The sequence below is a fragment of the Prionailurus bengalensis genome, chromosome D2 (assembly GCF_016509475.1).
Source record: "Prionailurus bengalensis isolate Pbe53 chromosome D2, Fcat_Pben_1.1_paternal_pri, whole genome shotgun sequence".
Lineage (NCBI taxonomy): Eukaryota > Metazoa > Chordata > Mammalia > Carnivora > Felidae > Prionailurus > Prionailurus bengalensis.
The window spans coordinates 47,139,409-47,382,033 of NC_057351.1; the positions used below are offsets into that span (position 1 = coordinate 47,139,409).

Below are 242,625 nucleotides of genomic sequence, written 5' to 3' on the forward strand. Positions count from 1 at the left end.
CTTCTCCTGGGGCAGAAGAATACTAATACTATACAGAATTAGTATAGGCATTCTACTACACTATCCTCAGGCAGGATAGGGATGGCTCATTTTATCCTCTCTGTTAGCTCCCTACTAAAGTCTGCCTACAGTTTATGTGTACATTTAGTTTGTTCTTTTCCTCTCCCATCTCTCTATATTATTATTTTGAAGAGACATATCAAAAGGACAGGTCATCAGCAAGAGGCCAGTGTTCCTGGGAAGATTTTATCCTCACTTTTAAAAATGTGTCTTATGGGGCACCTGGGTGGCGCAGTCGGTTAAGCGTCCGACTTCAGCCAGGTCACGATCTCGCGGTCCGTGAGTTCGAGCCCCGCGTCAGGCTCTGGGCTGATGGCTCAGAGCCTGGAGCCTGTTTCCGATTCTGTGTCTCCCTCTCTCTCTGCCCCTCCCCCGTTCATGCTCTGTCTCTCTCTGTCCCAAAAATAAATAAACGTTGAAAAAAAAATTTTTTTAAATAAAAAAATAAAATAAAAATGTGTCTTTTACACAAAACAATTGACATAATACTTCACTTACTTAGGATAACTTTAGCATTTCCCATGTTATTAATTATTTATAAACGTGATCTTAATGGCTTTAAGTATATAATATACTTTTTAATATTTTATTTTAATAAAATACAGTACAATTTTCTTTTAATTTCAACATGAGCCATTCTCTGTGGCCTCTGGCCAGACCTCACACTGTTTGCTTTGTTACCACTGTGATTACTGCTCCCACCAGAGTTGGATTAGATGTCATCTCAATTAATCTTTACATTGAAGAGATGAGGAAACTGCCATACACAGAGGTCCCTTGTAAACAACCCCATAGGTGGAGGCAGAGTGATGCTCTGTGTATCGATAAGACATATCAGAGTAGAACTCTGAGACTTCCACTTCTAGTCCCAACACCCATTTAACGGACCTGGCAGCTGAGAACCCACTGAGGTTCTGATATTTGCACAGGATCACAGAACATAGCCAGGTGCAGACACCTGGCCTCCTGCTTCTTCATCCTGGCTCTTTTCACGAGCCAGTCTGCCTTTTCACAAGCTCCACACTCTCCCCTAAAGAGGGCACAACCCAGGAGGCACCAGGCTATCAGGGACTTCCCTGGACAAGCCTCGGCCCCAAAGGAGTCCAACCTCCCCCTTCAACAAACTCTCTCCTTTTAGTGCTTGGGGGTGGTGACCTATGCATGAAAGAAAGCTTCGATAACTCAGGTCCCAATAGCTCAGAAACAGTTGATCAGCCTTCAATTTCAAGATATGTTCAAATTAAGCTTAATTATGCATATGGTTGTCTTAAAGCAAATTTATTAAAATCAGAGATATGGGTAGGGGACATTTTAAAACCTAAACTTCTTTTTTTGAGATACTTTTAGTTGTAAGGAATAATAATACAGGGATTCTGTGTACTCTTTACCCAGTTTCCCCCAGTGGTAACATCTTGCAAACTTATAATACGATATCACAACCAGGATACCGATGTTGATACAGTCCAGATACAATACATTTCCATCACAGGAGAATCCCTCCTATTGCCCTTAACTACGTCTGATGTGGTCACTATTTTTTTTTTTAATTTTATCCTTTCCAATGGGTATATAATGAGATTATGGTTTTATTCTGCATTTCCTCGATGGCTAATGAACATCTCTTCAGTGCTTTGTTTACCATCTGTATATCTTCTTCAGTGAAACATCTCCTGGTGTCTTTCTATCCCTTTTTCTAACTGGATGCTTTTTTTTCTAATTTGATCCTTTACTGTTGAGTTTTGAGCTCTTTATATGGTCTAGATACTAGTCATTGGTCAGCTCTGTGATTTGCAAATATTTCCCCCCAGTCTACAGCTCGTCTTTCTGTCCTCTTACCAGGGTCTTACCCTGAACAAAAGTTTTTCAATTCCGGTGGAATCCAATTTTTTAATTTTTAATTTTATGGTTCATATTTTTGCTTTCCATCTATTTTTTTTTTGCCTAGCCCTAGATCCTGAAGATTCTCTCCCTTTTTTTTTCCAAAATTTTTCTATTTTTACATTTATATTTAAGCTCATTATGTATTTTGACTTAATTTTTGTATAAGGTGTGAGACTTAGGCTGAGACTCTTTTTTGTTTGTTTGTTTGTTTGTTTGTTTGCTTATGGATGGGCGATTGCTCCAGGACAATTTGTTGAAAAGGCTATCCTTCTGATATAGGCTGGTCAGGTCTGAGAACCCAGAGAAGTTCCCACAGGACCAACCAAGAGGATCCTTGGCTTTGCACAAGGTAGAAATCAAGCACAAGCCAAGAGAAAGTGAGAGCAGAATTTACTGAATAGCATAAGTGAAAGAGTATAGCAGACCAAGTGTCTGGGGAGACTCAGAAAGGAAAGGAGAGAGAGTCTCATCTTTGCCTGGGTTCTGGGGGTTTTATTGAGGATGGTGTTTTGCTATACGTGACCTCTCAGGCATCCAGGAACTGCCAAAACATGGACAAGGACAAGTGCTCAGGTGTCCTCCACAAGTCATTTATGGGGTCTTGGCATCATGGTGTCTAGAGTCAGTGTTTCGGACATAAAAACCTTGCCTGGCCACTCCTTTATCCTGTTATCTACTGTGCTAGAGGAACTGTGAAGAAATCATTAAGTCCTTGACGTTTACAAGGAGGACATACATTATGTGTACTATACGGCAGGTGTAAGGCAAGGGTTCAGGGCCTAGCAAAAAGAGAGGCAGGAAAAAGAGCATTCCTTCACAAGCTCCCTTCAAGTTTCCCTGTCTCACTTCCTCTGTTGAATTACTTCTAGACCTTTCTCAAAACTCAACTGGCCATATTTGTGTGGCTTTATCTCTGGGTCGAGTTTGACTGAGATATAATCCATATACCATACAACTCACCAATTTAAAATGGTGTTTAGTATATTCCCAGAGTTGTTTCACCACTCCAAAAAGAAACTTTTAACCACCTTAAGAAAAACAAGTTGTTCCAAAACATAAAGCATATTAAAAATTATCTGTGTGTGCTCCAAAGTGGAGAGCAGACCTTCTCTGATAAAGCTGTGATGTAACATTAGTCTGGGCACAAGACTGGAGTGGTCAGCTCCACAGAAAGACCCCAGAAGCATTTTGACTAGTTCCCCACAGTCATAGCTGCCTCCCACAGGTTTCAACTGCCCTCAGCATGGAGCCTTGGACTCTAACCTCCAGAGGACAGACCAGAGTCTCCATCCTGGAAAATGGAACCCCTGCTGCCAAGCGTCAGAATCAAGTCTCTGTCTCCAGCTGGTGCTTTATACTCTGCCCCACGACCAGGGTGGGGGAGGGGGCAGGCATGGAACTTCGATGACACTGGGCTCTCTGTTTGGAGCAGCAGGGTACTGAGGCAAGTTCAGCCTCCAACCCTCCACAGCAACTGAGGCCTCCCACCTTCCAGAGCAAGACCCCAGGAGAGGTCACATCCAGGCACTGGAATGAAGGAAACAACAATCCAGGCATTGCCCTGGCTCCAGGCTCTTGCACCTACCGCAGTGCCCTCACAGGCGGCTGCACCTCAGGCCCTTCTGCCCCAGCCCTCGGGGTCCGGTGGGCTTCTGCTCCTCCGTGTAGTCAGTTTTCAGCGAGCAAGGTGTCCCTCTGAGGAGGCCTGTTGCAGTGCCTTCCTTGGGAGTCCCGAGGCAGGGGGCCGGCAGCTGGGCTCCCAGCCAAATAGCTCGCCACCACCACCACCACCGGTGTCTTCCTTTCTTGCCACTCCGGGTGTCAACTCCGAATGGCAGGCATCCCGCTGGTGAACCACTGTTGTCCTGGACAAGCTCATGGACGCCGCCTGCGTGCAGGCCTCCGGTGGGCTAGGCGATATCAGTCCCCGGAGAGCTCAGGCAAGCTCTCATAGGTAGGGTCAGCAGGGGTAGTAAGTAAGAGGGCCTTTGGGCTGGAGCCCTGAACCAGGAGTAAGGCTGTGTACTGGGCGAACGCGGGCAGAAGCATAAGGGAGGAAAGCCCCAGGGAGGCTACCTTGTCTGGCTGTTTAAGGGATGAAGGGCCATTTCCTAGAGCGCAGGTTTTGGAGGAGGTAGAGAAAGGAAGAGAGGCTGCAAGGGCGGGTTGGGGCCAGACATCCTTCCCCACTTGTGGGTTTAGGGACGCGATCCAGGGACACAGCCGCACGCGAGCTGAGCGGCGGGAACCTGGGTGGGAACCCCGCGCGGCCGCCAGCTCCCTCTCTGGGGCGGGTCTCGGGACGCCCCGGGGGATGACGCCCGGCAGTGCGCTCGGGTCTTGCACCTCCGCGGTGACCCAACTTCTAGACTGAAAGCACATTTCCCCGCAGACGCGCGTCGCTCCACCGCAGCCAAGCGCGCCAGGCCGAGAACGCCGCCCCAGTGAGTCTCCGAGCCTGCGAAACGCAGTTACTGCGAGCGCTCCGCTCATCAGCCTGTGGTCGCGCCTGCCTGAGCCGGGCTGCCCGCCCCGCACTCGCCCTGAGCTGGAACGGGCAGCCCTGTGTAGAGGTGCGGGGCAGGAAGGCGCCGACCATTTGCTGAAATGGGCTCCTGGAAGGCAGCCCGGCCCACCTGTCGTGGACCTCCTCAGGGAGTCTCCCGGAAGATACAGTCCAGGCCCCGGGAAGACGCGGCCTGTGCTATAAGAAAGCCACAACTCTCTTAAAAGGGGCCCGAATTTCCTGCAAAATGGAGACAGACAGCTTGAAATCCCACACACCATATGAGCCCTTGGGTATGAGGTCCCTCCCAGGCAGGGTCAGACAGCCGGACCCCTACGCTTGCCCTCCTGGGGACTGGGGAAGAGGACAGATGTATCAGAGAAGACCCGGGACTGGAAGGAAAGAATGTTGGAGTGAAAGGGAGGAGGAGTGTTGTAGGCAAAGGCGTGGAGGGCCAGCAAGGGTCGGGCAAGTCTGGGGAGGGGTGAGAGCAGGAGCAGCGGGGGCTCTCTGTGGCAGAACACCCAGTGCCCCGGGGCAGGACTTGCAGTTTGGATGGGAGGCATCATCCAGGCCCAACAAGGGGCCTCAGATGTTCTACCTGACATCTGAGTCAAAAGTATAGCATAGGGGATATCGTCAATAATATTGTAACAACGTGTGGTGACAGATGGTAGCTACACTTACCATGGTGAGCATGGAGTCATGTATAGAATTGTCCATTCACTGTGTTGTAGTCCTGCAACTAATATAACATTGTATGTTAACCATACTTCAGTAAAAGGAAAACAAAACACCAAACTCTGTGGAACCACTTCGGAGTTTAGGTAAGGGACATGGTCAGATTTTATCTTAGAAATATCATTCTGCGGGGTGGTGGAGGACTGGTAGGAGACCAGGCAGAGGCAAAGAGGGAGGCCCCCAATGGAGGCCTGTGTGAACTGCCTGCGTACCATCAGGGCCTGAGGGGAGGGCCCCTAACACAGTAACACTGAGGTAGGACAGCCTGGTAGTGGTTCTGACGGAGAAAGAGCCACAGGTGCAGTCCAGGCCCCTGGGGGGTATGCCCAAGGCCCCGTATGCCTCTCAGGGAGAGGATCGCCATGGTTTAGGAAGCCACGGTTCTTGCAGGGCTGGGCCTTACTATTATTATTTGACACCAACAGAATTGTGTTTCCTCACTACCTTGGAGAGCGAATAGGAGCTCAAGAGGAGAGGAGTCCCTGCATTCATGGCGGTTCTGGGGTGGTTTCAGGATATAGGTCATTCTCAGCAGGTTCAGTAAGAGCCCTCAGCTCTGGATATTCAAAGAAGCAGGACACAGATGTAAAGAAGAAAACAAAAGAAAAAACATCAAGGTGATTAACAAAGCAGACAGAAGGCAGACACTCTTAACCGAGTTGCTTTTTAGAGTCAAGATGTTTTAAAAATTGCGATGCTCATTATAGAAATGTTTAAAAGCACAAAAAAAAATTATGAGAAAAAATATTCATATCCTCTCACTCAAACTCAAGCACTTAGTTGAGTTTCTCACTTAGTGTTTTCCTTCCTTTCTTACTTAGTTTTCAAACTTTTAACACAGCTGTTGTTACATTGTCTTCTCAACTCACAGAGTCCCTTTTCACTTAAGAATATCTCAAAAGCATTTCTCATTATGTAACAAACTTTCCTGGGTCATCTTAAACATTGCCACATTGAACAAATCACTCCAATCCTGGCCTGCCAGGTTCAGCCTAATCCCTGACCCCCAAACTCCAACGAATCCACAAATTATGAATGCAAATGCCATTTTGCTTTACTTGCCTTTTACATTTTCGAAAGACAGAGAGACCGAGTGTGAGTGTGGGAAGGGCAGAGAGAGGGAGACACAGAATCTGAAGCAGGCTGCAGGCTCTGAGCTGTCAGCACAGAGCCTGGCACGGGTCTTGAACTCATGGACTGGACCATGAGATCATGACCTGAGCCAAAGTCGGACACTTAACCAACTGGGCCACCCATGCTCCCCATAAGATTTTTTTTTTTTTTAAGTAATATCTACACTTAACGTGGGGCTTAAGCCACAACCCAGTGATCAACAATTGAATGCTCCACCTGCTGAGCCAGCCAGGGGCCCCTGGCTTCCTCAGTCTTATTAACTCCCTTTCCCCCCCTGAAAAATATTTAGGTAACTCTAAGCACAGTGACAGTGACTTATAGCAGTATAATTAACTTCCTGTGGAAGCTAGGAGGAAGTGTAGGCCGAGGTTAGTTAATCAGATTGGGATAGTCTCCTATCTTGTATGAAGCATGTGAGCTACAGTGACAGCCTTAGGAAATAATCAATGCCATTTTAGGCTGGGTTCAGATTGAGGAAGAACTGGGCTATTGAAACATAGAGACCTTGCCTCATTATTTAAACTCCACCACCCAAAAAAGAGTTTGCAACATATTCTCAGTGGTTGACCCAGGAGAGGGAAGGAGATATTTGTCATTATTCACACTGTGAATTACAGCTAGAAAGAGGGTCTCTGCTGACCTTGAAGGAAACCGTAGGCCTTATGTTCTGAGCTCAGAGACCAAGGAACATGAGTGCTCAACATCTTCCAGGAATTGGGCTCCATTGTGGTCAAGCCCTTGCTCTTCAGGTGAGGGTCTACAAGTCAGAGGCATGGGCAGCAATGGGAGCTTGTTAGCAGGCCCTGCCCCAGACCTACTGAATCAGGATCTGTATTTAAACGGCATCCCCAAGTGATATGCCCTTTAAATTTGGGAAGCACTACTCTCTGTAACAACAAGAATCCTTCAGTTTTTTTCTTTCAGAAAAGGTATGACTATATGTTCAGGAATTCCAATCTTTGGGAATATCTTTTCTTTTTCCTCTTTCCAGGAGGCAATTATTTTTCTCCCAAGTGTCACTGGGGAGCATTTTCCACTATGACTTTTATGGAAGATCCCACAGGAATATGAAATATAAGGGCCTTGCCTGTGTGTGACTCACAGATAGACTATATCTTCTCAGGAAGACATTGCATTGTATTTTTAGTAGATACATGTTTAAAGTTTTTGCTATTGTTAAGTAATTATAACCAGCTCTATTTCTTCTCTTTACCATTTTTCCATGGTCGTATCATGAACCAGGCTCCAACTCAGAGAAAGGGGCCAGGTTGTGGCTAGAGGTGCACAATCCCCTTGCTGAAGGCATGGCTGAAGAAACAAATCTCTGGGAGACTGATGAACTCTTAATTCCTTGGTGGTTAAGGAGATGCTGAACTCATCACCTCCAAACTGTTAGAAGCCCACTCCTTCACTACAATTAATTGCTTTATCATAGGAGAAAAACCCTGATACAAGGGATAACTGAGGACTTTTGGCACCAAATCATCTGGTCAAGTCACAATGTCTAGAGTGTACATTGTGTGATGAAATAACCCAGTGTGACGTATTGGGTGGGCCTAGGAGTAGGATAAAGGTGTGCAACAGTCTGTTAAGATACTACTTTTAGTCATTAAGATCTGAGCACTCATGTTGCAAATGGGCAGCAGATGTACAATGGCTTTTGCTTCAATGAATTACAGTTTTGTTTTTTTTTTTGCTGTTCCTAAGAATATTGTAGCTTAGTTGCTTCTGAACACTAACACCAATTTACAAGATAACATAAGTCATGATGAAAGAGACCTGAAAAGGGAAAACAGGGTTTAATAAACTAGTCTCTGGGTCAGAGCATAATAACATCCTTCTTCAAAGAGCTGAGCTAAGCCTGCAGCCAGGCATTAGTCAGTGACTATCAAAGAGGTCTGCATGCAAAATGTGAATGCCAACTGAATGCAGGAAGGCTCTCCTTTTCCTGACAAGTAAGTTGTCACTTTCCTGAGACTGTACTGTGTGCCAGATCCTGTGCTGGGGACAGTGAACATAATATGCTCAAGAGGCTTACAGTCAGTGCAGTAGAAGCAGATAAATGAACAGGAAATTATGACCCGGCATAAGTCATGTCTGATGGCAAGTGCAGGGCCCGGAGCCAGAGATGAGAAAAGTTAACACTGGAGTTAAAGCTGGCATAATATCAGTCAAGAGAAAAAACAGCAGAAATCTTGAGTAAATAGTGATGCATCTGGAACCTGGAAAAGAAAAAAAAAAAAGAGCTTGTAGAGGCCAAAAGGGGCCCCAGAGTCCCCCAGACACAGGAAGTGTATTGCAGGGAGCTGGCCTTTCCTGTCAGGTTCAGGAGCAAGGGCTTCCACATGCAAGAGAGGACTTATTGGGGGTCCTCATTTCTGGTCCTGGCTTGCATGCTCTTTCTGCCTGGTTTTTCTGGGCCTGATTTTTCTGGTCTATCTGAAGATGGGGTTAGACCAGATGATCTCTGCAAGTTTCTTTCAGGTGGAACATCCTATAGCTGCTACTATTTTAAAGTTACACAGAACTGCATCATCTCAAATGCTCACTGAGAGTCATCTCAATGTATATATTGTATTGCTTTATGATATAATTTAGTTTTGCTTGTTACAACTCATTGTACCTGTCAGACTACAAAGTGTACATGTTAAAAAAAAAAAAAAAAGGGCAAGCCAGAGACAAAAGGGAAAAGAGAATGGCTTAGGGATGTGAACTGGGTGAAAAAAAGAGACCCTTTTCATTCCTGAGTGCTTAGCTTACAAAGGGAACCCCAGCCTGTCTTGGGATGGGATGGATGAAGGCCACTCATCCATCACAAACTTTATCCTTCTTCCACCATCCTCAGAGTACATGTAAAACAAGAATACTCATTAGTTAACTGGAATCTAATGAGGATGAAATCCAAGCCCACCTTCATTGAATCTGAGCCACACTCACAAAAGACATGAAGCATACAGAGTGAGACTGAGCGCTGGAATCCTGAAAACACTCAGCAAGAGAAGTTTCCAGGCCCTTTATCTTAATAAAAGCTGCAGGACCAGGTGGTTTGTATCTTTTCTTTAATTATCTGTTTCCTGAGTTAAAAAGTAATCAATAGCCTATGTCTGCCTTAAAAATAAAAACACCAAAAATAAAACACCTGAAATAAAGAAGAAAAAAAGACAGTAGCATTAAAGTCTATGAAATGGTTATAAAGATGGAGAAGGGGAAGCTGATGTGAGCAAGTATGACAGAGGAGGAGTCATCATCACTCAACAAATACTTGGGGTTTTGCTGTTGGCTCTGTGATCAGTCAGTGCTGGGTACTCAGAAATGAAACAGTCACTGTTCTGCTAAAGCAGAAAGAGGAGGCAGAACAAAACCCAGTGCTAAGACTTGTATATGCTTACCCCTCAAAGTGTTTCCATGGATCAGCAGCATCAGTGTCACCTGGGACAGTGTTAGAAACGCACAGTCCTAGCTTCGAGAAGAATGCTGGTGCAATTTTGATTGGGATTGCATTGAATGGGTAGATTGCTTTGGGAAGTATTGACATTTTAACAATATTTATTCTTCCAATCCATGAGCACGGAATGTTTTTCCATTTCTTTGTATCTTCTTCAATTTCCTTCATAAGTTTTCTATAGTTTTAAGCATACAGATCTTTTACATCTTTGGTTAAGTTTATTCCTAGGTGTTTTATGACTCCTGGTGCAGTTGTGAATGGGATCAGTTTCTTTATTTGTCTTTCTGCTGCTTCATTATTAGTGTATAAGAATGCAACCAATTTCTGTACATTAATTTTGTATCCTGCAACTTTGCTGAATTCATGTATCAGTTCTAGCAGACTTTTGGTAGAGTCTGTCGGGTTTTCCATGTACTTGACTTCATCTTTCCCAATTTTGATGCCTTTGATTTCCTTTTGTTGTCTGGTTGCTGATGCTAGGACTTCCAACACTACATTAAACAACAGTGGTGAGAGTGGACATCCTTGTCACATTCCTGATCTCATGGGGAAAGCTCGAAAGAATGAAATATGGCCTTTTGTAGCAACGTGGGTGGAACTGGAGAGTGTTATGCTAAGTGAAATAAGTCATACAGAGAAACACAGATACCATATGTTTTCACTGTTATGTGGATCTTGAGAAACTTAACAGAAGTCCATGGGGGAGGGGGAAAAAAAAGGAATTAGAGAGGGAGAGAGCCAAAGCATAAGAGACTCTTAAAAACTGAGAATAAACTGAGGGTTGCTGGGGAGTGGGAGGGAGGGAAGGGTGGATGATGGGCATTGAGGAGGGCACCTATTGGGAGGAACACTGGGTGTTGTATGGAAACCAATTTGATAATAAATTTCATATAAAATAAATAAATGCACAGTCTTGGGGCACCTGGGTGACTTGGTTGGTTAAGCACTGACTTTGGCTCAGGTCATGATCTCACAGTTTGTGGGTTCGAGCTCCACATCGGTCTCTGTGCTGACAGCTCAGAGCCTGGAGCCTGCTTTGGGTTCTGTGTCTCCCTCTCTCTCTGCCCCTCCCCGCTCTCACTCTGTCTCTCCCTCAAAAATAAATAAATATTAAAAAACAATTTTTTTAATCAAAAAAAAAAAAAAAAAGAAATGCACAGTCTTTGGCTCCAGAATCAGAATCTGCATTTTAATAGGAACACCAAAGTTTTAGAAGCAGTGCTCTATATCGTGAGGGGCTGTGGGCAACATGCAGTCAGGAGGAGAAGGGCTGACTCTGCCTGAGAGAGTCTAGAGAAGGCTTCCCCAAGAAAGTCAGTTTGGGGCTGGATCTGCAAAGATGAATAGGAACTTACTGGTTTGAAAAGAGAGGAAGGAAATTCCATTGAAAAAAAGGGGTACGATGAACAGGTAGCTTACTAAGAGAGATGAAGCCGAATTGGAAACATAGGCTGGAATCTGATTTTAAAGATATTTATCCACCATTTAAAGGAACTTATGGGTTCTTTTTTGTTTCCTAAGGATGGAAGTCACATACAGAGGGAAAACATTCTCTGGGCACCGTACTGATGTTTAATCAGTGGCAGGGTGTTCGATGCACATTAGAGGTACTGATGGCTTTGTTCACAGTGGAAATATATTTTCAGGGAGAAAAATCAGGACAGACTAGTGCCCTCCAGGTTTGCTGAGAGAGAATGGGTGTCCATGAATTTGAAGAGAAACAGAAAAGAAAATTTCCACCTAAGGGCTTTTCTTTCTGAAGGCAATAAAGGCAAGGAAACTATCAATTCCCCTAAATGGTATTAAACTGAAACACAGCGCCAAGGGATTGGAAATTAATTATTCTTAGAGGCAAAGTAGCAGCTGTTTAATCTTTTAAACAATCTCATGAAAAGCCAAAGCAGATAGAGAATACTTGCCTCACTTTAGCTGAAACTTCATGCTAGCTCAGGACTCAAACTCCAGTGTTCAGATAAGGATGGTCAATCAATGGCCAGATCAATTGGATGTTGAATTGTTGCCCAGGATTCTGGCTCTAGATGTGATTACCATCCCTATGCAGGCCCAGGCTCTCTTCATCTTCCAACTGCCTGGATCCTTTCAGTGATGAGCCAGAGAAAGCCATGGGGCTTTTAAAAGTGGCAGAAGACATTTGTCCTACCATTATAATGATTATTGACTTCTTAACTGCCCTATGTGTGTGGAATGAGATAGTATATCAAATCTAGCACATATATATATATATATTGAGAGAGAGAGAGAGAGAGAGAGAGAGAGAGAGAGAGAGAGAATCTCAAGCAGCACAGAGCCAGATATGGGGCACGAACCCATGAACTGTAAGATCATGACCTGATGCTCAACTGACTGAGCCACCCAGGTGTCCCAGACAGCTCGCACTTTTAGAGGTAAACTTGTCCTAGCATTTGAAAGTGACTTATTGTAGCAAAAGTCCTTGGGTCATTGGGAATGTTAATTGGAGGCTAAAGTGTATGAGAAGGAAAAAGCAGAGCATTAGCAGGTAGCATTAGATCATGCTGCAATGTGTACAGGTGGCAAAAAAAACAAAACAAAACAAAACAAAAAACACCGTGGGTCGGCGGGAGGCTTCTAGTATTAGCATCTATTAAATGCTGGCCGTAGAGGCGTGCTTTACAGTGTTCACCTCTAATTCATTCCATAGCCCTGCAAGAGAGCTGTCATTAGTCCCCATTTCAAATGAGGAAGCTGCAGCTCAGTGGAGATGGTTATTAGGGCCCCATAGCCAGGATGTGCAGAGATGGGATTCATATCTAGGTCAGACTTATTGTTGACCACAGCTCACTACAACTGTGTGAACACTGCTCTGTCACTCAGAAGTCTCTAAGAGCCTGCATGTTTGCTGCAAGTTTGTCTCGCCTTCAGAAAATTCACCAGAACAGCAGAACAATAGACAAGAACCGCATGGGTAAAAGAGGTTATTGAACAGTGATTGTTAAATTATATAAAATTTCTAAAGTATAGCAATGATTATTTTACTTTAAAAGCTTCACTTTACAAAAGGCTTCAGCATAGATTTTACATATCCAGCTTCTAAATGCACTTAGGATGATCTGTTTATAGATACTGAATTTGTAGTCCTTTCAGGACACAGTTGTCATGTCTCTATTTTACAGACAAATGAATATTTCACATAAATGCAAATTTACTGATCCACTTGGCTCCTTGAGATACTAGTAATAGTAAATCAATAAGCATTTATCTATCACTTATTCAGCCAAAGATGCTGTACTAAATCCTGGAAGAGAAATAATCAGGCACCCAGTCCTGCTCTAAAGAGGTCTCTGTCCAGCAGGGGAGATGAATCAAACAAATGCAGAATTAAGTCTAGGAGGTGTTTGTTTGTTTGTTTGTTTGTTTGTTTTGTGTTAGTGACAATGGGGGGGAAATTAAAGAGAGAAAGGTTTCACCAGACTGAAAAGTAGTCATGTGATACTCATTAGAGAGACTCAGAAATGAGTATTGGGATCAGGTTCCGGAGGCTTAGGGAAAACTGTGCAGAGCCAATTCTTGTCTCTGGGTTTAGAAGGGAGATAAGAGATAAGAGACTCTTAAATATAGAGAACAAACTGAGGGTTGCTGGAGGGGTTGTGGGTAGGGTGAAGGGCTAAATGGGCAAGGGGCATTAAAGAGGACATTGTTGGGATGAGCACAGGGCATTATATGTAGGGGATGAATCACTGATTCTACTCCTGAAATCATTATTGTACTATATGCTAACTAACTTGGATGTAAATTTAAAAAAATAAAAAGCTAAAAAAAAAAAAAAGAAAGCCAGCAAACCATGAGAAAAGAGCAAGAGTAGAAAGGAATAGAGAAGAACTGTAAAAACAACCATAAAACAAGTAATAAAATGGCTATAAGTACATACCTATAATAATTACTTTCAATATAAATAGACTAAATGCTCCAGTCAAAAGACATAGGGTGATGGAATGGATAAAAAAGCAAGACTCACCCAAATGCTGCCTACAAGAGACTCATTTCAGATCTAAAGACACATGGAAATTAAAAGTGAAGGAATGGAAAGGCATTTATCATGTAAATGGCAATGAAAAGAAAGCCAGGATAGCAATACTTATATTAGACAAAACAGACTTTAAAACAAAGCCTGTAACAAGAGACAAAGAAGGGAATATAATCATAAAGGGAACAATCCAACAAAAATATGTAACAATTGTAAATATTTGTGCATCCAACACAGAAGCACCCAAATACATAAAGCAGCTAATAATAAACATGACGGAGTAATCAGTAGTAATACAATAATAGTAAGGGACTTTAACACTCCACTTACACGAATGAATAGATCATCCAAACAGAAAATCAGAAAGGAAATGTGGGGGTGCCTGAGTGGTTTAGTCGGTTAAGCATCTGACTCTTGATTTCAGCTCAAGTCATGATCCCAGGGTTGTGGGATCGAGCCCTGTATTAGGCTCTGCCACTGACTGTGGAGCCTGCTTGGGATTCTCTCTCTCTCCCTGTCTCTCTCTCTGTCTCTCTCTCTCTCCCCTACTTGACATATGCTCTTTCTCTCTCTCTAAAATAAATGAATAAATGAATGAATGAATGAATGAATGAATGAATAAACATTGAAAAAAGAATTCCCTTCCTCTTCTGTCAGTGTAGTTAAGTGCATCTTTCTTTCTTTTTTTATTTTTTAAAAAATGTTTTATTTTGTTTTGAGAGAGCACAAGCGGGGGAAAGACAGAGAGGGAGACAGAGGATCCAAAATGGGCTCTGTGCTGACAGCAGCAAGCCTGATGTGGGGCTCAAACTCATGAACCACAAGATCATGACCTGAGCTGAAGTTGGACACTCAACAGACTGAGCCACCCAGGGCCCCCAGTGCATTTTTCTTTTTCTTTTTTTTTTAATGTTTATTTATTTTTGAGATGATGCGAGAGACAGAGTGAAGTGGCAGAGGGGCAGACACAGGGAGCACAAAATCTGAAGCAGGCTCCAGGCTCTAAGCTGTCAGTGCAGAGCCCGTCACAGGGTTCGAACTCATGAATCGTGAGATCATGACCTGAGCCCAAGTCGAGCACTTAACCGACTGAGCCACCCAGGTGCCCCTGCATTTTTTTTTTTTTATAAATTTTTTTTTTCAACGTTTATTTATTTTTGGGACAGAGAGAGACAAAGCATGAACGGGGGAAGGGCAGAGAGAGAGGGAGACACAGAATCAGAAACAGGCTCCAGGCTCTGAGCCATCAGCCCAGAGCCCGACGCGGGGCTCGAACTCACAGACCGCGAGATCGTGACCTGGCTGAAGTCGGACGCTTAACCGACTGCGCCACCCAGGCGCCCCGTCCTGCATTTTTCTTAACAGATGGCTTGGGGAAAGATATATGTGTGAGGGGGAATTTCATAGAAACTTTGACTTTTTGGCTCTTTTGTCTTCTAAGATCCTACATTTCCCTCTCTTGTTTATTTTTTCTTTTCACCACCCAGGCTTCAAAAGTCATTCTTCCCCCCTTTTCTGGCATTTTTGTAAGGATGTTAGGACATACAGAAAAGTTTAAATAATTTTCCAGATAACACTCATATATTTATCACTTGGATTCTACCATTAACATATTATAATTTTTGCTTATTACATATTGGTGAAATTACCTATCCATCCATTAATCCATTTTATTTTTGATGAATTTCAAAGCAAATTGCCCACATGACTACATTTCCCCTTAAGTACTTTATTTACCTTGAGTATCATTAAATAGAGGTCAATATTTCTTTACAATTTTTAAACTTTTTTTTTTTTTTTTTTGACAGAAAGAGAGCACAAGCAGGGGAGGGGCAGAAGAAGGAGAGAATCCCAAGCAGGCTCCATGACCAGCATGGAACCCAACCTAGGGCTCAAGCCCACGACCGTGAGATCATGACCTGAGCAGAAATCAAGAGTCAGGAGCTTAAGCTACTAGTAGAGCCACCCAGGCACCCCTCTTTACAGTTTTTAATGTAAAATACACATTAAATGAAAAGCACAAGTATTTACTATACATTTGCTAAATTTTAATAATTGCATACATCTGTGTAACCTAAACTGCTATTGAGATATAGAACATCGCCATCACCCTAGACAGCTTTCTTGTGCCCCTTCGCAGTAAATCCTCTACCCCTTACTCAACATTATTCTGATTTTTCCACCATGGACTAGTTTTGCCTGTTTTAGAATTTCCTATAGTGAAACTATATGGTATATCCTCTTTTGTGTGGGTTTGTTTTAGTCAGCATAATGCTTTTGAGATTCATCCATGTTCTTTTTATCAGTAATTCATTCCTTTTTATTTCTGGGTAGTGTTCTATTGTATGAATATGGCAGAGATTGTGTATTCTTCTGCTCATGACCTTTTGGATTGTTTCCAATTTGAGGCTATTAGGTAAAAGCTGCTATGAATACTCTTGTGCAGGTATTTTTACATACATGTGCTTATTTCTATTGGGTAAATGTGAGGAGTGGAATTGATGAATCATAGGGTGAGGTCTCTTGAGTTTTATAAGAAACTGGAACATCTTTATCCAAAGTAGTTGTATAATTTTACACTCCCACCAATGGTGAAGGATTCTACTGATCTGAAGGCTTGCCAATATTTAATGTTGTCAGTCTTTTAAATTTTAACCATTTGCACACCTTCTTTGGTGAAATTCAAAACTTTGCCCAATTTTATTGTTATTCCTTTCTGTTGAGTTGTCAGAATTCACATATTTTGATACCATTCCTTTGTCAGATATAAGTCTGGAAATATTCATTCCTAGTCTGTGGCTTACCTATTCATTTTTATGTGTCTTTTGAAGAGCATAAACTTTCAATTTTGGTAGTCTAATTAATCAACTTTATCTCTTATGCTTAATATTTCCTTGACTGACCTAGGAAATTTTTGCCTATCATGAGGATATTCTAAGTTTCCCCCTTTAAAAAAAATGTTTAATTATTTTTGAGAGAGAGAGAGGCAGAATGAGAGTGGGGGAAGGGCAGAGAGGGAGACACAGAATCCAAAGCAGGCTCCACGCTCTGAGCTGTCAGCACGGAGCCCCATGTGGGGCTAAGGCTCATGAACCGTGAGATCATGATTTGAGCTAAGTCAGACATTCAACTGACTGAACCACCCAAGCGCCCTGTAAGTTTCCCTTTAAAAAAGCTTCATGGTTTGGGGACCCCTGACTGGCTCAGTCAGTAGAGCATGTGATTCTTGATCTCTGGGTTGTGAGTTCAAGCCCCATGTTTTGTGTAGAGATTACTTAAAAATAAAATCTTTAAAATCTATATATAAATAAATAAAAATAAAAGCTTCATAGTTTTAACTTTTATGTTTAGGTCTATGATCCATCTCAAATTAAATACTATATATGCTGTGAGATAGGGGTTAATGTTTATTTTTTTTTCCATGTGAGTATCCAGTTATTCCAGTAATGTTTGTTGAAAATTTTCCTTTTCCCATTGGAATTTTCAGGCAACTTTGTTGAATCCCAAATTATAATATAAATTAAGGGTATATTTCTGGCTCTCTATTCTGTTCCAATCACCTATTTCATTATCTTTATTATAGTGTCAAACTCTCTTGATCCCTGTAACGTTATAACTTTTGAGATTGAGTAGTTAATTCCTCCAACTTTATTTTTCTTCAATTTTGCTTTGTATATTTTATGTTTTTTTTCATTTCCATATACATTTTAGAATCTGTTTGTTAATTTCTATAATATGTCTGGGGGTTTTCTTTTTTTCTTTTTTTCTTTTATTGGGGGAGTCTGGGGGATTTTCATTAGGATTATATGAGGAGAGAGAGAGAGAGAGAGAGAGAGAGAGAGAGAGAGAGAGAATATCTGTAAATCAATTTGAGAGAATAGATATCAATATCAACAATATAGAACCTTCCAACCCAGGAGTATTGTGTATCTCTCTGCTTATTTAGATCTCCTTTAATTTCTCTCAGTAAAGATTTGTGGTTTTTAGTGTATAGGTCTTGCACATCTTTAGTTAATTTATTTCCAAGTTAATTTATTTCTGTGCTGATAGCTCAGAGCCTGGAGCCTGCTTCAGATTCTGTGTCTCCCTCTCTCTCTGCCCCTCCCTGCTCATGCTCTTTCTCAAAAATAAATAAACATTAAAAAAAAAGATTTTCTCTGTAAATGATCATGCCATTTGAAAACTGAGTTTTACTTTCTCCTTTCTGATCTTTATATCTTTCATTTCATTGTTTTGCCTTATTAGAATGGCTAGGACTTCCAATACAATGTCAAATAGAAGTAGTAGAAGTGAGCATCTTTGCCTTGTTCCTGATCTTAGGGGGAAATATTAAATATTTCATCATTAATATTAGTTGTCAATTATTCAGAGATGCCCTTGATCACTCTTATTTCCTCTATTTCTAATTTGCTGAGAGTTTTTGTCAGGGCAGAGTATTGCATTTCCTTTCTAAAACATAACCCTCCTCTCCTAGAAGCAACACTTTTCAAAGCTGCCACCTAGAGTCCCATAAACTATAATGTCCTTTCCTTTTACAGTGCTCTGATCTGCTAGGACAGTTCTTCAGCATTTAACATTTTTAAATGGCCTCAATGACATGTAATTCACATACCATACAATTCACCCATTTAAACTGTACAATTCAGTGGTTGTTAGTGTATTCACAGATAAATGATCACCACAATTTTAGAACATTTTCATCACCTTAAGAAGAAACCCAGTATTCTTTACCTATCATTCTGTTTTTCTTCCATTCCCTGTCCTCAGCCCTAAGCAACAACTAATTGACTTTCTGTCTCTATAGATATTCCTATTCTGTATTTTCTCATAAATGGAATAGAATGTGGTCTTTTGTGACTTCTTTAATTTGGCATAATGCTTCCATATATCAGTATGTAGCATATATCATTACTTCATTTCTTTTTTATGGCCAATATTTAATTGTATGGAATATACTACATTGTGTTAATCCGTTCATTCACTGATGGATGATAGGTTGTTTGCACCTTTTGACTATTGTGAATAATGCTTCTATAAACATTCACATACAAGTTTGTGTGAACATGTGTTTTTACTTCTCTTAATCTATTCCCTTCTGTTTAATTGTTTGAGGCGGGACTATTTTTATGTTCCCAGCAACAGAGTTTCAGGGTTCCAATTTCTCCACAACCTCACCAAACACTCTTATCTGACTTTTCAATTCTAGCCATCCCACTGGGTGCGAAGTGGTATCTCATTGTGGTTTTGATTTGCATTTTCTTGATGACTGATGATGTTGAGCATTGTCTCATGTGCTTGTTTGCCATTTTTGTACCTTCTCTGGAGAACTGTCTACTCAGATCCTTTGCCCATTTTTTAACTGGGTCATTTTTCTTGTTATTATTGTGTCATAAGTGTTATTTGTATAGTCTAGATAAAATTCCCATATCAGATGTGATTTGCAAACATTTTCTTGCATTCTCTAAGTTGTCTTTTCACTTTCTTGATAGTGTCTTTTGGAACTCAAAAGTTTTAAATTTTGATGAAGTCCAACCTACCTATTTTTTTCTTTTACTGTTTGTACTTTTGGTGTCATAGTTAAGAATGCCTTATCAAATCTGAGGTCATGAAGAACTTTTTAATTTTACTTTTTTATTGTGGTAAAATATACATAAATTTAGCATTTCAACCTTTTTTTAAGTGCACATTTCAGTGGCATTAAGTACCTTCACATTGTTGTGCAACCATCACCACTATCCATCCATAAAACTTTTTCATCATCCCAAACTGAAACTTAGTCTCCTTCTAAGTCCCTGGTAAACACTGCCTTCTGTCTCTATGCATTTGACTACTCTAGGTACCCCATGTAAGTAGAATCATACAATCTTTGTCTTTTTTTTTAAATCTGGTTTATTTAACTTAGCATAACATCTTCAAGGACTATGTGATGTATGCTGTAGCATACATCACAATTTCCTTATTTATTAAAGCTAGATAATATTCCATTGTATGCATACACATTTTGTTGATAAACTCATATTGGACATTTGGGTTATTTCCATCTTTTGGCTATTTTGAATAATGCTACAATGAACACTCTTGTACGAATATCTGTCAAGCACCTGCTTTCAACCCTTTTGTGTCTAAACACAGAAGTAGAATTGCTGGATCAAATGGCAAATCAATGCTTACTTTTTTGAGGAACTGCACGATCATTAGGATTTACTCCTATATTTTCTTCTGAGTTTTATAGTTTTTACTTCTATGTTTGTCTTTGATCCACGTTGAGTGAATTTATATTCATGGTGTGAGGTAAGGTTCCAACTTTATTCTTTTGTATGTGACTATGCAGTTGTCCCATCCCCATTGTTTAAAAGCCTATTCCCCACCCCCCCAACCCCAGAATGGTGTTGGCACCCTGGCAAAGAATCAGTTGACCATAGATGTGTGATATTATGTCTGGATTCCCAATCCATTACACTGATGTATATATCTGTCCTGGTGCTAATAAGTTTTAAAATTGGGCAGTGTCAGTCCTCCTACTTTATTCAGGATTTTTCAGAATTGTTTTGGCTACTATGATTCTTTCGAAATTCCATGTGAATTAGAATCAGCTCATCAATTTCTATAAAGAAGTCAGCTGGGAGGGATTCTGTTAGTGATTACACTGAATCTGTAGGTCAGTTTGGGGAGGACTGCTATCTTAACAATATTAAGTCTTTTGATCCATTTATTTAGACCTTTAATTTCTTTCAACAATGCATTGTATTTTTTAAGTATAAGCTTTGCACTTCTTTTATTAAATTTATCCCTAATACTTTATTCTTTTTGATACTATTGTAAAAGGAAGTGATTTCTTAATTTCACTTTCAGTTGATCCTTGCAAGTATATAAAAATATAATCCATTCTTGTATATTGATCTTTATCCTGCAAACTTGCTGAACTAATTTCTTTTTTTTAAATAAAACTTATTGTCAAATTTGTTTCCATACAACACCCAGTGCTCATCCCAATAGGTGCCCTCCTCAATGCCCATCACCCACTTTCCCCTCCCCCCAACCCCCCATCAACCCTCAGTTTGTTCTCAGTATTTAAGAGTCTCTTATGGTTTGCCTCCTTCCCTCTCTGTAACTTTTCCCCCCATCCCCTCCCCCCTGCTCTTCTGCTGAATTTCTCAGAACCCACATATGAGTGAAAACATATGATATCTGTGTTTCTCTGCCTGACTTATTTTACTTAGCATAACACTCTCCAGTTCCATCCACGTTGCTACAAATGGCCAGATTTCATTCTTTCTCATTGCCAAGTAGTATTGCATTGTATATATAAACCACACCTTCTTTATCCATTTATCAGTTGATGTACATTTAGGCTCTTTCCATAAATTGGCCATTGTTGAAAGTGCTGCTATAAACATTGGGGTATAAGTGCCCCTATGCATCAGCACTCCTATATCCCTTGGGTAAATTCCTAGCAGTGCTATTGCTGGGTCATAGGGTAGATCTATTTTTAATTTTTTGAGGAACCTTCACACTGTTTTCCAGAGCAGCTGCACCAGTTTGCATTCCCACCAGCAGTGCAAGAGGGTTCCTGTTTCTCCACATCCTCTCCAGCATCTATAGTCTCCTTATTTGTTCATTTTAGCCACTCTGACTGGCATGAGGTGGAATCTCAGCGTGGTTTTGATTTGTATTTCCCTGATGAGCAATGACGTTGAGCATCTTTTCATGTGCCTGTTGGCCATCTGGATGTCTTCTTTAGAAAAGTGTCTCTTCATGTCTTCTGCACATTTCTTCACTGGATTATTTGTTTTTTGGGTGTGGAGTTTGGTGAGTTATTTATAGATTTTGGATACTAGCCCTAGATCCGATATGTCATTTGCAAATATCTTTTCCCATTCCATCAGTTGCCTTTTAGTTTTGTTGATTGTTTCCTTTGCAGTGCAGAAGCTTTTTATCTTGATGAGGTCCCAATAGTTCATTTTTGCTTTTAATTCTCTTGCCTTTGGAGATGTGTCAAGTAAGAAATTGCTACGGCTGAGGTCAGAGATGTTTTTTCCTGCTTTCTCCTAATTTATTAGTTCTAAAAGGCCTTCAGTGGCTTCTTTAGGATTTTCAAATACTACATCAAGTTATCTATGAATAGAAATAGTTTTATTTCTTTCTTTCCAATCTGAATGCCTATTATTTCTTATTTCAGTTGTTTAATTGCCTTGGACAGAACTTCCTGTACAATATTGAATAGAAGTGGTGAGAGCATACATCCTTGTCTCATTCCTGATCTTAGGGGAAACTACCCAGTGTTTCACCATTAAGTATGCTGCTACTTGTGGGGGTTTTGTAGATGTTCTTTATTAAGTTGAAGAAATTCCCTTCTATTGCTAGTTGAGTGTTTTTAATCATAAAGGTGTTTGGATTTTGTCAAATGCCTTTTTCTGCATCTATTAAGATTATCATGTGATTTTTGTTTTTATTCTATTGAATGATGTATTACATTAGTTGATTTTCAATTTTAAGCCAACCCTGCATTACTGGGATAAACGCCATTGGCCAGGGTATACTTCATTTTATATGTTTGTTGGATTTGGTTTGCTGGTATGTTCTTGAGGATTTTTGACTCCATATTTATAAGAGATAATGGGCTGAAGGATTCTTGTCCTGTCTTTGTCTGATTTTAGCATTGGAGTAATACTTCCCTCAGAAGGATTTGGGAAGCACCAGTGCCTCTTCTAGTTTTGGAAGAGTTTGTGAAGAACTGGTATTGATTCTTTGAATGTTTGGTAGAACTCAACAATGAAGCAATCTAAGCCTTGGCTTATCTCTGTGGTTACTTTTATAAAATTATTTAATCTTTTTATTTGTTATAGATCTATTAAGATGGTCTATTTCTAGCTTGAGTCAGTTTCAGTAGTTTGTGTGGCAGCACACTCCAAAATACATTCCCCTTTCCATTATTTGTTGGCAAACAATTGCACATAGCATTCCTTTAAAGTCCTTTTTATATCTGTAAGATTGGTAGTAATGTCCCACTTTCATTTCTGATTCTAGTAATTTGAGTCTTCTTTTTTTCCTTTGTCACACTAGTTAAAAGTTCACCAGTTATATTGATCTTTACAAAGGGACAGATTTTTGTTTCAGATCTTTATTTTCTATTCTCTATTTTTTTCTGCTCTGATCTTTATTATTTCCTCCCTTCTACTTAACAGATTTAGTTTGTTCTGCGTTTTCCAGTGTTTTAAGGTTGAAGTTTAGATTATTGATTTCAGATATTCCCCCCTCCCCTCCTGGTAATGTAGGCACTTATAAATACAAATTTGTCTCTAAGCACTGTTTTAGCTGTATCATAAATTTTGGTATATTGTGCCTTGATTTTTACTCATTGCTAAGTATATTCTGATTTTCCATTTGATTTCTTCTTTGACCTATTGGGTATTTAGGACCACTAAATCGTTTAGAATATATATATTTTTATGTTTCCATTGCTATTTCCATTCTTTGGATGATTACTTATGAAATTTTTTTTTAATTTTTTTTTCAACGTTTATTTATTTTTGGGACAGAGAGAGACAGAGCATGAATGGGGGAGGGGCAGAGAGAGAGGGAGACACAGAATCGGAAACAGGCTCCAGGCTCTGAGCCATCAGCCCAGAGCCTGACGCGGGGCTCGAACTCGCGGACCGAGAGATTGCGACCTGGCTGAAGTCGGACGCTTAACCGACTGCGCCACCCAGGCGCCCCACTTATGAAATTTTTAACATGCATATTAAACTTTCATGTGTAACAATGTCTCACACCATCACTTCAAAAATATAAAAATGTCAGAACATTATTCCTGATCATTTTCCTCCAAAACTCTATGCTATTGCTATCCAATATTTTACTTTAGTCCTTTTTTAAAATGTGTATTTACTTACTTACTTACTTACTTACATATTGAGAGAAAGAGAGAGAGAGAGAGAGAGAGAGAGAGAGAGAGAGAGAGAGAGAGAGAAAGAGAATCCCAAGCAGGCTCCACACTGTCAGTACAGAGCCCAACTTGGGGCTTGATCTCATTATTTGTGAGACCATGACCCAAGCCAGAATCAAGAGTTGGGCACTTAACCAACTGAGCCACCAGGGCCCCACTTTAGTCCTTGTTTTTAACATCACAAATTAGGCATTAATGTTGTTCTTGTTATACCAACCATTTTTTAAACTATATTTACATATACATTACTATTTTGTTCATTACTCTTCCTAAAGTATATCCTTTTAGAATTTGATTTAGTAAGAGAATGATAAAAGTAAACTCTTAATTTTTGTTTTATCTCTAAATGTCTTTATTTTCATTCTTGAAAGATGGTCAGCTGGGTTAACAGTTACTCTTCTAGAATTTGTAGATATTATTTCATGAATTTTTATTCACTCAATATATTTTACTCATTATTATATAATTATAACTTGCAATGAATAAAAATCAATATACCAATAATTTTTGTAATTATATAATTATGTTATATTGTAATAATATTCTTATTTCATTAGTTTTATTTCTTTGCAGAGTATCACTTCTGTCTTTCTGCTTTTAAGATCTGCTTTTAGTCTCTTTTATTATACAATTGCACTCTGATGTGTTTAGGTATTTCATCAGTCCTAGAAAATTCTTGTCGAATATTACCTTTGTTCCATTTTCCCTAATCTTTTCTGGGACTCTAATTACACTTATTTGAGATCTCATTCTGTCCTCTACTTCTAATTGTTTTAAATTTAAAATGTTTTTCCACATAAAAAAATCTTCATTGTTTCCACCTGGTCCAGTTTAGAACTGGGAAGTATATAAGCAACTGTTCTGGTGACAGGTGAAATCCCCAAGGCCAGGGACTGAGCAGTGCCCTTCGAAGGCCACTGAATTCAGGAGGTCTCTAATTATGCTTGAGAGTGAGTCTTTCAAAGAGGTACTACCCAAGCCTGTCCTATGGAGATTGTTCAGGCGGAAGCCCATCTTCTTGACGAGTTTCATGTCCTGCTTTAGAAAGTGGTTCTTCAGGAAGTAACAGATAAGAGGGACTGTACTGGCAGAGCACAGAAGATGCAGATCTAGCAGTCCAGCTTTAGTTTCTTCTCTAGAACCATGCAGGTCTCCAAGGCATATAACGTGTATCTGGACTCATATTGAGATGACTCCTGCTATTCTCAAAGAAGGCATGTCACCACACTGGTTTTGCAAGGAGGCATTTGGTGCTTTTGTGTTTACACCTTTCCAACTCACAGATGACACACATTGTTTAAAGTCACACTGTTTTGATTAAAATAATAGCCCAGAGAGAGTTAGGTGTTAGAGGTTTGCAAATGCAAGTCAGCCAGGTAGTGGATAGTGGTCCTGACCTCATTTCAATAATTCTGAAGTATCTGGTGCCTTTTTTGGATATAGGCACTAACCACAAAATACAGTGTTATCAGTGCTGTTAGCCAATTCTTTTGCCAGTACCACACTGTTTTGATTACTGTATTTTATAGAAAGACTTGAAATCAAGTAATGTCAGTCTGCTGATATTGCTCTTCTTGTTCAATATTATGTTAGTTATTCTTGGTCTTTTGCCTTTCCATATAAACTTTAGTATCAGTTTGTCTGTATCCAAAAATAACTTGGCTTGGATTTTGATTGGGATTGTGTTTACTCTATAGATCAAGTTGTGCCTTCTTAAATATAGAGCCTTCCTTTCCATGAACATGGAATATCCCACCATTCATTTAGATTGTCTTTGACTTGTTTAACAGTTTTATAGTTTTCCTCAGATAGGCTGTGTATATATTTTGTGAGACTTATACCTAAGTATTTTATTTTGGGGGTGCCAATGTAAATGGTATTGTTTTAATTTCACATTCCAATTGTTTATTCATGGTATACAGCAAAGCAATTGATGTTTGTATATTAACTTTCTATCCTGCAACCTTATAACAGTTTATTAGTTCCAGAAGGTTTTCTGTGTTTCTTTTTGTGGGGTCATTTGTTTTGTCATTTCTTTGGGATTTTCCAGAGTCATGTCATTGGGGGAAAATGTTTTATTTCTTCCTATGTCAGGGAAAAATAATATATCTATATATCTATACATCTAGATATATATACACACATATACCTTTCACTGTCACATTGCATTAGCTAAAACTTCCAGTCTGATGTGGAATACAAATGGTGACAGGAGAGATCCTTGCCATGTTCCTGATCTTAGCAAGAAAGTTCCTCATTATTAAGTATGATATTAACTGTAGATTTTTGTTGTTGTTGTTGTATTTGAGTAAGTTTCCCTGTATTCTTGGTTTGCTGCGAATGTTCATCTGGAATGTGTCTTGGATTTTGTCAAATGCTTTTTCTGCATCTATTGCTATGAGCATATGACTTTTCTTCTTTAGCCTGTTGATGTGATAGATTTCATTAACTCAACCAGCCTTGCAAACTTGGGATAAGTCCCACCTGGCCATAGTCTACTTGTATATGGTCTTTATTGCTGAATTGTATTTGCTAAAACTGAGGATTTTTGCATCTATATTCATGAAGAATATTGGTCTTTAATTGTTTGTGTTTTTACTCTCTTTGTCTGGTTTTGGTATCACGGTAATAAATTGGGGGGTTTCCCTCCTCTTCTATTTTTAGGAAGATATCGTATAGGCATGGTGTTAATTCTTTCTTAAACAGTTGGTAGAATTCTCCAATGAAACCATTTGGATCTTAAGACTACTTTGTTAGATTTATAAAATTATAAATTCAATTCTCTTAATAGTTATATGGTCAAATAACATATTTTATATTGGATGAGTTCTAGTAGTTTCTATTTTTTGAGGAACTGCTTCATTTAAGCTAAGTTGCCAAATATATGTGTCAGTTATTTGCAGTATTCTATTATCCTTTTAATGTCTGCTGGGTCTGCAATGCTATCCCTTATTTCATTCTTCATATTAATAGTTGGAGTATTTCCCTATTTTTTCTTTCAGTTTTGTGAGAGGTTTGTCAATCTTTTGGATCATTTCAAAGAACCAGCTTTCTGTTTCATTTGAGTTTCTCTATTGATTTTTGATCTCTTACTTCATTCAATTCTACTCTTCATTAATTTTTGCATTCTGCTTGAGTTTATATTGTCTTCCCTTAATTTCTTGGAACTTAGATTGATTTGAGATCTTTCCCTTTTTCTAATGTATACATTCAGTGACTTGAATTTTCCTTTCTTAGTTGTGTCCCACAAATTTCTATACATTTTTATTTTCATTCAGTTCAACATATTTTTCTTTTTTAATTTCCCTTGAGAACTAAATCCATGGGCTATTTATTTTTTTTTTAATTATTTTTTTAACATTTATTTATTTTTGAGACAGAGAGAGACAGAGCATGAACGGGGGGAGGGCCAGAGAGAGAGGGAGACACAGAATCTGAAGCAGGCTCCAGGCTCTGAGCTGTCAGCACAGAGCCTGATGCGGGGCTCAAACTCACGGACCGTGAGATCGTGACCTGAGCGAAGTTGGACGCTCAACCGACTGAGCCACCCAGGCGCCTCCATGGGCTATTTAGAAGTGTGTTACTTTCTAAGTGTTTGGAATTTTTTCTTTATGTTATTGATTTCTAGTTGATTCCATTGCATCAGGGGACGCATTTTATATGATTTCAATTCTTTTAAATCCCTTGAGGTTTGATTTTGGTCTAGGAATGTTCTTAGTATATATTCTATAGGTACTTGAAAAGATTGTGTATCTATAAGTGTCATTTAGATTTTGTTGACTAATGGGATAATGTAGTTGAGTTCTATATCTTTGCTGATTTTCTACCAAATTGTTCTATAATTGTTGAGAGAGGAGTTTTGAAGTCATTAACTGTAATTGTAGTTTTGTCTATTTCCCTTCGTTTCTGTCACTTTTTTTCACATATTTTGTGCATAAATATTTAGTATTGCTGTCTTATGGGTGGATTGACACTTTTATCATTATGTAATATCCCTCTATGTCCCTAATACTCTTTCCTCTAAAGTCAACTTTGATATTAATATAGCTATGTCTGCTTTCTTTTGTTTGCAAGGTGTGTCTTGTATGCCATCCTTTAACTTTCAACCTACTTATTATATGTGAAGTGAGTTTCTTATAGAAACACCGTTCATTTTTGGGGTCATATGGCTTTTTATCCCCCCTGCCAATCTCATTTACATTTAATATCTTTATAGTTAATGTAACTATGATGTGTTAGTGTTTAAGTGTGCCATTATTTTTTATTTTCTGGCAGTTCTCTGTTTAACATTTTTGTTTTCTTTTCCTGCTTATTTGTAGGTTAATTGAGCATTTTTTAGAAGATTCCATTTTGATATATCTATAGTGTGTTTGAGTGTACTTCTTTCTATAGTCTTTTGAGTAGTTGCTGTGGTATTACATTATAAATATATATCTTATCCAAGTCTATTGATGTCAACATTTTACCAGATTGAGTGAACTATAAAAACCTTATCTCTATACTCCTTTACCTTCCCATTTATAATTGTCTTAATTATTCCCTGTACCTACATAAAAAACCACAATAGGTAGGTTTTATGTTTTACTTTAACAAATCTAACTTAGAAAACTGAAGTGTGTTGTATTTACCCATATTTTTATTCTCTATGTTCTCCCTGATGTTCCAAAATTCCTTCTTTTATTATTCCCTTTTTGTTTTAAAATTTCCTTTAGTCATTCTTTGAAGGCAGATCTGCTGGAAACAAATTCTTAGTTTACTTTCATCTGAGAACATCTTGGTTTCTTCTTCGTTCCTAAAAGATATTTTTCCTGGATATACAATTCTGCACTGACAGTTTTCTTTCAGCACTTGATAAGTATTGTGCTACTTCCTTCTGGCCTTTGTTGTGCCTAATGAGAAATTTGTCATTTGGTTTGTGTATGTCTTACAGGCTATGTGTCATTTTTTTGCTGCTTTTGAGACATTTTCTTTTTCTTTGATTTTCAGATGTTTCATTATGATGTGTTTTGGTGGGGATTTTGGGGTTTTATCCTGTTTGGAGTTCACTGAGCTTCTTGGCTACCTTGCAAAATCTGGGATATTTTTAGAAATTATTTCTTCAAAATTTTTTTTAATCACCCCCACCCTCTTCCTCTTCTCCTGATTTGGTTATACGCTATATATGTCCCTTGGGCTCTATTTATTTTTTCAGCCTATTCTCTCTCTTTTGTTCAGACTGGCTAATTTCTATTGCTATATCATCAAATTCTCTGACTCTTTCCTCTATTTTCTCTATTCCGCTGTTGAACTCATCCATGGAGTGTTTTTTAAATTATTATTATTTTAATTTCAGTTATTTTATCTTTTGGTTCTAAAATTTCCACTTGGGGGGTGCCTGGGTGGCTCAGTCAGTTAAGTGGCTGACTAAAGCTCAGATCATGATCTCACTGTTTGTGAGTTTGAGCCCGGCGTTGGGATCTGTGCTGACAGCTCAGAGCCTGGAGCATGCTTCAGATTCTGTCTCCCTCTCTCTCTGCCCCTCCCCTGCTCATGGTCTTTCAAAACTGAATAAATGTTAAGAATAAATAAAAAAATAAAATCTCCACTTGATTTTTCTTGTATCTTCTCTTTGTTGTGACTTTTTCATTTATATCAAGAGTGTTTGTAATTGTTTGTTACAGCATTTTTATGACAAGCTGAGATCTTTCTGGACCTTGGAATAATAAGTGATATTTCATTGAAAGTTGAGCACTTTGGATATTATGTTATGAGATTCTGGATCTCATTAAATCTTGTGTTTTAGCCCTTCCCCCCGATACCACTCCAGTTGGGAAGCAAGGCACTGCCTCAATACAGCCAGCTGAAGATGGAAGTTTGTGTTTTCCTCTCTATTTTGAGTGACATACAGAGAAAAGGGAGGCTCCTTGGCACTCCTGGGAAGAAGTTGGAGTTCAGGCTCCACCATAGGCTATGGTGACATAATTCTGGCTTGGAGGGGGAGCACCTTGTATCCTCACTTCCCCATGTATCCTCCACTGAATCCAGGAGGGTGGCTGGAAGTGTGTGAGTGGCCTCACAATTCTGAGAAGTGATGAAAAGTCCTGACTCTGTTAGGCTTATTTGATCACTTAATGTGAAGGGGGAGGGCACCTAACAGCAAAGGGGAGTGGAGCCTCATTATTTCTAGGTGGAGGCAAAAGTCCAGTATCCTCATGTGTTCTCCACTCACACTGCACTGGGGAAAGAATCTCTTACAACCCACATGATTGAGGCACATTGTTAGAATCTGGAAAGGGTGGAAGTCTAGGCTCTACACATTATCATCGCTGGTACTGGCTCAGTTTTTTCTGCGGTGTTTGGCTAGAGTAGAGCAGTTATTACATAAAAGTTTTTTGTCTTGTTAGGCTGCCCCTTTCCTGGTCCTTCGGCTACAGAGAGCAGGCTTTTCTTGGGCCTTTCTTTACTTGCACTAAGAATTTCCAGGGAACTCACTACTGTATCGTTCCTTGGTTCCAAGGACTCCCTTAGCCAGTCTTGTCTTCTCTTCCACCTTTCAGTGTCCTCTTATGTTTGTTTTATGTATCACATTCAGGGTTTACAGCTGTACTTAGCAGAAAGAAAAGGGAAAAGTCTGTCTACTCCATATTTTGGAATAAGAAGTCCTTTCTCTATTATTAGTGTCAGGATACTGTGGTAATTAATGTCTTTTAGAAACATTGATTTACAGATGAAACAATGTCTGGGATTAACTTAAAAATAATTTGGGGGTGGGTAATGGGTAGAGAGATAAAGTAAATGAGATTAGCTATGAATTGGTAATTGCTGAAGATGGATGATGTATGTATGGAGATTCATTACTCTATTTTATTTTTGTATATGTCTGAAATTCTCCTTAAAAAGAAAACCATTTCCTGACCACCCAGTCTAAGTCATATTATAGGCTCTTACCTATGCTCTCCAATACAGTATAAATGTGATAAGAAGGACCAGTCTATCTTGGTCATAATTACAGCTCCAAAGCTTAAAAGTGGCATAGAGATGGCATTCAAATTACCATGTTTCCTCAAATATAAGATGCCACAGATGATAAAATACCTTTATTTTATGTATTCTTAAAAAAAACCACAAGTTAAATTATGACATAGCATCAATTTTTAAAAGTATTTGAATTTCAGATGCTACAGTGTGGGGGAAAAATGCTCATTTTCTAATTAACGAAATATGGCATTTGTAGAATAAAGACTCAGTGAGGTCAAGATAATGATGACAATGCTTTGCAAGTATTCAAGATGAGGGTATATTTCTGAAGGTTTAATCAATTTTGCAGTGAATATATTTCTTCCCAAATATTGAAAATTTATGTCCTAGTTTATAGGTTATGGTTACAAACTTGAACAGAAAATCCAACATTCTGACATGATGGTCTCCACCCTTTCACCACCAAGGATCCCTTTTATTATTTTATCCCCAAGGTCACCATATTTTGAAATATTTTGATATCAAGTAAAACTCATTCGCTAAGCTAATTTTCTTCATTTTTCATAGATTAAATGTGTAGTATTCAAACGGAGGTGATATAATCTCAGCTAAAATAAAAGAAACTTGACCTTTTACCTACCCTACATGGACTCACTACAGGGAAAAGTACATTTCCATTAAGAAATCTACCTTTTAGTTTCCAGTGCTACTTTCTCAGAATCCAAGAACTGGTGGAACTGAGATGGCAGGTGCTGGATGGCAGCTCCTATATGAAGTCAAGAGAGGATACTAAGGTAGCCAGCCCATCTTAATGTTACACTATAAGTTAGCCCATTTGTTTACACATTTCTCCAACACAGGAAACTGTGTAAAGGAGTTCAATGTTACAGTGAACTGACATGGTGCAGGGTCTATTCAAGATTCTAAATTGACAGCACAAAAATTCAATTGTTTTTTCTAGGATGAACTGGAACAGAGTAGTGAGAAGAAAATACAATTTGTGGAGTTTTAGATCACTTCCCCTTTGTGTGTCAGCTTAGATCTGAGTGCAGAGGGCAAGTGATTCATCTTTGCACCCTGAGCAGAAACTTCAGTGGATACTCACAGAAGACACCTGTGTCTATGAATATGTGAATGGATGGAAGGACAGTGGTCCTCAGAACCTTCAAGACATCTTCCCAGACCCTGATTTGAGCTTTCTTAGAAGATGGGAATTAGGAAAAGGGAATGTACACCAGGAAACATTACCTTAGGAACCTGGAAGGGATGAAAAACTAATGCAGCCAGAATTCTCTTTACCTTTGGAAAATTCTTCATGCCAGTGACTAACTCTACATTCTTAACACCTAATGTGGAATAACAAATCTATACGTAAAAATTTTCACCAAATGCGTAAGACACACTCTACAATTTTAAGAGACTCTTCTTTTTTTTAGTGTTTATTTATTTTTGGGAAGAGAGCCACAGAGAGAGTGAGTGCAAGCGGGGGAGGGGCAGGAAGAGAGGGGAACAGAGGATCTAAAGCAGGCTCCACGCCGACAGTACAGAGACCAATGTGGGACTCGAACTCACAAACTGTGAGATCATGACCTGAGCCAAGGTCATATACTCAACTGACTGAGCCACCCAGGTGCCCCCAATTTTAAGAGATTCTTAATAATAGAGAACAAACTGAGGGTTGATGGAGGGAGGTGGGAGGGGATGGGCTAGATGGGTATTAAAGAGAGTATTTGTGATGAGCACTGGGTGTTGTATGGAAGTGATGAATCACTGAATTCTACTCCTAAAACCAATATTGCACTGTATGCGAAATAAAATTTAAATAAAAAAATAAAATAAGAGCATGCACATGAACATCTTAAATGTAGCATAATTATTTTGAGAAAAAAGAGGTAGTAACAAGGGGGTCAGAATTTCTTTATTCTCATCCTACAAAAATCATGTAAACAATAGCACAGAGCTCTCCTTATTCCCAAGTTCAAAATCATCATTACATGGTAACCCTATATTTAAAATAAACAGGAAAAATAAAACCAGTTATCAGGCAAACACAGCAGTTTTGGATGTCTTGTATGGGAAACTTTCTCCTTTGGAGGTTCAGTAGATCTGTGTGGGAATCTGATGATGGGGGACAAAGGACACTCTGTCACAGGCACAGAGAACAGTGGTGGCTCAGTGGATTTTAGTAGTTTGTTCCAATAAGTATTCATTCGGACCCCCTTCCAGCCCCCAAACAAGAACAGGATTATATATTTGAACTCAAGTGCCAGCAATGGCTGGTCTTTCCCTTACCTCCAAAAACAACGGATTGGAGCAGATCCACAAGCCTGAAAGAAGAAAGTACAGGACTTCTAAACTTTACTTATCATTAAAGCAGACATACTAGGATTCAGGTTTTCCTTACATCAGAAAAAAGCCATAAACATGCAGCCACACAGATTGGAAAAGACCAAAAAAAACAAAACAAAAAAACAAAACAAAATAAAAAACAACCAAAAAAAAAAAAAAAAACAGGCGAGAATCTATACAACCGCTTCTCTTCCTGTTGAAGTTTTTAAGAACGTAACCCAGCTAATTTTTGCCCCATCATATTCTTGCAGTGGGACAGCTTAATCAGTATTTGGTTTCCAAAGCAATAAATATTGGTTAAACACCTGGCAAGGCAATCATGAAGCCTGGTTAGATCTCCTTTCAATCTCCCCTTTGAATACCAATTTGGGTCTGCCTGCCCTTAATGTCACTTCAACCAGCAAGAAAAGAAATAATTCTCTCAGAGATATTTTAATGCACCCCACTGATAACGTCATTCATTATGAAGAATAACTTATAGTAGGAACTTGGTAGAGAACAACAGTGTCAGAGCCTTTGCTCGGTCAGGTCTCTGCCAGAGATGATAAAGTAAGTTTCCTTTCACAAAGAACTTCTGGAGGTTGAGATGATGGTATTCCCTAACCTCTGGGCATCTGTTAGTCCATTGGAAAAATGGGCTAAAATATGCAAAGCAACTAGCACAGTATGTTATTACATACAGTAATACATACAGGAGGTGTTCCATAAATGTTTCCTGGTCAACTATAAAGACTGAAATTTATTGAGTACCAACTATGTGCCAGACCCCACGAACACTTCTTTATATACACTATTCCCTAATAAGTGCTAATAGCCCATTTTCTAGATGAGTTAAATAAGGCTCAAATATTAAGTTTATTTAGAGAATTAGCAAGATACATGGCTAACACTGGAACCTAGTTTGTCTGATTTAAAATCTCAAATTTTTTCCATGACTCCGCATTGCTTCCTTAAACTGTTACTTCATTTCAGTGAGCTAGACAGAAAGCATAAAGCAAGTGAGCTATATTAACAACATAAGAATTCTAAACTAAAAATACCATTTCATGCCTCAATAGATGAAAGGGAAGATAAACAACATGAAGGAAACAATAAGCCCCTAATGAAAGAGAATAAAAAGGTGCAGTTAAATGTCTTAGAACAGACACCCGTTAATTAGAAGTCTGATTTTTTTCCCTCTTTTTATAGAGGGCATTCCTCCTGTCTCAAAAAATGGACATTAGTTCTCTTTACGTTCCCTTTGATTAAACTGTCCCAATCCCTGAATGTACTGGGACAGAGTGGGCAGGTCTTCTTCTTTGAAGACCCTCAAAAGAGTGAGGCACAGGTAGATGGCCAAGTCACTAAGCCTGTTCATCAATAAGAGTTGAGTCTTAGAGTCTATGTTCTGGAATATTAGGCTGGGTGGTCTTACCTGGATTTAATGATTTCTCTACCACATGAACCATCCTATACTGCTCCTGTATTGTTTTAAAGAACTGTTCACTTAGTCTTGGAGCTGGGTAAGAGGAAAATGATATGGAGGCAGAAAAAAGAAATGAAATATAACTATGAATGCTTAAACAAAGCTCAGAATGGGTTGGGAAGGAAAGAGAAGACTTTAGCATCAGTAGAAATAAAGCCAGACAACTTGGATTTGGGGAGATGTTTAAAAATCTTAGTACTATGGTAAAGAACTTCATTAATGACAAGCGGCTGCTGTCAGGTGCCAAATTCCGAATAAAAAGAGTTGCAGACATTGGCCACAGCCCCATATTTTCCTGCCAATACTGACACCAGGAGTTTGGACCATCCGCCAAAATTCCTTACTACTAGGATTGGACCTCCAATAGCGTTTTCTGACAGTTGACTATAAACTAGAACTTCAACAGTAATAGGTTAGAACTATTTTAGAAATATGAATAAGTGCTTTGTGATTAAACTCTACTCTCAAAACAGAATCGACTTTTATTGAAACCTCTGAAAGACATTATTATTTGTTTGCCGCCAGCTTTAAATGGATACAACTGTAAATAAATGATTTTAAACAGAGCCCCTGATAAAGCCTAAACCTAATCATTTCCTATAATTCCAGTTTTATTTGGGTGTTATGTGCTTGCAAACAGACACACTTAAAGAACATGTATTTATGTACATATAAAATATAGATGATATGGGAGTTTCTGACAAATGATTTGTTAATGAAAATTTATTAACTATGTAATCATTGAATACCAGAGAAACTTTAATATATACAAATCATGTGAGTTCTCAGTTCCTAAACTTTGGTTATATGAATATGCCTCAAGCACCAGAGAACAAACAATAATTCTAATTTGAAAAGAAAAAAAATCCCAAGAAACAAAAAAAGCCTTCAACTCCCTTTGTTCTTTTCTTTTTAAAACGCCATTTGGGGAAACTCTTTTATTCTACATTTCCTTCCATCTTGGTCAGTTTCCAAAAAACAGTATTAATAAAAATTGAACAGGGAAAAAAGTATAGACAAACCATTTTAGATAAAGGTGATGTCTCAAAAGAACTATATCTGGAAATTATTCTGTCTTAAATACAAAATCGTTTTGACCTAGGAGATTTACATTATGTAACATGTATAAAAAAATCCTCAACTCTTAATTTTCAAAATTCAAAAACTCAGGCAACACAATCTTAACAAGAGTTGGGGGTGAAAGGCTTACAGGGAGATCTTTAGCAAACCCAGTTAAAAAAGTTCTTGGTTTTCAACTTCTTCCCTGGCATCTGCTAGCTGCAGAGGCAATATGCATAATATATAGGCATCAAAAGAGACCTGATGGACTGAGCACAACCCTTCATGGGATTTCACAGGAAATCTGATGGGCAAAAGAAAGAAAAGCTGAAGAATGAAGACTGAAATAGAAAAAAATGGAAACAAAATATATCTAAGCATACGTAAGTTAGGATGGAGGGGGCTTACATGTACAAACTGACAACTGCATATGTGTGGAAGGGACTGCATCCTTGCCCACAAACTGGATTATATACACATTTATATTAAATTAAGTCAGTTCGTATATTACACCTGACAATTCAAACAGGATGTTTCTGGTGAGAGGTGGAAGGAGGTTCTATTTACTCAGTTCCTCAGGCCCCAGTCCTCTGTCCTGGCTGGCTGGTGGTCTCTGTACAGGACTCCACGGCATGGTATATGAATGGATAAAGCTTGATGTCTGGTCCGGGGGTCGAACAGTTTCTGCATTCTTCGTTGTAATACCGTAGCAAGAGCTTATACACTTCTCCTGGAAAGTAAAGGCCAGACCAAAACCCCCATTTAGGTAAAAAGATGGATAAAACTACTAAAGAGCACTCTAGTTTTCTCTTAATCTAAAAAACATATGCTCATTTTTGGCTTTTGAAAATAGAGTATGAATTTCATATGCCTGAAAGGCTTTCCTGACATAAAGTTAAAAAGAACAACAACACATAAGTACCTTAAAGAAACTACTTATTAGTTCATGATTACAACAGGCTATACATGGTATAGGTATATGTGGTATTTGGCCACTTATCATTTTGGGAGTTTGTGGCAACTTTACTTCTACATTCAGCTCCCAGGGTAGCAAGGCCTTTCAGGTCCAGCTGAAATACAGAAATGAGCATGCTGTTATGTCTGATAAGTATGACTCAGAGTGAGACCTCTTAGACCTAGATTTACCTTCCTACAGTATCCCTCTTTTAGTTTTCTATATGCATAAAAGTAAAAATGGATACTAAGCACCGGTTTCTTGGCCTTATTTTAATAAGCTGACATACTCATTCAAGATTGCAGATGAAACTTTGCCAGAAAAGGATTCTGCAGACGTTGCCCATCTAAGACTTTGTCTGCCTTTCTCAAAGTCATACTTTTATTTTTTCTTATCCACTTATCCTGGATGGTGGACAATCTATCTAGACACCAAGTGTCAAGACTATCTCCTACTTACCAACGGTTAGTTTCCTTTCAGTAAGGAAAGTGTGCATGTTGTAAATGTCTCTCATCAATTCTGAGTCCCCAAAGGTGAAATAAACCACATCTCGTTCAGCTACAGCAGCTGCCATTATCTGTATTAAGGCTGTAGCAAAGAGAAAAAAACACAGCTATGTTATGACACTTTCCACCAAGACACATTTAGTTCTTTCAACCAGCTAAATTATAGCTAGTGTCCCATAGCTTTATCCTGAATTAAAGATTTATAAACCTAATATAATATACACATTATTAGAAATGGCAAATACAGATGGGTATAAATCATCTATCATGTGACTTTTCAGATATGCTGCCACAGGATTCCCACACAAGCACCTTTGTGGGGAAATAAATAAGGGAAGGTGCATCTAAGGCAGCACAATCAAGGCACTAAGTTGGTTGTATTTTTTTTTTTTCTTCTTATGTTAATCTGGAACTAAACTTTTTGTTTGCTTGCTTGATTTATTTTGTCTTATTACATAGTCACCAGTCTTTTGTATCAGAGGAGTCTCTGTGAATTTTCCTGACCAATGCACTTGGGAGGTTCTAATGCTCTCATTAACCCTATAGCAAGCATTCTCAAAATGGGTTAGAGAGCACACCCTCATCCCTCCTGCACTCCCAATTACTACAGCAGAGAGGGAATGTTACTGGAAACATTGAACAGTAACTCTAGTTACTGCTGGAATGGGACATTCATTGAGAACCACTGTCCCCAGGAATCAGAGTTATAAATCACTGAGCCTGAAATATATTCCCCAAAATTAATTTCCTTTATTACCTTAATCTCAATAGATAAAACTTATTTTATTTTTCATTTAAAAAATTTTGAAGACTTTACTAATTTTAATTCCAGTATATTTAACAGATAGCATACAATATAGTGATTCATCAGTTCCATATATTATTCACTGTTCATCAAGATAAGTGTACTCTTGGGGCACCTGGGTGACTCAGTTAAGCGTCCAACTCTTTTTAAAAAAATGTTTTAATGTTTATTTTAGAGAGAGAGAGAGAGAGAGAGAGAGAGCGAGCAGAGAGGAGAGGGAGACACAGAATCTGAAACAGGCTCCAGGCTCTGAGCTGTCAGCACAGCTGAGCCACCCAGGCACCCCTAATCATCCAACTCTTCATATTAACTCAGGTTGTAATCTTGTGGTTATGAAATCAAGCCCCGCATTGGGATCCACTCTGAACTTGGGAGTCTGCTCGGGACTCTCTCTCTCCCATTCCCTCTACCTGTCCCTGACTCGCACCTTCTCTCAAAATAAATAAACTTTTGAAAAAAAAGAGGGGAGCCTGGGTGGCTCAGTCAGTTAAGTGTCCACCTCTTGATTTCGGCTCAGGTCATGATCTCGCGGTTTGTGAGACTGAGCCCCACATCAGGCTCTGTGCTGACAGCGGCATAGTCTGCTTGGGATTCTCTCGCTCTTAAAATAAATAAACTTAAAAAAATAAAGATAACTGTACTCTTAATCCCCTTCACCTATTTCACCCAACCTCCTCCCACTACCCCTCTGATAACAATCAGTTTATCCTCTATAATTAAGAGTCTGTTTTTTGGTTTGTCTCTTTTTCCTCTTTGTTTTATTTCTTAAATTCCACATAAGAGTGAAATATGATATCTGTCTTTCTTGACTGGCTTATTTTGCTTAGCATTATACTCTATAGATCCAACCATGTTGCTGCAAATGGCAACATTTCATTCTTTTTTTTTAATGGCTGAATAATATTATAAATATATACATACATACATATACATATACATCTTCTTTACCTAGGATACTTGGGCTGTTTCCATAGTTTGGCTATTATAAATAATGCTGCAAAAAACATAGGGATGCATATATACCTTTGAATTAGTGCTTCCATATTTTTTGGGTAAATAACCAGTATTGTAATCACTGGATCGTAAGGTAGTTCTATTTTTAATTTTTTGAGGAACCTCCATACTGCCTTCCACAGTGCCCATACTAGTTTGCATTCCCACCAACAGTGCATGAGGGTTCCTTTTCCTCCACATTTTCACCAACACTTGTTTGTTTTTTATTTTAGCTGTTCAGACAGATGTGAGGTGATATCTCACTGTGGTTTTTATTTGTGTTTCCCTGATGACGGGTAATGTTGAGCATCTTTTTATGTGTCTTTTGGCCATCTGAAGGTCTTTGGAGAAACGTCAATAGACAAAATGTATTTTAAATAACAGTAAAACTGAATATAGGTATAATAAATGCTTTTCACTAGTTACATATTTTTTCCTTCATAAAAGGGGAGATGGGAATCAAACTAAAACATTTTGGAAAACAACTTCTGTAGTTTTGATTTTTGAGAGTATGTTAAAATTCTTATATTCAAAAAAAAATTAAAACAATAGGAATGGGAATGGAAAGGAGCCTATAACTGTAAACAAACAAAAACAAATTAGCCTAATTTTATTTCAAAAGAATAACATAACTTCATTGAAGGGAAAAGAAAAAGGAAAGGATGGAAAAAAGAAATAACTAATCCAAGTAACTTATGAACATAATATATGACTAATATATGACTAATATACTGTCAGTCTTGGGCAAGGAGAAAAGAATTACAAACAAATCCCAATTCTTTTTACTAGGTTTGCTTACCATAGTAGTTCAAGCAAAACAATTTTGAAACTAGTTTTGAATATATTACAGGATTGAGCAAATGAGTAAATGTGTTGATAGTGTTGGGAGCTGGGGTCCTTACCATGACAGAGGGGACACACAGACATGGAATATGGGAAGCCAAAAGTAACTGTGGAGATGGATTGAAACAGAAGGCACTACTGTGTACTCACAGACTTGTAAAATACATACATTTGTGTGTGTGTGTGTGTGTGTGTGTGTGTGTGTGTGTGTGCATTCTTAGCCTTGTCTGCTAAAATGCTTTAAAAGACACCCCAGCAGCAATGAGCACATCTAGTGCCCAGATATTGATCTCTAATACCATTCCCCTTTAATTTTTTTAATATTTATTTTTATTTTTGAGAGAGAGCGAGCACGCATGACTTGGGGGGTGGATCAGAGACAGAGAGGAAGACACAGAATCTGACACAGACTCCACGTTCTGTGCTGTCAGCACAGAGCCCGATGCAGTGCTTGAAATTATGAACCACAAGATCATGACCTGAGCTGAAGTTGGATGCTTAACAGACTGAGCCAGCCAGGCACCCCTTTAAAAGAAGACAGCCCAGCAGCATTGAGCACATCTAGTGCCCAGATCTTTGTCTCTAATACCATTCCCCCTTTAAAGGAGCTGGATTCCTCAGGGAAATGCCTGATTCCATGGTTAGGACAGGATAGGTACAAGATAAGCCCAGGATATTTTGTTGTACCAGAAAGTAAAGAAAGTGATCAGGATACAGGAGTCAGTTTGAAGGAGTTCCCACCAGCCAAATCTGGACAAGCTAGGCACCAAAATATTAAGTATAGTAAATAAATTGCAAACCACTGAAAAAGTATGAATTCTTGAGTCCACATATAATAAATAGATAATATATAATAAATAAATGGAGAAAAAGAATGAGGGCTCTTGCTCACTGGAGAACGTCAAAGATTAAATGGTAAGCATGGAGGAAGTAATAGCACAGGATAATCCTCCTTTGCAACCATCATGGTAAAGACTGAATCAGGCAAAAGTCAGTAAAGAATACCAAATCTAATGGAAATTTTGTCTTAAAGCGTCTTCCCACAAATTGCTTATTAGCTACAAGGGAGAGGAAAAAACTCAGTATCTGTACAGTGGAGAAATCAGACAACACCTTGACTGGGTAATCAAAAATAGCATCACCAATGGGGTCAGATGGCCATCAGGTGCCTCTATCACCTATGCAGTGCTCTGACTGAGAATGTATAACCTCAACCTAATTATGAGGAAACAGCAAACTCTTTATTTTTTATTCTTTAATTCTTTTATTCTTTAAATATGTCAATGTCATAAAAGACAAAGAAAGGCTGTAGAAATACTCCGAATTCAAAAAGAGGCTAAAAGACATGACAACTGAAGGCAGTACCTGACCCTGGACCCTGTATTGGAGGGCAAGAAAGATATAAAGGGTTTTTACGAGGGCACCTGACAGAATTGGAACATAGATGACAGAGTAGATAAAAATATTCTATCAATGTTCATTTATGAGTTTAATAACTGTAATGTGTTTATATAAGAAAATATTTTATTCTTAGGAAACACACACTGAAGAATTTAGGAAAAGGAGCATAAAGTACATAAATAACTTAAGCACAAATGGTTAAGAAAAATTATGCATGTGTTCATATATATAAACGTCCATATATGTACACACACACACACACACACACACACACACACACACACGGGTATTTATTTTTCCTTTCGTAACTTTGTAAATATGAAACTATGTTCAAATAAAAAGTTTTAAGAATTATGTAAGAAGGAAAAATATATTTAAGTTGAACTAGTAAACTTGACATAGTTGAGTATTCCCAAATTTGGGAAAGAATCTAAGACTTTATAATACACGTGAGATTCTAAAACACCAAAGTATTTCCTAATTTCCAAACTAATATTTATTGAGTATCCACAACGTGAGGTACCATTACTAGGCCTCATTAATCTTGGAGTATTGAAAGTAATTAATCTCAAATAGAGATAAGTTTTAATTAAAACTACTCAACCAATTTATGCATATGTTAAAGCTTCGGTACACTCAATTTTAAAAGGTTCCTAATTAACCTAAACTACATATAAAAATGGAAAAATGAATTGTCATTTTCCTCTACCATGAAGTACCATGTCTTACCTTCTAGTTTGAATGAAAATTTGGCTTTAAGTATTTCCTATTTAAAAAAAGAGAGAGAGATCCAAAGAAAAACACTTCTAGTCTTATTTTCTCCTTATATACAGAAATACTAGATCACTGGTCATTTGACCCTTAAGAAAATGAAATATGAATAAAAAAACTTTCACAATTTATCTCCCTATAGAATTTATTTTAAAAATGCTGGAGCTAAGCTTGACAGAGCTACAAAAAAAAAGGCCAGATCATGGGGCGCCTGGGTGGCTCAGTCGGTTGAGCGTCCGACTTCGGCTCAGGTCATGATCTCACAGCTCGTGAGTTTGAGCCCTGTGTCGGGCTCTATGCTGTCAGCTCAGAGCATGGAGCCTGCTTCAGATTCTGTGCCTCCCTCTCTCTCTGCCCCTAACCTACTCACATTCTGTCTCTGTCTCTCTCAAAAATAAATAAACATTAAAAAAAAATTAAAAAAAAAAAAAAAGGCCAGATCTTAATAAGAGAAACCAATTCTCACCACATTTTTGGTTTCACATCCATTTCTATTTGGGTACACACTGCAATCTGAGCATGTGCCAGACAGTTTGGGACTACAGACTGGAGACCTGAGTTCAGTCCTTACCCATCTGCTAGCTATCTAGGATCTATGACTTTGGTCAACTCACTTAACTCCCTTGCCTGCATTTTTCCCAGCTATGCTATGAAGGAGTTAGATCAGACGATCCCTAAAGACTCTTTCAGAGTGTAGAATTCCATAATCCCTGCTATAATTTTTCTCCTTGCACTGGATATTAGACTATAAATACACAAGTGAAATTTTCAGAAATATAATCTTGACTCCATATATCAGTAATCACTAACAAAAGATAATTTTAAACAGAACTGTTTTCAGACCTTATTATGTACAACATCCTCAGGAACTTTGCAAATCTAAATAATTAAGTCTCATGATTTAGGTGAATTCTCTTGCATCACAAGTTAGATGAGAATAAATCACAAATCTAATAGGGTATGTGGACTGATTCCAAGTATGATATAAAAGCATCAAATTCTAACTTCAAGCACAACTAGGTGCCAAAATAATCACTTAAATTAACCTGCAGGGAGCTGGGTTTTAATTTTCTTTTTGGCATCAACGTTAAGCTATGAAGAAAATTCAAATAAATATAAATGACATCAAAAAGCAATTCATAAGGTCCTCTTGCAACAAATGAACCAAACAAAAAATGAGTAAAATGATGGATATGCATACCACAGGTGTGGTTTGAGGCTATCAGCATGTAATATTAGTAACAACTGCTACCACCAAGTTCTTAAACATGTTGAATGGTTCTAGCAGCTTTAAAAAGCACAAACACAAGACTTACAAGAATTAACTCAGTTAATCCTTACAAAAACTGAATAAGGTAAATGTAAGTATTTCGTCCATTTTGAAAATAAGGCAATATAGGTATCAAAAGGTTTAAGCAGTTTGTCTAGGGTCACAGACCAAAAAGCAGTGGATCTGAGGGTTGAACCCTGGCAGTCTTGACTCAGACGCACTCCCTCAACCACTACTCTGCAAACCTGTCATGCCAAGTCATTCTGCTCTACTCCAAGCAACATACCATGTGCCAGTCCGAAGAATTTCCTCATGTTGTTTACATTATTTAAATGCATGCTGGCAAATAAACCAAATAGTATAGATTTGAAAGTGTTGCTGATGTTTTTCTAATGAAACCCAAGGTGTTTTTTGTGCTCTCACACCCAGTTACACTGAAAGCTCACAGCTTTTTGCTCACTCTTCTCAGCCAACTCTTATTCTGTAGTTGGGGTCTTGTTCTCTGGCTACTGTTTTTAATCAACATCACCGGCAACTTCCACCTCCCCCCCACCTGAATATTACCAAAGGCCCCATCGTTGATCTTTCCACCTGCTTTAAATGCACTCTCTCTTCAAGAATTCAACCATCTCTAGAATGGCAAATCCCAAATCCAGATCCAGATTCAGAATTTGTGGCCAATGAAGATTAAACAGCAAGAGTGCAGACACTGGGCTCTAGGGCATCAACCCTGGTTTGTATCCTAACATTGCTGCATGCTATCCTTGTGACATTGGGCTACTTACCTCTCTCTGCCTTGACTATTTCACCTATAAAGATAAAAATAAAGCTTACCTAATACATTGTTATGAGCTAATATATGTAAGGAAAGCACTTAGTATAACAATTTCTGGAACACAGAATGTTTGTAGACATTCTCAACTAACAACAACGATACAACAACAACACACTGGTTTTTGTGAAAGGCCAAATGTGAATTTTGATTCTGACTCCTACTAGGTCTCTCTTTGGGCTTTTTTACTAGCCTCTTTTTGAACCTTGGTTTCCTTATCTTAAAAATGTGGCTACAAATTGAAGGGTAACCATGCAAACTAAAGGAGAGAATGCAGTCTTTCTTAAACATGGCTGATCATCAGTATCTCCCAGACAGTTAAAATTTCCCAAAGCCATTTCCCAGATCCACTAACTAAGTGGCATCTCTGAGGTGCTGATGACAACCATTCCACTCACTCTAGACACCTTGAATGCATTATCATGTACAAGACCCCATTCTAGACACTGGGCCCACAGAAGAGGACAATGTAGAAGTGTTAAGAAAGGAATATTCTTATTCAAGTGTGTAAGAGCAAAAGGCTGAGAAAGAAATGGAGTGTGGTGTGTTCTGACAGAAGGAAGCAAGGTGATAAGAAGCCTGTGGTAAGAGAAACTGAACTGAACTGGCCCATACTTCTATTCTAACCTTCCATTTTTTATTGACAGTCACCTCTTCCCCAGTTCTACAAACAGACCTCCCACAAACCCCAGCCAGAGGGAGAGGCTGGGTCAACGATAGCATGGTAGAAAATGATTTCTCAGAACTGTCCAGGTTCCTATCTTTTCTAGATCAATGATTTTTCTGGAGTTTAGCTATCTTGATTCCAAAATAGCAAAACAACCAGTAAACACATTATTTAAGTTTGGTGTCAATGGGATATAAGGTATGAAGGAAAATAAATTTACAAAAAGTTTCTATAATTTCAGAGAAATTTTCATTTAATATAAATATGCAATAAAAATCAACTGAGGGGCACCTGGGTGGCTTAGTCGGTTAGGCGTCTGACTTCGGCTCAGGTAATGATCTCACGGCTTATGGGTTTGAGCCCTGCATCAGGCTCTGTGCTGATAGCTCGGAGCCTGAAGCCTGCTTCGGATTCTGTGTCTCCCTCTCTCTCTCTGCCTCTCCCCGGCTTGTGTTCTCTCTCTCTCAATAATAAATAAACTTAAAAAAATAAAAAAAAAAAATCAACTGAAAAACTTCTGAATCTCACTGGGCATGTGTCCAGTGTTTACTGACTTGCTGACTACAATGATTTGGTTCAAGAGATAGGAAAGTGATCTAAGTTGGCCCAATTTTTAAATGGAGGAGTTCTCCTTTCCACTAGGGTCACTCAGTTGCAGTACTGTAAACCTGGAACTGTTTGGTCTCCAGCTCCTGCCATGGAGAGATAACCAATGGAAATAGAAGAGAATGAAGGTATCATCTTCAGAGAAGCAGGTATTGGAGAAACCAACACACAAGAGGAAGTGTCTGATCCTAGGATCCAGTAATCCCTGAGGCCAAATCTACCCAGTCTTTCTCTGCCATATCAGTAGACAGTGGCCATTCAGGCTTAAGTGATTAGGTAGATTAGCATATCTTAAAACTAAAGAATCCTAATACAGAACTTGGTTGCAGTGTTGGCAGTTGGGTATAGGTAGGACAGGAAGGAGGATCTTTGTGGAATAGTTAACACTAGAGTGCTGTCTTTTTTTTTTTTTTTTTAATGTTTATTTATTTTTGAGAGAGACGGAGACAGAATGCGAGTAGGGAAGGGGCAGAGAGAGAGGGAGACACAGAATCCAAAGCAGGCTCCAGGCTCTGAGCTGTCAGCACACGGGGCTCAAACCCACAAGCTGTGAGATCATGACCTGAGCCGAAGTCAGACGCTCACCCAACTGAGCTACCCAGGTGCCCCAGTCTTTTTTTTTTTTTCATTTTAAATATTTATTCATTTTTGTGAGATGGAGAGAGACAGAGCACTACCAGGGGAGGGGCAGAGAGAGGGAGACACAGAATCTGAAGCAGGCTCCAGGCTCCAAGCTGTCAGCCCAGACCCTGATGCAGGGTTTGAACCCACGAACCTCGAGATCATGACCTGAGCCGAAGTCGGACACTTAACCGACTGAGCCACTCAAGCACCCCTAGAGTGCAGTCTTAAAGGAATACAGGGAATTAGGCAGATGCTAATAGGCAATTTCAGAAGAATGTGCAAAACCCTAGATTAATGAAAGGCATACAAGGTTGTTGAATAAATTTGTTAAAGAGAAATTCCTTGAGCATATTTTATTTGCAAATCACTTTTAGGTAGCTAAGGTAGGGAATGGGTATAGAAAAGAAAATACACAGGAGTACAACATCAAGATACCTTTAATTACAGTAAACTAGCAAAGGCATAATTTTCTCAAGTCAGGTAACACAGTATGGAGAGATATAAAAAATAAACATTGAAGGAAATGGAAGGAGGAATTGACAAAAATATAATAGAACTTTAGAGTACCACTCAATACCTTCACAAAGCAAGCAGACAAAATTAGAGGGATACAGGGTCTGAGCTAATAAGTATAGAATCTCAAAGACATAGAATAAGTTCTACATCATTCAGAGACATCTTTTCATGTACCAATATAGCATCTACAACAACTGTTATGCCACCAAGAGTAGCTCCAAAAAAAAATTTTTTTTTAAATAATAGGTAAAAGAGGGGAGCCTGGGTGGCTCAGTTAGTTAAGCATCCAACTTCAGCTCAGGTTATGATCTCGCAGCTCATGGGTTCGAGCCCCACATCAGGCTCTGTGCTGACAGCGAGGGGCGGGGAGCCTGCTTTGGATTCTGTGTCTCCCTCTCTCTCTGCCCCTCCCCCAACTCATGCTCCGTCTTCCTCTCTCTCAAAAATAATTTTTTTTAAAAAAAGAGGTAAAGAAACCATTTTATTTTTAAACCAACCATTTCAAAATGGTTTTAAATTATCTCCTAAAAATCTCATGGATATCTGGTGGTACCCTTAGAGCAGAAGCCCACTTCAGTCTCTAACTGAGATGGGATGAATAAAGCCACAAAAAGAAGCTACTTCTAACAATGAAAAAATGCCAAGTAACCTACAGAATCTTACACTCTTCCTGAGTCTACTAGAGAGCTGTGTTGTTGCAAGGCAATCAAAGTATGACAACCCCCTCCAAGAAGATACAAACTATGATCTTTGAAAGAGCACAGGAGACAGAGGTAAGCACCATACAAATGGGTAGAATAAAACAGCTAAAACTTTAACATAAAATTTAAAAGCCTAGTGTAGACTGGGGGGTTACTTTGGAATAATCAGGAGCCCGAGAAATAGAGAGTTCACACTCACTCAAAAGCTCTTTTTCATAGGCTTCCACAGGGTGCTCAGAAAGATGAAGGGCCAGGAGGAGGACAGAGAGAGCCCACATGGTAGCACAGGCACACAGGAGATGACTGGCTGCTGGTGGGCGACAGGCACCAAACCCCTCCCTCTTCCCCATGTCCCTTCTTTTCTACCCTCTAGTTCTAGGGACATGGGCTGCTTTGGGGCAGAAAGTTGTTAGTAAATGTCTGTTGAATGAATGAATATATGAAAAATATTATCTTAACAGTTGTCAGCAGAATGTATAATGAAAACAGTTCAAAATCAAATTGTTGTAAATTGCAATCCTCTTGTATAGTTAGGCAGAAAGCATATTAACAAATATTTAGTCTTATTGCTAATAAAACAAATAGAAGTTTAAGGATCTGCATATGCCCATGTTTGCTCTCCGTGGTTTTTTTTAAAAACTATCCTTCCTTCCTTCTTTCTCTATTAAGGTAGGGATAAGCATCTGATGGTTCAAAGAGTCTTCGTGAAAGGTTTGGTAAGACCTAGGGACAGATAAAGATGGCCAGTCAAGAAAAAGTTAATATTGGCTGTGTCTTTATCTACTCTCAAAGGGTTTTAGCTTTCCAACTTTTCCAACCTTGTATCATCTCTCAATACTCTCAAGTGGACCATAGCTTCTTGAATCCTTTCTATGCACCTGCTCTACCTCCCTAATACCAGGTCATTAGCAAACATCTCTTTATTGGTACTCTCTTCTTTTGGAGATTCATCTAGGATTTAAATGCCCGCTTTGCCCATGTCTACTATGTGACTGATGAGAAAGTGAGCCTATAAAAGAGGAGTTTATAATGTCTTGATGGCTGTTTTTCTTAACTGAGATATAACTGCCATATAAAATTATGTAAGTTTTCAAATATACACTATGATGATTTGGTATTTGTACATATTAAGAAATGATTATCACAATAAGTATAGTTAACACCCATCACCACACAGTTACAAGATTATTTTTACTTGTGATGAGAACTTTCAACATCTACTCTTTAAGCAATCTTCCAATATGCAATACAGTTGTTACTAATTATAGTCACAACGTTATACATTATATACCCATGATTTATTCATTTTATAACTGGATGTTTGTACATTCTAATCCCTTTCACCCATTTCACCCACCCCCATACCCCACCTCTGGAAACCACCAATCTGTTCTCTGTATCTATGAGCTAGGTGTTTTGTTTTTGTTTTTAATATTCCACATAAAAGTGAGATATACACTATTTGCCTTTTTCTCTCCCACTTATTTCACTTAACATAAAAATGCCTTCAAGGTCTATCCATGTCGTCAGAAAATTTTTTACTAAGACTTTTTGTTACAGAAACAATATAAGCTTAAAACAGAAAAGTACAAATTAAAAAAAAAATCTGTATCACTCACCTAGAGACAACCATAGCTAATCTTTGCACATAAACAGATGAACACAGAGAATCTCAAATTTGTGATATTTCATATTTATCATTTGATTTTCAGAATTGTTTATAATATATATACTATGTATTTCCCCCATTCGGCAGTATTCTAAAAACATACTTCCATGTCGGCAGTTGTATTTCTGCAATAGTTCTAATGTCTACATAATATTTCGTTACATAGATGTACCACAGTATCTTTCTTTTCAAAATCAGTTTCAGTAAACAATTCCCCACTAAAGGATAAATAACTACTTCTAATTTTTATGATTATTCAAGTGAACGAAGGAGAGGGAATTGTCAAAACGTCACTGTTAAGTTTAAATCTCAATAATTGGGAAAATGAGCTATATAATGAAACTCTTTGAATACTATGCTTGGTACTCACCAAGGGGAAACAAAACTGTAATCGGAGAAAAATATTTTTATGCCACAAAGAAAAGAAAGGAAAGGAAGACATTTATAAAGCTTCTCAAATTGTCCATCACAAATGACCAAAGCTTATGGCAGATCTGGTTTTTTGGATTGATGATACGAATCTACTCATTCATTTTACTTCACAGAAAAACAGCAAAATCGTCTGCCATAAGATCAATAAGCCCAGAATGAAAAACAGGTTTCCTCAAATTGAGGATGATAAATAATTTCATAAAACCTAAAAATTCTTTCTTCTATAGATTTTCAAAACACTGAAAATAATAACATGCAGGTTTTGTTTCTGATTATGAAAAAAATGTGGGTGAAAGCCTTTAGAATGAAGGAAAAGATTTCTCTAAGCATGCCACAAATATGTAAACACATAAAAATTAAGTCCACGTGACAACAACCCAACAGGCTGAAATAAATGAAAAAATACCTGCAACATAATATAACAATTAATGATATTTCTTTTTTTTTTTTAATTTTATTTTTAAGTAATCTCTACACCCAACATGGGGCTCGAACTCATGACCCCAAGGATCAAGAGTCCCATGCTCTTCTGACTGAACCAGCCAGATGCTCCAATATTTCCTAATATACAAAGAGTTATTACTATCCATTGAAAAGTCAAAACTATTTCCAAGGAGCTAAATGGGCAGAAGAGTGAAAAAAACAATTCACAAAGCAAATAAAAATGGCCAATAAACATATAAAAACTGTTGAACCTCAGAGAAATTTTAAAAATTGACAAAAATCCCTTGTTAGTGAGGATTCTTATGCAGGGAAGACAATAGAAATTGATACAACCTTTCAGAAGGATAACTTGCAACAAGTATCAAAATATAAAGTATATATGCCTTTGGGTTATTAATCTCACTTCTAGGAATTAATCCTAAGAAAATAATCATATATAACATATGTAATTATACACTGCAGTATTGCTTATAAGATTAAGAAAATAAACCAACTGTCTATAAAGGGAGAACCAGTGAAATAAATTATGGTAAGTAGAAATACATACAACAGAATACTATATAGCTATTAAAAATGTTGACAGTACATTTACATTTGTATGGTTTTCAAAAAGAAGAGGTCAGAGCATAGACTGGTGTTATGTTATTAATGTCAAATGGTTACACAGATTGTTAATAGGAATATCTGAAAAGATGATCGCCAAAAACGTTAACAATGAACTCTGATGATTTTTACACACTTCATAATATTTTTCTGGATTAAAAAAATAATAAATGTGACATTTTTACAAAAATAACATACTCATAAATAATGACAGACTCAACTATTTTATTCCCAGCGAGGTAGATTTTTATCTATATCTAGTTTGGCTATCAAGGCCAGTTGGCTGTTTTCTGTTTTATTTTATTACTTTATTAACTGTAGTATAACAAAGAATTTCAAAAACCTCGGAATTTCCTGAATGTCTTTGTTATGCTAAGGAGGACTCTGGGTGAGCCCCTACATAGCTACAGGATTGGGATTTTCAGCCACTGACTTCCAGCAAATGGAAGGAGAGTTGAAACTGAGTTCAATAATGGGGCCAATGATTTAATCAACAATACCTATATAATGGGGCCCCAATAAAAACTTTGGACATCGGGATGCCAGGGTCATGAGTTCAAGCCCCATGCTGAGGTGTGCAGCCTACTTAAAAAACAAACAAGCAAAAACACTTTGGACATCAAAGGTCAGTGGAGCTTCTCGTTGGCGAACACACTGATGTATGAGGAGAGAGATGTGCCCTGACACCACAGCGAGAAGGCATGGAAGCTCTGTATTCCCTCACAGATCTCACCCTATGTGTATCCTTTATAATAAAATGTAGTAGCACCTTCCTGAGCTCTATGAGTCATTCTAGTAAATTATCAAATCTGAAGGAGCTTGTGGGAACCTCCTAGATTGGTAGCCAGTTGGTCAGAGATGTAGGTGGCCTGGGGACACCCTGCCCCCAGACTTGCAGCTAGAGTCTGAAGTAGAGGTGGTCTTATGGAGGACTTTGCCCTTAACCTGTGGAATTTGCACTAACTCCAGGTAGTTCATGCCAGGATTGTATTGCAGCACACCTAGTTGACGACAGACCAGTTGGGTTGACACAGAACAGTATCCTTCTTAAGTAATGATACAATACCATTTTCTACGACTGATACTTTTGAGAGTAAAGTAAATGTCATAATTTGGTAAATGGCCAGTAGCTTTGATCAGATTTTGTGATTTTTCTACCATAAACAATAAGATGTAAGAAATGTTTATCCTTCTTGGGTACCCAAGTGGTTCCTTATCTATGTTCTTCATGCAGCTCTCCCAAGCTGTACTCCCACATATGTGCACCTCTACTAAAGCATTCACTACTATATTGCATTTTCTATGCTTCTCTCTCATATGCCAAATTGTGAATTCCAAAGCAGGGACTACATTTTATTCACCTTTGCATTCTGAGAGTCTACCACAGTGCCTACAACATAGCAGGTGCCTCACAAGTTTGGTGAATGAGTGAGTCAACGAAATTGCTCTCTCAAAATCACTTCTGTGAAGGAAAGTGCTTAACAGGTACTTTGGTTTGAAACTTCATAGTCATTCTGGACTCTTCCATCCCTCTATTCAACTAAATACTGGTCTGGTAGACTAAAGAGATCTTTACAGGGAAATAGCAAATAAAAATAAGTATTCCTTTAAATACAATAAGGAAAAAGAGGATGGTGTCAAATACTGTTTTTCTCTTCAATCTTTGTGGTCTCTTATTGTATAAAACAGAACATTAGAAATCCAAGTTTGAAGGACTTTTTCTCTGTAGTCAAAATGCTTATCATTCTAACAACAACTTATTTACTTACCTTTTAATCTAGCATCACCGCCAAAGGCACCACAGCCCCAGTTTCCTGTGGCTACTGCAGAAAGATTCTCTGAAGAAACTCCAGGACGGAGAAATCCACAGTAAGCCTGCAGGATGAAAGAAATATCACAGTGTGTGAGTGACTAGACACTAACAGTATTTCTGACTGATGTACTAAGATCAGTGGCTATTACCAAGCTTATGCTCTATTTTTTCTTTTTCTTTTCTTTTTTTTTTTTTTTAGGGGCCAAACTAGAGGGAAAACTAGAAAATCCTGGGATTATAGAAGAGAGTAAGAAATGATCAATTCTAATATTTATTTGTTTTCATGCTGGGCCAAAGCCCTTAAACCAATACAGACAAGTCTCAGTTTCTTTGTCTGATTCAAACAAATATAAATGAAAATATCAAAGGTATTTCAAGAACTGATGGGATCCCAATTACAAACTACTAGGAACTGAAGGGGGGAAAGACACTTAACATATAGCTTTATTTGAAGGCTTCTGAACACCATTTTTTCCATTAAGGTAAAGAGTTATCACCACTGTGCTTCCTTAACACTTGCTCTCTCAATTACTGGGACTTAAAGACTACTAACTGTGTATGGGATTCCTATACCTGGTTATAAAATAATCTTTAAGGTCCCCTCTAGCTCCAAGATTCTCTGGTTTCACAGCTCTGCTTTAAGCTAGAATATTTTAACATTCGCTAGTCACTTTGAGAAAAGTATGATCTATCCTGAGGACACTGGCTAAGTCTTACTTAGAGGAACATTTAATTTTGTACATGAGAAGACTGCAGTTTAAGCCCCCAAGTTGTAGATTTCCATTTCTTTGCTGCCAGCCTAGTTGGTCTTTCTCAGTTTTCTGAAACTATCAGACTATATTAAGAGGTTTAATGTAATAGCAAAGCAAATCTCCCCTGGGTTCTCTCAAGTAGCAAACAAAGCCTAAAATATAGCTTATGTATAATAGTAAATAAAATAAAAAGAATGATCTGTGACAAATGTTCCTAGAGAAAAACCAAGGATAAAGAAAGATGCTTCCATGAAACCCACACATAGAAATACAGTAAATTGCTCTCTGAAGTTTCCACAAAGGTATAAAAATTTATTTTACACACTGTCTGGATAGATTAACAAGGCTATTCCTTCCACCCCCTCCTAGGCTGTAAATCCTGACAGATATTAATTATAAGTTGGTACCAGACCATTATTCAATGCTGTGGTACAGAGCTTACACTAGAACTCACAAATTACCTGTATAATCAGATGCATGGAGCTTCTGAAAATCTCTTTCAGATCAAAAATATCAAGAGCTCAGGTTTGTTTGGGTTTTTTTGCAGGTTCTTAAAGACACAGAGTCTCTGCCTTTATGCCAAAGGGGGAGAAAAGCCTCTGTCAGAATACACATAACTTTGCCGCTTGCTTCCCTGTCAAATTCTCCTCAACAGGCCTACATGAAGATGATGATTTCTTAGCCTCCTGTTAGTGCCGCCTCTCTTTTACGCTGTCAGAATGGCTTTAGTCTCTTCCTATTGCCATCTCTACATATCTGGGCTGACTCCTCTTTAATGAGCAAACATACCTTGGTGAAACCAGAGCCTAACAACAGAGAATTTGAAATATTTATATTATTAGAAGAAAAGTCTAATGTAAAGTGCTAACCAATTGTGCTAAAAAAAAAAAAACCCAAAACTCCACAACTATCTTGAAAAATGGCCATAACAAAAACAAACTATAAAACTGAAATTAACCGGCATTTCGTGTTTTAAGCAAAACAAATCAAATAATACTTTAAAAAGTTAATCAGAAATTAAAAGATATAAAACAATTCAGAGTAATTAGGTACAAAGAGTAACTATTTGAGGTGCGTGGGTGGCTCAACTAGTTGGTTGAGCGTCCGACTTTAGCTCAGGTCATGATCTTGTGGTTCATGGGTTCAAGCCCTGTGTAGGGCTCTACACTGACACCGCAGAGTCTGGAGCCTGCTTTGGATTCTGTGTCTCCCTCTCTCTCTGCATCTCCCCTGTTCATGCTCTGTCTCTGTCTCTCAAAAATAAACATTAGGGCGCTTGGGTGGCTCAGTCGGTTAAGTGTTTGACTTCAGCTCAGGTCCTGATCTCACCTTTTGTGAGTTGGAGCCCAGCATCAGGCTCTGCACTGACAGTTCAGAGCCTGGAGCCTGCGTAAGATTCTGTGTCTCCCTCTCTCTCTGCCCTGCCCCTGCTCTCTCTCACACACACGCACACACACACACACACACACACACACACACACACAGACACTCTCTCTCTCTCTCAAAAATAAATAAACATTAAAAAAAACTTTTAAAAATAAACGTTAAAAACTTAAAAAAAGAATAACTATTTATAGTGATTAAATGCAAAATTCTTTTATTCTGTTTAAACCAAGCATTTCCAAGGTCAGACATAAGAGAGAAGCAGCAAGCTCTTCTAAGTCTCCTTTAGAGGAACAACCCATACTTCTCCCTTCTGCAGTAAGGAGAAATATCCCTCAAATGCTAGAGACCAGAGCAGGGTCACTAATCACAGAATCATTTCCTTTTACAGCAGTAACAGTAAAACAGGGCTTTTACAGCCCCTGCAGTAACAAATAAAGATCAGATAAGGATAGAGACCTCAAAAGAGTGGAGTTGCCAAGTTCTTACTTCAGAGGGAAAGGTACTAGGAGTTCTCAAGAACTCCATGCTGGCAACAAATACATCCCTCCCCCCCCCACACTCACTGCCAGAGAACTTGAGGCAATTTATCAGAGCAGTAAGAATAAAAAGAAAGCCAGCTCAAACTCTATAGTCACATCCTGACCATAATCACTAATGACAGCTATTTATTTTTTATTAATAAACAACTTTAAAGGGAAAGAGAGGAAGCATTCATACCTTAGGACAGTAAGTAGAGAATACCAAAGAACACTCATCTCAGAATGAGTTTTGATGGGAAGGAAAGAAGAGAAGGAAGACAAAGGTAATTCTAGTATCCCGAAGGATACAATGGGGAGCTTTGAGAAAAGCAAGAGGCAGGAAGAAAATACTGGTACCTAGAGGTAAAAACTAGAGCCCAGCCAGAAAGTGATGAGATAAATACAGAGATACAGGATGGAAGCAAAGAAAGTGAAAAATAAAACCAAGAAAACAGTTGTAAAAACCTACAGGCCCAGAACTGGACCTGGGAAATAGATGGTACTCAAGGGAATAGTCACAAAAATCCATGCACACACATGCATGAGCACACACACTCTTAAGTAAGAGCTCAGGCTTCAACACCAAGTTTAGCAGGCTCAAGTAGATAAAATTAAACTATGTCTTTCATTATAATGGAAATAGATTATACTGTTAGCTAGAGTAATAATTTACAATTATTATTCCCAAAGAGTCACTTATTTGGAGACAATCTACCACTAGTCTAACTTAAATTAATACACAGTTGGTACCACTGCTGATTTTCTGAGGTCTTATAATATTGTGATCTCTTAAAAACAAACACAATATAAAAAGATCCTTAAGAATCTTGTGGAAGAAAATAAAATATTATTAATCAAGAGTCTTAAAATTGTCCTTAGAGGGGTGTCTGGCTGGCTCAGTCAGTACAGCATGAGACTCTTGATCTCAGGGTTGTGAGTTCAAACCCCACGTTGGGCATGGAGCCTATTTTAAAAAAAAATTATCCTTAGATTAAGTAATAACGATTTTGCAAAATTTTCATCTTTTGTAAATTTCTTTTGTTATTTGGTTAAATAACAAAGAGGTCTATTACTACATTACGTGTAATGAGAAAAACTTGGGACTACCAAGTTATTCAAAAATAGTAGTTCAATTGTAGTACACCAATCCAACCAGTTTTATGGCCATTAAACAAATTATTATGATGATATTAGAAAATGTGAAAAATATTTACAATATATAGTTGAATAGGTAAAATACAAAGTTATAGGCAACTTTTGAATACATTTTTATGAAACTATTCATGTGGAAGGACGTACAAAAATGAAAACAACTATTTGAAAGGTAGGATCACGAATGACTTTTTTCTCCACAAAATAATTGGGGGAACCTGGGTAGCTTGATCCTGGCTCAGGTCAACAGATAGAGGCCCCTGTGTTGGGCTCTGCACTGACAGCACAGAGCCTGCCTGGTATTTTCTCTCTCTCTCTCTTTCTCTCTCTCTCTCTCTGTCCCTCCCCGACTTGTGCACAAGCATGCATTCTCTCTCTCAAAATAAATAAATAAATGTTAATTGTAACATTACTAGATAGACTAAATAAAATGAAAGAATTATGCAGACCTTAGTTTCCTTATGTGTGAAATCAAAGATTGGATTAGGTTATCTATGATTACTCTGATTCTTTATATTAAGAGATTTAAGAAAAAACTCACTAAAAATGACACATTTGGGGCTAATATTTCTGAAAAGTAAAGTGACACATACAACTGACCCTTGACAAGGTGGGTTTGAATTGCATTGTCCACTTACATGCAGATTTTTTTGATAAGTACACTAAAGTATTGCAAATGTATTTTTCTCTTCCTTATGATTTTCTAAATAACATTTTCTTTTCTCTAGCTTATTTTATTTTAAGAATACAGTATATAATACATAAAACATACAATCTACGTGTTAATTAACTCCTTATGCTGTCAGTAAGGCTTCCAGTCAATAGTAGGCTATTAATAGTTAAGTTTTGGGGGAGTCAAAAGTTATATGTAGATTTTCAGCTATACAGAGGATTGGCACCCCCACTTTCTGAGTTGTTCAAGAGTCAACTGTACTTAAGAAAATATTATTAATGATCAGATGTTGAACTCCTCCTCCAGTTTAACACTCTCTCAACTGGGCTATCTAGGCTACCCCAGATGTTGAACTTAGAAATACCAGCATCTAGGGGCACCTAGGTGGCTCAGTGGGTTGTGACCAACTTCAGCTCAGGTTATGATCTCAGGGCTCATGGATTCAAGCCTCATGTCTGGTTTTGCGCTGACAGCGTGGAGCCTTCAACGGAGTCTCTGTTTCCCTCTCTCTCCCTGCCCCTCTCCCACTTGCTTCTCTCTTTCTCTCTCAAAAATAAACAAACATTAAAAAAAAAAAAAGAAATACCAGCAGCCAGTATTGAATGGTTTTGTTAATTAAGCTCTGGTTTAATAACAACCTCTTTCCAAATTTGTTGATGGGCAATAACAAAAAAATCCATAAATGGTGGTGATTTCCTGTTGGGGTGGTCTGTTTGCTTCGTTCAATTTCTGATCCAGAAACCTCTATGAAATGTATTCATTACTTAATATTACTTGAATGAGTCTAACATGGCTAAATACAACTTTTCACAGATGATTTCTTTCTTCCCTTGCTGAGCTATATGCCACTTTTGCAAGCTAGAGTCATAAATCCTTCCAACTACAAAGATAATTTTCCTCTACAGTGTCACCCAGCTGATCCCTCACAGAATTAAACACTGCTTCACAGTATCAGTTAAATAAAAGACAACAGACTCTTCCTTTTAAAAACCAACTCTGCTTGCAGGTCACGATGTAGGTCCAATAGGACAGGTGGAGCCTGTGTGCGCACAGATCGCTTTCTCTCAAAATAAATAAATAAACTTAAAAAAAAAAAGAAAGAAAACTCAATCTTGGCTAAAAGAGAAAATGTTTTGGAATACAGCAGTGAATGAAAGAACATATATTTATCAAGTGCCTTCCTGTGTGCCAGGCCCTGAACTAGGTGCTTGTTCAATGTTAGCCCACATGCTAATGAGCTTACTCTACACCTGTGCTATTTTCTTGTCTTAGAGAATTTAATAAATAGGCTGGTGGGGGGAAAGTCTTCAAAGTTCCTTTAAAAAGTATATCAAACAATAAAGGATACGGAGAAAAGCAATCAACTAGAAGCTTGCTCGCTGTTTAGGATTGTGATTTTAAGAGAAGAAAGAGGTAACCAAGGACATATATGCTTGCAGGAGATTGTCAACGAAATGCAGAGAATATTCTCAGTGATTTAAGATGGAAATAGGTAAAAAGTCTGGAAAGAGACCTAGTTATAGTGATATCTATGTGAAAGGAGTTACATTTTTAAAAAGTGGTTTGAAGTCAGGGGAACCTGGATTCAAGTCCTGACTTCATCACTGCCCAGCTGTGTGACGTGAGGCAAGTTATTCAACTTCTTGAGGCTCCGTTTATGATCTCTAAACTGGAAACAAGAAGAGTATCTACACTTCCCTGGGTGGTTAGGATTAAATCAGACATCAAATTTAAAGTGCTAAGTAGAGTGCCTAGCATGTCATATGCAATCATTTAATGTTAGCTATTATTTTCACTATTGCTATTTGTATAATTAAAAATTTTTTCCACCACTATTTGACCGCAAAGAACCTTTTATGAACTATAAATTAGACTTACTTGCATACTGATATGAACAATGGCAGGTTGAAACAGAGAACTACATACTATCAATCCATCTGCTTCATATGGTTTCATCTATTCCATACTTGAATGGAAAGTAGACTTAGAGGCTTTATCTGGCACGTGAAGAATATGTAGGAAATATCTATAAATTTGTAACATTTTCAGTGATTTAAGATAATGTAATTATATCTAAAAAGTTTATCTTAAAAAACTGTGTTAATAATTTCTAAGAAGTTTAATGACTCACCAACTAATGCATTTAACAAATATTTTTGAGAAGTTCTCATAAGCAAGGCAGTGTGCTTGGGACTGACTGATTTGAGTCAAATAAAACGTCTTCTGTTGCCAGGTTAAAGGCTCATTCTTTTTGTATGAAGTGAGTTTCCTAAGGACTCTACATTCTACAAATACTTATATCTAATTTAACCTATTCACATACACCAAGGTTTCATATCTTTAACTTTCTGCTGTCTTTGAGGAGAGGCAAAAAGGTTAGTGCTATATAAATAAGTAAATGTAGAGAATACCAATTGGCCATGGGTAATTAAAAAAGATTTATTTATGCCCAGGATTATTTTTTAAAACTATATTTGCAGATAATTTCTAAATGTGAACAATCTAGCTCCAACAGAAAAGTATTTGTGAGAATATAAATTTTTATCCATAAGAATATAAATTTTTATCCTTTAAATTTTTGTTAATGTATGATTATGGTTAAACACATTCCCTTTACACATATTTCTTTTCCAAACTACCTACTGCTTACATAAATGTCTTCTATTATCAGTGACCATGACCATCTGACAAATTCATATGTGTTTAATAAGGAAGGAATATCTGATGAAAATCTAAAGATAAATCTCATTCTACTTGATATGCTATATAATAAAAATATCATGTATTTGGAAACAGGAATTTGGAATAGTGAAAGGCTTACATTTAAAATGTGTTGAACATAATAAAAGATATTTTGTTCTAGAATCTCTGACTTTCAGAATCAGGTAAAGGAGAGAAATTATACCTGCTGATATACCAAACAACAGTCTTTCTGCATAGGTTTTCTGAGAAATTACTTTAAAAAAAAAAAAAAAAAGAAAAAAATATATACACGTGATTATCAGTTACCTAAGTTTAACTTTGGAAGATAGTGCATTTACTTACTCTTCAAAAAAAATTTTTAAACATTTTTTTAAGTTTATTTATTTGAGAGAGAGAGAGAGAGAGAGCGAGCACATGCGCAAACGGGAGCAAGAAGGGGAGGACAAAGAGAGAGGGAGAGAGAGAAAATCCCAAGCAGGCCCTGCACTGCTAGTGAAGAGCCAGACTTGAGGGCTCGGTCCCACAAACCATGAGATCATGACCTGAGTGAAACCAAGAATTCGGCACTTAATGAACTGGGCCACCCAGTCACCCCTACTCTTCAAAATTTTTAAGAGATCCCTTTGAGAACTGTAAACATTAAAATAACCTAATAGATTATGTATGAGAAAACACTCAACAATTAGATTCTCAAGTAGATCAGAACACAAGATAATAAATGTCTTTACACTCAAAATATATACCAATGTGTAAGAGTAGTAAAAGCCGCTATGGATTATTTGGTTGTTTACTTTACTAACTATAAGAAGGGCAAGGTGTTTGAGCTAGGATAAGCAGAGTAGCACAGAGAGGCCATTTCTGTGGTAAGACCAAGCAGAAACTGTGACGAGGATATACTTAATGCCAGAAGTGCCAGTCCCAGGGCACTCCCAATCCCCTTGCAATGGTACACTCAGTCTGCTGTCATAATCAAAAGTCTATGTAGGGACTGGCAATGTGTAGCCATGCAAAACCACAGATCTCATTATCTTAACAAACAATCTCATAACAATGTGAGTTACACAATGGTTTTCAGAATTGGGTCAGTTTCCTTGGCTGTTAATTTGAGGATCTAAAATTATCAATCATTTTGGTAAAGCCCTAAATCTAGAGAATAGAATCAGTACTCTACTGTATGATAAGAGTTTATTTATATGGTTAACAGAAGTGAAAATCTGAATAATAGGTATGGCTCATTTTCATATTTCTGTAATACAATTAGACAAATGATTGTAGTAGACGGCACTGAACATCACAGAAAATCACAGATTCTATCATAAATATGCCAAATTATCTAATCAATAAACAGTTTACAAGTGAATCTTACCTATAATAAAACTTAACTTTTATGGCTTATCTGCATCAATCCTAACAGCATACCTTTGCAGAGACATCATTGAAAGGTGTGAAAAAAATTTTTAGCACTCATTCACTTCTATATGGTTTTAAAATAATAATGTTCCAAAGCAAGTAAAAGTACTTGATGAGCTAAATGCATGTGTGGGGCTCAATATCAAGCAACAGTCTATCTGGCATCAGTAATCAAGCAATTACGAAATGGAAAGTACATCTTGTACAAGCTGACAGACCCATTAAATCAGGAGAGCTGTGGGCAGACATACTGACACTGCAAGAATTACCAGAAAGCATTAATTTCAGCATTAATAAAATGGCAGTAAATAGATGACAGTTGCCAGATGAACTAAGAAATGAGGTTACTGGCCTTGTTAAGCTCGCGTCTGATTTTCTCAGGCACAAACTGGTCGAGGTAGCGTCTGAAGTGAAGGGCATCAATGGCGACGATTTCGGTGCCACGCCGCTGCCAGGCGTCCCTGGGGCAGGATGAAAGGGGCAAGATGACTAAGGAAAGACACTCACAAGATATAACCCTTGTGAGGCCGGGTTTCTGAGAATTTGGCAGGGTTAAAATATTAAAAATAAACCAACAAACCAGTAGCCATAGGTATCAGCAAAACAGGAGGGCAGAAAACACCATTTTATTCTTAGATTTCAAGACATTCACATTATAGACTGTTAGGCATTAAACAGTAACATGAAAAATTATCAAGAGATGACAAACATGACCTATTGTAAACAGGTACATCATTTACAGTGAGTCTCAGAAGTTAAAGGATTTAGGGGCCACACAAAAGGAACTTAGCTCTTGGTTTTCCTCTAAGACTAACGAGACGTCATTTGTATCTTGACTAACGCCAAAAAAAGAAGAAAAAAAAAAAAGGTCAAAAAGCTCATTCCTCCTTGGCTTTCAAAGACCTGCTCTTTGGGGCTTGGGTTTATAACATTGCCATGTATCACTATCATCCAAAACATAACCCCAAGAAGTCAAGTGTTACAAAAAATGTGTACTGTGCACAACTGCAGACAGTGCAAAACTATTTTTAAAAAGACAAACACAGTAAAGCAGACAGTAACACACTGCCTGTGGAAATAAGGACTGGGTGAGATGATTTTGGAAACGTGAAATTCCAAATATTCCAATATTCTCTTTACAGACTTACATAAATTGACATGCCAAGCAACTTTTTCATGCTGAAGAATGGCAACAGAAACCTTCATGTTAGTCTGTAAGTAATTATCAGCAATTAAACATCCACATAATTGTTGCAACCAAATATTTTAATCAAAACGAGAGAGAGACCAGGGGTTGGATTTGAGATATTACGAAGAATAAGTTTGCAAGGGTAGGTGGGCAACTGCTGATTCTGAAACAATGGCTCTTTTTCATACACACACACACACACACACACACACACACACACACACACTTACTTTCAGGTACCATTTCTTTCTTTTTTCTTCCTTTCTCCAAATTTTTATTTAAATTCCAGTTAGTTAATATACAATATAATACTAGTTTCAGGTGATTCATTAGTTACAAACAACACCCAGTGCTCATCACAACAGCCCTCCTTAATCCCCATCACATATTTAACCCATCCCCCCACGCATTTCCCCTCCAGTAACCCTCAGTTTGTACTCTATAGTTAAGAGTCTGTTTCTTGGCTTGCCTCTCCCATCCCTCCCACCATGTTCATTTGTTTTGTTTCTTAAATTCCACATATGAATAAAATCATATAGTATTTGTCTTTCTCTGATTGACTTATTTCACTTAGGATTACACATTCTAGTTCATTCGCGTTGTTGCAAATGGCAAGATTTCATTCTTTTTGATGGCTGAGTAATATTCCATTGTGTGTATATATGTATGCGTGTATGAATGATGTATGTAGGTATGAATGTGTGTGTATATGTCAAATCTTCTTTATCCTATGATCCAGCAATTGCACTATTATTTACCCAAAGGATATAAAAATACTGACTCAAAGGGATAGATGCACCCCAATGTTTACAGCAGCATTATCAACAATAGCTAAATTATGGAAAGAGCCCAAATATCCATCAACTGATGAATGGATAAAGAAGGTGTGGTATATATATACACAATGGAATATTATCTAGGCACCATTTCTATAAAAGTTCACCCCTGGTAAACCAATTTTGTGAGGAAGCAAAAATGGCAAAGTATAAAAATATTTTTCAGTCAGAAATAAGGAAACAGGAACAGCAAAGTTTACTGCTGTTAACTGTTCTGTGGCATTAGGCAAGCTTTCTCAACATGTTTCGCCACCTACTTAATCTCACAGAAAAATTCAGGATAACTAAATAAGCCAGTTAAAGGCTTTAAGCTCTAATAAGAACTTATTCTAAATAAGTTTGGCCTTGGAAGTGAACCTCCACTGACTCCTTACAACCTGGAAGCTGACAGGTAAAGAACAAGAGTCCTGGGGTGCCTGGGTGTCTCAGTCTGTTAAGCATAGGACTTCGGCTCAGGTCATGATCTCACGGTTTGTGGGTTTGAGCCCCGCATCAGGCTTTGCACTGACAGCTCATAGTCTGCAGCTTGCTTTGGATTCTGTGTCTCCCTCTCTCTCTGGTCCCTCCCCTGCTTGTGAGCTCTCTCTCAAAAATAAAATACACATCAAAATTAAAAAAAAAAAAAAAAAAAAGAACAAGAGTTCTGCCCTTCTTGTTCTTGGCTTAGACTTTTGGCTTTTATTTCTCTGTTCTTCCCTTTTGTATATGGAAATGGTAATACTATTTTAACTATTAATGAACCTGTAATACCGAACATAAAAAGGCAGTTACATTTCTGAAATAAGAGTAGATGGGAGACAGAATGTACTAGGTCAAGCCCACAATCCTTAGCTTTTGGTCAAGTGATACTAAAGTCAGAAATGAACTCACCTTTCACTCCCATCTTCGTGACTTCGGGCCCAACGATACGTTTCAGCATAGCCTGTGTATTCACTGTACTGTTCGGTACCTGAAACAAATAATCTGCCATTATTTTTTGGAAAGATTTTTCTTAAAAGCTGCATGCTCTAAAGGGTCTTGTTAATAAACTTATTTCTCCTTTCTAGAAATACCTTATTGGCAAATGTCAACTGAAACAAAAACCAAAAAACTCCATTGGTCTTAATGACTTGCTATTATTTTCTGTAAGGAAGAAAATGACACCTATAAAAGCCACTGCAATGTTTATTGTACACAGATAAATGTCTTGATCAACAGAGAAAACAAAATATGCTCTGTCATATTAATCTCTTTCATGAGGGATGCCTGGGTGGCTCACTCGGTAAAGCATCTGGCTCTTGATGTCAGCTCAGGTTATGGTATCACAGTTTTAAGTTCAAGCCCCACATCGTGCTCTGTGCTGACAGCACAGAGTCTGCTTGGGATTCTCTCTCCCTCTCTCTGCTCTTCCCCCACTTGTGTGCTCTGTTTCTCTCTCTCACAAAATAAACTTAAAAAAAATTTTACATAAAAAAATTTCTTTCGTGAGGAGTGCAGTGACTTTTATAAAAGTCCAATGTCTTCAATATTAGTAATCTGATGGTAATATTTAGTTTGTACTATTGAGAAAGCAATTTTACATAATGACATTCCCTGCTAAGAAAAGAGTCATTAAAATTAAATCTAGGACTTGCCTATCAACATGCAAGTGACTTCAAAGGGCATTTTAAAACCAGTATATTGTGATATGAGAAAGGGAGGGGAAAAAAAGCATAATTAAAATTCACTTGATGAGAATGTGCACCAAGGCTGCCACTTAACAGAGATTTCTACTTTTATTTTTAAAAGTTTTTATTTATTTAAGCATAATCTCTATATCCAATGTGGAACTCGAACTCATGACCCTGAGATCAAGTTACATTAAGCTTCTCTGACTGAGCCAGCCAGGCACTCCCAGAGATTTCTACTTCATCAGACCTGAATGTCAGGAGGTATGGTGCCAAAGTGTCCTATTATTTAACTAAATAAAATCATTCCAATTCCTACGATCAGCTCAGTAATCACTTAATTTTCAAGAATCAACAAAACAGTAAAACGAAAAGCTGAAAACCCTGAGCAAGACAATACTTTTCATAAAGAAAAAAGAAATTAACAAAAAATAAACAAGACAACACTGACAACTAATATTAGTGACATTTTTTTTAGTCCAAGTGCCTTAATTTTGCCAGTAAATAAAATGCAAGCAGACTGACTTTTTCAATTTTTTTAAAATGCTTTTTATTTATTTTTGAGAGAGAGGGAAGGAGGGAGAGAGAGAGAGAGAGAGAGAGAGAGAGAGAGAGATCACCAGAGAGGCATAGGGAAGGAGGGGATACAGAATCTAAGGCCAGCTCCAGGCTCCAAGCTATCATCACAGAGCCCGATGTGGGGCTCAAACCCGTGAACAGCGAAATCATGACCTGAGCTGAAGTCAGATGCTCAATTGACTGAGTCACCCAGGTACCCCCTGACTTTTACAGACAGCTAGAACACTATTTATTAACAAATGACTACTCATACAATAAAGGCCCAATACTGAAGATATCTGTGACAGACTTAATATTCAGGGAAAAAATATTATTAGAATATACAGTATTTCAGAAAAAAATATAAAAATAGAAAAGAAGGAGGGGGCATCTGGGTGGCTCAGATGGTTGAGCATATGATTCTTGATTTTGGCTCAGGTCATGATCTCACTGTTCATGAGACTGAACTCCGTGTCAGCTCTGTACTGATAGCGAGGAGCCGGTTTAGTATTCTCTTTCTATGCCCCTCCCCCGTTCTGTTTCTCTCCCTCTCTCTAATAAAGATTTACAAAAAAAAAAAAAAAGGAAATGGGGTGCCTGCCTGGCTCAGTTGGAAGAGCACGTGACTATTGATCTTGGGGTTGTGAGTTCAAGCCTGACGCCGGGTGCAGAAATTACTTAGATAAATAAATAAGCTTAGCAGCGCCAGGGTGGCTCAGTCAGTTAAGTGTCCGACTCTTGATTTCAGCTGGTGGTATGGTCTCATGGTTCATGGGATCGAGCCCCGTGTTAGACTCTGCACTGATAGTGCAGAGCCTGCTTTCAAGTCTGTGACTCCCTCTCTCTCTGCCCCTACCCTTCTCTCTCTCTCAAAATAAATAAACTTATAATAATAAAATAAACAAATTAAAAAAAATAGAAAACATGTTTAATAAAAATAAAAATAACTTAAAATCAAGTCATGACATGCTAATTATGAACTGTCAATTCTTCACCCAAAAGAAAATTAATTTCATTTTGGGGGTCAGGTTAACTTCTAACAGGTTACTTAAACAACCTGAAGCTTTTATACACAAAGAGTAGTAAATGTGGTCATTAACACTGCAAATGACCTCTACATTTAACTATTAATTTACAGACAGAGAACAGAGAAACATGTTAAATACCACCATGAAAATGTAATCAGCAACATTTAGACCATGGGAAACTCTATAGGACCAATAGTCTGGGCTGCTTACAAAACATTCATAAGGAATGTAAAAGAGAGAGGAACCTATGAATTAAAAGAAGCAAATATGACAACACCAATCATAAGAAAGTGAGAGTAGTTATATTAATATTGGATAAATCAGACTTTATGTGAAGGAGTATTACGAAAGATAAAGAGGAATACTTCATAATGATAAAAGGGTCAATTCACCAGGAAGACATAACAATTATGCTTTTATTTTCAATTCACACTTGAAAAATTAATGGAATTCATCACATTAACAGATTAAAGAACCCCACATAATCATATCAAAAGTTGGAGAAAAAATAAAATTCAACACCCATCATGATTAATATTTTCAGCAAAACTAAGAATAAAAAAAAAAAAAGAACTCCCTCAATCTGATTAAGGATCATTACATAAAAACTTACAACTACCTTCATACTCAGTGATAAAAACATTCCACCTAATTCAACACTGTAGTGGAGTCCTAGTGGCTGCAATAAGGGAAATAAATAAATAAATAAATAAAATAAAAATAGAAAGAAAAGTCACAAAGAGAATAAAAAAAATAAGACTATCGCTATTTGCAAATGTTATGACTGTTCATGTAGCAAATCCTAAGGTATCACTAGGAAAAGAAAGAAAGAAAAGTTACGGAAAAGGAAGAAAAGCTCGTAAATAAATGCAGTAAGATCAAAGATAAGTCTATATACTAGCAACAAACAATGGGGAAATAAAACTTAAAAATCCATTAATCATAGCATCAAAAACCATAAAATACTTAGGAGTAAATATACCAAAGGTGTAGAAGACACCACTGAGAAAAAGTAGAGAAGATTTAAATAAATGGCGACCATGTTCAGGGGCTTGAAGACTCAATATTGTATTTTTCAATACTGTAATTGCAAATTTTCCTCAATCCTGTTAATATCCTTAGCAGGCTTTCTTTTTTTTTTAATAGTAATTGAGATGGTGATTCTAAAATTTGAATGGAAATGCAAAGAACCTAAAGTAATGAAAATACTTGTGAAAAAAGAACAGAATTGGAGGATTCAGCTACCCGAGTTTAAGATTTACTTAGTTGTGACCTAAGGAAAGACCAATAGATAGATCAATGGAAGTAAATAGAATTCATAGATAAATCCACACTTGTATGGTCAGCTGACTTACAACAAAGGTGCTAACAATCCATTGGGGAAAGGATCATCCTTCTGACATGCTATTGCAATAATTAGATATTCATACAGAAAAATATCATAAACTTTAACTGCTACCTCACACTATGAACAAAAATCATTTTGAGATAAAATAACAGGCATCAACATAAAACCTAAAGTTATAAGACCTCTAGAAGAAAACACAGGAAAATGGCTTTAAGACGTTGGAGGTACATAAAAATTTCTTAAATAGGACAAAGAAAGCAGTAACCTTAATAAAAATTTTAAAAGACTAGATTAGGTCAATGTTAAAACACTTTTAGCAAAATGCTTAGGCAAGACTGGAGGAAAAATATTTGGAAAACAACTATCTGACAAAAGACTTGTGTTCAGAATACTGAAGAACTCCTAGAAGTCAATAATAAAAATATACAAACAACCCAATCTAGAAAAATAAGCAAAAGACTTAAACATCACAGAAGAAGATACAAAATTGGCCAATGACTACATGAAATACTGGTGAACATCACTAGTCCTAAGGGGAATGCAAATCAAAACCCCAGTGAAATACCACTATGTACCTGACAGAAGAGCTAAATCAAAAAGAATGACAAAACTAAATGTGGACAAGGATGTCAGCTTAACTCCACTTAACAGGTTTGCTTTTTGCAGTGGCAAGGCTTAGAAGTTATGAAATCACATTCTGTGTATTCTAGGTTTATGCAAATTAGAAAAGAGGAAGGCTAGAATTTATGCCATGATGTTGGATGGCAATGAGAGGTACCCATAGGAATTCATGGTTGTTTGTTGGTATGTATATGCGTGTGTGTGGTTAAACCATATACCTCCTGGCTCTGATGATGAAGGCATGGAAGCAATGACTCTCTTCGTAGCAATAAGGAATAACCAATTCAACTCCTGATTTCTAAAAATTACTCTATATCCAGGACTCCTTGGAGAAATGGCAGGGAATATACAAGATTGAGTTTAGAACATCTTTTTATGCCAAAAAAGAAGAAAGTGCATTAAAGAATGATTGGCGCATTGTCAAAGGAACACAATAGCCAACTGAAGGGGCTCTCACTGACCAAATCTGGAATAATTTAGCATCAAAACAGATGACAATAATGGATTATAACACACTGAATAAAGTAAGAATCCATGCATCTATAGAAATTTTAATATACATAAATAAGAGAGAATGGAAAATCTCCCTTACAGTAGAGCGCCAACTACTAAATGCAGAAGGAATGATGGAGTTAAGAAAATGGGTGCTAAAATTAGTGGCCAAATGTTTGATGAGGACAGGAAATTTACACTTTCAAAGTATGTAAAATATATAACTACAAATTAATTAGAAAGGGAAAATACTAACTTGACAGTGGAGAACTTGGCACATCCTACCTCAACCAAGTCCTGACACTTAATATCACAGACACTGAAACAAAGTGGTATTACTATTCTCAAAAGATACATTAGAGCAGGACACATCATTTCAGTGGGATTCCAACTAAAATGAATAAACTGAATCTAGTTACAAAGAAACATTGCGCAAACCCAAAATAAGAGACAATCTACGAAGTAATTGGTTTATATACTTTAAAAATATCAAGGTGAACAAATACCAGGAAAGGCTGAGAAACTATCCTGGTTGAAAGGAGTCAAGATGTGATCCACTACCGGAGTAGACTGGGAGGAAAAAAAGCTACAAAGAATATAATTAGGTTAACTGACAAAATGAAAATGAAAATATTGAGTAGGAATTAACTCATAGTTCTTTATTAATGTTAAATTTCCCAATTTTTTATAACTTTGCTGTGCTGACTTAACAGAATTTCCTAGTTATTAAGAAATATACAACAAAGTATTTGGGGTAAAAGGGCACAAAGTTGGGGCACCTGGGTGGCTCAGGCAGTTAAGTGTCCGACTTTGGTTCAGGTCATGATCTCATGGTTCGTGAGTTCAAGCCCTGCGTCAGGCTCTGTGCTGATAGCTCAGAGCCTGCAGCCTGCTTCAGATTCTGTGTCTCCCTCTCTCTCTGTCCCCAACATCCCTGGTCACACTGTGTCTCTCTTTCAAAAATAAAATTTTAAAAAAATGGGGGGGGGGTCATAATGTCTCCAACATACTCTTGGACAGAGATGAGGAAAAGAAAATAGAGAAAGAATGATAAAGCAGATGGGGAGAGATGTAAACTGGTGAATCTGGGTTAACAATATGGAAGTTCCTTATATTATTCTTGTAACTTTCCTGAGTCTGAAGTTTCTCATACACATGTAAATATAAAAATATCTATACAATATAAATAAGTATCTAAAAAGCTATGAAAAATACTCCGTTTTCACAGATGATTAAAATCTCCCATAACAAAAACTTAAAAGACTTAAACTCAATACTAGAGTTTCTAGTCTATTACTTAGCATACTGCTTCTTAAAAATAATTTTTCAAAAATTTAAAATAATGTATACTTAATTCTTATAAATTCATCTAGAATTTTGGATAAGATACTCAGCTACAAATTAAGAAAATAAACTACAGAATTCATGTTTTTTGCTAAGCCTTCCTGGAAACCATAAGTAGAGTTGGTGGTCCCTTATCTGTGCTCCACAGTACTCTGCACAGAACATCAGTCAGGAACTTCAACATGTTAAATTGCAATCTGAAAGTCAGTTATATTTCTACACAGTAGCAATGAACAATCAGAAACTGAAATTATAAATATACATTTACACAGCTATAAAAAAATATGAAATACTAAGGAATAAACCTGAGAAAATGTAAAAGTATACAGTGAAAAGTATACTACTGAGAGAAAGTAAAGATGACCCCAATAAACAGAGATATCTCATTCATGTGTCAAAGACTAAATATTGTTAAGATGTCAATTCTCCCCAAACTGATCCACAGATTCAAAGCAGTCTTGACTAAAAAGTCCAGCAAGCTTTTTTGTAGATATTGATAAATTGATTCTAAAATTCACCAAAACAACTCTGAAGAAGAACAAACTTGGAGGGCTCACACTACCTGATTTCAAGAATTATTATAAAGCTACAGCAATCGAGACAGTATGAAAACAAAAAGAATAAATCAGTAAACTGAATTTCAAAATTAGAAACTTCCATTCCTTAAACATCACTATTAAGGTCATGAAAAGACACACCACATATATCTAACAAAAGACTTGTATCTGGGGGACCTGAATGGTTCAGTTGGTTAAGTGTCTGACTTCGGCTCAGGTCATGATCTGACAATTTGTGAGTTCCAGCCCCACGTCGGGCTCTGTGCTGGCAGCTCAGAGCCTGAAGCCTACTTTGGAGTCTGTGTCTCCCTCTCTCTGCTCCTCCCCCACTCACACTCTGTCTCTCTGTCTCTCAAAAATAAATAAACATTAAAAAGAATTAAAAAATAAATTAAAAAATAAAAAGAGAAAGACTTGTATCCAAAACATATAAAGCATTTTCAAAAGTCAATATAAGAAAACAAACCCAATTAAAACACGGTGCAACAGTTTCATATATGTAGCCATATGTCAAAACTTCCCTAACTGTAAACTTTAAATATATAGTTTACTGTATGCCAATTATACCTCAATAAAGCTGTGGAAAAGGTAATCTAACTCCCTCACTAGATTACCAGTTTCTCAAGGGCAGGATTATAAGTCATTAACATTTGTGTCTATATTAGCATTTTGTAACGCAAGTATATAAGATGCAGGGGTTGGCCCAGTTGGTGGAACATGCGACTCTTGATCTCAGGGTCGTGAGTTCAAGCCTCACATTAGATATGGGGCTTACTTAAAAAAAAAAGAAGAAAGAAGAAAGAAAGAAAGAAAGAAAGAAAGAAAGAAAGAAAGAAAGAAAGAAAGAAAGAAAGAAAGAAAGAAAGGAAGAAAGAAGAATATAGAAGCAATTAAGTACTTCCATAAACATAATTATTAACAAACAAAACCGGAAGAACATTATATTAACTGAGGTTAAAATAATAAGTCCAGAAAGACTTAATCAGAAAGTACTATGCAACTGACACATAAAAAATTTCACATTTACAAAGACAGGGTGGCATGGTAAAAGGAGCACCACACTGAGATTAGGAAACACGAGGGACCCAAAGTGAATCCTTAAGTAACCAAATTTCTCAGGGGACTTCCATTTCAGCATATGAATATCAAGCTTGTTAATAATTTTTGTTTTGTTTACGTCATAGAATTGCTTGGAAAGCCATAGGAGTTTAAAAGTCTTCAAAACCATAAAACCGTTAGTATTGGTGTCATCAAACTTAACTTTATAAAGAGGTAGAGAAACCAAAGACACGTGATTTCATTTATGTGAAGTTTAAAAGCAACCTGGTCTCCTGACCTGACTGGAAATAAAGACAGCTATGAATAGTTCTGTTCCTTTCTAATTTTTGTCCAGCAGTGGACAAGCTCCATTTCCTTATTTATAAAAAACAAAACAAAACTGCCTGCTCTGATCTCTTAACTACAAAAACAAACACCTCTTCTGTCTTTTCAAAAGAAAGTGGTTGAAAAATATAAAATACCAATTATTATATTTCTATTTTAGGTTAAGATGATTTTAGTCTTCCTTCCTAAAAGAAACAAGATTAGATTTATTTCCTTCAGGTATGGGAAATCAAAGATGCATATACAGATGCTTTTGCTCTAAGAAAATTAAATCCTGGTTTTTCTGAGTAGACATCCTTCAAAATTATATCAACTGTCTGTTCTGAAAAACAGATACCCTTGTTTTAAATTCAAATTTATTGATAAACTATGATGAAACACAAAGGTAAAAAGCGATAATAGCAAACAAGAGAAGACAACTGAATGACCTTTGTGGTAGCTCTCTGTGGGTATAGCCTATAAGACTTCGTGCTCACAGACAAATCTTCACTTAAGGAAAAACGAGAAGGAATCCATTAATATCTGTGCAAGAGTTCATGACAGACTAATGAGTTTTTAGATTTGGTAATACATGTTCTTATCTTCTCTTACAAATAATGAAAAATTTATGAAGAACTAAGGAAAAAATATTTGGAGACTGAAAAAATTCTATGTATCTATGGGTTGTGCTCTTGGAAAGAAGGTTTATATGAAAGCAAAGCCATCTACCCTGCTTTTCTTAGGAGCACTCATACAGTGGTGATTATGCAGGAGATAGAACATTCTTGACTTTCATTCCCATGATCAATAAAAATGAAGAGAAGCTAAACTCAAACTGAGTTTGGATCCTTCCCAGTGAGCTGGTATCATTTAGTTAGCAATGGCTGTTTTTGTAGTGATGGGCCTTCAGTGTTGTTGTTCTATAAGAAGCATCAATACCATAAGCAGTGGTATCCACTTTTCTACTTTCTAGCAGATCTGCTGACATTCACAAAAGATGTTAAGAATCTGTGACATCTGGGGCAATTCTCTTCAGTAGAGGGCAGGTTTTATTTTAAAGGTACTAACATTCTGTTGAGTAAGTTTTATGTCTAGGCACCTGCTTTAAGTGCTCACCATACAGAAACAACAAAACTCCCAGAACCATGATAACACCCTTTGGTAGTAAAGCTATTTTGCTAGATGATGTAGAAGAACATGAAAAAGGGTAAAAAAGGAAAAGGTTGGGGCGGGGGGGAGAATGCAGTTTCTTTCCTTCTATCTATATTTACTGAAAAGTTTTACCCATGGCTGCCTCCAGGGAGGATCACAGCAAATAGAGGGATAACACTATCTGGATAAACACTATTTGCCTGTTTGCATGACCTGTTTCATATTCATTTCAAAGTCTGATACCAACCAGATACCCCACAATGATGATAAATTTAATTTATTTCTAATTTCTCAAACTCTTCTACAGATTCAGGCAGCATAGTCACAGCCATTAGCTCATTGAGCCTGGATGAATCATAGAAGCAATGGAATTGATCAGGCAGATAGATTGCAGTGCATGGTTAAGAGTCTCCTAAGAAGGAAGATGGCAGAAATCCAACATCAAATAGATGATGAAATGGCCATTTCCATTAAGAGAACATCACATCACAGATATTAATTAGAAGGCACTATAATAGAATTAAGTGGATGTGAGGGAAAATGCTGAGTTAAAAGTCACCCCGGATGTCCCTAGCCTGAAGTAATTATAGATGCGAAGGTGAGTCATGGATCTGCAATTTTCCATTCATTTTACAATAGCTGTAGGTAAGGTACAGAACAGACATAACTCCATAGTGATGATCCTTTTTTAGACAGAGGACAAACTATCTTAAAAAAAAAAAAAAAAAAAAAACAACAACAATTCTAGTATTTTCCTTTTACTATTCACAGGAAAATTACCTCTTTTATTTACAGCTACATTAACGGTAGATAAGAGACTCCCAAGTAAAAAAGAAATGAAGCAAATGAAACAAATTAGCTTTGAGTTTAAATGCCCAGCATTCTACCAACTTTTTTATTTTAAGGATGGAAATTCATCTTTAAAACTAAGGAGGGATTCTGTTCTGAATCTTCAGTTCAAATACTCATTTAGCTGCTAAAAATTAAAAATCTTTTAAAGTATTATTTGACACACCCAAATGCTGGAGGCAGTCACATTCCAGACATTAAGAGCTCTCTCAAACATAATGAGACTAATATTTAAAGTATCTATTGGCTTTGGGGCGCCTGGCTGGCTCAGTCGGTTAAGTGTCTGACTCTTAATTTTGGCTCAAGTCATGATCTCATGGTTCGTGAGATGAAGCCTTCCATCGGCCTCTGTGCTGATGATAAGGAATCTGCTTGGGATTCTCTCTCCCTTTCTCTCTGCCTCTCCTCCACTTGCTCTCCTTCTCTCTCAAAATTTTAAATATAACAACAACAACAACAACAAAATATCTACTGGCCCAACAATGGATTTAGACAGTTTAATTTTTTTGTTCTGCAATTCCTGTACTTTCTTTTCCCCTAATACATTTCAACTGCATCCTTCCTATCTGCACACATGATAAACAATAAATGCAGACAGAGGACCAATAAGTGAGTTGAGACAACACTGAAAATAAAAGGTTTTTATCTTTACATTTCAGTATAATCTGGATCACAACCTCAGAATTCCAGATGAAATACTTCAGGTTATTAACTTCAAATAGTTGAGTTTTTATCCAAGAGGAAGTTTCTTTGCTGAGGCTCCATTCTTAATTTCCCATATAAACTTAAAAAATTAACAATTTACCTTACCTCACCAAAAAGCAGAATCACAGGGATATTATAAAAATAATAAGATATCCAAATACTGCACAATAACTTGTTAAAAGCCTTTTTCTTTTAACCAACAAAAACTTACAAAATATAAGGACACATCAGCAAAATTGATTAAGTAAAAACCTCTGAAAAATTCCTCCTCCATAAAAGCAATGAGAACACTGGCAAAAATTGTGAGAATCAACTTTTTATGAACTGTGGGAATAACCAAAGGCTTGTAGCAGTCTGAGGAGGGTTTATTAAAGAAAATTGGCTGAATCTTGGAAAAAACAATGAGTTTTATGATGTTTTAACTTTCCTTATTCTTATTCAACTCTTGCAAGCTCTAGAGTAGCCTTAAAATCCAACAGTCTGCTATAAACATTGGGGTACAAGTGCCCCTATGCATCAGCATTCCTGTATCCCTTGGGTAAATTCCCAGCAGTGTTATTGCTGGGTCATAGGGTAGATCTATTTTTAATTTTTTGAGGAACCTCCACACTGTTTTTCCAGAGTGGCTGCACCAGTTTGCATTCCCACCAACAGTGCAAGAGGGTTCCTGTTTCTCCACATCCTCTCCAGCATCTATAGTCTCCTGATTTGTTCATTTTAGCCACTCTGACCAGCATGAGGTGGTATCTCAGTATGATTTTGATTTGTATTTCCCTGATGAGTGACACTGAGCATCTTTTCATGTGTCTGTTGGTGTCGCACTCTCAACAATAGCCAAATTATGGAAACAGTCTAAATGTCCATCAACTGATGAATGGATAATGAAATTGTGGTTTGTATACACAATGGAGTACTACGTGGCAATGAGAAAGAATGAAATATGGCCCTTTGTAGCAATGTGGATGGAACTGGAGAGTGTGATGCTAAGTGAAATAAGCCATACAGAGAAAGACAGATACCGTATGTTTTCACTCTTATGTGGATCCTGAGAAACTTAACAGGAACCCATGGGGGAGGGGAAGGAAAACAAATAAAAAGAGAGGTTAGAGTGGGAGAGAGCCAAAGCATAAGAGACTCTTAAAAACTGAGAACAAACTGAGGGCTGATGGGGGGTGGGAGGGAGGGGAGGGTGAGTGATGGGTATTGAAGAGGGCATCTTTTGGGATGAGCACTGGGTGTAGTATGGAAATCAATTTGACAATGAATTTCATATTAAAAAAAAAACAAAACACCAACAGTCTATAATCACAGTGAAAACCACCTAAGGGTTCAGAAAAAGGTTGAAGCTCCTTCAAAGCCCCATTCTCAGAGAACTGTCATCATCTAACCTATCTTGTGGTTCCCTGGAAGACCTCACTCACAAAGCTGCCTTTATTTGACCTGACTTGGAATTTACCCAGTACAAAAAACCTAATCCCCAAAGTTGTTCGTTGAAAACAATTACATGGAATTGCTTAGCAGTATGGCTGCCTGAGGCAGTAGATATCAGTTAGGGCAAGTAACAGCCTTATCAAAAAGTTTCAAAAGAAAAGCTGAGGAATGAGATATCTGTAAGGGGCTTTAAAAAGTTCTTAGTATTCCCAGGAATCTAGAAGTCTATATGTATGACCATGTCTGTGCACATGCTCAAGAAAGACCTGAGAAAGTCCTAAGCTCACTCCTCAGACCTTGAGACTCTGTGCAAGCAGGAAGTGAAGTGCGAAGTACAAGCAGGAAGGAAGTGTCATTGGCCTGGTTGAGTGCTGAAGGTGAGCCCCAATGTCCACATAGAGCCCTTCACTAAAGACTGAAAGACTTATTGGCTCTAAACATTTAAGCAACCTTCGTCCAATCATTAGCTAACCACTAACCTAACCCAGCAGAGACTAATGGTCACATATAAAAAAGAATACAGACTTTACAGAATTAGTTTAGAAAGGTTACGAAACAAGAGCAAACAGCAACAAAAACAAACTCTAGGCAAAGGGGAAAATCTGATTTTGAGAGTTGCTACATTATTCAAATGTGTGGTTTTCAACAAAAAATTGAGATATGCAAAGAAAAAAGAAAGTAGGCCCATACTCAGGGAAAAAAAGGGAGTAAACTATAACTGTACCCAAGGAGCCCAGATGTTAGACTTACTGAACAAAGACATTAGCTATTTTAAATATATTCAAAAAACTAAGGGAAATTATGTCTAAAGAACTAAATTAAAGTTTGCAAATAATGCCTCACAAATAGAGAATCTCAAAGAGAGAGAGAGAGAAATTATTAAAAAGAAAAAAAGGGGCGCCTGGGTGGCGCAGTCGGTTAAGTGTCCGACTTCAGCCAGGTCACGATCTCGCGGTCTGTGAGTTCGAGCCCCGCGTCGGGCTCTGGGCTGATGGCTCAGAGCCTGGAGCCTGTTTCCTATTCTGTGTCTCCCTCTCTCTCTGCCCCTCCCCCGCTCATGCTCTGTCTCTCTCTGTCCCAAAAATAAAATAATAAACATTGAAAAAAAAAATTAAAAAAAAAAATAAATAAATAAAAAATAAAAAGAAAAAAAAAAAAAGAACCAAATAGAAAATCTGGAGTTGAAAAGTACAGTAATCAGAATAAAAATTTCAGGGGCACCTGGGTGGCTCAGTTGGTTGAGCATCCTTGACTCTTGATTTCGGCTCAGGTTATGATCCTGTGGTTTGTGAGATCAAGCCCCCTGTCTGGCTCTGTGCTGTCATCACAGATTGGGATGCTATCTCTCCCTCTCTCTCTGCCCCTTCCCCCCAACCTCAAAATAAATAAATAACCATAAGAAAAAAAAGTTATAAACATTTTTCACTGGAGGGACTCAAAGGCAGTGAAAGGAAGCACAAAAAAGAATCTGTAAACTTGAATATAGGTCAATTGAGATTATCCTGTCTGAGGAACAAAAGAATAGAGAATGAAGAAAAACGAACAGAGCTTCAGAGACCAATAAGACATCATCATGTATACCAACATATGCATAATGGGATTCTTAGAAGGAGAAGAAAAAAAGGGACAGAAAGAATATTTAAAGAAGTACTGGTCAAAAATTTACCAAATTTAAACATTCAAGCAGCTCAATGAACCCCAAATAGGATAAAATCAAAGAGATTCTAAACACGTCATAATCAAACTGTTCAAAGACAAAGAGAAAATCATGAAAGTAAAACATAAGGAACAAAATGTTGATACTCTCTTGAAGGTTGTCTACAAATAAATCTGAGACAAAGAGAGTGGCTTCAAGAGTAGATCTCAGAGTCTTAGTTCAGACACGTACGTCTTTGGAGGTAAATTAGTTGAGTATAAATTTTATGTAACTCCTAGGGAATGGTTTTTCTCTCACTGTAATTTTTCAGAATAACAATCAACCAAATTCTCCAACCCAGTTAAATATTTAGTTTCCCACACTAATCTCAAAGCGGCAACAGATTCAAAAAGGATAAGAAATCTTCTTTTGCAGAAAGATAGAGGCATCAGCAGCTGATGACTGATTATGGCTTTTATGTGGGAATGTTCTTTTAGGTACCTGAATAAAAGACTTAACTTATGTATAGTGGCTGATTAAGAATTTGAGAGGTGGGAGTTAATCACTAATTTTTTGGTAGCTGATTCACAAGAAAGTACAGTGACATAGTTGTATCTCAAGCTAAAAAAAACTTAAGAAAAAAATTTTAATCTAAGTAATAGAACAAAAGTATAAATTTTACTATATTTCCCTCTCTCCTCCTTCCATATTAACTTAAATCAAGAAGAGGCATTTAGATCATCACACTTTTTCTCTCAGGATTAGAAATTAGGGTAAACATGAGGTTCCTGATTTATTACTATTCAATGAATAGTACTCTGTTGTACTCTCTTTGAATACTGTAAGTATGGTTTTTAAATGTATATACATCTTCATATTGAAGTATAACAAAGCACTTTGGAAACATAATGGAAGAATAATAACAGAATACATGATCAAAGACACATCACTATCCTCTTTTTAAGGGCATAACATAAAATTTCAAACTGGAGGGTAGCTTTTACCCTTGTTCCTCAGATAAAGATGTCAAGAATGAAAAGGTGGGTATCAAGTGTCTTACTCAAGACTAGGAAAATAGAACTGTAACGATTTCCAAAAACCAAGAATAAATTAATCAATAAAAACATTGGGACTAAGGCCAATGATAGAGAAAAGCTGTATCTGGGTGGCCTCTAGTCTTCATGATAGATACTCATAGGTGGGGAAAGCTACTTTATTGTACAGACTTCCCAAAACTAACCTGTAATGATAAGACATTCATTGTGATCCAGCACCTCAGTGAAGAGCCGTGAAACAATTAACTCGGGGTTAATTAAAAAGCGGATTTCTTCTTGCACAAGTCCTGCACCGGTTACACCACCTCCAACAAAACGGTTTGCAAAATCCACCTATTTGGAAAAATGTGGCATGTTAAATGATTATCTAAAATACCTACATATATGATAAAGAAGCACTTTCTCTCTTCCTTTCGTTTCCCATATAAATCAATCCCCAAATTAGTAATCTTCCAACGGAGAACAGACTGTGGTTGACTGCACTCTTTCCATCTCACTCCAGGTAACATCTTTGCATACTTCTTTAGATTCCAAAACCTTAGAAGGAACCTGGAAAATGGAGCTTTTAGGCAAAAGCCTCAGTGTAATCATATAGACTCTTATTTACAAACCTTATATGTACTACAAGGGCCACAAATCAAAGGAAACTTTATCTGGAAAGGTTTCAAGATCATTTCCCTACCATTCACTACTCAATTTCCATTTATGGATTTCATATGACTCTAATATAATTATATCTTTCTTATATACTATGGCAATCAAACATTTGTCCTTGAAGAACTGAAAAATTTAGTAATTGCCCTTTTTTTTTTTTTTTTAAGTAATTGCCCTTTTTTGGATAACCTTTTTCTTCTGTGAAAGAATAAAGAGATAAAATTTCACCCTAAATTCAGTTGCAAAGCCCAAACTACATGAACATTACAAACTGTTTATTTTTACTATACCTAAGGAGAAAAAAAAAGAAAACAGGAAACCTAGTTTAACAACAAAGACTCATAAAGTTGGCTATTGTTGATAATGCTGCTATAAACATTGGGGTGCACGTTTATGGAAAGAGCCCAAATGTCCATTGACTGATGGATAAAGAAGATGTTTCATGTATATATATACATACACACATACACACAAACACACACACACACACAATAGAATATTACTCAGCCATAAAATAGTATGAAATCTTGCCTTTTGCAATGATGAGAATGGAGTCAGAGAGTATTATGCTAAGTGAAATAAGTCAGTCAGAGAAAGACACATACCATATGATTTCACTCATATTTGGAGTTTAAGATACAAAATAAACTATCACAGGGGAGGGAGAAACAGAGGCAAACCAAGAAACAGACTCTTAACTATAGAGGGCAAACAGAGGGTTACCAGAGGGTAGATAGGCGGGGGGGGGGGGGGGGGGGGGTAAATAGGTGATGGGAATTAAGGAGTGCATCGTGGTGATGAGCACGGGTTGCTGTATCTAAGTGTTGAATCAAAAATTGTATAGCTGAAACTAATATCACACTGTATGCTAACTAACTGGAATTAAAAAAAAAAGTTAAAAGAAAAACCCAAAGGGGGCACCTGGGTGGCTCAGCCGGTTGAGCATCAGACTTCAGCTCAGGTCATGATCTCATGGTTCATGAGTTCGAGCCCTGTGTCAGGCTCTGTGCTGACAGCTTGGAGCCTGGAGTCTGCTTCGGATTCTGTCTGTCTGTCTGTCTCTCTCTCTCTCTCTGACCCTTCCCTGCTCACACTCTGACCCCTCTCTCAAAAATAAACATTAAAACAAACAAAAAAAAGATTCAACTAAATTAGTATTTCCAATTTAGTTTAAAATTACTCATAAGCTTTCTGTGGAGTACTATAATGGGATCCCCAAGCTCCTATTAATAAAGATGAGTTACACAATGCTCTAGACAAAGCAAATTCTACCTGTCAGTATTATTTGTCTTAAACTTACTAAGCACTCCAGTGTGTCCAACATTATGCGAAGCTCTATGGGGCAATATGTAAGAAATGGTTTCCAACTTTTAGATTACTCTATTTGAGGATTTAGATTACACACATACATAACACCTTGTGTACATACATAGCCACCCACACCCACAAAGATTTTAGTAAGGTAAGAGAGGCTTAAATACTGTACAGAGAAAACATACTCTCTTTCCTCTACTCCTACAGTACTACCACACTCACAACACTTCTGATGTCAGATGTATGGGTTTCCACACATAGAGCAATTCTGAAACACCAGCTGGGTGTCCTATAATTCAATTCATTTCTGACACCATCTACCAGGAGTTAGCATCAGATCCAACAGGCTAATAACAATTCAGTCCCACAAGACTGCCCCACTTCAGACACCAACTGCAACTAGAAGTACAGTTGATTGGCTATAAATTGGGGTTCTCATAATCTGCTCTTGTGGTTTGATAAACTCACAGAACTCACAGTAACACTTATTTATGTTTACTCATTTATTAAAAAGGATATAATAATGGATAGAGATGAATAGACATATGAAGTGATAGGGCGTGGTATATGGTAAGAGGCATAGAGCTACCTCTCCCTCTCCCCATGTTCACCAACTTCCACATGTTCACCAACCTGGAAGCTCTTTGAATCCCATACTTTTGGGTAGTTTGGTGGAAACTTCATCACTTAGGCATGATCAATCATTAGCACAGTCTCCAGTCCCTCTCCTTTTCCCAGAAGATGGGGAGTAGAGTAGAAAGTTTCAAGCTTCTAATCATGGCTTAGTCTTTTTGGTAACCAGCCCCCACCCTAAAGCTCTCCAGGAGCTCACCAAAAGTCACCTCATCAGAACAAAAGACACTCCCATCACCTAGGAAATTACAAGGGTTTTAGGAGCTCTGTGCAAAGAATCAGGGGCAGACACCAATATAGATTTTTTTCTATGATTTTACATATACTTTCAGACTACTGTCAAATGTAAGATTTCTTAAAACCTGTTTGTATTCCCAGGGCACCTGGGTGGCTCAGTCGGTTAAGCATCCGACTTTGGCTCAGGTCATGATCTGACAGTTTGTGAGTTCGGGCCCTGCACTGGGGGCTGTGTGCTGATAGCTCACAGCCTGGAGCCTGCTTCGGTTTCTGTGTGTCCCTTTCTCTCTGTCCCTCCTCCTCTCCTCTCTAAAATGAATAAACATTAAAAAAAATTTTTTTTAAGTTGCTTATGTCTCTAAAGCAATTGTAATATTTTTTTTTAATTTTTTTTTTAACGTTTATTTATTTTTCAGACAGAGAGAGACAGAGCATGAACGGGGGAGGGTCACAGAGAAAGGGAGACACAGAATCCGAAACAGGCTCCAGGCTCTGAGCTGTCAGCACAGAGCCCGACACGGGGCTCGAACCCACGGACCGTGAGATCATGACCTGAGCCGAAGTTGGACACTTAACCAACCGAGCCACCCAGGCGCCCCTAAAGCAATTGTAATATTAAACAATACTTTGAAGCCTATTCTACAAAAGAGTAAAACAAGATTATGAATTTTTTTATATATAAAAATATACGTGGAAAGACAGAAACTAATAGAAGGTAAAGCAGTCTTCTTTCATTAGAAAAGAACTTAGAAAATACTGAAAAATATGACTGGACAAGATCTTGAAATGAGTTATCACAGAATCATATATAAATTTATATTCAGACATACTAAATCAACACTAAAAAAAGAGTAACTCTGTAGCTTATATAGAAAAATAATTTTGATTCAACAAGTCCATTGATTAGAATTATTTACAATATATAAAGTCATTATGCATTGGGTGATTTATGACTTAAAATATTCAACAAATATTAACTGAATATTGTGCTGGGGACCATGAGATACAAAAATAAGTAAGACGTGGGCCCTGGCTTCACAGCATTTGTAATCTAGATGAGATCCCAGCACATAAGCAGAATGAAAAAATGTTTATTAAAGAACCTACTAGAATATATTTGATCCTTTCCAAATGATACAATTAACTAAAACTGGAGCATGGGGAGGAGAATAGGGGAGTTTACAAGAGGAGATGATATTCAATTTAGATTTTGCTGACATTCAGGCAGAGGGAATAACTGCACAAACACATAGGAAAAACACAGAGCTGTAAGCAGCTCTATGAAGAGTGATAAGCATGTTCCTCACGCCTATCTGTGATGTAGAGTATGTGAAGGATTATGGTTGGTGATAAGGTATTCTTGGAATGATTATAAAAAGAAAAGTTACAACTGGACCTTACACAGGGTCCAATTGTAACTTTAAACTGAGTCTAGAGTTTAAAGAATGAATTGGAAAGGTGTAAAATTAAAAGCAGAGAAGCTGGTTAGGTGACTACTAAATAGGTTTGACAAGAATTACTTAGGCCTCAAATAAGTCAGTGGGAAAGAAACTGAAGAAAAGAGAGGTCCAGCAAAAATTTAAAACAGACAGAACTTAAAACCCAAGAGACTAGCTAAGTAAGTATAATGGTATCGTGAATACAAATGAGAAACAAAGTTTGAGATCAGCTAAACTTAATTTTTACTGGAACAAGGTACATAACTAAAATAAAAAGGAAGTTCTATATAATTTATGTATAACTTGGTAATGATAAATGAAATACATTCAATGTGCATACTATTATTCATTCTTTGAATAAAAGGCCAACATTTATTACTTGAAAGGTATGCATAGAAATAAATACGTTATACTAAACTCAATATGCCCCTGAAGGCAGGGGTCTTTTAAAAAAATCAAACTTTCCACTACTTAAAAAAGTTCTTAATAGAAGGCTTTCTATTACAAGTGAGAAACCTGTTCCAGAACATGAACACAAGCATATGAGTGCTTATTTTTAGTCATTTTCCAACTCACTTCACTTTAAAGCTATTTGTTCAGATTATTCAGTTTCTGAATTATAACTTGATGAAAAGAGAGAAATGATAACAATCCTTAGAGAGGTCTTGTTGCCATTCAGCATAATGTAACTTATATGCTACACAAGGAACTTTTTAAATTGCAATACAGTATTTCTCCGATCTCCTGGGGATACGTAGCATGGGTAGGGAGAATAATTAATAGAAGTCTTTATGGTATTCTTTTAATCCACTGAGGTTTCACATTTCACCTATAATATATTCTAGAAAAGTGGGAAGAATCTCAACCTTGAATGTTGTTAAATAATTCCTTGCTGAATTGTATTGTGATGAAAGGTCAGCATTCCCACAGCGCTAACTAGCAGTAGCTTTGTTTATTTCATGTGTATTAAGACTCTCTCAGTCAATCTATTACTTTAATGTAGAAAAGAACATCATCAAAATGTAAATGTGGGGGAAAAGTAACATTCATTTGAAGTAAATTTTAAGCCTATTTCAAAATTATTATTTAACAAAAAAAGTAATGATTAAATACAAACTAAAAAAAATTTTTTTAAGTACCAGACAAATATTACTCCAGTTATCCTAAGTATTTCTATTTATAATCTCAAAAAAATCACTGGAAGATGGTGATTTAAAACAAAACAGGGTTTGCCCCTTTGAAGATTTTAATTATAAATGTATCTTTTAAAAGGCCATTCTAAAAAGAATCTCAGTTTCATTAAGCACTTAGAGTATAAATATATAAGAACTAGGCAAATGCAAATCAGTCTAGTAATTTTACAGTATACATTAAGTTATTCAAACAAGTTAGTCCACTCTCTGGAACCTGATTTAGATTCTGACCCAATATAAGCACCAAATAAGGATCTAAGAAGAAAAATCAGCAATTCCCAGTAGAAGTGAAATGATGTATAAGCATCTTTCAAAGAAAACTGACCATGTGATGCTCTTATAAATGGGATAAGAACACAAATCACCAACATTTTGCCTCAGATTAGTGATTTTTGAAAAAAGATCACTATCACTACAAAGCAAAAGGAAAACATGTGTTAAGTGTTACAACAATTTAAAGCTAGGTACACAGGGTGTTTTCTTTGTTAACTCCTTTTTCCAAAAATATATGTTTTTAAAGTGAAGGCAATGACACAGATAAATAACAAAGACTGAGAGATGGACAAAATAACCTGCTCTGAAACGGGGAAGAGACAGCAAGCATAGCTGGCTCACGTACCTAAAACTGTTACATATGGGAGAGACGACTTTCTTATCAATCAATTTTAGATGTCTGTGTCCTAAGACCTAAACAAGGTTGGTGGCAGAAAAACATTTCAAGCTGGTCATCATTTGGGGGCAGAGCAACAGCCTTTAAAGAAAAAGAACAAAACTGCCTAGTGATGGCTTGTCAAGACCATACCCTGGGAACTTCCTCCACTGTCAATCTACAATCAATGTCTGAACTAAGAGGCCTGATGTTGTCCAGATCTTAAGATTTTCTGTCAAAGGCTTTTTAAAGAGGCACACGTAAGAAACAGTACACTGGCAAATAACAGCTTTACCAAGGCTGTCAAGATGATCTGTTTGGTGTTTTTCTCCATTCTGCTATCATGCTTCTTTGCATTAAATCAGTTTAGGAGATGAACAAATAGGTTTTCAAATTTTCTTTGCTGTCACTCGATAAGAGAGAGTCGCAAACACACACACATTGTGATTCACCTACCTGTAGCATGCCTTGACCATTTCCTTCTATGGTACCTTCATAAGTGACATGCAATCGAGTCAGGAGTTTGTCACATCTATAATTTAAAAAGATAATCCTTTACTTTTAATGACAAATACTTCACTACAAAAAATGTGGAAATATACATGAATATAAAAGACAAATTGAAACTGTTTCGAATCTTAAAAGCCAGAAACAGATGCCTGGTTAACATTTTTGATATAGACGCTCCCAAACTTGTTCTTATTCAAATATTAAATACACATATTTAAATTAAAATGGGATAATATGCTGTTCTGAAACCCATTATTTCTCCTATAAAATATCAGTTTCTTTTCTTTAAGAGTTGAAAAACTTCTCAAAATATAAAAAAAATTTAAGATCTATGAAATGTTATTATGCTACAGTTGGCAACCCAAAGAAAAATACAGAAAAATTTAGCAATAAATCATATATGATGCTAAGATAGGGTCTATTTTCACTAGTTTGATAAACATGAGTGTGTGTGGCAGGGGTATCTTGATGAAAATACATGCCACAGAAATTCTGATCTATTGTATTTTTATATTAATAAAATTGATGGATGAACCTAGTACCTCTAAGTCACAATTATTTTCTTTCCCTTTTATAAGCCATGGTCACTGAGGTCATGCCACCCTAAAACGTGACACCATGGCCTAACAAATATTTTAAATTTGAGAAAATGGCAGAAACAGGAGGGTCACTCTGACCTCCCCTCCTCACAGTTCTTCCCTGTAATAAACCCCTTATGTGCAAGGTGCCCACCCTCTTTCTGGAGAAAAGCAGCATCCTCATCTCCAAAGAAGAAGGGGTATCAAGAATCTAGCAAACAAGCCTTGCTAAGTTTCCCCCAGTTTACTACAATTACCTCATATTTCTTAATCTGTCATATTCCTTAGAGACGTTATCAAACCTAGTATAAAGTATGTGGGTCTGTTTCTTTGGGCTTTCATTCCCTTAAGAAGGCTCCTGCGACATGTACAATTTATATTAAATAAATTTGTGTGCTTTTCTCCTGTTAATCTGTCTTTGTCTGTTTAATTTTCAGACCCAGTCTGGGATCCTAACTGGGTTAAGAAGAAACTTTTTCATCCCTTACTGTGTTTACCTGTCTTACATTATATTAAACAATCAATTCCATTTTATTAATAGTATTTGATGATGACATTTTTTGCTAATAGATTTTCCCCATTACTTACTTAATAAAGAATATAAGTTATAAAAGAATATAACAGATGAAATCCAAATCTCTAACTTACATAAGGGTGGCATTCATGCGGGGGGAATTACATATTTTTTAAAATAATTACACATTTTTAAAAACAATTTAACTGGGGGAGTGCTATTTACTTTCTGGGATTTACATTCTTCCTGATTTCAAGGAGTCCAAATACATTTCTGGGGAAGCTCCAGTCCAGAAGACTGAGAGCCTTAAACTCAGCAGGCAATTCAGTACAGATTCTAAGAGGTGCATTCACATTAACTCATTTAATCCTGATAGCAACCCCATTACCATCTCCTTTTACAGATGGGAAAACAAGACACAGAAAGCATTTAAGTAACCTGCCTAAGTCTCGTAAATGAAGCAAAACAAAGATTTGAACCCAGGTAACCTAACAGTGGTCCAAACTCTTAACCGGTATGCTACACCCTTAGAAAAATTACTTTCCAAATCTCTTGTAGAAAGTAGCGACACAAGTTTGATTTTTTTTTTTAACTTCCTTCGTTTGTTTTTTGATCCTATTTTCCTAGCCATTTTATGCTAAAGGAGACTATCCATGAGGATACTACTGAAAAGACAAAGAAGCACGATCCAGAAATCTCTAGTTTGTCAGCCAGGACTTCAAAACAAATCTCATCTGACATCAACTATTCTCCATGATGGAAACTGTCAACATATAGTACAGCTCTCAATAAAATTATGAAATTGCTAGCCACTTTTTAAAAAAGCATCCTCCAACTTCCTGACAGGTATCCCCTTTTGGCCCAAGCAAATCTTTCATACCACCGCACTAGGAATCAAAGACAGATGACTGTGACTCTCTGTGATTAAGTAAGCCCAGCTAAGGTAGTCACTGGTGACTGCTGGGTTAACTGTAACATGGCAGAAGCTTGGAAATCAGAAAAACCTCCAACTTCCTGGCTCTCATTTAGCCCCTTGCTGTTGGGAACACCAACAATCCTCATCTCTTCTTTATCCTCCCTCTTAAAGTGAATGCATGTTTCTGGTTCTGTGGAATCTGGGAGATTGATTAGTTACATTCTCCAACTCACTTACGAAGCAGCTAAAACAAAAAGAGATCAATGAAACAAAAAGGTTAGAAAAGTTATCAAGTCAAATTGTGCCTATCAAAGTTAAGGGGAGTATCTTGATCTTACTCAGGGGCAAATTTATCTCACTGACACAGCAGCCTTGCCAATTGTTGTTGGCATTTTGACTTATCCCTTCTCTCCCAGATGGTAATGTACAAATGGGTGTCCTTTCCCCTTAGTGCCAAATGAATGTCAGATGAAGAGCTGAGATCTACAGCTGAATTAAAAACAAGCCCTCTGCATGATCTATAAAATCTACACCAAAGTAAGATGAACAAAACGTCTGTATTCCTGTCAGATACTAACACAAAAGCTAAGAAAAGCAATCTGTACCCTGGCCTGGGCAGATAGCAGCAAATTGTTACTTTTAGTTGTAGACACCATATTTTAAGAGAGACCAATGGCCTGGAGTAGATCAAGAACAAATATAAAGGGTTTAGAATCCATATTATATGTGAAGCAGAGAAAAGAGGAAGTTTAGTGTGTTACCTATGTGCACTGTTAGAGATGGGGGTGGGTCAAGAAAGAATTATGATGTTGAACATCAACAATGGGACACACTGAGGTGAAAGAGTGAATTTCCCAACACTGAAGCTGTCTGTCATCTGTCAAAGGTAGAGTTGACTGATACTTTTAGTAGACAGCTAGACCAGATGATTTCTTGGGGGTCCCTTTCATCTCTAATATGCCAAGACTCCAAAATGCTGTACATGTTCTCTTCCTTTCTGGCTCAATTTTGTTTTTGGTTTTTGTCTTCAGGTTGTTTAAACTTTTACCCACTTCCCTCTATTAATAATCATCTCAGCCATGCAGTCAGCTCCTAATGTAAGTTTGTTTGGTTTTTTTCACCTCACAAATAAACATCTTTGATGGATAAAAAAACATCACAGGAAAGCCACTTAAGCAGATGTGTTTTATCAAGTTAACTTCCTTAAAAGTAAGTCCCTTTCGTCACTAATTCCAAAGGAAATAATTAAAAGCTATGATAAAAATTATGGGAAAATGAAAATGAGAGGCACTGGTCAACACGAATGCAAATGCAAAATATGCATTTAGTATGTTTGATCATGTTCTCATGTGCAATGGAAAAGGTGATCTGTTCCTCTTTAGGTGATACGGGGACCTGCTCTAGACTAGGGAAAGTATTGACTAGTTCAGGGCCCCAAGGAACTTACAAATCTGAATGAACTCAGATTGATTATTATTCTTCTCAGTTATCTGTAGGTAAATAATAAGAAAAAAAGCCCCAGTAAATTAGCAACTTCCACAAAATCTGAATGTGAATAGCCAAACTTCAAAATTCTTGTCACTGAGACAAATTCTAAGTAATTACTATTTACATTTTAGTTTAATGAAAAAATTTTCCAACAACTTGTCCTCCAGAATGAAAAGCCATAAAATACATATATACGAACCAAAAGAGGAGGTAAGACTGAACATTATATATTGGTTGTTCTAGTTAATATTAGTGTCTTCACACACAAACTCCTTAATTCTAAATAAGATTTTGTTTCAGAAAACAAAAATAAAAACAAAAACAAAAACAAAAAAATCCACTAAGGCAAACAGTAGAAGTGAAAGGCTTGCAGGCCTTGATTCAGAAAGCATGGCCTTTCTACCAATGAGAGCTATCAATGGATCATTTATGATACGAAACTCCCCTAGCACTAGGGCAACTAAGAGGTTGGGAAACCATTTTTCCTGAGGTTGTGAAATAGAATCCTTGCATGGTAAAAGAGTCCTTCTAATTCTAGGATTCCCAGATTATTTTTATTACTATTACCTTTCCCACTCTGGAAAATCTTCAAGACTCTGTCTTGTAAATGTCACCAAGCCAGTAGGTTCTACAAAAGCAATAAAAGAAAAACACACCCAAAAGAAGTTTTGATTTTGAAAAGATTATATACATTCAGTAAAAGAATGGATCTAACAATGGTTGTAAAACGAATCGGAAAATACCAAGCTTAGTGTTAGAATACAACAGAAGATCGATTTAAAATAATATTATCCTTATAGTAGGAACTCTTGCTTATAAAATCCTTACTGAAAAACAAAACTACACAAACAACAGCACAACAGTTGATACTTACTGGTGAAGTTTTCTAAACTGAATATACTTGTGAAAAATCATTGGAAAAAAAAGGTGCATTAATGGGTGTAGCTTATACAATAAAGACAAAACTGAATTTTAATCTGTAGACTCCTTTTCAAAGAAAGGTCTTGATCCTACACCTGAAGATTGATGAATGTATACACATTTATGCATTTTATAATAAAATAAAATGTCTGTAATTAAAAAACAAATTGTTGGCATGCCCTTTGGAGTTGACATGGTTAAATCCAGGGTTTAGATGATATGCAATCGCTTTACTTACAAGGCACCTTAACTAGAAGGAGGAATTGCTATGTTCTAAGAGGTTAGAGAAAAGAAAGACAACATAGTTGTCAAGGAGGGATAGATAGGAGGGGGATCAAAATGCAGTACATGTTAAAGAAGTATGATCCTTTTCTGTTAAGTTTACTTTTTTTTTTTTAAACTAGTGGCAAAAACAACAAATAAATCAGCAGGCCAAAAGTAATTTGATTCAAATCGAAGAACAAACTGAAAAGGCCAGGCCACTTCTGTTTTCTTCTGTTAAAAAAAAGAAAAAGAAAGAAAGAAAGCAAGAAAGAAAAAAGCTCTTAAGCAAAGAGATATGTCAGGAACTATTAGTGATAATGGTGGTAGAGGCCCAATGAAAGCTTGACGATCATTTCATTCCTTTGTATGATTCCACATTTCTCTGCTCTCAGTCACAAGCAGTAACAACTCAAAAATCATATGGAGTAGTTACTGTAGAAAACAGAATTTTGTTAATATGGGTTATAAAATATTCTTAAGATTTCCTTAAGTAATTTCTCTAAGGCAAATGGATAGCATATTTAAAACTCATAAGTATGAGATCAAACAATTCAAACACCAGAGAAGCAATTCTATTTATAAGAAACTAATGTCAGTATTACCATTCAGCAAATTAGCAGATAAATAAGAATATTAAATGTCCTTCACATATTGAAATCCTTCATATATTAAATGTCCTTCAGATATATTAGGAGATCCCAAGAGAAATTCATAAATGAATATTGCTGGGAAAGCCAGAAAAAAGGTAGAACATGGTTCCTTGGATATAATTAATATCAGAAATACCTTGAGAGCATTCTTTTTACCTTTCTTCCATAAAAAGGTAACTTTTATGCTAGGTTACTTTGATTAATAAAATATTTCCCTTAATAAAATCACAATATATGCTGCATATGAATCTTCAATTTTTAAATACTCCATCTATAAGATACTTTATCCAAAACTATATTGAAATTATTTCAGAAAGCCCTTGAAAATCTTTAAACCTCAAGATCCCCACTAAAATATAAAATATAGGGGCACCTGAGTGGCTCAGTCGGTTGAGCATCCGACTCTTGAGACCAGCTCAAGTTGTGACCTCGCAGTGGTGAGATCAAGCCCACATCAGGCTCTGTGCTGACTGTGGAACCTGCTTGGGATTCTGTCTTCTCTCCTTCTGCCCCTCCTGCACACACACACCCTCTCTCTCAAAATAAATAAATAAATAAATAAATAAATAAATAAATAAATAAATAAATAAATAAAATATAGACATCTGACAACATTGAAAAGTTGGTCCTGACGGAATTACATTTTATCAATTCTAAAAGGCGCATGTTTTTCATGTACTAAACTTCTGAAACTAGGATACAGCTTTCATAATGGAACGTATCTAGCCTTTGCCACTGGTCTAGATTACAGTTGAATTTTTCCAGAGAAAATGTGCATCTGCTTCTTAGTCATCTGGGAGCAACACCAACCTGATCTAGATCTGAATTAAGTCCTCTGTTGCAGGCTTTTGTGGATCACACTGATAATAAGACTTCAGACCCCAAACTTGAGACTTGTGGTTCAAATTCTCAGGGGAGATTTTTTTGTCCTTTCTCTAGCCAGTGCCAAGGTTGGCACTTGCAGTTCCTTTGTTGTCTCCTTTTTGCACAGCCAGGTACATTTCTCAACTATCCTTACACTGAAGGTACAGACCTTTGGTGTATCAGCTTTGTAAGAGAGGTCTCCTATGACTGCCCATCCTGAGTGCTTTTTCCTTCTTAGTGGTACATGACACTTTTTACCATCTACGATATCCTAGATATGATGAAATACAGTACTTTAAATAGGTTTTTATAGTTTCTATTCGGTAGACTTCAGAACTTCTTTATAAGGTAATCATTAACTTGTAAACCTCTTTTATACCACTACTTCCTCCTTAAGCCTGTAGCTTTCCATCCTAAAAACTTGTAAGATGTTTCATTACATTTCTACAAAAGACTAAATTACCATGTACAATGAAAAAGCCAGAAAATAAAATGCCTAATTATAATTTATTTTTTCAGCCTAATTCCTAATATTTATGATGGTTTATAAATTTCTAGTTGAAAAAACAAAATTTTAGCTTTTTCCCTCAAATAAATAAAATCCTAAAACTTAGGCAAGTTAGTGTCTAGAGAAGATATACATAATTTGACTCCAAGGACAGAAAAGTAAACTCTGAATTACTTAGGTATAATAATGGAATTCATTCTGTTTAGCACAGTAAATTTATAATAGCAAAAATATACTCATCTTTCCAAAAAATTATTACAAATTCTAATTTGGCTTTATGTCTCACAAACACAAATGAGCCTTCGTTTCCTTAATTATTTTATTCAGTATAATGAACAAAACTAAAAATAAGAAATAGATAACTCTCCAAAGAAGCATGATTTTTTTCCTTAAAAACCAAAATCCTGGTAACTGATTTATTTCCAAAAATCTGAACAATGTTCAACAGCAATACCTTCAAAAAGAAAAAAATGCCAAGTATATTATAATGTGAGATTACATACTAAAGGAAGAATATGAGAATATTGACCTTAAAATGATTCAATGATGTGCTTTAAGGCAAACCAACAACTGAATGGCCAGAACTGAAAAGAACTTATTTCACTTGGCCAGAGTTGACTTTCTCTACGTAACAAAAGCAAACTTTGGGATGCGCTGGTTTCTCTTATAATCAACTTTTAGAAAAGGCCACCACTGATAATAGCTAACACTTATTATTAAGTATGTAACTTCTCATTTAATATTTACAACTACCTTATGAGGTAATTATCATTATTCTTTGATTTTAGAGGTCAGGAAACTAAGGCTTAGAGGTGTTAAGAAACTTGTCTGGGTCACCCAGCTCCTAGGGTAAGAGTGCCAATACCAGTCTATTATTAGCTGGTCGCTACCAGCACTGGTTATACATTTACCACTACTGCCTCAGGTGTCACAATTAGTATCTGGGAAAACAAGATTGTCAGGGTCCAACAGGAAAAGACAAACATGTAAACACTAAGTACAATATAAGAATTTTATAAGAATTCTACAGTGTGTACAGGGGCCATAAAAGAGAGGGATGAGTAAGCAGGCAACTGGCTGTCCTCTGCAAATAAACTAATTGTTAATAGTCAATGCTTCTTTAAATAAAGAACACCTGGGGTGCCTGGGTGACTCAGTCGGTTGAGCATCTGGCTCTTGATTTCGGCTCAGGTCATCATCTCATGGCCCTGGGATTGAGCCCCTCATCATTGGGCTCTGCAATGACAGCGCAGAGTCTGCTTGGGATTCTCTCTCTTCCTCTTTCTGCCCCTTGCCCACTTGGGCATGCAAGCATACACTCACTCGTTCTCGCTCTCAAAATAAATAAACTTGGAAGGAAGGAAGGAAGGAAGGAAGGAAGGAAGGAAGGAAGGAACGAAGGAAGGAAGGAAGGAAGGAGGAAGGAAGGAAGGAAGGAAGGAGGGAGGGAGGGAGGGAGGGAAGGAAGGAAGGAAGGAAGGAAGGAAAGGAAGGAAGGAAGGAAGGACACTCAAAATGTATTTTTTGGTCAATATATTTTCTTTTCAAAGTACTAATTTACTGTTTTTAATTCATGAAAACTTATTAAAGTATGTTCCACTGTTCTAATTTCAGAGTATATAAAAGTCACACATATTCATAGCACACATTTAATGTATATACATAGCATATGCATAAAATCTGGATTATAATATTGAATTATTTGGTCTGGGCAGGAAGGTGTACTTTGAACACAAAATGTTTCTGACCTGTCACTCAATCTGAACTGTCCCCATCAGTGATAAAAATTATATTAAGAATGAAAGAAATTTACTTTTCTCTGTGACTCTTCTAAAATAGCAGAAGAGTGTCTTAAGTTTCTCTGGTTTCCTTGATGAACGTCCTTCAAACAACCTGAAAGAGATCAAAAATAAAGAAAATAAAAAAGGGTGGTTTAAAATGACTTAATGAAAATATAAATATAAATAAATAAATAAATACCTTAATGACCCACAAAACTACATCTACATTGCTACTAAGTAAAGGAAGGCAATTCTGTAATGACAGAAAACTGGAAAACTGGATTAGAACAGCATCTGGAAAAGACAAAAATCAACTAGAACTAGGCTTCTTAAAAGTTGTTCAAGTCAGATGGCACTCTCTAACAACCACATTTCTCCAATCTGTCCTTCTCCAGGGAGAAGGCACCATCTGGTCCCCCAAAGTCAATTAGGCCAGTGAGTAAATGCTTATTTTCCCAATGGCAAACACTAATAATTCACAATATTGCTAGGTAGTTAAATGACTGAACAAAAATGGTACCTGAAAAAAAATCCAAAGGATTGTATTCAGGGAGGGAGGGCAGTGGGTGGTGACAGTAATGACAAGCAGGCATGACAAAGTATTTGGGGCCTGACAATCTTTGGTAATTAAACAGATATACCCTTTGCATAGTGACCAAAACAGTGCCTACTCATCTAGTTTCCAGTAACCTGGACTTGCACTACTTAATTTAGTTTCCTTTGAAATGATGTGGCATTGTTAATGGTAACACATAATGCAATTTATCCTGAGGAAAGAAAAGCAGGGCTTTGGAAGCATATGACCTGAATAAGTAGTTCACTAAAGGATTTCAAACACTAAAGCATGCTTTTGGGCATAAGATCAAGCTTTCCAAAGGCATTTAAAAATTATAAAGCAATTCTGAGCTATAAATGATGAGTTATTATTTATCTGCCTCTAGTCATATACTCTGGCTTTACAACCAGAAACGCTTCAAGTAAAAGTTCACTTTAATAAGTGCCGAAACGGGTGAAATTTTTCATGATTAGGAAAGCAGGCTTATGTAACTATGCAGAGAGGGAAAAGTTAATTCCATGAGAAAATCCTATTGAGCAACTGAAATAAATTAGGAAAAGGGAAGGAAATGTAGATTTCAAATGATCCTGTTTTCAATGACCTGAAATTCTGTATTCAGGGTCAAATTTCTGAGAAAACAATTTATGTGAATATTTATTTCCTGCAAAGAATACTAACATCAGAAAAGTATTTTAACTAAATTTAAAAGTGAACTAATTCAAAAAATAAAGTACAATAAAATTGAGCTGATTTTTAAAAATAGTTTAAGAGAGCCTATATGATCATTTTTACTCATTTGAAAGAACTTACTTTTCTAAAATGTTTATTACAAATACTCTTAAAATCCAGTTGCCTGCTGAAAGAAAGGATCTTTGAGAGAGCAGATTTCAGCTTGGTTTCTTATGCAATGTTGTCAACCGGGATAGAGTTTATTTAAATCAAAATGATAGTCAAAATGAAGAACACGCTTGGCAGTTTAATTAAACATCCAGTATCAAATAAATGTGATTTACTAAATGAATATCTTGGGAACCATTGCAAAATCCCTTTCTAGGTTTACTACTTAGTAGAGGGAAACAGTATGAATACAAAGGCAGCCACCATCTATTCTTAGAGATGAACTGATGCACTATGTGATTCACTTAAAGTAAAAAAGTTCCAATTCCACAGAACTATTGTGTAGTAAGGAGAAAATAGCTGTTGTCCTTAAGAAATAATTCCCCCAAACATAAAAAAGGGTCCCTTGCTTTTATTTGTGGTCAGTTGTTTATAAAATTGCATAGAAGTTCACATATTTCATAACCACAATGACAAATTAGTAACTCTAAGAGACTCTTGGGACTATAGATTTACTACCCTAGCAATACTGACTTTCCTGGAAGATTGTATGGCAGTCATTATTACCTACTACAAATGAGCACCACTGTTTATTTTTTTTTTAATGTTTATTTATTTTTGAGAGAGAGACAGAGTATGAGCGGAGGAGGAGCAGAGAGGGAGGGAGACACAGAATCGGAAGCAGGGTCCAGGCTCCGAGCTGTCAGCACAGAGCCCGACACGGGGCTCGAACTCACAAACCGTGAGATCATGACCTGAGCCGAAGTCGGACGCTTAACCGACTGAGCCACCCAGGCGCCCCTGCTTATTATTTTTTTTTAATGTTTATTTATTTTGAGAGAGAGAGAGAGAGAGAGAGAGAGAGAGAGACATGGCACGAGCAGGGGAGAGACAGAGACACAGAATCTGCAGGAGGCTCCAGGCTTTGAGCTAAGAGAGAGGGAGAGACAGAGACACAGAATCCAAAGAAGGCTCCAGGCTTTAAGCTGTCAGCACAGAGCCTGGCATGGGGCTTGAACTCACAAACGTGAGATCATGACCTGAGTCGAAGTCGGACACTTAACCAACTAAGTCACCCAGGCGCCCCAAGCACTATTGTTTATTTTGCAGGTCCTAACCTTAAAGGTACAAAATCAAAGAGAATCTCAATGTATTCTGTTTATTTGTTGTTCCAAGCCTAATTTCAAATCACTCTGTAACCAAATATCTGGATGGAACATGAAGTGCCATGTGACATGGAAGGAATGAGAGACAAGAAGGAGGTAGGAAGTCAGGAAAGATGAAATAAGTTTAAAACCCTTGCATGAAGTCTAAAATTCCACAACAGGGAAGTCTGAAAGAACTATGCATAGACACCCAAATAAAATGAATTATCCTGGTATGAAAGCAAGTGAAAATAACATAAAAACAATGACAAACAACATAAGCAAAAGTCACAAGAATGAGAGACAGAAATGCACCAGAGAGAAAAGGTACCCACAGAGAGAGAGAGACTCAGAGAGAATGAAGACCTTCTTATACTAATCAAGCACTTTTAGATTTTTTTAACTTCTCAACACCAATTTCTTTTTTAGGTTTCCAAGTCCTGGGTGTGTATATTTGAAGGCCTATTTTGAGCCAGGAGGCATGCATATGAACATGCACATAAACTAGACCACAATAACCCCTCTACATGTAAGGAGGACATTTTGACATTTAACTGAGTGGTAACTAGAGAGTATTTAAAAAAGCAAGCAGGGGAGCCTGGGTGGCTCAGTGGTTAAGTGTCTGACTCTTGATCTCAGCTCAGGTCTTGATCTCAGGGTTGTGAGTTCAAGCCCCATGTTGGGCTCCATGCTGGGCATGAAGCCTACTTAAAAAAAGTTAAAATAAAATAAAATAAGCATACAGAAAAAGCCAGTCAGGCAACCTCACTTTTTGTTATAAACAAAACTTTTTATTTTCAAGGAAATAAGTCAATCGAGGGTCAGATACTTATTAACTATTGTTTTTCTTTCCATACATATAAGGAAAATCATAGTTCAATAAAATCTTTCCCTGAATAGAATATTGATAACATTACTGGAATTGGATTCTAGACACACACAGGCACACACCCATGTGATTTCGAGTTAAGGATTAATCCCATTAGCACACAGTAAATCAAACCCAAAGCACTATAACTTCCACTTTAAAATGGATGCAAATAATAACCTGGAACCCAGCCACAAAGTCATTCTTGGCTTTTCTGTGAAGCACTCTGCCATATGGCCCCAGAAGCACTTTCAATCCAGGGAAGAGAAAGATGTAAAAGCCTCCTGGGCTGATCACTGCTGCAACCCACAATTAATCTCTGACCATCAGTTTCTAAGCAATCTCAGAAGCATCAATGCTAATCACATTGGAAGCCTTTATATGAATGTTTAGGCCCTGAAAGGCAAGCAGGGGAAAAGGTCAGGGGTATTTAACATAACTAAGCAGGGCTGGAAGAACACAACAATAAATAAAAACAGGAAGACTTATTCAATTTATTGACATCAGCCTCCTACCACATACTCTTAACCATTTTTCTTATTCAATCTACTAGCTAGCCATAGCTCTTTTGAGGCTAAATACACTCACACACACACAACTCCCAACTGCCAGAAACTATAATCATAAATAGCAACTAGGCCAAAAAGAAAACACCACCACAACAAAATGCTCCATAATCAGCTTACCAAATGGCTCATCAAATTAGGTACTTGATCTTTCATAAGTCACATGAAAAAGGGGAACTATTGGTTGTTTTCCATCTCTGGAGCACACTCAGAGCATTTTGCTCGAGAAGAAGCGAGACATAACGAAAAGAGACATAACGAAAAGTCTGATGGAAGACAGTGTCCTGCTTGTTCTGCTGACAAGTCATTTACTTTCACTGAACCTATTAGTATAGAAGGTTCCCTACCTAGAAACTTCCACAGATAGAATCAAAGTAAGCTGTCAACAGACAGCATCAATGATCATGTATAGTCATCATTCCTGCTTTTTGCTAGTTTAGGCTTATTAAACACATACCATCTCAGTGAGAGCCAGGTGCTGCCAGGATTCCTTAAAACAATTGTGGTTAAGCCATACAGAGAAAGACAGATATCATATGTTTTCACTCTTATGTGAATCCTGAGAAACTTAACAGGAACCCATGGGGGAGGGGAAGGGGAAAAAAAAAAAAGAGGTTAGAGTGGGAGAGAGCCAAAGCATAAGAGACTCTTAAAAAATGAGAACAAACTGAGGGTTGATGGGGGGTGGGAGGGAGGGGAGGGTGGGTAATGGGTATTGAGGAGGGCACCTTTTGGGATGAGCACTGGGTGTTGTATGGAAACCAATTTGACAATAAATTTCATATATTGAAAAAACAAATTAAATAAATAAATAATAAAAAAAATAAAGACTTATAAAACAATTGTGGAAACTACCACAGGCTTTACCTGACCAACATTCTGGTGATCAAAAGAACATCTATCAGCCAGAAGACAAGAATATGCCTGGTTTCAAATCTCCAATGGATTAAAGTCTCATTTTCTGAAAATACTATTGGGATACCATAAGTTTAAATCCCTCATGATCTCACTATGGACTGATGAATAGTTTTGGTTCATTTTACAGACCAAGGATTATTTCTAAGGGTAGTTCTAGTTTCTGATTAGCTATGAGTTAAGAAGTATTAATGTGGTTCATTCAAAGGGAGGCTGAATAGCAGAAAAGGTTATGAGACAGCTTCTCGAAGCCAACTTTATCTTGAGTTTGAATCCCAATTGTACCAGTTAACCTGATGAAGTAATCCTACCCTCTCTAAGCCTCCATCTCCTCATGGGAAAAATGAGAAAACAATACCTAATTTATAAAACTGATGCATCAAGTAAAAAATAACAGCAAGGTGATTAACACATAGCAAGTACTTAATAAATATCAGGTATTGTTATTAAGAAATTGGGGCACCTGGGTGGCTCAGTTAAGCATCCAATTCAGCTCAGGTCTTGATCTCATAGTTCAGGGGTTCGAGCCCCGGATAGGGCTCTGTGCTGACAGCATGGAGCCTGCTTCAGATTCTGTCTCCCTCTCTCTCTGCCCCTCCCCACTCGCACTTGTGTGTGTGAAAAATAAAAAAAGAATTATTCTCATGCAGAAAAAAAAAAAAATCCAGATAGTGCTGAGTAAGCAGAGATACTTGAGATGAAATAGGACATTACGTAATGCCCAGCAAAAAAAAAAAAAAATCCACTCATTTACATAAAATGCTTATATTGTTCAAATCTATATTCCCTTCATTAAGAAAAACTCCTCTGCCTCTTTTTCCATCAAGCCTAACAAGCTGACACTCAGAGCCAACCAGCTCAGCCTTCAGGAAAAATGCCCATGCACAATGAAAAAGATAAACACGCCTTTGCCAAGACGTTCCAGCATCCTCCTGTCAGAAGCTTAGCTGAAAAGCAATGATGCTTTAAAATTAAAACGTGTATTAAAATTGATATAAATTCTGGTAATAGCGGCAGGAAATGGGATGTCACAAAAGCCAAAGCTTCCCAAGACTTCTTGACTTCTATCTGTCAGCCGTTCCAAACCTGAGGTCCACATTACTGTTGAGAAAAGAAGGCTGCTAGTGTAGCAGGTGCCCAGCCCTCAGAGGGCCCTGTGGACTTGTGCTTCTTTCACACGCTGACTGTACAGTGAGGGTGAAGGGGGTTATGATACCTTATCTATGGGGTTATAGAAGGGAAGGAAGAAGCTACCCACATTAGCTGTTTGGGAAAGGCTCAAAAAATCTGTGGGCTTCCAACCTCAAAATCAAAGTACAAAAATCACCCATTCTTTTCATTAACTTTGTCTGATGATTGACTTGTAACTATTTTTCTTCTGATTATAAAAGTAATATATTCTTGTTAAAAACAATTTTTAAAATATAGTAAAGGATGAAGTAAAAGCATTAAATGTGTTTCTCTCACTACCCAACGGGAATCATACTTTAATTCATTTTCTTGTCAGTCTACTTTCCATGCTTATACATGTACTGATGTGAACATAGAGGTATGTTAACAGATACAGGTATTTTAACATAATTGAGATCATATTCTATACGTAACTTTTCATTCCTTGTGAAAGCCTACAATTGCTAATTGAAATCATGCTTAATCTTCTGCTCTCTTTCTGTGCTTTTTCTTGTTTTACCTGATGAGGAATGTGTATTTGTAGTCATCCACAGAGAGCTTAAAGCTCTTAAAGAGGAAAGGGCTATAAACATTTAACCATGATACAGGACTAACATTATCTGTGAATAGTTTAAATACTCTTTTTTTTTTTTTTTTTTTTTTAAGTAAACTCTATGCCCAACATGGGGCTCAAACTCATGACCATGAGATCAAGAGTTGCATGCTCTACCGATTAAACCAGCCAGGTGCCCCTAAATACTGAATTCTTTATGGGTGAAACTTAACATCTGAAATTTGGTTATACACACACACACACACACACACACACACACACACACACACACACATATATATAAAGTGGGGTTGGATAGGTGAAAACAGAGCAAAATAAAAAATTCTGGTTAGTACCAAACTTGGGTAAGTAAACATGGGGTCATGATACTGTTCTCTTTATTTTTTAGCATGTTTGAAAATATCTGTAACAGATCTTCAAAATAACTTTTTTGGAGAAGAGTCTCTCTGAAAGAACCTTAACTTAGGAAGAGAATGCATAGCTCTTATCTAAAAAATAAATTTAAAAAGTATATAATTAGGTCAAAGAATCAATCTGAGAAAGCTTATAACTAAGATATCAAAGGTTTATCTGAGGGACAATCAAGAAACATGTACTAGCTGACTACTCATCCTGTGGAAACAAACTATAAGTGGCTATGGAAACACTAACTCTAAAGCATTATTAACTAGACCTACTTCTTACCAAAATCAAAAATCAGAAAAACACAAAACCACTGGATCGGCCTTCAGTACTTTGGATAGAAATTTGAATAATTTACAGCATCCCTGGTGATCCTGGAGCTAATCAAACATTTATTCCAAATAAACAGAGAGACTACTTACTGTATGGAGATTTATAAATATAACTAATACTCTTCATGGAAACAGATAATTACATTTCTACAGAATTAAATTTCCATTGTTTACTTACATACCAAATTTGTCCATTTCCTTTTCTGTATTAAAAAGGAAAATCTGCAAGAGATGCATAGCCCTTAACTACAAGTGAGTAGAAAAAATTCTTTAACAATTTCTCAAATAAGCAAAAAAAAATATATTTAATAAACAGGTTCTTTACACAATTGCAATTGCAGATACCAATGCTGTGTTTTCTCTCAATTCTATCCCAAATGCTAAAGAAATCAAAGGCAAAAACTTGAACTATATATGGCTTAAAAATAAAATATCTCCTAATTGCTAAAGATGAAGTTTGAAACGTAAAAGACAATAGATTAAGAATGAAGGGGGCGCCTGGGTGGCGCAGTCGGTTGGGCGTCCGACTTCAGCCAGGTCACGATCTCGCGGTCCGTGAGTTTGAGCCCCGCGTCAGGCTCTGGGCTGATGGCTCAGAGCCTGGAGCCTGTTTCCGATTCTGTGTCTCCCTCTCTCTCTGCCCCTCCCCCGTTCATGCTCTGTCTCTCTCTGTCCCAAAAATAAATAAACGTTGGAAAAAAAAAATTTTTTTAAAAGAATGAAGGATCTAGTTTTAATCCTAACACTCTTCCACTAACCAGTCAATTTCTCAAACATTTCATCCATAAATTTTATTTTCATTCACTCAATGTGGATTTACTGAAGGCCTACAATGCATGAAATTTAATGAAAGATTCAGATCCCACTGAAAGGATTAAACAAGCAATTATAAAGAAGTAGGGTAGGTGGTACAGCAGGAAAAGTAGAGAACACAAAAGGCACATGCCCAGTTGTACAAACCCAGAAGAACCCTGGATGCCTCTCTTCACCCACTCACAGTTTGTCACCATCACACTGACTTGTTCTTCAAATGTCATCACACCTCTACCCCCACTGCTACACTATCCCAGCTATCAACCTCTCCTTCCTAGTGCATCGCAATAGCCTCTCCAGCTGGGTAAACTCACTGTACTTCGGCCCCTCTCCACTCAGTACGCACATTGTAATCAGAACAAACTTTTGAAAATGTAAATCTGATCAGGTGCATCAGCTTCCCCCTCCTCCCATACCAAATCCTTTAATGACTTTTTATTACCTTAGGAGGGCCTTGCAGGCACAGTAGGATGGCCTACTGGCCCCCATCCCCTGCAGCCTGTCCTCTCTCTGTGCTGCAGCCGCACTGGTCTTCTCTCAGGCTCTGGGCATGTCATGTCCTTCTCATCACAGTGCCCCTTTGAACATGCTGTACCCCTCACCCAGAATGTAATCATCTCTCCTTTCCTCCTTGGTAAAAACTCCTACTCACCCTTTGTACTTAGTTCAAAAGTTATTTCCTCAAGAAAAAATTTTACTAAACTATATTAAACTATTATTAAAGTATATTAACCTTTGTCAAACGATATCCTTCTATAATAGAGTATTATAATGCTATGTACCTCTTTTTTATAGAACAGAGGTACATATAGACCATCATAGGAACCCAGGGGAATAGCAAACCTATCCTGGCAAGATCAGAGCTATCAGAAACAGTGATACTTGAACTGATGCTCGAAGAAGGAATAAAAGCCTCGTGGAAAGACACAGAAGTCAGAAACTGGTTTGTCCTTTCTCTTGTAAGGCACTTAACACACTAAGAAGAATACTGAAATTGCTTACTGTATATTTGAACTAAATGACTAAATACTATTCTCTTAAAATAAACTTAGCTAACGTACTGACTCAAAACTAGGTTAACAACATGTCCCTCACAATTGGCATTTACACAAAGAGAATATGGTATAAAATGGGTATCTCTTATTGGAATTTTAAATAAGTTTTCTTATACAAATGACATTGTTTTTCATTGTTTCCCCATTCCTCTCTAGTGTTGATAATGGAGAGTAACTATATAATAACAAAGATTTTCATTGAACTTTAATGATCTTGCCTACAAAATGGCAAAAATACCACTTAACTCACTGCATTATAAAGATTAAATTAGATAATTGGACATAAAATGTTTGGTCTATGGCAAATCACTGGACAAATATTAGTTCCTTCTACCCTTCTCTATTTCACTGTTTAAGAGGTGTTCTCTGAAAACATACCGATTGAAGTTAATGTCTGGGTAGCTAGAATACTCAGATTTCATCTTAGCATTTCGCCGTGGAAATGTGCAGAAGAAAGCATTAGCTAAAAGACTGGCAATCTGTTCCTGTGACATTGTGATGGAATGATTCATCTTCTGTTTCAGGAGCGGTATTGGCTGATAGAGGAAACAAAATATACAGACAAGAAGAGCCATAATTAGTTTAGCAATTTCAAAAGCAGAGGCACCAAATTGCATTTGCTAAATTAAGGCAGGAATAATTTCAGGCCACTCTTGAGTTCTTAAATCAGCAACACTGTTGAAGTCAAGGGCAGTTCATCAAGGATGATTGGAAAAGTGTACTTATTTGACAAACTGCAGATTTCTAATCAATAATGATGATAGTGAAGAGAACACAAAACATTACTTATTAGTGGAAAACAAGATTGTTTTAGCAAGTAAGAAATAAATACACATTATCCATGTAATGAAAAATTAAAACAAAAGATGAAACGGGAAATTGCAACACCGAATGGAGCTATTATAGCATATGCTAAGTTTTATTCTCACTCATATTAAACATTGCTGGACAGAGCAATTTTTCTATTGTAGTCCTAAATAAAATGATGCTAAGGAAAATAATTCAATAAATAAGTCTTTTCCTTCCAATTCTGAATCACACTTCATTTTGACAATTTCTTTGAGACCTAAATCTAATTTTATTAAAGCAATTAATAGGACATGTGTATACACACATATGTATAATGTGTAAGAAGATAGGTATTTCCTTTATAATCATTTTAAGTCAAGGAAGATACAGGACATTTTTCCTTCAAATTTTTTATGACTGAAACGTCTTCTAGTTGTCCCAAACCCAAATTCACTGATCTTTTCTTTTCAGTAAATTCACAGGACCTAAGTATTGTGTTCAGTGGGTTTTATTCTACTTTAAATGTTTAAAATGTATGTTTTTAAAGATATGATAGTAAAGCCAAAGACCAACTGCCAGTATACAAATCAGTTTTTAAGTTTTAAAATGCTCCAGCATAATATTTAAGGATGCTTTTCTTTCTACCTTTCAGTAAGACCCAGAACTAAAAATCCTGGATATGTGCATTCATCTCAAACCAGTATACTATACATAGACAACTGTCCTGATCATATTTCAGCAAACACCAAAGTGAAACACAGGAAAGGCAGGCAAGACAAATCAAAAGTACAATGATGTAACAACTTTTTTCTAACAGAAAATATACATCAGTGCTAGACTAAAAGTTTCCTAGAAAAAGAAAAGGTTAAATTTGCAGTTCAACTATTTCCCTTGTGAAAATACAAAGGTAAACAAACAAGGGAAACCTAAAGAATCATTATAGTTTCCAAAAATCTCTCCTTTTAGGCCTTAGCAATTACCATTTCTAAGAAAGAAGAAACAGAGACCTCATATTGATTTCCATTTCCCACCCTATGCATTTATTTACAACTCAGAAATGCTTTTAGAAAAGGTGACAATGTATCAATGATTTAAAGCAAACTGTTACTTAGTTTTAGCTAAAAATGAGCTTTTAGGGGAGCAAGGGTGGCTCAGTTGGTTAAGCGTCCAACTCTTGATTTGGGCTCAGGTCATGATCTCACAGTTTGTGGGACTGAGCCTCATGTCTGGCTCTGCGCTGACAACACACACCCTGCTTAAGATTCTCTGTCTCCCTTTCTCTCAGCCCTTCCTCCCAGTGCATGTGTGAGCACTCTCTAAATAAACAAACATTGTGTTTTTTAAAAAAGGAGCTTTTAACTACTATTTATGAAGTTATCCATAAAAATGAGTTTAAAAATTAATGGTGATATTTTAGGCTTAATGAATGATAAATGCAAACATTCTTAACCCCCAAAATAATCAACAGTATGATTTTAAATAGAGTAACTGGGGCACCTGGGTAGCTCAGTCGGTTGAGCGACTGACTGCAGCTCAAGTCATGATCTCATGGTTTGTGAGTTCAAGCCCCACATTGGGCTCTGTGCTGACAGCTCAGAGTCTGGAGCCTGCTTCAGATTCTGTCTCCCTCTCTCTCTGCCCCTCCCCCACTCATGCTCTCTCTCTGCCTCAGAAATAAACATTAAAAAAAATTTTTTTTAATAAATAAATAAATAAATAGATAGAATAACTGATTTCTGTTTTCTTAGAGGAGAAATCCTAAAAAGTCATACTTGGGGAAAACTGAAGGATATAAATCTTTTTTTTTTTTTTTTTTTTTTTTAAGTAGGCTCCATGCCCAGTGTGGAGCCCAATAACCGGGCTTGAACTCACCACCCTGATATTAATGCCTGAGCTGAGATCAAGAGTTGGGTGCTTAACCAACTGAGCCACCAAGGCACCCTAGAAGATGTAAATCTGATTATCAAATGCTTAGCTAGATAAAAATAAGAGTGGTTTAATATGAACCAAGATTTTTCAAAAAGTTCATGTCCAAAATGTGTTTCCTTTAATTTCCTTTTTATAAATCTAAAATTTACCTTTTAGATTCGGTCTAGAGAATGTTCATGTGATAAGTCATTAAATAACAACATATGCAGCTCAATTTGCCAAAGATATACTTTGATATCAAACTGAAATGTTAATTTTCACAGCAGAGATTTACTTTTCTTTTTTTTAAAGATATTTTTTAATGTTTATGTATTATTTTTGAGAGAAAGAAAGCAGAGCACGAGTGGGGAGGGGCAGAAAGAGAGGGAGACACAGACTCCAAACCAGGCTCCAGGCTCTGAGCTGTCAGCAGAGCCCGATGCAGGGCTCGAACCAACGAACCGCAGGGTCATAACCTGAGCCGAAGTCAGACACTTAACCAACTCTGCCCAGCTCATGGTGCTTTCTAACTTTTAAAAATGAAAGAAAGAATCTGGTATTAATCAAGAGTCAGTTAAGTGTCCGACTCTTGATTTTGGCTCAAGTCATGATCTCACAGTTTGTGATTGGAGCCCTGTGTTGGATTCTGTGTTGGACCCTGCACTCACAGCACAGAACCTGTGTGAGATTCTGTGTCTCCCCCTTTCTCTGCCCCTCCCCTGCTTGCCAGCTCTCTGTCTTTATCTCAAAATAAATAAATAAACTTGAATTGTTCTAAATCCATTAGTATGTTTTGGGATAATGACCTCTTTTTAAGTTAGAGACTGTTTAAACAAAAAGAGAATAGGAAGTCTAAGTAAGCAAATATCAACAGAGTAAACTGAAGCTCAGAAATTGAATGCTGCATTTTTAATGTCCTTTTGCAGCATTCCCTCTAGCCTCTAACCCTTTCTTCAGTATAGCAAACTCCTCATACTCTTTGACACAAACTGTTTCCTATCTCTCTCTTCTCTCTCTTTGACCCTGACCATTACAGTTTAAAAGAAATTCAGTTGAGTCTCAAGAAAGCTACTGGGGAAAAAGTTATTTCTACTAACCTGGGTGCAAATATTTGGCAAACAGAGTGCAATTTTTACCATATCAGGCAAAATCGACTGATATAAATGTTGAGCTTCTGCTTCTTCAAGTACCTGAAAACCAATAAAATATTTTAGTGAATAATAACCAATGAACAGATGTTTATTATGAAATTAAATTACATACCTGCTTTTCACAGGATCCCATAACGTACATTATCAGTATCATCAAACTCATGTAAAAGTATACCAATATGGGCACTAAGGTGGACTCAGGTAAACTTACAAATTCATTTTCAAATATATGTAATTTTCCTCAATAACCTCTGAAAACTAATTAAGTATCCCAAATATCACATCTCTCTCATATCAACATTTATAATTAAATAAAACACTTGCAAATGAAAAACAGTACATCCTGCCCTTGCTTACAATTAAAAACTGCTAGACCAGTAAGGGTTCTCTCAGAAACCTCAAGAATCCATCTAGCTTCAATAGTCTATAACTTAAAAGAAATCACCATAAAAGCTATAAAAATTATTTCAGAGCACAGTATAATTTTCAAATCTCACATACTGGGTAGCAAACAATGAAGTTTCTGATGACCTTAGAGTTTTCCTTTTCTAGGCACCCTTGGGAAGTTAAAACCACAATTCCCATATCATAATGTGATGCACATCAAAGATAACATTCACAGCCCATTTTACTTTTGTAATTTCCCATCTCTACAGGCTTTAGAAATTAGGTCTTTTAATCCAATTTCTAAAAAGTCAGGACATTTCTTTAAAAGTACTAAAAATGATAATACTGTTAATTTGGAAATTAACCAATTTGGAATTAACTAACCATTTGGAAATTAATTTGTTAACAGTCAAGATTAAAGTAAAACATTTCTCTACTTAAAATTACATTTGAACTAAAGAAAGTCTCACTTATTATCTAGTCTGATTCTGTCATTATTACTGAGAAAAGAAAACTGAGGCCAAGGAGGTTACCTGACTATCCTAGATTGAGACTGTCAATTAGTAATTAAATCAAAACTAGAACCCAAGTATTCTCACCTCTACTCCACTGCTCTCCCCACCTCTCTATGTGACCATGGGATTACTGAGAATACAGACCTTCACAAACCTACAGATTTTCTTTGCTGTAAACTAGAATAAAGGAATATTCATTCGCCTATCTGCAGCTGCACAAGGTATGTGTGTAAACAGAAAAAGTAACAAGTTATTTTACTCTGGTTTTAGAGGGAATTTCTAACACTAAGAATTTTCTTTATCCAGCGCTCTAAAAATCAAACTATACTTACCTCCCTCTTTAAATTGGGACAGTAGAAAAACTAATATTCAGAATGAACAGAAAGATATTTACAATTCAGGGAATTTGGGATTCAATTAATCACAGATACCTAGAAAACTAAGTGAATAACATAAGACAATTATTAATTCTGGGAAAAACAAAAAGTTGTGCTAGAAAAGCAATCATATCTTAGATATGAACAGTGTTTTTACCACCCTGGTTTAAAAAACAGAATATTGATCTTAATTGAAATGAATATGATAACTATAGTGGGAAATGGGAAGTAGAAATAACGCTTATGTTAACGGTGAAGGGGGAAGTGAACGATAGCTAAATCCTAATCCTCTATTAGGGGAAGTTAATACATTTAAAAAAAAAAAAAAAAGAGTTTGAAGTGGTTAAATGGTTGCCTCTTCATTATAAGCCTCTTTACTATAATAAAAATAAAAACTAAATTGAAAAAATATACAGTCATAGAAGTCATTCTACTATTTTAGAGGTACACATTAAAGATACTTGCTTTCCTTTGCCTGAAAATGCAGAAAACATTAACACATTTGTTTAAAAATTCACTTTTCGTACTTATAATTCATCCTTTTGCTTCTTAAAACATATTTTGAAATAATTATGGATTCATAGGAAGTTGCAAAAATAGTATAGAGACGTCCAGTTTACCCTTGACCCAGTTTTCTTTAATGGTTACATTTTACATAATATCAAAAAACAGAAATTAATACTGGTACAGTATCATTCTATGCTATTTTTTATCACATGTACATTTGTGTAACCAACAGCAAAATCAAGATACAAACCTTGTTCTCTATAATCTTTCTCTCCTGCTACCCATTTAGTCACCCCCCTCCTTCCTCCAACCATTCCTAAGCCCTACCAACCACTAACCTGTTTTCCATCTCTACAATTTTGTCATGTTATATAAATGGAATCAAACAGTATATGTCGTTTTAAGACTGAATTTTTGGGGGTGCCTGGGTGGCTCAGTTGGTTAAGAGTCCGACTTCGGCTCAGGTCATGATCTCACGGTTTGTGAGTTCGAGCCCCACGTTGGGCTCTGTGCTGACAGCTCAGAGCCTGGAGCCTGCTTTGGATTCTGTGTCTCACTCTCTCTCTGCCTCTCCCCTGCTCATGCTCTGTCTCTGTCCCAAAAATAAATAAAACAGTAAAAAAAAATTTTTTAAAAAGACTGAATTTTTCATCCAGCATAATGCCCTTAAAATCAACTGAAGTTGATACAAGTATCAATGGTTAATCCCTCCTTATTGCTAAGTAGTATTCCATGGTATGAATATACTACAATTTGTTTAACCATTACTCACTGAGGGACATTTTGTTTGTTTACACTTTTGGGCGGTCACAAGTAAAGCTGTCTTTTACTTTCAACTTGCCTATATCATTATGTCTGAAATGATTTCTTATAAACAACATACAGTGCATCTTTTTTATTCACTTGGTAAATCTCTTTTTTTGTTTAACGTTTATTTATTCTGAGAGAGAGAGTATAAGCAGGAGAGGGACAGAGAGAGAGGGACAGAGAGAATCTCGAGCAGGCTCTGCCCTGTCAGCAGAGCCTGACATGGGGCTGAATCCCATGAACCATGAGATTATGACCTAAGCCAAAATCAAGAGTTGGATGTTTAACCAAATGCTCCCACTTTGTAAATCTCTTTGAATTGGTAGATTTAGACCACTTAATTTACATTTAATTTAGGGAATATTCATTTCATTTTTTATTTTCTATTTATCTGTTCTTTTTTCTTCCTTCCTATGGGCTACTTAAACATGTTTTAGAATTCCATTTTTATCTAAAATGTTTCTGAGTACATCTGTTTGAATAGATTTTTTCTTTATTGGCTGTTCTAGGCATTACATTATATATAACTTATGACAGTTTACTGGTGTCAACATCTTACCAATTCCAGTATAGAAATTTTACCTTAGTTCAAGTCCCTTTATCCTGCCCCATTTATAATTTTCAAATTTCCCTACATAGAAAGAACCACATTAGACCATACTATTTTTGAAAAACAGTTAAAGACAAAATGTCAAACACAATTTAAAATACTCAAGAAAAGTCTATTATATTGACTACATGTTTACTCTTTCTGTTGTTCTTCTGTCCTGATGTTCCAAAATTCCATCTTGTATCATTTTCTTTCTGTTTCAAGAAATTCCTTTAGACATTCTTTTAGGATAGGTCTACTAATGACAAAGTCTCTCCTTTTCCTTCATCTAAACATCATGGTTTCCCCCTTTATTCCTGAAGAATATTTTCATTGGATATAGAATTGTGGGTTGACAATTCTTTCCTTTTAGTCCTTTGAAAATATTTTATCATTTCCTTCTAGTCTCCATGTTTCCTGATGAGAAATCCACTATCATTCAAATTGTTTTTCTCCTATAGGCAATGTGTCATTTCTCTCCTAAAGCTTTCAAAATGTTTTCTTTGCCTTTTCAGAAGTCTGACTTTTAGGAAGTCTTGGCATGGAACCCCTGTTTGGGGTTCACTTGTCTTCTTCACACTGCAGGTTTATGTCTTTTGTAAAATTTGAGAAATTTTCAGCTATTATTTCTAGTTTTAAGCTACTAATTCTTCTATTTTTTCAGCCTTGTCCTCTTTCTCCTCTCCTTGTGGTACTAAAACGACATGAACATCAGATCTTTTGTTATAGTCCCAAAGGTCCTTAAACTCTTTTTTTTTTTAACATGAAATTTAATGTCAAATTGGTTTCCATACAACACCAGTGCTCATCCCAACAGGTGCCCTCCTCAATACCCATCACCCACCCTCCCCTCCCTCCCATCCCCCATCAACCCTCAGTTTGTTCTCAGTTTTTAAGAGTCTCTTATGTTCTGGCTCCCTCCCTCTCTAACTTTTTTCTTTTTTTCCCCTTCCCCTCCCCATGGTCTTCTGTTAAGTTTCTCAGGATCCACATAAGAGTGAAAACATACGGTATCTGTCTTTCTCTGTATGGCTTATTTCACTTAGCATAACACTCTGCAGTCCCATCCACATTGCTACAAAAGGCCATATTTCATTCTTTCTCATTGCCAAGTAGTATTCCATTGTCTATATAAACTACAACTTCTTTTACATTCATCAGTTGATGGACATTTAGGCTCTTTCCATAATTTGGCTATTGTTGAAAGCGCTGCTATAAACATTGGGGTACAAGTGCCCCTATGCATCAGCACTCCTGTATCCCTTGGGTAAATTCCTAGCAGTGCTATTGCTGGGTCATAGGGTAGTTCTATTTTTAATTTTTTGAGGAACCTCCACACTGTTTTTCAGACTGCACCAGTTTGCATTCCCACCAACAGTGCAAGAGGGTTCCCGTTTCTCCATATCCTCTCTAGCATCTATAGTCTCCTGATTTGTTCATTTTAGCCACTCTGACTGGCGTGAGGTAGTATCTCAGTGTGGTTTTGATTTGTAGTTCCCTGATGAGGAGCGACGTTAAGCATCTTTTCCTGTGCCTGTTGGCCATCTGGATGTCTTCCTTAGAGAAGTGTCTATTCATGTCTTCTGCCCATTTCTTCACTGGATTATTTGTTTTTCGGGTGTGGAGTTTGGTGAGTTCTTTATAGATTTTGGATACTAGCTCACCAAAGGTCCTAAAACTGTTTTTTACTCAGTCTATTCCCTTTCTGTTGTTCCAAATGAATAATTCTGTTATTCTTTTTCAAGTTCATCATTTGTTTCTTCTGTCATCCCATTTCTTCATTGAGCTCATCCACTGCATTTTTTAAATTTCCGTTATTCTATTTTTCAGTTCTAAAATTTCCATTTGGTTTTTCTTTATAGCTACTATTTCTTTGCTAGAACTATTTTTTCATTGTTTCAAGCAGGTCTATAATTGCCCATTGAAGCCTTTTGTGATGGCTGCTTTAAAATCTTGTCAGATAATCCTAGAAGCGCCTGGGTAGCCCAGTCAGTTAAGTGTCCAATTAAGGCTCAGGTCATAATCTTGTAGTTCATGGGTTCGAGCCCTGCATTGAGCTCTGTGCTGACAGCCCTGGGCCTGAGCCAACTTCGGATTCTCTCTCTCTCTGCCCCTCCCCCACTCATTTTCTGTCTCTCTCAAAAATAAACATTTATAAATACATAAATAAAATCTCATCAGATACTTCCAATATCTCTTTTATATTAAGGTAGGTATCTATTGATTGTCTTTTCTCATTTCAACTCAGATTTTCCTCATTCTTGGTAAGGAGTCATTTTGGTTGAAATCTGGATACTGTGGGTATTATGTTATGAGATTCTAGACCTTATTTAAATCTTATTTTAGCAGGTCTTCTGTTACAGGGGAAGGCAAGAGCTGCCTTATTACTGCCAGTTCAGAGTAGAAAGTCAGGTTTTTTACTTGGTGAAGAGTGGGGGAGGCATCCTGTACTACTCAGTTGGGGGTAAGAGTTAGACCTCCCCACCAGGCCTCTACTGTATTTTTTCTAGGGCCCCACAGACCCTTGTTGGTCAGTCTTCTCTCCACCTTTCAGAGTCTTCTCATATTTATAAAAAAATTTTTTTAATGTTTTTATTTTTGATTGAGGGAGAGAGAGAGAGAGAGAGAGAGAAAGAGAGAGTGAGGGAGAGCGAGCACGAGCAAGGGAGGGGCAGAGAGAGAGGGGGAGACAGAATCCAAAGCAGGTTCCAGTCTCTGAGTTGTCAGCACAGAGCCCGACGTGGGGCTCGAACTCCTGAACCACAAGATCATGACCTGAGCCCAAGTCAGACGCCCAACTGACTGAGCCACCCAGGCACCCTGGAGTCTTCTTATGTTTATATAGTGTCCAGGGTTTTTAGCTATATTAAGCAGGAGAGATGGGGAGAAATGTCTACCCAAATATTTTTAACCTCAAGACATTTAACCTTATGTGTCTAAATGGGCTGACAGCTGCTTCTCCTTTGGGCACCTGTACTTGTCTTTTAAAATTGACATATGAGTAGTTGCTGCCATGCTTTGCTGACTGTCACAAGCTTTAAAATATCACTTATTTATCTGATAAAGCATTTTTGTACTGGACTTCTTCACAACTGTCAACACTTCAGAGCTATGTCTAAAGCTGCTTTGGAAACAAAAACAAGAACATAAAAAACGTCATTTGAGAACATAACCAACCCAACTACTGCTTGAGACAGAATGCATAATTTAAAAAGCTACCTTGATCTCAACCCCTCTCACATATTATTATTTTTATGTGAATGTTACTGTTTACAAATTATTATTTATTATTAATCTGTACACTGCAAACCAAGATACAAGCGGTGAAAGGTTTTTAAAATGTAAATAATTTCGGGGCACCTGGGTGGCTCAGTCGATTAAGCATCTGACTTTGGCTCAGGTCATGATCTCACAGTTTGTGGGTTTGAGCCCTGTGTCAGGCTCTGTGCTAACAGCTCAGGGCCTGGAGCCTGCTTTGGATTCTGGGTCTCCCTCTCTCTCTGTCCTCCTCCCCTCCTTGCGTTCTCTCTCTCAAAAATAAATGAACGTTAAAAAAATTTTTTAATTACAAAATTAAAATGCAGGGGCGCCTGGGTGGCTCAGTCGGTTAAGCGTCCGACTTCGGCTCAGGTCATGATCTCACGGTCTGTGAGTTCGAGCCCCGCGTCAGGCTCTGGGCTGACAGCTCAGAGCCTGGAGCCTGTTTCAGATTCTGTGTCTCCCTCTCTCTCTGCCCCTCCCCTGTTCACGCTCTGTCTCTCTCTGTCTCAAAAATAAATAAACGTTAAAAAAACAAATTAAAAAAAAAATTAAAATGCAAATAACTTCTTCACTTGCAGAGTAACAAGAACCTTAAACAATAAATAACAGTTATAATACATCATATATTATGTTTATTTATAATAATGGTGATGATGATTATAAGGAAAATAAACATTAAATAGTAAAAAGGAGAGCTTCATTAAATTTTCCCAAAAGTAAAGCCCTGCCCTCTACTGGAAAGTCTGCATAGATAATTATATGTAGCAAGTGTTTCTGCATATGAATGTGTGTGCATGTATTGTGTTTTTTCTAGTCCCACAAATCCATTATGCATGTCTCAATTCAAAATTGAAACAATGAGTTCCAAAATTATAATATTATTTAGTTCATTGCTTCTTTTTAAACTTTGAACCTGCTTGTTAATTCAACTGGCCAATAAACAAAAATCTTGAGTATTTATTATGTGCCACTGTGCCAGGAACGAAGACAAAGCTCTATGCTCTCTCTGTGACCCCCTCAATAGGTCAGCCTTAACCCTGAAGGGCAGTCATCATAGTGACTGTGGAAAGGCTAGTCCTTTAGCAGGTAGAAACATGGACAAACTACTAAAATAAAGTAACTGATTTGCCAAATGCCAGAACATTATGAATGATTTAAATATCTAGAAGAATGCAAATAAGAGATGTTTACTTATTTCTTCTTTCATAGAATACTTGACCAACTAAAACCAAATCTGTGAAATGTGCTCTAACACTACAGACATATTCATATGTGCCTAAGTACAGTATCTAGCACACAGAAAGTATTAAATAAATAATGACTACTGAACTTTGAGAGAATAAGTGAAATCTGTACCTGATAAAATCAGGAAACTACCATCATTTTACTAAAGGAGGAAGTTTCCATAGATATACTTCTTCAAACAGTTCATAGCAAACAACTTTTAAAAAGTGTCCAGTCACAAATCAGTGAACATAATAAACACCTTAAGCCATTCCATTTTATCTACTGGTCTAAACCTAGTTAGATCCCAGTAAAATTCTGAAATCACTAATAATCTACTTTAATGAAAACGTTCAAAAAAATTTTATATGTAAGGTCTAAACTACATATAAATAATTTTATTTAATTATTAAATGAAATTTTAAATTTTATTAAATAATTTTTCAAAATAAAAAGTATATCACACCCCAAAATCTGAAGAGGAAAAAACTCATAATCCTATGACCCTGAAATTAAAATAACTGCTCAACTTTGTTAGTTTTTAACTAAATGGTATACTATATTTTTCTGTGGCTTGTTTTTTGCCATAAGAGAAAGCCATAGAAGTCCTCCATGTAATAGAATGATAAATGCTACACAGTATTCCATAGTATAGATGTATAATTCTCTATCGATAGTAACTATTTTTCCCAACATTAAATGAAAATTTTAAAAATACAGCAAAGGGGCGCCTGGGTGGCTCAGTTGGTAGAGAGCCCAACTCTTGGTTTCAGCTTAGGTCATGATCCCAGGGTCATGAGATCGAGCCCCATGTCTAGCTTGGCACTGAGCATGGAGCCTGCTTTAGATCTGTATTCTCTCTCCATCTTCCCCTCTCCCCTCTACCCCCTGCTCCCACTTACTCTCTCTAAAAAACAAAAACCAAACAGCAAAGTAAAATAACTATACACTGAATACTCATACACTCAGTAGTTTCTATGATTACATTTTTCTATATTTACTTTTGTCATATATCTACCCATCCATCAATCCATCTTTAAATGCATTTTGTGTTTTTTTTTTTTCAACGTTTATTTATTTTTGGGACAGAGAGAGACAGAGCATGAACGGGGGAGGGGCAGAGAGAGAGGGAGACACAGAATCGGAAACAGGCTCCAGGCTCCGAGCCATCAGACCAGAGCCCGACGCGGGGCTCGAACTCACGGACCGGGAGATCGTGACCTGGCTGAAGTCAGACGCTTAACCGACTGCACCACCCAGGCGCCCCTTTAAATGCATTTTGAAGTAACTGGGGACATCAGTACTTTCATCACTTCAGCCTGCATGTCAGTAAGCAGTATAGTTTAAAATTTAATATTTAGTTTAATATTTATTTACAGTTTTTTTCCTTTGAGGTAAAATTTACATACAGTGAAATAAGCTAACCTTAAGCGGTATACTTAAGTGGCGTGTTACCATTCAACAAATTTTTACAAGGGTATACACCTGCATAACCCAGACCCCTACCAAGATATAGGACATTATCAAAACCCTAAAAGTTCTCTCATGCCCCTTCCCAGGAAACTCCTATCCCCACACCTGAGGGACTACCATTGTTCTAAATTTGTTCTATTATAGATTAGTTCTGCCTCTTGTAAAACTTCATATGTTGGAAACAAAGGACCTGTTCTGTTTTATGGAAGGCTTTTTCCCCCTCAACACAATATTTTATCAGTGATTTTGTTCCCTTTTATTATTTTATTCCACTGTATGAATACACCACAATTTGTTTATTCATTCTCTTGCTGATAGACAACTGAGCTGTTTCCTGGTTTTGGCCAATAGGGAAAGATGCTATAACTTTCTTGTACAAACACAAGACTTTTTGTGTACATACTTTCATTTCTCTTGGGTATAGAAAGCAGCAGAATTAATGGGTCATAGGGTAGGTAAATGTTTAGTTTTCTTTGTTAAGATTTTTTAAATGCTTTTTATTTATTTTGAGAGCGCAAGCACACATGAGAGTGTGCAAGTGGGGGAGGGGCAGAGAGAGGGAAGGAGAGAGAATCCCAAGCAGGCTCCGAGCCTTGTCTCAATCCCACAAACTGTGAGATCATGACCCCAGCTGAAATCAAGAATTGCTTGTATAACTGACTGAATCACGAATGAGCCACCCAGGCGCCTCTAAAGGTTTGTTTTCTAAAGAACTGCTACATGTTTCCCACAATACAAGATAGTAGTATCACTGTACACTCCCAACAACAAAGTGTGCGAATTCCACTTGCTCCACATCTCTACTTACAGTTGGGTCATTTTAGTTTCAGCCTTTCTAGTGCTTATGTATTCGTATTTAGAATACATAAATACAATTCATTTATTTGTTAGGTAAACTTGTTGCAGATATTTTGCCCTGTTTTTAAGTTTGCCTGTTCATTTTCTTAATGCCTTTAGGTGACAAATATTCATTAATTTTTTTATGGCTAATGCTGAGTCCTATGAAATCTCTGCCTAAGTGACAAAGATGATTTCTTCTAGAAGCTTTATGGTTTTAGCTTTTGTATTTAGAATTATTTTCCATACATGCTGTGTAGGGGAAAGTATATGTATATCCCCCATGCATATATCCAGTTTTTCCTGCACCATTTGTTAAAAAGAGGTTTCTTTTCTCCCATTCGATTGCTTTGGCACCTTTGTTGAAAATCAAATGATTATATGACCATGGGTTTTCTTGGCTGTCCACTGAGCCATTTGCTTCTTTGTTACATTTCGTTTCTATTGAAGTTTAATTAACATACGATGTTATATTAGTTTCAGGTATATAACGATTCAACAATTCTATATTACTCAGTGCTTATCACAATTTGATTCTCATGCCACTGTCACACTGTATTAGTTTCCTTAGGCTGCTAAAGCTAAGTGCACAAACTGTGTGGCTTAAAACAACAAAAATTTATTCTTTCACAGTTTTGGAGGCTAGAAGTCTGAAATCAAGGTGCTGGCAGGGTCATTCGCCCTCTGAAAGCTCTAGGGAAGAATCTTTCCTTGCCTTTTCCTAGTTTTGGTAGCTACCAGCAATCCTTGGGGTTCCTTGCCTTTTAGAAGCTTTCAAGAAATCGTAGCTACGATTATGATGATACATATTTTACCCTCTTACTTGTTTAACATTCTACTACACTTAAATGACTAAATATGCAACAAGACTTGGTTCATGTTTCCCTGTGAAGCCTTCCCTGATTTTCCTAATTGCTCCTTCTTCTGTGACTCTATAGTCACACACACATACCTGTATTATAGCACTTATTATAGCTTATTATAATTATTTACATGGTTTTTCCCTCTCCTCTCATCTGTGAAACACTGCAAAGGCAGGGAATGTATTTCATACAGCTTGTATTCCAGTACCAGGCACAGTATTTAGTACTCATTATTTGCTGAATAAAGAGTTAATGAAAAGAAAAACATCACATTTTATGTTGAAAGTATCGCTGAAAAATAGAAAGCACAAAAACTCTAAAGAAACTATAGCTCAAAGAAGGTAAAGCGATTTCCCACACTCACACATAGTGGCATAAATCAGGACTAGATGCCAGGGCTTTGTCTGCCAGGTTTTAGAGTACAGAGCACTGGCCAAGAAACTGGTAGACTATAGAGGTGCCGATCTGCACTTACTCTCTGTGTTAACAAAACATTTCTCAATTCTTTATTTCCTCATCCATAATAAGGATCATTCTAACTCTGTTTAACTTACAGAGTTATGAAGGCTCAGATGTAACAGTGTTTTATGAATTCTAAAGCCCCACACACAAATGCAAAGTAACAGTAATAATCATAATCTAATGGGCCAGTAAATCACTACCTTACTGGAGCCTCCCTCTTTCTTCATCACCCCCACATCAATTAACTGCCAAGTCCTACTGACTGATCCAGCAGGAACTTACATATTCATTACCTCTTCTTAATCGCTACTACTAAGCTACCCTGACTCAGCCCCTCATCCAATCTCCCCAAGAGTGCTGTAACAATCTAACTGCTGCCCTACTGCCGGCCCACCTTCAGTTTCTGCCCAAGTACACCCAGGTGTGTCCCTGCTCCACTTGAAAGCTTTCAATGCTTTTCAATGCCTTTACAATACAGTGCAAACTCTTTGAACTAATAACCAACTATTTGGCCCTAGAATGTTCATCTAGTCTTGTTTAGCACATGCACACACCACCTTCTGGGCATTTTACATACCAGGCAGCTCAGCAATTTACTCACCACTAGCACCTACCTGTGCTGCCACAGATACAATTTGTGCTACACCTGTATCTTTCTTACTCAAAAAATTTTTTAAATGTTTGTTTATTTTTGAGAGAAAGAGTAGGAGCAGGGGAGAGGCAGAGAGAGGGAGACACAGAATCCAAAGCAGGCTCCAGGCTCTGAACGGTCAACCACAGAACCTGACCAAACTCCCAGATCGCAAGATTATGACCTGAGCCAAAGTCAGGCATTTAACCGACTGAGCCACGCAGGTGCCCCTTTCCTACTCAACTTTAAAACTTACCTAACCTTTTGATGTCCTGCTTAAACAACATGTTGCTTCAAAGTCTATCCAAATTTATTCACCAGGTAGAAGGTAACTCTCCCTCTTACAATTTATCTGTACTTTTTTTTCACAAGACACTTAAGACTTTCTGCTTTATATTGTGGTTATTTATGGATATGCCTACTCCTGCTTACTAGAAGTTCCTTTAAGACACAATTTATGTTGATTCACTATGCCTAGAACAGGATATTCATATGTAACATTATGTAACATTCTCAATAAAAATATTTGTTAAATTAACTGACATTTTGTATCATAGTTAGGTATTTTACAAATTTTCCTCTTCCTCCTCTCTACTGTCTATGAGAATCTCCACTGCTTAGGGCAAATACTAGAGTTTCTTTCTTTCTTTCCTTCTCTTTTCTTTTCTCTTTTCTTTCCTTCCTTCCTTCCAAAGAAAAATAAATTGGAGCACCTAGGTGGCTCAGTCGTTAAGCATCTGACTTCGGCTCAGGTCACGATCTCAGGGTTTGTGAGCTCCAGCCCCTCTTCCAGTAAAAACACAAGCTCCACTTTGGGTGAGCCCTGCTTCTCTTTCCCTCTCTCTCTCTCTCTCTCTCTCCCTCTTCTTCTCTCTCTTTGCCACTCCTCTCTTTCTGCCCCTCACTCGCTTGTGGCCTCTCTCTCTCTCTCTCTCCCAAAAAAAGAAATTAAACTGCATATGGATTGAGCTTTCTATAATATACCTAAAACTTTTTATCTGTAATACACTTAAAACCTACTGGAGCTACCTCTAGAGCATCCCAAATCTGAGAGACAGGTTCATATTTCAGAAATTAAAAAGAAATCACTTAAGTCAGAATTATCAAGATCTTTGAGATCCACCTATTCTTCAGGGACGTTTTTAGACTATAAATTTAAATGTTAGAGAGAAAAAAAAACAATTATAGCACTAAATTATGTAAGAGTAAAAAATCAACTGGAGAAGGTGAATGTTTCCTACATTTATTTGTGCGTGACTCAGGCTGACACTTTGAAGAGAAGAATGTGACAGCTTACAAGAAAACAAACTCACTCACTCCCCTTAATTTCTGAAGGCTCATGCAAGTCTGACAGGCCAACCACAGGGTGATCTCTCATGTGTATCATCCATGACAATTATGGCTTCAATAAAAATGTTCTCCAAATTTTAATAAAGCCCAATTGGTTTTCAGGAAATAGCTAGCCTAATCTCTTCATATTTAAGAAAGCGTATTTCAGAAATTAGTGAACTAATTTGTGCACCTAATTAAGGCTGTCTAAAAATTTTATCTTAAAGCATGAAAAGAGGTATGAAATGAATGCAGTGGAGGAGGATACGGTGATATGAAAGGCTGAGCGCTAACAGGGGTCAGTGTTGGTGGCACAGGGTAAAGAGCTATGCTGAGAGGCCATCCTGCCTCTCTATTACCTTTGTTGGTTTTCCTCTTCAAACAGCAATTAAGAGTTTCCCTGTGAATTTTCAAAGTGCTGTGTCTAAATGTGGGAAGCACATTTAAAAAAATCACAGCTCATTATAAGCATTTGAAATGATTTAAGGATAATACAAAAGAGGTCTTAGAGTATTTATCTTGCAACATACACTGGAAATAATCTGTACCTGTCATTATATTAATTTGATTGTTGTTTAATATGGGGAAAATCAGGCTGCTATAGACACTTCCTATTCTTCCCCATCATTGGTTATCGGGAGCAGAAGAGGAAAAAAAAAAAAAAAAAAAAAAGGAAAAAGATTGCTAATCAGCGGAATCTCATCTTATTCTGAATCTCCAAGCCCAAAGGGGAGCTCTAATTAGCCAGTACAGGGAAGAGGAAGGAGGAATGAAGTGAGAAAGAGCTTTCCTGGGGATCCTCACAACTCCATTTCCAGTCTCTCCCAATCACTGTTCTATTGCTCAGGACAGAACTCTGCACTAGTTTCTTACACCATTCAGAAAACAAGCCACCAATGTCTTAAAATTCATGCATTTTTGTAGATGGGTGTGGAAATTTCACCATTATATACTCCTAAATCGAAATAATTAACAACTAGTCTGGGAACACAACCAATATGGGAGGAATATCTTCATCTAATTCTTAAAACAAAATATGCCTCTAATCAAAAGCCACATCATTTCCTACACAAATTTCATTAGATTATACATGAATAGGATTGTGTAGGTTTATGAAACATAAAGGAAGCTCTTCTCTAAACAGTATTTACTGACAATGACAATCTTTTTTCGTGCTAATAATAAAATGCACAGAGTATTCTTACCTTAGAAAGGACAAAATATAATAACACAACCTCATTATCCTCTGTCTCCAAAGAAGAATTTACTTCTCAGTACTGTTATGGTAAATGATTACTCTTTAGGGAACAATCCCACACTAGCACAAGATACTCTGATAGGTCTTTCTCATCTCTCACTCCTATTACCGTATGACTGCATGGCCATATCCATCAATCATGTTAGCAAACACAACCAAACCACAATGCTATTATGGAGAAGCTAACACATATTTTCAATACCATATAGTCACACTATTATCCATCTTTTATAGCCAGGCAATCAAACTGAACATGACAAGATTTCAGACAAATAGCTAATGGTAATATAAGTTTTCTTCTAGTCCTGGAAGCAAGATGAACTTAATTTGTTCAACAAATATAAGTTCAATCTTTTACTATGGTTTATATTTTTAAATTTAACAAGAATATTTTTGAACTATAAGAAATAATTTAAAATTACTTATTTTTATTTAAAAATTTTTTTAATTTTTTTTTTATTTTAAAAAAAAAAATTTTTTTTTCAACGTTTATTTATTTTTGGGACAGAGAGAGACAGAGCATGAACAGGGGAGGGGCAGAGAGAGAGGGAGACACAGAATCGGAAACAGGCTCCAGGCTCTGAGCCATCATCAGCCCAGAGCCCGACGCGGGGCTCGAACTCCCGGACCACGAGATCGTGACCTGGCTGAAGTCGGACGCTTAACCGACTGCGCCACCCAGGCGCCCCTAAAAATTTTTTTAAATGTTTTTATTTTTGAGGGAAAGAGTGCAAGTGAGCGAGCACAAGTAGGAGAGGGGCAGAGAGACGTGAACAGAGGATCTGAAGCAGGCTCTGCGCTGACAGCACAGAGCCCTACACAGGGCTCGAATTCAAAAACCATGAGATCATGACCTGAGCCGAAGTTACACACTTAACTGACTGAGCCACCCAGGTGTCCCTTACTTATTTTTACTTTTAAGTAACTTTTAAGGTAGTTCAATGATAGCTTCTCACACATAACTGGAAAAATAATTTGCCATATAAACGAAGTAATGTGCATACATAAAGTGCATACATATATATTACAGTGTTTAATTCTTAATTTAATTCTTAAATTATACAGTATGAGTCAACAATCAATATTATAGTACAAACTTCACTCTTACTAACAAAAGGCTGAAACGCATGATTTTCCCAAAAGGTGTGAGGGTGCCCCCTGGTGGCAGATTCCTTGCAGAAAACAAAGAAATGTATTAACAGAAAATAAACACTATTGCAATGAAAATATCCTTTAAAAAATTTGACCAAGTTCTACTCAACAACTCAGTTATTTCAGGCAATACCCAATGTAGAAAAAATTCAAAATGTGATCAAAGAATGTTGAGAAATCTCTGAAGTTCACTGTGAAAAGATCTGACCAGCAGCGATTTCCAAGTAGCAAGACCAACAAGATATCTAACACAGAAGGAATCTGAGAGATGACTTCAGCCAGCACAGAACAAAACTTTCTAAGCTGTCCAGGATGGTAGCCACCAGCCACATGAAATGACTTAGCATTTGAAATGTGGCCAAGTGTGACTGAGCAACTGAATTTCATATTTTATTTCACTTTAAATTTTAAAAAAATGTTTATTTATTGAGAGAGAGAGAGGAGGAAGGGGCCGAGAGAGAGAGAGAGAGAGAGAGAGAGAGCATCCCAAGCAGGCTCTGCACCTGTGCTTGGGCACAGAGCCCAATGCAGGGCTCAATCTCACAAACCATGAGATCATGGCCTGAGCCAAAGTCAAGGGTTGGATGCTTAACCAACTGTCCATCCAGGCACTCCTATTTCACTTTAAATAGCCATCTAAGGCTTTGGCTACTGTTTGGACAACACAGATTTAGTCCTACTTGCTACTGCTACTCCATTGCAGAGAAAGTCACCAGAGCAATCCAAGGAAGAGTCAAAGTTTCCAGACATATGTAGAAAAGGATGGTACAAACACATATGACTAAACCTTTACCTTTTGTTTGGGGATATTTATTTATTTGAGAGAGAGAGAGAGAGAGAGAGAGAGAGCGCGCACAAGCAGGGGAGGGGCAGAGAGAGAGAGAGAGAGAGAGCGCGCGAGCACAAGCAGGGGAGGGGCAGAGAGAGGGAGGGAGACACAGAACCCAAAGCAGGCTCCAGGCTGTCAGCTCAGAGCCTGACGTGGGGCTCAAACCCAGGAACCACAAGATCATGACCTGAGCCAAAGTCGGTTGCTTAATCAACTAAGCCACCCAGGCACCCTTGTTTGGGCATTTTTAAGTACAACTAATTTAATTCAATTGCACTGAGCTACTTTTGGTAACTGCAATTCCTCTTAGAATACAGAGGAGTCTAAAAATTGCCCAGTATTCCTTTTGAAATAATTCTGGCTTTATAGCCTATATAAAACTGAAGATATGTGATGACTTGTATAGCATTTAGCTACAAGAGTTTAAACTCAATTATCACCTGGGGTATCCATTCTTTTCTTACATGTAGAGAATAAAAAGGCAAATGGGTCCCTGAACTGTGGATTAGCTGAGTTCAGGAATCCAAAAAGAGAACAGCCCAGGTGGCCCCACATCTACTTAAGTACTCTAGTAGTATGTTGCTGTTTAGTTCAAGCACCTATTGAGTATTCACTTTGTCTGGGACATCACATTGAGCACTGTGAGGGAAAAACACAAAGGCAGACAACCCAAGGTGTCTGCCCTCCAGAAATTAACTACTTTTTAGGGTAAAAATGGCACACAAACAACCATAAGGGTTTTATGTGTGCTGGCCTTACCTTTTCTTGATACCAACTGCCAATCCCAAGTGATCAGCTATCACTTTATATAAGTAATTCCTAAATCTTCCATTAACAAGCTGTCGCTTAAGACCCATATCCCACATTTTTTAAAAGTTTATTTATTTACTTTTGAGAGACAGCACACGAGTATGCATGCGAGTGGAGGAGGGGCAGAGAGAGGACAGACAGAAAGCCAGGCAGGTTCCATACTACCAGTGCAGAGCCCATCCTGGGGCTCAAACCCACGAACCGTGAGATCATGACCTAAGCCGAAATCAAGAGTCGGATACTTAACTGACTGAACTACCCAGATGCTCTGACCCACATTTCTGTGTGATCTACTCTCCTTGACTATCTTGAAATTAGTTTAAGAAACATTTACCAAGCACCAGCCATAAGCTAGAAAACACTAAGATGCCCTGGAGAAGTTCAGCCTCAGGAAGGACGCAGACATTTAATAGATCATGCGTTATGCGGCAAATGCATGGAGGTGCATGCAGGACTACTGAAAGCACAGAGAGAAGTTTTTAGTAGATACTAGCAAGAGAGGAAAAGAGTTCTTGGAGGAGATAAAGACTGCTGGGTCTGAATAGGTGGATTAAGAGCAAGCAAACGGCATGCCAGGGAATCACAAACAACAGTCATTAGAATATCAGGTTTGGAGCAGGAAAGCGGCAAGAAATGATGCTGGAGTAGTGGCAGAGGCAAGGCCATGGAATACCATAAATATAAGAGTTGAAAATAGATGAGGTGCCACATAAGGTTTGAAGATATATGCCTCAGATAGTTCACTTTGTGTGAGCAGCATGAAGGATGGATTTGAAGGGAGCAACACTGAGCATGGGGCTCAGCTGGATGACTGTTGCAATATACCATCTGAGTCACGACAACGGCGTGGATTAAACAAGTATGGTAGAAATAGAGGTGAGGCTCAAGAAGTGTTCAGGAAGTAAAATTATGGTGTCTTAATATAAGAAGATGACAGAGAAAAAGAGCTAAAGATTTGAGTGTACCCGGCATTAAGTGGTATTTAAAGCTCTTGACACTAGGTTAAGAGATAGGGACTTAACAAAGAACAAATCAAATCACAGGAAGGTAAAGGGACATGAACAAGGACAAAGTCCATGACAGAAGTGACAGCTACACTAGCACTAAAGGATAAGCAAGGTTAATCAGGCCTTTGGGAGAACGGTGATGCCAGAAAAGATATAGGGACATAAGTATCCTAAGGTATAATTCCATTTTGGACTTGCTGAATTTAAGGAATGGAATAAAACTAGTGTTTCCTTTGAGATAACAAGAAAGAGACGAATAAGGAATATCCTGTTCATTGGAGGATGCTGAGTGGTATCCACAGCCTCTATCCATCAGAGGCCTGTAACACGAAGCGAAAATGTCTCCAGGTACTGCCAAATGTCCCCTGGGAAGCAGAATCACTCCTGAATGAGAACTACCACAACCAACTATAGCAGTGAAGAGCTAAAACTGGAGTGAGAAGCACCTGGGTTGAAATCCTAGCTTTATCACTTGAGCAGCCTTGATTTCAGTTATTTGTAAAATGGAAATGTTAGTGTTTACCTAATGGGGTAGTTGTGATAACTAAGTGAGATAAAACATACCACTCACACTGTACTTAGTACATAGTAAAGCTCCCAGTTATAAGGACCTCCACTGTCTCTACCACATAATCAAACAGGATGTTGTAGCAAACATCAAGGAGATCATCTACAGGAGGAGAGGAGGGGCGGAGAAGAAGGGGTTAAGTTTGGGAGGAAATAGGGCTAACCCTGGATGGGTAGGAGTTTGCAAGTGAATTGAAGCTCAAATGGTCTCCACTTTAGGATGTCCAGGCTCAAAGAAGGAAAGGATTATAAAGGAAGATGGAAGTCAACTACAGGGAAAGAGGTTGAGCATTTGGCTGCTCAACCAGTGAGCTGTGATAGTAATTAACTTTCCACTCCCAATGGAAGATGCCTTTGTGCTACAGATTGAATGCTTTTGTCCTCTCAGAATTCATATGTTGAAACCTATTCCTCCAATGCAATGGTATATGAATGTGGGAACTTAGGGAGGTTAATTAAGTCATGAAGGTGAAGATGTCATGAATGGGATTAGTGCCTTTATAAAATATAAGAGACCTTAGAGAGCTCCCTTGCTCCTGCCTTGTAAGACAGCCATCCATGAAATAGCAAGCATGGTCTCACCAAACACCAAATCTGCCAACACCTTCATCTTAGCCTTGACATCCTCCAGAACTGTAAGAAATAAATTTCTGTTGCTTATACACCACCCAGTTTATTGCATTCTGATATTAGCAGCCTGAATGAACTAAAACACCTTGTTCATATCTGAGCTGGGCTTCCCAGGGTGGAAGTGGATCAGACCAATAGCATTACTTGGGCCTTCATTTGAAAATATTCCATATTTCACTATGCTGGAAATGGTTCTTGTTGCAGAAAATGTCTTTTCATAGTGCTTTTCAAGTAATCAAAGAGCATCTGAGGCAACAAGGTACCATGCCACTAAGCTTACTAAAAACTTCTTTAACACTATAAAGAATTATTGCTCAGACAGCTTAGACCCTGACTGCCTTGTGCCGTGAATCGTTACCTGTCATTTACCATAGTAATAAGTCACAGGTACATACTTTTTACGACTAGTACCAACAGTAAAATATGGAGAAGATTATTAGCTCAGTCCTCATTAGATGTAGCTACAATACTCTGCTGCTACTAAAGAAGTACTCCCTGAATCAAGAGGACAATGGACCTATTTAGCCCTTATTAGCTAGTTTACCACACTGTGTATATAGATTACACATTGAAACAGTATATAAATTTGAAAAGCAAGTTGACATTCTGTTTTTATTTCCTTTTATTTTTATCTTCAGATATTGCATACCACAAAAATCCTTCCAGTTGTTAAATATGACCTTACATGTAAATAAAAGTGTTAGCAGCTTACTTAAAAGAAATATAGGGGCACCTGGGTGGCTCAGTCGATTGTGCATCTGACTTCGGCTCAGGTCATGATCTCGCGGTTTGTGAGGTCGAGCCCCGTGTTGGGCTCTGTGCCGACAGCTCAGAGCCTGGAGCCTGCTTCAGATTCTGTGTCTCCCTCTCTCTCTGCCCCTCCCCTGCTTGTGCTCTGTCTCTCTCTGTCTCTCAAAAACGAATAAATGTAAAAAAAAAAAAATTTTTTTTTAAAAGAAATAAAGAATTTATTTTTAATGAGTAGGAGAATAAGAAGAGTAAATGTAAATTAATTTAGTAGGAATTATAAATCAAGGCATTACAGCCAATTGAATAAAAACAAAACAAAACAAAACACACTTCAAGCTAGTTGAGAGAAATATAAATCATGAAACAGATTAAAACACGGAATTATTATCACCCCTCTACCAGGTAATAAAATCAATGCCACAGCAACATTGAAAAGTAATGGTTTCCATAGTTATTTGAACCAAATGATTAAGGCTGGAGTTACAGGACATTAATGTACTAGCTTTATTTCATTATTAGAATACAGGAAAAATTCTACTGAATGGATTTTTACTTTTAGGTATCTATAATTTTCATCCTCCTTGTCCTCTACACACACGAATACAATACAGTGTTTCACAAACACAAAATAACAACACTAATTTCATCAATGACCCAGTGCATGGAAGGTTCTACTAAGACTGATTATTCATAATAACTCAAAAAGTTTATAAAGCAAGGTGCCTCATTCCAACTGGAACAATTAGTCCTATAGAATATGCACTATTTAAAATAAATCATGAATTTTATACCCTCAATGTATGCTCCAATCCAAAAGCATACCTTAACCACACCAGGGGGGAAGTCTACATATTTCACATGAGTCTAAAATTTAATATTTCAGTGACTACGATTAGCTCTCTTTTGGCTCTTCCAGTTCTCATGAATTAAATTAAGTCAAGCTGTAAAGCAATGCAGACCGTATTGATTCTAGAGACTGTCAGTCACCAGGGGAAGAAGCCCAAAAAGGCTACATTTCCACTGAACTCCAAATCAGAGGTTTGAAAGTTAGAGAGATAAAGACATTAGCTGTAGTCTTATGAAACATTCAAGGCTGCTTTCATTTGATTAGGAATTTGCTACAGGCTTTTTATGACAAATATAACAAGGACACTTTAAATCTTTTAAGCTTTGGGGCGCCTGGGTGGCGCAGTCGGTTAAGCCTCCGACTTCAGCCAGGTTACGATCTCGCGGTCCGTGAGTTCGAGCCCCGCGTCAGGCTCTGGGCTGATGGCTCAGAGCCTGGAGCCTGTTTCCGATTCTGTGTCTCCCTCTCTCTCTGCCCCTCCCCCGTTCATGCTCTGTCTCTCTCTGTCCCAAAAATAAATAAAAAATGTTGAAAAAAAAATTTTAATCTTTTAAGCTTTGAAGAAAGATCCAGAAAACAGATTAGCTATGAAGAACTTCATTTAATTGGAAACCAATGAGGAATGTGTTTATATACATTCATGAATTACTTCTGCATTACCAAAAAAAAAAAAAAAAAAAAAAAAAGGCTATCGTTGCCACAATCTTTATTGGTTATAGGTTAAAGAAATTTGCTCTGATCTGAAATGGTGATTACGACAACCTGCTGCCTTACGTCACTATTTCCCAAACTATTCTAGAAAACACTAACATTCCATGAAATGTTTATAGAGCTGGGGGGGGGGGGGGGGTAGGGAGCACTGTCAAGAGAGAAAAAAGAAAAAAATCCTCTAATATTTTTGTTCTAAAATTTTTAACAGAGAAAAAATACTAAGCATATCCAACATAATTATTAAATAAGCTGTCCTTAACAGTATGTCATGCCCCAGAAAGCCAGGAAGCCCACAATATACCATTTATATACAAATGTACTGATGCTCAAATGATATGTAAACATGCTACTATTGCGTTTTATGCTATGCAATGACAAGTGACTTACGCTACGATTTTTGCCTAATAACTTCAACATATCTTAACTTTCTATCACATAAAAAATCTATGAATCAAAACTTAACAATTTCTTCCAGTCATGACATCATATATGTAAGATAAACTTTTTCTGTAATCCTATTTTTTTTAATGTTTATTTATTTATATTTTTGAGACAGAAAGGAGAACACGAGCAGGGGAGGGGCAGAGAAAGAGGGAGACAGAGAATCCCAAGCAGGCTTGCACTCTCAGTGCAGACCCCAGTGCAAGGCTTGAACCCACAAACCATGAGATCATGACCTGAGTCAAAATCAAGAGTCAGACATTCAACCAACTGAGCCAGCCAGGCGCCCCTAATTTTTTTTTTTTTTAATTTGAGAGAGAGAGAGAGCACGCGCATGCGTGCAACCCAGGAAGAGGGGCAGAGAGAGAGAGAGACAGGGAGAGAAAGAGAGGGAGAGAAGAGAGAGAGAATCCCATGCAGGCTCCATGCTTAGCACAGAGCCTGACATAGGGCTTGATCCCACCACCCTGGGATCATGACCAGAGTGGAAATCAAGAGTCAATGTTCAACTGACTAAGCCACCCAGATGCCCCTATAATCTAGTTTAATACAAGCTCATCTTTGTTTTTTGAGTTTCTATAATTTTTTAAACTATCAATAATTATAATTTTTAACGTATTGTTCACACACGTTCAAAATATTTTAAACACAGATATAACAGTATATCCCTCAATCTTGGAAATAATGAATTCTAATGTACTTGTCTTTAAAATTTTAAATTACAGGGCACCTGGGTGGCTCAGTTGGTTAAGTGTCTGATTCTTGATTTTGGCTCAGGTCATGATCTCATGGTTTGTGAGTTCAAGCCCCACACTGGGCTCCATGTTGTCAGTGTGGAGACTGCTTGGGATTCTCTCTCTCCTTCTTTCTCTGCTCCTCCCCACCCCTCATGTGTGTATACACCCTCTCTAAGTAAATAAGTTAAGGGGCGCCTGGGTGGCTCAGTTGGTTAAGTGTCTGACTTTGGCTCAGGTCATGATCTCACAGTTCGTGAGTTTGAGCCCCGCGTACAGCTCTGTGCTGACGGCTCAGAGCCTGGAACCTGCTTCAGATTCTATGTCTCCCTCTCTCTCTGCCCCTCCCCAGCCTGTACTCTGTCTCTCTCTTTCAAAAATAAATAAACGTTAAAAAAAAATTTTAAATAAATAAATACGTTTTAAAAAACTTTAAAACAAAACAAAACTGGTTTTCAAAGAGGAATATATTACTAGCCTAATCACAGCAACAAAACCTTTCTACTTTAAAGTGTAAGTTTTTCCGGGGCGCCTGGGTGGCGCAGTCGGTTAAGCGTCCGACTTCAGCCAGGTCATGATCTCGCGGTCCGTGAGTTCGAGCCCCGCGCCAGGCTCTGGGCTGATGGCTCAGAGCCTGGAGCCTGTTTCCGATTCTGTGTCTCCCTCTCTCTCTGCCCCTCCCCCGTTCATGCTCTGTCTCTCTCTGTCCCAAAAATAAATAAACGTTGAAAAAAAAAAAAATTTAAAGTGTAAGTTTTTCCATCATTTATTTGTAAATGTCTACTCATTCCTGTACTCCTACCTCTCACTCTCTACTTTAGCAGTCACAGATGTAATAATCATAATCATAATCATAATAATAATCCCCTCATTTTGTTATTTATGGCAGCCTTTATGGATAAACCAACAGAAGTGAGGAAATAAGAGGCCTATTCATTCCTATATTTTCTATCCAGACATAAAATGGAACATGGATATGAAAATAAAATAATCACTAAAAACTTTAGGTTTCCTTTCAACAACTAATCCATTTGCTGAAAAAGTTTTCTGCTTACGTCAGTTTTAAAATTTAAAGTTCTTTATATTGAATAAATTAACATTTACATTTATTGTGAAGTGTATTTTCAAGAAATACATAGAATATATATACACACATATATATACATACATATATATGGTCTAATGAATATTCATAAAGCAAACATCCATTTTTTAACTACCACCCAAGTCCAAACACAGAAGCCAGGATCACAGAAACAGAAGTAGTCTCTCTTAAACATACCCCCTCACACATAACCCTCTGGAATTACTGGAGCTTTAATGTGTCATGTAAATTACACAAGTTAACTCACTGAGAATGAAAAGAAATAGTGTCACAGATGTTATAATATGGAACTATTTAAGACATCTCTAAAATGCATTAATGGGGAACTTTTTCTAATATATAGGACATTTTGTTAAACTTTCCTGTGAAAAAAATGCTAGCAATGAGAATTTATTTAGAATATAAATTATAGAAATGCTTGGATTTAATTTCGTGGAACACCACACAGGAGGACCATAAAACACAGATTATTTGTTCCTAGCACTTTCAACAGCTGGCAATGAGGAAGACCAATATTAGCACTCAAGATGCAAAAAAAAAAAAACACTAACTAATGGCCATTTCAACTCACTAGCATCTAAATATCTAACTGTAAATTACAAAATAACACATAGATCTCTGTGATCTTTGCTAGATTCTGACAGAAGTAAAAACTCACTCTCATCCCAAATAAGGATGCTCACATAGAAGGATTAGCAGGATTCTAGGTGTTTTACTTCTTGCATTAAATACTAGTGTAAATATTAGGTAAAACTGTACCATGGAATGACACTAAATGACTGTGGATATTAACACCTCTTTTTATAAAGGTTTAGTTGCAAAATCAAATATGCACAGAATTAGCCAAAGCAAGGTTTTATTAACAGCTCCAAAATAAACTTAACTTTTGCAGTTAAAATATTAAAATTAGTATGATGTTAAATTTCAACTTTATTTTTTTCCTTACAAAGGCACTCAGAGGTCAATGTGACATTTAAGTAAACAATTTCCAAAAGACTGCTAATAAACAACATTTAAGAAGCACTCCTACTCTAAAATGTGGACACAGATAATACCAAGCAAATATAATTCATTTATAATTTAAAACCTAGCCAACAATTGTTTCCCTTGCATTGAAGACCTCATTTTCCTCCTCCAATCCCATTAGCACATATGTCTAACATTTCTTCTCACTAACCACTGCGGGCCTGGGCAATGTTATCTCTGTGGGCTGTGACATGGTAAAGATCTAGGTTATTAATATCTTTGGAGATCTGATGGACAGAAAAACACACAACTGTATTAAACATCCAAGGTCTTCCATTAAGTACACTGATGACAAGAGAATAATAATCACAACAAGGAAGAACACCCTTGAATCTCGAGATATGCTTTACACAAACAGATGTCCTTAAATCCCTAACACTGGAATGGCTGAGCAAATGATCTATCAATTTAATGGAGTATTATACAACAATTAAGACTAAAGATGAGGAGCAGCACCTGGGTGGCTCAGTCGGTTAAGCATCCGACTCTTGGTTTCAGCTCAGGTCACAATCTCACGGTTCATGAATTCAAGACCCGCACTGGGCTCTGTGCTGACAGTGCAGAGCCTGCTTGGGATTCTGTGTCTCCTTCTCTCCCTTCACCCCTCCCCCACTCACACTGTCTCTCTTCTCAAAACTAAACTTAAAAAAAAAAAAGACGAAAGATGATGGGCACCTGGGTGGCTCAATCAATGGAATGTCTGATTCTTGGTTTTGGCTCAGGTCATGAGTTTGAGGTTCATGGGATGAGCCCCACATCAGGCTCTGCACCAAAAGTGTGGAGCCTGCTTGGGATTCTCTCTTTCCTCTCTTTCTGCTCCCCCCCAAAGTAAATAAACATTAAAAAAAAAAAAAAAAAAAAAAGACTAAAGATCAGTTGAGCGTCTGACTTTCTTTTGCTCAGGTCACGATCTCATGGTTTGTGGGTTTGAGCCCCGCGTCGGGCTCTGTGCTGACAGCTCAGAACTTGAAGCCTGGTTCGGATTCTGTGTCTCTCTCTCTGTCCCTTCCCTGTTTTTTTTTTTTAATTTTTTTTTCAACATTTATTTATTTTTGGGACAGAGAGAGACAGAGCATGAACAGGGGAGGGGCAGAGAGAGAGGGAGACACAGAATCGGAAACAGGCTCCAGGCTCTGAGCCATCAGCCCAGAGCCTGACGCGGGGCTCGAACTCACGGACTGCGAGATCGTGACCTGGCTGAAGTCGGACGCTTAACCGACTGCGCCACCCAGGCGCCCCTGTCCCTTCCCTGTTCACAGTCTGTGTCTCTCTCTCCCTCTCTCTCAAAAATAAAAATTAAAAAAAGTTTTTTAAAGACTAAAGATGATAAAAAAAACTCTGTAACATAATTTTATAATATATCCTAAAATATCTTAAATATATTCTTATATCTAAATATAACTACAAAATGTTAAATATATATACAAAGACTTGAAAAAAAATAAATGAATATTTGGTAAAGTTATAGGGACTCCTCCAACCATCTGCACATTTACAAAGTAAAAAAAAGCAGAAGGTCAAAAATGCAATACCTCCTCTCTCTAAAGAACTGTAAAACTATCATCAGCACCTTGGTAATCACCTCATATTTATGGTCTACACTAAACACACCAAAACTTGCTATATATTACCCTTACAGGAATGCTTCTGGGCAAGGTCACCTGATAAAGGGGAAACAAGGTCCTGTCTGAGTACTTTGATTAAGAAGAGAGATAAAAAAAAAAAATGACTACTTTACCTCATAGCAAGGTGACAGGTATTTTAATCAATGGCATGTTTTACTGCCGTCATAAAATGTCAGATTTAACATTACTTTTTACCAAAATTAACAACTGTATCCAATTTAAACCCAGAAAATTACAAAATACAAATAAATCATGTATATATGACAATTGAAGTGATAAAGATGATATCAGTTTGGTCAACTTTGCATCAAAAATGAGATCTCTGTAAGAGTAAGAGATACATAGATTCAAGGATATTCTGATACCAGCATAAGTCTTCTGTTACTTACTTTATGCCTGCCGCTTAACTGACTGAGCCACCCAGGCGCCCCATATGCCTGCTATTTAGTATCACACAGGTCAAAAACTTGATAAGGTAACCCTCCCTGTATTACTGGTCCTACCTCAAAATGCAAAATTGGTTTGGATCCTATTAATATCATAAAAATTGGCCTTCACAGCTAACTCCTTGCAGAAATTAACAAGCTGACCCTAAAATTCACGTGGAAATGCAAAAGATCCAAAATGGCCAAAACAAACTAGAAAAGGAACAAAGTTGGAAGACTCACACTTCCCAGTTTAAAACTTACTTCAAAGTTTAGTAATCAAAACTGTGTGATAGGGGCATAAAGACAGACATATAGATCAACGGAACAGAACTGAGAGCCCACATAAATGTTTATGGTCAATTGGTTTTTGAAAGAATGCCAAGAAAAATCAATAGGGTTAAGAATAGTCTTTTCAACAAATGGTTCTGGGACAACCAGATATCCACATACAAAATAACGAAATTAGATCTCTACAATATATGAAAAATAACACAAAATGGGTACCCATCTGCAAAACAATAAAAGTGGGCCCCTAATTCATACCATATACATATTAACTCAAAATGGGTCTTGGACCTAAGCGTAAGAGCTGAAACCATAACATTTGGGGATGTAGGGGCACACGGGTGGCTCACTTGGTGAAGCACCTGACTTTGGCTCAGGTTATGATCTCACAGTTCATGGGTTCAAGCCCCGTGTCAGGCTCTGTGCTGCTCAGAGCCTGGAGGTTGCTTCAGATACTGTGTCTCCATCTCTCTCTGCCCTTCTCCCACTCACGCTCTGTCTTGCTCTCAAAAATGAATAAACATTTGGGGCGCCTGGGTGGCGCAGTCGGTTAAGCATCCGACTTCAGCCAGGTCACGATCTCGCGGTCCATGAGTTCGAGCCCCGTGTCGGGCTCTGGGCTGATGGCTCAGAGCCTGGAGCCTGTTTCCGATTCTGTGTCTCCCTCTCTCTCTGCCCCTCCCCCGTTCATGCTCTGTCTCTCTCTGTCCCAAAAATAAATAAACGTTGAAAAAAAAAAATTTTTTTTTAAATGAATAAACATTTAAAAAAAATCATGGAAGAAAACAAAGGAGTAAATCTTTGTGACTTTGGATTAGCTTTTTAGATATGACAACAAAAACAGAGACAAAAAAAATCAGACTGTCAAATTTTTAAAAAATTTATGCTTCAAAGGATACAAGAAAATGAAAAGACAACCTATAAAATAGAAAATATCTGCAAATCATATTCTGATACGGAACTTAAAACTTAAAGGACCTTACAACTCACTAATAAAAAAACAGGGTGCCTGGGTGGCTCAGTCAGTTGGGCATCCAACTACGGGTCAGGAGCCTGCTTCAGACTCTGTGTCTCCCTCTCTGCCCCTCCCCAGCTCACACTGTCTCTCTCTCTCTCTCTCTGTCTCTCTCTCTCTGTCTCTCTCTCTCAAGAATAAACATAAATAACATAACATAAAATATAAAATAAAATAAAATAAAAATAAAATAAAAAACAAATAATTAGGGTGCCTGGATGGCTCAGTTGGTTAAGCATTCCACTTCGGCTCAAGTCATGATCTAACCGTTTGTGAGGGTTTGAGTTCGAGCCCCGTAAAGGGCTCTGCATTGGTGATGTGGAGCCTGCTTGGGATTCTTTGTCTCCCTCTCTCTCTGCCCTTCCCCACTTGTGTTCTCTCTCTCTCAAAACAAATAAATAAACTTAAAAGCAACAACAAATACCCCAGTTTTTTCAAAAGCACAAAAGATTTGAATGGATATTTCTCAAAAGAAGCTATACAAATGGCCAATAAGCACATGAAAAGATGTTTAACATCAGTCATTAGAGAAATGCAAACCATTTCTGGTGTGAGATACTTCTTCACACCAACCAGAATGGCTAAAATCAAAAGGACACACATTAACAAGCAAGAAATCCTTGTGCATTGTTGGCATGATTATGTAACAATGTAGCCACTTTGATCAACAGTCTGACAGCTCTTTAAAATATGAAACAAGTTACCACACAATCCAACAATTTCTAGGTATACATTCAAGAGAAGTGAAGAAATATGCCCACACAAAAACCTACACATAAATGTTCACAGCAACACTAATGATAATAGCCAAAAAGTCAAAACAACCCAAACATCTATCAACTTATCAATGGATAAACAACATGCGGTATACTCACGCAATGGAATATTATTCAGCAATAAAAAGGTATCAAGTATTTGATACATGTTACAACATAGGTAAACTTGTAAACATTGTGCTAAGTGAAAGAAGTCAAGGGATTTCACAGACTATTTGTGTAATATATTTCCTTTAACTATCTCTCCTCTATACATTTTACACTCTACCACTCAAATACCATGTCCTCTATAATATCTGTCCCGTGACCCAAATAAAACTCTCTTCCCCTTCCATGACCCACTACACTCTATTATAGTCATCTACGGACATGCTTTCTGATGATTAAGACTGTCAATCAATTCCCCATCTTTAATAATACAATGCCTTCTATATAAGAGTGTTCAGCGTTCTTTAAGGGACAAACACCATCACAATACAAAAAACACAGGCCTTAAAGTCTAAGAGTCCTTCATATATTCAATGAATGGTTACCGGTCAGCTATTTTGGCTGGAACTGAACTGAGCTCAAATCTAGATTCCCCAAGGGGCACCTGGGTGGCTCAGTCGGTTAAGCAATCAACTTCAGCTCAGGTCATGATTTCATGGTTTGTGAGTTCGAGCCCCGTGTTGAGCTCTGTGCTGTCAGCTCAGAGCCTAGAACCCTGCTTCAGATTCAGTATCTCCCTCAATCTCTGCCCTTCCCCCACTCAAACTGTCTCTCTGTCTCAATAAGTTTTTAAACATTAAAAAAAAAAATCTAGGGGCACCTGGGTGGCTCGGTTAAGCGTCCGACTTCGGCTCAGGTCACGATCTGACAGTTCATGAGTTTGAGCCCCGCATCAGGCTCTGTGCTGACAAGCTCAGAGCCTGAAGCCTGCTTTGGATTCTGTGTCTCCCTCTCTCTCTCTACCCCTGCCCCACTCACACTCTGTCTCTGTCTCTCAAAAAGTGAAGAAACGTTAAAAAAAAAATTTTTTTTAATCTAGATTCCTCAATACTTCATTGGTGAATTCATTCAATATTTGTATAATGTTGACCAAATTACTTAAGCTCTCTAAATCTACTTTCCTCTCTAAATTGAATGTACTATCTATATTTTACAAAAATGTTTGAGGATTAAATTCAATAATATATTCCTTTTGGTAATATGTCTTCAATAAATACTGTTTCCTTTTTTCCTCCGTTCCTCAAAAGTAGCTGAACACATTTCTTCCGGTCTATGAAAAAATGTAATATTTAGAGGATATACCCAGGAAAAAAATGATCTCAAACTTTACAAGTAATTTCAAATTTATAATATGTATTATAAACCTCATGTTTTATTAGTAAAATTACCTGCTTAGAGTCTGAGAAGTAATGTCATTTCAACTACAGAGTTCTCATTCCCATAATACCACTATAGTTGCTAGAAAATTACTTTATCCTAACCAAGAGTTACTCTTCTAAGAGGCTTGAATTATCTTATAGGAACACTTTCTTAGGCAACAAATTTAGCAAACATACTAAGACTCTGCAGAAGATACTATATAGGGTGCTTTATGTGTTATCACACTTTGGAAGTCTAAATATATAGAGGGGGGCACTGCGCTACAGGACTCACACATTGAGAGGAGAACTGAAAACCAACACAACCTTCTAGAAAGGTGAATCGTTAGTATGTATTGAAGGCCTAAAAAACCAACATACCTTTTGATCCAATGATTATATTTCTATATCCTGAGGAAATAATCACTGATACAAAAGATTCAGGCACCAGGATGTACACTGTAAAATAATATTTTTAAAAATCCATATTTAGGGGCGCCTGGGTGGCTCAGTTAAGCATCCAACTTCAGCTCAGGTCATGACCTCACAGGTTTGGTTTTTGAGTCTGTGACCCGCATCTACTTGAGATTTTCTCTCTCTCTCCCTCTCTACCCCTTCCCCACTCATGCTTTTTCTCTATTCAAATAAACAAACTTAAGAAAAAAATCCACATTTAATATGCACAGGTGGATAAAATTACATTTTTTTTTTTAAATGTTAAGAGTGATTGTTTCTGGGAAGCAAAATCATGGACAATTTTTATTGTTTTGTTTATTTCTACAATTCAGATAGTGTTAATGATAAAAAAAAAACCCTTTTTTTAAAAGCAGTAAAACAAACTTTTCACAGGTAAAAAAGTAATAACATATTTGATTATTGCTCCAGAATTTTAAGTGATTTCAGATACATTAGTCAGCTAGATCCTTAAAACATGACATTAAGGTAGAGTAAGTGGTTATTTTGTTAACAAATAAGGACACTAAGGCTGAAGTCACGTGGCTTGCCCAAGTTTATACAGAGTTGAGACTAAGAACCCATGATTCTCTTTTTTTTTTAAGAGCCATTTTTAAAAATATTTATTTTTGAGAAAGCACAAGTGGGGGAGGGACAGAGAGAGAAGGACAGGAGATCTGAAGCAGGCTGAGCAGATGTGCCCAATGTGGGGCTTGAACTCACGAACTGGGAGATCATGACCCGAGCCAAGCCAAGGTCAGAACCTGAACTGACTGAGCCACCTAGGTGCCCCCCTATGATTCTCATTTCCAATTCTATGATCTTTCCTGCACCAGTGGTTCTCAAAGTAAGGTTCCCAAACCAGCAGCAACAATATCACCTATGAACCTGTTAGAAATGCAAAATGTCTCAGGTCCTACTCCAGACCTAGTTAATCAGATTCTCAGAGAGGATGGTGGGCTACAATCTGCATTCTAACAAGCCCTCCAGGATTCAGATACATAATAAATCTGAGAGCCACTGCTGTATATCATGCTGTGTCATTCTTTATGAGATAATAAAAATATTTCTGGAAAAAAAAGGATGGTGGTATTATTTATACCACTGTCAATTGCATTATATTTTTAGGCTCTTCCAAATTAACAGGAAGTAGTGACTACAGATTGACAATAGTCTTAATGTGTAATTACTGACAATGTAATTAACCACTTTCTTTTAAATTACCAGCAACAGTCCAAAAGGACAGACAGATCTTCCATATAATAACATCACAAGAAATGAACTGATAAGAACATTGGAACATCACTGGCTAAAAATGCTCAGAAAAGAGTCTGTTATATTTAGGTATGTTGTATGCATTACAGGATATAGGAGCAGGAATCAGAAAAACAACAATTTTTATTAACTTGAACCATTACTTTTTAATAGTCTCCTGACTTTGGTATCCCTGAAAACCAGTATGACTACTTGATCTGTTGAAATCCAGTCTATAATACTTAAGGAGCACTCACTATATGTAAGGCATTATGTATGTGCTACAGGAAACACAAAACTAAGAAATGACACAGTCTCTGTTCCACAAAACTTTTAATGTCGTAGAGGATGTCAACATCTCATCAAGAATAAAGCAAGGCAAAGAGAGAGTGCCACAAGATAAATTTAAAAATCCACATGGAAATTCAAAGAAAGGTGACATCTCATTTTGGAGGGATCAGAAAGGAAAATGTGAGTCTGGGGAGACAGAATTTCAACAGAGGTAAGTGGCATATCAGTCTTTTATTACAGAGAAAATGAGGCAGCAATTAGGAGGGAAGGATGTGTGCCGAGGGATATCATATTCTGATTGCAGACAATAGTGGAAAGAACACTGCTCTAGTTACAGTATCCTGTCATGAACAAACTATGTCACTTTGGCCAAGAAAGCCCATCTCTAAATCGCAACCACTCGTTTATGATAGGAATAACGATAATTATGTTATTTGCCTCAGAGTCATTTATCTGAAAAAAAGGCCAAAGAGGGAAAGGTCTCAATATAAAATACATAGGACAAGTTCAAAGTTCAATATTTATTCTCTATTAGGTAAGACAGAATTGTGTAAAATTGAAAATATTTCATTCAAAATGTTCCCGCTCCAAAATCAGTACTAATTATTAGTAAATGGAGCATAAGTAATATGGATAACTAAAAATAATGTGAGCAAAAGAATCAAATTGTACAAACATAAGAAAATGGACTCTATATACAAGTTATCTTTCTTTGGGGGGCTTACTTACCTAGCAAAAGTAATTAGCAGTTTCTTCTAAAACTAAAAATACATTTATCAAACAATTCAAAATCACACTCTTGGGCATTTATCCCAGAGAAATGTTCGTGCACTATGTTCTTACAAAAACCTGCACGTGAAAGTTCTAAGTAGTTTTAGTTGAAACAGCAAAAAATTGGAAACAACCCAAATGTCCTGAAATCATCTATAGTTAAAGTGTGATACATCCATATCATGGAATGTTATTTAGCAATAAAAAGGAACAAACTATTGGTGGATTCAAAGGAATTATATTGAGTGAGAAAAGGCAATTTGAAAACGTTACACACTGTAACCTTTCTGAAATAACAAAATTATAAAGATGGAGAACAGACAGTGGTTGCTGGAAGTTAGGTGGGAATTTGTGTGGCAATAACAGGCAGCACCAGTGAGCACTGTGGTGATGGAATAGCTCTGTACCTTGGCTGTGGTGTGGTTACACAAAGCTACGGTTATATAACTACACTCACAAATGAGTACAGGTATAACTGATAAAATCTAAATAATACTTTATGTCAACTTCCTGGGTTTGGTAATATATTGTATTTATTTAAGCAATTGACATCAGGGAAGGTGGGATGAAGTGTGCACAGGACCTCCCTGCACATTTCTTTGCAATTTCACATGAATCTATCATTTCAAAACAAAATGTTAAAAAAAAAGGTATACTCTTATATTTTCAAATAGCAGTGGATGACACCTATTCTTCCAACACTACTATGAAAGTGGTATTCTTACCCATTGAAGATGGTATACAAAATTACTACAATTTCCTGTGGAAAATAATTTTACAACCTAAACCCAGAGCCATAAAAAGTTTTTTTGTGTCCTTTGACCTAGCCATCTACTTACTGGGAATCACCTAAACAAACAATATCAAATCTGGAAAAACATATATATATATATGTATGTGTGTCTGTGTATATGTGTGTACACACACACACACACACATACACACGTAAAGATGTTACTACACTGTAATTGAGAACAGAGTAAAACTGAATGCAACCTTGATGTTTCTAATCATGACGTATCAAGTAGCCATTAATAATGATGATTGTATAACAATAACAGTATTCTCTTCATGAGAGAAAAAAGAAAAATTCAAAATTAGCAGCTAAAATATACATATAACAGGAAATATTTTTCACAAAAATAAAGGATAGTAATTATGTTAGTGTGAAAGATTTATGGGTATTTTTCTCAAAATTTTTACAGACTTACATCATTTTCATAGTTAAAGAAATAAGCATACTTTTACCTTATCCCAGAAATCAACCAAAGCTGTGAAGTCCCATTTCTTAGAATATGCCACGTTATATTTCAAAATAGCATCCTATGGAAAAAGCATAAACAAAACCTCACGACACAGTCAAGTAATTTATTTATGAATAACCTTTCTCCTTTATGAACTACTTCCAGTAAATTTCTTAACCAGCATTAACCTTCCTCTTACCATTAGCTTCTCCACATCAGTAGCTATGAACAAACAGAATACACACTAATTTATTATTCACTTAAGAAAAATGAGATTAGAGGGGTGCCTGGGTGGCTCAGTTGGTTGAGCTTCCGACTTCGGCTCGGGTCATGATTTCAGGGTTCGTGAGTTCGAGCCCCACATCAGGCTCTGTGCTGACAGCTCAGAGTCTGGAGCCTTCTTCGGATTCTGTGTCTCATTCTCTTTGCCTCTCCACAATTTGTGCTCTGTCTCTGTCTCTCAAAAATAAATAAATGTAAAAAAAAAAATTTAAAAGAAATGACAGCAAAGGTTCTTTAAAAAAAAATGCGATTAGAAACGTCAAGTAATAGGAAAAAAAAAAAAAAATCCAAACTCTTAACGTTTACATTATAAACAGAAATGATAGACTCTCAGTGGACAAAAATGGGATCTTGGAGATAAAAAAATTTAAATATTATAATGATTGTTGGCTATCAATAGGGTTACACTATACATGCAAATATATAATGTACTTGTAGTATTAAAATTTCATGGGAAGAGTACTTTCTGGGAGAGATGGCAATAATGAAATAAAGATTGAGAAATACTGCCCTAAGGCATAAAATTGGTTTTTTGCCTTTATTATCAGCTATTTTTTATAAGCTACATATAAATGGTTATCTTCCTCCAGCAGTTCATATAAATTACTTATTTATGTAGTGAAAAGTCAAAATAGCACGCCATCTACTGGTGTAACATTTAACTGAATAGGCAGTACTTTTTTCTTGTTACCAGCAATAAAAATAAAACAGGTCCCAAAAGGAGTCGCTTATGCCACCAACCAGAGACAAAACTTAATTAGTTTCAGCCTCTCCCACAAATGGAATCTTAAACCAGTCAATGAGGAATCAGATGGTCAGAACTAGTTAATCAGCCTGACAGAACTCTGCCATCCCCTACAGGAAGGTGACCACCACAACTACTCTATTTTTTCCTAATATAACTTCCTTGCTCCCACTCACTTCTGCCTATAAAAGTCTTTCATTTCCTACAGCTTCTTAGAGTGTCTTTCCATCTGCTATATAAGATACTGCTTAATTCATAAATCATTGAATAAAAGCCAGTAAGATCTTTAAAATTTACTCCGATGAATTTTATTTAACACCAGAGTGGGGTAGGCATAAGACAATCCAGTAGTCATGCAGAAAGAACTATTACAGTGGATGCAGGAACAGCACAAGGATTGAAAATCTGCATGTAACTTCTGACTCCCTCCAAAATTTACCTACACTAATAGCCTGTTGTTGATCCGAGCCTTAGTGATAACATAGTTAACATGTTTTGCATGTTATATGTATTATATACTATATTCTGACAATCAAGTAAGCTAGAGAAAAAACATTATTAAGAAAACTATAAGGAAAAGAAAATACATTTACAGTACTGTATTATCAAAACAATCTACACGGGAGACTGGTACAGTTCAAACCTGTGTTGTTAGAGGGTCAACTGTATTTACAATTATATTTTATCTCATCCTTTTAAATTTCTACTTTGGTTATATTTTATAATGTACATATTATATTAACAAAATAATAAACATGTAGAATTTATAAACAACTATTTGTATTTATAGTACACACCCCCAATTTTGTTTTACTGAAGGTGTATGTAAGTTTGAAAAATAGTTACATTATTATAAATCTTCTAAATTTCCTCAGAAGTTACTGTTTTTCTTAAAGTTGTTTTTTCTTAACATTTATTTATTATTGAGAGACAGAGAGAGACAGAGCATGAGCATGGGAAGGGCAGAGAAAGGAGACACAGACTCTCCAGGCTCCAGGCTCTGAGCTGTCAGCACAGAGCCCGACGCGGGGCTCAAACTCACAAACCACAAGATCATGACCTGAGCCAAAGTTGGACGCTCAACCAGCTGAGCCACCCAGGCGCCCCCATAAGTAACTGTTTTTAAAAATTAATACTCTGCCAAAGAGTTTCCTGAAAAATATTTCATGCCATATAAACAATCACCAAGCATCCAGGTTAAAAAGTGAGTCAACAATGCATATTATTACTTGGATTCAGGGGATATCCAAGTTCCTTCAAAAAGGAAAAGCGTCAATCATAAAATAGTATGGTAAGAAAAAGCTTTTATTTTTCTCACAGCCACGATATAAAATTTTCCATTAAGAAAGAAAATTTTAAGGATTTTTTCTAATCACTGGTATCTGACTTCAGAACCTCATACAAGGTATTAATTAAATAGCAAAGTCTATTATTAATAGAGATTAAAAGGACAAACAACACATGTACTGCAACAAACTGTTGACATACTCAACAACATGGATGAATCTTGAAAGTTTTCATTCTGAGTGAAAGAAGCCAGAAATACTAGCATATGTACTATGTGATTCCATTATGTAAAATATAAACTAATCTCCAGTAAAAAAAGAAAAAAGAAAAAGGCAGATCAATACTGCCTGAGGACAGTTCAGAAAGAGGAATCAACTGTAAAGGGATTAGAGGAATCTTCGGAGGTGACAGAAATGTTCTGTATCTTGATTAGGGTGGGGGCTTGACGAGTATGTGCAGATGTCAAATGTCATCAAATTACATACTTTAAAAGCATGCATTTTCTTTTATGTAAATGATTCCCTAAAGTTAGTAAGAAAAAACACTTTACACTCTAAAATTCATACTCTTAATTCTTTTATGGGATTTATAATTAGCAATAACTCTTGACTAATATTTACTTTTACTTTAGTCTTCAAGTCTCAAAAGTAGTCTACCACAAGGTCTCCTATTAAAAACTGGATGCTATTCTGTATTCTCAGCTATCACCTATTGAGGTTTCTTTTAATTTATAATTCATAATAAGCATAATTAACGCACGGACAGGTCCATTCTTTGTAAATCATCAGACACATCATTTGTAGAAATATTACTGTGTAAACTAATTTTTAAGGAGACAATTCTTTTAAAAATTGTTAACATTTCTAACCTCACTTAATATCAAATAAAAGTGGCAAAAAGATTATTATACTCAGTAAGAGAGACTTAATGTTCCTCCCTCCATAGTGTTCTTTCAGCAAAGAAAACAATTACCATAAGCAGATAGAAGAAAATCTCAATGGATTACTCTGTTCTGGTGAATCTACCATAAACTAAACAAGAAAAGGAAATTCAGAGTAAAGCAGTTACCTCTTCCTAAAGTAATCATTGGCACACTAAGGAATTGATAAAGAGGTGAGCAATTTAGAACACTATGATTATTCTGCGTTCATGCTTAAAAGAAAAAATATGAAATTTTAAATAATGCTGTTTCTAAGGCCGTAAGGACCTAACACAGTGTTTCTCAAATGGAGTATAGATAGTACTCTGGGGTGGTCTGCTTCTGTTTTTGTGAGTTTATAATTGTGGTTTTAGAATACAAAGGACAAAAGACACGGTGGAAACGATGGCTGGTGCTTTAAACAGATAAAAATGGTGAAAATTTTGAGCCACCCTAAGATAAACTGTAGTTCAGGACTGTCAAATTAGAAAGAACCTGGACTCCAATGCTCACTATCATATTTATTTGTAAGCTGATGTTCTCCATACAGATCCCATCTTTGCATCTACCAACATGCACCAGTTGTTTGTGATTAGTAGTAAGTAGTAAAAACAAAATGAAGAATTTTTTCTTTCACAGTATTTTTAATTTTTTTTTTTTACATTTATTTATTTTTGAGAGACAAAGACAGAGCACAAGTTGGGGAGGGGCAGAGAGAGGAGACACAGAATCCAGAGCAGGCTCCAGGCTCCGAGCTGTCAGCACAGAACCCGACGCAAGGTTTGAATTCACAAACTGTGAGATTGTGACCTGAGCCAAAGTCAGACACTTAACTGAGCCACCCAGGTGCCCCTCTTTCTATGGTATTTTAAGTCTCTCAGCATACTATTTTGAGGTTCACATCAGCGGTTAAAAACTTTTGTGCAAATTGGGGCGCCTGGGTGGCGCAGTCGGTTAAGCATCCGACTTCAGCCAGGTCACAATCTCGCGGTCCGTGAGTTCGAGCCCCGTGTCAGGCTCTGGGCTGATGGCTCGGAGCCTGGAGCCTGTTTCCGATTCTGTGTCTCCCTCTCTCTCTGCCCCTCCCCCGTTCATGCTCTGTCTCTCTCTGTCCCAAAAATAAAAAAAAATAAAAACATGGAAAAAAAAAACTTTTGTGCAAAAAGGGAATAGTGAATACAAACTGTTTTCATTATGACAACGAACATAACTCAAGTGATGGTTCATGATGCTTAAAATGGAAAAAAATCAACTAATATAGCTCTAACTGTAAGTACAGTTTATATTTAGTTTCATGTTTGTACATATGCAGTTAACATTATTCTAAAAATAAATCAACAGATCCTGGCACTCCCTGATAATTTCTTCCATTTAAAAGAAGTACATTACAAGATTGAGAAACACTATCCGTAACGAATGAAATTTTCAAAATACATTATGGTACAACATACCAATGTTTTTCAATATAGAGAAAAAATAGGAGCTATAGAGACATATGGAACGTTTAAGAACAACTTGTTAAGTATAAATGGAAAAACAGTATAAAACTTAAGAATCTTGGGGAGCCTGGGTGGCTCAGTTAAGCATCCGACTTCAGCTCAGGTCATGTTCTCACAGCTCGTGAGTTCGAGCCCCGCATCAGTTCATGGGTTCAAGCCCCACATTGGGCTCTGTGCTGACAGCTCAGAGCCTGGAGCCTGCTTCAGATTCTGTGTCTCCCTCTCTCTTTGACCCTCCCCTGCTCACACTCTGTCTCTGTCTCTGTCTCAAAAATAAACACCCATTAAAAAAAAAAAACAACTTAAAAAAAACACTGAGAAACTGTGCACAGCAAACTAAGTCTCTCAAAGAAAATGAAACCCATTTTCACACAAGTATAGAAAAATCTGTTACGGTTTACAGTTATAAAAACTTTAAAAGTTTACATGGCTATAGTGCCAAAAAACATATACTCACTCATATTTTAGATATTAGAAAAATAATCTAATAGTTGCCCTTATAGTCTTAAGTGAAATATTGAAAAAAAAAATAAAAAATGAATGATTGCCAAAATGTAAGATTAATAAATAATCAGACTGCTAGAAGCTATATTAACAGCAATACAAAACAGGATGTTTAATGTATACTTTAATCATTAGGAAACTCAGTTCCCCTTGGGCAAATATAGCTGAAGTCATAATTCTTCCCTGATTTACTTTTAAAGACATTTCAGAAACATGATAATTCTAAAAAATAAAAGAGAAGCTTGGTGGGAAGGAAATTGGATGGGGAATCAAGAAACAAAGGTCTTATTCCTGGTTCTCCAAATTATTCTGTGTGGCTCCAGGCAAGTCATTTACAACTCTCAATTCTTCTACTCATTTCCTAGTGATGGAATGGAAACCAAGAATGTCTCTTAAGAAAGTTCCTCAGGAAACAAGCATTTTGCATACCAATAATGCTGTTACCTGAGTCTACTAAAGATCAGAAAATGTCTTGGAGGGAGATACAGGGCCCATCTCAAAGAATGACAAACATGAAGCAAGAAGAGCAAAAACAACTACCTTCAGGTTTTGGGGCCGTGTGAATTTGTTGAGAAGTGCAGTCTGAATGAGCTCCCACCGGCTCCCTGCAGTTCGCTCACCATTCTTTAAGGAAAAGGAAAAACAGATTAAATTGTCTGTTGGATCACAGAATCAGCACTCAAATAAGCACACACTAAACTGATTTTCAAAGACTAAAAGAACATATGTTCTGTACTTACCTCATCTTCCACAGGGTACAAGTTTTGTTCTGAACAAGGCATCTTAACATGCTTATTGTCCCACAAATCTTTAAAATGTGTTGGAAAAGGTTTAGGAACTTCTCCTGCTCGCAAAAGGTCTACCTGAAAGAGAGGGAAACAAGAAAACTCTAAGTGCATAAAAACTAGGTGTATATTGCACAAAACAACCCAAAGAAAGCAGCCAAAGCAAATGCTATGAAATACAGACCAGCTCCTAGGCAAGAAATCTCAGAAGCCTTCTTCAGCTGTTCCTACTCCTTATCTTCATTTGATCAGCTTCCAAATCATCATGTTTGGTCATTCTAGCTCTACCCCTTCTAGGTCCCTGGTCCTCATTATTGCTTACCTTCTAGGCCCCCATAACTCCAGCTGCTCCCAGACACATTCATCCCCCATTAAGCCCTCATCCCCACTTGGGAACATTATCTTTCTAAAGTATTCCCAGGCTTCTAATCCTACAATGGCTCCCCTCTATGATTCCAAATGAAGTCCCCAGTTTTTAACATCCCCTCTTACCCATACACTATCTGGTTAAACATCTATCATGACCTTCAATGCTCAGCTCAATTTTCATTTTCTTTAAGAAGTTTTCAAAACTTTTTAAGGACAGTTTACTCCCTCTTGTTTTATTAGATCATTACCATACCAGATCACACCTGTTTTTCCTTCTCCCACTAGACTATAAACTTCTTGAGAATAATAACCATATTAACTGTGGATTCGGAATATTTATGATAGAACCTGACTTATGTGTTTCTGTAAGTATACGTATAGAAATATATACATATGTAAATATATACGTATGTGTACACATACACATATGCTGCTTATAATAAGCATTAAGTAAACGTTTGAGAAATGCGATATTTGAAACATGAAAAATTATACATTTTACCTATTCTGGACACTTCATATAAATGGAATTATACAACATATGGCCTTTTGTGTCTGGCCTCTTTGGCTTGATGTAATGTGTTCAAGGTTCATCCATGTTGTAGCATGAATTAGTACTTCACTGCAAATAATCAAACCATCACAGTAACATAAAATTTGAACTGTAATATGTTATGAGTGAAAGGTTCGTGGTGTATGAGAATCTATTTCAGACAATTGCAACTTACCGGTGAGCTTAGAGAAGGTTTCCTTGGGGTGCCTAGGTGGTTCAGTCAGTTAAGCATCTGACTCGGTGTTGGCTCAAGTCATGACCTCACAGTTTGTGAGTTCAAGGCCTATGTCAAGCCCTTTGCACTGACAGTGCGAAGCCGGCTTGGCATTCTCTCTCTCTACCTCTCTTCTGTGCCCTCAACTCATGCTGTATCTGTCTCTCTCAAAATAAATAAACTTGAAAAAAAAATACTAATAAACTCATCAAAAAAAAAAAAGACTTCCTTGAGGAAATGGCAATTGAGCTGAACTTCAAAGGATAAAAAGAACTAGGAAAAAGAAGAAAGGAAGACTGTTCCTCAAAAAGGGAACAGCTTATAGAAAGGAAGACTATCCAATAAGCACTCAAGAGAAATAAAGTTGTAGGAGAAGACCACCCAGAGAGAGAGAGAAGAAAACAGGACCTATGGAAAAGCCTTGAGGAGCTCTAACAATATTTAACACACATGCCAGAAAAACTAAAGGAATATAATAAATGGCTAAGGAGACAGAAAGAAAACTAGGATTATATGTTATCATAGAAGCCAAAGAACGAGAATAGTCAGAGGAAAGAATTGTCAAGAGTCAATAATTATGCTAAAAGTATTTTCAACTCCAGATGAAGTCCCCAAAGGTGACTTTGTAAAGATATCCCATGTAATCAGAGGTGACAAAACAGGCACCAGTCCAGCTCCACAGACAGGGAAACATATCATATATATGAAAGTATGCTTTGTGTGTGGGCATCTGTATGTGCATATGTGTGTGTATATGTGTTTGTGTGCCTGCATGTGTGTTTATCATGTCTTTAAAGATAATCAAGCACCAAACGACATGCCCCTGCAATTTCAGACTGCCTTTTTTCTTAAATTTTTTTTAACGTTTATTATTGAGAGACAGAGAGACACAGAGCATGAGCAGGGGAGGGGTAGAGGGAGAGGGAAACACAGAATCCGAAGCAGGCTTCAGGCTCTTGAGCTATCAGCAAAGCCCCTGACGTGGGGCTCGAACTCACAAATCGCAAGATCATGACCTGAGCTGAAGTCGGACGCCCAACCGACTGAGCCACCCAGGCGCCCCCCCCCCCCTTTTTTTAATGTTTATTTTGAGAGAGAGAGCACGCATTCAAACATGTGCTAGAGCGGGAAAGGGGCATAGAGAGAAGGAGAGAGAGAATCCCAAACAGTCTCAGAGCTGAGGCTCGATTTCACAAACCACAAGATCAAAACCTGAACCGAAATCAAGAGTTGGATGTTTGGCTGCCTGAGCCAACCAGGCGCTTCCAGACTGCCTTACATTTCTAATGGTAAATATCAGCTTTACTTTACTACTTTAAATTTCATAACTATTAATATCTGGCATCTTGGAAATGTAACTTGGGCTGTTTATTTAATAACTATTAATTACATATATATATTACCATATTCAGAAAAAAGAATCTAGAAGTTAATCCACCAAAACTCTGAAACAGGACTGAGAGACTTGGATTTTGAGTTATATACTATCATATGAGACCTGCATCTTTTTTTACAATGACCTTGTACTACTTTTATAATAAAAATTAAGATTTTAAAGATTCTAAAAATTCAAACGTTATTGGATATCTAAAAATAAACAGTAATTACAGAGATTAAAAAATGACGGTATAGGATAATTTGGGTTTTCTTTATGGGCAGTGGTATAAAGAAAGGCAGTAAAGTCAAAATATCACTTACCTCCCCAATCTCTTCTCCAAATTTTCTACCAGTAACATCTTGTCAGTCACTCGGCCTTTTCTTAATTTTACCTGCATTTTCCCTCTTCACACATATTTAAGAATTCACCATATCCTATCAATTTTACCTCAAAACAAAGCAACCAACTATTTTCTTTTTTATTTCCACATTACCTTATCTCAATGATTTTCAAACTTTCTTAAATAGCAGAACTCTTTTTCCCCCTAAGAAATCTGACATTAATTCATTATATTTAAATCAAATAAAACTATTATAATTTTTATAATAACTTTACTTATGCTAGCATCAATACGTGAAATTGAGACTAAGAAATACAAAATTCGAAATTGAAAGCTAGGGATCACAGCTAAAGCTTGTATCAACCTACTACTCAATTTACACTTAAATCTCTCTCAGTATTGGGAATGCAAGCTGGTACAGCCACTCTGGAAAACAGTATGGAGGTTCCTCAAAAAACTAAAAACAGAACTACCCGACAACCCAGCAATTGCACTACTAGGCATTTATCCACGGGATACAGGTGTGCTGTTTCGAAGGGACACATGCACCCCCATGTTTATAGCAGCACTATCCACAATAGCCAAAGTATGGAAAGAGCCCAAATGTCCATTGATAGATGAATGGATAAAAAAGATGTGGTATATATATACAATGGAGTTATTACTTGGCAATCAAAAAGAATGAAATCTTGCCATTTGCAACTACGTGGATGGAACTGGAGGGTATTATGCTAAGTGAAATTAGTCAGAGAAAGACATATCATATGACTTCAACTCATATGAGGACTTTAAGAGACAAAACAGATGAACATAAGGGAAGGGAAACAAAAATAATATATAAACAGGGAGAGGTACAAAACATAAGAGAATCATAAATATGGAGAACATACTGAGGGTTACTGGAGGGGTTGTAGGAGGGGGGATGGGCTAAATGGGTAAGAGACACTAAGGAATCTACTCCTGAAATCAGTGTTGCACTATATGCTAATTTGGATGTAAATTTTAAAAAATAAAAAATAAAATTAAAAAGAAAGAAAGAAAATCTCTTTCACAGTATTAAGAAAATTCTATTCACTAACCTAAATAGTGTCAAATGGTAATTTTTTTTGTTAAAATATTATTTTTTGTTAAAATATATTAAGCATTTTCAAGTTTGAGTGTGTTTGTTCTTTTATTACAGGTTTTTCAGTTAAAAATATAATTTAGGAAACACATGTTGTGTCAAATTTCCTAAGAACCCCTGAGCCACTTTACTGCAGCACAATTTGATAATTACAGTCCCCTTCCTTTTCGTTTCTTACCTGCTAGCTAACTTTCTGTAGCTTCTTTTTTGAAGAAACAACTTCATTGAGGTAGATAAAGTTTACTGATTTTAAGAGCTCTTAACATCCCTTATCTGTTTCCAATGGATCCTCACTTCCATTTTCCTTACACACAGCTGTGTGATTAATCCTGCTACAGTAATAACTATTGTGTGCACAGACCTTTTATCAATTTCCAATACCTACAGACTCAAGTCCAATTCCTGGCACTTGAACCCCTCTATGATATGGATCCAATCCACTTTTCAAGTCTTATCTTCCACCATTCCCCATCCAAACTCTAAGCTCTAACAAACCAATTATTTTCAATGTCTAAAACAAATAGTTTTTCAACCACACAGAGCTGTTTGGTTTTTTTTTTATTTTTATTTTTGAGAGAGAGAGAAAGAGAGGAGGGGCAGAGAGAGAGGGAGACACAGAACATGAAGCAGGCTCCAGGCTCTGAGCTGTCAGCACAGAGCCTGATGCTAGGCTCGAACTCACAAACTGCAAGATCATAACCTGAAGTTGGGTCCTTAACTAACTGAGCCACCCAGGATCCCCACTACATAGCCCTTTTTTATAAAGGTTATGTATCTGTCTTGGAATTCTCTTGACTTACTAACTCCCCCTCAGAAATGTCTGGTCATCTTTTAGAGCTCAGTTCAAACTCCACAACCTGTTCAATGTTACTTCCACTGTAACCATGAAAAAGAATTCTATACTTCAAAATATCTAATCACATCTAGACTAAGTTGTATAATAGCAGAGATTTTTTAGGTAGTTCCTGTGAAATCTAATATAGAGACTAAAAAGTGAGATGACTATTTAAAACGACCCAATGAGTGACAAATCTAAAATTGGATTATAATGATGGTTGCCTAACTCAGTAAATTACCTAAGTATCACTGAAATGAGTGAGCACTTAAAATGGGTAAATTGTATCTACCTCAATAAAGTTGTTTCTTCAAAAAAGAAGCTACAGAAAGTAAAAAGAGGATACCAGGGACTAGTGAGAAATGGAAAGTTATTGTTTAGCAGGTACAGTTTCTGTGTGGGATAATAAAAAATTTCTGGAAATGAATACTGGTAATAATTGTACAACATTGTGAATGTACCTAATGCCATGAAATGGACACTAAAAATGGCTAAAAGGGTATATTATGTATATTATGGTAAAAGTGTATATTATGTATATTTAACCACAATTTTAATTTTTTTTTTTACTTTTGAGAGTGAGACAGGACGTGAGTCGGGGAGGGGCAGAGAAAGAGGGAGACACAGAATCTGAAACAGGCTCCAGGCTCTGAGCTGTCAGCACAGTCAGACGTGGGGCTCAAACCCACCAACCGAGAGATGATGACCTGAGCCGAAGTCGGGAGCTTAACCGACTGAGCCACCCAGGCGCCCCTAACGACAATTCTTAAAAATGAGGTTGGTTTTAGACATGTTGAGTTCGAGACACCTCTCGAATAGTGATGGTGATGCCTAGAATAATCTAGAGCTCAGAAAAGAGGGCAAAACTAGAAAATGATTTGAGGATACTGAACCATACACAATTTTGAACTTTAGGGACTAACCCATTACAGATTAACCCACTACCTAACAAATAGTGGGTGCTCAACAAATACTGTCAATTGAATTTAAAACAAAAAGAAAGAATCCAGTGACTTAAAAAAAAAAAAAATACTGAAAAAGTCAATTGCCTTATGACCTGACAACAATTCATCGTATGGATGTATTAAGTACTGCATTAAGAAAGCTACTGTTGGGGCGCCTGGGTGGCTCAGTCGGTTGGGCGTCTGACTTCAGCTCAGGTCATGATCTCGCGGTCCGTGAGTTCGAGCCCTGCGTCGGGCTCTGTGCTGACAGCTCAGAGCCTGGACCCTGTTTCAGATTCTGTGTCTCCCTCTCTCTCTGACCTTCCCCCATTCATGCTCTGTCTCTCTCTGTCTCGAAAATGAATAAACGTTAAAAAAATTAAAAAAAAAAAAAAAGAAAGCTATTGTTATATTTCTCCAATCTATAGACTTCTTGGTACTTTGTGCAGAAAAAAGAAACAGTTTCTGTGCCTTGGGCCTGTTTTTCACATTAATAAGTACTGCAATAAATGAAGACTAAAGAGTCTTCTCTCCTTATAGGTAAGAGAAAATACCTACCCGAATAGTTACTGTATGATTAGCAGATGGTCTCAAGAGAGGCAGCCGGTTCCCACACCGAGGCATTCTTCTCATATCCTCAATAGGAGTTCCAAGCCATTTCTTATCTGGAGAAAGGTGAGGTGGAATGTATTTAGGTATCTTCCTTTCTGTCCTTTGATGCTTGATTTCACATTGTTCTTTTCTAAGGTCAAAACAAACGTATTCAGTCACAAATCTGCCTATTTAAATTTCCTTAGGTACACAAGTATAAAACTTACCCAGAATGTTATTGTTTAAAACGTCCCAGACTTGCTATCTCTCCTTCGTATTTACAATCAAAAGAAAAACTAATAAAACATGGTAAAACTGAAGAGCTTATTTTCAAGTCTATGGAAGCAATTTATTTTTAAATTTTTTTTTTCAATGTTTATTTTTTTGAGAGAGAGAGACAGAGCACAAGCAGGGGAGGGGCAGAGAGGGAGACACAGAATCTGAAGCAGGCTCCAGGCTTTGAGCTGTCAGCACAGAGCCCAACGCGAGGCTGAAACTCATGAACCATGAGATCATGCCCTGAGTCAAAGTCGGCTGCTTAGTTGACTGAGCCACCCAGGTACCCCACGAATTTCTGAACACATAAAATCACCTTCCAAAAAAACCGGACCATGTAAGAATATGAGCATTGCCAAATGAGGCATGGTTCACAGTGTCAGCTACTTCTCAGGTCTCTAGACAACAATTTTCAACAAAGTGAGCTTATTGTGGCACATGTGATAGAAAATATCACAAATTATGGAGATTAAGATTCCAAATGGAATAACTGCAAAAATGTAAGCTTTGTAATCAGACAGACTCAGCTTTAAATCTCAGCATTACTACCCACAAGTTATAATTTCAGTGAATTCTCTAATTCAAATCTCAGTTTTCTCATTTATAAAGTACATCACCTGCCTGCACATCAGAGCATTAGAGGAGAAAATGCAGTATTAATGGCCTAGAAAAATGGCTAAACAGAAGCTACTATCAACCTCATATTTTTAAATTCTGATTATCCCCACAAATTTCAGAAGGAAGATCATGAAACTAAAAAAGTCCAATTAATATTTATTTACTTCTTGTTTTCTGTCCCTGATCTTTTTGAATCTAGGTTTAAATTTAGCATTAACATGGGGTATCTGGGAGGCTCAGATGGTTAAGCGCCCAACTTTGCCTGAGGTCATGATCTCATGGTTTTTGAATTTGAGCCCCACATTAGGCTCTGTGCTGACAGCTCAGAGCTTGGAGCCTGCTTCAGATTCTGTGTCTCCCTTTCTCTCTGCCTCTCCCCTGTTCCCAACTCTGTCTATCTCTCCAAAATAAACATTTTTAAAAAATTACACATTTATCATAAAGTTAAAAAGAAACCAACTATTTCTTTGCTTCAATCTAAACCATAACTCTGTTAAACCCCCTTACAAAATTATAAAATGTATTACACTATTGGAGACACTCTTGTGGAAAAAAATTACCTTTTGTCATCTACTTTAGGCAGTCTCATGAAATGATCTGTGATTTTAGTATCCTTTTTTCCATGTTGCTTGGAATTCCTGCATTCTACATTTAGGCTAGAAATACTTCCAGATGGTTTGGCATTTAAATCATTCATTCCACTGCGAGTCTCTCCTCCTTCAAATTGAAAATGTAATTGAATTTCACCTCCTTTAGAAGAGGACCGTTTCCTCAATTCAGTGTCGGCTTCTCTTGCTTGGAACCTTGAAGGTTTACCAGCTGTTTGGGAGGAATTGCTATCTTCTTGCTCATCAAAACCTGGACTTGTCTCTTCATCTGCCTCTGAGTCCTGACAACTATTTTTGGAATTATCTACATCCATTGGTGACTCGGGTTCACTCTCTTTCTCAAATGGAGGAGAATTTCCTAAGCTACTCTCCTGTCTACTCAGTTTGTTGGCATTTTTCAGTCCACTACCAGCATCTTCAGAGCCAATGTCTGACAAGGGACTCTCTGGCACCACATCTATCTCTTCCGGCTGACAACCTGCACAGTCTTCTACAGGATGGCAAGACTTGCTGCACTTCTGGTGGCTTCTGGCTTCTCTGGCCTGTTCATCTTCTGTGGTCTGCTTTGCATTTGCAAACTTTACAGGTGTCAAAAATTGCTGATTATCTCTACTCTCCTCACTATCTGTGTCACTGTGATCATCGTTTCGGGGTGACTGATCGTTAGCATTACTGAACTGCTCTGGTATCAGAGTTACTGTCGAAGGTTCACTTTCCAAAAGCCGCTCTGTATGTTTCCCTTCATTTTGCCACTTACACATAGCTGCAGTCTGATGCTGGTTCAAATATTGTGTACTTTTTTCAACAGGTGATTTATCAAGACTTAGCTGAGAAACATTTTCTAATTTTTCCACATTATGTTGATAAAAGTTATCTTTTTGTACAGAACTCATCATGGATTCCAGTCTTGTATTATTGTTTTCTTTACTGTGCAAACTACAACAGAATAGAAAGAACTAATGAGGCAATAGAACTTGTGATACAATAGAAAGAACTTATAAAAAAATCACTTATCCAACCACACAACCACACTACCACTACCATAGTAATAATTAGACTACTTGTGATTACCTAAACACGGAACATGCTCTTTCATGACTCCATCACTTGGTACATATGCCTGTAAAGCCCTTTTCCCAACTCATGCCTGGGAAACACCTGCTCTTCCTTTAAATGTTAAACTGGACTCACCTCCTGGCAGGCCTTCCTGCAAAGGTGAAGCTGATTGTCCTATATACTAACTACCACTGTTCTGTTTATATAAGACAGTGAAGTCTTATTTATCACACTATGTAATGATCGTGTGTTTTTGAGTATGCCACCACCACTATACTCTATCTTAGAAACAGAGACTATTCCTCTTTCATCTTTGTATTTCAAGTATATAGGACAGTCCCTGATACATTAGACTCTAAAACACTATTATTTGTAATCTGAAATAATGAATAAATGTAAAGAAAAGTGGGATCAAGCGAGGAGAAAAAGCATGAAGCAAAACATTCATGTATCATGTTATTCATTTCTCTGTATAGGCATGTTTCTATACCTTTCTGCTTCAGCTGTCTTGATTCCTTTAGTGTCCATCCAACTGGTAATAGTCTTTTGTTTGAAAACTGTAAAAAAAAAAAAAAAAAAAAAAAAGACACACACACAGACACACACACACACACCAAAACAATTATGTATATGCATTCGTGCCCTCAAAGAGAAAATACCTATGGCAGCATTTATACACATAAGCCATTGTGCTAGGTTCTGTGGGTTAAACAGATTAATCATTCCTGCCACACTCAAATAATGGGAGATAAGACAGAAATATTATATAAATGCATCTGGCATAGAGTAGTAAGCAACATGCCCCTAAAAGAGCTGGTATGGACTAATGGGTGAGAATTCAGGCTCTGTAATCGACCGACTTGGATTCAAATCCTAGTGCTCCCATTGTATTCCTAAGCAACTTTGTGAGGAATCATTTTTCTGTGTCTCAGATTCCTTATTTGTAAACATGCAAATTAACAGTACCTCTCCTGGGGTTATTATGAGGTTTAAATGAAATAGCATGCAAGATGTTTAAGGCACAAACTGGTATACGATCAATAAATAGTTCTTAACTAACTTAAGTTAGTTCTTAACTACCTTAGTATTAAATGAGATTAAAAGGAATTAAAGTATTTCTGAGAAAAGACTTTAGGGAACTAGAATAGGTAGAACAGTCTGATAAATAGGGGTTGAATTGTGCCTTGAAGAATAAACGTAGTCACAAAGGGAAATCATAAGCAAAGGCATCAATGGCAAGGAAAAATAAAGAACTTAAAAAGAAATCAACACAAAATATGATTGAAAAGTCAGCTACCACAAAGAGGTATGGAAAAGTGTTAAGTTACACTCAGAGCTGTAATTCCAGAATTCAAATCTAAGAGGCTCTCAGTCATGCATGATAGATAGCCTGGAGTGCAAATCTGAAGGGGCAAGAAGGAAGACCCTATTGATAGAAACCAGCAAGGAAGCTATTGGTGTTAAGTCAGAGGTTCCCAAACCATCTGAATCATTAACGGGCTGATAACTAATGGATCCCAGGGCTAGACCCCAGGCCTATGAATCAATCTATATATGTGAGGATGGAGTCAACAAAGGAAGCTAGAATCTGTATTTTTTTCAAAAAGTGACTCAGATGATCAGCAACTAGGTTGGAGAACTAATGGTCAAAGGCCAAAACTAGTCCTTGTGAGAATAGAGAATAAAAGTTGAGAAATGAGAGTCATTACAGACTTCATAATGATAGAAGTTAAAGGTGACACTGAGCTTTAAGTTTGAGAGACTTAAAAGATAGTTACAGCATTAAGTAAAAATGTAGGAAATATAAGACAACTGGATTTAGGGGAAAATATGATTTGGTCAAATGTGAACATACTAAATTTGAGATGCTGAAGAGCTGACTAGATAGAAATGACCAGCAGACAATAGCAAAGGTAGAAGTGATAACTCAGTTGAAGAAATGCAACACAAATAAATGTAAACCACAGTTTACATAAGCATTAGAAATAAGCATGCTTTCAAAATTAATTAAACTATGGATTAAATGTATGTAATATTTTAGTATAATAAGATATAAAATCTTAAACATTCTCAACTATTCCCCAAACTGCAATGTAAGAATCTAGGCACCTTAAGTCATAGACTCATTTTTATTTGCTTAGGTCTTCTCAAATACCATAATGTGAGCAAAACAGATGTTGTCCTAAATATATGAAAATATACAGCTTTATCACTATATTTGAGTCCCATATAATTCATTCCTTACATAAAATACTAACATTCCAACTAAAATTCTTCAATTAGCATTTTAAAAAGTTTCTATCACAAAAAGTATTATATTTGATATTCCTTATTAAATACCACTATTTTAGTGCTTTTATTAAGTTAGCACTTCTACAGAAAATCAGGCTTCAGACAAAAAATTGGTTTCAATCAGAAGAGGATGAACAACTTGATTCTGAGACTTCTTCTGTAGTTCCATCTTTCTCTATTTAATTTCATTATATCAAACACAAGTATAGAAAATCCTCAAATTACAAACCAGCAGGGAGCCAAAACTTTGCTTTTTGAGTCAGTGTAGAATTTAAAACACCTTTTGGGGCCCCTGGGTGACTCAGTCAATTAAGCATCTAACTCTTGATTTTGGCTCAGGTCATGATCTCACGGTTTGTGAGACCAAGCCCCGTGTAGGGCTCTGTGCTGACAGAACAGAGCCTGCTTGGGGTTCTCTCCTTCTCTCACGTGCTCTCTTTCTCTCTCAAAATAAATAAATATTTAAAAAATAAAACATCTTTCTCCATAAATATAAGGATTAAATGGTATGCAATAGCTAGGTTCCTATAATAGACATAAACACAAAGCATAGCACTATAAAGGCAAGTCTAGAGAACCGAAAGACTGCATACATCATTTCATAAGAAACTATGAAGTGTTCTCCTACAGCTCTGACATGAGAATGTATTCTCTCTCCAGTTTTAAGTTTCCTAGTATAAACAAACTGAGGGTTGATGGGGGGATGGGAGGGAGGGGAGGGTGGGTGATGGGTATTGAGGAGGGCACCTTTTGGGATGAGCACTGGGTGTTGTATGGAAACCAATGTGACAATAAATTTCATATATTGAAAAAATAAAAAATAAAAAAATAGTTTCCTAGTATAATTCCTGAAGCCTGAGAACAGGATAAAAGAGGAGCAAGAGGTGAGGAACCACTATTTCCTGATAATAAAACATTCCTTAGTCCTTCTGAGAGCCCTACTTCTCTTTCCAATACCACTACTCTAGCTTCCAAAGGTTTCTTTTGCAAAATTTCACAGGACTGCTTCAGAGTTTTACCCATTATTACCAAAATGAGCATTAAAATTATGCTTCCCACATTACCTGGGAACTTCTTTCTTTTTACTAGAAATAATCACAGCAAGCAAAAAGGAGGGTAAAAGGTGATGAAAAAGACAAAAGATCTGGAGTCAAGATCTTGGACTGAGATCTTTGCTCAGTCACTTAACTGGTACTTTACTTCTTTGGGCTTCACTTCTATTTCCTCACCTATAAAATAGGATTAACAATAAATATGTACTTCAAGGCTTATGTAGATCAATGAGAGAAAATATGAAGTGTCCAGTCTCACAAAGTAGAAACTCAACAATTCACCCAATCTCGTTTTCACTGATATCAGCAGTCCTCCAACTTTATTCTGACTTCACACCATTTACACTTAATCTCAGAACATCACTCAGTAACCACTGTATTAGTGTCAATTAGCATATCAAATAGGTGCTATAGACACAGGCAAAAGACACAAAATGCTTTGAAATTCACCTGCATTTCAAAGGAACACCTCAAAAGTCTCTTTATCAGCAGCAAGATAAGGTATGGGAAGGAAGGGTGCGGAGAGACCAAAAAGTGATGGACAGGGGGAGTTCTGAGATGAGGAAAGAGGTCTGATGATGCTTTTGACAGACAGCACTGAGGCTGAAGGAATGATTCAAGGGAAGGGAGACAAACCAGCTCGTCCCCCCACAACCACCACCACCCATCACTGACTTACACTTGGACCGTGCCTGGAGCAGGGAGAGAAGCTCTAGGTAGCTATAAAAGGCAGAAAAGGGGAGCTGCCATCAGAATGTGAATAGCACCCTGAGTTCTATGCAGGGTTTGCAGTTTTCAACCAATAGAATATGCCCAGGAAGGTAAATAACACAAAATTTAAAGATGTTGAATGAACATCCATTTCCTTTTCTCATCTACTTCTCCTAGGATGACTATATATTAAAATGTTAAATACCAAGTTCCTAAAGAATTCCAAATTTGAAACAATAGTTTTTGTTTAGTCTGTGAACATTTGTTAACTGGTGTCCTGTGCCCAGTATACAGAAATAGTAACACATAATAAAGTACAGCCCAAGTTTTAATTTGGTTCCTCTTCTGCAGAAATCTGCAGGAAATAAGATTCAACCAAGAGGGCTGACTGCCTCCCTCCACTTGCAACTAACTCTTCCACCTTTATATGGAAATCAGCCTCTCAGATAGGTTCAGATACAGTACTTGGAGGTCACCCTCAGTTGCCCCTCCCCTCCACTCTCCATCACCAAGTTCCCTGAAATCTTCCTAAATCTTAAATCCATTCCTTCCTCTCCATCTTCAAAATAGCACCAATATCAAAAGAACAGGTACATCACTTTGGACAAGTGCATTTGTTTCCTATAACTGGTCTCCTGGTCTAGTCTTGACTTTCTCTAACCCAGTGTTACACAAACTACAATGGACTTTTTTTTAACAAAATACATACAACATAAGAATGCATCATATATAATAGGTATTATTTCATGAAACATGTTTGTAATAAATATGGCATATTTACTCGGTTCATAGATTTCCTACTGTTTGTACCAGATGAAATTTATACAGCAGACTGCAGTCAGAGAAGTCCAAAGGCCACTAAGGCCATCTTTTCTAAAATACTAACCAAATGTTATCTCCCTTCTTAAAAGCTTTTTAGTGGCCCTCCATTCACCACAGAATAAAGTCTAAACTTCTTGAAATAGCACTAAAGTTTGTCCGTAACAAGCTCTGCCCCTCTTCTTGGACTCATCTCCTGTCACTCCTGTCATCCTGTGCTCCAGTCCTACCACTTTTGCACATGCCATTCCCTCTGCCTATTTAATTCTTTCTCTCCTTGATCTACACAGTAAATCCTGCTTATCCTTCAATATTTAGTTCAGGTGTACTCCCCACTGCCTCTAAGTCCTGAGAAAACTAAGTTTATATCATTCACCTGAAGACTGCCTGATCTCTGTCCAGTTGACCAATGCATCACTGTTGACCAATGCATCCTTTTTGAAATGCTCTCTTCCCTGCAGGACACAACAAAAGCCAAGATTTTCTCCTACTTTTCTGGCTACTTCTCTTCAGTCTACTCTTAAATGATGGTGTTCCTAAAGTTTCTGTCCTAGGTCGCCTTTATTTTCTCTACATGCTGTATATGATCTGATCTACTTCCATAGCACCGATCACCACGTTTATACCAAGAATCCCCAAATCTGTATTTCCAGCAAGATATATTTCTTATGAGATACAAAATACATATCCCATTCTCTCCGAATCCATCCACTTCTCCCCTTTCCTACTGCCCACAACCAAGTATAAACCATCATTATCTCCCACCTACACTAACTCCTTTAGTCTTGGGCCTGCGCTTCTGCTCCCTTTCAATACATGCTTCATTTTCTACACATCAGCCAGAGACCTTTAAAAAAGAAAGAAAAAAGGTGTGTGTGTGTGTGTGTGTAAACATGCATGCGCACGCATGTGTGTAAAGTCACTCCCCTACTAAAAACCCATTAAAAGCTCCGGGTTGCCCTCAGAGATAAAACCCTTAGCATTCAAAACCCTTAGCATTACCTGTATGTCCCAGTATGATCTGATCTTTGCCTACCTCTCTGCAGCCCTATCTCTCACTACTCTCCCCTGTTGACAGTATGCATCAGCTATACTTCAGGAACCCTCCCTTACTTCCTCTTTTTTAGCTAACTCTTCAACATTCTTCACTCCTCAAAATAAGCATTTCATCTTCTGGGAGAATATCTTTGATCCCACAGACTGGATTAAGTACTTCTGACTCTTGGGGTGCCTGGGTGGCTCAGTTGGTTAAGCATCTGACTTCGGCTCAGGTCATGATCTCGTGGTTCATGGGATCGAGCCCTGTACCCGGCTCTGTGCTGACAGCTCAGAGCCTGGAACCTGCGTTGGATTCTGTCTCTCCCTCTCTCTGGCCCTCCCTCGAGCTCTCTCTCTCAAAAATAAGCATTTTTTTAAAAGCACTTTTGATTCCTAACCCTTATATGTCCCTCACCTATCAGCACAACCATCACCTCTTGTTACGTGGACTTCTTACACAATTGTCTATCTCTGCTGATGGATTTTAGGATCTGAAGACAGGCCAAGTTCAACAATGAATGCCAGAGACAAGTACAATGCCAGGTAATACTAACAGCCCTGCACCCCAGGGTGAATCAAGAGAAATTGTCACCTTCTTTGCAGCTTTCTTTCCATCTAGAGGTTGAAGCTTCACATACACAATTAGACCTCCTTAACAAGGCAATTTCTGAGTCAAACCCGAGGAAAGCAAACAGGTGGAGTCTACTACCATTTTCGGCCTTGAGTGACTGCTCATCAGGGTTTCTCACCCCACCAATGCAAGTGGGAAAATGTGGCCGCATTCCCCCACTAAGCGGCCTTAGTGACTCGGCAAGAGGGCCTCAGAGTAGTGCACACAAGACCAGAAAGGGGACGACTGGAGTTCCTGGGTCCTCAGAGACCAAGAAAAGGTTTGGGCCAAAGGGAAGGACAAAGATCTTTATTTCCCCACGTACCAAGCGAGGTGGCGCTGCCTCTGTGCGGTCCCGCCCGCCCCGGGACGCAGCCTGACGAGGACGGTGGGACCCTGAACTGCACGGGAGCGTCCTTGGGATCGAGAACGCGCCTCTGCCTGCCGGGGAAACTCCGGGCGTCCGAGGCGGCCGGCGGAGAAGTTGCAGCGGTGCCCCAGCGGGGTCGCTTGGTGCAGGGCTCACAGCCGGGGCCCGCACTCATGCTTGGGACCCGCAGCGCACAGTCCCCGGGCCGGCCCGGGCGGAGAGCCTCATTCACTAACCCTGAGAGGGACGGACTGCGCCTCCTCCTCGGCGCCTCCCGGCACCATTCCCTCTCTGCCGCTGCCTGCTTCTGCAGTTGCTGCTCCGCTGGCCTCCCGAGCCAAGCCCTAGCCAGTCGCCTGCCTTCCCTTTCCACAGGCACCCCCACCTGCCACAGGACGCGCCGCTTTGATTCTGGCTTGGTTCACTTTCCCACCACCGGAAGGCGGCCGTCAGGCGCTTCCGACTTCCGGGACGTACAGTTGTCGCAAAGCGGAAGTGCAAGGATTAGCGCGTACCGGCTCCCGGAAGGTCACCGTGTGAAGGAGGCAGTGGTAACGCGGGTCTCCCCGCTGTTACTGGGGAGCAACGGCCCAGCAGAAGAACCCAGCCTCAGGTGTCAGGGAAGAGCAGACGGGCGGTTTGCTGCAACATCATGGAGAGCGGCGGGGGAAGCGGGAACAAAACTACAGGGGGGTTGGCCGGCTTTTTCGGAGCCGGTGGGGCAGGTTACTCGCACGCGGATCTGGCCGGCGTCCCGCGTGAGTATCGGGCCTAGGTTGTGAACATTTCTCAGCGGTTCTTGCGACTCCGCCAGATGTGTAGCGTGTACTGTTCCTTTTTGGGGGCTGACGTTCACAATCTTAGTACCAGTGGTGGGGTTAGTGTGTTTGCGCTGCCTCTTTCAAGATTGAACCAGTTTTTGGAGCCACGGATCCCCGAGAAGTTCCGTTTGGGTGACCTGGACTCAGGAGATGTTGCATGTTCTTTTTATATCCAAGCACGGTGCCTCATTTTTCCTCCCGCACATTCCTTGTACGTTGGTCTGTGTGCTTGGCTCTAGATTAAGAGGAGAGCCCAGGTCTGCAAGTAAATGCATTCCAAACAACGAGTCTGTAAATAACTTTTCAAACACAAAGTTCTGTGTTTCGAAACCACACAGTAGCCGTCAGGGCAAAACATTTAATAGTGCAAATAGCCAAGAAAGAAACGGGAGTCGAGCCTGCGGGAGGAGCTGAGAAGCGAGCTGCGCTTTAAAAGTCACTTACGGACTTGAAGAAAAAAAGTTAATTTTAGGAAAGGAAATATGCAAGATCGAAAGTGCAGAAGCATGAATGTCCTACCTGTGCCCTTTCAATCCTGTGAATATGTATTCCAGATGTCTGTGACTTTGTGGGTGTTCAAATGGATGAACAGAACTTGTTCTGATTCTCCAGGTACTTTATGCTCAAGAACAAAAGAGCCCAGTGTCACCTCTGCCAAAACTGAATCTGGAACGCATTTTACACATACGTCTTCGGAGGTCTGAGTTTTGGAGTACAGAGGGCACTACCAAATGTGACCAAACATTGTTACGTTAATTTGATTAAGATTTGAAGGTAAATTGAGAAATGGAGGGATGAACGCCGTTCACTGAGCACACCTGGGATCAACCAACGACTTTTCTGGATAGAGGACTGCCAACAGTTAGATGACTGCTGCGTTCAGTGAACTGAGCCAAGTAACACAAATGAACACATTTCAGTTATATGTTTAAGTGTACATAAAGCCATCAAAACCGGGTCATGAGATGGTGATGGGAGCAGGATGCCGTTTGAGAGTGGGTCAGAGAATGCAACTAGAGGGTGTTGACATTTGAGCTGTGACCTGAATATAGTATAGATCGGAGGTGAGGCAGGTGTACAAGGGAAAATAGTCCAAATGCCCTGAGAAAAAACAAAGTTGGCATGTTTAAGGAACAAATGATGGGCCAGTGTGTCTATAGAGTTGCAAGGGAGTTGGAGTAGTAGGAGATAATGAGATGAGGAGGGCAAGGAATGACCACTAATGCAGTGTTTTGTAAACCATGGTAGGAAGTTTGGATTTGATTACAAGTGTGAATGGAAGCCATTAAGGCTGATTTCCTTTTCTTAAAAAAATCACTTTAGTTGCTATATCGGAAGTAAATTGAAGGGATTAGAGCAAGTGAGGAGTCCATTTAAGTAGGAGATTGTTACAGTAGTCTAGGTGAGCTTTAATGGTTGGACTAAGATGGTAGCAATAAGGATGGTGGTAAGTAACGAAGTTCAAGATACTGAATATAGAATTCATATTGATGAGAAGACTTGAGTATTTCATAGATTGTGAGCAGTCAACTGAGGTGCACAGGATTCAAGGATTAAATTTAAAATATGAGAAAGCTGATTGACATATGTTTCTGTCATCAAAGTTAGTGGGATTCAAGTGTGGCTGTCTGTAAATTTCCATTTTCTTTTGTTATGACCCCCATGCCTATGGTGATAACCCGAGAACCCTCTACACTGCCACAGCAAATCTACTCTGTCAGCAGCTGTCAATACTGCTGAAGGAACTGCCTTAAAATATTTATATACAACACATAACCCAAGCACTGTTTTTCTCATGGAATTGATTGGTCTCTTGTCAGTCTTATTTTGCAATTTGTATAGACGTCAAGCATCCTTGTAGCAAAGTAGAGAGAAATTAGCTTTATAATTGACCTTGGCTATGCTTCCTGCTACTTTGATTATTTAATCCACATTATTGCCAATATCTTCTTGGTATGACAGCCTGAACTCATACCATTTTCCTAGTGTAAGGCATGGTTTGGTATTCAGGACCTCAGGAGGAGGCAGCCTCAAAACTGCCAGACAGGATGAGCATAGAAAAGGAGAAATTTTCATATTCAAGTGAGCCTATAAATCAAAATTGGAAAACGAAACAGTGTAATTAACACTAAATGAAATAACTTTTTAGAATTTCATTGCAATATGCTTTGTTTTCTCTCTAGTGACTGGTATGAACCCTCTGTCTCCTTATTTAAATGTGGATCCACGTTATCTCGTGCAGGTAAGATTAAGACTAGTCCTTTTATGAATTTACTAGTTTGGTGTGTTATCTTACTGTTTAAAAAAAAAAGTTTCTTACGCTAACTAGATATACGATACATACTTCTGGAGGCACCAACTCTGGTCTCCATCCACCTTTTTTCTTTGTTCTGAAACTCTGGGGATTTGGCTTGCGTCTCCCTGATACTATCCCTTTAAAGGGTTTTTGAGGTTCAAGGTGTGTTTTTTCTCCCTATTTAAACATTTGTAAAGTATACTAACATAAAATTTACCATCTGACCCATTTTTAAGTGTACTGTTCAATGTTACCAAATGCATTTATAAGATTAGGCAACAATTACCACCTACCATATATATAACCCGTTTCATCATGTAAAACAAACTATGCCTGTTAAAAAAATAACTTCATTCCACCCTCCCTCCCACCCATCCCATGGAAACTACCCTTCTGCTTTCTGTTTTTGATACTCTAAGTACCCCAAATAAGTGGAATCGTACCGTATTTGTCTTTTGTGATTGGATTATTTCATTTAACATAATGTTCTCAAGTTTCATCTATATTATAGCTTATGTCAGAATTTCTCCTTTTTTAGGCTGGATAATATTTAATTGAATAATATTCCATTTTGCTTATCCATTCATCTGTTCCTGGACACTTGGATGGCTCCTGTATTTTAGCTACTGTTGATGTGAACATTACACTAATGTGTACAAATGTCTTTTCCCAACTCTCCTTTTAATTCTTTTAGTTACATATCCAGATGTAAAATCGCTGGATCTTAGGGAAATTTTATTATTTTCTGAGGAATTGCAGCTATACCATTTTACATTTCATCGGATCTCATAAATTTTGACATGTCGTTTTCTTTTTTATTCATCTCTTAAGTAAAGGGTGTGTTATTTAATTTCCATGAATTTGTAAATTTTTCAGTTTTCTTTCTGTTACTGATTTCTAACTCCTACTGTTGTGGCTGGAGAGGATACTCTCTATGATATCTTTTAAAATCTTTTGAAACTTAATTTGTGTCCTTACATGATCTATCTTGGAAGATGTCCCACATGCACTTGAGACATATATCTGTGCTATTATTGTTCGGCAGAGTGTTTTGTATATGTCTGTTAGATCTGTTTGCTGTTTGATTTATTGTGTTAAGTCCTTATTTTCTTACTACCTTCTGTCTGGTTATAATGTTTGCTATCTGTTATTGAAAATAGATTATTGAAGTTTCCAGTTCTTAGTGTAGAAATTTCTATTTCTACCTTTAATTCCGTCATTTTATATTTAATGTATTTTAATGGTCTCTTACTAGATATGTTTATAATTTAATCTTTTTACTGCATTGAAACTTCTTAATATTTTTATGACCTTTTATTATTATGTAAAATCTATATTTTCTGATACTCATATGTTCACCCTGTTCTCTTTTGGTTATTATTTGCCTGGAATAATCTTTTTCTGTCATTTCACTTTGGACCTCTTTGTTTTTGGAACTAAAGTAAACCTCAGTGTAGTTGGATCATGGTATTTTTATCCATTGTGCTGATCTTATGACCTTTGTTTACAGAGTTTGATCCATTTATATTTAAAGCGATTACTGGAGCCATCTGGGTGACTCAGTCTGTTGAGCATCCAACTCTTGATATCAGCTCAGTTCATGATCTCAGGGTAATTGGATCAAGCCCCATGTCGGCCTCCTTGCTGAATGCAGAGCCTGCTTGGTATTCTCTCTCTCTCTCTCTCTCTCTCTCTCTCTGCCCCTCACATGCACGCTCTTTCTCAAAATAAATAAATAAAAACTTCTAAAAAATAAATTAGGCATTGATTTCTTAGACATGACACCAAAAGAATAAGTTACTGAAAACAACTGATAAATTGGTTTTAATAAAAATTTAAAATTTTTCTACTCCAGACTACACACTTAAGAATAAGGAAAAGACAGTTCACAAACTGAAAGAACATAACTGTAAATCATTTAATATTTGATAAGGACTTAAATCAAGAATATGTAATTTTTTAGAAAACTCTTAAAACTCATTTATAAGAAGTTTAAAAGTGGGTAAAAGATCTGAACAGACATTTCTCCAAGAAGATACACAAATGTTCAATAATCACATGAAGCATGTTCCATATCACTTACTAGAGAAATGCAAATCACAAAAACAAAGTGAGATACCACTTCACACCTGCTATAGCTATAGTTAGAAACACAGGCAATAACTGATGTTAGTAAGGATGTGGAGAAATTGGACCTTCATGCACTACTGGTAGAAGTGTAAATTGAACTAGCTGCTTTGGAAATAGTCTCACAGTTTCTCAAAATATTAAAAGTAGGGTTACTGTATGACCCAGTAATTCCACTCATAGATATATACCCAAGAGAACTGAAAACATATGTCCACACAACAAATTATACATGAATGCTCATATCAGCTTTATTCTAAATAGTCAAGAAGTAGACACAATCCAAATATCCAAGTTAAGAATGGATAAACAAAATGTGGCATCTCCATGCAAGGAGATATTCTGTAGCAATAAAAAAAGAATGCAGTAATGATGCTTGCTACAACATGGGTGAACCTTGTAAACTTACTAAAAAGAAGCCAGTCATAAAAGACCACATACTGTATGATTCTATTTATATGAAATGTCCACTACTGATAAACATAAAGAGACAGAAAGCAAATTGAGTAGTGGCTGCCCAGGGTAGGGGATAGATGGAGAATGACTGCTAACAGGTATGAGGTTCTTTTTGGGGTAATGAAAATGCTCTGAAACTGATTATAGTCTTTGTTGTACAATTGTGAATATACTAAAAACTCAAAACCACTGAATTATACACTTTAGGTGAATTATATGGTATATGAATTATATATCCATAAATTGGGTGGGTTTTAAGAGTAATGGTTAGGACTTTTTGCTTCAAGATGAAACACTAAATATTTGACCTTTGAATTTCTTGTTGAGTGTGGTTTTTTTTTTTTTTTTTTTTTTAATGTTTATTTTTGAGAGACAGAATGCGAACAGGGGAGGGGCAGAGAGAGAGGGAGACACAGAATCTGAAGCAGGCTCCAGGCTCTGAGCTGACAGCACAGAGCCCAACATGGGGCTTGAACTCACTGCAAGATCATGACCTGAGCCGAAGTCAGAAGCTTAGCTGAGCCACTCAGGCATCTCTTGTTGAGTGTGTTTTGAATAGAAGCAAGTTGATTAGGGCTTGTTTAAAATTTGTTTGTTTTTGCTGGAAGTGTTTGTCAAATATTATCTACACTGTAGGTTTATTGCTTTTATTTCAAAAGTACCTCTCAGTATTTTACTCAAAATTTCAAAACTAATCAAATGTAGTTTGCTTAAATGTTGGATTTAAGCTTAAAGGTTATACTGTAGCTCCATTTAAAAATACAGTAACATTGGGACCCTGCATTGCTAGGCAGGGCCAAAAAGGTTAGACATCAAAGAAAATTCTGTATTTTAAAGAAATTGTGATTCTTGCTTAATCACTCACATTTGTAGTGACATCTCCCATTCCAATGTTAGAGGGACTTCAGAATTGAAAAAGTTTTCTCGTCTCATTGTCTGTTTTTATAAAAACCATGGAAAGCCTAAATTTAAAAACTGTACCTTAAGTAAGTTGCATTTTGTGGAACATTTTTCCATACTTTTGAAAGACAGACATGTTAAGTACTACTTGTGAACTCACCATATACTGATTTTTGGCAACAGCTCTTATTTGAGGCACCATTTGTGGTTTCTCTTACTATTGATTTGTGTTGTCACCACTTTTGCATCCTCGCCAATACGTTAAATATTATATTAAGTAAATAGTCTTCCTCTTTGTTAGGCCAGATGAACATCCAGTATAAACAAGGAGAATTTGGGGCGCCTAGGTGGCTCAGTCGGTTAAGCGGCCGACTTCAGCTCAGGTCATGATCTCGCGGTCCGTGAGGGCTGTGAGTTCGAGCCCCGCGTCGGGCTCTGTGCTGACAGCTCAGAGCCTGGAGCCTGTTTCATATTCTGTGTCTCCCTCTCTCTGACCCTCCCCTGTTCATGCTCTGTCTCTCTCTGTCTCAAAAATAAATAAATGTTAAAAAAAAAAAAAAAAAGAGAGAATTTGGGGATGCCTGCGTGGCTCAGTCAGTTAAGCGTCCAACTTTGGCTCAGATCATGGTCTCACAGTTCATGGGTTCGTGCCCTGTGTCTGGCTTTGTGCTAACAGCTCAGAGCCTGGAGCCTGCTTTGGATTCAGTGTCTCCCTCTCTCTCCCTCTCCCCTGTTCGCGCTCGCTCGCTCTCTCTCAAAAATAAATAATAAATAATATTTTTTCAAAAAACAAGAATTTGAATATTTCTAACATGCAGTTGAAATATAAATATTTCACATAATCTCAGCCACCTATTTTATCAGGTACACTGGTGCCCATCCTTGGATTTGTTTCTTTTCTGTGGTAGTAAACAATGGTATTGGTGATCTTTTAGTGGTGCTAGTGTCCTACCCTGTCAGCAGCACAAGTTGAACTTGAACTTTTCAGTGTATCTTCCCTACATACATTGTATAAAGATACTTTGAGATCAGCCTTGGTAAGTGGTTATTTTTTGCAGTTTAAATTTGGTTTGCAGAAGTCTTTTTTCTATAACATCATAAACTGTTAATCCTATTTTTATAGAAACCAAAAGCCTTAATTTTATGAGATTAATATAATTTGGCTAGTGTCCCCTCCCTCAAAATATCTTTGGAAAGTTTTGTTATATGACACAGTTGAGATTAATAAGCCCCGGTGACAATTAAGCATCAGATTGTTTCCAGGTGGCTCTGGGTGTGAATTGATGTACATTTGCCTTCATCCTCATAGTACTTTTATCCCAGTTGACCCTAGCAAAGAGTGAGTTGGAGATGACATGCACTTGTGCTTATTAATGTCCATCCTGACCGTTTTCTTAGTTTCCTGTTTGTAATACATGATCCATTTCTGGATTGAAGAAATATGTATCTCATTAAATCACATGGCATTTCTAAAAACCTCAAGCCAGAAGCACAACTTATTTTTATTTTTTAAGTTTAATTACTTATTTAGAGAGAGAGAGAGCCTGAGCCGGGGAGGGTCAGAGAGAGAAAGAGAGAGAGAATCCCAAGTAGGCTCTGCACTGACAGCGAAGAGCCCGACATGGGGCTCAAACTAATGAACCATGAGATCATGATCTGAGCCAAAACCAAGAGTCAGGCGCTTAACCGACAGAGCCACCCAGGCACCCCTCCAGAAACACAATTTAAAACTCAGTCATTAATAAGGTCAAGAAGCACCCAAAATTCACAAAACTGTGTAATAACCTAGGATCTCTTCAGAGTTTGTTTGTTGTTGCCCACCAGACCATTTGTGTGATGAGAGTAGCTGTGCTTGCTTATTTGTGCATTTTTTGCTGAGAATGTATGCACAAGCCAGAAATAAAAAGCCAGTGCAGAGCTGTAGCTCACTGAAGTTCCATATTTGGTAAAGGGATGTTTCCTTGTTAGCAAGTTGCCAGCAGTATTTTAACCATTTTTGTATAGAAAGTTTGGCAATTATGTATTGAATGTGTTCTTTATAAGAGTATATTATAGAATCATGGGGCGCCTGGGTGGCTCAGTTGGTTAAGCATCTGACTTCATTTCAGGTCATATTCTCACAGCTCGGGAGTTCAAGCCCCACGTCAGGCTCTGCTGACAGCTGAAAGCCTGGAGCCTGCTTCAGATTCTGTGTCTCCCTCTCTCTCTGCCCCTTCCCCACTTGAATTCCCTCTCTCTCTCTCTCTCTCTCTCTCTCTCTCTCTCTCCCCCCCTTCTCCCTCTTCCTCCCTCCCTCCCTCCCTCCTTCTCTCAAAATAAACCTTTTTTAAGAGTATATTATAGAATCAATCATATACTCTTACAGTAGCATTTTCAACTTGGGATTTTTGAGTGACTCAGCATTCGTATCAAGTTTGTGTATGCATTTACTGGAAAGAGAGACGATGGCTTTCAAAGATTATCAAAAGAATATATGCTCCCCCAAAGAGTTAAAAATTATTTATTAAGGGGCACCTGGGTGTCTCCATCAGTTAAGTGTCCCACTGTTGGTTTCAGCTCAGGTCATGATCTCACAGTTTGTGGGATTGAGCCCTGCTTCACGCTCTATGCTGACAGTGCAGAGCCCGCTTGGAATTCTCTCTCTCCCACTCATACTCATTCTCTGTCCCCCCCCACTCCGCTTGTACACGTGCATCTCTCTTTCTTTCAAAATATGTAAAAAAGAAAACTTAAAAACAAAGGAGAATTAAGGGTACCCGGGTGTCTCAGTTGGTTAAACATGACTTCAGCTCAGTTCATGATCTCATGGTTCGTGGGTTTGAGCCCCACATCGGGTTCTCTGCCCCTCCCTTGCTTTATTATTTCAAAAATAAACAAACATTTAATGTATAAATATAAATAAAATTTTAAAAAGGAATTATTAGGAAGGTAATTTTGCCCTTGCATAACTGATCCAAACTTTTGTGCTTTTATAGTTTCTGCCCTTTCTCTTATTTCATTTGGTTTTACACATGGTAAATTGTGCTTGATAATAAATAGTAGCTACAGAATGAGAGTTGCTCTCTTTTTCCACGCTGGTTTGTTTCAATCCAGTAACCTGTGACTTGTCATACCTTTCAGTTTCCCTTTCTCTAGAGCTGTGCTTCCTAAACTCTCTAGCACTGTTACTTCATATTCATCATTAAGTAAGGTAAATTAAATTGATTACAATCTGTCAGACTTACATTGAGAAACTAAGTTCCTAAGAACTTAGAAACTTAGTTCCTAAGAACTAAGCCTCCTAAGAACTAATGAGTATAATTGTATATGTTGTATATTTCATTCCACTTTGATATAGGGGTTGCTATTGCACAAAGTTTTATTTTGGTTTGACTAAGTATAGTTGGGTTTTAGTTAATTTAAGGGTTTACTTTTTGTGAAAAACTACTTTGACAAATGAGGAAACATTTTGCAAGTACTGGGTCTTGAGGGGAGCTCAACTCAGTTTTCATTATTACCTTTTTAGGATACAGATGAGTTTATTTTACCGACTGGAGCTAATAAAACCCGGGGTAGATTTGAACTGGCATTCTTTACCATTGGAGGATGTTGCATGACAGGTGGGTATGATAATTTTTTTTTTCAGTGTCCTCAATCCACATAGTCAAAAATGCTTAAAATCCGGAGCGACTGGGTGGCTGAGTCAGTTGAGCATCTGACTGGGCTCAGGTCATGATCCCAGGATCATGAGATTGAGCCCTGCATTGGACTCTGTGCTGAGCCTGGAATCTGCTTAAGATTCTGTCTCTCCCTCTGCCCCTCTCCCCTAATTGCACACTTGCTGTCTCTCTCATCTTTTTTTTTTTTTTTTTCAACGTTTATTTATTTTTGGGACAGAGAGAGACAGAGCATGAACGGGGGAGGGGCAGAGAGAGAGGGAGACACAGAACCGGAAACAGGCTCCAGGCTCTGAGCCATCAGCCCAGAGCCCGACGCGGGGCTTGAACTCACAGACTGCGAGATCATGACCTGGCTGAAGTCGGACGCTTAACCGACTGCGCCACCCAGGCGCCCCTCTCATCTTTTTAAAAGTGTTTAAAATCCAAAGCAGTTCAAATACTGGTTTCAGGGTTTTAAAGAATCATTATTTAGGGGCACCTGGCTGGTTCAGTCAGTAGAGCATGTGACTCTGGATCTTGAGGTTGTAAGTTCGAGCCCCACATTGGGTGTAGAGATTACTTAAAAATAAGATCTTTAAAAATAATAACAATAAATCATTATTTTTGTTTATCTTTGCCTATTAAAAAGTAAAAAAGAATCAGAAGTGCAGTTGTTTTTTAATACAAAGCTGCATTATTTGGATGAATTGTTACTGTGATTTACTAGGGGCTGCATTTGGAGCAATGAACGGCCTACGGCTAGGATTGAAGGAAACCCAGAATATGCCCTGGTCCAAACCAAGAAACGTACAGTAAGTCTTATGTAATCATCTAATGTAGTGATATTTGAATATTAAACTACTTTGTTGGCTTGATGAACACAGCCTTGAGATGACACATGTTTAGAGTATTGACATATGTTTTGATCAATTTTTTTATTTTCTTACTGAAAATAAAAGAAACTAAGGAATCAAGTTAGTGAGACTAAGGTTTTTAAAGGAGTGATTTTTGAGTCAGTGTCCCTCAATTAGCTGGTGCTACCCTATCCTAACTTCTACACCTTTTTCATTCTGCAGTTCTACATAACATGCTTTTCAGGTTGTTGAATTGCTAGTACATTATTTGGATAGTTTGAGGGCCTGCAGAACCATAGGACATGATAGTAAATAAGCACGTAAGAGTGATTGCTGGATCTGCTCTCATTCCAATTGAACTTTTTATTGATTTTACTCTCAATTTCTAAAATGGAGGGCTAACGCAAAGTTATCATGAAATTCTTAAAACTTAGTAGTAGTTTCTGAATCTTCTCAGGAAATTGAAGTTTGTGGAAAATGGAAAGTAGTACATCTTCACCCTGCCTAAAAAATAAACGTGACCAGTCCATGTAGATATTCCCTAAATAATATATGAGTGGAGTCACACAGTATGTATTCGATGGCTCCTGGTCTTGGTTCAGGACACATTAAGCTTTATCTTCTTTATATATTGTTTAGCCAGCAGATGGCAGCAGGTGTGCTAGAATTAGACCTTGGGAATCCTGAAGGCTTGTCAAGTTTTTCATATTCCTGTTACTGTGGATCTTGCTTTACTAGGCCAGATCCTTGTATATTTTTACATTTATATTAATATTTGTCCCTTACTCCAATTTTTTTTTTTTTTTTTACTTTTTTGTGTTATGGAGAATTTTGAAAATGTACAGAAATAAACAGTAGTATAGTGAAGACCCATGAACCATAACCTCTCCTCAACAGTCAACCAACCAGGATTGGGACCAGTTATGCACCATCTCATTCTCCCCTCACATATTACTTTGAAGCAAATCCCTAACATACCATGAAATACCAATTTGAAGATGCGGCACCTGGGTGGCTTAGTCGGTTAGGTGTCCGACTTTGGCTCTGGTCATGATCTCACAGTTTGCGGGTTCGAGCCCTACATCAGGCTCTGTGCTGACCACTTGCTCAGAGCCTGGAGCCTGCTTCAGATTCTATGTCTCCCCCTCTCTCTGCCCCTCCCATGCTCGTGCTCTGTCTCTGTCTCTGCCTCTCAATAATGAACAAATGTTAAAAAAAGTTTTTTTTTTTTAATTTTTTTTTTTATTAACGTTTTTTATTTATTTTTGGGACAGAGAGAGACAGAGCATGAATGGGGGAGGGGCAGAGAGAGAGGGAGACACAGAATCGGAAACAGGCTCCAGGCTGTGAGCCATCAGCCCAGAGCCCAACGCGGGGCTCAAACTCCCGGACCGCGAGATCGTGACCTGGCTGAAGTCGGACGCTTAACCAACTGCGCCACCCAGGCGCCCCAAAAAAGTTTTTTAAATACCAATTTGAAGGTGAAGTTCTCCTAGAAAAGATAACCTTTGTCTCTTAAAACAGTGACAGTATTGTTTGGGCAGGGGGTGCAGGGAGAGAGTCACATTTGCAATTTTTAGATCAGATTTTTTAAATCTTCTGTATTACTTTTTATGTAACCATTCTGATATTCCTGGGTAGGAAGCATTTAAAATAGGAGACAGCCTCAGGGTTAAACCTCCGACCTTGATTCAGGTCAGGATCTCATGGTTCCTGAGTTCAGGCCCTGCCTCAGGTTCTCTGTCCCTCCCTTGTGCACTCTTGCTCTCAAAAATAAACAAACATTTAAAATAGGAGACAGCCTGTAAAAATTGAAAGGACAGGGTTTGGGTCCAGACAGATCTATATAGCTTCAAAGTCTAGTTCCATTATATACTATTTTTTGGTCTTAGGTAAATTTTTTTCTACCTTCTGCCTTTAAGGGTTATTAAGAGGTGATTAAAGTTGGTAAGGGCCCAGTAAGTGGAGATATATTGCCCAAATTGCATACCAAAGAATTTCACCAATTTGCAGTGTTAAACAGCCTTTAGAGATAATACAAATTGTTGTTATTGGGCATTAATTTAAATGAGTTCTCTAACTCCATTAAATGAGTTTTTTCATTCTTTGTTATTACAATTTCATAATTTCCAGCAGTAGTCAGCTGTCCGGATAGAACCATTCCTGTGATGGTGTTACACTGCTGGGAGAGGAAAGTCCTGTCTTTTTCCTCCAGTTGCCTCTGTCACTGTTCTGGTGGCGCCTGGCACTGGTGTGAGGCAGAACTGTGCTTCCTTGAGAGTGTGCTAAGCGTTCACTTGGGCCGCTTAGTTCTAGTCTGGGAGCAGACACAGCATGTGCTTTCTCCACATATTCTAATTAGATGGTTTTTTCCTTCTCTTTGAATACTTCCCTGTAATTCTGCTGTATTCTGTAACAGTTCACGCTTTGATTCTATTTAATATCTTGAGTATATTCTTCCTCCAAAAAAATTTAATTGTAAGCTAGATTATCCATTAGAATGGTCTTTTTCTTTTTTTAATGTGGATCAATTACTGTAAACTTCTCTATAAAATACATTCTAGGCTATCATTCAAAGCTTTTCTATATTTGATTTATATTTATTTTTAATAATAATAATTTTCCTTACTCATTGCCCAAAAATGTTGGAAGTTTAACCTTCATTTATATTTGTATAAAGTAAAAGCCAACCTTACTAAATTCTTTTTTTTTTTTTTTTTTTAATTTTTTTTTTTCAACGTTTATTTATTTTTGGGACAGAGAGAGGCAGAGCATGAACGGGGGAGGGGCAGAGAGAGAGGGAGACACAGAATCAGAAACTGGCTCCAGGCTCTGAGCCATCAGCCCAGAGCCTGACGCGGGGCTCGAACTCCCGGACCGCGAGATCGTGACCTGGCTGAAGTCGGACGCTTAACCGACTGCGCCACCCAGGCGCCCCAGCCTTACTAAATTCTAAGGAAGTATTAAGGTATCTTTTAAAATTAAGAAAACCCTGGGGACACCTGGGTGGCTCAGTTGGTTAAGCATCCAACTCTTGATTTCCTTTTCAGGTCATGATCTCATGGTTCATGAGATTGAGGCCCTTCACTCTCTCCCTCTCTGCCCCTCCTCCACTCGCACGGATGTACTTCTCTCCCTCTCTCAAAATAAATAAACGTTTTTTAAAAAAATAAAATTAAGAATACCTGAGTGTTGGGTTTATACATTGTAAATAGCTACAATTATGGTTTTTCAAAGTGCTGGAGAAATAATGATTCTAAGTACAGATTCTTTCTCTTTCTGCCCTGGTAGGATTTTGAACATGGTGACTAGGCAAGGGGCACTTTGGGCTAATACTCTAGGTTCTCTGGGTAAGTAGAGATCTCACTTAATAATAAATCATTAATGCAAAGGATATATATGTATCATGAACAATTTGACCTGCCAAAATTCTGGCCCTAGGATATTAAAAATTGTATTTGAATCTACTCTGATGAGTAATGTAGGTAATACTAAGGAAAAGACCATGAACAACATAACAATAATTCCAGATGCTAATACCATTTTTCAGTGTTTTAAGTCTTTTTAGATATTACATACTGTCCTGTCCAAGCAAGATACCAACCCATGTTTTAGGTAGATATGGAGTCCACATAATTCAGGTCCAAGTCAAATGCCTTTGTATGTTAAGAAAGGTTCAAGGCCCTGTAGTAAGATACAGATTAATGCAACCCTTTTGCTATGTTTTCCTAATAGCCTATTCAGCATTCTGTTTACCTAAGTAGGTTTCCCAGACTGAATTTTCAGAGGTGTTATAGGGCCTTTGTAGATAATGAAAACATTTGCAGTTCTGAGCAAGGGGTAATTTAGTAGGATTTAGGACCAAATGCTTTCATATTATACTATGTATGAATATTTGACTCTCTTGATTATTCATAGCATATAATAAATGTACCTGTGGTACTTATGCTCTAAGAACCAAAAATTTCTTTGTAACTTGGTTGAAAGTCTGAAAATCTTTTAATTGTGGCAGATTAAGTAAGGGAAATTTTAGGTATCTCATTGAAAAAATAGAAAAAGCATCTGTTGTGAAAGAATAATAGCCTAGCTTTGTTGTGGGATTTGGAAGCAGTACACTTTCACACTGTAAGGTCAGATTGACATTTGAGATCCTAGTAAATTATTGCCTCCATATGCTACTCATGTCCTCTTTGCCCCCACCCCATACACAGTCACCCTCCTTTGTTCCTGTTTGGTTGCTTATATATCTCCAGAGTGAAAAGCCATCCTGCTCTGCCCAAGGACTTTCTTAGTTTTAGCATTGCAGGCAAGTCTCAGTCCTAGGAAAACTGGGATGGCCAGTTGCTTTGTATGTTTCTGATGTAATAGAAGTTCAGTTTCAATTAAATAAGTTGAAAGGGTAAGAAGAGCCTTTATAGAAATATAAGAATATCACAACAGAAGGGTTGTAAGGCTGAGTTTGGTGTAACATTGAAGGGTCAAATAAAGCATAGTTTCGAGAAAGGTAAGGAAAAGGATTAGTAGGAATCTTTACAGGTACAAGAGATAGATAGTTTTGGGGAACATCTTGTTAAAACTAAATAAAGCTAGTGTTACAGTTTTTGCCTGTGCCAGAACCAAACCTCAATTTTTTTTTAAGTTAACATTTCTCTTAGAATAGAAATGCATGTGTTTTTGTTTCTAAATTCAAAGTATAGCTATTAAGAATAAAATATAAGTGAAAATTTTAAATATTTTTCCTGAGATTCCAAGAAAAATGGAACTTTTTGTAATTAACTACTATTGGTGTTTCTTCTGAAGCTCTTCAAAAATTTTCTTTGTATATCCTGAGTTGTACACACATGTGCCCGCTTTACAGGCTAATGAATATAGTTTTTCCTACTTTTTGTTCGGAGTATGTATTATTCCATTATATGGAAAGTCCCTTTCTGGGTCTATCCGCTTTGATGGGCATTTTATTTACAAGCTTTTGCTGTTACAAATACTGTTCTAGTGATCATTCTTTTATATCTTTGAATGCTTATAGAATGTCTGTAAGATAGATTTATCTAAATATAATTGCTTTACTGACTTCCAATAACTTTATTAGTAATCAGTCCATTTCCCCTGTAGCTTTGCTCTATAGTGCATTTGGTGTCATCATTGAGAAAACACGAGGTGCAGAAGATGACCTTAACACAGTAGCAGCTGGAACCATGACAGGCATGTTGTATAAATGTACAGGTAGGTACTGTTGAATGAAGAGCTATCTCTGAATACACTTTGAAGTATGCTTTGAAAATGAAGTATCCACAGATTTCAGAGCACACTTAACACATTTTTTGCAGTGTAATGGAGTGTTCTCTAAAACCTCATGGGTGTTTGGGGTTTTGTTTTTGTTTTTTTATTTTGATAAAGTACACGAAACATAAAATTGGCCATCTGAACCATCTTTAAGTGTAAGTTTAGTAATGTTAAGTATATTTATGTTGTTGTGGAGCATTACCTTCATCTAACTCCAGAACTTTTCTTCATCTTGCAAAACTGAAACTCTGTATCCAACATCATTTTCCCCATCCTTTAGCCCTTGGCAACTACCATGCTGCTTTCTAACTATGAATTTCAACTCTGAGTATTTTAGATATTTCATGTAAGGAATAATAATACTGCATTTGTCTTCTTGTGACTGGCTTATTTCTTTTGGCATAATATCATCAAGGTTCATCCATGTTATAGCATGTTTCAGAATTTCCTTCTTTTTCAAAGATGAATAATACTCTGTTTTACATATATACCACATTTTCTTTATCCATTCATCAGTCAGTGGATACTTGGATTGCCTCCATCTTTGACTACTATGAATAATGCTCCTATGAACATAGGTGAACCATTCGATTTTGAAAAAATAGAACCCTAAGAGTTGAATCAAAATGACCTGAGTGAATATCAAATATCAAATCCTTCTCTAAGATGGAAAAGAAATTAGCATTCACTGTGTTATACCCCCAGTTATAAGCACTTAATATAACTTATTAAGAAGTGCCCCGGTGACTCGGTTGAGCCTCCAGCTTTGGTTTAGGTCATGATCTCACGGTCAGTGAGTTTGAGCCTCACATCAGACTCACTGCTGTCAGCACAGAGCCTGCTTCAGATCCTCTGCCGCCCCCAACACTCCCGCCGCCCCCCCCGCAACCTCCCCCCCCCCCCCCACTGCTCACACATGCAGTCTCTCTCAAAAAAGTAAAAGTTGAGATATATATATAGGACTTATTTTATTTAAAACTGAACTGATAATCATCACACCCCAGTTTTATAGATAAGCACAGTATTAAGAGGACCTCTTTCAAAAGGTCCTAACTAGTGATGGGCCCAAATTTTTTTTATCACATTTCTGCTTTAAATGGCTTAATTAAGCTACTTATACTCATGCCTCTGAAAATTACTTTTGTTTGATTTTTTAGACATTAGACACTTGATTAACTGAGCTAATTCTTTTTAGAAATTCCTCCATCAAAATTTCAGGTAGCCATTTTTGCTAGAAAGAGAAGTCTCAACAGGGTTATGGAATCCAAGATTTCCTGATATATCTGAGAGTAAGAGGTTTTTTCTGTATTGAAAATGGATCACATTTGGGGTGCCTGGGTGGCTCAGTCGGTTGGGCGACTGACTTCGGCTCAGGTCATGATCTCGCAGTCCGTGAGTTCGAGCCCCGCATCGGGCTCTATGCTGACAGCTCAGAGCCTGGAGCCTGTTTCAGATTCTGTGTCTCCCTCTCTCTCTGACCCTCCCCCGTTCATGCTCTGTCTCTCTCTGTCTCAAAAATAAACGTTAAAAAAAAAAAAGAAAGAAAATGGATCACATTTGGAATTTTATCCCTAAGAGCTCACAGTACTTCTTACTTGTGTGCATGTACTCATGTAAACAGAGCTCCCAGGTGGATTAAGACATTACATACCTTTTATGTCCATGAAGATGTTACCTTGACATAGAAAAATCGTGTTAAAAATACTGGGGCATCTGGGTGGCTCAGTCAGTTGAGTGTCCGACTCTTGATTTTGGCTCAGGTCATGAACGCATAGTTCATGGATTCAAGACCCACGTCAGGCTTCATGCTGGTAGTGCAGAACTTGCTAGGGATTCATCCTCCCTCTCTCTCTGTCCCCAACTCATGTGCATGTGCTTGCTTGCTCTCTCTCAAAATAAATAAACTTTAAAATATTTAGATATTAGAGTAATTTAAAAAAATACTCCACATTGAAAATCTTTAGGGTCAGACAAAAGAATTTAAAACTTTAACTGCAGCACAAGGGTTCACTCAGCAAGAGTTTACTTGGCCCAAACTATGCTTACAAAAGATGAAATTAATATTTGAGAAACCGATTTCACATAAAAATATGGAATTCCAGCTTCTTTTGAATAAATGGAAGATACCAAGCTTACATTATTTGTGTTGGCAAATGGCTGGGGTTGAGTGGGAGCTGCTGTTACACCAGTTGATGGGCACTGAAGTTCTACCTCAGTACCACTAGTCCCTGACTTCTTACTCAGGGTAAGCCGCTGTGGCATTTCCTCTGCTGAGGGCATCCCTGAATATAAGAATGTACTGAATTACCATCTTAAGACATATTACGCATATTTAAAAGATAGAAAAGGCTGAATTCTTGATATCGAAAGACATGGGAGCCTAGCTATCTGTGTCCGGGACTTCCTTGCAGTCATAGCATTTATAACACAGGGTGGGACACCTTCAGCTTAAATTATGAAAGAGAAAGTTCTTGGCTCAGAAGAAAAAAAGCAAAAACAAATTGATTCTAGGTCAGGTGACATGTAGATTTCATTTTCCATTGCAATTGTGAAACATAGATGAAGTATCTGACCCAGAATTCCAACGTTAGCTCATAGTTTCCTGGCCGAACAATTTAAATTTAGCTCAGCACATCAGAATCAGTATACAAAAGCAGAGCAGTATCTTTCATTGATTTCTGGTTTAAAATAACCCTAAGACAGAGCACAGAATTAGGAATTTTGTGTGGTAGGAATACAGATACAACTTCAGCTTCTAGATTCAGGGATTTAGAAAAGGGGTGAGACACTCTTTTGGTCTAGAGCCAGCCCAAACTGTTAAAGACACAAGTTTACATTTAGGGAATGGCTAATTCCTGCTGACCAAAAATATTTCCAACTCTTCAACAATGGAAATTAAAAAAGAGGAAGTTTGAAATTAAAGTAGTATAACTCAACTTAGATTTGGAGCTACTTTCGTGGAAAGAAAAATCATGGGGAAAAATACATGAGAAAATGGGTAGTTGTCAGAACAAAAGGAGGCTAATTTAAAGGAATATTTCTGATGGGATGATTTTAGTTTAAATCCAATGTTTAATGAGTTTAAATATTTTTCAGAGGGTATTCAGACGGTCATTAGATTTTCTGTGGCATGTGAAAAGCTGTTTAGTAATAAACAGTATTCTATCAGAACAAGAACAGCTGTAGTTTTGCTCTTGTTCATAAGCTTAGGACTAGTGTTTAAAAGGCCTGGTCACTAATCTTCAGAAACAAGGCATCAGCAACCAAAAGATATGGGTCCCCCCTTTCCCCTCACAAAAAGCCCCTGACCTTTTCATTCTATGCCTTCCATAAGAAAGTCATCTTAGAAAAGCAAACTAAATAAAAGTTAAAAAGACCTACAAATCCATTTCATCATAATAAGTAAATGTAGGGCTTATTATTGTTAAAAGGTACTATTTATCAATAGGTTCCAGGCCTTCAGAATTAAACTGTATATGCTAACCATACTTTTTTGATGATTTCTTTATTTCTGTTACTGGCAGCAGTATTCTTCCAGTAAATTAAGACAGATGTAACATATATTACAGGCATAGGGCTGTAATATATAAAACATTTCGACAGATCACTTAAACCAACAATCCAATTAAAAAATGGAGTAAGTATTGACAGAACACTTCAGGGAAAAATACAAATCACCACTAAACAATAGAAGTCACTAAATCTTACAGGCAACCAGGGTAAAGCAAAATAAACCATTAAGATAATATTTTTCACCAAGTATCTTTTAAAAAGTGATGATAGGTAACTGATGTTTACCAGAGGGGAAGTGACACCTAATATTGACAGAGGTAAGCAAAGCAGTCGACATTAGTTATTAATATTTTAAATTTGTAGATCTTTGCTCAGCAATTTATCCTACAGCATACTAAGGCATACACACAAAAAAGGGGTCTGGACCACCATAACCACCACAGGAAAGCAACCAAAAAGATGAAGAATCTGGTGGGAAAAATCATCCTAAGAGGACAGTAATATGGGGAGGCAAAAACAGCAGAGATAATTGAATGCTTGCATGGAAGAACCTGGGTTGCTAGGAAGGGACCAGTGGGGTGGAGGTGGTCCTGAGGAAAGCCCGAATGTCAGCTGCTCTGCTGTGACAGTCACACGTACTGCTTCCACTCTAACAAAGAAAAAAAATAGGGAGGCAGGAAACGTCTGTTCTAGTGTTCCGAGTCACCTTTGGTTTCTGCCCTTCTCTTCTGTGTCCCTTCACTTCATCATTTGTGAAGTTCACTACCTAGCACTTGAGTTGCCTTTTCTCACAAGGCTGAACTTCTGCAGCAGTATTTTTCATTAGCCATTTTTGACTTTGGGCTTCTACCTTCAGTCTGTCTTATCCACTATTTCTGGTTTATCTTCCAGTATGGTTCTAATTCTAGTAATCACTTTTCAAAAACCTTTGATGATGACACACTGTGTTTCAGCCTAAATTTAAACTTCTCATCCTAGCCTTCCTTGCTCTAATCCTCTCCCATTTTCAGACCTTTCTCCCACACTGTTCTTGTGTATGTTATATGACCAAATATGTAAATTTGAAATCCAATCCATCCATAAGGCCCAGTTCAATTGTTAATACCTCTTTCAATAGATTTCCTTTTTTGGGGGGGAGGGGGGCAGTGATTGAACTTTATTTAGTTTTGTTTTGTTTTTTTTTAATTTGTATTTATTTTTTTAATTTGCATCCAAGTTAGTTAGCATATAGTACAACAGTGATTTCAGGAGTAGATTTTTTTAATGCCCCTTACCCATTAGGCCATCCTCCCCTCCACAACCCCTCCAATAATCCTCTGTTCTTCTCCATATTTAAGAGTCTCTTATGTTTTTGTCCCCCTCCCTGTTTTTTTTTTTTGCTTCCCTTCCCTTGTGTTCATCTTGTTTTGTATCTTAAAGTCCTCATATGAGTGAAGTCATATGATATTTGTCTTTCTCTAATTTCACTTAGCATAATACCCTCTAGATCCATTCATGTAGTTGCAATTGGCACGATTTCATTCTTTTTCATTGCTGAGTAATACTTCATTTTATATATATATATATATGTATATACATACACCACATTTTCTTTATCTGTTCATCAGTGAACATTTGGGCTCTCTCCATACTTTGGCTATTGTTGATAGTGCTGCTATAAACATTGGGGTGCATGTGCCTCTTCGAAACAGCATCCCTGTATCGCTTGGATAAATACCTAGTAGTGCAATTGCTGGGTCATAGGGTAGTTCTATTTTTAATTTTTTGAGGAACCTCCATACTGTTTTCCAGAGCGGCTGCACCAGTTTGCATTCCCACCAGCAGTGCAAAAGAGATCCTCTTTCTCCACATCCTCACCAACACCTGCTGTTGCCTGAGTTGTTCATGTTAGCCATTCTGACAGGTGTGAGGTGGTATCTCTTTGTGGTTTTGATTTGTATTTCCCTGATGATGAATAACGTTGAGCATTTTTTCATGTGTCGGTTGGCCATCTGGATGTCTTCATTGGAGAAGTGTCTATTCATGTCTTTGCCCATCTCTTCACTGGATTATTTGCTTTTTGAGTTTGATAAGTTCTTTATAGATTTTGGATACTAACCCTTTATCTTCTTTGCAAAAATCTCCCATTCCATCGGTTGCCTTATAGTATTCCTGATTGTTTCCTTCACTGTGCAGAAAATTTTTATTTTGATGAGGTCCCAATAGTTTATTTTTCCTTTTGTTTCCCTCGCCGCCAGAGAACGTGTTGAGTAAGAAGTTGCTGCAGCTGAGGTCAAAGAGGTTTTTGCCTGCTTTCTCCTGGAGGATTTTGGTGGCTTCCTGTCTTACATTTAGGTCTTTCATCCATTTTGAGTTTATTTTTGTGTCTGGTGTAAGACAGTGGTCCAGGTTCATTCTTCTGCATGTCGCTGTCCAGTTTTCCCAGCACCACTTGCTGAAGAGACTCTTTATTCCAGTGGATATTCTTTCCTGCTTTGTCAAAGATTAGTTGGCAATATGTTTGTGGGTCCATTTCTGGGTTCTGTATTCTGTTCCATTGATCTGAGTATCTGTTCTTGTGCCAGTACCATACTGTCTTGATGATTACAGCTTTGTAATACAGCTTGAAGTCCAGATTTCTTTTTTTTTTTTTTTTTTTCTTTTTAATCTATCTTGGAGGCGATTCAGGATGGTGAAAAAGACAATGGGCTTTGGCGTCAAATGGGTTTGACTTGACCAGCACTAGGTCACTAAACAGCTACACCAAGAGAGTAACTTGTCTGAATTTGTCTATAATACGAGAGCAACCAGTATTCCCTTCATAGACTCGTAAATGAAATCACCTATAGAAAGTGACTTACCTCCTACCATAAGCACATTTTATACCATTCTTAGAAGGCTTAACACAGTTTTCCTGGTATGAAGTCAATAGGCAAAAAGTAAGATTGAAAAATCAAGAACTAGCAAGATAGTTATGTTTTTTAGAAACAAGATAAAGAGCAGAGAATGAAAGTAGTTGCCTTTGGAAATAGAAATTAGGGTGAGGATGGTGAGTGTGCCACATTGTTGTGTATCACTAAAATCTTTTAGCACTTTTTAAATTGTTTATATGGACTACTTTAATAAAAAGTGAAAGTGAGCAAAGACCTTTATCAACATAATAAAAATGAGGTATTTGGGGCGCCTGGGTCGCTCAGTTGGTTAAGCATCTGACTTTGGCTCAGGTCATGATCTCATGGTTGATGAGTGTGAGTCCTATGTCCAGCTCTGTGCTGACAGGTCAGAGCCTGGAGCCTGGTTCAAATTCTGTGTCTCCCTCTCTCTCTCTGCCCCTCCCCTACTCATGCTCTGTCCTCCTTAAAAATAAATAAACACTTAAAAATTTTTTTAAATAATAAATAAAAATTAGGCATTAGATTACAAGGGTGGAGTGGGGAGACACTGTTCAATGGGTACAGAGTTTCAGTTTTGCAACATGGAAACAGTTCTTTGGAGATGGATGGGGTGATGATAGCACAACAATCCCAGAAAACCTAGTGCTACTGAACTATACTATTAAAATGGTAACTTTTATATATGCTTTATCTCAATTTTTAAAATAAATTCAATAAAATTTTGGAAAGTATTTAATAGCCATGACAGTGTGTAAATAAGGCAGTTCCTCTAAAACAGGGGCCAAGAACACCTGCTGGCCAAATCCCTGTCTGTTCACTGTCTTGAGGCTAAGAATATGTTTTATGTTTTTAAATATGGTTGACCTTTGAACTCCGTGAGGTTGAACTGTACAAAGTTTTCTTTGATCAGCACAGTACTATAAATAATGTGTTTTGTCTTGAGATTTTCTTAGTAACATTCTTTTCTCTAGCTTGCTTTATTGTAAGATTGTAATACATAATTCACATAACATATAAAATACTTACTGATCAACTGTTTACGTTCTCAGTAAGGCTTCCAGTCAACAGCAGGCATTAGTAGTTAAGTTTTGGGAGGACTCAGAAATTGTACTTGGATTTTTGACTGTGCAGGGCGAGGGGGTCACATCCCTAACCCCACACGTTGTTAAGAGTTGACTGTAGTTACATTTTAAGTGGTTATATAAGTATCTACATAATAGCCTTTGGGCCATGAAAGCCTAAAATATGTACTTTCTGGCCACTGTAAGAAAAATATTCTGATCCCTGCTCTAAAGTAATTGTCAGTTCAGTATGTTAGCTCTACACTATCCAGCTCTATACCCCACAAACAAGGTACTTAAGTATTCTGGGCCTTATTTTCCTATGTTTAAAAGAGATAGTATTTGTCCTTTCTGGAAGAGTTGTGTAAGGACCAAAAAGATAGAAGGTAAAACTGAAACACCTGGCTCACATTTGTTTTGCTTTATAGACATTGACCGTTGGCCTTCTTGCTCAAAGCAAGAATATTTGCTAATCAACTTCCTGTGCTTAGTTGGGCAAAAGTTGGTTACAGAAAGCCTAAAGGCAAGACCCTCAAATGTTTAACACAACCAGTTGGAAAACACTGGAATTAATAGAAAGTTAAAACTAAAACATGGCTTGGTGTGTGGTAAGAGGCTATCCTTCAATCAGAATTAGCTGTGCTTAGTAAGTCAAACACTGCCTATGTTTAGCGTCTACTTGGTGGAAATAACTTTTTTCTAGCCTTCAAAGAAGTGACATTTTGGGGCGCCTGGGTGGCTCAGTCGATTCAGTGTTGGACTTTGGCTCAGGTCATGATCTCATAGTTCGTGAGTTTGAGCGCCGCATCAGGCTCTGTGCTGACAGCTCAGAGGCTGGAGCCTGCTTCAGATTACGTGTCTCCCTCTCTGCCTCTCCCCAACTCGTGCTGTCTCTCAAAAATGAATAAACATTTAAAAAAATTTTTTTAAAGTGACTTGTTTGAACTAAGTTTCATTTTGGTCAGAAAGTAGAAAGCTTTCTGGGGGATCATAAGAGACACTTAATGTGCCACTGATGTCCCTAAGGTCTTAGTCTTGTAGTTCACAGTTTCATTATGTTACCCCTAGTGCCTCTGCCCAGGGAGGCTCTTTATTTGATAGCTAAGAACTAATGTGAAAATCCTTCCAAAAGTAGAAATTAGGACACTCAAAGCAAAGGACCAACCGTAAGGAACAGTTTACAGCTATTTCCAAACCAGTGGGCAGAGTTCAGAGCCCAGTGGATCTGTAATCAACTAAAGATCTAGGGGAGTTTTCAGTGTTTAGTCCCAGGAAAACATCTGCAAAATCATTGTGCTTTCAGTTATCTGCCCTGCATCATTTTTCTGCTAATAAACAGCAGTGAGACCACCTTTCTTTTGTGTCGACTCAGAATGGAGTACTATATAACCTGCTCGAAAGAATCCTCATTACACACAAAGTTTAGATTTAATAACTGAGCCATACTGATGCTGTTGCAAATATCATTTATTCTCCTGTGCTTCATAGTTTATTTTCCTCGTTTCAGTCATTTGACCTAATTATAGTTTACTTTCAGCCCCTAGAACTTTTTGTTGACTTACTAGTCAAAGACATGAAGTAGATTTTTATTAAACTGGGTAGATTGTTTTTGATAGCAGGTTGAGTGTATATTACATTTATAATTTTCCAGCGGCATTGAATACAGGGGCAAAATCCAACTGCCATACTTAGTCTAAACATAGCAAGAGATGATGTGGGATTCAAGGAGAGAGCTCCCATTTAATTTTTTTTTTAATTGTTTCTGACCTCTCCTCCCCATCCCCCCCACCCCTCACCCCACCCCCCCTCCGCCGTATTTGACAGCTGTTTGTAGATGATGCCTGCAGCTTCTGTCTAAGAGAGATAATTAGGGCACTTCATGTTGGAAGCCTACACAGGTCAGCTATCAGACATCTTCAGACTAGAGAGGATCCTGAAGGGAGTGGCCCTTTAATCTATCGGCTGAAGCCATCTGGCAGGACATTCATTGCAGGAATGCTTGGTCTGAAGTGTTCTAACTCAGCAACATCACTGAATTTCACAGAATTTACTGGTTTGTACCCAGAGGGCCTCTAGGAAGGTAATCACAGGACCACAGCTCCGTTCCACCTTTGCCTTCCTAACACAGGACTTAAAATGAATACTCCATTGGTACAATGTGGGCTTCCTGACATTTATGGTATCAACTTGTTTGTAAAACCATAGAACATCAAGTTATTTCTTAAAAGCTTATTTCGGTGCCCCTAGTCCTCTTACTAGACTTGGGGACTGTTTTCAGGTAACTGATGAAAATGTTTTTGTTTTTGCATTTCAAGTGTAATCCATATTGCTAATCTTTTTTCACATGAAAAAAATTGTTTTGTTAAGCAAAAACAGTTCAAAGTCTAATCCTTGGGTTGTTTTTCAGTAAGTATAATGCTGCTCGGTGCCTTATTGCTCATTAATTGTAGATTGTCTGATATATCAGTGTAGGAATGGAGGAGGGGGGTGGGGGTGTCAGTACCTAACTCGAAGCTTGATTATAGCCATCTTATCACCACTTCTTGAGTCTTCAAAGTTAACAGAGGACCTGTCCAGAGTCCAAAGATAATGTTAAGACTGTTTCCAAAGAGGGTGTCACCTTGTTTATATTATAGCTGTAAATCAATTGGTGGGGCTTGTGGGTTCTAAACAGTATGACTAACGGGAAATTATTGCTTTGTTTGGGACTTCAATAATATGCATGAGATCTTGTCTGAAGTGTGGGAACAAGTGAGATTGAGAAAAATCAAATTATTAATGCTCATGATCTTAGCTACAAATTGTAAAATTAAAAGAAAAAATGGTTGTGAATGAGTATTAAACTGGTGATTTAGGGATGTTTCTCTTGAACCTGTCTTGGTTTCTTGTATTAACTTTAGGACTTCTGTTTGAGATGGAATATTTACATATAAACAAATCGTGTGCCTCAATTTCATGATAACATTATTTAATCCTTTGCTGCTAGGACACTGTGTAATACAAGGCTGTTTTGTTTTTGTTTTCTTTTCCTTTCCCAGGTGGTTTTCGAGGGGCAGCACGAGGTGGGCTAGCAGGACTGACGCTTACCAGCCTCTACGCACTCTATAATAACTGGGAGCACATGAAAGGCTCCTTGCTCCAACAGTCACTCTGAAGATTTGCCAACTTGTGAATGGAGGACACTTTAGTAGCAATCCAGATCAATTTATAGGTCAGTCTGGAGTTACTCTTTCTTCCTACAATTAGTTTGAAAAATTGGAGATACCAGTTTGCTGTGGCGAAGATCATGGTTGGTTGACCGGGACTGGCACTCTTTCCAGCCCAAGCTGAAGCCAAAACCCTCTGGTGGCTGAGTAATGTGGTTCTCCCTTTCCCTCGAATTGGGAAACTACTTACTCACAGAATTCACGTCGTGATGGTTGTCGATAGTATATCACCGCATTTGTTTATTTAATGATCTGAAACTGTAATGTTCCCTTGTATTCCCAATAAAAGGTGAAAACAGAACTAAAGTCCTAACTCCAGTGTAAACACAGTGGATGTCTCCATTTAAAACATTTTTCTGGGGGGACCTGGGTGGCTCAGTCGGTTAAGCATCCAACTCTTGGTTCCAGCTCAGGTAATAACTTTATGGGATTGAGCCCCATGACAGGCTCTGTGCTGACACTGCAGAGCCTGCTTGGGATTCTCTCCCTTTCTCTCTGGAAATAAACATTTTTAAATAATAAAAACATTTTTCTGGGCATAAAGTGAAAAGTGACTCTTAAAAGCATTTCTGTCTGCCCCCATTAGGCCCAACAAATTTTCATGGTTGTGTTGAAATGAAGGGCTACTTGGCACCATTAACAGCTAGGGTACAGTTATTCTGCCATACAACCGACACTCAACCTCAAGATACTTGAGATCTAATGAGTAGAATAGTCTGTCCAACATTCATGCTTAATTCTTTACTCATTAACTCCTCTCCTTAGGTAATTAGAAACAGATAATTAGAGGAAATAGACAAGAGCTACAAGGGTTTAAGGAAGCCTTGGGAAAGCTAAAGGAGGTAAGGGCAAGTCACTTAATTTTCTGAGTTTTGTCATCTATGAAATGAACTTAAATAAAACTGTACTGCATGTTACACATATACACAATAAATACAGAGCAACTAGTGGTTATTATGATGGGAAAGAAAAGAGCAAAGGTGGGGCCTTTTGCATGCACCTAGTAAGGAATTTGACAGGAAAGCACTGAACCTTGGCTGAAGGCCTCTGGTTTTTAAGAAAAGTGAGTTTAATATATTTCATACAGAACAGATTAAAAATTAAAAAGAGTAGATCTGAAGTCTTCAGGAAAAGCCTAAAAATGAAGTTAGTAATATACCTATCTTTTGCTAATTTGTTTCATAAAAATACACTAATATTTAAGTGAATACAAAAAGCAATTTATGTTCAAATTTTTTAGCTGTACTCCTAACCAAAGCTTAATGTGGTAGAATATTTTGTGACACGGTAGTTTTTACAAATACACACAACACCTCTGGCTGTTATGCTTTTAATGGAGGGAGGTACAAAATGCATCAATGCAAAAGAATGTTTTACATACTCATTAACATAGTGATGAATGTAAAATCAGGAATACATTGTTAAACCTCAAAAACTACAAAGTTTCCTGCAACCTAAGATAATGGAAAAGGCTCCTTAAGTTTTTACCTGCCACTTTTATTAAAGTTCTAAGTGGTATTGGGGGGGTGGGGTGGGGGACAAAAAATAGGTTCTTTTCAGCTGTGGTTCAAGCCTAACAAAGCTGTATGGCCAGGACTATGGGACTGTGAAGTTTCCCTAAAAGGACTTTCTAGATGACCACATCACAAACTTTAAAAGTTAACGATAACACAGGCAAGCTGAGTGGCCTAACAGTTTAAAAGCCTGGAAAGCAGCTAAGTTAAGTCACTTTAAAGAATTTAAAAACTTTATAAATCCCACTTCCTACAGAGAAACTTCATAAAGCATATATGTGACTTTTAAGGATACCAAGAAAACATTAAGTTTTCATAAAGCTTCATAAACACCCCAAGGCACAAGTGTTCAAAACAGCCTGTTCACTAAAAGGGCACTGCATGCTATTCTTGGAGGTATAGAGATGCTATGCTTGCAGTGAGAGGACACTTATTCTATCCCTAGTTAAAAGCACCAGGTGTCAAGCTCAGCTTCCATTTACACAGGACGCACCAATAACCCTTAGGATAGCAAATAGCTCAAATACTGCATTTCTAACAGGTCTTGCCTTTTGCTCTTTTGACTAGTCAGCACTAGGGTTCTTTTGCCTGGAGTTGAGAGTATTTTGAAAGTGGCTAGGACTACCCTGAATACAGTCTTGAAGCAATGTGGAGCTCTTCTAAAAGCTCGGGAGATAAGTTAGTAACTTAGAAAAGGGAAAAAGAAAATTTGCAGTAGCTGAGTCTCTCAAAAGGAGAAAAGTAATGTAGAATCTGACATGTAGGCTAATTTTATAATGTCAAAAAACGCCCAGATTGTTAATACACATTTTGGTAAGAAAACAATCATTATATTGGCAAAGTTAACTATTTGTGTGAAATATACTATATTAATTAAACAGAAAAATCATTACTTCCACCACCAACGGAAGAAAACCCACAGCAAGGGAAGCATCTAAAGGAGGGCAATCAAAAGGTTAGGGAAGTTTACTAGTAGCTTTTGAATACATCGACACACCTTGATTATAGAACTATTTCATTTTTAAAACTACAGTGTTGTAATGTACTTCTAGTAACAACCCAATCTAAGGAGCTGTAGAGGCTTATGAAAAAGACCTATCCACCAAGATGCTGTGTTTCTAGTGGAGGGGTGAATTTAAGTTAATACTTCTGTAAGAAGGAACTGAATCACCTCAGCATCGACAAAAAGCCTTTTTCTTTTACACAGTAGCTCATAATTTGATGACTTCTCTTCACTAGTTCAAAGTTAGGCAGGAAAGGAATGAAGCTGACTGGACAGACCCAGAAACACAAGGATTTGGCAAGCCGCACAGTCACTCGGCTCATGGAGGTGTGATAATCTGCAGAAAAGTTGTTTGACTCCAGTGTTCCATCCTTTCACATCTGTAAAGAAGGCCCACAGATTAAAAAATCAACTATAGGATAAAAGCAAATCTCTTCCCACCTTAAGGTGCTAATTTCTCAATAAGCTATTAGAAATTCCCCTGACAGCTGTATCCTCCTGAAAGGTCACTTTCAAGTGTGTCCTAGTTACTTCATAAAGCAAGTTCAAGTGAAATATATGAAACTGCTATGATCCGCCCCTGACCCTCATCTGCCTAATACACATACCATTCATAGGAAAGGGGTTCAGTGGGCAAAGTATGAATTCATACAGAAGACAAAACCTTTACAAGCAGCTAAAATCTGTAATTATTTATTTATTTATTTTTTTTTTTAACACCAGGGACATGTACACCCACCTGTAGAGGAGTTCGATACAACCACTTTTCTTTGTCAACTTTAAGCTGCATACAGGCAAAGAGATCACAAACTGCTGGGAGGCCATAACGGTCTTGGGGAAAGTTATGTTCCTCCTGCAGGGGTGAATTAAGTAATACTTCCTGCAAGAAGACAAAAAGGGCGGGTTGTTACATGACAATTGGGAGGCAAGAGACCAACTTAACTCATTTTCCAAAGAGTGTAGCATCTATAAGGAATATTGTAATAACATAAATGTTGGCCATTCTCTCTAATAAGCAAAAGCAAAGGTACAAATGTTTAATCTCTTCCATAGACAGCCAATAAAAAGGCTGGTGGGTTTTGGTTTTTTTTTTTTTTTTCTTTCCTGCAGGATGGGGACTGGGGACCTGGAAAATATGTAAAAATCTCAGTCTGAATAATTATCACAAATCTTCCATTCTGTTCTAACATGGCATCAAAGTTAATACTGAGGCCAAATAACACTACCATATTTAAGGATCTGGCCCGTTTGCAAGATTTGGGATTAATTAAAGTATAAATCTATGAAATACATTTAAAATGGTGTTATTCTGATGCCTGTGCTCACCTTGGCCTTCTTTCGAAGTAGCCACTTGTCTTCCCCTGAGGATAACTGGCTGAGGTTTCCCATCTTGTTTCCTGGCAAAACCCAGTCAGCTGTGGCCACGGGGTTCACAAGCTTTTGTTTGCCAGCTCTGTCCTCAGTAATAGGCACTTCCTTGGGACATCCTTCTTTGCAGGAGGGTGTGATGAGCCACTCTGACAGGGGACTGCTCCTTATGACTTGGAAGGAATTAGCAATACTAGAAGGAGCCACTGCCTTTGATGTCTTAGCTTGTTCTGTTGCCTCTTTTCTGGAAGGACAGAGCCACACACTCAGGGAATCTATACACTTGTCAGGCTCAGGATTTGGTTCCACAGGCACACCATTTTTATCTTTCCCTTCTTTCTTCAGAAGCCACTTACACAGAGCTTCCTTCTCACAGTTTTCATCACACACACACTCCGCAAAGCTCGTACAGGGCTCATTGGCTCTGCACACCTCCTCTACTTTATATGGCTCCTGATGGTTCTGGACAAGCCAATCCTCAGTAATCACGCTGGGAGTGGACAAGGGTTTCTTAGCCTCTAAGTGGTCATTCAGGCACTTCAGATTGCCCAGGTTTTCAATCTCCACACCTTTGGGCTGGTTGCCCCGACAATTGGTGCAGGAATCGGGCTTGAGAAGCCAATCACTCACACTATAGGGCTCCTGGAACACCTGAAACAGGAGCTTAAACTTCTCACTGGCTTCACAGCTGCCTTTGCCAGGCTTCTCCAGCTTCTGGGATTCCTGAGGAGTCACCAGCCAGTCAGAAAGATCCATCTCATCTTGATCAAGAAGCTCCAGATCTCCAACCTTTTCAATTTCAGTGGAGTAAGAACTGGTAGTAGAACGGCTATTACACTTTTGGTAAGTTGGTTTTTCAGGGACCTCTTGTTGCTGACTCTTGTGGAGCCAGTTTTCTAAGCCCTTCAGGTTGCCCCAGACATTACTGAAGAAATTGCAGGCTCTGGCAGAAGTCTACATAAAAAGTACACAGTATTAGTTCACCAGTACATTATGACTGCATATAAGAGTTCTATACGCAAATTTATTGCACTGCCCAGTGTTTCCAAATTTAAGTATGTAAGGTCAAGACACAAAGGATTTCTCTGCTGGGATATTGAAATATTGAAGAACATAAATTTATTTTCTATAGCTTTTAAAAAACTGAAAGATACTAAATACCAACTATGAGAAAGCATCTACAGCATATTTGATAGAAGAAAGGCTAGCAGTTCTACATAATATGCTTTTATGAAGAAGACAAAAATGAACAAACGATGATTAGGCAGGTCATCAAAGGCCAAGAAACGTGAATAATAACCTCCATAATCAAAGAAACTTCAAAACAAAAGTAAAATGTTACTTTGTATCAAATTCCAAAAAAACAAAGAAGCTTATAAATGATTACCACTATTAGAGAAGTTTTAGGGAAGGAAGCACCCTCAATATATTATACCAAATATTCTTCTGAATATAAATTGCTTATCAGCTTCCCGGAAAGCCAAACTGGCAATACTTATCAAAAGTCTTGAAGGGTATGCAGAATTATAATCTAGAAATGCAATTTCTAAATTTCTAGGATTTTACTCCTAAGGAATTAATCAAGAATGAGCATAAATTAACTCCTGACTGTTCAGAGGAACTTTATACCCAGAAAAATTGGGAGTTTAAGTTACAGCCAATCAATGAGATATACTATTAAGGATTTTATGGAAGAAATTAAATGAAAGAGAAATATATTCATGCTCTACTAGTGAAAAAAAAAATCTGCTAGCCAAAACAGGATTTACAGATTTAAGTATATGTACGCATAAAAAAAAAAAAAAAAAAAATGGAAGTATACAAATGAAAATGTTAAAACAGTTATCTCTGCATGTTGGGGTTATGGGTTTGTATTTCTTTACAGTTCTGTTTTCTAACCTTTCTATCCATAGTGAAGAGGTATCACTGTTGTACTATAAAGTCATAAAAGTATTTCAAGACTTAAAAACTAAAAGACGTACACTAAGAGTTAAAAACTAAACCCATCTACTACTGCATCTACTCAGAAACAATAAAAGCAGCAACACACCTGACTATTCTCCAAGGTCTGCTTCTGGGTAAGCCAGTCCTGGAGGTTGGTGCTGGGTATGTAAGGAGCCTGCCGACCAGTGGCGGGTTTGTTTCCAAGGAGCCATTCGCTGAGAGGGACAGCCATGGTGCTGGATGCTGACTTCTGCTAATCACATGATACTTCACTGCTTAACAAGGCCATGCCAAATACCGTCAAAAGTTCACCAGGAAAGGAGACCCAAGCTTTCTAATTTTGGCTTCCAACTGACGGCACAAGTGACATGACTTCCCTAAGGCTCCATCTTACAAGAAGTATATCTCATCTCCAGGGTTCTTCTCCACTCAAAACATCTAGCAGCCTATATTCATTCACACTGCCTTAAGAAGTAAATCATCTCTATGAATTATGAAGAGAAGGTTCCCCAAGAGAGAACCACCCCAGACAGCTAATGATAATTTCTTATGGATTGCTAACAATGACTTTCTCTCTTAACATCTATAAAACCTCTAAATTTCTATCTCTCATTCAGTCTCAAAAGGAGCATTTAATTGCATAAACTAACTCAATACCACTTGTGCCTTTTTACAAATAAATGGTAGCAAAAAAAAGAAAGTGATTTAATCAAAACCCAAAAGAAATATAAGCCAAGTAATAACTTCGTTACCAGAAAAAAAAAATGACATTTTACCTGTTCTGGCAATGGGATATAGCCTCTTTTCTCCAGGAAGGACCCAATATTTGATGATGAACTAGCATGAGCCATCAGGTGCTCAGGAATTTGCTATAAAATAAAAGCAAATTAATCTTTGAAATGCAAATTATGCTTTCATCCCAAAAAAGTGAAACTGTAATTCCTAAATGTCAAACACAGGAAGCCAAGCATTACCATTTCACTAAAATAAATATTCTTTATACTAAACTCGATGACCTACAAATAGTTATGAAATCTGAGAATTCTCTATCACATAACTATCATCATACAAGAGAATTCACCAGAATTGGTAGTATTACTGCTTTTAATAAAACCCAGGTGAGAACATGTTTGGTTCCTCAGACTAAAGACCATGCAAGGTGCACCTGGGTGGCTCAGTCGGTTAAGTATCCGACTTGTGAGTTCAAGTCCAGCGTAGGGCTCCTCACTGACAGCAGAGAGACAGCTTGGGATTCTATTTCTCCCTCTCTCTGCCCCTCACCTGCTCTCTCAAAATAAAAAACTAAACTTAACTGGGGCACCTGGGTGACTCAGTCGGTTGAGCATCCGACTTCAGCGCAGGTCATGATCTCGCAGTTCGCGAGTTCGAGCCCCACATCGGGCACTGTGCTGACAGCTCAGAGCCTGGAGCCTGCTTCAGATTCTGTGTCTCCCTCTCTCTCTGCCCCTTCCCGCTCATACTCTGTCTCTGTCTCTCAAAAATGAATAAACATTAAAAAAAAAAAATTAAAAAAAAAAAAACACTAAACTTAAAAAAGACCGAGAAATAATTCTGTAAGAAATATGTCAAAGTATTTAAAAAAGGGGTGGCTGGCTGGCTCAGTTGGTAAAGCATGCAACTCCTGATCTCAGAGTTGTGAGTTCAAGCCCCACGCTGGGTGTAGATTACTTAAAAAAAAAAAAAAAAAAAAAAAAACTTAAAAAAATATATATATGTCCAAGTTACTTAAGGACATACAAGACTGGGGCACCTGGGTGGCTCAGTCAGTTAAGCATCCAACTCTTGGTTTCGGCTCAGGTCATGATCTCTTGGTTCAGGACATCAATCCCCATGTCAGGCTCTGTGTTGCCAGTGCAGAACCTGCTTGGGATTCTCTCTCTCCCTCTCTCTCTGCCCCTTCCCCGCTCACTCAACTCTCTAAGATAAATAAACTTAAAAAATAAAGAGGGGGGCACCTGGGTAGCTCAGTTAGTTAAGCGTCCGACCTCGGCTCAGGTCATGATCTCACAGTCAGTGAGTTCGAGCCCTGTATCAGACTCTATGCTGACAGCTCGGAGCCTGCTTCGGATTCTGTGTCTCCCTCTCTCTCTCCCCCTCCCCAGCTTGTGCTCGCTCACGCTCCCTCTCTCTCTATCTCTCAAAAACAAAATAAAAAGCAGCACCTGGGTGGCTCAGTCGGTTGGGCATCCAACTTTAGCTCAGGGCATTATCTCATGGTTTGTGATTTCGAGCCCGGCATCAGGCTCTGTGCTGACAGCCCAGAGTCTGGAGCCTGCTTCAGATTCTGTCTCCCTCTCTCTCTTCCCCTTCCTTGTTCGCACTCTCTCTCTCTCTCTCTCAAAAATAAGTGAACATTAAAATATTTTTTAAAATTTTAATAAAAAAATAAAGAAATACAAGATGAATTCTGGCGATTATCCATGAATCAATACACATTCCAAGAACTACCACAGCCTAATGCTCAATCAACTTATTCAGAACATGAAACTTCTGAAGTTTATCAAATTCTCAAGAAAGCCACTATTCATAGGAAAAATGTGATGTTTTTAAGACCATCTGTGAGTCCACAGATCTGAGAAGTGCACTATGAATTATCTGAGATCAACACCACTCACAATGGTCTTGAGGGATCCAAATGTGGTGATGGCCTGGCGCAGAGCAGTTGTGTCCGCTTCAAAAAGTAGGACAGTCGAATCTTCAGGTTTGAGGGTCAGATTGCCCAGTCTGGAGAAAAAATAAAACCTGGCTTTTTTAAGGAGTAACTATTTAATCCAAAACAAAGCCAAACTGTGAGTAATCTGAAATGACTATACTTTTCTAAGAAACTCATCACAGGTAGATGACTTAACTACACATCACCCAGTATAATATTAAATATATAAAGTAGGATGACCTTATCACAGAAAAAAAGAAGTTAAATCCAAGACATACAATGAGTTACAAAACTGACTTTTTTTAGCAGCGCCTGGGTGGCTCTGTCAGTTGAGTGTCCAACTTCATCTCTCAGGTCATATCTCACAGTCCGCAGGTTCTAGTCCCACACTGGGCTTTGCGCTGACAGCGCAGAGCCTGCTTTAGGATGCTGTGTCCCTCTCTCTCTGCCCCTCCCCTGCTCTCAATCAATTTTGACTTTTTAAAAAATGTATCAAAGTCAAAGAGTCAAAAGTCAAAACAAGCAAAAAACATCTTTACCTCTCTAGGCACACAGAGACTTGATTGGCTAGATCTTTGTTTTGGGTGCACTCCAGTTGATGAATAAGACAATTGAACTGGCCCAGTAACTGTAAGAAAAATTGAAACTGTCTAGCCACACTGAGTATATCCAAGTTAACAAACAGCACTTGAGATTAAACTTTTACCTGATCTATATTAATGCTACATTATAGGAAAGGCATTCTCTGGAAACCAAAAGCCACAGTCAAAACCAATTACAGCCTTGCAACCAACCACCTTACCCAGTAGAGCTGTTGGGCCTGCTGCTGAAGTGTCTCTTCTTTAAGCTGATAGATGAGATCCACCTGTTCATACAGCCACACCTCACGGCTTCGAAGGCATTCCAGGTGGCGGCTTATGCAGCTGTGAATCTGGGCTTTGACCTAGGAAATGCATACCTGTTAGCTTCACTCCTGTTATAAGCCCGAAGAATGGTGTTACCCACAGAATGGTGAGGTACTTACACTTTGGGGGGGGTCACACATCCTTTTGGTTATCCAATGACCTCTATGGAGCATCTCCCCAGAAAAACACATACTATATACTCAAAATTTTGCCTCTAATTTCAGGGTTTAGGTCCCGAAGCCCACCCATGAAACCACCAAAGCCCCATGGACCCAGTTTAAGAATTCCAGACATAAAGACATTCATAGGCTCAAAAATCCTCATTCAATACACCCTCCCTCTGAAGAGGAACCGGTTTATTTGGGTGGCCTAAAGTAATCAAGAAAAAATAAATGATATGCCATGTAACACTGATCCCCCTCAGTTTTCCATATAATTTGAAAACCTATAGTCTGACAAATTCATCAGTGGAGTAAGATAGGAGTATTAACTTAATAGCTAGCCCTTATCTGTTTTCTCACTCTACAAATGAGCAATCCATTTACAGTAAGCCAATTCAGTAAAGAGATGTGCCACTACATGTCAATAGCTACAAGACCATTAGGGCAGACAGTTTAAGCAAAACTATAAACTAAATGTTTCTGGAAGCATAAACGGCGATTCAGAAAAGGACAAATGTAAAAATCCTAAGGAAAGAAATCAAAACAGCCATAAATTATCTGAGAATTCACATAAGAAACGATTTTTAAATAAGTTTTTCTATATAATAAAGTTTTATTTCAGTCATGTAATACTTGGTCTTCCAAGTATTGGAAGTATTCCAAGTATTGGTCTTCACCAACACAGTACTAGTAGGCCAATGGAACAAAAAGATTTCCTTCTGGCTTGCTCTAACAGATAAAGTTATTTACAGAACCATGCCACCAACAAAACCATGCCACCACCAAGTTAAAGGATGGTAGGGGACATGATGAAGTGCCACCCTTTATGCAACAAGGACACAGCTGAGCAGTAGTGCTCATTCATTTTGTTATGTTTTATTGATGGCAGTGCTTGGCACAGGGACCACACACAATGCAAGCGGAACTCTTTACAGTGGTACAAGGTTTTCCAGACTCTTCTACCATCTGTTTAATCTCCCTTGGGGATCAAAAGCATTAACATTTCAGGCATACCGTGCAAGGCATGGGGTGAAACTTTCTGATGGCACTGAGAAATCAAGCCCTTGGCCATGCTCTAACCAGCCCTGTGCTAAGAGCCCAGACAAGGGAAGAAAAAAGCGCACATCACACCTCTCGCAAGTTATCTTTAATTTGCTGTTCAGCCCGGAGAACTCCACCAATAGCAAGCTCCAAGTCCCTCCGTGCATCACAACACCTCAAAAGGGGTTCTCTATTACTGGAGCAGCCACTCTGGTCCTGTGAGGTACTCATTCTGCTCACTGTTCCTTTGAAAGAAAGAAAGAAAAAATCTAAATTGCACTGTAATTGCAACCAAAAACCACCTTTCAATCATCCCCCAACTGATCATTCCAACCAGTTCCCAATAACTAGCATAATTAGATTACTTCCAACACATGACCCAGCACACAGTATACTCACAAAATACTGCTTCTTCCTTCCTGCTCAACACTACTGCATTCCTGACATATAATTCTAGGCATCTAGGTTAGTGACACTTTACATGTGAACAAACTGTTCCTAAAAAACACCAATTTTCCTGACCTGATAGGGCAATTATATAGCCTCCAAAAAGTTAAAAGAACACTGGAATGTAAATTTTTATTTATAACACATATAAAATCATAGGAGGCATGTGTTCTTACTTTACAGTTTTAGAGATGAAGACTAAAAGGTCTAGAAAGATCCATAATTATTTTGAAAAGTAGCGACAAACCAGTAATTGGTAAACAGAATTTAGAACATAGTTTAGATCTAGCATTTGCCTATATTTATTGAGAAAGAGGAAATTTTAATATATTTCCTCTTTTCTCTTTTAGATGGGACTTTTTTTTTAATTTAGTAAGAACTAACTTAGGGATGGTTTCATAGCTAAGAAGTTTTCAAGAATTTAATCTAACAAAATACTTTCACAGGATTCTGATAAGGGAAATGCTTACAGGCATTGGTGTGGGCTGCTACAGGAATTTTCTACAATCCTAGGTTTACAAGAGATAAGAAACAGAAGTGGAAAGAACAGCACATAACCAATGACATAATGAGACTGAGACAGAAGCACTGGAAAACAATGAAGCAAAAGCTTAACAAAAAACGCTGGAAGAAGTTTGTGTCTATCCGGGAAAGATCTAGAATCAGAGATCATTTGTAAACACTTAGAAAAAAGCAGTAATCGGTGTAGCCCAGCATGTGTTCACTAAGTCACTAAGCCCTGTGATACCAAAGTTTCTTCCTTCTTGAATAGTTTTAGTAAACTGGCCACTCAACGTAATCCTGCAGCCACAATCTATCTGGATGCTCGACCGTGCGGCCTGTGACAAGGTTACATACTGTCTTCGAGGACAAAGTGAGTATGAGCTAAACAGAACTATAACTAAACGGATTATTTTTTACAAACAACTCAAAGGATAACAGACTGAAGCCAGTGTGTGAAGTTTTTAGAGGTATGTTTTCCCCTATTACTCAACTGTTTTCCTTAAGTACCTGGATAAAAACAGAAGACAGACATTAAAGTTGGGGTTAACACAGGACTTTGACAAAAACAGATTCCAAAACAATCTCGACATAGCTGTTAAATCTTATAAAACAGAATGTAAATTTTTAAAACTTGAATGGGGGAAGATAAAGTAAAAGAGAATAAAATGTTTTTAAAAGGATGAAGATTTTTAATTGAAAGTATAGCTCTACATGAGTTAGCACTGTGCAGGGTCTAAGAAAAATAACGAACTATTTGCATTTACCAACAGTATAGCGTTTGTCACAGGACTAATCTGTTCCATATTTATTACATTAAATTTGAAATTGTTTTCTGAATAACACACTTTAGAAAACACATTTAAAAAAGGGAAAGGGACTCTAAAAATATGAAAAATTTCTCTAGGAAGGGAAGCTGTTCACCCTAGATAAGTTTCTGGGAGGACATGATTACTACACTCAAATACTTGGCGACCTGTCAAAAAAGACTTAGATTTGTTCAGAATCACCCACAGGGAGTAGAGGAGGATTAACATGAGACATCTGAGACCATATATGAAAGAACTATCGGTTCTGAAGGCAAGGACCTTCTGAGAGATGGCTGCTCTTGGCTCAACAGCAGTCTACCCAGTGCAGAGTCCTCCAGATGACTGACACCTCATCTGAGACAAAGCGAACTTTGGCCTAGACTGCATCTCCATGCCTAGGTTTAGGACCAGATAGCTAGCTAGAAACTAGAAAGGGACAAAAGCAGTGTGATCCCCACCCTCAGAAATAAAATGATGGGGGAGCACCTGAACGGCTCAGTCAGTTGAGCGTCTGACTTTGACTCAGGTCATGATCTCACGGTTGACAAGTTGGGAGCCCTGCGTTGGGCTGTGTGCTGACAGCTCAGAGCCTGGAGCCTGCTTCGCATTCTGTGTCTCTCTCTCTGCCCCTCCCCCATTCATGCTCTGTCTCAAAAATAAAATAAACATTAAAAAAATAATAATAAATAAATAAAATAAAATGATGGGAAGAAGAAGCCTAACAGGCTTTCTTTTCACCACCTCAGGAAAAGATCCAAGTGAGGAACTAGAGATCCTATAAGGAACTGAAGACAATTCAGGAAATTTCCAATTGTTTTGTTACCTTAGTCTGTTTCCCCATAATGACTTTTTTTTTTTTTTTAATTTTTGAGAGAGAGTGCGTGGGGGCCGGGGGCAGGGAGAGAAGGGCAGAGGAAGAGAATCTTTTTTTTATTTTGAGAGAGAGGGGGCGCAAGTGAGTGAGGGGCAGAGACAGGGGGAGATAGAGAAGTGGGGCTCACCGGGTACGGGGTTTGTGAGAGAGAGACAGAAAGAGAGAGAGAGAGACAGAGAGAGAGAGAGACCTAAGCAGGCTCCACACTCAGCACGGAGCTCAATCCCATGACCCTGGGATCATGACCTGAGCTGAAGAAATCAAGAATCAGATGCTCCACTGACTGAGCCACCCAGGCGCCCCTCCCCATAATGACTTCTAAAAAGGAAGGGCTTCCTTAACTAAATTTGAGAGGAATCGCTGTGGAAAACTTTTCCAACCCTCAAAACACCAACACCAGCTGTAAATACTTTGCTAACTTTTTTTTTAATTTAATGTTTACTTATTTTTGAGAGAGAGAGAGAGAGACAGACAGACAGACAGACAGACAGACAGACGGTGAGCTGGGGAGAGGCAGACACAGAATCCAAAGCGGGCTCCAGGCTCCGAGCTCTCAGCATAGAGCCTGATGCGGGGCTGGAACTCAGACCACGAGATCATAACCTGAGCCAAAGTCAGACACTTAACTGACTGGACCACCCAGGCGCCCCACTACTTTTCTAACTTCTTTTTCACACTGGAAGCTGCCATGTGTTAAGCATAGGAATTAGTGTACACTTGGTGCACACTGTAGGGACTCTGAAAAATACAAGTGAACACAACACAAGTGCAACACAAGTGAAACGCTGGCTCATACTTGGAGAGCTGGAGTCACCTCATTACCACAAGTTGCTGCACTTTGCACTTAAGAGTTCTATGCAAGGCATGTTTAGTTGTCTTTCCAATTATTAACCAAATTTCACCTGTGCCAAATTTCCCATTCTTAGGTCCTCACCATTTGTGAGGAATGCAACAATGCCTGGCACAGTATAAAATTTAATCAATAAAATTAAACTAGAATGCACTTCACAATGTCAAAACCCGAGCTCTACATCATATGGGTGGCACATTCAAATGCATTTAGGTGCTGACTGTTATTACTAGATCCCTATAGATGTTTTCAATTCAATCACAAGTACCATACAACTGTCTAATGAGAACAAAACATGGCAAATTGGTTTTTCTCCTTATCAGCTATGGACAGAAGGCAGGATGAGATTTAAGTTACAAAACTGATTTTTCCCACATATTTATCACATGTTTTCAAATTAAAATGAGTGTTATCCTTCAAAACAGTCATCTTGTTAAGAATAAGGCTCTTTAGGGGCGCCTGGGTGGCGCAGTCGGTTAAGCGTCCGACTTCAGCCAGGTCACGATCTCGCGGTCCGGGAGTTCGAGCCCCGCATCAGGCTCTGGGCTGATGGCTCGGAGCCTGGAGCCTGGAGCCTGTTTCCGATTCTGTGTCTCCCTCTCTCTCTGCCCCTCCCCCATTCATGCTCTGTCTCTCTCTGTCCCAAAAATAAATAAAAACGTTGAAAAAAAAATTTAAAAAAAAAAAAAAAGAATAAGGATCTTTAGAGCTCATTTGTCAGTCGCTAAGAAAACCTGTTTCATTTCCTTATGATCAGTCCCAGGATGCTTGTCTCTCTGCTGCCTTTGGCGGTCTCCCCCACCTCCCTGTGCAGCAGTGGAGGGGACAGTCAGCTTCTATAGCCTAGATCCCAAGAAAGTAGTTATGCAAAGGCTTCCCTTTTTGTACTGCAGTGAGGAGGAAGCCCTCAGAATGGAAATCAAGAACACCACTACGCAGGTGAACTCAAATCACAATGAGGTGAAGACTGACCTAGCTTAATGAAAGCTTTATGAAAGGTCACATCCAAAGAGACATGTATGAAATTACTAGTGCATATGGTCATTTTCAACAATCCACCATTTGTTTCAGGTTTGAGAGCCTATTTTGCCTATTTTCTTACCTGTAAAAAGACTGGACCAAATCAGCTCTCAATCTAAAATTCCAATCAATTAAAGACTATTAACAATGTTCTTTTTTGGGGCACCTGGGTGGCTCAGTCAGTTAGGCATCTGACTTCGGCTCAGGTCATGATCTGACAGTTTGTGAGTTCAAGCCCCACATCAGGCTCTGTGCTGACAGCTCAGAGCTTGGAACCTGCTTCAGATTCTGTGTCTCCCTCTCTCTCTGCCCCTCCCCTGCTCATGCTCTCTCTCTCTCTCAAAAATAAATAAGTATTTTTTTTTAAATCTTTTTTTTATTCATCTTTATGATCCAAAATACTGCCCTACCACCTTCAAAAGAAGACTGCCTTAAATGTATATTTTTTGAGACAAAATCTAAAATTTAAGTGCTTCTAAAACTTCCCCGCCTCTAGGATTCCTGTCCTAGGTTTGAGGGTAGGGGGAAGTAGGAGGGAGAGACACAAGTACCCCTAAAATAAAGCTCCAGGAGAACCCAGAACTCTCCCAAAACAAGAATTCTACAAACTATATATGCCATCTTTGCACAGTGGTTGGCACAAATCTAATTATGAAACCCAAAGACCTTGAAACCAGAATTGAGCAACTAACCACAAATGAAACTAAGTCATTATCATATGGTTTAACCATAAAATTTCCAAAAAGCAATAGCCCTCTTGTGACCAACACAAACCACAATTTCATGTTGAAAAACCCGGGGGCTCCTGGGTGGCTCAGTCGGTTAAGTGGCCGACTTCAGCTCAGGTCATGATCTCGCGGTCCGTGAGTTCGTGCCCCGCATCGGGCTCTGTGCTAACAGCTCAGAGCCTGGAGCCTGTTTCAGATTCTGTGTCTCCCTCTCTCTGACCCTCCCCCTTTCATGCTCTGTCTCTCTCTGTCTCAAAAATAAATAAACGTTAAAAAAAAAAAGTTGAAAAACCTGGAGCGCCTGGATGGCTCAGTCGGTTGGGTGTCCAACTTCAGCTCAGGTCATGATCTTGCGGTCCATGGGTTCGAGCCCCGCATCGGGCTCTGTGCTGACAGCTCAGAGCCCGGAGCCTGCTTTGAATTCTGTCTCCCTCTCTCTCTGACCCTCCCCCATTCATGCTCTGTCTCTCTGTCTCAAAAATAAACATTAAAAAAATTTTTTTTTAAGTTGAAAAACTCTTTGACATCTCTTTAGTAGACTATTCTCATTGTACAGATGAAACCACAAAAGGCCCAGACAGTTTAAATGATCCACCTAAAGGACCACAGCCATAACAGGTTTGGGTTTAGAACTGAGGTTCTTAAGGTCTAGTCCGGGATGTTCTGTGACCAACTTGTTCTTCTTTTAGTGTATTATCACTCACAAATTATTTTTATTTACCAATTCTAGAGTCTGAAATTAACATCCCAAAAACAACAAAAAGAAATTAACATTCCAATAGAATACTATTGTACTACTGAAATAACTTACATTAAGATTCTGTCCATTTTCATAGTCCTCAATAAATTAAGACAGTTTTTCAGAACTTTCTTCCTTAAATAATGCTAACAAAATAAATAATGCTCGTGCACATCATGACAGGTTCAGAATAATCAAAACACTGCCAAGTACCAGTCCCAAGCAAGGAGGACAGGAGCAGCAGCCCTGGATCTGATCCCACATCTGTATCACAATCACTCAGAGTTCCATCCGTCTGTCTGAACAAAGGCTTAAACCAGGTCATCTCTAACTGCACCTTCCAGTTCTCAGTGTTTGTCACCCTTCCCACCTAACCTCCTCTCCAAGAAAAGAAGTCCACTTTTTAGTTATTTTCCTGGCATCCAAATCATTGCTAGAAACCCACACACTAAAAACCAATCCACAGCATACATCTATGTTTTACTGACTACTAAATTTGAAATACTGCCAATTTGTTATCTTTGATGAGACAATATATAATAGACCGTTGGTACAAATTTTCAGGAAAAAAAAATTATGAAATAATAGTCCACATTCCATTTTACCTTGAGACATTTCTTCACATGTTCTTTCTTCTTGTTAAAAAAAAAATTTAAGGTTTTTTACTTCACAATTCATTACCTCAAAGGCTATATATCTTACCCTAGCCCCAGCCCACTTTTAATTCTTTATCAAGAAAGTATTTTTGAAATTCAGGATCTGATTCTCCGTAATTTTTTTATACCTGGCAAATAAGGTTAATGCCTGAAGAGACTTACACAAAATAAGATAACAATGAAATCTCCATAGCATATTTTAAGATTACAACTTCAGAGCTTACTGCCCTAGGATCTGTCTACCTTCATACACGGAATTACAAGCAGTCAACCCCAGCACATCAAATTTCCGAAGCAGTAACTGAAACTGACTACAAAATTCCCCACCTAAAGCCAAGACTTTTCTAGTTCAAAAGCAACAATGACTCATGCAACTTTCCAGGTTCCCCCACACTTTCTAAGAGCACAGTAGCCGGTATGAGCCGCAGCCCGCAGGGTCGCCTCTCAGCACGCATGCGCACAGCCAGGGCCACAGAGCCCCTTCCTCAGCCCAGCGCGCCGAGTCGACTCAGAGCGCTCCCGCTGCGGCCCAGGGCTGCCCGACGTACCCCGCAGGCCCAGTCTCCGCCGCGCCACCTGCCTGGCGAGCCGGAGGCCCCTTTATCCTGGACTCAAGGGCCGAAGGTCCCCGCGGCCACGGGCCGCGCCCCGCCCTGCCCGCTAGTGGCAGCAGCCCACGGCGGCCGGGAACACGCACGTCGGCGCCGGGGGCGGGCCTGGAGGACCCGCCCCTCGGACGCCCCCATCCTGCCCCTCCAGCCGGAGGCCCCCCGCAGCCTCTCGCAAAGCTCCACCCCCTCCCCGCCGCTTCCGGAAGCCAGGGGCCCACAGACGCCAGGGGGCTCCTCTCCAGCGTCCCCTCCGCCCTGCTGCTCCAACTCTTAGCCTGTGTCCACCTTGCTCTGTGCCCCAAATCGTCGAGACTTTGAAGACTTAAGGGTTATGCTGCTAATCGTTACAGACAAATAACAAACGTGGGTCAGTCAGAAGGCTTACGGAGTTATTCTTGGAATGTCCCTTCCCAGTAGCTTACGCTTCCAGAGATCACCCCTGTCAGCCCAGCTGAGGTTCGGCCCTCGTCTTTTGTTCCAGGCCCTCTCAGACATCCCCTCATATCTGTGACACACCTCTACCTGTACCCTAGTGTCTGTCTCTCACAACAATCACATGCTCGCACACAAGCCACACACAGTCCAGTGCCGCTGTTAAAAGTCATGAATGCTCTTCATTCAAAAAAAAGCTTGCTTAGAGCACCTACCAGATGCCAAGCACTATTTTAGGTGCTGAGAATACGAAAGTTAAAATGAGAGCCCTACCTAGAGAGGCAGTAATACAAAAGAGAATGGACTCTGGAGCTAGACCATTTGAGTACAAAACTTTGCTTCCCACTTAGGTGCTGTGTGACTACAGGCAAGTCACTTAACCAATCTGTGCCTCAGTTTCCTGGTCTGTAAAATGGGGACAATAATAATGGACCCAACTCAATGAGAATTACATGAATTGATACATGGAAAATGTTTAGGACGCTACCTGACACAGTATTCCTGTATGATTATCGTGCTAATGGTACTTCTAGTCTGGTGCCTTTTTCTCCAAAAACAATCCTTACAGTCTGCATATCCAATCAGGCCAGAAGACAAAAGCTAGACAGCACAGTCATTCCCTTCCAATCAACTATATTAATGCAAAATACTTGCTCTTGTCTATGTATATGAAATGATTTTTGTAAATAATAAGAGTAAAGAAAAACCACATGACAAAAAGCAAACACAAAAGGTCATCACCTTCAGTTACGCATCCCTCAGATTTCAGATGAACAGTTTGTGGAGGCACCTGTTTTATCTATCATGCACAAAGTTTCTGGGATCCAATTTCAGACATTACCAAAAATAATGAGAAAACAATTTCTTAAAGTTTTTTTTATTCATTATTATTTATTTTGGGCAGGGGTGGGGAGGGAGAGAGGGAAAGAGAGGATCCCAAGCAGGACCCACACGCTGTCAGCGCAGAGCCTGACACGGGGGCTCAATGCCATGAACCATGACACCATGACCTGAGCCAAAATCAAGAGTCAAATGATTAACAGACTGAGCTACCCAGACACCCCATGACCCTTTGTACTTTAAGTCAAATGGTTAGAAAGGAGGAATTCTCAGTCTATCAAAACATAACTGATGTCAAAACTTTTTATCTTTTAGGTGTCCCTATAAAATACAATGTAAATACAATAGAAACTATGTTGACCATCACCTACATAACTGATAATCCCTACACTCGCTCTAAAAGATCCTGACCAACGCCTCTACACCCTAAATGCTCCAGCTCTCCCTCACTTGAATTCCCAAGTTACAGTTACTAAAAGTCAGTGTTTTGTCAGCTTATGCCAACTTTAGTTGTTACTACAATGATGTGATTTACTAAGTATTACATAAACATAAGAAGGCTGGGGAGGAAAAAAATCATAAAAATCTAGAAGAATCCTGCATTCAAACCATTTTGCAGGCTCCTCTTTACTCCCTTAAGCTTAATTATTTGCCCTTGCATCTTTATACAATGTTTACATTCTAAAGGGTATTTTACTGTCTTCTGCTTCAAGATTTCTATGCTTGCTATCTCAGAACAAGTGAACCATCCACTCCCAGTAGATCATCTCATCTAAAGAGAACATAAACTATAACTTTCCAATGACTCCCCACTTACCTACAAGATACAGTCCAAATTTTGTATAAAGGCAATAAAGTTCTCTATTTTCTTGTTCCAACACGGCTCTCTTGCTGTTTCCCCAAAGGAACCCCCACACCGTGATCTGCTACACAGCTGTTCCATGAAAAGTCCAGGCTGGTTCACCTTGTCCAGCTTGGCTCTCCCAACTCTCTCTGCCAGCAATACCAGTTCCCTTCTCCCCACCTGTCCACTTTCTAACTATGCCCAAGTCGCCACTACTGTGAAGCCTCTCCTGACCAAGCACCCCTGTCCTCAATAGTTTTAGCCAACAGGGTTAGCTGCTGCCTCCTCTGGACTCACTACATTCTGAACAGGTTTCCAGTATGACACCTGTAACATGCCACATTATTACACATTACATGCCTGCCTCCTTAACTTGAAGATTCCCAAGAGAAGGTATCATATCTTACTTGGCTTTGTTCACTCTAATGCTTAACAGATAAGCCTGGTAAGGGTGTCTTGGCATTAACCCCTTCCACTCTACATGCTCTACTGAATTGACTTAAAGAGAATGGTGTTCCTGGAGTTGCACAGTACTGTGACCCTAAACTCAACAGAGGCTTAATATATGTTTGATAAGTGGATGGATGAATGAGTGATAAACAAATGTTCAAGTTCAGACTTATATAATAAGTACAGTACAGTTCTTCTTTAAACACAGATAATCACCTTGATGTGACACTAAGGCCTGCATTAATTCAGAAAGGTTTTTCAGAGGTGGAAATGTTTCTAGCAGAAGACTTAATTTTAGTTTTCTTTCAAACAAGACAAAGGTATTGCTTTGGCAAGGGTATTGCTACCGAAACCATGATCCCAGGATATGCACAGAGAAAAAGTATCTTTCCTGACACCAGATCTATCAAAGCTCAGCTATACAGATCCACAAACATCAGCAAATCTGTAAGTTAAAGGGGAAATAATAACTATATTTACAGCCAACTCTGGATATTTTTTTTCCCCTTAAGATTTTGCAGTACCACAGAAATTCTAGCTGACACCACAGAAGTTTGGTAGGCTTTCAGAACTGAGGCCCTGCCCTATTTTCAACTTGAACTTTCTGGCCATAATACAGTCAAGGATAGGAAAACATGTTACTTATCCACTATCGCAGTAATACCATTTTATCCCCGATTTTATGATAAGTATCTTGTGGTTTTTCCCACAGAAGTGAACATGTGATATAATATTTTCCCTTCTCTAAAGCTTGTGGGACTAGCAATAATGCCAAAGTCAAATTCAAAATATACCTAAGGTTATGTTCTTATGAAATCAGTAATTGTCCAAGTATTAAAAGACTTAACTTCTTGGGGTGCCCGGGTGGCTCGGTTAAGCCTCCGACTTCAGCCCAGGTCTGATCTCGCCGTTTGTGAGTTCGAGCCCCCGCATCAGGCTCTGTGCTGACACCTCGGAGCCTGGAGCCTGCTTCCGATTCTGTGTCTCCCCCTCTCTCTGACCCTCTCCCTCTCACCCTCTGTGTGTCTCTCAAAAATAAACATTTAAATTTTTTTTTAAAAAAAGACTTAACTTTTCTATGACCTTACTGACAATCAAAAACCTTTTAACCTATTTTGTCAGCTATTCACTCCTTCAATGAACCAAATTATCACATTTGTAGAGGACTCTAAGTAATGCTGGATAAGAAGACTGGAAGCCTCAAAAGTGCCCCCAAACATACTTCTAGCCCCAGAGAAGAATATCTTGATTCCACTGAATAATCAAGTCAGGCAAAATCAGGGATGATGGCTTGGGATAAGAATGGCTAAGAGAATTAGAATGAATCATTCATATCAGAAGAAAAAAGAGTGCTCTCAAAATAACAATTTTATTCACTTGCCAGTGAATCTACTGAATTCAAAGAGAATAAATACCATGTCAGGCTCCGAGGTACTGTAGGCTACATGGGATGTTATGACTGAATGTTATAATTTAACAAGCAAAGACAAGCTAAGAAGGACTATACGGCAGCGCCTTTAACTGACAAGCACAGAAACACTATTTAAAGGAACTCAGTAGAGTAAAAGTGCTCAACTTGGCCCCCAGATCAGCCTAGGCCACTGGCATTGTTTCTGTGCTCTATGTTGAAACAAAGTATTCAGACATACTCATAACTGAAACAAAGCCTAAATGAAAATGTGTACAAAAGCTTTATGAAAACTAAAAAGTAGCAAGAAGAGTAACAAAAATGCCATGGACATCTATAATGCCTTCTGAAAACTGTGCTTAAGCCAATACATACACACTGGTTCTGCCTTATGGTCACTTTAGACTTGCAACCTAACTGGTATATAAACAGAGACAATGATTCCACTAATTTCAGCAATGCCTCAGAAAGTACAGTCTGAACCAGGAACACATTCTATTGTGCTCATCATGCATAGTGACAAGTCTTAATTCTCTGAGGCTCAGTATACTTCTTTCAAATAACTCAAAGATTAATATATTTTAATTTATTTTTTAAATTCCAGTGTAGTTAACATATAGTTGTATTAGTTCCCAGTGTACAATAAAGTGATTTAACAATTTCATATATTAACTCAGTGCTCATCAAGGTAAGTGTACTCGTAATCCCCCAAAGATTGATATATGTAAAGCACTTAGAATAATGCCTAACACATAGTAAGAGCTATATAGGCATTAAAGTTTCCCCCATTATCCAAAAGCAGGGCATTCTGTGCAACCTTTCGTAAGTTGAAATGGCATAAAGAAGCAATTACCATTAATTTATATGGAAAAATTTTTGAGCATTTCCACGCCCCAAAAATAACCTCTCTGAGGATTTTATGATGCCTTACGACATATCTTTCTAATGGATGCACAAAATAAATTGACATAAAGCACTAATGCTCACAGACACAGTTCAAAGCTGTGGTGGCTTGCTGCTGAGATGCTGAGTGTAGTTCCCAGGGAAGGAGCTTGGTGGCGCCACTCTAGCTGCTGGGGAGGCACGCCGCCTCTACATCGGCTCACTGCAAAATAAATGCTGAACGCTATATTCCCTTTTCACCGTTTTTTTGTAAAAGCAAAACTCCTCTTTGGATTTCTTTGGTTAGCAAAAAAAAAAAAAAAAAGATAACGAGTGCAGGTCTTTTGTAAAAGCAAAGTGGTATAACACATGCTTTAAAAAATCAAGGGATATCTGCAGCTACTTTTATCACTCTTGGTCAGAGAATGGGGTATGATAATAAAGAAGACATTTTATTATGTAGCCCGTATATTCAATAAGTCACCATCATCTCTCTCCAGTATTCCCGCAGAAACCTCATGACTGATGCCCACCCCACCCCCACCCCCACCTACTCTTCTCTTTGCTGGCTCAGTCCAGCCACCATTGCTTCCTTGCTGCTCCCCCAGCATACCAAGGATGCTTCCACCTCCGGGGCCCTTGCACTTTCTTCCAGAGAGCCTCATGTCCACTCTTTCACTTCCTTAGGGGATCTGATCACTTCCTTAGGCTGTCTTCCCAGTGAGGCCATTGCTCACTATCCTATACAGACTAAATCTTCCTTCCACAGTCACACTTAATATATGTTTTTCTCCATAGTACTTACCACAATCTGACATGAAGAAACCATTTATTTTCTGACCCCACTTCAGAAAACACATTGAAAGGTAAGTTCCACACAGGAAGAAACTTTGTCTTTTTGTCCACCATTATACAGTAGGTGTTCAATAAATATTCGTTGAATAAATTCAGTAAACATTTAATATATCTTTGTGCCAAGGCTTTCTTTTACACATTATCTCATTTAGTCCTCACAAATATTTAAGATACATATTATTGCAATTTTAAAAATAAAGAACCTAAGGCTTAAAAAACAACAACAAAAAAAAGAAACTAAGGATTGAGGAGGTTAAATATATTACCTACAATCACAAGCTTCCAAGTGGAGGAACCAAGATTTAATCTTTAATCCCAGGTCTGAGTCATAACTCCTTAGCCACACAATGTATGTTAAAGGGGTCATTTAGGCATTGAGATTTTATGTATTCATTCAACAAATATTTACTGTGTGCTTAAGCTGACTATACTTATGATAGTCCCTGAAGCCACAACAGTGAACTTGCTATCTAGAGGAGAACTGTGCCACTGAGTCACCAAAAACTCAGCAGAAAATACTAATTATTTGAAATAAGAGACAGAGTTAAAAATCCATCAGCAGCGGCAATGACTGGCTCTGAATGTTCTCCAGTATGGTAACGCTTCCCCTACTCTAGGAGGGGAATTATTATAAAACATTAGCCAAGAGGCTTTTGAATGGGGGTAGGGATGTGTCAGAATATCCTGCACGGTTTTCTGAAGCCCCTACACAAGTTCCTGAGATTCTGGTACAACTAAGCCATTTAATAAAATGGGGTGGAGTGGGAAGTCCTCCCTAATTCTAAAATAAGATCGCTCCGCCTCCCCCACCCCCCCCACCCACCCCCGGAGAATCACATTTTCCTTCCCTTACATAGCTCACCATGCTTTCCCACTTTTGAAATACCTGTTTGACCAACCGTGATAATGTAATAACAGAGGTTTATTTAAACACAAGATATCAGGAGCGCCTGGGTGGCTCAGTCGGCTGAGCGTTGGACTTAGGCTCAGGTCATGATCTCATGGCTCAGGGGTTCCGGCCCTGCGTCGGGCTCTGTGCTGACAGCTCAGAGTCTGGAACCTTCTTCAGATTCTGTGTCTCCCTCTCTCTCTCTCTGCCCCTCTCCCACTCGTGCCACGTCTCTGTCTCTCGAAAATAAACATTAAAATCTTTTAAACACAAAATACCATAGGGCTGCTCCGATGGCTCAGGCGGTTAAGCCTCCAACTTGGGCTCAGGTCATGATCTCATGGTTTGTGGGTTGGTGCCCCACATGGGGTTCTGTGCTGACAGCTCAGAGCCTGGAGCCTGCTTCGCATTCTGTGTCCCCCTCTCTCTCTGCCCCTCCCCCACTCATGCTCTGTCTCTCAAAAATAAACAAACATTAAAAACGCAAAATACCGTAAAACTTTAGACCCCTATGATTTTCCCTAGGGACTCAAAGACAAAAGTCTCATAAAAAGGGGGAAAGGAGAAATAAAATGTGAGGGATATTACGGGGCTAGACCTTACACATATTATCTCATTTATTTATCTTAACAACTGGACAAGCTAGCAAACATCCCAAAGAGCAAACCAAGTAACTTCCCTAAGCCACAAGATACACGCACCACCTCCCACTTCCACTGTACCATCTGGTAAGTCTTCCTCAAAGAGCCTGATAGTCTTTAAAGTTCAGAAATGGCATGCTAGGACCCCAGTGCAGAAATGAGCCAACTATGATCACCCATCTCACCCTCACCCCAGGAAGTTATTCAAGAGACCTTACAACCACATTTCCAAATTACCAGATAGGTGGTGGAAAGCTAAATCTGTCCAAAGACAGTTACGCTACGGTGAACCTTACCCTGATTAGAAAATGCCGAAAAATGCTGCTGTGAAAAAAGCTCTGCTTTTGTGACCTGACAGACTCTGACTGCTGTCATTCTTGATCGCATTATCCCTTGTTGTATCACATGGCACGTAACGCTGTTTTATATCATTGTTGGCCCGCCACAGGAATTTAGTTTCACGAAAATAAGCGCTGTGCCCCTTTGTTTTCATTGCTATAGCCTTAACCCCCTGAACACCTAGGCAATGAATAAATGATTGCTGGTGGAATGAATCAAGGAATGAACAAAACTTGCTCTTCTCAACTGTAAAAAGGAGAGGATCAAGCTGCCTCTCGGGCTGTATTACATGAGATGTGCTGGCACTCAGAGGGCTGAAAAAAACATGATCTTCCTCGCGTTTCCACCCAGCAGTGTAGGAATGGATATGCCTCCGGGCCCATTCTGGAGAAACGGGAGTCTCTCTGCCCCCAAGAGACCCTGGCGAGAGCAAGCAAAACCTTGCAGCTGTCACTCCCGGGGCCAAGAGAAGGCGGGCAGAAAGAAGGTGGTGGCCCCCGGGCAGAGTGTTGAGGCCCGGGGAGAGCGCAGCCTCCGGCCGGCCGACAGTCAAGAAAAGGTGACCCCCGGACAGGACGGGTCGAGGGAAAGGCTGGCCGGGAAAGGCAGGCCCAGGCCCGGTGGGCAAGCGGTCATGGCGCCCTGGAACAGCCCGCAGTGTGAGGGCTGGAGGAGTCGCGCCGGCCCGAAGGGCCACTGTGGTTCTTACCAGCTCCAAGCGCAGCGCCCGGCGACCGGAGTGGAAGCTTCCTCGGAGAGAGACCGGCCCGAACAAGTAAAGGGCCGAAAGGAAGAGTTCTCGCGAGAGCACAACCTTCCTCCCACGCCTCACGCCACACGTCTGACAGTCTCGCGAGATATCTCCTCGGGTCAGCCCAAAGCCCTTGTCCGCCCTCTAGAGAGCACAGAGCGCAGGCGCACACTCGCCCCCGGCGCTGGAGGTCCGTGTGTCCTTTCACCGTTCCTGAGTAAATCAGAGTAAGTGAAGCAAACGTGTTGAGGGCAAACTCTGTGCCAAGGATGATCCTAAGTTAATGTCTCGTATCAAATGTCCTCATAGATAGATTTTAGTTTTAATAAACAGATGCAAAAATAAATCAAAACACAAAAGGACAAACCTTGTATGATTCCACCCAACATAAGATACGTTGAACAGTCACCTTACAGAGACAGAAAACGAAATGGTGGTTGCCACAGGCTGGGGGAGAGGACTTACTGTTTAATGAGTGCAGACTTTCAGTTTGGGGTGATGGAAAGTTCTGGAGAATGAATGCTAACGATGGCTGCACAACAATGTGTATGTAATTCCACTTGACTGTAAACTTAAAAATGGTTAAAATGGTAACTTCTATGTTCTGTATATTTTGCTTCATTTTTTAAATTTTAGTAAATAAATAAATGTCAGAGTCAGATTTCAAACCGTATCATCTGAGTCCAAAGTGTATGTTTCTTTTTTTTTTATTTTTTTTATTTTATTTTTATTTTTTTTATTTTTTATTTTTTATGAAATTTATTGACAAATTGGTTTCCATACAACACCCAGTGCTCATCCCAAAAGGTGCCCTCCTCAATACCCATCACCCACCCTCTCCTCCCTCCCACCCCCCATCAACCCTCAGTTTGTTCTCAGTTTTTAACAGTCTCTTATGCTTTGGCTCTCTCCCATTCTAACCTCTTTTTTTTTTTTCCTTCCCCTCCCCCATGGGTTCCTGGTAAGTTTCTCAGGATCCACATAAGAGTGAAACCATATGGTATCTATCTTTCTCTGTATAGCTTATTTCACTTAGCATCACACTCTCCAGTTCCATCCACGTTGCTACAAAAGGCCATATTTCATTTTTTCTCATTGCCACGTAATATTCCATTGTGTATATAAACCACAATTTCTTTATCCATTCATCAGTTGATGGACATTTAGGCTCTTTCCATAATTTGTCTATTGTTGAGAGTGCTGCTATGAACATTGGGGTACAAGTGGCCCTATGCATCAGTACTCCTGTATCCCTTGGATAAATTCCTAGCAGTGCTATTGCTGGGTCATAGGGTAGGTCTATTTTTAATTTTCTGAGGAACCTCCACACTGCTTTCCAGAGTGGCTGCACCAATTTGCATTCCCACCAACAGTGCAAGAGGGTTCCGTTTCTCCACATCCTCTCCAGCCTCTATAGTCTCCTGATTTGTTCATTTTGGCCACTCTGACTGGCGTGAGGTGATACCTGAGTGTGGTTTTGATTTGTATTTCCCTGATAAGGAACGACGCTGAACATCTTTTCATGTGCCTGTTGGCCATCCGGATGTCTTCTTTAGAGAAGTGTCTATTCATGTTTTCTGCCCATTTCTTCACTGGGTTATTTGTTTTTCGGGTGTGGAGTTTGGTGAGCTCTTTATAGATTTTGGATACTAGCCCTTTGTCCGATATGTCATTTGCGAATATCTTTTCCCATTCCGTTGGTTGCCTTTTAGTTTTTATTTTATTTTTTTTTTAATTTTTTTTTCAACGTTTATTTATTTTTGGGACAGAGAGAGACAGAGCATGAACGGGGGAGGGGCAGAGAGAGAGGACACAGAATCGGAAACAGGCTCCAGGCTCTGAGCCATCAGCCCAGAGCCCGACGCGGGGCTCGAACTCCCGGACTGCGAGATCGTGACCTGGCTGAAGTCGGACGCTTAACTGACTGCGCCACCCAGGCGCCCCGGTTGCCTTTTAGTTTTGTTGGTTGTTTCCTTTGCTGTGCAGAAGCTTTTTATCTTCATAAGGTCCCAGTAATTCACTTTTGCTTTTAATTCCCTTGCCTTTGGGGATGTGTCGAGTAAGAGATTGCTACGGCTGAGGTCAGAGAGGTCTTTTCCTGCTTTCTCCTCTAAGGTTTTGATGGTTTCCTGTCTCACATTTAGGTCCTTTATCCATTTTGAGTTTATTTTTGTGAATGGTGTGAGAAAGTGGTCTAGTTTCAACCTTCTGCATGTTGCTGTCCAGTTCTCCCAGCACCATTTGTTAAAGAGGCTGTCTTTTTTCCATTGGATGTTCTTTCCTGCTTTGTCAAAGATGAGTTGGCCATACGTTTGTGGGTCTAGTTCTGGGGTTTCTATTCTATTCCATTGGTCTATGTGTCTGTTTTTGTGCCACAAAGTGTATGTTTCTTTGCACCACATCATACCACTGTGCGCATCCCACGACCCTGTACCGCTTCTCAAAATTTGCCCAGTGTGGCATTACCCACATTAGAGCTTTTTTGTTAATTTGTGACCAGATATGAATACAGGAATCTTTCTGTGGTCAGTTTTGACAGAGGCCCCCAATACTTAGCTCTCTGCTCCCCATGTTTGCCAGCAAGGTGAAGGACCATCAAAGTAGGTCCCACCCAAGAGTGACAAGGGGCAAGGCAATCTAAGCAGAAAGCAATGGGAAATGTGGGTTTCAGATGCAGAAGCTAAAAGGCAGTCAGAGCCTGTATTGGAGCTTTGGAGAAGGAGGAGTAAGGCATGTTGGAGCAGCCCACAAAAGCCCCAATAAGGAAGAAAATCACCCTAAACACTGCCACAGACAGAAGGAGCCAAGACTGTCCCTGACCCTTAACTCTCCTGTCCCCCTCCTCAATTCAGATGCAGACTCTGGATTTATACTTTTTTGTAACTACAAGTGACCAAAGCACTTTTTGATTACCTTAGGACCAAAATTCTCTTCAGGGCCCGGCCTAGATTGCTCAACGAGTCCACATAGCATATTTAAACAGGTAGGGTTAAGGGGCAGAGGAAAAATAAAGCTCTTTACCGACAAATTGTTCAACAGAGGACTGTTTGCTTGTTTGTGATCTGTCACGTACACACAGGCACAGGACTCTAAGCCCCAGGGCAGCGGGGACCTTGTCTCTCTTCTTCATTGCTATAGCCCCAAGCCCAGAGCATTACCTGGCCTAGGCACTCTAAGTAAAGACCTGTTGAGTAAACAAATGTTCTCTAACACAGAAACAGCAAGAGATGATCAACAGTATCACTGTTTTAAGTTCCTAAATTTTGGGGTGGTCTGTATGCAGCAAAAGATACTACAGCTCTATACTCAAGCCATTTCCATCTACAGAGCAGAGTGCCTGGCCTTTTAATACCCCATCAGGATGTGTGTGGTCCTGGAGGCACTTCTCCCAGGCTGCCCTGCGCCAAACTGCCATAACCTCAGGGTGCCTAGCTGGCTCAGTTAGTAAAGTATGGGACCCTTGATCTTGGGGTCATGAGTTCAAGCCCCATATTGGGCCTAGAGCTTACTTAAAAAGACAGAAACAAAAACGCAAAAAACTGTCCTAATCTCAAGCAAGCACAGAGGTATATGAGGGACTCGGTATGAAGCATGCTCTCTGAAGAAGAGGAAGGAAGGATAAACATGAAAAATGTTTCTCCAAGAAAATGTGGGATCCGATTTCATCTTGAAGACACATGTATTTTTTGGATTGTTCACCAGATAGCTGGATACCAGGGCAGCACATTGCAGACACATTAGAAGTGACAGTCGCAGCAGCGGTGCCTCGAGCAGGGACATACGGTGGTCTATTGCAGTATACGTTATAAAAACATAACTTCTATTCATATTTTCCATCTCCTTGCAATGTTTGCATGCTTTATAATACATGTAATTTGTAAACTAATGCATACATAATTTATGAACTAAAGCATACACAGATTCAAGTGTTTTCTCAAAACCTTTTTTACGGGTAGATAAGGTTACACAATCATAGACTGTTAGAGGCCAAAAAGAACAAGGCCTGGCCTGGGAGAACGTGGGCCCTCTCAGACTGGAACCCCTAGGCCCACTGGAAGCACATTACATTACAGGACAATACAGGTCCTCTCTGGATCATTCTGTTCCACCACCTTATAGTTGCAGATCTCCTTGTTGAAGATTTTCTGGCACTTGGTTTTTGTCATAATGCACGGTTGTAACAGGGCTGTCATTGAGACGAGAGCAAGGCCTGCTAGAAAGGATAGGATGCCCAGCCTCCCCAGGACCAACTCTGTTACGGAAACACCCACACTCCAACTGTCTGGGATACCCCTCAGCAACCTAAGGTCACTCTAAAGTGCCGCCTTTAGAAACCTAGACCCAAACACATAGAACCTGGACTAGCAACACATAGACCATCCCTGGCATCATTCCTAAATTCCATCCTGCTTGCACAGAAGGACAACAGTAAGTTCTGACAGGTCCAGAAGCAGATCTGGGCCCCTGTGGGGCCCGGCAACTTGTGCCAGCCTGACTCTGCTTGCCCTCCCTACTCAGGAAGTGCCTGCAGTACTGATGTTTGAGTATGGGAAGGGAATGGTTGTCCCATCCCTGGCATGGAGGCCATTTAGGTAGGAGCTGGTTCAGCCAACAGGAACAAAGACTCACTCCAGGCAGGGATCATGGAGCTCAGAAAGAATCTGATGAAACCTGGATGTCACCAGACAGAAAACCAGTTCTGAATTCAAGCTTGGAGGCTTGCTGCTCTGAAATCAATACTCAAAAGACAAGTGACGGTGGGAAAGGAAAAGTTGCTTTATTTAGAAAGCTGGCAGGGTGCCTGGGTGGCTCATTAGGTTAAACGTCCGACTTTGGGTCAGGTTATGATCTTGCGGTTTGTGGATTGAAGCCCCCTGTCGGGCTCTGTGCTGACAGCTCAGAGCCTGGAGCCTGCTTCGGATTCTGTGCCTGCCTCTCTCTCTGCCCCTCCTCTGCTCACGCTCTGTCTCTCTCTCTCTCAAAAGTAAATAAACAATAACAAAAAAAAAAAAATTTAAAAACAGAAAAAAAGCTGGCAACCTAGGAATATGGTGGACTAACATCCCAAACACCATCTTCCTTGTCCATGTGAAGCCAGAGAGGACTTTTTTTTTTTAATGTTTATTTATTTATTTGGCTAGAATTCACAAACTGTGAGATCATGACCTGAGCTGAAACCAAGAATCGGACACCTAACCGACTGAGCCACCCAGGTGCCCCGAAGCCAGAGAGTTTTAAAGGGGATAGTGCAGGACATGAGGGGGGACACCATGTGCAGGAGAAGCTGGTGCTCAGGTGGGTCATCGTACGCTGACATGATGCTGAACAGACATGCTACCATCAGTGCCAGCTGTTTTCAAGTGCAGTCAGGACTTACCTCCGGGGAAAGTCTGATCCTTCATTCCTCAAGGCCAGCCAATTGTCTGCAAAATCTCAAGGAAAATAGTTTGGTTCTGCTACAAATCAAGGGGCTTAGGTCAGCAAGCAAGCAGTGCATAAGCTTGAAGCAAGTTAACTTTTTTTAAATTTTTTAAATGTTTATTTATTTTTGAGAGAGAGAAACAGAGTGTGAGCTGGGGAGGGGCAGAGAGAGAGGGAGCCACCGAAACTTCAGCAGGCTTCAGGCTCCGAGCTGTCAGCACAGAGCCGGACGCAGGACTCAAACCCACAAACCATGAGATCATGACCTGAGCCGAAGTCAGACACTTAACCGACTGAGCCACCCAGGTGCCCCTTGAAGCAAGTTAACTCTTAAGACTGATTGGTGGGCTATTACATGGGGACCATCTCCCTGGGAAAATCCACCCACACATTCAAAGGTGCAAACAATTTTAGGGTTCACTGCCCTCTGGAAATACACCTACAAACCTCAGATTTAAATTGCCCCTCCCCAAAGTGTACACAGAAGAAGCCCCCATGGCTCTTTGTGATGTTTCCATCCAAAAAGTGACCCTTGACTTATTTTAACAAAAGAGAACTTTTCAATACTCTCTCCCAAAGAGTAGAAACCAAAGTGAGAACTGAAAAAAAGATTTTCCCAGGGCACCTGGGTGGGGGTCCTGGGCAGTGGAGGGGAGACCAGGGCAGTCTGGGCCTGGGCCTCCAACCTCAGGCTGGATCGCTGCTGGGCAGCTTGAGATCTGGACAGCATTCCCCTAGAAAATACAATAGGTCAAAAAATTCTCCCAGATAAAATGTAATCACACCCTCTATTTTTCTATAGCAAAAACAAAAACAAAAACTTCATGAGAAAAACGCAGTAGGCTGTGAGAAAATTACAGGGAAAAGAAGTTGACTCTGAACAGTAGGGAGAAATGTAGAACAATGTGCCCAATGGGATAGGCAATGTGGCAGGAAAGAGGGGAGGCTCACCTTGAGCCCAGACTAAATAAATGTCAGTTACTGACCCAGGGTCAGGGAACACAGAACTAGCATAGAGAAGGCATTAAAATATTGAGTTAATTAATGTATATGCAAAAGCTATTTAATATTTATACTCACCTGATTATCCCTATTTTACAGTAAGTAAACTTTTACAGGCTCAAAGAGATTAAGAAACTTATCAGGGTCACACAGCTGCTTTACAAGAAAATGGAGGTTCAGACTCAGTTCCTCTGGCATCAAGGCTCTTCTCACTTCACTCTTTTCTACACTAGGTAGGTGGGAACCTGGGATGAGGGTCATATTGGCATAGCTGTGATGATGGAGCGCTGGAGGCAGGAGAGAGTGCCAAATCTGGGGGACATGGATGCATTGGCCACTTTGGAGATGCACTCTTATGTCAGAGAGTCATTAGCCCTTAACCTAGCCCAAAACAATCACACTCCAGAGTCACACTAACACTTGATACAAAGACAACGTCAAATTTCTGGAAACACAAAACCAAGGATTAGCTGTAATATGCAGTGACCCAACCAAGGCAATACCTGGGAACCTGCTTCAGCCAGTCAGTCTCCCAATCCAATATCCCTCTTATTCCATTAAGCACTTAGCATAGGGCACACTCAGTAAATGTGTTTGGAACTATCCAGACACTTAACTTCTGTAGCACACTCAAGTATTTGATTTAAAGTGCTTATTTCTCTACTCACTGGTGGTGTCATAAGACTCCCTGAGGCACTTGTGTTTTGTGTTTTTTTTTTTTTTTAATTTAAAATTTTATTTTAGAGAGAGAGCGCATGTGAGTGAGGGAGATGGTGGGGGAGAGTGAGAGAGAGAGAGAGAGAGGCTTTTAAGCAGGCTTCACACTGAGCGTGACCTGAGCCAAAATCAAAAGTCAAAAGACAAGAATCAAAAAAATCAAAAAACACTAAACTGACCCAGCCACCCAGGCACCCCAGGCGCTTGCTAAATTTCAGATTCCTTATCTCCTACAGATTCTGATTCAGTAGGTTCTGGGATGGGTCCCAGGAATTTGTATTTCATCAAGCTTCTCAGCTGAGTCTGTGATCAGGCAAGTTTGGGAAAATGCTATTTATGCCAATGCTTCTGTGATCAGAGCTGCTCCTGTTCTTGCAAAACACTATAGGCCAAGGTTGGCGTGAAGACATCAGGTGGATTGCAGGGGAGGGGTGTGGAGAGTGGCTCTTATGGATATAGCTGCTGAGGAAACAGGAAAATTAGGGCCACAGTGTGGGTACTCTCTATCACCCCAAGTACCCTACCTACCAGTAAAAAAGGTTTTGAGCAAACACTTGAATCTGTGTATGCTTTCAGTTTATAAGTTATATGTATTATAAAGCATGCAAACATTGCAAGGAGATGGAAAATAAATGTGAATAGAAGTTATGTTTTTAAACGTATACTGCAATAGATCACCGTATGTCAAACGTGTGTCTTCAAGATGAAATCGGATCCCAATTTTCTTGGAGAAACATTTTTCATGTTTATCCTTCCTTCCTCTTTCAGAATAGACACTTCAAGAAAAAAGAAGGCCCTCCTCTTTAATCAGACAGCTATTGTGAGCCTGGGGCCAAGTTTTTTGTTTTGTTCTATTTCTGTTGGATTATCTCTGCATAAATGCCTCATTTCTCCACTTTGCTTTGGTTCTGATCCCCAAATGCACATGTGAAACATCGTGAGTATTTTAAAATTTATGCCTGGGCCCCACCCCAGAACAAAGAGATCAGAATCTCTGAGCATGGGGTCCAGTCTGCCAAAGTTTTAGAAAACTCCCCAAGTGATTCAAATGTTCGACCAAGGGTGAGAGCCACTGCTTTAGATCCTTGGCGATCCCAGTGTGCTTGAGGAGTGGCATCAGCACCCCCTGAGGCAGTATTACACATGCCAACCCTCACTCCCACTCCAGGCCCACAGAAACAGAACCTGTATTGTAACGAGATTCCCAGTGAGGCTGCATGCACATTACAGTTGGAGGAGCACTGCTTTGGAATAGTTGATGGTTTTCAACCCTGGCTGCATGGAGGAGTTGATGAAGAATCTTTTAAATGCGCAGCTCTGGGGCGCCTCGGGGACTCGGTGAGTCAGGTGTCCAACTCTTGATTTCGGTTTGGGTTATGATCTCACCGTTCGTGAGTTCCACCCCCATGTTGGGGTTTGTGCTGGTATCGCTGAGCCGGCTTAGGATTCTCTCTCCCTCTCTCTCTGCCCCTCCCCTGCTCATGCTTTCTCTCTCTCTCTCTCTCTCTCTCTCTCTCTCAAAATAAATAAACATTGAAAAAAAATTTTTTTAATGTGTAGCTCCTACCCCAGAGATTTTGATTTACCTGGGATGGGGCCTGAGCACTGGTAAGTTTCAAAAACCCTCCAGGAAATTCTCAAACAGCTAGGGTTGAGAACTACTGTCTTATATAAATGGCATATTGCAATCCCTCATTTTATTTTATTTTTTCTCTAACTGCCCTAACCCTCCTTCTCATGTAGACTCAAATGCCTTCATCTGCCAACGGGTTACATCTACCAGGCTGCAATAATATAATAAACATTGAGAAGCCAGGACTTACCATTAGATAAACCGCCTGGAGTGTTCTTATTAGGTATGACACAGCACTGAGCATTGCATAAAGTCACAAAGTTGGCCAAAACCCTGAGGCTGCCCAGAAGAACGTTATGTAATGTAAAGCAGAGGTGGGAAGGAGAACCAATGAATTCAGATGGTAATCACTGAGTAAAGTGTCCTGTACCAGGATCCCAGCTGGACTGTGGCAGGTGGTTTAAAGGTGGAGCTCAGGCAATCTGCCAAAGGAATAATACTCAGGATTACCCTCAGGTAGTCTAGCAGAGGAATAAGACCTAAACATATTACTTAAAATAAACTGGAGAAAGAGCTAAAATGTGAGCCCCAAGTCATAGAAAAATGAGAGTGTGATATTTTATTACAGAGAAGGTTCAAGAAACCCTTGTGGGTTAGTGATTTTTACCTGCTTTTTTCAGAGTATGTATAATTGAAAGTATAGAAATGAGGCAGTAAAGGGACTTTCAAGAAGATGACAAAACACTGACAAAGATACAGAGACAAAGAAAACGCAGTAGGAGACCTGATGGCGCTGAGTTAGCCAAAGTTCTCAGACCATGAGGCTAAGAACCTCATTTCCAGAAAAAATTTTTTTTTAATTTTTATTTATTTTTGAGAGCAAGAGACAGAGTGTGAGTGGGGGAGGGGCAGAGAGAGAGGGAGACACAGAATCCAAAGCAGGGTTCAGGCTCCTAGCTGTCAGCACAGAGCCCGACACGGGGCTCAAATGCATGAACCATGAGATCATGACCTGAGCTGAAGTCAGATGCTTAACTGACTGAACCACCTAGGCGGCCCTCATTTCCAGAAAATTAAGGCATCTTGAGGGCTGCAGGAATGTATCAGTCCATCTAGGCTGATACTCTATCTGTGGGACAAAGAAAAGTATCAAGTTGCTTTTCTCAACATTTTGAGATGGGCAAGCTAGAGAAATGAATTTTAACATGAGAATTTCAGGAACCTTTTTAAAAGTAAGATGGGCCTGAGGGTCTTTGTTCTGTAAAATGTATAAAATTAATTATGAACTGATGCTTCTTAAAGTAGTGCTACTGATACAAGAATAGAAAGACATAGGGAACAAAAATAGAAAACCCAGAAAATGTATTTATAAATATATGTTAAAGTTTAACTAAAATAAGCTTAGCCTTTGAAATCTGTACAGAATGATTATTCAGTAAATGGTATTTGATAGAAGAAGTGGTAGACTATTTGGGAAGAAACAAAACTAATTTCCTACTTTATTTCCCACAATGAAATATATTCTAAAAGGATTCAAAGGCTAAATTTTCACAATAAGATCATGAATGAACCCAGGAAATACAGATATTTATCTTATTCTAAGGAGAAAAGAAAAATAAATAGGTTTGAATATGTAAAAGTTGTGAGTCCATAAACAAAATTGGAAAGCAATGAATGACCAAATTTGGAGAACAATTTTGTTATATGAAGACTTTCTGTGTATCAGTGGGAAAAAAGAAAAACATCCTAGCAGAAAGATGGCAAAGGAAATAAAGCGGCAATTCACACACACACATGGACCCAAACAGAAATGATGACCAAAAACATGAAAAAGTTCAACTTACAGATAACACAAGAAATGTAAACACATTGATAAAATTGAACCATATGGGGTGTCTGTCCAATTGGATGGGGCCCCCAAACGTGGGTCCATGATGGATCGGGTGAAACTGGTGAAAGAATTCATCTGAGGCAGAACAAAGGAGATAGGAATTTATTGAATACACCACAAGGGAGCTGCAGGCAGGACAGCCAAGGAGAGGCTGCCTGCAAGGAGGCAGTGGGAAGGGGCAGCTTTTAAAAAGGGAAGATGAAGGGTACTTGGGTGGCTCACTTGGTTAAGTGCCTGACTTTGAGTCAGGTCATGATCTCGTGGTTCGTGGGGCTCTGTGCTGACAAGTCAGAGCCTGGAGCCTGCTTCAGATTCTGTGCTTCCACCTCTCTCTGCCTCTACCCCCCTCCCCCTCTCAAAAGTAAATAAACATTAACAAATTTTTTTAAAGAGGGAAAATTTTTAAAGAGGGAAGATGAGGAGGTATGGCATTCTTTCATTCTCCCTTTTTTGGAATTCTCCCTTTTTTGGTAACTAAGCCTGGCAGTAAGCAGCCCATTGGTCAGTTAGAGTTTATGGACATTTTGAGGTGGGTCACCTGATGGGCTTGTCTGTATTCAGCCTGGTGGTGGTCGCTGTGGGCCCTTTCTACATTCCATCCCTCAAGCCTGCTTGCCTAAAAGTAATCTCTACACATAACAGAATAGCAAGAATAATTATTTAATTTCTAATACCCAGGGGAAATAGAGGTATCTATGGGAAGTGAAATGCACAAGGATGGTTTCTGTAAGAGCAAATTTCCCAATGACTGGCACAGTGCCTGGCACGGAGCAGCCTCGCAGGATAGGATGACACCAGGGTTAATACAGGTATTCCAGAGCAGGAGAAAGATCCTGACATTGTCACTCAGTGCCATAGTTAGAAAGAGCTCATCTGCCACTGATAAGGTGCTGGCAGGAAGGTTAATCTTCTCCCCACCCCCTCATACCCCACTCCCACTGCCTCCACCACCCCCCCCACCCCCCCCGCAACCCCAGGAGCCTGAGTGATGGGAAAAGGATGTTGTGAGCAGGGGTGAGGAGGAAAGAAAACAAAATGAGCAGTTCTCCTCAGATGTCTTGTAGCCAGCTCTGTCAGATTGATTTTCAACGTTTGCTCCTATTTCAACTTTCATCTTTATAGACTGAATGTGCCTTAGTTTTCCCTTTATTTTAAAATTTATTTCAGATGCATACATGCACACATGCACACATACACACACACACAATTCACACATGTGATAGAAACAAAGAGAACGTGGTGATGAGCAAAAGAAAAAGTTCTGCGGTTGTACTGTCCAAAGAGAGCTACTGTTAGCATTTTGGAGGAGTTCCTTTAAGAGCTTTCTAGATATATTTCCATGTAGCAAAGGCAAGAATCACATGCACATATCCCCAAGTTGGGACATCATACATATTGTTATACATAGGCTATCACGTATTGTTATACACTCTGCTTTCCTCATTTAGCAATGCTATGGATGTGTTTGCATGTCAATAAATACAGGTCTGATCACTGTTTCAGTGAGGACATTTTATTCCATGGAATGGCTGAGCCCACATTTATTTGGTCAAGCTCTTGTTGAACACTCAGTTTGTTTCTTTCCTTTTTTTTTTTTTAATTTGGAACATGAAATTAGGAATTTTCTCCCTTAGATTTTATCCTTTAAATAAAATTTTCTCCACACTTATGCTAATTTTCTTAGGATAAATTCGTAGGGGTAGAATTTCTGGGTTAAAGGTATTATTATTTCATTATTTTCTAATGTGGTAGATGGAAAATGTTATTTAGTTTTTATTTACTTTTCGTTGATGATTGGCAAGACTTGACATTTTTGGTATACTTATTGGCCAACTGTATTTCTTCTTTTTTGAGTAGCCCATTCATGTGTGTACTTTACCTACTTTTCTGTTTTGGGGGGCTTATTTTTTTTCTGGCTTTACTAGTCTCTTAATATTTTAAGGATATTTAATTTTCAACTGTTACAAATGTTACCAATAATGTCCTCAACTTTTCATTGACAGAACACTGATTCTGGAGTTAGACCTAAGGGATGAGAAATTTTCCTTGTTTTTGATTTTTACCTTGAAAATTATATGTTTTGACATACAGAGATTTTAAACATTTATTTAGATTTGTAAAGTATCTATTATGTGGTTCCTGCCTTTATTTATGTATAGTTCATGGTTAGAGAGGTCTTGAGGCCTCTTTTGGGGGTTTATCACATTTTGAAACATTTTAATTCTGAACAACTAATGTATGCATAAGATAAACACATTTTTTAAAATGCCTTTCTTACACCTGTCTCCCGGTCTTTCAGTTTCTCTAGATGGGTCTCATGGCTGTTGCTGATTCTACCTTTCTGGAGATGGTCTGTACATATATGTGCGTGTGCATGCTTTGTGGAGGATAATTCATAGGGCATTATGCACACTGTTCTGCATCTTGCTTACTCCTCTTAGTGCTCTATTCTTTTTGTGTTCACATGCCTTTAAGCCTTACTCTCACTTTTTAAAAAACTTTTTATCTTGAAATAATTTAAGACTCACAAGCAATTGCAAAAACAGTACAGGGGGTTCCAGTGCACCATCACCCAGCTTCCCCTAGTGATAATATCTTAATCATAGCACATTTTCAAACCCCAAAACTTGACATTGGTACAGTTGTGAAATAGTATAACTAAACTGTAGACTTTATTCTGATTTCATAAGGTTTTTTTCAGGTGTGTCCAGCTCCCATTGAACACTTTTCACTTGGATGTCTGGGCCTTCTCCACCATGTTACTTTTTTTTCCCCCAATATTTATTTGTTTTTGAGAGAGAGAGAAAGAGCACAAGCGGTGGAGGGGCAGAGAGAGACAGAGACACAGAATCAGAAGCTGTGTCTGATTCTGTGTCTGATTCAGCACAGAGTCCAATGCAGGGTTCAAACTCATGAACCATGAGATCATGACCTGAGCCGAAGTCAGATGCTCAACTGACTGAACCATCCAGGCACCCCACCACCATGTTACTTTTGAAACAGGGTGAGGTAATTGGAGGGACATGTGACATATCACATTGGCTCTGTCACTTGCCCAAAGTAACATCAGACATTTCCTAACGTCTTCACAATTAACAACCTCCACTGGATGGCTTTTATAAACGTCCTTGATACATTTTCGTTTTATGTCTTTGTGTGTGTGTGATAAATCTGGTGTAGTAGGAAAAGTCTAGGATTCATACACTTTTAAGATCTTTTACGTATTTGTTCCATACCTTTTCCCATAAAGGTGGAAATAAGGAAATATAAACGGATGTAAGAGATCAGTGCAAGGAAAAAATGATTTAAAATTGGCCAACTACTCCATGGCTTCCTGGGTGTGTGATCCTGGGAATGCAGGTGAAAGGAGTGGCAGGAATTTCCTCAGTGTCACCTGGGGAGTACTTAGCATGGCAGGCTTTGCAGGCAGACAGACCTGGACTAGAATCCTGGTTCCAAAATGTTTGCTGTACGATCTTGGGCAAATTACTTAACCTCTCTGTGCCTAATTAATAATCTAAAATGGGGATTATAATAGCACCTATTCTGGAGTTGCTCTGAAAATAAATGAGATAAAACATGCTAAAAGTAAAAAGTCAGATCAGGTCTCTACTCCACCAGTTCTTCATTTCGCTCAGAGTCCAAGCTAGAGTTCTTCCATGGCCTGTCAGCCCCTCCAAGATCCTTCCTTGCCCCCTCACCCCTCTGGCCTTGTCTTGTACATTCCATCCCAGCTGCCCTCAACCTCCTTGCTGGCTGCAGACACCCCGACCTTTACTCAAATGTCACCCTCTCCATAGGCCCCCTCCTGAGCAAACACACAACATCACACCCACATGCCAGCCCTCACACTACCTTCTTCCTCACCTTCCCTCCTTTATGTTTCTACAAAGCACAGATCATCACCTACCTAAGGCACAGTGATCTGCTCACTCATCATTGTCCGCCTCCCCTCAGCTACACCATCAGCCCCTTTAGGGCAGGCATTTTAACTCTTTTGTTCGTGGCTTTATTCCCAACACTCACAAAAGTGCCTGGCACATTGTAGGGGCTTAACAAATACTCGTTGAATGAATGAATGACCAAAAAGTGCTTAGTACAGTTCCTGACACCCACCATATGCTCTGTAAATGGGAGCCATAGCTGCATTGCTGCTGTTGTGTAAACTGAAAACAACGGTCACAGTCATCAGGCCTTCAGTGAGATTTAAATTAAGCCATATAGAGGTGCTTGGGTGGCTCAGTTAGTTAAGTGTCCGACTTGATTTCTGCTCAGGTCATGATCTCAGTGTTGTGAGATTGAACCCCCCATTGGGCTCAGCACTAGGCTTAAGATTCTCTCTCTCTCCCTCCCTCTCCCTCTACTCATCCCGCCAACTCTCGTGTGTGCATGTTCTCTCTCTCTCTAAAATAAAATAAAATAAAATAAAATAAAATAAAATAAAATATTCATTGTAACAAACTGTATTATGGCTTTTAAGCAGCAATGACTGTAAAGTAGCATCTGAGAGCTGGAATAGCTCTCCCAGGATTGTGTGCTCTGGCTTTACAGACAAGGACTGAGACTGGGAGGGGGACGGGGTGGGGGTGGGGGAGATGGAGCGATTAGCTAGTAAATTGCAGAGTTCCATACACTGCCAGAGGGAAATGACTATAGTGTCGGGGGACAGGGCAAAGGATGGAGGAAGAATGAGGGTGGATGCACTTCACGTCATCATCCAAAATATAGAAATAGTGGTACCAGGCTGCTTCCCTCCCAGGGGCTATCGTGAAGACTCAGGGAAGTGACAGATGGCAGACAGAACACAAAACACCCTATAAACTAGACTTTCCTTGCTGTAATTATAACAAAGAATGCTCAGGAGTTTTCTAGTAGACAGCTATTGGTCTAATTCTTAATCTCGTGGGATGAGATGAGCTGTCTTTGGAATGGGAAGTACTGTTTTGCCGGCAGAGTCTGAGTCTTGCTAACACTTGATTGATCAAGTGGCAATGGGAGAGAATATGCCATCCTCTATCACCACCTAAAACCTAAAAGCTATTTTCTAATGTTTATTTATTTTTTGACAGAGAGAGAGAGAGAGAGAGCGCGCACTTAAGTGGGAAAGGGACAGAGAGAGAGAGAATCCTACAGGCTCCATGCTGTCCGTGCAGAGCCAGATGCAGGACTCGAACTCACGAACCATGAGATCATGACCTGAGCTGAAACCAAGAGTCTGACTCTTAACTGACTGAGCCACCAGGCGCCCCTAAAGGCTGTTTTATGATGGGCTTTACAAAGCAGGCTTCGAAATGGAATCTTCATAATGGACACTGTTCCTATGGAGAATTTCTCATGGAACCTACAGAGCCAGACAAGAATGGTCAAGGCACATTTTCCCACTGTGCCTCAGGCATACCTTACATATTCTCAGTGGCTGTTTACAGGAATTGGGACTACAGTGAGAAGTGGTGTTACCTCACCTGACTGCAGTTTGTCATACAAAGGAGTATGGACTCCATAGGATGTCAACCAGCATGTGAGCTCCTCAGCACCCCATCTATCACTGTGCCCACACAACCCCTACCTGCCTCAGCTCTACCCCATAGAGCTGCTCAGCAGTCCTAGAGCCACATGGCCAGCTGGGCCCCCCTCGGGCTGATGCCACATCAGGGTTGTGTTCCTAGGATTAGCAGAGCCCCCACTCGCCAGTCTTCAAACCCAATACTTGTTTCCCATCGGGCACTCTCCCATCCTTTTCAAAATGCTCCCAGATTGTTATCCCTTCTCTTAAACCTCACGGCCACCTGTGCCTTCTTTACACCCAGAAGATACCCTCACTTCTTATCTTAAAGAGAACAGAGATGAGAACCGCCCCTCCCATCTGTTCCTTGGGCTTTCCCTCCAGGTCCCTTGCTCTGGATCCCATTCCCCCTACACATCTTCCCAGGGACTTCCTCCAGCCTCCCTCATGACAAGTGGGCTCGAAGGGGCAGATAGAAAAACATCCAGTATGGGAGAATTGCTGAGTTCCCAGCCAGGGAAAGAACAATCCTCCATGAAGGTCCACCCAGCCCCCTGTCAGTTTTTCATTTTAAGGCCTGTGATGCCCCATGGCAAGACCAGCTTCTGTCTTAGTCAGGATCTTGTCAGCTGTGTTAGAAAAATGAACTCAAATGAGCACAGGCAAAAGGAAGTGTTTTGGTTTCAAGTGTTCAGTCCAGAGGTGAACTAGCTTTCGTATGTAGGATCTCAGACTGTGTCAGACCTTATAGTTTTCACTCTCCAGAAACCAGAAAGATGGAGGCCGACCCTATTCCATATGTTAATTTATGCAAAATGAACATTTCCATTTACTTTTCAAAGACAGTAAGATAAATTCCCTTCCATGTGCCCAAAGATGCAGCAGAAGGTGTTTTATAGCATCGGGAATGCTGTAGGGTGAACCCCTCTCTACATTGGGCAAGGGCGGCAGTGGGACAGAGATTCTGCAGTTCCAAGAGAACCCCACAGTGTGGCTGTGAAGCCACTGGAAGAAAGCAAGTGGGGTGCGTTTCCAGGGCCAGCGGGGACACTGAATGCCATGAACCATGTCTACCAGGGGTAGGTGTCAGAAGAATGTTTGAGGCTAACAAGCCCGAGACCAAGAAGACTGCTGGTAGGTAATCTTTTTTTCCCCTGGAAGGCAATTAGAAAGCTTATCAGAGGAATGTGAACACAACAGATAAAACGCTGAAACAAAGAGGAGGAGCTAAAGCAAACAGGTCTGGGATTAACCACTGAGAAATCTGGGAAATGAGAAACCAGGTTTTGCTCCAGACAAAGGAGGCCCCAGGCATTCCCTGGGAGCCTCAGAAATCTTGTTGTCAAGTGGATTAAAGGCTATGTAGTCAAGGGTTGTGTGTTTACAGTTTAGATCAACTGTACAAAGACCCTCAGGAACCACTGCCTCCCTGAACTTGATGGGTGTTGTCCCAAAGACAGCACCCCGTGTGAAGTCGGTGCTTGCCTCCTTAGGAGGATAAGGTGATGACAGTAAGTCTCTGGTAATGGACAGTGGTTCCTTCTTTCTGGAGTGCTATTCACAATGTTGAACAACAGGCCTGACTCAACCACTGACCCATTGGTCTGCCGTGCCAGGTATTACCTCTTCCACTTCTGTCTGGTGAGGTGTGGAGGGGCCTAGATACCCTGAATGGTGAGTGGAGTCACACAGGGGTCCCCACCAGTAGCTCTGAACTGACGCATGCCAGCATCGTCAGTCCTGATCCTCTCTTGTCAAAGCAAATGTGGCACCAGCACAAGAGAGAAGACAGTCACCAGCAGGCTTCACAGTCTCATTGTGAGCACTGCTGTCCAGAAGCCCCACAGGATAGAGGGCTAAGAGGTAGGAGTGGAGCAGAGCCAACCATGAAGACTTTCACAATTGCCTGCATGCGTCACCTCCCTGAGTTTGCGCTAACTGCTGCACTGCAAAACAGGCATTCACACTCCCATTTTACTGGTGGGATAACTGAGGTTTAGATGGATGAAGAAATCTCTCCCAGGTTTTCAGGTGGTGAGAAAGAGGCAGAATTTGAACCCAGGCCTGTTGACTCAAAGCCTGATGCTGCATCCCTCACACACCTACCTGACGGGCCTGCAACAGTTGGATTCAAGTGAAAAGAATTAAAGAACCGTTGAGCTGGAGCACCAGGATGGCAGCTGCTACCTGGATGGGGCCTTCAGGCCAGGGCATCCACTAGCCTCCTCCTTCCCCTCCTCCTCCCTTGACAATGAATGTGAGCCACCCCTTTGGCATTGGGGAATTCCAATAGATGCCAGCGAGCCTAATAACTTAGGAAACAGCCCACTTGTTTTCATTTTTATTTTTCAAACCATCCTCCTTTAAAGTTTATTTATTTTTTTTGAGAGACAGGGAGAGAGAGAAAGAGAGAGAGAGAGAATCCCAGGCAGGCTCCTCCCTGTCAGCACAGAGCCCATCGTGGAGCTCGAATTCACGAATTGGGAGATCATGACCTGAGCCAAAATCAAGAGTCAGACGCTTAACTGGCTGAGCCACCCAGGTGCTCCAAAACCACCCTCCTTTAACAGGTGTTCACTAGCAATATAAATGCCTGTCAGATATAGTTACTAATCTTTGCCATGGTGGTCCAGGTAAAAAGGAACATATACTGCTAATTCAATGGGAGAACTTGGGCAAGTTGCCCACCTTCCCTAGGTCTTGTTACCAGGCAGAGAACCGGTTCTGAGCTCCGGCTCTGCTGTTTGCCACTTGAAAATCAACACTCAAGAGATAAATGACAGTGGGAAAGGAAAGCTTGCTTTCCTCACGAAGCTGGCAACCTGGGAGGATAGTGGACTAACATCTCAAAGACCATCCTCCCCACCGGTGAAGCAGAAGAGCTTTAAAGGGGAAGACCCAGGAAATGGGGGGTGAGGTGTAGGGGCCTACATGCAGGAGAAGCAGTGCCCAGGCAGTTAGTCATATTTTGACATGACCCTGAGCTGACTGCCTGGCATCAGTGGCATCAGCTGTTTTCAGAGGTGTTTATGCATTACCTTCTGGGAAAGTCTCAGCCAGCGGCCTGCAAATCTCAAGGAAAGTATGTTAGTTCTGCTACAGACCAAGAGACTTAGGTCAGCAAGCAAGTAGCACATAAGCTTGAAGCAATTTAACCCTTAACTCCCGGTTGGAGTGCTGTTACAGTCTCAGATTCCTCTTTGGCAAATGAAGGAGTCAGCCCTCTCTTGGGGTGGCAAGCTCAAATGCTTACACAGCCAGTCAGGTAACATAACAAATGAAGAAGAGACAACTTCCCCCAAGCAAATTCGCTTTCTCTCATTTTCCTTGAAATGCATGTCACCTCTAGTCTATTTCACTTTATCTCAATTTTGACAGACATGTGTATAGCAAATACATTTTGATGAGCTTAAAAATAAAAGTTATTTCACCAGCAAAAATGGGCTTACTCAAGAATAGTAGAGAATTGCAACTTGGGACAAGCAAGCTATGGCAAAAACCATAGGCTAGTCCAACAAAGGAAAGGAATGTTATTTTACGGAGAAGGAAGAGGAAGTTGGGAGGGGGTGTTTTGAAGGAAAGTCTCTTGGAGAAAAGCAGGAGTACAGGGTAATGACAGTTTTTAACTGGTTTTGTTGCTGATGTAGGAGATGCAATGTACATTTCTCCCGTTGGTGCTCATAACTGATGATTCTTTCCTGTTGACAATTCTGTTGGGGTCTGAACTGACAGTTCTTCCAGTAATTGATGCAGAGTAGTAGGACTGGAGAGCTCCCCCTGCTGGCCTCCTGGCTGCATTTTAGTAAGCTTTCCCTTGATCAATGTTCAGTTTTTACTGTAAGAGGGAACTGGGCAAATATGGCGATAAATGCCTCCTGACAGCACAGTTTTTTTTCTTGTTTTGTTTTTTTTAATGCTTACTTATTAATTTTTGAGAGCGACATAGAGAGCACAGGCAGAGGAGAGACAGAGAGAGGGAGACACAGAATCTGAAGCAGGCTCCAGGCTCTGAGCTGTGAGCACAGAGCTCAATGTGGGGCTTGAATGTGAGATCATGACCTGAGCCCAAGTCAGAGGGTCAACCAACTAAGCCACCCAGGCAACGCTCAGCACAGTTTTCAAAGACAGTAGGGATGGTTGACATGTGCTGGCCCAGGAAGAAAACTCTCACCCCTAGACTGTGTACTTATGCTCTCCCTTTCTAAAATGTTCTTCCCCTAGATATTCACAGGCTCACTCCCTCACTGCAGGCTGTAGCTCAGAATAGTGTTCTGCTTGAAGTACTCTTTTCTTCCACACTGCTTTTTATTCATAGCATTTACCACTACCGGATACTATCTTATGTATTTGTTTATCTCCACTGAAATGCAAGTGCCATGAAGTAAAAACTTGACATATCTTGCTCATCACTGTATTCCCGGCACCCAGAACAGTACTCAACAATTATCTTAAATGAATGAATGAATGAATACTAACAAGTTACTTTTAGGGTAAAGGGTTGGAACACTGAGGGGTGGAGGCTTTACTTTTCATTTTACACTTTCTGTACTATCTGAACTGTTCTCATCTCTTGCATATATTACCTTAAAACAATTTTTTTAAACATTTATTTATTTTTGAGATACAGAGAAAGAGCAAAAGCAGGGAAGGGGCAGAGATAGCGAGAGACAAATTGGAAACAGGTTCCAGGCTCTGAGCTGTCAACACACAGCCCCATGGGGGGCTCGAACCCACGAACCATGAGATCATGACCTGAGCTGAAGTCGGACATTTCATTGAGCCACTCAGGAGCCCCTCGTGTCAATTTGATTCTTAATCCAGCTAGAAGGACCCTGGAAGGGGACAGGAATTCTTGCTCCCTGCCAGGAATAAAACCTACACAGCTGCTACCTTGATCTTGAATTTCCCAACCTCCAGAACTGTAAGAAATAAATTTCTATTGTTTAAGCCACACGGTTTGTGGTATTTTGTTATGGCAACCCAAGCCGACTAATGCAACAGGAAAGAAAACAATCCAAATACAGTAAGTTCATTTTAAAGTTCCATTCATGTTTGAAGTAATTAAGTACACCATCCATAAAATTCTGGGTGAAGTGAAAATGGTATTAGATTTCTGATGTATTTTAAATGTATTACATTTATTGCACAATAAACATAACTAGGTTGAGATGATATTTGAGGACATGGCCCCTATCCTCCTCGGTTAACCTCCCACTGGTTGGTCAGCACATGTGCTATCTTCCCAACTACTCGGAAAGGTCCCTCTCTTTTCCTTTCGACCCAGGTACTCTGTTTCACAAAGCCCAAGCTCACACCTCATACAGGATCTAATTCCATATTGCTTTCTCCAGTCATCTTTACTTTACCCTTATCTCCCTTCCCACCTACTACATTACAGAAAAGAAAACTTAAAAGTGAATAAAGATATTTTCTTATCTGGTTTGTCCTGAAGTTAAAAGGAAAGATTAAGTTAGATAAATAATGATAATATTTAAGGTAGATAAACATACAGTCCTGTGTCTATTTCCCTCAAATCAACTGCACAATAATGGGATGGTATGGACAAATATCAGCCAACACGGCTTGCCCCTTCCTCCCACCCTACTCTACTTCCTGGTACCTCTAGACTGAGGGTAGGGTACTTTGGACAGTAATTCAGGAAGAAGTGACTCAATGCTGAACTGTTCATTTCAAAATGGACTTTCATAGCCCATGGCAGAGATAATAGCTTTAGAAGAAAAAGGTTTTGGGGGCCATTAACGAAACCAATTCTTAGCCTGAACACTAGGCACAGAAAAATACCTACCACCAGCCAAACTAGATGAAGATCCCAGAGTCCTGGGAAGAAAGAGAGGTGGAGAGGGGAGTAATAGACTGAGTCACTGATGGGGGTCCCTGAAAGGGAGCTCTTGCCCTACCATTTACCCACCCAGGCAGGTAGCAGAGGAAAGGGTGATGGCCATAGAACCCTCAGGTAAGTGGCACAGTCTTTGAGCAGGAAAGGAAAGTTGTATTCACTTCTTGTAGGGCCAAGGGAGAGTAAGCCAGGTCTTCAAGCATCCCCACAACAGTGCACATGGTGACAGCAGCACTATGGACAACAGCTGCTCCGTCTCCTGTGCTCCCAGCATGGTGAGGGAACATAACTAAAACAGGCCCTGTGGCCTCTTAGAAGATATCAGGCCTGCAAGATCCTTGCAATGAAGACAAACAGAACTTCTAGTGCATGGAAGGATATTTTTGGAAACATTTCCAATATGTTTTTCCGTTTTGTAATTCCTGTTGCCTTGTGGCTTCCCACCCATATGTCAGGGACAAGGTGGCTGCCACCTGGAACAAAGGGGTCATTGTTCCATTTGGGGCCTCAACTGCTGGCTTCTGTTTTGAGTTCCTACCCAGACAATGATCTTGAAGGTCAGACCTGTTTCAGAAAGAGATTCAAGGTTCCTTAAGATTAGGATACCATGTATCTGTGTTTATATCTATTATCTCACTTTTTAAAAAAAATCTATTTTCACATTTTTAAAAAAGTTTATCTATCTATCTATCTATCTATCTATCTATCTATCTATCTATCTATTTTGGGAATGCGTACATGCACCTGAGCAGGGGAGGGACAGAGAGCGAGAGAGGGAGAGAGAGAATCCCAAGCAGGCTCCCAGCTGCCAGTGCAGAGCCCAACTCATAACTCTATCCCATGAACCTTGAGAGCATGCCCTGAGATGAAATCAAAGGTTGGACGCTTAACCAACTGAGCCACTCAGGCGCCCCTATTGTCTCACATTATGAAGAAGAGCCCCCTTTGGCCTTTTGGGAGCAATGGGAATGTTCCAAATTTTCATTGTGGTGGTTATATGACTACTCATTTGTCAAAACTCATACAACTGATGACTCAAAATAGGTGAATTTTACTGTATATAAATTATATCTCATAACTGATTTTTTAAAAAGGCACAGGATGCTGAAACTAGCAAATGGAAGTTGAATGAGGAACAGAATACTGTATCAATTCAAAGTAACCCCTCCAGATTGCTCATTAATTACAATTGAAAAAAGAGCAATTTCGATGGAGACTAAGTGATACTACCTAAAAAACAATTCAATCTAATTGCCAACAATGGGGTTAAAATAAGCCTCTTGCTATGATGCCCTAAGGACATTCCTTGGTGGAATTCCTGACAAAAATGCATATCTTTATATAATCACAAGGAAATATCACATGAACATGTTCTACACAATAGCTGGCCCATACCCTTCAAAATATCAAGGCCATGAAAGATGAAGAAAGGCTGAGGAGCTGTTTCAGATTAAAGGCAACTAAATAAATATGACCGTGGATTGGATCCTGGTCTCAAATCTAGAATATTTGGACAACTGGTAAAGTTCAAATATGGAGTGGATTAGGTCATTATTTTATTGGGGCGTGTGGGTAGCTCAGCCAGTTGAGCGGCTGACTCTTGATTTTGGCTCAGGTCATTATTCCAGGGTTGTGGGATTGATCTTTGTGTTGGGTTCTGGGCTGAGCATCCTGGAGCCTGCTTAAGATTCTGTCCCTCTCCCCTGTTTGCACTGTCTTTCTTTCTCTCTCTAAAATAAATAAATAAATAAAAATAATTATTTTATCAAAGTTAAATTTCAGGATTTTGGAATGCCTGGCTGGTTCAGTCGGTGGAGCATGTGACTCTTGATCTCAGGGTAGTGAGTTTGAGCCCCGAGTTGCATGTAGAAGATTACCTAAAAATAAAATCTTAAAAAAAATAAAGTTTTAGAGTTTTGAGAAGCGTACTGAGGTTTGTTTGAGAAAAAAGCCATTGTTCTCAGAATAGTGACACAAATATCCATGGGTAAAGGGGCATGATGAATGCAAATTACGCTCAGATTGCTCAGGCAGAGACAGAAAGAGGAAAGGAGAGCTCAACTGGGACATAATGTTAACAAGTTGGTGATTCTGGGTGAAGGGTATACAGGCTTTTTAAAAAACGATTCTGTAACTTTTCTGTAAATGTGAAACTGAATTTTAATTTCATTACAAGTTTTTTTTTTTAATTTTTTAATGTTTATTTTTGAGAGAGAGAGAGAGAGTGCATGTGTGCCCGTGTAAGCGGGAGAGGGACAGAGGACAGAGGATCTGAAGCAGGCTCTATGCTGACAGCAGAGAGCCCAATGTGGGGCTCGAACCCATAAACCATGAGAGCATGACCTGAGTTGAAATTGGATGCCCAACCAACTGAGCTATCCAAGGCACCCTGAAATTAAAAGTTTCAAGAAGTGTCCTCTTAACAGTCAATAAGCACATAAAAAGTGAGCGCCACTTTATGCTCACTAGGATGGCTGTAATCAAAAAGATAAAAGCAAATGTTGCCAAGAATAAGGAGATATAGAAACTAGATGCAGTTCCTTAAAAAGTCAAATATTAGAGTTACCATTTAATACAGCAATTCCACTCCTAGTGTTGCAGGATTCTTTACCTCAATACCTGGGATTTGTTGTCTCGCCACTTCGAAGAATGAATACGTGGACAAAAAATTAGCAGTAGGCAAGTTTCTTAGAGTAAAAGATCAGAAAGTAAGAATACTACAAAAGCTCTCTTTACAGAGAGGGGACACTCGAAAGTGACTACAGGCAGGGTTTCTTGTTTTATAAGGTTCTGGTCCCCACCCCCCCACCTCCCCACCCCGGCTGTTTCCTATTCAGCTCCTACCCTCATTGGCTTGATAACTCTAGGTGTAGGTTTGTCCATTCCTGATTGGCTCAATTCCATTGTATGAAGGGTGGTCTATGGCCATATCATTCCTTGTGGGTCTTAACGTTTTATGGCCTAGTACTGATTAGGTCTAAAGTTAGCTCTTTTGTCAAATTCCTGAGGGAAACCTGAAGGGGAATGGGTGGTGTCTGTTACATTTTTTAGAGGAACCTTATATCTGAGGGGGTTTGGTGTGGTCAGACATTCCCAGAATCTTCCAAAATATGTATTTTTCCCCACCCAAGGACTTCAGGTCCTAATCTTTCCCCCTCTGCCTATTTTTATCCTATCTTTCCCTATCATACTAGGTAGATACCCAAGAGCATTGAAAACAGGTACTCAGATATATACTTGTACTCAGATATATTAATGTTTATAGCAGCATTATTCACAATAGCCAAGAGGTAAAAACAATAGGTAAAAACAACCCAAATGTACATAAACAGATGAATAGCTAAACAAAATGAAATAGAACAGTATTCAGCAATAAAAATAATGAAGCATTGAAAGAGGACTTAAATCACCTCCATCTTGACCTCAGTCAGTGCTTTCTAAATCATTAATTCTTCTTTCCAGCTTATCTCTTAACTCAGAAAAAAGACCTGGAGGGCAAAGCATTCCCTTGATGGGAACCGAAACCATCCACTCCAGCAATAAGGACTGCCCTGAGCCAGCAAGCCTTTTGCATGATTGACTCCCAGACAACCTGACGGACTTCGCCTTTATGTCCAACTGCACTCACACACCAACCTTTGTCCCATATTTTCCTTATATAAACCTGGAAGTATGTTCAGCAGTTTAGAGACAGTCTTTGAGATGTTAGCCTGCTCTTTTCCCAGTGTCAGCCTCACTGAAACACATTCCTTTCTTGTTTCCCCACCACTCGTCTCTTGCCCTTTGGGTTTTGTCAGTGGCAATTGGTTGAACTTGGTCTGTCTGGGACCCCTGGAGCCAGGTGTTCTTGCATCCCAGTGCACTGGCTATGATCCAAAGAGACTACATGACCAGAGACAATGAGTATCTCCCAGAAACAGGAGGAGGCAGCAGATTGAAGACCACATGGGCACCCCCTCCAAAACTTTGACTTTGTGTAATCCCTACAACCTAGGCATGCGTTGGAGAACAGAAGTAAATTCCCCAAAAGGGATGAGATGGAATTATCTACCATCCCAGTGCAATGGGAGCTTGAAATCAAATTTAAGTTGATGTGTACAAAGTAACAAGATGGGGTAGTGTAATATTGTGATTTATAATAAATATGTATTAGGTCTTCATCCCTATGCCTAGAACAAAGTTCCTGGAACCCTAGGGATTTCTTAAATGATAAGAGTGATAAAGGTGTTTTTTGTTATTCATAACAAGCCCCTTTCCGCTAAATCTGAATTTATGCTAATGAGGTGACATTTGAAAGCCCCTCAGTGTGGGGATTGGTTGCTAGCAGAAACAATTTTGTTATCAGAGGCTTGACCTCAGGGGAAGGGAGGGCCTGGAGGCTGACTCAATTACTAGTGGCTGTTTTAATCAACTATGTCTCTGTAATAC

General features: G+C 38.6%; 3 protein-coding genes and 1 non-coding gene across 16 annotated transcripts; 2 read left to right on the plus strand and 2 right to left on the minus strand.

Moving 5' to 3' along the window:
• Nucleotides 1–32,573: 32,573 nt before the first annotated feature.
• Nucleotides 32,574–163,478, minus strand: PARG (poly(ADP-ribose) glycohydrolase). 5 transcript variants are annotated; one of them, XM_043596849.1, is made up of 20 exons: nucleotides 162,985–163,465; nucleotides 156,628–156,694; nucleotides 155,034–156,017; nucleotides 153,547–153,730; nucleotides 147,188–147,310; nucleotides 146,988–147,071; nucleotides 141,216–141,290; nucleotides 106,541–106,633; nucleotides 103,125–103,282; nucleotides 93,546–93,625; nucleotides 89,093–89,153; nucleotides 84,976–85,051; nucleotides 78,586–78,733; nucleotides 63,487–63,565; nucleotides 60,944–61,052; nucleotides 51,954–52,059; nucleotides 36,961–37,089; nucleotides 36,114–36,276; nucleotides 32,966–33,000; nucleotides 32,574–32,816 (listed from the first exon to the last, which is right to left on the minus strand). In XM_043596849.1, the coding sequence occupies exons 1-18, from the start codon at nucleotides 163,202–163,204 to the stop codon at nucleotides 36,122–36,124; spliced, it is 2,931 nt and encodes a 976-aa protein (XP_043452784.1). In that variant the 5' UTR covers nucleotides 163,205–163,465; the 3' UTR covers nucleotides 32,574–32,816; nucleotides 32,966–33,000; nucleotides 36,114–36,121. The 5 variants fall into 5 exon arrangements, with proteins under 5 accessions (XP_043452784.1, XP_043452783.1, XP_043452786.1 ...); XM_043596848.1 differs by having other exon boundaries at nucleotides 32,574–33,000; XM_043596851.1 differs by having other exon boundaries at nucleotides 32,574–36,276; nucleotides 163,266–163,478.
• Nucleotides 163,479–163,533: 55 nt separating this feature from the next.
• Nucleotides 163,534–190,358, plus strand: LOC122492979 (mitochondrial import inner membrane translocase subunit Tim23). 3 transcript variants are annotated; one of them, XM_043596862.1, is made up of 7 exons: nucleotides 163,534–163,787; nucleotides 166,034–166,092; nucleotides 173,135–173,228; nucleotides 173,995–174,079; nucleotides 177,413–177,471; nucleotides 179,234–179,344; nucleotides 189,890–190,358. In XM_043596862.1, exons 1-7 carry the CDS (start codon nucleotides 163,682–163,684, stop codon nucleotides 190,003–190,005), a joined length of 630 nt encoding a protein of 209 aa, XP_043452797.1. In that variant the 5' UTR covers nucleotides 163,534–163,681; the 3' UTR covers nucleotides 190,006–190,358. The 3 variants fall into 3 exon arrangements, with proteins under 3 accessions (XP_043452797.1, XP_043452796.1, XP_043452798.1); XM_043596861.1 differs by lacking the exon at nucleotides 163,534–163,787 and adding an exon at nucleotides 163,865–164,462; XM_043596863.1 differs by lacking the exon at nucleotides 163,534–163,787 and adding an exon at nucleotides 164,525–164,624.
• On the plus strand, nucleotides 176,250–176,453 carry LOC122493615. The gene has a single exon (XR_006299971.1). It is a non-coding gene; the product is annotated as a small nucleolar RNA SNORA74 (small nucleolar RNA).
• Nucleotides 190,359–191,373: 1,015 nt separating the features above from the next.
• Nucleotides 191,374–216,321, minus strand: NCOA4 (nuclear receptor coactivator 4). Of its 7 annotated transcripts, none has more exons than XM_043596858.1 (10): nucleotides 216,192–216,321; nucleotides 200,758–200,912; nucleotides 199,363–199,503; nucleotides 199,100–199,188; nucleotides 198,523–198,631; nucleotides 196,663–196,755; nucleotides 195,993–196,136; nucleotides 193,901–194,896; nucleotides 193,314–193,454; nucleotides 191,374–192,954 (listed from the first exon to the last, which is right to left on the minus strand). In XM_043596858.1, exons 2-10 carry the CDS (start codon nucleotides 200,896–200,898, stop codon nucleotides 192,949–192,951), a joined length of 1,860 nt encoding a protein of 619 aa, XP_043452793.1. In that variant the 5' UTR covers nucleotides 200,899–200,912; nucleotides 216,192–216,321; the 3' UTR covers nucleotides 191,374–192,948. The 7 variants fall into 7 exon arrangements, with proteins under 7 accessions (XP_043452793.1, XP_043452790.1, XP_043452788.1 ...); XM_043596855.1 differs by having other exon boundaries at nucleotides 195,993–196,139; XM_043596853.1 differs by lacking the exon at nucleotides 216,192–216,321 and adding an exon at nucleotides 207,241–207,822 and having other exon boundaries at nucleotides 195,993–196,139.
• Between the last annotated feature and the right edge of the window lie 26,304 nt (nucleotides 216,322–242,625).

Bases quoted from the DNA above. Each gene is read 5' to 3' on its own strand.
- PARG (XM_043596849.1), bottom strand. From the start codon at position 163,204: ATGAGTGCGGGCCCCGGCTGTGAGCCCTGCACCAAGCGACCCCGCTGG. The intron at 147,311-153,546 runs GTAGGTATTTTC...CCTCTCTTTCAG, and splicing joins ATCATACAGTAACTATTCGG to GTAGACCTTTTGCGAGCAGG. The intron at 141,291-146,987 runs GTAGTTGTTTTT...CTTTTTCCATAG, and splicing joins CACGGCCCCAAAACCTGAAG to GATGCTATTTTGAAATATAA.
- LOC122492979 (XM_043596861.1), top strand. From the start codon at position 164,333: ATGCAAGATCGAAAGTGCAGAAGCATGAATGTCCTACCTGTGCCCTTT. The intron at 164,463-166,033 runs GTACTTTATGCT...TTTTCTCTCTAG, and splicing joins AACTTGTTCTGATTCTCCAG to TGACTGGTATGAACCCTCTG. The intron at 166,093-173,134 runs GTAAGATTAAGA...TTACCTTTTTAG, and splicing joins ATCCACGTTATCTCGTGCAG to GATACAGATGAGTTTATTTT.
- NCOA4 (XM_043596853.1), bottom strand. The intron at 199,504-200,757 runs GTGTGATGTGCG...TGCATTTCCTAG, and splicing joins TTAAAGATAACTTGCGAGAG to GTCAAAGCCCAGATTCACAG. The intron at 196,756-198,522 runs GTGAGTGGTGTT...TTTATTTTATAG, and splicing joins TTGGATCCCTCAAGACCATT to CAAATTCCTGAGCACCTGAT.